This window comes from Gasterosteus aculeatus, chromosome 4, assembly GCF_964276395.1.
Source record: "Gasterosteus aculeatus chromosome 4, fGasAcu3.hap1.1, whole genome shotgun sequence".
Classification (NCBI taxonomy): domain Eukaryota; kingdom Metazoa; phylum Chordata; class Actinopteri; order Perciformes; family Gasterosteidae; genus Gasterosteus; species Gasterosteus aculeatus.
Window position 1 is genome coordinate 22,658,352 of NC_135691.1, and position 256,863 is coordinate 22,915,214.

Below are 256,863 nucleotides of genomic sequence, written 5' to 3' on the forward strand. Positions count from 1 at the left end.
ATAATTCAATGCAAAAAAAGGTATCAAACACACGTTATTGGTTTGCGGTTAAATATTTAACATTTATTCCAACGTTTAACATAATAAGGACCTTATTCAAACAACAGTCTATTAATGAATATGTATACAATATAAATATCATAAATTATATGATTGGACACAGGTGGAAACAATCAGACAATCACAGGGGATGACAGGACAAGGCAGGAAGTGACGTTAGGGAGACAAGAAGCAGAAAACTACAAAATAAGACAGGACGTGAACCCAAACCGTGACAGAACTCCCCCCTCAAGGGCCAAATTCCAGATGGCCCAAACCTGGCGAAGAACAAACAAGGGGCAGAAGGGAGGGAAACCAGAGACGAGGGACGGGCCACCCGGGGAACTCCGGCGGGCGGCCCAGCGGGGTCGGGGAATTGCTGCGGCCCAGTGCGGAAGTTTGTGCGCTGCGGCCCAGCATGGAGAGTGTAGGAGGACTGTAACTGGGCCGCGAGGTCCATCATCCAGACCAGGAGATAGCCTCCAGAGGTGGAGGCAACGTGATGACCGGAGGATGGCAGCTTTTTACTCTTACTCTTGTTAGGGTTTGCTTGAGTTGTGTTTGCAGCATATTCAAACAGCTTAGATGTCCTTGTAGCTCAGGCTCGGATGATTCCAGTGATATGAGGCATTATTATATATATGGGTTTTTTTTCAAGGTATGTGATACCTAATTATCGGGTCAATTCTGTGTTGAGAATGGGGATATATGGGACACTAGACACTTTGTAGACAAAGTAAGTAAGATTGAACATTGTACATGTGGACAATCTGAATCTGAGCTGACACAAGCCTTTATGTACGGTTCTTATACAGTATAATCCATGCTGTCTCTATCCAACAGCACGGGACGTACCCTGCTAGCTTGTCCCTGGCAGCTGTGTTTGTGGCTCAGCCTCCGTCCCCATCCATTTTTGAGGAGCATCAGTAACCCTACAAAGAACCTCCCCCCCGTATGAACGCCAACGCTGTGTTCTGCTGCGCTCAGTGGTTCCTTTCAAGTGGCCTGTTCCAAAAACGAGGCCCCAGCTCCAAAAAAGGGCCACATACACAACCAAAAAAGGATACAAGAAAAATGCAAAGTAAAATTGCTAACCTGTGAAGACCACAGAACTGCAGTGTATGGGACATTATAATAGGCGGCTGTGGGTCAGATGTGGGAAACAGAGGGTTACTGGTTCGTTCTGTCCACATTGCCCTTGAGCAAGCCGCTAAATGAATGCAATCCATAACAAAATATGACAACATCAGCACTGTTTTATGGGTAAACAAAACTCAATAAATAGGAAGGGTGTGGTGCTGCTGTTTTGATGGGTAACTGAGTGCAAACAGCTGCTTAACCCCCACACACTTCAACAACCACATAATCAGACACACACACACACACACACACTGTGGGCAGCGTTCCACCTCCTGGCTGACCTTGTGGTCCCATCTCTAAAATACACATTAACCTTCTTGTCCCCTCCAAGTGCACACCCTGTCATTAGAGGGAGGCCAACATTCACTACTGTGTGTGTGCGTGTATGTGTGTGTGAGTTTGTTTCAGAAGCGGTTGGAATAATGAATGGAGTTATGAATAATTATAATTATAACCATGGGTTTTCATATGAAAATAACATTAAACAGAACAGATAGGTGCAATAAATACCCACACACACAAGATATTCATGTTATTTATGTTAAATCAATATATATATATATATATATATATATATATATATATATATATATATATATATATATCACTAGGCAATAGTATTACACTATTCTTATTTTTTTATTGATTACATAGTTTCAGAATCATGGCTGTATCCTGGTGTACACTAAATGCATTTTATTAATTGGTCTAATTTATGAACCGGGTCGAGGGTTTGTTTATAATATTCCACAACTGTCAGAGGTTGAATTGCATTGTTGAGTTGAGTTGCAAAGGCAGCAGATTTTGACATTGAACAACTAAATTGTTGTGAATTCAATATATGAAATCAAGCAGCGATGAACGGGCCTTCGCCTCCCCTTGCATGTCGGGGGTTGGGGGGCAACGGTCAGCCGGACACGCGGTCAAAAAGACGTAAAAAAGACAAGAAAATCAGTGCCTGGTGTGGGATTTGAAGTCTGGCTTCGTAAACAGAATATCTCACCACTTGGCTACTTGTCTTGCTGTACAAAGACCTGTAAAAGTTAAATAAATATCACCTCCATTCAGTCACGGCAAAAAACGTGAGATAATCTCGCCACTTCTGCTCCACAAAGAAGTATTAACTTGTGAAGTTTGGCAGATATATTTTGCGAACTGAACACATTGAATGTGTCTCTGCAGAACACTTGTATGTAAACATGTCGACTCATGTCGGTCACAGACAACTTGATCAACTTGATTAATTATTCTCAAGCCTACTCTGCTGATATATATGTACAGCTGGATCAAAGCTGATGCCTTCAGGTGAGCGCATCTAGATCCCAGCAGTTGCTGGGGCTGCTTTATGAATACGTGTAGGGGGCGCTATCGAGCCAAAATGCCGTTTGGAAGCATTGAAATCATAGTAAAGATTGGAGCATATTTAGTCCCTCAAAAGCACCTTCATTTCGAATATGAATAACCAGTTGTCATGGCAACAGCGTAACACAAAAAGAAAAAGGTTTTAATAACTTAATCACTGTGGGACCGTTTTGACCAAATTTGAAAAGGCTGTGACAAAGTCCCAAAGAGGAGTTTGTCAAAGTACAGCGTCTAATAAGTGCTTAAAATAGAGGCAATATTGACCCCAAAAAATTATAACTCACTTCCTGTTGATTTTAGAGCATCCCAAGAGACTTTATTTTAAGTCTCCCTGTTTTACATATGTCCAAAAATCGTCATACATGTAGGTCAAACAGGGCGCTGTTATTATTAATGTTATTACCTAGGACACTAGGACATTTTCAAGAGTTTTTGAGTTTGCCAAGGCACCCAAATGTTTGCTTGAATTTTCATGCAAATAGTGTTCTGACAGCAACAAAGTTTATCAAGGTTTATCAAAAACTCCCAATATTCACCATGAACAATTACTACAACTACAATCTATCGCACCTGACCTTCTTCCGTTCCTCACCTGTCTCATCAACAACGCTCTGTTATCTGGCTGTTTTCCCAATTCTCTGAAGGAGGCAAGAGTCAACCCCCTCCTGAAGAAATCTACCCTCAACCCTTCTGAAGAAAACAACTACAGACCGGTCTTTCTTCTTCCCTTTTTGTCCAAAACCCTTGAACGAACCCTAAGAACCTCGGCGTCACACTCGACAGCCAACTCTCCCTGACTCCCAACATCACTGCGACAACGCGATCCTGTAGATACACGCTCTACAACATCAGGAGAATACGTCCCCTTCTCACTCAGAAGGCAGCGTAGGTACTGATTCAGGCTCTTGTCATCTCCCGCCTGGACTACTGCAACTCCCTTCTGGCTGGTCTCCCTGCCACCGCCATTCGACCTCTGCAGCTCATTCAGAATGCAGCAGCTCGACTGGTCTTCAACCTTCCGAAATTCTCCCACACTACTCCACTCCTCCGCTCTCTTCACTGGCTACCGGTGGCCGCCCGCATCCAGTTCAAAACATTGGTGCTCACGTACCATGCTCTGAATGGATCGGGTCCAGCTTACATCCAGGACATGGTCAAACCCTACATCGCAACCCGCACTCTCCGCTCTGCATCTGCTAAACTACTCGTCCCTCCCTCACTGAGAGCAAAACACTCGACTAGATCTCGACTCTTTGCTGTCCTTGCGCCGAAATGGTGGAACGAGTCTCGACTAAAGACTAACAAATTGTAACACTTAAATTGCACTTGTAACGTCACTCATCTATAGCAAATTGTAAATTGGCTTATTTGAGGAAATTGCACTTTCTTGTTCTCCTGAGTTTGTACCCTATGGTTGAATGCACTTATTGTACGTCGCTTTGGATAAAAGCGTCCGCTAAATGACATGTAATGTAATGTAATGTAATTAAAGGCTTATCTGCAGAAAGTTGAGGTTGATTAGATGAAAGGGCTAGGAGTAGCTCATCAAGTTCTATTACCTTTCATTTCCCTTTGCTAATAGGTGGCGGTATAATTTTTGGAAAATCATTGCGTGGCAATACTTTAAGGCCTACAATAGCATCATGAATAACAAATTTCGGCCAGAAATAAAAATGTTCCTTGGAGTTATGACGTCTTATGTTTTTCAAGAAAAACCAACGACCAAAATGGACGTCAGGCCACGCCCTGGTAGTTTCACGAAAACTCTTGATTTTAGTGAATGAAGTGGATCGGGTTTAATCTCTCGGAGGAGTTTGTTTGTTTGTAAATCTCAAATATGATTTCAAATCATTTTTTAGCAAATTGCTAAAAAAAAAGCAAAATGTCAGAGAACGACTGCAGCGCCCCCTAAAGTTCAAATATTCTGAAAAAATCAGGGTATGCTCTGGGACTCAACGTGAACATTTATCATATCATCCTTTGGTGAGGCAAATACTTTTGAAGTTATTGGTCTTTCACTTCTAGGCCACACCTCCTACAACCTTCATTGGCCCATAACTTCGAACCCCAATGAGAAATCAACAAGCTTTTAATAACTGACAGCAGTGACCCAATGATGATTTCCTGAAATTTCCTTAGCCAGCGTCTAGGCTCAGGCCCTAATTATATATGTATAGCTGTGACAGCTTGCATAATTGACGATCTGTCTGTTAAAAGTGCTTGGCTTACCCCCAATCATGACGGGTTGCCAGGGGAGTGAAGGACACATTCCTCTAGAGTCAGATGATGACAAGTGCGGATCAGCGGAACCCTCAATGTCCCGATTTAATGTCCCTCAGTGGTGATGGGCTGTTAGTGTGTCTACGTTGGTCACAGGGTGGCACACATCCAGCCGCCCTTTGTGGGTAACTCCCCACAGAGTTACAGCTGTTGTGGTTTTGGGTTATGTGCCAAACGAGATTGATAACAGCCTAAATAAAGACGGATCGACCGGTGTCCGTCCCTAATAGCACTGAGAACTCGGCATAGGATGAGTCATCCGTCCTCGGCCGCGGCGCTATCGATCTTCCCTTGCCGCAAATACATTAACTGTCAGTGTAAAAGTTAGAGGAGGGGTTAAGGGTGCGATGGTGGTGGCTGCACAGGTCATATTGTCACAGGATGGATACCAGCTGTCACTGGGATTTTGCCTGGGAAAAAAATCATTGAAAAATGTTGAAAAACGGCAGTCTAGTAAAAAGTCCTTCAAATCTCATCTCGTGTTTTGAACGAGTAGTTGTACAGTAGGTCGAAAAAAATGTGTGTAACCACTGGCGAGTACGGAGGGGCGGTTATCGTCCCGTAGGGATATTTATTAATCGACCACGGACCCACAGATGACCAGTGTAAACAGACCAAGGCAAAAATATTCATTGGAATTTCTTAAAATATCAAAAAGGTACGAAACAATTTAATGCAATAATTCCCATCAGCTCTGGGAATGTCGTTAAAGAACAAAAAATTGAATAAACAAATTTGATTCTATTGAGGGCCGTAGGCTGCAGCGGGCTATGAACGGGAAAAAAGGGGGGGGGGCAAGCTCTAGGACAAGGCCCTCACTGCCTCCAGTGCCGCATCCACACTCACGGCAAACAATGTAAATCAAAACCAAAAAAACATGCAACTAAGAAAAATAGGAGGAGAAAGTGAGGCCCAGCCCAACCAGCCCCACCACCATCCGGGTAGCCACGCTGCTGCCAGCCCGACGCACTCCTAAACAAAAACAAATACAAAGTGTATAAATTAACTTTCTGGGGGGAAAAAAAAATCACAATTTGTTCAAGACACAGAAAAACTACCACAAAGTAATCTAACTGAACAGAATGAAAAAAACGAGAGACACAAAACAGGAACAAAACAAAACTAAGCAAAACAGCAGTGCTTCTAATCAAGGCCTGGGCTGCATTCTTTCCACCTGGGCCGGCTCCCACCTGGTTTGGGCCTCCTTGAGGCACTGGGTCTGGGGCACAAACCAGAGCGTCACCAATGAAAAATTTATTCTTTCTAAACCACGGATAAAAACTACTTACCAGCTCAAAATCGGTTGTCAAAAAAAGACACGGGAAGACACAGCATGCTTGTGTCGTAAAATGGAGCCTTTATACCCATACTAATTGGTGAACCAGGAAAGTGGGATATTTCTTTAAGTTGTGGGAGGAAGCCGGAGAGAATCACTGGAGACACAGGGAGAACATGTAACTGCTGAGCCCACTTGTAAAGTCAGCTATCCAAACTATACTTGGCTGCACTGAAAGACGTTAATTGTTGGTTAATTGTTAATTGTACAGATGGCAAGTTGAGCACAGAGTGGTGATTATGTGATGTAAAAGCCCCCATGAATCAGTAAAGAGTATACGATACAATGTAATGGTGGGATTGATCTCAGCACTACCCACACAAACCTTTGACTTTATGGGGCGATTTATGGTTTTCATGACTGACACGCTGTTCAAAAATGCACTCCGGCTCTTCTGGCGAGACCCAATTGCGTCGTGTACAAAACCTTAATTGTTTTCCTGAGTGCCCTGGCAGACTCACAAGCTGGCTATGAGCTGGACGCATGAGAACTAAAGCACCATATTAACATACTGCTAATGGCCCCCAAAGGAGGCGGGATGAGTGACGGGAGGAGGTTACATTTCACATGTCCTCTGATGCTGCATGGATCACTGCTGCTGAGCCACACTGTACCCACCAAACCTCACTTTATCAAGCCAGCACCGCGGCCCACAGACCTTGTTAAAAATGAGCCGTTTAGACGCTTACAGAGGTGCGTTGTGAAACACAACACAAGCTCACACATCAACTGAAGTATAAGAATCATGGCAGCCTGATGCTTACCTGTATTGTGAGGTTGAGTGCTCTCATAATCACACCATCGCACTAGTGAAGCTCTTTTTAGTCGATAAAAACCTCCTGAATTATAGAAAGTCCTTCATCTGAAGAACTCTCAGCCAGTAAGACAATCTATGAGCATGAATAAGCAATATATAGTGTCTTTGATCACATAAGAAGTAACATGATCCAACTGGCGATGCTGAAAGGTTGTGAAGATTGTTGGAATGATTCTCACAGAGGTTAAGGAGACTTTGAATTGAGACCACGCTTGCCGTCTTAAGTGCACCCCTTCCTTTTGATTCCATAACTGACACACCTCGTGAACTCGAACTTTAAATGTTCTTATTGCCCCGCTGGCATGTTAGCGTGAAAAGCCACGCGGTTGCAGAGATGACTGTTCTTTTATCAGCTAATGGGGGAGCGCTCACCTGTCCAATCTGAGAGCACTTCTGAGAAGCTAGTCAAATAGCTGAGGTGACGGGTCCACGTCCCTTCCATTTGATTCATTTATGTATCGGTTTAATTCTATTTATGAAGCGCACATGCAAGGACGGTCAGGCCTTTCCATGCGACTGGCACCCTTTTAAAAAGTGAAGTTCCTCCTTCCAGAGCCCCCAATGCTTCTCACCAAATGGTTCCTTTGCAGGTTCCTTTAGCTCAGGTTCCTGTACGGCCCTCAGCAGAGACCTCAGTGGATAGACCCATCTCCGGCTTCACCGCCGCCTCGGACCTGCAGTCGAGGCTCCTGAGGGAGGAGAGCGCTGCCCCAGGCAGTAGCAGTCCCACCGGGCCACGAGCAGGGCTTTGCCCAACTGCTTGCATCCCATAGCAACAGGCAAACAAGTGCAGGTACACATTCCCGGGAGTTTATTTAATTTGAAAGTTACATTTCACCATCAAGTTTTTTACCTGACAAAGACAGCCACTGTGGTGACTTTCCAAGTCCCACCAGTAATATGTAATTAAATGATGCTTTGACCAGATTCTTCCTTATTTTCTTTGGTACATTTTCTTGTACCATTTTTAGTTTAAAAATAATTGTCAATAAAAAATGATTAATTAAAAACGGCTTCTTGTAAGAAGTGTACTTTACCCAAACAATCCCTTACTTTGTGAAAGCAGAGATAGCGGTGAGGTTCTTTCCTATGAACATGAGCTGCTTTGTGTGTCTGAAGTGGGTGTACTCGTGACATTTGTGCAAAAATTCCCGTTTCCCCCAAACATAGACGCCAACATAAGAGGATTGAGCACGGCCTGTGAGTGTTGTCATGGAGACTGTCGGAGCACGTAGATAATATCTATAGCTGACTTCAGGCAAAGCAGCGGGGAGTATTTACCTTTCATTTACATCCCGCCTCCTGCTTGTTCATCTCATGCATTGGGAGGTTTCAGGCCAGCAATGACTACCGCTGTGTGCCCAGGTGCACAAAAATAACCACAAATCAGATGATTTTCAATTAAAAGACATTTATTCAGCCGGTTTTGGCCAACAAACACAATCAAAGGGTTTTATAGCAAATGCAAGTCACCCTCTAAATTCTAACAACTTTGATCTGTCGAGGTTGTTTCATTACAGCAATTAAAATGATATCACTTAGTAATGAAACTCCTCAGAAAGACAATAGTTGTTGCTGTTGAAGAACAAAAAAAGAGTGCAAAGAGCATTCACTGCGCAGAACTATAAAGCTTCAGAAAGAAAGTTGCATTAATGGCGTGACGGAGAGAAATACCTTGTCAACCAGCGAATCTCAAGAGGCACATATTGGAGTTGATCAGAGCAAACGTTCACATGCACACAATATGCTGCTGAGATTAAGGGGGTACCTTTGAAACAGATGATTAAGAAAAAGGGAACCAAATATGCTGTTTAATAAGGTTAACACCAATTACACTAGTCTGAAATAAGAAGAGAATCAACCGAAACTGACATGAACTAGTTGTGTTGATGCATGGAGATACCGTGCTCACATGCACTGTACGCAGTGTGTGAACATCCACAGTGGAACGGTTATTTCCTGAGCCGCTCTGTGTGCACGACGGAGGCTGCTGGACAGGAGAAACTGAGCACAGCTGTGCTGTTAACATTTACATCACATCAGGAGGCTAAAAGACACACAAGTTTATCTGCGGTTTGGTTGAACTAAAGCAGGAATTGACCTTTCACTAAGCCCGGCTCCTCTTAGTTCCTGTTGCTGCCTTTGTTCTGACATTCAAAGGCTGCTGTGCTGTAATGCTTAATCACTTCCTGGAGCGACATGTAGCTCGCCACGACTGCTACCAAACATGCAACACTATAAGGATCCTATTATAGTGTAAAGCTAGCTTGTTAGTATGATGAAATAAGACCAAAGCATTTGGCAGCTACTTATATACTTCGACCCGTATGCTTTTTACTTTTAGGATGAGGACTAAACAACGTTGTAAACGTAACCGTACCAGTGGTAAAGTTGCTGGGCTTCCTGGACTGAACTTGATCCAATACAGTAAACTATATAATACAGGTCGTGAGCAGAGCTTTTTTCATGTTGCCTGTAACTCAACAGAATAACGTAGAGCTATGTATTATAAAAACCCAGGCTGTGAGCCCTGGATGCTAACCATAGTAGCCATCGTTAGAGCCTTGTGGGTTTACTTTTGGAAAGGATGACCTTCATCCAAGCTTTACGTTTGCTTAGTAAGCTACATTTCCAAGCACACCACTTCAACACGGGAAGAAATCCAAAGGCTTCACTACAAACCTGACATCCCAGTTACTGTGGCTAAGCAATGATTGCACAATCACTGTTCTAGGGCATTGAAGGGTCAAACCCCAACAACTCGGTCCCATGCAGTGTTTGTTTGTTGTGGGGCAATAAAGTAAATTAGCTTTCACATCATCTTTCCATTAGAGACTTTATGCAAATTAAGAAAATAGAGCTACACCGATCAGGGGGACTGGAGTTGAGTTACTTGCTGGTCTCCCAGAAGGGTTTGGAACCCCTGATCCAACATCCAGGGAATGATCCAGCCTTTGCCTTGAAGAGAACAAAATATATACTAAAATTAGGGGATATTAGATCTGTTCTAAATGGATTGAAGACATTTAGATAGTGGAAAAGGTGTTATTCCCCCAACCTGCTCACGTGGCAGCTCAAAGCGGTGGTTCAGTTGATCTCAGATAAACTTCCACAGTAATCGTCTCTGTGTCCCTCCACTGACTGCATGTCGCAACCTCGTAACACACACAATGCTGGTAGTGAAGTTTGTGAGACAATGGGTGGTAAATCCCCAAAATATACACTAACAAAAGCGATGTTTTTAAGTGGAAGACCTCCGACTGATGCTTGCAGAGTAAACCAGCCTCAGCACGGTGGGCGGTTCGCTGCTCCTCTTTGCAAGATCAGCAACACAACAGGAAAGTGCTTCGGTGCAGACTATGCTGATCAAAACCTGTGCTGGAAACAGTCTAAATTCATGGAATACAATGTCTTTTGTGTGTAATAAAAAATGTTTTAAAAGCGAAGAGCAGAAAATAGTTCCCAAAACCACGTTGTGGTTTCAGTGAAGTGAGCAGAGGAATGTGCTGGCCGGCGTTCCCACACAGCTTCAGGGAGCCTCAGGTCGGGTGGCAGAAAAAGACTTGGGGCTTTTTTTACCACCTGCTGCCAAAGCCTTGAAGTCAGGCGTCGCCTCAGTCGCCCACATCGCTGTCCTGGTCTCCTATGACCCACAGGAAGTGGAAGCTGAGCGCCAGCAGGGCGGTGCCCAACAGGTCGCCCAGGGCCGTCAGGTAAGGGATGGAAAAACTGTCGGGATCTTTGCCGCTCCGCCACATGGAGTGCACCATCCAGTCGGATATGCACAGCAGCAGCAGCACCTGGAGGACATTGGAAACATGAGTGTATGGTCTCAATCTCTAGTTTCAAGCCTTCTTCAATACAACATGATGTTCATTCAGTAGATTATTGTCTATCTAGAGCCAAGTAGACCATGAAGCAGGCACAGCGACCGGTCAATCAGCAGAGAGATCTAGCAACGTGTCTGCCTCCCTAGCTTCTTGGTCAATACTGGTCCCAAAAAGACAAGATGGAAACCAATGGTCGATGTCAGGGTGGTTTTGTCCGAGTGCTTTACTCTATGGTCAGAACAATGAGGGCGAAGCTGGTAAATGTTGAACCTAAACATACGAAAGCTAACATTGAAACTGCAAGCATGTTAGCATGCTGATACAAGCGTGTTTTCTTTTTGCCTATATTACTAATATACTTTAGAGATGGGCCTGAATTATCGGCACATTTTTCACAGATAAAGAAAATCGGGTAAACGGGGGCCGTGTAATCCTTGACTACAGAATAGCAAGACGTACAAAAAGAAAATGGCATAAACACTTAAACGGCAGTGGGGATAAAGATGAGAAAGAGTAATGGACGAAGCAGCAGACCGAGAGATGAGTTAACAGAGTTATACATAATTCAAGTTTCTACGCATGGAGGCAACTGTGCAGAGAGCAAAAGAGAAGTCTATTAAAAGATAAGGACGAGTCTATCATTTAAGGGGGAAGGAGCGGTTCGGGGTTGTAAGCAAACATTCCAAAAGTCATCGGAAGATATTAACAAGTCGGGGAATGCAGGCAGTAAGGATGTTATCAAGAGGTAGCGGGGATGATTGATGATGACAATACATTCCAAAAACAGACTAATGTATGAGCCAATGATGACAGCATGCTTCACATGGGCTCTTACAGTACCGATGGGCTTTTATCTCTGATGACACCCTCCCAGTGATAGCCATTGTTACTTTTGCAGCATAGTCTCTATAAACCACACTTATACACTTGCCCCGTTGCTTAATGATTCTGCTTGGCAACAAGACACGATTGCGGAATTGCAAGCGTTCTAGTTTCCATTTGCAGTCCAAGTGGCTCTGGCCCATCACATCGAAGAGGCTCAACAATTGGCCGATATGCTAATCTGCATAAGTAAATACATTATTTGATGAGAAAAAAAAAGAAATCCCTAATAAACCTCCAGAAGGAAGCGTTACCCGTCGACAAACACCCGGTTGTTTGCACCGTCCACTGTCTCCAACTGTCGGCTCCACTCCCCCTTCCTCAGACAAACAAAGAAAGGGCGGCAAAGACAGAGAAACTTCCGGGCACAGCTTTTCATGATTAAGATGCATTTAATTGTCACATTTTGGCAGAATAAAATGCAAAACAAGAGAGACAAATAGAAGCCATTGGCATTCCATCGGGCCGTCTCTGCATTCAGAGCCTCAATCACGCCTGAGTGTCTGCTAGATGGAGCTGTCCAATTACAAACCACTTACAAAAGGTGGCAGAAAAGCACACCTGAAAATGAGAGTGTGACTGTTGACAGTGTGTGTGGATGAAGGTTAAATGCAACTTCCCCGGCTCCAACTGTTGTTTGGACAAAACGGGTACCGACCGATTCTCACGCTCCAACAAGAACCATCATGCAGCGATCTAGAAAAGCGTGTCAGCTTCGAAAATACTCCAACTTGTGTCTACGCACACCTGTAGAGAAACATGGGATACAACTATCCACTATCCTATCCCATCACTAATTTAATTCACACATCCATTCACATGGCTCGGTAGGTCTGCAAGTATTCGTTTGGAAGACACGAGGAGTCTGATTGCCTGACAACTGGTCCAGGTTTAGAACCTGATAAGGTCTCTGATTGCACAGAGGAAACATTACAGGTCATTTAGCTGACGCTTTTATCCAAAGCGACTTACATTGAATTTTTAACCCATGGCTTTTTGCATTTTTGCCCGGGTAGGAATTAGGGATTATGTGTCTTGCTCAGGGACACTTCAACATGGGATATGGAGCAGCCGGGGCTCAAACCGCCAACCTTGCGGTTCCCAGCGCAGCCGCTCTACCCGTGTGCCACGTCGACCCGATAAAAGGACACAAGGCTACAAATCAGTCAATCAATAAATAAATAAGTAAACAAGCATTTCTGTAGCCTCTATGTACTGTTGCTATAATTTGTTCACCCGAGTGATGGCTGCTGGAACAAAGCTGCTCTTATACCGCTTTGTTCTGCACCGTGGGACTACAGGAGGTCTAGAAGGACGAAGCTGAAATTCATTGTGCAAAGGGTGTTGCCCTTTAAAATGCAGCCAGTTATCCGTTGCAACTGTCTGGTAAATTAAGACTGCAAGTTAAGCTGTGACTCGCCAATCAACCTGCTCGACCATTTCAAATATCATGGTACAATGAGGAAAGGTCCAAGCATATTTTGAGGCGGGGGTCCCCAACCGCTTCTGCCTCACGGACCGATATTTGGCGGACCAGTCTATGATTAACAACAATGTCTAAAATACACGCTGTATGAAGTGATTACTTGTTAATGTAGAAGATTTAGTCTTTAGAAGAAAAACTAACCTTCTATCACAATTAATGTCTATTAATGAATTTCAAAATATGAGATTAATTAGTTTGCTCTACTATTTACACATATTAAAAGGGTGACATTTAGCACAGAATTGGCCATCTCTATGCAAATGAGCAACACATATGGTAACAGGGAGATGTGGAGCATCCTTAGCGACTTGGTGGTAACTGAATCACTTTTAAGAAGGGATGTCCGGTCAAACTGGCTTCAATTTATCATGGGATGCAGTGACAGTTGTCATGAAAAAAGCTCTTTTTTTAAAACCAATGAAGTCCCTCTGCTGATTTAAAGCCCTCACACAACCGACACATCGGCCTTAACGGCATATTTTGCCACATGCAAAACCCCATGCTTAGTCCTCTCTGCGTATTGGAGCAGATGGCTGCTGTTTCCCATTAGTCCCCCAGTGAATCCAATCAACCATCTAGACCTGCATTCCCTTCCCAATGAGATGACCAGCGTTAAACCAGTTGTTGATGTTGTCGTGCTACACATCTGTGGTTAAGAAACTAACGTGCGGCATATGAATCGGGTAATATATTTATATTTTATACTGTGATCCGTTGAACATTTCTGCACTAAATAACTACTTCTAAAAACTTCACAGCTCCTCTAATACTAATCCACATATATTCTGCATATCTACAGTAGGCTTCCATTTTTATCATATTTGTCTTCTATTTTGTATAATAACGTTTCATATTTTTATTGTACTTTTTGCTATTGTGTCATTTAGGTAAATATCCCATCAGACTCGATCTGCAGGAGTGTGGAGGCTGAGCACAGCGCTTCATAGCAGCGTGAGACACGTTCATTACTGTACCAATGATGGATGGTAAACAGCAGGGGAGCTGTTGACTTTGAAAGGCATCGACGAGGAATGTCTGTGGGAGTGTTTAAGCAAGGCCTCGGTTTATGTTTACAGAATTGTACTTAATCTTCTTTACGATGTGTGCAGGGACCATTTTCAAGCTGCCGTCGTTTGCTCGGACCGACTTTCCTGAGCATCACTTCAGTATGCCTAAGTACAAATAACCCCGAAACCCCCAAAAAGCCTGCACATCAATCGCTTTGTGATACTCTATTGGCTGCTTTAGAGCAGCCCAGGTATTTATCATCCAGACGAATGCTCAATGAAATGCTTCAGTACCAGACCTTTACATGCTGGTTCATGTTTCTGATTGATATGGTTCAATAACCGATTCTACTTAATGACTGGAACACCATTAACCCCGGAAAAAAATTGAATATACCCAGGTTCTGGCATTTCATTATCCATGATACACATGTATACACATTATTGATCCATCCAAGAAAACAAATAACTTTGGTTGGACCTCGGTTAGACTTTTGCATTTCAGTGGAAGCACCTTCGTGCGAAATTTGTAGATCCTTAGTAGGACCCTTTGTCACCTCATACAGCAGCGTCACACATCAAACGTCCTCACACAGCCTGGCTCGTCTTCCTCTGCAGCTCTCACTGAGGGAGCATTCCGAGGCAGATGCTTCCTGTTAGGAATCGGATTGGTCGTCCACAGCTCCCTTCAGCTGTCCTACAAACCTCCGACTCTCAGTCTGTGCCTTGTTGAGTATTTCATGCTGTGCAGCATCATTCGTCACTCCTGGATCACCTAAATCTAAATATGTCTCTGTAAGCTACATTTACAGAGGAAAATACGGGGACTTGTTACTTCTCAGTGCAGGAGAGATGAACAACAAATCTCACACACACAACCCAGGTGGTCTACTCTGCTGCATGTACATCTGTAAGCCGCTATTCCAAATGAAACTACCTCCTGTGTGTCTTCTCATGCCTGGAACTTTCCCAATGCACAAATCCATACACTCACATTTCCATTTTATTTGTTGCACTAGTTGAAATTGAAACACTGCTGTGACAGTCAGAATCAGAACCAGCTGCACATGCACATGAGACAAAGGTGAAGCAGAATGCGTTGATTCGGCTCTGTTAATTTAATGTGGCGTCACATTTTCATTATTAAGTCAACGTTAAACTGCATATCTTAAATACTCAAAATATGCATACATCAGGTATTTCACAGCAGGTCTTTTAAATTCATGGCTGTGGAGCATAAGTCCTGCACTGCGTTTTTTATTCAGGATTCAACACTTTTCTCTCTGCTTTTAACATTTTCACAGTTTCAGTCCGTCAGAGAACAACAACAACACTGTTGTGTTGTGGATTCTACACTCTGATTGTGGCGCAGGACACAACTGTAGATGAGGGTTCTGCCAAGTGCCCTGTTCATCTCTTGGGAGCAGATGATTTTGTGTTTCGTGCCCTGCTGAGCAGCTGGAGGAGCGGAATGTTCAGCTGACCGTGCACATCGAGCGACGGACTTGATCGGTGAAGATATCGGCCTGTTCTGAAGGAATGATGTTCTGGCTTTGAGGCCAGAGGTGGTCGCCCTTTGCTGCAGAGCCTTCAAAAGCGCTATTACTGGTTCGTATTGCAGCGTGTAGCGAACCCAAGGCTTTTGACCTCAGTATTATTAAGTATTCCATAAACGCAACATTAGCATAGCACTGCATATTCATCAGGAGTAAACTCTGCGTAGCCTTTTCAGACTTTCAGACTGAGGAACTGCTTCGGTCTCCTTCTCTCTGATCTGTCTGAGGTTTATTGCACCACCCTGCCTTGGCCCATTTGGCATCACCTCGTTCTTTGTCTAAATACAAAACCATGTTATCCTGTGTATTGTTGGAGCCATGTTTTTCTACTCGTGCTTGGTCCTAAGTATGTTTTTTGACTTTCTGCAAAACAATCAGTGAAGTCAATTTGGGATCAATCTTCTCTTTCCCATGGGGACTGAATTGCAGTGAGGTTCCCCTCGCAATCTTCGCTTAACTCTTGCTATTAAAGTAACAGACAGCTACAGTGCTTGTGTGACATTATCATATTATGCCGCTGCTATATCTTTGCCAAATTGTGTCTGACTCCTTAGGGCAGAGAGTTACTGAAACTACTGAGAGTTACTGAAATCTGAAACAACGGTGATGTCAAGTATGTTGTAGCATGTATATTGTAGCATGTAAGTATATTGAATCCTGAAGGGATGAGAGTTTCAGGCAAGCAGATTTTGCTCATGCCGGTCATGTGTGCATTAAACATGTATGTGCTTGCTTGGGGTTAAGGGGGGACACAAGGTGAAACTCTCCGACGTGGGTACGTGATTTCACTTTGCAGGTATGCAGTAACACGGCAGACCAAGGCACTGGACCAACAGGAGCCATAACTAAGGCTGCTGTCCGCCTCATTCAGATAAACTGCGTTGCTTCAAATTTCTCTCACACCCCTTTTCCAAACGATCAACACGTGGAAATCATTAAAGCTAATGTTCCCTGTGCAGGTTGGGCATTATAGATTACCGCCGAGCTCATTTGAGGTTTATGTCGGAAAGACAAAGGCATCAGGTCCTTCCTTTGGTACGGAGAGCAGCAGTTCTCTGTGTTCCCCCTCCTGGTGAAGGACCGGTAGCTCATCCCTGAATCCTCGTCGTCAACGGTTACCTCAGTGTTTTTGTTTTTTTAGCTCCCACCACTTCACAAGTTTAAAACTGAACTGTGGACAAAGACATCGCAGTGGGAGGTGGTAATGTCCACTAGGAGGCAGCGGAAACAACCGCTGTGAACAGAACTGCATCTGGTGTTATGCGCCAATCCCGAAGGAAACAAACTCAATAATTCAGGCACACACAATGACTGCCGCTACAGTGCTTTGTGCGTTGTTCAAGGGTCAATTCGGTATTGTGATCCGTTCAAATGTAATCTGGTAAAATGTATGTTTAATGTATGTTTGTTTTGTAAAATTTGAAGAAACTCCACCAAAGCATCCCTGAGAATGGCTTCAAAACATCAGTCCACATACCAAAGGCTCTTATTCTTCGTCTATGGGACAACGTAGATAGTATTATACTTCCATATTTTGTGCACCCCTCAGACAGAGTACAAACCTTAATTATAAGGCAGAGTCTGAACCAAAACATAGAGGACAAATCAGACACGACGGAGTCATTTCGGAGGCATAAATAATCATAGCGGTAATAACCTTGTTGACGTGACACTGTGCAGATATCATTCAAAGCTAGATGAAGGCCTTAACCACACACAGATCAACAAAGACATGAAAGGAGCCTGTGAATTATTCTGACATGCTGCGTCTCGTCAGCCTCGCAGCCCGATGCAGCATGAAAGCATGTCAAATATTCAGAAAAACTAAAAGCAAATTGGTCTTTACGGTTCTGAACTCCAATCAATAGAGTATGCTCCCTTTAATGGTCGCAGGTATAAAGATGTGAAAGAAGTCCATTTGATGATCTGGCACTGAAGCGCCCTTAAAGCAGCTCTTCTTGTTCCACACTTAATTGACTTGGAAAGTTTCCAGCGCCTCAGCAGCCAGGGTTACATCCTAAGGTTCAACATCTCCATTAAAGATTGAAAGGAGCCTTCGGAAGCGTCCAAAATCACGCCAGATTCATTCTTAGAATTCCCGAAAGAATCCTGGAGCATCTGAAAAAGTGAGGCCGTTCATAACCCACAAGTCGTTCACTCATGATTATCTCAACTGCTGGCAAAACAAAACTGTACAGATGTGCAGAAGATTCCTCCGGGCGTCGCTCCAAACTACGAATCACAAGGGACACACACACACACGATTCTCTTCCTTCAGGACTAAATAAACGTACATCCTCATATTCATCTTTTCATAGAGGAGAGATAATGGGAAAGTGCAGCTCAACAGTTCAGGTGAGGAGCTTGTAAAGAGACAACAGTAACTTAATGAAGGTCATAACACAACTCGTGTTGCATAGTCGTTATGAGCGACCATAACCTTCATAAGTATGCTCTCTTCTCTGATGTTCCAATGCAGAGGTTTATAGTCATATGTTCCATATGCTCTTTAATGACTAATACGATGATTACGCCGCCCACTTGATGTTTTGGGACATATTTGTATTTTGTTTATTTATTGGTCTGCCTCAGAAGGAAGAGACGGTGCTGTGATGGGACATGTGCAGCAAGAATATTTCCATTTACTTTCTTGAGAAAAGGTCAAAGGTTAACAGTTGGTAAGGACCAGAGTTGATCTGCTGTATTTTGTTCTGGTTGAATCTCAAAGAGAGAAACTAATTCATAAAGTGCGCTTATATTTAAGAAGAACAGGAGTAAGAGCACTTCCCTCCTTTGACCTTTTGCATGTTTATTGTTCATTTGTGAGTGTAGCAAAGCTGTCCACCTCACATTGATACGTACAGTGGGGCAAACAAGTATTTAGTCAGCCACCAACTGTGCAAGTTCTCCCACTTAAACTGAGAGGCCTGTGATTTACAGGTCTGTGAGAGCCAGACATTTTTCTTGTTTGTAGGTGACCAAATCCTTTTTGTTTTGTTTTTCTTTTGTTAACATTTGCTATATTAAGACTGGATTGTGAAAAAGTTCTGGAATGATAAGAACCATCTTAGAGTGCATATTCCAGCACACGCCGTCACGCGCTCACCTGAAGCATGGCAGCAGACAGGTAGACGGACATAAAGATGGGGGTCAGGGTGGTGTGTCCGCTCTTCATCAGGTGGATGGTGTAGAGGAAGAGGATGTGACCGGGGATCACCAAGAGGAGGAGCACCTGAGCAGAGCGATGATTGGCTCCTGAGAAAGTACAAAACGGGGGTTAAAGGTGAAAACACTGGAGAATGTGGAGTAGCTCTGTTACTAAAAGTCCTCAATGCAGATCCTTTGCACCGCCCTTTACTGAGCCCAAGACCAGCTTCCACGTGGACTCCATGGGAGGTTAGTGGTCAGATGTAAGCTTGTCAAATTTAGCTTTTAGTAGCGAGAAACATGTATAAATACAGTTCTTTGAAGAAGCTTTGATAGCAACATGCACTACTAGTCAAAGGTCTGGACACACTTCCACAATAGATAAGAGAGGTGCAAGTAATGCCACGACTTTTTAAAATTAAAATGATTTAATTCTAAACAATGTGAAGATGATTGTCTAAAATCACTCTTTTAAAAAAGCCCAGACTGGATGCTTTGGTCACAGATTGAATCGGCTCGCTCCACAGCCTTTATTATCCTGCTGCCTTCATACTGGAATTCATTCCCACCTGGTACGCCGGATGTGCCAATCACCCTCCAGGGGGGGGAGACACCCAGCCGTACACTACATTACAGAGCGACTGGCATTGCATTTTTAACCCACAGTTTTTACATTTTGCCCGGGTGGCAATTAGGGGTCGGGTGTCCTGCTCAGGGACAAAAGTTGACTTTAAATTAGCTGATTAAGAACACAGTTATTCTAATAATGACACATTGCATTACCATCCCTTAAGCTATTGTATTTACAAAGCGTCTAAGGGGGGGGGGGGGGGGGGGGTCTGTTAAATGTGTCAGTATGGGGGTAAAATAATAATAAAAAACATAGTTTTAGGAAAGGGGTGCAGAGCTACTGTGTGATGTTGGTAACTGGTCAGTAGTACCAACCTGAACCCCAGAAGGTGCGGCAGGGGTAGTAGCAGCCCTTAGCCTCTTCAGGAACCTCCCCAGGAGCACAGTGGAAATGCAGGTGAGTGGATATCCTGCTGGCCTGAATAGCGACCAGGTTGCCCCCGATCCCTGGACCAGACAGGAGAGCATTCGTTATTATATTAGCACTCATAGGGTTAATAGAGAACCACCTCTACTAGACTTTTCTACAGATCTCATGCTCAGTGAGCTGTGATCAGATGTGCACTTACGAATCCTTTTCTCACTATGAATTATGTGGATGATTACTGCCAGAACACAAACGACTGAGTGTCACACACAGCAAACACCTGGGCCCACTGACGCATCTCCACCAAACTACTACACCTAAGAAAGGAACAATACCAGATATTCTTTTTTTTTAAAGGCTGAAGAATCCATTGTTAAAAAAGGTTAAGCTTTAAAGCGCTGTGTGGCATTATTATATGGGTTCATGATGAGTGCCAGTTATGTGGTAGACGAAATGGCTTAGTGGAAGTAAGCGCCCGTTTATATTCTGCTATCAGAAGAACTGTGTGGTCCAATCAGTCAGTAGCAACCTTGGGAAAATAGACATTTCAAAAAGGCGGATTAGCCATCGCTAAAAGTGAAAAAGGAATAAAACTCTGAACAAGACGAAGCGTACATGAGTGCCGTTTATCTAAATTAACTATCTTCTATATTCACAAAACACGGATGGAAACAAGCATTTGTATTTCATTTTCACTCATATTTTGTAATGTATATTTTCTTCTAGACATTTGTCCCTTATATGGCCTGTATTGTAGCCCTCCCTGTCTGCGTTTTTTTTTTTTTAATGATAAAATACTCAAAATATGCATACATCAGGTATTTCACAGCAGGTCTTTTAAATTCATGGCTGTGGAGCATAAGTCCTGCACTGCGTTTTTTTATTCAGGATTCAACACTTTTCTCTCTGCTTTTAACATTTTCACAGTTTCAGTCCGTCAGAGAACAACAACAACACTGTTGTGTTGTGGATTCTACACTCTGATTGTGGCGCAGGACACAACTGTAGATGAGGGTTCTGCCAAGTGCCCTGTTCATCTCTTGGGAGCAGTTTTTTTTTTTTTAATGATGTATTGGCAGCATTTACACGATAGCAGTAGGGGCGGGGCTTACCTGAGGCCGAATTAACTTTAAAAATGATTGATTTGATTTGACTGTAAACCGAGCAGACGTTTGGGAGCTAGTTTTATATTACTAGCACACAACAAGAAAGTGAGAGAGATCACAGCCATGTTCCTGGTCGAGCCATCTGTGCTGACCAAACACGGGGCCACTTTATATTCACATACTGCAGCTATCACGCCGCCTAGCTTCAGAAAGGAAACAACACACACACACACACACACACACACACACACACACACACACACACGCAGACAGATGCTCTGTTTCAGCCCTCGACCCAGTCTGGTGAGGAAGCCCTGGAGAACAGCTCACATACATCCATACAGATATATAGATAGAGAAGCAGACGAGTTAAGCCGTGTAGGCTCAGGAGAGAAGAAGGTGCCATAAGAGAGCGACGTCTCTACATCCAGGAGAAGTGGATCATAGGCACGCATGCAGTGCAGCAGGGAAACTCAGTACGTGGTGGCTTTCAGTCAGCTGGTACTACAAACTTAGTAGATATCCATCTTTACTTACTCTAAACATAGACTCCCATCCCCCCCAGAAGTAGAACCATTACTGTTGTGGCGAGTGTATTGAATCAGACCATGCCATCACCTCAGTGTGACGGCCACTTAATACAATATACTCACTTATCCTTATATACTGTGTGTCAGCCTGGTGACATCTGAGTGGAGCGTTACCAAGACCTCACGAGGATGAGCATTTCCGCCCTCTTTGAACATCCCATTGGGAGTAAAAACAAGCTGGCGTCAAGGAGTGGAGGCCCAGGTTAGCATAAAGACTGGAGGCAGGAGGAAACAACTCACTTCTTTCTAGGACACAGATTAAACACCTTTTCACTGGACCGTTTTTGATAAAAGTTCATATACTCAATTGAAGAGCAAAACAGCGTCTCCTGCATAACGGTGTAGCGGTATCAATAACACGTGTTTTATTCTGGGGTTAGTTCACAGGTCTGTCATGAGTCAGCCAGTAAGTCAGTCAGTCATCTTGAAAGCCGCTCATCCTGCGCAGTCAATCCCCGCCAACACTGGGCGAGACAACCTGGATTGGTCGCTAGTCATGGCGAGTGTGACAGAGACAAACTACCATTCACACACCTTCGGCAGTTTAGAGTCCTCAACCTGATCCCCAGAGCATGTCTTTGGACTGTGGGAGGAACCTGGAGGAAACCCATGCAGACACGGGGAGAACATGCAGACTCCACACAGGAACAGGTCTCTGGGTGGAGTCGAACCCAGGACCTTCTTGCTGTGAGGCGACGGCGCTAACCGACACGACTAGGACACGGGAGCCTGCGTACCTGCTCTAGTCAGTTGAGCAAGTGAAGCGAAGACGCGTATGTTGGTGGTTCGCTGGTTGCAACGTGGGCGACTGTGGGTGAGTGGGGAGCACGGTCGTCCTCCAATCAGAGGGTTGTCGGTTCGATCCCAGGCCCGGCTAACCCGCATGTCGTTGTGTCCTTGGGCAAGACACTTAAACCAACATTGCTCCGGTAGCTGCGACTACAGTGTGTGAATGTTAGTTACTGATGGCAGGTGTCACTGTGTATGGTTCTCCTGTCATCAGTGTATGAATGGATGTGAATGGGTGAATGATGTCATGTAGTGTTAAAGCGCTTTGAGTGGTCAGAAGACTAGAAAAGCGCTGTACAAGTACAGGCCATTTACCATTTAACAGGCGAGTTGTGTAGGTGCAGCGGTTCCCGTGGGTTGGAGCTTTTAGCTGCAGTGATGTAATCTGGTATGTTTGAAGTTCACTGCACTGGCATCCATTTAGAAAATAGTCGTGTTTGACGAGAGCTCTAATCGTAATTTAGGAAGTGATAGACCTGAGGAAGATATTTTGTGTTGTGGCTTTTAAATTAAAAAAAAAAAAATTATGATTCTGTCTGGAGGAATCATTTACTTATTATTATTATTTTGACGTGCTAAAGGCCTTTGTCACAGCAACATGTGGTCATATTAAGCCACATGTTTCACTCTTAGACATGCATGCTTACCCTGCAGGGACTAGCAGATACAGTAGCATCTATGCTCATACTACCACAGGTGATATGATAACTAAATAAATAATGAATACATTACTAAATATTGGCCACGCTTCCTGCGTGCCAAGAGCTTTGAAAACAGTGAGTCAACGCACATCAGTTTAAAGGTGGTTTGCATGTCACTTACTCCATCCATTCCAAGGGAAGGTGGCAAAATGTTCCTGAATGTAGTGGTGAAACTTATTCACAGCGCCTGAAATGAATGCTGACTGCATCCCGGTGAGCCACGACGGTGTTCGCCAGCCTGAACAGCACCCGGACTGACCGACGCAGCGGCACGACACTCTTCCCATTTATTTTTTGCCTACGCCGGTGCTTTTCCCACTGTGACCTGTGAGGGGGGGCCGACACAGAGCTGCCTGCCCCCCCTCACCTCCTGCCCGTTCCATTTGTTTATTTGAACGGCTCCATTACCAAGACAGACCGTGACAAAACACAAACAGAGGACGGGGAGAGAACAAACAATGTTTTGTAGGTGGAAGTTCAATGTAAAGAGGAGAAGACGAGTGAAGATTAAAGGCTGCAGCATCGGAGGCCTGGAACACGATGCATCACATCATATCACAAAGAGGAGTCAAAGCCTCCAAGAGAACACCAGAAAGAGAATTTTAAATCTAAATAAAAGGCAAGAACACTTGTTTTACTGCAGATACAATATGAAGTACAAGAGGAAATTAACTGGCACCTCAATACCTGGATAAAATCTACCAGAATTAAATTCAAAACAGTCACTTTTTATCTCAGGGGAAATTGCCTAAAATAAGGCATTAAGAGAATTGAGAGTTGTCTCTCCTTGTAGCAGAGTTTCCTTTGAACAGTCTTTTCTTATCACGCTCTACACATCTCCCCTCTCATCAAACATCCACACACTGTCCTTTCACGCCTTCTGTGCCGTCATTTTCCCTCATGCTATTTTAATATTACAACAGGAACTTCAACCGCCGGCCCCGCCTTGCCTCTTCCTCACCCCTTGAATAACATGCTGTAAATACGAGACGGATAAAACGTCCACTCAAGACGTCTCGTGACGCTAGCAAACACAAAACCGGAACGTCTCGGCCCTCACAGATTTCCCTGCTGTTGGATGGACGGCTCGAAAACCAATTAGCCTCACGATCCGAATGCTTCTTGTTAAATAAATATCTTTCATTAAGGGTGTTTAATGCAAAGCGTATCTCTTGTTGTGAAGGTGTCACGGCCTTGGCAACGGTGGCTGAGCCAGTCAGCGGCGGGAGAAACGGAACGGGACCAGGTTGATGGAGTCGAGTCAGAGTCGAGACAGACTGCAGCAGTCGCATTAGGTCACTCATTTATGCTGATGAGTATTTGGAGTCTTTATTTAGAAACTGTCATTAATCACGGGACTGTGGAGGCGCTGCTCCACGTCTCCAATTAATTCACACCTGGGAGCTGCACAGCACAAGACAAATAGACTCTCTGACGCGTCATCCATCTTGTGTTTAAACACTTTGCCTGGGTCTCCGCTCCAAAGGGTCAAACTCGGCGTTAATCGCAAAACTGTAAAGAGACAAATGGGACAAACAGCAGCAGTCTGTCTGCACCCAAACCCACAATAAACAGCTTGTTGCCGTTTGTTGTGTAAAATAATAGAGTGTTTGGCAGCTGCCTAATAGGAAAACCTAATCCTCTTTGCTGCTGGGCCTGCAGGAGGTGAAGGAGCACGGGGGGGAGTGGGGGGGGGCACCAGTACCAGACTCGCACCCTGCTGCAGTAAAATGAGGTTTTCTAAAGGGGGCTCGGAAAAACTCCAAATTTAACACCAAACAAAAGCTCCTCTCAGTAGTATCAATATAAATATTATGAATAATCAATACAGCCGTAATCCAAAAGGAAATGATTCACTGCATTCAAATTAGCAAGTGAATGTGTCACAATGAGCTGTACGGCCCTTCTATTATTTAATAAAGACACATGCCTGCAGAATGTTAACACATGAACAATGAGATCAGAGCGATGTCACTGTACTCTTCTCGACATCCCCCCCCAACTGGTGCCCCGGGCGCTCGGCACATTGCGATTGAGACGGTGACAACAGAGAGAAGCAGAGCAACACTGTGACTCACCGTTAATAACCGGCGTGTACACCACGATGCCCGCCAGATCGGGGTCAGACACCGTTTTGTCCAGGATGAGCCCTCCGATGCTGAATAGCAAAACATAATTAGAGGATTAAGTGGTGTTTTTCTGTGTGAGTGTGTGTGTGTAAGACACACAGAGGGAGAGAACGAGACAAAACATCATTCCTCGTCTAAATGAGGTCGTTTGTGTGCTTTTCTATGAATGTCACTAAAATTCTGCAGTCTTGTATCGTTTTGCTCCTCTGCAAAAACAAGACAGAGAAATGTGGCGTCGCAAACGCAGCAGCGGGACTTTGAGGGACACACCTGCTGATGACCATGGCAGTGATGACGGGCTCCCACCCGGAGTACAGCAGGGTGCGGCTGGCCGGGTGCTTGGAGGAGATGACGATCCACAGGGGAGTCAGACACATGAAGAAGGCGCAGACCAGTGATGACACGTACGGGTAAGTATCTGGGGAAGAGGGAGACACGCCTTTTATTTTCCCTCTCTGGCTGGCTTTTTGGTGGACTTCCCAGCTAAATTCTCTTTTTTCTTACAGAAAACGTATTTTAAGGAATACAGCATAGCATCATGTCTATTTTAACTTGACTGAATGAACTTGCCGAGAAGGAAGTGCACACCAACGTAAGAGTACGCTCACTTTCTCTTTACGACTTTGTTCAAACGGCGAAGTAGCACAGCTGGGCTTTTAGAAAATCAATTCGGCTAAAGCACCTGCTTAGAGGCACCACCAGATGTTTTCAGCAGGCTCCAGTTCCAAACACTAAATAACAGTAATTAGGAAACAGTCCTAGATTTCTCATCACTTTGGTGTTGAGGTGCTTATGGGCTCCATCAGGCCTGCGGGCTCTTAAATGCACAGCTCAGAAAGACGTAGCGACCCATTTCCCCTGATCGACCCACATGCACCGGGAATGTGACACTGACTTAACGTTCCCAGTCAGCAAGACGAGCTCCAATAAAGCTCTTCTACAGGTTACACCGTTTCCAGGAAGTGTCATGTCATCGGAATGAAAACTACCAGAAGCCACTCTCCCTTCACCAAATGGATCTCTTTATTTGTCAAAAATTGCTTCTTAACATTTGCTGATAGATAAATCTGCACATAAACTCCAGGAATCCAGAACTTTAGCCCTGGAGCTGTTCTGCTTTACTGCAGACTTTGTCAGTTTATGGCTGCACGCGACGATGTGATGAATACAAACAAATAGATTGTATTTATTGTGGCAATGTGTTATAACGGACTGGGCTCCGCTTGGCTTCCAGCATACACAATGTTTTATCATTTCTGCTCTGCTGGTTTGTCTCAGAATAAGAAGCACGGAGTTAATATCTGTGTGGACGGTCTTGTGCCGCAGAGCGAGGCCGGAGGGACCTCTGCTGACTGACAGAGGGAAGTGTCTCACAACGTTTATCTGGCCTTGCAGGAGCCTCTCACTGAGAGGACCGTGACCAAATTGAGTGGATTTCCATCTGATAGGTTTCACCACTTCAGTATCACATCATGTCATGAATGCACATGCAATGTATAGAAAACTACAGCTAGAAAACGTTTCCCTCGGGGTCCCAACAGTTACAGTACATCCAGGCGTACAGGCCGTAGCTGATCACCTACCCAGGCACTTGTAGAGGCCCTGGCTTATCCAGGCCAGGATCGCCAGGGTTATCAGGTCACCAAAACTGGCGGCGATGGGTGTGGCTACGTTGTCAGGGTTGATGCCTGTCTTCTTTGAACCCACAATGACACCCACCATGAGAAAACCTGACACCAAAAGAGAGTGGAGCACATTACTAGAGACTTTTAGACGTTATCAAACAACCGGTCTGGGAAAGAGAAGTACAGGTTTTTGACCATACAAGGCTTTTAGCGCTTCTACAGACGTCACGCCGCTTCTCCCCAGTCACCGTATCAATAGTTTATTGTCACTGCGTGTGTGTGTGTGTGTGTGTTTACCCTGCAGCAGGGAGGCAATGAAGGCCGTGGCCACGCTGCTGGAGCAGAGCAGCACAGCGTGGCTCATCTGGAACTTGCCTTCCGGGATCCAGCCAAGAACCACGGCTGCTACTGCGGCCAGGAAACCCACCACTGTGGCCTGGACCTTGAGGAGAGAGGGGAGAGGGGGGGGGGGGGGGGCGTTACTGATGTAGTCGTTCACTGAAGCGTTGCTACGTGTGTGAAAAACAGGATCAGCAGAAGGGTTATTAGGTCGACAGGGTAGGGTGACACATAAACATGAATGTAAAATACTGTAATTAACGTTTAACAACCAATCCATTCCATAACACCGCCTGCTGACGTGTGTGTTATTGCGTACAACAAGTTTGCCAGAACACAGAGAGGTTGCATGTGTGTATTTATATAGATGATTAACAGAGAACGTACTGTTATTACACAGAGACATCAATAAAACAGTGTGAGCCAACTCGACTCCAGCTGAATCCAACCAATCAAGACGTGTACAAATAGAATCGCCTCACGGGAATGTGGGGGGAATTAAATACAATTACTTTGCACAATCTTTCACGGCCAAATAGGGGAAACCAATCCGTAACGGCGTCTACAAGAAGGGCATTCAGTTTGAAAAGAAAAATGCTTCTGAGCTGATCCAAAGCTGTTTGTTTTGGGTTGATTCAAATAATCACTGATGCATTGTTCCATTCTGATGGTGTAACGCACTTGAGGTTGACTCTTTACAATGGGAAAGATTACCTGCTTCAGGGCCAGGTTGCCTATGATTAGATTCCACTTCTCTATGGGAGAATCCATCTTGCCCACATTCACCTGTGAACAGAATATAGCAAAAACAATTAGTATGATTCCTCACCCAAATGATCAGACTCAAACAGGATACTCCAGCAGTTTAGTATTGCACAAAAAAGAGTTATGAGACATATTAATAAGGGAAAGTTTGGATGTTTTAGCGTGCAGTGCAAAATAAGCCCCTTAAAAACAGTCAAAATCAGTCACACGATAACTGCTGGGTTCTCTTGAACTCGTTGGTCAAAGAGTCAGGAGGCTTCCCCCAACATTTTAATCTGCATTGATGTTAAGAGATTATTAGAACTAGAATACTATCTGACCTGAACGTTTCCAAGGATTCACTTCCTGCGTGAAGTAAAGTACGGCCGTATTGTGGTGAGTAGGTGTGTAAAGCAGTAGAGGTCTTCTTTCTTTTCATTCATTTGCTCGCGGTGCAAAAAAAAAATATGTATATTGTTGTGTGAAATAAATCACTCAATTGAAAGTGTAAAGGCCTTTGTAGTGAGGGTGTCTCAAGTCTTCTCTCCTCCTCGGCTTACGCACATAAACGGGGAGGGATGGTTTTTTTATAAGCACACACAGGCCCTTAAACTGTATAGGATTCGTCCTGTTTCATCGCCTGTCAGTGAATCCCAGCCCCTTTCATAGCTGAGCCTCAAGGAGAACAAAACACAAAGACAAAGTTCTTTGGGACGCCGCTGAGGAATGGCGATCTGGCGCTGAGCTGCGCTGTCCGTGTTGACTCAAGACTGAGTCAACGTGGAGCCTGTGTGCAGAGAGCCGGAGGCCGACGGGAGCACCAGGAAAAAGGAAACAAACACTGCGTTTCTGCGCTGCACAGCTACAGATGTCGTGGACACACAGAAGACGACTGAAGCGCCCCATGCACAGGAGTGTGACCCCACAGGTTCATGAAATCCTTTGGATGGGATATCAGGGACCTGAGTGCAGTGAGGGGACAGGTCAACCTGTCCCCTCACTGCTCCTCCTTCAGTCACACTGTTTGCTGTGGGAGCTGCTGAGGGGAGAAACAGTTTGACGGTTTGGTTATTGTGGTGGAAGCAGCCGGTCCGCCCCCCCCCCTCCCTCCTCGACAGGAAACCACCACTTCACTCTGCTAGATCAGCAGATTCCTCCCCAAACTCTTCTTACATAACTTGAAAACTACCACAGGCACAGAGAATATGCAACGCCGCACACGCAAACACGCGATGACATCACACACTTACCATCCACAGCGGCTACCAACCTGATGGACCGTAGAGAGAATATAGGTTTTAAGGCACTTTAGCTTCACTCATCAGATCTATTGTTATTGGAATAGATGTGTTTCTGTATTGAAATAGCTATATAAACTTTTTGTCGACTAAGCTGTGGTGTAAATAATAAAGGAGGCAGACAGAGTGGTGTGTCTGGACTCAGCCATGTAAATACTACAAGAACAAGTCAAAGCACGCATACTTAAATGAGTTTGTTTACACTTCATTCTGCACCTATCCATGCCTCTCTGGTCATGTGTCATCCTGACTGGGACCGTGTGTGTGCGTGTGTGTCTCACCGCTGTGGACAGCCTGGAGGCCAGAGTCATCTCCAGGTTTCCCTTGAGGCCGAGCAGAGCAGGAACCAGGATGAAGATCTCTGTGATGAACTGGAACGCCTCCCAGTGCTGCAGATGACACACAGAGGGGATTACTGCACAACATCTGACAATCAAATCCAAACGCTATGCTATGATTTAGATACGTGTGTACCTGTGACTCAAAAGATGGGGTAGAGAGTCGTGGAAGGAGCTCAATAATACGCTTCTGAATGTTAAAGGCATGGATTTACGCTCGCTACCATCTTATTGGCTGACTGGAGCAACAAAATGGGGATTGCCAAAATCTGAATCAGAACGTGATAGTCTACGCTTCAGATCCTGGACCACCTTAAATACTTTTTAACAGCATAGTACATCATCTTTAGTGTATTCTAGTTTTAGAATATTGTCTCCTCTCCCCCTTGCTGCGATGAACTGAAGTCGTTATCTCTGCCCTCTTCAAAGCCACAAGACTCCTTGGACATAACCCAGAAAAAGGTTGTTTCTGGTGTCTTGCTGCCTCCTTTGGCTCCTTACACTGACATATGCATATACTGATTGATGGATAGATACACATACTCATATATGTATATACATATGTATATATATAATACATTGACTGATTTTGAACTTTCCTGTAATGTCCAAAACAAAAATCCTATATATGGAAATGTATTTGTCTTTGTGTGTAAGATCCCGCTTTTTGTCCCTTCATACTTTGTTCGGGTGGGGACACCGTGCTTCCACATCTATGTCGCTGAGTGCAGTGTTATCACACCTGATGGGAGCAATGGCCCCAACTAGGAAAATAAGACCCAGTAAGTAATGCGCTGGACTTTGCCTTTAATGCTTTCCATTCTTGAGCTCTCGGCTGCGCTGGGAATAATAGTTGCATTGTAATTCAGCTTACCTGCACAATATCCAGCACCATTCCAGCTGACACCGTTCCAAATCCAGCCAGCAAGAATGGCAGCAAGATCTGCAGCGCCATGGCCAGCGCCGACTCCTTGGGCATGTTGGGCATCGCTGATCTCGGCCTTTCCTCCACCTCCTCTTCCTCCTCCTCTTCTTCATCCGCCTCCTCCGCCGAGAGCCTCCTCTCAGCCAGCATGGGCTCCGTTTCGGAGTAGCCTCCATCACCACAGTCGGATAAAGTCACAGACGAGCGGGAGGCCCGGTCCAGGAGCCGCCGTCCTTCCACATGAGACGCCTCCGGTCTGTAGCCGTTCTGCAGCGAGGCGGCCTCGGGTTTGGCTCCGACGTCCACCATGGCCAGCCGCTCCTCCTGCAGCTTGGTGTAACCGGTGGGAACCATGGTCTGGAATAGGGAGGCGATCCGTCCGGAGGAAACAGGTTTGAGAGAGAGAGCGCTCCACCCTCCGCTCATACGCACCGTCAGGCTAGAGCCCAGGGAATCCCCTATGGCTCCTCCCAGACTCTGGATACTCATGGTGTGGTACAAAACCACAGTGTCTCATCTCCTGACATCTGGCTTTGAGAGCTGGGTAAAAATGACAAGTGGTTCAGACCGGATCAGGTGCACCACCCATGTTGGACATCAGGCTCACCAGCCTAAGGGAGGAGCACACAGACAGATCACACGTTAAAGTTAGTTATCATTAAGAAAAACCTCCATTATTTGGTAACCAGAGAACCAAGGCTCCCAATATGGAGCAGCTGTTTTTATGTGGATCACACAACCCATTAAAAGGCAAACACGTAGTTATTTTTTGTACTTAAATGTCATTAAAACGTCAGGATGGCTTTTGGTCACCAGGTAAAATATAGTGCTGGACAATTGTTAGCCTATAAACACACATCACAGTGAGTTTAACCACAATGCATTTCCCCTCATGTATAAAGGTGGAGGCAGGTGCTGTAAAATCCTGGAAAAAGGAATGTAGTGGTGTTTGGGTTGTTGACAAAGTGAACCAAAGCAACACAAGATAATCACCACCAGTACCTAAGTGGTTTAAATGTGAGGCACGGCAGGATTTCTGTGAAGAAATCAAGAGAAAAATGCACATCGTAATACATGTTGTGTATCTATTGTTAGCCTTAGCGAAAACACTAAATATGCCAATTAGCCTTTGAGTTTGAGCTGATGAAACAGTCCGCAGTGGGTTGTAGTTTGTCCAGCTTCTCAATGGTCAGGCCTTTCGCATCACCTCTCGGTTTCATTTTCAGGATATCGTGCTTTACGATAACCTTCGTTAAACTCCAGATGACGACAACTACTTGACAATATCGTCAAACAGGGACACGGTGTAAACAGATGTGCTCGTGTGCATACGTTAGCAGTGTGCTGCGCTAGCTAGCTGTGCAGAAATCAAAACAGTAGTAGAGGCGGCTGCCCTACTTTCTTCCGCGTCGGCCGGGAGCGTATACACAATAGTAAACATAAGAATAGCAAACAACGGATTGTGGCCGTCACTGTGTATTATTCCTTTCTAAAGATTACCTTGCTGGAGGGGGACGTGGTTTCCAGGTGAACAGATGGGAGGCTTCTTCCTTGACAGTGAGCTAGAGCCGAGCAGAGCCGCGTCACAGCGAAAAAGTGCCACCAAAGCGCGTCTATGTGGATGAGATGAACTACTCCGTTTGAAAATCAGTGAGCGTAATCTGCACTGACGCGTCAACGTCGACTTGATTAACGCCAAGCACATAATGCTAAATGCAATACAATTTACAATAAATACAAGCACAAAAGGATCCCTTGTCTTTAGTAGTTAATTACATTGTTACTTTTTATTCTTGATGATGATGCATATATCAACGGAGATGGTGTTGGCTGACACATTACGCAGTATATATTAAACAAACTCATAAACAGACAGACACATTCATGTTGTACAAGGATTTTAATGTACCTGGTGGACTTTCTCCGACAGTTTTAGAGAAAACAAATTCCAGTAAAAACGGGATATCTTCACCGTCACAACAAAACGTGCCGTACAACAAAGTATGATACTTTGATTATAGTGCGCAGGCAGAGTACATCTGTTTTTTGAACAATTTATTTTGTCATAAAGCTCATAGGTTCATCAAATTCTCAAATATGCTCCATCTAAATGAAGCGCTATAACAACGTTTCCATAACTCGTTGTGTATTAGCTGTCATATTCATTGTCTATTGGCGGTCCAGTTCGGTGAAGTCCTCCGAAGCACCAGAGGCCGCTGTGCGGGTCATCGCTCGTATAGCTCCGCCTCGCTCCGCCGTGTGACCCGGATGTGAATCTCACAGGGAACACATGTTGCTGCAAACACTGGTCGCGTCGCCTCAGAAATGGACTTGAATATGAAGAAAACGAGCTCACAGGCTTTGCTGTCCTGCGGGAGCGGAGAAGGTTTGAATGGTTTTATTAGCCGACGTATTGCTGGAAGAAAAATGCAAAGGGTTAATTAAGAAAAGATACAATACTTTTAGTTCAGTACTTTTTAGCGCCATAACACCAAAATTGAATAAATATTCAATAATATATGTGAAACGATATCTTCAGGAACATGAGGACCGTTCCATCTGTCTGCGTATATTTCTCCATAGAGCTGGTAATGTTTTTGTCAAGCTAAACATTCCTCAATATCTGAGCACCTTATCATATAAGAATGTCAGACATTGTTAGGGCTTCCAAAATGTTTTATTATACACTTGACAGCAATGCTCTTTACAGTTTATTATTATCAAAGGAAAAAAACATTTCCGACAGTTATATATATTTATACATGCATATTTTGTTTCATATATGTGTGTGTATGTATATATGTATGTATGTATGTGTGTGTATATATATATATATATATATATATATATATATACATACTATGTCCACCCGACAGATTAATCTTCCAACATTATGTATACCATCAGACAAGTTGTTTTAAAGAATCCCCTGCCAATAACAAAAATGCTGTATAAACATACGTTTTGAATCATAGCCGTATAACCTTCAAACAATGAAATGAGTTTTATTTGAAACTCCATCAACAAAATGTGTTTACCTTTTGGCCTTGTTGTTAGGTCTCAGTGAGAAGCTCCTCCTCAAGCCGAAGGCTGGCAGGTCCCTGCAGACGGAGAGAGTCCCGCGGAGCAGCGGTGAGACCAGATGCCACTTCCCATTGCTCAGGGACTCTGCTCTGTTTTTTCTTTGGGGGGGGGGGGGGGGGTGCAGAGTGAAATTTACATTTGATATTGACAAACGGCAGTATTGTATGTGGAGGATGAATTAAAGAGTTTAGACGGTCTGGTGGTTTGGCAGGGGCTATTCTCATAGTGATGCTCTCTCTCCAGACGGCAGCAGGCTGAACATGTTGTGGCTGGTAATGTGCCGTGAAATCTCAGGATCCTCTTCTCGCCAGCATCACTAATGCTCTTTAGATGAACCAGTGATGTTCTGGCTGGTTTTAATCCCCCGCTGTAGAGCCTCAGGTCCTGGGCCTTCTTGTAATGTTGTCATCTTGTAGTCAGAAAGCTTTCTATGGCTGCTCTGGAAAAGTCAACTAACATTAAATCTACCCAAGTTTCCCCTCAGAAATCCAGACGTTTATAAGCTTTCGTCACCATGATCGTGATGTGTGGCGACCATGTCAGGTTGTCATGAACTTAAAGCTGCTGACTTTGCTCCATTGATGTAGACTGGTGTGACTTCACCTCCTTTTTTCTAAAAACCGACAATCTGCTCCTTACTCTTACTGAGTTCAGCGTTGGTTGTTCTCCTTTCCTCATTATATGAAGTCATTGTAATCTGTCCAACGACTATCTGCTAACTTCAGACTACTCATCTTTGTGGTAATTCAATATAAATAACATACTATGAAGTTGCTACGATTGTAGTAGATATTTGGAGTAAAGCGCCGTATCTTCTGTGCATTTGTCTTTTAAATGTAGTTTTTGTTATCCGTTTTGTCCTTAAATCCACATACAAACTTCACGTTGGGTTGCTCAACATCAACATTACAGATAAACGTCACAGCCTTTTTAAAAGACAAATCCCTGCATATTTGTGAACTGGGTCTCGTAACAAAGCCCCATTGAGCCAGAGGTGTGATGATGTGCCTCGTTGTTGTGTGTCAGTGTTTGAGCGGCTGCAGAGCTTCCTGCCCCAGATGGCCGCAGCCAACGAGAAGCTGAAGCAGCAGATGGACGACGCTCCAGCCGGACACTTTGACATAGAGGACGTGGGGGAGGCGGAGAGGGTCATAGAGATGGTGAGTCATAGATATGGTGGCAGGGGCACGGACCAGAAACGCCCTGATATAAACGTTGTATGTCGCTGCATCATGTGTGGTACCGATGTCACCCTCTTGTCCTTCAGGACGTGGCGCTAGTGGAGCTCAGCGACTCCAAAGACGGCGACGAAGAGGAGGAGACTTCAGAGGAGGAGGAGTCTGACTCTGATGAGGCGAGCGAGGTCATGGAGAAGAGCCTCATATTGCCCGGTGAAAAAGGCAAGAAGAAGAAAGTCAACATCCAGGTTCTCCATCAGCAGGGAGAGTAGAGAAACCGTGCGCTCAGACTGTCTTCATATTTAGCTTCTTTATCCTCTTGAGGTGACGTGGACCAAATTGACCCGAAAGCATCCGCAGGGTTTTTACTCCACAATTGTTCCTGTGTGGGGGCGCAAGGCCATAGGAACATCTGTAGATATTATGTTAAGGGCGCGGAGCCAGAAGAGACGCTGTGGTGACCTCAGCGGACCGCTCATTGAGCCCGATGTGATTGGACACCAGGCTGTCCACCCCCCACTTGTTGCATCTGTTCAGGTGACTGGCTTTGTGCTTCCATGAGACACAGCTCTGATCTGCTGGACGAACATGGGAAACTACCGCGCTGTATCCACGTGGACGGATTCCTCTGACGTGTTGGAGAACAATTCAATACCATGTTGTCTGGTTCACTTGGTGTGAGGAGTCGGACCGTTTCAGTTAAAGTTACCTCTTTTCTTTATTATGTTACATTGAAATCATTATGTCCGTATTTTGCTACTGGTGCCTTTTTCAAATTTATTAAAACTATTTTGTATTTATGTAATTCGTTCAGTTAGGGATCCAGATGCTTGGCCAGGAAGTTGCGTAGGGATGTACCCAATACAACAATTGGCTGTTTGATATTTCACGTCCATTCAATGTGCACAGTTGTATTTATGTGTTTACATTGTGTGAGGTTCTCTAATAAGTTCTCAAAATGAATACATACCTGTTGATATCTGATCTTTTTTGCACTTTGAAGTAACACCCAGAAATCCTTTTGATTGTATCTTATTTAGTGACATTCAGAAAGAGGCAGTGTTCTTCTCAGCAACTTTTAATCAATACCTCATTCTCCTGTAATTCGGTTACAAATAAAATATCTAATGCATTTGGTTGTGTCTATTACTTTTACTGATGACTATTTTAAAGAGACAAATTTGTTTCCAGGGGAGAAAACTTCAAACCATTTGGCCTCAATACAATCAGATTTTGAAACTATTTTACGGTTGTGTTGAAGAGAATAATAGTGGTTTCATTTAAGTCCAAAATATGTTACTTCTGGGTTAGAGGTGTTGATCATTCACTGTGGAACACCGATGTGTCCACTTCACAGAGAAATGTTGGCCAGTTGATTTTGTGATCTTTGAAGTACACGCAGGAATCAAAGTTCTATGCAATACGGTCCATTCTTCAAACAAAAACACCTGAGTCGAGATTCCTTCTGTTCTTTACATATTTGTATAGAGTGTGGCTGACGTCCCATCTGAGCTTTAAAGCCCAGCCACTTTTCACTTTTTTTAATTGAAGCCATTAAGTGATAGTTTTCTGTAATTGAAACCTGTGAACTAGGTTATAAAATTTCTCAGAGCACCATAAATATTCATCAACAAATGGAGAATATGGCACCACCGTAAACCTACCAACAGAAGGCCGTCCTACCAAACTGACAAGACGGACCAGAGATCATCCAGCAGCATCTGAAGCAGTTTTTTATACCTTGAAGCTCACTAATGTGTGATTACCAAACGTATTTACCTCCCAGTTTCCTCTACAATGTCTTCTGCAGGAAGCGTTTATTCATCAAATGTAGGGACACTACTAAATGTGTTTGATCTACTCAACATATTTCCTGAGTAATTAGCACCACTCTGTCCTGCCACCAGGCAGGATGTTTGCATGTTGTCTCATGAGTCACAGCCATCACACAGTCAAATTCCAAGCAAAGTGTATTTACCCTTGAATGACATTACTGGCTGAGGACATTCTGGTATTGAAAGGACACATCCCACCTCCTTCGCAGGTCGAGAAAACAAAACATCTGCTTCTTAGCCCTTGCTGCTTCTACTGATAATCTGGAACAGATAAAAAACACTAATCTTGCAACTTCCTCACAGCAGGCCTGCTTATTAGGCACCTTGGTCGAATACTCCATTCTGGTTGGTAGAATTTAAGGCTTCCACGGCAGTTATTTCTCTATAGCCGAACGCTGCCATGAATAACAGACCTTTGCTATGGACACAGTTCTGATCTAGTACACAGCTACAGGGCTATTATTTTTTCTACATATTTGAGTTGAACTATAGATTAGATTAGCCGTGTAATAAGATCGCCATACATGATCCCCTACATAAAAAAACATCTTGCTGGTATGTCCTTAACAAATGTAGTATTGTATCTGAACAGTCTTGTCTGACAAAAATATATAGAATCACTTTCCTTCAAATTGTTAAAAAACTGAATGTCTGAGGTGATGTGGTGGCATCACATCTTTAGTGTGTGAGAGAGGAGAAGAAAACAGATGGCTTACAATATCTGGTGTAAATGAAATATTGATGAAAAATGTTTAAACCAAAGTTCAGACTTCAAATAAAGGAAAGCCTCTTCTGAGGTTTTACACCCGTCTTTAAAAAAAACACTTTAATTGAACCAACTACTGAACTAGAAAAGCTCAAGTACTGGATGGCACAGCTTCAGCAAAAATAATCAATAACAATGTAATATAATAGTCAGTAGATGTTAACTAATAGACTAACTGATTCAACCATCTTTCAAGTCTCTAAATAATGTTTTATATACATAAGTGAAATGTATGTGTCAAGGATGAGATCATTCTAAAAGTATGGTTCTTCAACTTGCATTTAAAAAAGAAAATAATAAAAAATCTAAAAATATTAGACTGTAACTCCTCCTGAAAAACCTTGGAGGTAAGTGTGTTATCACTTACGGCACGGCAAAACCTTTCATACTGTGTATACTAGGTCTGTCAATAAAATTAAAAAAAAATAGCTAATTAATCGCCCATTTTCATCATCAATCACTTAAAAGTTTGTTTTTCTTCTAAAGACTAAATTGTAAAAGTAATGATTAATCACTTTAGAAAGCGTGTATTTTAAACACAAAACACATTGGGTGATCTCCAAGGCAGAATTCCACCTGGTGGAACAGCGACTCGTGCACTTTACTCTCAACTCTCCATTATTTGACGGCTGTGTTTGAAGTGCCAACAATCTCCCCACATTTAGCCAGGACCTTTTGCAAACCTTTGTCCTTTAGGGACACAGTGGTGGTCCTCTTCAGACTGTGTGCCGCACAAGGTAGATGTTGAGATGGAAGTAGCCTACTAGCTAGCTTAGCTTAGCAGCTAGCTAAGCCTAGCAGTGCCTAAAGTGATCCGTTTGCCACTTTCTGTTTGACACGTAGAGTAAATTCCTCTGCACAATTCTCTGTTGTATCTTGAACCTGTTTGTTTTACTTCCAATGCAAAAAGCTCTCTTCATCTCCAGCTAACGCCTCGCCCTCTCCTGCCTAACTGACTGCATATAGCGGCGGTTTTGTTTGGGGTCTGAAGGGGTCTGAAGAGCCTACTGGCTTTCCAACAAGCTTTTGACTGCAACTATCTGTTGGTAAAAACGATCAACACTGTCTCCTTGCAGAAATCCTCACGAAATGAAATCTTCAAATAGAATTAAAATAACTGTAAAGTTAGGTTTAGACAACAATGTCACAAGATTAAAACCACAATGTTCTGTTGAAAAACTTTAGTTAAAACTCTTGTAAATGGTCCTTGAGCTGAGATTATTCTTACAAACTGCTTTAATCTAGATTCAAATGTAACTCTTGCCTTTTGACCCAAATCCTGTTTTCCCATCATGTCAATGATCAATCTCAACCACCAATAGCTTTACCTACTTATGATTGGTTTGCTGACCACATGAACCTCTCCTCTCACCGAGCATGGGCTGATCCAAAAACTCACAGCTGAACACAAACTTCAACATTCAAGTTTGTGTGCAGATTAGTTATTTTCATAAACTAATAACCTGGAGAAACCAAGAGATATAAAAGGAATGAAAAGGGCAGTGTTGCATGGCCATCTTCTAATTTTTAACTGAACTGATTGAAATGATTAATAATAACAGGAAAACACTTTTCAGGATGACAACTATGTTTTGATGTAAAAAAAGCTCCTATGGAACCAAAACCTTGAAAAGAGTCAGAACCAGCTCGGCTCCGATTAGGGTTCCATGTATAAGCTACACAGATGGGTGTAAACCACACGTGTCCCATGTCCCATGTCAGCCACGTATCCCAAACTGTTGCTCTCATTCACACACACACACGCACACACACAGACACACACTGTCCAGAAGCAATGCTGAGTAAAGCTGGATGTCTGACTGAAGCAGACATACGAGTCCCTCCTGGTTTGGATGTGGGTCAAAGTTTGTTGGGAGCCTCAGTACTCCACAGTCACCGCTTTGGTCTTGAGGTATTCCAAGAGAGCATCCTCTCCTGTGGACCACACCAACAACAGAACAAGGATGACTGGATGCTGCTTCTGGATGAACTCTTTTAACAGGGGTTTTGATTTGTCATATTTGATTTGATTGATTTTTAGAGCCCACTAAGAGGTTGAAGTATCCTGTATGAAAATTTAAAGAATAAATAATTGATAGTAAATATAGTAATCCTCTTCATAAACCCTTCTGTCTTGTGTCTCCTTGAGGGGGGTCACTGGTCTCAGATGTGATTAAATCTATTCCTCCCTCTGATCAAGTTTAAACCAAATTACTGACAAATCCTGTAAGGGGGCGAACACTCTTTGACAAGTTGTTGGAAACGGGGATTCTCTGCTTCTCTCTTGGGACGAGTTTTAGACGCAAATAGAAGTTTAATTTTTTTACTTTGCAGCGCTTTTCAATGTCACAATTGACCAAAGCAGCCAATCTAATTAAGCAAGAGGTGGGCATTACTACTGTACCATTCACTTCCTTTTCAAATACCGCAAGATGTAGATGTGGTTGGAAAATCAACCCCCGCCCCACCTGATGGGACGCGTCTTTGTGTTATTTGCATTATAATGTCAAATGTTCCCTAAACATTGACTTACTATCTAAAAAAAAACTCTTCTTAAACCATCTTAAACCAATGACTCAAAATAATAAAGCCATTGATTTAAAATGCCGTCATTGTGAAGCAATACAAGGTCATTATTTTCTATTATTTGCTAAGTAATTAATTCAAAATAGCAGAATTGGCTACCATATTATCATTACTCACTTATAAATTACTCTATAGCTCTATAGGACTGGCCTGTCCACCTGCTGTTAATTACAACTAGGGGCCTGGCCTTGATGTGTAAACTTTACCCAGTCAATATAGCATAAATATAGAATAAAAATGATTAAAACATTAGGAAATGAACACAACCTTCTATTCTTCTGCCTGTGATGCTATAGGTGTCCCTACTCACCGAGGTCTTTGCCAAAGCCGGACTGTTTGAAGCCCCCAAAAGGTGAAGCCACATCAGTCTTGTTGTAGGTGTTGACGAATACCGTTCCGGCGTCGAGCCGCTCGCTCACGTACATGGCCTTGTTGATGTCTCGGGTGAACACACCGGAGGCCAGGCCGTACTCAGTGTCGTTGGCTCTCTGAAGAACGCCGTCCACGTCGCTGGGGTTTGTCGGAGGTAAGGAGAACACCGGTCAGCATCTTGAACGGACCTGTAGCATTGACAGCAAGTTTATGAAGACTCACCCATCTTTGAATCTGGACACTACCATGATTGGGCCGAAGGACTCCTCCTTGGCGATGAACATGTGGTCCTCCACGTTAGTGAACACTGTGGGCTCCATGAAAAAACCTGAAACAAAAAACATGTAAGTCTCTTCTCTAGTCTTCTGTCCACTCAAAGCGCTTCAACATTACGTGTCATCATGCACCCATTCATACACTGATGACAGGAGCTACCATACACAGTGGACCCTGCCCATCAGCAGCTTACATGCACACACTGTAGTCACAGCTACAAGAGCATTTAAGTGTTAAGTATAAAAGCTCATTTCAAAATGATGTCAAGGACCCATTCCTGGACGGTAGGCTAAGAGAGGATGACCAAAACAATCCACTGTGCTAGTTTACAACATCGTGTCCTGACTAGGCTGAAAAAGAGTCCCGTTAGCTAGAGACATTGCGCGTGTTTTCTACCTGGCCTCTCCACCTGCTTCCCTCCATACACCAGTGTCGCTCCCTCCTTCAGTCCAACCTCGCAGTACTCCAGCAGCTTGTCCAGGTGGGCTTTGTGGTTCTGTGGGCCGTGATCTGTGGAGCGATCCAGCGGGTCACCAATCTTCATCTTTTTGAGCTCCTCCACCTTAGTTTGGAAAGGGTGGAGAGGTTAATGTTTGTTTCTGCTCAAACTGACACTATCCAATCGCATTATGGGAAGTAAGGTAGTACGTTTGGTAACTATATGGAAGTAATTTGCTATGTAGAGGGCTGCACATATAATATCTTTGCGGAAGTTAGCAGTGCTCTGGTTCCCACAGCAAAAAGGTTGAGTGGAATATTTACTGACGTATTTTATCTTGTAGGGCAAAACTCAATGAAATAACCCTAATGATGGCATCAAAAATAAAATCCATTCAACAGGAAACCACTGATTGCAAGAGAAGTGCAATCAAGGCTGTGTCATTTGTGTTCTCCTGCACCAGTCTCATGCGTCACTCACCACTCGGCTGATGAACTCATCGTGAACGGACTCCTCCACAAACAGACGTCCAGCAGCGATGCAGTTCTCCCCTTTGTTGAAATACACAGAGCTCATGCCCTGTGAAGCAGACACACAACAAGATTTTCTTGAGCTTAATTTCTTGGGCACAGCTACAGCTTTCGTTGACCATTGAAATGCATTAAATAAAGATATATTTTAAATTATCATTATAGTATTTACTTTGATCATGACCAAGCTGTCAGTCATCACTATGGACAGACACTGTATACTGATATATATTATACTTCATTGTTATTCTATTCATTTTATGAATACATTTGCCTCTAAAAAATGAAATTTGATAAAAAGGTAATATCTTTTATTTTGTTTGAAAAAAAAAACGTGCATACAAAAACATATTCAATTCAAACCATAGAAAAAAGCAAATCTGGACATTTGACCACCTGGAATCACAAATGTTGATCAATAATACCAAATTTGAGGTGAACCTGTATCAATTGACTAATTGTTTCATCACTAACATGGTGATAATCCCCCAGCAAAACCATTAAGGGGCCCCCTGCTCGCTCTCTCTCACCATGCGAACCGCCTTGTCCATGTCGCAGTCACCGAAGATGATGAGTGGCGACTTCCCCCCCAGCTCCAGAGAAACCTTCTTCAGGTTGCTGAGCGCACAGCTGCAACAGGAAGTCACGTGACAAAAGAAGGAGCATGATGTTTCACCAGACATTTAAGTTGAGCGAGTAATGACTTCCGCTGATACCTCTTCATGATCTGTTTGCCGATGGGTGTGGAGCCAGTGAAGCCCAGCTTACGGATGTCCGGGTGGTCGGACAGACGCTGTCCCACCATACCACCTGGAGGACGGGACGGGTCATGTGTTACTGATGATTATTCCTTTTGTCAATGGATACCATAAAAGACTACAACCAATCACGTGAGGCTGATGTGCTTTAATCGATGGGGATGTCAAAGGAGATATATGGCTCAGAGGAAACATGTAGCACCATGAAACTTGTTATTATACATAGATTCTGTACATACATACATACATACATACTGTTAGTTTTTGGGGGGAATTCTTTAATTCTATTCTTTTTTGGAATTCTTGATTAAAATATTTAATTACGATTAATCGCATTTATGTCATAGTTAACTCAAAATGAATCACAATTAATCGCAAATTTGTATCTATTCTAAATGTCCCTTCATTTATTTTTTATTTTAATGCTCTTACCAACATGGAAAAGTGGATTGGCTTGCTTTATGCAAATATTTTATTGAAAAACAACACTGCCAAACAGGGCGGTACAAAATAAAATTATAAAGTGCACATTTCAGATTAAGGGTTAGTGTTTTCTATGTACTTGGACAAAAACGGTTTAAATGTTGATGTAAATTATTTTAAAATACAATCATATGTTGTTATGCTGTCGTGCTGAGTTTATACTACAAGATGGAGGGGTCCTGGATTTATTTTCTTTTCTAGATGTTTTGTGAGTGACATTTGTAGGACTGTCCCTCAAACAGGATCAAGTAGCTGGGTCACAACATGTAAAGCATTCAAAATTTCATCTCGCGAGAAAAAAATTTAAATGGGTTTGCGTTAACGCCGTTAATAACGCGTTTAACTGACAGCACTACGTATCCTTGTGCCGCACGTTTTGCTTCCGAATTGTAGTCTCATAATTTATCCCATTTCAAGAAATGGACCTTCCTAATTCCTACACACTTTTCCTTTAACAAGGGACCAATGTTTGGTACCACTATTATTAGTCAGATTGTATTTGGTCCTGAATTTGTGTTCATTACCTGAACCTGGCAAAATGTTTATGACTCCTTTTGGAATGCCTGCTTTCACCGACAGCTCAGCAAACTTCAGCGCCGTCAACGGCGTGACCTGTAAATATTTGGGGATAATGCATGAGACACTCAACAGACGCTGTTCATCTGGAACATTGGTAACAGTGCGTTATTGCTACAGCGTGTCTCACCTGCGCGGGTTTGAGGACGAGCGTGTTCCCCGCAGCGAGGCAGGCGGCGCTCTTCCACGCCAGCATCATGAGGGGATAGTTCCACGGGATGATGATGGCACACACACTGAAAAGACACAAGAGTAAAAAAACACACAATCGCCGTCAGCAAGGTGTGAGGCGTGGGTAAGACCCAGGTCTTTTACCCCAGAGGCTCTCTCCTGGTGAAGGTCAGATTACGGTTGGGTCTGGCCTGGTTGATGGGGATCGTCTTGCCCTGAAACAGAGAAACTATGTTGGGCCTCTTGTATCACCATCCGTTAAATCAGTTAAAACTGCAGTGTATGTGTGTGTTTGTGAGTTCCAACTTTAAACACACATGGATCTTGTCACACCAGCCGGCAAAGTATCGGAAGGTCTGGATGGACATGCCCACGTGGGTCTTGAGGGCCAGCGTGTACACAGCTCCTGAGTCGATGGACTCAATGGTGGCCAGCTCCTCCTGGTGTTCCTCCATCAGGTCTGCCAGCCTGGGGAGGGGGACATGAGAGACAAGGACCTAACTAAACTGTACCATTCCAAAAGTCATTCTAAAGTCCTCTCGCCACAGGTGCCTTTTTTTTGCCAAAATCATTCTTTCACCCAACTTAACAATTAGTCTGAATTTTAATATCTAAAATATCATATCACACCATTGACATAAAGAATGAGAGAACCTAAACAAACTTGCGCAGTAGCTTAAGACTCTTGGTATAAAACCACCAGAAATACGGGTTGTGTCATGTGCGCTGTGCAGTCCAACTGCAGTCCTCTAGGTGGAGCTACTCACTTGTAGAGCAGGCTGCCTCTGTCCCTTGGGTTCATCCTACCCCACGGCCCGCTGTAATACGCATCTTTGGCAGCCGCCACAGCTCGATCTACATCCCCTACCGAGGCGTAGGACACCTTGCAGATCACCTGAGGAAGGACGTAATGTCACGCGGTCCGATGATGACTAAGAGAATCAAACTTTCCGTGAGTGTGTGTAGCTGTCTCTGTGTGTGGATTGGTACAACAGTAACTCACTGATCCGTCAGTAGGGTTGATGGTTTCGTAGACTTTGCCGTTTTCTGCATCCTCAAACTTTCCGTTGATGAAACACTGGTTTGGCATCTTCACTGTCATGTTGTTTACTTCCTTTGTTGCCTGGATAAAATACAACAGTAGCAGTACAACAATCACTGCACAAACTGTTACCTGTTTGGAAGTCTGACCCCACTTTGAATGTAAATCAGCCCACCCAGTCCCACTGCCACATAATAATGTATGACACTCACGTAGTCGATGACTAGCTCCTCCTCCTGGTCCTCCCCTCGCAGCTTGCGGACAAACATCTGGATGAAGTCCCTGAAGGTTGAAGCCATGTACACATCCTCGTTCTGCAGCTGGACGCCGGCACACTTCTGCTTCACCTCCTCCACCAGCCTGCACACGACAGACAGTTACAGTTTGCACAGCAGTTTTGTTTGGATCAAAGTGAGTTTAGAATAATTCATGGGGTTACATACCTTATTTCTTAGGTATTATTCGAAAATAGAATTCCCTATATTATTCTTTTTATCTGTCAAAAGTAAGCCAGAGATTGTCTGTTTGCAGCTAATGTCACACACTACTTGACCCATCATCTTAATATTTCATATAGTAATTTAGGACTGGAGCTCTGGCCATTACAAGGGTTCACAGTGAACACATTTATAAATATATATATATATATACCCTTTTGATATATATATATATATATATATATATATATATATATATATATGCTGACCACTCACTCCTCTTAACCAACGGTAGAGGCAAGTGATGAAACTGACACGCCAGTGTTTCCCTCCCTCTTAATCATTCAATTAAGGGGGAGTACCCCCCTAAATGCTATGCTAAAAACAAGCCCTTCCTGGTTTGTTGAAGACCACATTTTGGCTTTTTTGTATCTGTAAAAATAAAATGTTTGGTTCAATGTTTAACTGGAACTATTGCAAACTTGATATATTATATATGTTTCGGCTATACAAAATAAAATGAATTGACTTAACACTGCGTCGGCCTCTTCCCTCACCTAACAACATCCATGGAGGCGGCTCCGCACTTGAAGAAGTCTGTGGTGTCCTCAATGGCAGGGACATTGCTGAGGATGCCCTTCCAGATGTTCTGTGATAAATGAAATCATTCTCAGTCAGTCTCACTTGCTTGGATTAGCCAGAAAACTACAGCGCATTATTGAAGAGAAGCAGAAGCTCCCGTGTGGAAGCCAGCTACTAAACAAAATCCTCGCCATGGAACTTGCCTTGATTTCCTCAGCCATCTTATTTTCGTCATCGGTCAGCTCCACCGTGGCGCTTTCCCCAGAGGAAAAGTATTTAGAGGCAGGGATCATCTTCCCATCTTCGAACTGCAGGTTCTTCACCAGGAGCTAGGGCCCAAACACAGGAATGGATCCTCAACACATACGTTGGATTTGAAGCAGCCTTTAGATGTCTCTGAACCCAGTGTTTGTATACAGAACTCACGGCTTTCCCATCGCTTCCGTACAGCACAAGGCCGTTCTGGGTGACCAGGCCGGACTGGGACGCCCCCTCAATCTCCAGGGGCTGACCGGCAGGTACAGACCCGCCCAGCATGGACGAGCCGTACAGGGTGACAGACTGAGGAAGAGCAGGCGGAGGATTTCCATCTGATATTTTATTTTTTTGAAAAAATAGGCTGCAGGTTCATGAAGCTAGAACAATAGAAACCCAAACAAACCCTGTTTCAGTAAGGCCCTCTTCATTGTATGTGGGAAATTAAAGGTTTTCTCCAGCTGACCCTTTTGAAACGGAACATTTTTCTTTCTTGCTAATAGTCCAGAGGAGATTCCACACTAAATATTAACCTAGCGCCAGTTAGCTTAGCTTAGCAAAATGACTGGAAACTAGGGAAGACGGCTAGCCTGGCTCCACCATAAAGGTCACGAGGAAAAATGTATTGAAGTTTGAGTTTGAAATTAATAAACCTGTAAATGTTGTTTTAACAAAATAGCCAGTATCAGTATCAGTAACGGCATGCACAGCATGTGATATATATTTGTAATAGTTTTTGTTTTTGCCTATTTGGTAATATTTATATGCATTTATTTCTACTTATATTTGTTATTATTTTATTAAAAAATACTTTTTTTTAATAACTTAATTCAGAGATTTATCAGCTTAGAGGTTCCTCCCCTTCCTTCATTTAACTTTTTAAATGTATTATTTTTTAAATTTTACTCTTACCTTTATAATGAAACAGTATTATGTAAACAAATGATAATGCTATGAAAAGTAGGACACATATCAGTCTGACCTCACAATACACTGAGAGACCATGTGTGCGTGCGCTTGTTTGTTTGTGTGTGTGCGAGCGCTGGTTTGTGTTCCAGGAAAACACACCTGACCATCTATGAGGGTCCAGGCACCAGGGACTTTGTCATGTCCGCGGATCCAGTTGTGGATGGCCTCGGCCGGTTGGGCCAGGTTAACCTGCGGGGAGGGAGAGAGAGAGACATGCTGACGAGTCAGATTGATTTCCAGACCGGGTCACCCAGGTTTCTGAGAATCAGAGGGAAGCGCAGCAGCTGGTCGCCTCTTGCTGGGCGGCATGCGGTGAAAACCGATGCTGCACCAAGAATAGCACATCTAGATTCACTGCCAGAAAACGTGGCTCCAACGGGCCAATCAAAGAGCGGCTAAGACCAGCCCCGCCTCTGTCTTTCTTCTTATGGAATAAACAGCCGCCAGCCACTCATTCTTACATACATGGCACTGCTGGGCCCCATTCATCTATTTATTTAGTAAGCATTTACATTTGTTGGGAACATAAATGCAGGATCCTGATAAAATGGTGGATATCAAGCTCAGGTCACACCTGCTCAGAAGGCTGCTGGAGGAACTGTGGCTCGCAGGAGGCCAACCACCTCCACGTGTTTGGGGCCTAACCCAAAGTAAATTAGATTCATGCACATACTATAACTACTTAACTTAAATTAATTAAGGGGGGGAAAATGTTGCCCATCTAGATTCAACACAGAGAAATATTACAACACAATTTAGTGAGTACTAAGAGTAGCTGCTTGAAATGCTAATACAAATAAATGACTTGATCTAGACACGCCGTCCAAAGCATTCATAAAGACATTATTATGGAAACATCCTGCTCCATGAGGCTTCAGGAAAGGAGATTTGAAAAAATTGGGAGAGGTGAAAGGTTCTTCATTTAAATTTTAATTCATTTTTCATTTAGAAATCCTTGATGATTTTATATATATTTTTCCTTTGAATGAAAAAATAAAACACTTATATCTATTTTTGTTTTCTTTTATTGCATTAAAGATGGACACTGCCACCTCCTCGCAGCTGTGACGGACCCCTGCTACTGAGACCCTCTTCTCTTTCTCCCTGACTGCCAGCACCAGATGCCCTTCAGCTGTGTTGATGCACCAATTAACCGCAGGGCCTAGAAAGACGAACCTACACTTTTCCAATATGCAAAAGAGACAAGAGAGATTGAAAGGGTTGGCAAGACATTTGTTTACGTCTTAAGTTTCCTTTTGCTCGACAAAGTCCACGGTGAACGAGTGAAAAGTCTACTGTCTATTTCACTATCTGACAAGTGGAAGTGAGGCCTCTCTCACCCTGGAGTTGGACTTCTTCTGAATGCCCTCGTAGCTCGCTCCTTCCTCTGTTTGGGGAATCCGAGGGGCTTTCCCGTCAGCAATGAGCTGAACCGACTCCACCTGCACCAGGGAACAGTGTCAGGGTGTATGTGTGTCAAAACACAGTTTATGTTTAATTTGTGTTGATGACTCTTGATTTCGCTCATTATTAGATTAGATTAAACTGTATTGTTATTGCATTTAAACAAAAGTGCAATGTGCTAGATAAATAACATAAATGAATGAATGAGGGATAAATAAATACAAATATTGGTATGCGTAGTATAACAAGCATGACAACATGGACAGTAAAAACAGTATGAACACTGGATATGTGATCAAATTAATTACTAAAAATATTTTAGTAATTCATCTAAAATATTAATGGCAGGTGGTTACCATGGCCTTGATGCCCTCTGAGAAGAGGAAGCGGTTGTAGAGGGTGTCCACGGTGTCGTTGGGCTCCACAGCACACTCCCTCTGCAGCAGGATGGGTCCGGTGTCCAGCCCTTCGTCAGCCCAGAACACTGTGAATCCAGCTTTCTTATCGCCGTGGATCAGGGTCCTGGTGACACACAATATCCCATTTTAATCAGACGTATAGGATGTCAAGTTGGCCATAAGCCCGATCAAATGGAGCAGAATTCAATGAAAGCCAATTGCACCCTAAGCGCATCAGACTGAAGGAATCGCACTGGAAAAAAAGAAGAAAAGAAAAAAAAAATATATATATATATATATATATATGTGTGTATTTGAAAAGGGAGTTAAGTGTGGTTACTAAATTGTTGGCACTAGCGAAGCCAATCCGTCACCCTCAGCGCCTCCTGGCTTCAGCTCCATTTATAACATCACATCTTACTCTGGTAAAGAACAGGTTTTTTCTGTTCTTTCGTTTCCCTTCTTTCTTCAGCAGCTGGTAGTTATGTCACCAGTGGTATGAATGGAAAATTTCTGTTTACATAATTGAACTTTTTTTACCCAGAGTGAGAGCGATAGTAAGGGCGGAGAACAAACAGACTTGCAGAGGGAGAGATAAGAAAAGCAGCTGGTTAGGAGTTTAGGGTCAAACAGAACTGGTTTAAACCTCTCACTACACTGACAGATAGCAGCCAACCCCCCCACCTCTTCTCTGACCTGGAACACATGGGGGTCTATGGCCTGTGAACTCTGCACTTATACCCGTTAAGCTGTTGTAAGGGGAACGAACAAAGTCAAAGGCAGACGAAGCTACCTCGTGAAAAACTAACAGATGAGCGGTCTGGGTTCCAGGCTCCGGTGTTCTCAGCAGAGAAGCATAGACACGTAAAGCCAACAGTCTTGACATATCCAGGTATAACCAGAGGCAGGCTAGCATGACCTTCTCTGTCTCCCTAAACATCATCAGAATATAATTTATATTTTGATACATATTCTTTACAGGAATATATCAATTTATTCCCCATATTCTATTCTCCTTGTTTCATAGCTCTCTCGCTTGTGCTGCTTCCAGCCTCGGGTCAAGATTTGGAGGGCTGACCTTTATGTTTGAGCTTTCATCCAATCATATTTCAGCCATCATGTGGTGAAAGGGGCCAAGTAATCTGCCCTCAGGCCTTCAGAATTAACAGTCAAAATTGTATTATTGCAGACTCATAACACTGATATTGTTTAATTAAATAAAACACATATGGGGCTCTCTAACCTTACACATTCTGATCTAAAAAAAGGCACAAATAACCAAACCCGCTTTTGGAGAAACGCGTTGTCCGATACATTCGGGTCGTTCTGAAACGGGACAAACGAGGCATTCAAGGGGTCACACAGCTGCACTGACCCTGATGTATTATGAGCTGTGGCCACTCCAGCCGTGAGACTTGCTTTTAAGTGTGTATGCCCCTCACGGCTTGACTTGTAAGCATTGATGTCATTCATTCTTTTTGTTAATGAGCTGCAGTTACCACACGCAAGGTAAATGAATCGTGTTCCCCTGGCGGACTGCCATAGTTGGACCGTCATGTGAGGTTGGGTTCCCTTGTTTCCCCCCCTCCTCCTCCTCACCAGTTGATGGCCGAAGCTCCTCTGTGCAGGGGCAGGAGGGAAGGGTGATAGATGATGGAGCCGTGCTTGGGGTCGTCGATGACGTTCATGGGGATGAACTGGGAGCAGAAGGGCATGACGTTGAGGTCGGCGCCCACCGCCTTGTAAGCTTCCACAACCTCCGGGATGGGCTTCCCCTTGACCCGCCACCGCGGGAACTTGAACACCGGCGTCCCGTCCTTCTCCGCCGCCACAGCTGAAAGAGAAGAGGGGAGTCCATGATGGTCTCAATCTCTAGTCACAAGTCTTCTTCAATACAGCATGATCTTTGTTTAGTACATGATGGTCCGTTTAGAGTCCAAGAGATCATAAAGCAGGCGATAGCCATATTCAAAGATGGTGATGACCTTCACGATGCTTACGTCCATTCAGTCTGTGGGGAGAGTACTGTAGTCTCCCTCAAGGAGAAGTCTCAATCAGAAATCTCACGAGAGCGTTTTCCCTCACAGATAAATATTCAGTCATGCTTCACAATGCTTCCACATAACCTCAAACATCTGTGGCATTGCAGCGCTGCAACCTCCTGAAGGGTTTATGACCATAGCGATACTTCTGTAATAAGCCCAGTAGATTCATTGGATACTTTAGCTCATCGTCGTCATTTAATCACTCTAACGTGTAGTGCATTTGTAGATGAAGAGGAAATGGGAGATATATTGGTGAGTTAAGGCGTTGAACGGTGTTCATCCACGTTCACTCTTCAACATTGGAGATTGCGAGTTAAATGATTTCTGGTTGGGTTTACATTGTCCTCTTTTAGTGTCCAACCAAGGAAAGCCGATTAAAAGAACAAGTCTGACTTGATGACACGTTGGTATATTTAAACTAGTTACACTATTTCATTGAAGTATATCAGGCTGATGTATGGTTGTTGGTGGTGCAATGGATCATAAACCCTTAATGGTTTGGATGGTATCAAAGATCTGTCACGGATCAGATCAGCAAAAAAACAGCAACGATTATAACTTTCCAGGTGATTCCTGTTTTTTTTGCCGCCGATATTAATTGATGATCAATGATGATCCACACTGGCAGATACAGGTACTTTTGTTGTTTTATTTTAGCAGCTAGTCTCTATGCTCACCAACGACACTCTTTTAATTTAACTTCTTGAACCCATCTTAATGTAACCGAATGTGATATTTGTTTGTTAACCATTAGCGGCGCTGCTAACGTAATTAGCTCTCCTCCTGTATATTTAAACACAGAATAATTCCTTTCTTGATGCAACATGATCAGAATAGCAACTAGGAAAATATAGACGATGTCCTGATGGCATGTTTTATTGACCGATCGTCAGTAAAAACTTTAGTCCACATTGTCATTAAGCTGTGTTATCAATCCACATGATCACTAATGAGTGTATTCAAATGTATTTTCTTTCCAACTGGCAATTATCTCCAAAGGAATGTTTACATTTATATAAAACATAACATGTTTTATTCAGATCTTTCTTCTTTCTTTGGTTTTTAAATTGTAGGTATGGAGACTCTCTGTAGACAGTTTGTGTGCTGAGGAATAAACTTCCCTGAGGTTACAGACCATACTAACTATGTGCATTGCAAGAATCATAAATAAACTCTTAATGCACATTTTGACTACAAGGTGTTGAGCCCTTCCACTTGTTGAAGAGATGGGAATATTTTCAGAAGACAGACAGTGCTGAAAGGGGCCCAGCTCCTGGGAGCTGCATCACGGGGGGCCACACGGGGCCTCTCCCCACACACAGACAATGGAGCCTCTATCCCGCAGCTAACGCGGGACAGAGGCGCGTCTTTGTCCAGGAGCACCACGAGGCCCTACTGATGCCCCACACAGGACCCGGATCTTCAGGGGCCGTCACTTCCAAGACTCCCTGCCTTGTAATGTTCACATTGGGGATTATTTCTTGTTGGGTAGTTAAGTATACATTTATATTTACAACTTACTCTAATAAAACAAATAACTGAGAACTTTCGTAAAAGACAGTGAGAGTGTTTTCCGCTCACGACTAGAGCCACCTGTCCAAATGTCTGTGTGTGCCCTCTGTGACACTCTGTCTTTGTCCCGTGAGTCAAGTGTTCTCGCACACCCTTCCTACTTATAACACCTGGTATTTTATGATGTCTGCGCAGTTGCTCTGGGTTTCTGATTGATTCAGTGCAACTGGAGGTGGACTGACACGGGCCGAGGTAACTCACCCAGGGGGTCGGCCTTGCCGTCCTTGTCGGGGACCGTGAACACGCCCACCACCTTGTGACCCTGCCTCCGCAGGTTGATGTACACCTCCTGTCCGAACAGGCTCTGTCCTATTATAGCAAGATTAAGCTTATTCTGGTAGCAATTCTGAAAAACAAACACACACATTAGATTCAGCTTTAGCCAGTGTAAGTCTGCAGCACTGGAAATACTGCTGGCAGATGTATAATAGTGCCCTGAGCACCAGGGGGCCCAAAGCGGCCCTCAGACACATCTCTTAAAGGGACACCAACGTACAGTTTGGCAATTCAAACCGGATTTTAACCAAATTGAAAACAATTTGTCCCCCCGCCGTAAAGCAGCGCTCACATTCATTTCGGAATAAGTTTTACTGGACTTCACCTCTCTCTAAGGGTTGCGTTTGTCACGACGGATATCATTATTATAACATTGGCGTATGAAACCAAGGAGCAGCTTTACGGTTAAGTTGAACAAGTTAAGTCTGTCAGAGCTCCGCTTCTTGAAACAAAAGGACACCTGCCTCAGTTACTGCAAACTACATCCCTGACTATGTATTCACTAAGTAACACTGCAACCAATATGTTTTTATTATTGATCTTCTTTTTTGAGTGATTGATCCACGGATTGTTTGGTCTATAAGACACATCAGAAGTCCTCTTGTATCTGAACCACAGTCCAAAAACCCAAAGTTATGAATTCCTGCTGACCGACCGGACAGCGGGATGGGGACCACACAGTCCGCCCCGATTCCCTCTCAGCTGCTGGCCGACGGACCGAGCGCACAGCCACCGATCTACAAGGCGAAGATTCAAGCGCACCCCTCCTGTCACCCGCAGCAGCGCGCGTGTTACGCACGCTCCGGGTCTCTCACGCTCATCTTGGACGCTGTCGTTTCGCGGCCTCTAAGCACGCGCGCGTGGTTGTGATGCATTCAAAGCCTTCAGGTAGCAGCTCTGCGGGGTCGCTGACGGTGTACAGTGCGGAGAGCCCGCAGGCTGATGCAACTCCTCCGCATCATGTACAGTGCATGCTCGCTACAGTACCGGGAGGGGGCGGTCGACGGTAACGTGGCAGAGCGGTTCACCGGTTCTCCGTCCTCTGCTTGGTAGCTGACAATATGCGAGCAGGACGACCAGGGACGAGCCCGACATGAACTGTGGCTCACTGCTCCGTAGCCAGGCTCGACCTCCTCACATTGTTTTAACCGTCTATCAGTACGCGTTTTGTGCTACAGCAAAAGGAACGTTACTCACGGACGTGCTGGAGAATTTCCTGACGAATTGACTCGCCGTCCACAACATAATGGTGGTGTTTTAAATATATATATTTAAAAAATCTATTAAGAAAAATAATCCAAAACGCTGCAGGATTTATCCGACCTGCTGCTGGGTAATGTGCGCTGTTGCACACAAACACACACGCACCTGCCTCTAAGTGTGTGTGTGTGTGTGTGTGTGTGTGTGTGTGTGAGAGAGGAGTGGCAGTGGTGAGCGGTGGAGCTCGCGACAGGCGGCTTATACTCGACAGCGGAGGGAGACACCGATTACGTGCTGCTCGGTACCGTGCGTGCGCAGTCACGAGCTGCTCGCTCGGTAGCGTGGCGGCCGCGCGGTCACGCGACGGGAAAATGTGTGAGTTATTCTCAATCCCGTGCTGACTGTAGGGGGGCTTTGATTGGTTTTTCAAATTGATATTATATGAAACTGCCAGAACGCAAACAAATTGACTCAAGTATTGGTTATGTGTTTTTAATATGCCTGATTCACTTCATGTGTGGATAATCATCGGTCAATAGGCCTGACATTTAAAAAAAAGATTTGAAAAAAAGAAGATGAAACATTTTTTTAACCGAATAGTCATATTATTGATATAATAAATTGATAAAAAAACTATATTTCATTACTGATCTATTCTAAATTTGTAATTGCTGTATTATTACAATCATTGCAAGCAGGGCCGGCGCTAGCCATTTGGGTGCCCTAAGCACAAATGCTTGGTGGTGCCCCCCCCCCCCCCAACCAACGAACCAACCAACCACCACCACCACCACCACCACCACCAAAGGAATAACAACCATTCAGAATTTCTTAGTTAGGTTCTCTTTATTCCCCAAATAACTTCTAAACATAAACAATTTACTTGACCAAACATGAAAATAAATAAATTATATAAAAGATAAAATGATAAATACCAAATACCACCACAATTACTAAAAACACAGATTTGGAACTGAACAATGTAAACGCAGTATTCAAGTATATAACCGTGTAAGTAATAATGTGCACATTTCTTCAGTAAATAATAGACATAAGTACAAATAATAATAATAATGTGCAAATTTTAAAGTGCAAATAACCATACATAAGTACAAACTGCACAGTAGGATTTACTTTACCATCTCTTTAAAAGAGACCATTCTGCTATCCGATAGAACTACATTACAAACATTTTCACTACCATCAGTTGTCAAAGGCCCTACAGAGGCACACGCCTGCATTTCCGAGCTGCAAAATATGACAGTTTCTGAGCTGATGACAGCCAGACCACTTAAACGTTCCTGCCCCATTGATGACGTTTTGATTAGTTTGAGCTTTGAAAAGCTTCGCTCAGCAGAGGCAACTGTGACAGAGCGTCAGTGCAATACGAAGAGCAATCCACAGATTGGGATATACCTCCTGAAGCCGATTGTTATGCAGAAATGTAAAATACGTAAATGATAACATAAAAAACAAATGATAACAAAAACGGTAACAGAAACTTCGGGAGGCCCGCGGACGAGTACCGAATACGGCCCACCGGCGATCCGTGCGGACAGCGCCCCCGACTCTTGATGCCTTTTCGAAGCCATTTCAAAGCTGTCATTTGCCACATTTGAGATTTGAGGCATAATCGAACAAACCACTGGGAGGTGGGGGCAGGGGGGCCCCTTTTTCTCCACTAATTTGGTCTAGGCCTATTACTTTTGTATTGCTTTTGCATATTAACATGCTTTAGACATATTGTATTTGTTATTTATACTAGTAGCCTACTGTGGTGATTTTTGACGTCCCAGATTTTTTGATGCCCCCCCCAGGCACTTGGTGCCCTACGCGCAGTGCGTGATGTGCGTGTGCGGAGCGCCGGCGCTGATTGCAAGCGTTTAAAACATATACCTCACCTAGGTAAATATGTCTGGGTAATGAATGCTGATATGTAATATGCAAAACAACAATTGTGCAAGCGGCCAAGCAAATGGGAGTTTAAGATAATGTTGAAGAATCTGAATCCTGACTTTGATAAATAACCCAAACATCTCTCTGCTGTCGGTATAAAAGCAGAGATCTCCAGATAGAAATAAAACTAAACAATAAGAAACACAAAACCGTGGCAGCCTAAAAAAAAAAAAGTATATGATCACCGATCAAAGAGAACTGTGGAGGTCACTCGTTAATTTTTCTCCATTGGCAGACAATCACATTTATTTTCCACTTGATGGAAACTTCATGACGTTTTTTTTACAACTTAACAAGACAGTACCAGCTTCAAAATGACATGTGTGGGACCTATCGGCCAAGTCTCCCCTCAGCAGTGGTGTACAATGCAGTCTATCTAATATTTTAAATTGGCTTTGTCCCTCAATACGGGACATTTAATACACCAGGGTTTCCAGGAGAGCCCACAATATCATCAAGGACAGAGTATGTATGGGTTGTGTGAGGGTTTCATCCAAAAATCACATGTTTGGAGCATGTAGGGTTTTGGGTATTTAATCTCTTATTTGTAGGTAATGGAAGAACCAGGAGACTGGTTCCCCCACATATTCAAGTCTTCCAAGATGAACATTATGATTTGTTTAAGATTGAGTTTCGCCAATTCTAATTAGGTACTTATCTCCTTGAGTGACCAGGACAAAGGGAAGGCACTAGGTGGCATAGAGCCCGCCAGTGATAGATACACTTTAAAACCTACAAAGTTGAACCAGAGAGTATGCTTGCATCTCTTTATTTTGCATTTCTAAAGAGCAATAGTGGACTTGAGCGCGGATAACACGCTAAAACAATGTTCTTCTAAACCACCAACACTTTTTCCAGCGTTTAGAACTAACCAGAGCTTATATTATTAAGGTTTCAGCAGGACGCCGTCCCAGCACTCCCACGCAGAACAAGCTCTAATCAAACAAAAATCTGGCACCATCCACACTCAACTGCCCTGCACAGGTTCGTGCAGAGCGAAGGTTCAATCGATCCTGGCAAAACCTGTGAGGGGGCCAAGCAGTTACTCCCACACAGACATGTTTCCTCGGGTTAGACCTGATAACTGCCTGGACACTTATTCCTTCGGACAGACTTTGCTTTATCCCACAAAAGTACCAAAACCTTTCATTTTTTTGTACAAGAGAAAGCTCAAAAGACAAACCAAGGGAGCAGCTGGGATTTATTTGTGAATAGATTAAACATTATCAAAAAAGAAAAAAAAGAGGACCAACGGTAAGAGCACTGGTGGTGGATGTTGCTCAGGGGGTGGGGGGGGCAGAGGTCAACCCATCATTTTCACATGGGATTTTCTGCTTCGACTGAAAAGTGCCATCGGTCCAATCCCTCCCCGACAGGAGAGTGCCTGGTGTACAGGTACGTGTCAAAATAAAATCACTAGCAAGTCCCGCTCATGGATGAGATGCTTTCCTGGAAGGCAAACAAGGAACATGCCTAAAGTATCTTAAACATTCTGGGAAAGAATTTACTGTTTCAACCCCAGGACACACAGTGTGGGAAGGGAGGAGGGGGGGGGTGTCAGGCACATCTCTCCAGGATAAGGGACCCATGCTAGCGTTACACACTCTACAACAAGTTACAAGTGACAAACAGCAAGACTTCTTTTCCCGTCGCAGCCTCTTGCTGGAGCCCGGAGGGCAGTGGAGTGATGAGGTCACAGGAAGCGAATCCCCGCTCCGAACTGGACACCGTCACATATTCTGCGAGAGGAAAGAGGACAACAGTGAGGAGCAGCTTCCTGTCATCATGATCTTTCATCACACACTGCTCTGTGCAGATTTCTACAATTGTTAAATTAAAAAGGAGCACTGAATATCAATACATGATATACATTTGTTAAACACTTGTTAAAAGATCATATGCTATTTCACACTTTGATGCGTAAAACTGGCCATGTTTCGCATGAGATTCCTGTTTCAAATACAATTCTGCTATAAGTAGCAGAATTGTATTTTATACACACTACTGTTTCCATGATACAAATGTGTCAAAAAAGTTTTAGTGTTTCCCCAACCATTATATGAGGGGGGCGCAGGGCAGTTCTTCCCACCACGTGCACAAAGAAATACAACCTAAATACAACATGGGGAGCCTCGGCCTACCTGTCTCCGCTCTGGACCCCCATGGGAACACAGTAGTTCAGCTCCAGTCTGGCGATGTTGCCGAGCCGCAGCACGATGCCCGCTCCGTATGACCATCGGATACATTCAGCCAGCTTCTGAAGATGAGCCCGGGGGCCCTCGCCTGCACACATAACCCCCAACAACTCAGAGCCCACCTGGGATCACTTACATATACACATAGTTTATTGCTCAGAGTAATAAAATGGGGAACTTTGTCACGTGGAGGCAGGCCCTGAATGCATCCTATGCTGTTTTAGTCCACCCACCGTAGTTGAGGTTGCAGAGGTTGCCTGCATTGAGGAAGAAATGCGTCCTGAAAAGGTCTCCGAAGCCGCCCTTGCCCGGCCTGAAGGGCAGTGGAGTGTAGAGGTGCAGGCCGCCTGCCCAGTACGCCTCCCCGCCCAGATAGTCACCTGGAGCACACAGAGAGAGCCTTGAACCAGGATACGCTGCTCTACCTAATTCATAGTTCGTATGGACTTCAGTTATTTACGTTGTCTGTGGAGGGACTGAGATGACGGGCAACAAGTGATTCCGGTTGGAAACACACCTGGGTTCACTCTTTGTAAATTTCCCCACTGTGGGACTAAGAAAGGAATATCTTGTCTTACACGGAGTTTTCAGGGGAAAGCAGCAGTGGGGCTGTCAGACGCATGTTTCTGACGGGGAAACGTTAAGACATAATTAATACTATCCCCGGTGGGGATAAGGTGTTCTCTTTTTGCAGCGAGGGCTTCTGGTCTCCACAAAATCCACATTTTAACTACAACAAATATTCTAAAGCACTTTCTCTGATTCATGTTTCCATGGTCGACAGTCCGAATGGCTTTGTACCTTCACTCTGCGGCCCGATGCTGTACATCCCAAACCCTCGCACACTGGTGGGTCCTCCGAGGTAGAACCTGGATCAAAAACACAACTCTGATGACGCATCCACTCTGAGGGCAGCGTGCAGTCAAAAGCACACACCTGCCATTCAAAGGCAGGTCATTAATACTATGTACAAGTTAATACTAAATGGCAACGTTTGGGGGATAAATGAAAGTACATTAAAAGGAATGGGTCAATTTACACGAGGAGCTTCTTAAAAATAAATTTGATGGAGGATTTCGATCAAAAAAGAAACTATTAAAAGCATTCTCAGGGGAATGGTCGGAGCAGAAGGACACTTCTGTACCTGTCTGCGATGCAGGACGGCTGTGCTCCGATGGGACAAAGCATCCCCCCCCACAGAGAGGCAGACAAGACCTGAGCAGACACAAAAAGTTGTTTTAATTTAAACAAAACCTCAACAAATAAATACCATTCAGTGTAACCGGACTGGGTAAGTGCAGCTTTAGCGCCCACTGGTGATTCTGTGATGCAGCTACAAACATAAGGACGGACTAAAAAGAGGTCTGGAGAGACTTGAGTCTGACTTACTGAGTCCCAGAAGAGCCGTCTGTTGAGCTGCAGCTCAAAGTCCTCTTTCAGAAAGCTGGCGTCTCCTCCTGTGTACCCAGCCAGCTCCTGCAGAGCAGCAGCAAATCACAAATACATCTTCTGCTAGTGCCTGAAGATGACCAAAACGTCCATGTGGCTCAACTTTAATGTTTCAAAGTTATACTTTGAACTGTATAGAGTTTCAACCGCCGCCGTTCTGTCATTAAACCGGTAGGTGAATAAATGGCCGCTCTGTAAAATGTTCTGTGTTCTCTTACTTGGGTCTAAACGAGCAAACACAGGCATTCCCACTGACCTGGTTGATCCGGAGTAAAGCGCCCCGGTTTGGGAATATGGCGGAATTCCTTGAATCGATTGACATAGTGTGCTGCAAACAAAAAGGAGCCCCGTTGAATTGGTTACTGGCACAGAGCACTCATAAACGTATAAACTTGATACATCACAAGGGTTGGATGTAGTCAGCGCTACGGGGGAACGTTGTGTTTTTCAGAATAGACTGAATTACATGAAAGAAAAGCTAGGAGGTGCAAAACGGGTACCGAGAGGGCAGATTTCAGCGAGTGTCCACTCTCCTCCCGCACGGCGAAGGACGCACTACGTGCCAGGCAGCCCAGCTCCCGCCACACCCCCTCCCACTTCAGCGTGTGGTTGGTCATTCCCAGAGGAAACTGCAGGAGGAAAGTAAGATGGAGGAGTCTTAATGAATAATGCATCCATTTAACAAAAAAAGAAAAGAAAAATATGTTGGGTTAGCAGAATAAATTGCCTGCATCAAAAACCTGCTATAAATAAAATGATCAAATATTCACTCATTTACGGAAGTGCTACCCTTTAGATGCCAGCTAGTTTATATAATGCCAGTGTATTTGTTCATAATGAAAACCATAAGTATATATATTATCCTCGGTGTACTAAATGCAAGAAGGATTAAGAAACGATAAGAGCACGACGTTAAAAGCTGGAGGACACGTAACTCTGTTTCTGACAGTAGTTGCACAGAAACAGAGTTACTAGTCCGTCCCACACACACACACACACACACACACACACACACACACACACACACACACACACACACACACACACACACACACACACACACACACACACACACACACACACACACACACACACACACTCTTACATTGAACTCTGCAGATGCGCCTCTGTCGGTCTCCTTTAAGGAGCTCCATGGGAACTGACCGGTGACTTTGTACATGTTGAGGGTGAGGCTGAAACAGAGGACACAGTTAAGCCAGCACTGGAGATCTGTTGAAGCGTTGTTTCCCAAAGCCGGTGGGGAACATTCCTTGACATACTTGCGCTCAAAGTGGCCCGGCTGGGGCTTGAAGAAGGACAGGCCGTAAGACGTCTCCTTGGTCCCGTAGGAGAACTGGAAGGTGAGTTTTTCAGCTCGACCGAACATGTTGGGCAACTTTAATCCCAGCACCTGGAAGACCGACCAATCCGGTTAAACTGGGGACCAACAACTCTCTGAACCCAATACTTACTAAATCAATTCATCATTCTTACGCTGCACAGCTGCACTTTATTACGTTCGAAGCTCTCCACATTTTCAGATAAAGATCCAAATTCATATTATCACTCATTTAATATTTAGAGATCAAGATTTCAATGGTGGCAGTGTAGTATTGTTAAGTATAAGTAAAACGTTTATACAAAATATGTTCCATGGCCATTGCATAAAACGCTCTGGTGCCTCCCCCATGGATACACATACACATCTCACCATGCTTCCTTCATTGTTGCCGACCATGGTGTTGTAGCTTCCTGTCAGCCTTTTCACCTCCGTCACCTCAAACGTCACATCAAGTCCGTTGGGCAAAGCATCCGAACCTGGGGAGGGACAACCAGTTGGGGGGGGGGGGGGGGGCGCTTTGTTATGTTCTTGCATGTTCACGTCACACGGCAGTCATCCAATAGAAAGACAGCGTGCCGTCACGTCTCGATGACATTCACAAAAAGACACATGACAGGTTTCTATGAACCGTACTACGGTCTTTTCCTTTTCAGTTTGAGGAAATAAAGACATTTATATATATTTCAGCATTATGTTGTTCAATATCAAGGTCATGATTATTTAACACGAATGCTCATTGCCTTTAGTAACACGGAGTAGAACAATATGTATGTTTGAGGTAAATGCATTAATCTGGTGCACTCTGAAACCAAAACTAAGAGGCTAAATCAATGAAGAACATTGTGCTCTTGTAAAGTATCAGACAAAATATAATACATATGAATAGACTTAACTCAGCAAAAAAAGGTTGCAGCTACAAAGCATGGTGAATAAGAAAGAGTCAGAGCTTCTTGACGGGGGGGAGAGGGGCCAAAGCACACCGCTGGGTTTACAACACCAAACGAGAGAATCACTGCCAAACCGAATAAAATATGACCAACCCTTTCGCTTAACATTCTAGTGTGGCGCTTGTTTCTTTGGAGAGAAGGCGTGAATGAGTTACCTTCAGATGTATCAATCAGAACCTCCACCTCCTTAAAGATTCCAAGGCGCAGCAGCCTCTGTCTGGCGATGTGAGACTTTTTCATCACCTGTAACCGAGAGAGTAACTGAGCTTTGCACTTCAAGAAAAGAAACATATCCTCGTTACTCTTCATAAAACATAGGAGTCAGAGTGCTATAACCACACCACCGTCAAAACTACGTACGTCGATGAGGTTTTTGGCGTGGAAAACGTCAGAGATCTCATAGCCCAGCAGGTCCTCTTTAGTTCTTCCAAGCCCCTGGACGTTGACATGCTGGACAACCACCTGCCATCACAGATGTCACGGATGCACACACATTCAAACACTTTTGGGATAGCAGCCGCTTTCTCACAAGTGATCAGTTTGGTGCTGTTCTCCTGCTTGTTTGCATGACACATAGAGATACTTTCTGACCGAGTGTCCAGGAAGAGAGCAAATCAGACATGAATTCAAAGTTGTCACTGCGTGACCTTTACACATAAGTCTTGCATCTAAAAACACACCTAATTACCGTTAGACAACACCAGAAATATTATACTGGTTTTCACTACTACGAGCACTAGTGCTGCTACTCACATCTTTGTTTTCGAGGATCTCCTGCTTGGACTCCTGCTCCGGCTCTGGAGGCTCCACTAGGTCATCGGGGTGGAGGCCCAAGTCCCGGCCATGCATTGGGAGAGGATCCAGACTCTACAACCACAAGCACAGGGCTTTAAAATGAAACCGCCTGTACAGTCCAGTGGCAAATAAATCTTGCTCTGTCCGCTGGGGAGGTGAGTCAACCTCGAAGTTTGCTTCTAAATTTGGATTTTGTTTTGGTGTATATTATTATTAAAACGTTTAGGAAGGTGGGACTTTACAGTTAATCCTAAACACACAGTCCCAAACAACACCCAACAAAACCAGCATGTATGACGCCTTTATAGGACAGGGAAGTCCATTGGTGAGAGGCTTCATGAGGGGACACAGCCTGCGAGTGTCTGATGTCCCACAGACAGTGAAAGTCACTGCGCATTGGGGAGCACGAGACTCGACTTGTTAGTTACCTCGGTGCAGAAATTAGAAGATGAATATCGATATATGGATAGGAGACGATACTCTACGGGGGGTATTGTATGTTACCGAGATAAATAGCTAAGACAAGCGGAACCCTTATTTGAATGCGTTGTACTCATTCGGGCACATTGCTTGTAAATTCCGTATTTAAAGGCCCACAGCACAATAAGCACAACTTCCATTAGCTAGAGGCCAAGTTACACCGCTTCATCGCGCACAGCTAACCGGTGTACACCTTAGTGCACCGGCTATTTATCCGCATTCTTTGCCTTACTCAACCGGCGTGTGACAGAACATCGAGTACACATGCTGTGCGTGTGCAGCCTTTCGCGCAAGCTGGGCAGGGAGGTCATCGTCAAAAGCCCACAGAGAACAGCAGGTAGGACGTAACAGAGTTTACCTTAGCATGGACGGTCCCCATGGTATCTACCCGCTCCTAACAGCCTCTTCTATCGGGGAGAAGTGCACTGCTCACGCGAGAAAATGGACAAATGACAGCGGTTACTTTCTCCAGCACCAAACCCCCTTCAAGGGAGACGCCATGACAGTGGGCGAGATCTCGCGCTGCATTCAAGTACTCATACGTTAACCTCACAAAATGATTTCAATGTGCACCTCTAGTTTATCTTATCTTTAGCCAAACACAGCTGAAGAAATGTGACAAATGTGAATTCCGTGACATGCAAGCACCAGCATGGTGACGTGAAGGTCGCTTCTGGCGTTTAGTGATAGAAAACTTCAGTGAAGTGGCTCTTCTCCCCAAATTACTGTCCAAGAACCAAGAACCAAACCAACCGGTCACAGTTACACGCAGTTACATTTGTTGTAGCATATGGTTGTCGTAATAAGTCGGATATAATAACAATGTCGAAAATGTGTCGCAACCAGACACAAGGAAAGAAAAACATATTAATACTGATAAAGCTGATAATGTGTTGCTCTCAAACGCATCAGTCTGTCTCCTCTCTGTGATTGGATAGAAATGAAAACGCATTGAAGTGGGCGGGACGAGTCAAGGAGCTCATCCAGCAGATGGCGGCGTTTGTCTTCTTTACACCCGCTTCACCTCGAACGGATAAAAACGCCGGTAAATTGTATTTAGGAAACACTTCATCCACGGGCTCTCTGTTAATGACGTTTTTACTAGACCTAGCTAACTAGGCGAGTATTGAATGCAATCTAAAATGGGAAATAACAATGAATCGCTCAGTTAATCCAGTCTTTATATCTATGCAAATTAAGTTGTGCACCAATGACTAGGTTGGGTTTGCAAAAGGTCTTATAAACACTTTATTCACTAATAGCCCGTGAAATTAAATTTGCTTAAACTGTGATCCTTGATGTCCCAGAGTCACTCAGGAAGGCAACAGCATGGACTATTATTTTGTTTAACTGACCTTTGCCATAGCTGGATTAACCTGCTAGTGACATATGGCCCCCAGTCATTGGGCCCCAAACATTTTCCTCCAACCTTTTCTGTCCTAAGCCGCATAAAGCAACTATCCAATATTGTACGCTGGAAATCGGCCCTGTCTCGACTTTGTGCATCAGTAAGTGTGCATGATGATTTCATTCATTGATCGTTGAACCTCGTTAAACGTCTTCAAATTCGCAGGTTGCGCCAATATATATGTATATATATACATATATATATATTGAACGAGAGCAGTGCAATTCAATCCGAAAGTCCTCAACGATGTCCAGGTCCGTGCCTCTAAAATGGCCCACATAAAATAAAATAAAATGATGCCCCAGTGGTTCCTCAACTATGACCTCTTTATCCTTAAGGTTCCTTAATGGGCAATTTGGGCAACATTGATGGGCTGGATTTATAAATTAAATTTATGTTAAATATGCAGTTTTGGCTGAAGCTCCACATTTTGTGTGCGTCACTTCAACATGTAGAGTTAACATGTTCTTGTTTTTATTTTCACCTTTTGTTGAGTAAAATTCTCATTGAATAAATAAATAACTGAAATACTAAATTTTCTCTTACTGTGATTTGACAGTGTAACATGTTTTGACCCTTATGTGTTGAGTTAGGCATAACATGCAAAAACACACACAATTTACTGAATGCGCTTCATGCTATTTTGAAGAAGACTTAAAACTATAGATTGAGACCATGAACTCATGTTTACAATGTTTACTGAGGGAAAAATCAAGAGAGAAGTGGAATACTTTTCTCATAGACTTCTATAGGACCAGAGGAGCGGCCCCCTGGTGGACATTAGAGAGAATGCATTTGTCGAAAGTGGAGGTTGCCGTCTGGTTGGTGAGGAATGCTGCCTCCCTGAACAGATCAGTCAATAGCTAAATTAAATTGTAATAGCTAGATTTCAACCAGTAGAGAGCAGATGATTGAAATAATTGGATCCAGATTAATCAAAAACACAATAGTTTTCATATGAAGTACTAAAAAATGAAAATAAAATGAAACAATAGTCCTCCAAATCAGCAATTCACAACTTGTTCTTGGGCCTGTGACTCACAGACAGGCGATGGACATGATTGGTGAGCAGCTTATGGTAGGTTTTAGTTTTTTTATTTTCTAAGATGGATCAGGTTTTAAAAATATTGAAGGGGGAAAACAAACAATAAAACTGTATTTATCTTTTTGCGGAGTGGATTGAACTGATTTGTGTATTCATGTAGCATACTATTTATATTTATCTATGGAACCGTGAGGCGATCTCCATCATGCGGCTGCAGCTCCTCGCTCATGAAAGCCTCTCCCCCTCTCTCTCTCTCCTTCTCCCCCCCCACTCTCCCCCTCCTCCCCCCTCTCTCTCCCTCTCTCTCTCCTTTACCGGCACAAACAAGCCAATCAGAGGCCTCGGATGGCCTCCGCTCTCCCTTTCACTCTCTCTCTCTGCAGGTCCTCCATAGAGTGGTCCTCCTCCTCCTCTCGTATCAGACACACACACACACACACACGCACGATCCAAACCCCTCAGAAACAGCCCCGCTGAATCCTCACACCGTCTGTCAGCATGGGGAGCGCTTGTTTTTCCCGGGACGTTTGTTTGTTTATCCTCCTCATAAATACTTGCAGGGTGATGGGGGATGTCGGACTCGCAGGTAAGAGCTGCCGTTTCCTCTCCGTCTTGCTTCATTGTCAGCCACGAAACGCACTTTTCTGTTCTCTTTTGCCGGCTTCTGGCTCACCGGCTTCGCTGGAACCACCATCATGTCGCAGGAGATTTAAAATAACAAGTAGGAAGCGCCGACAGGCGAACTGTAACGTGCTCATTTGATTGCGCGGGCGTTTTTTTAAAGTTCGTGAATAACATTTAAAAGTGCTTGAATTAAGGAGAATATAGTCGTACGATAAATGTTTGGAGAAACTCGCAATTACGCGGATTTTGTTTTTTTCGGGGAGCGGGGTAATTGCGACAATTCATGCGGGATTTGGTAAATCCAGTAAATCGTGCTTGATTTATTAAATGTAAAAGAAAGCCTGCTTTACATTTACATCACAGTTTGTCCTCAAAGGCATCCGGGATGCGTAACCGGATTACGGGTCGGCGATCATCGGCGTCCCGGACTCCACTGGAACTTTATGTGTCCAGCGCGCAAAGGTCAATTTCTATCGGAAACGGCAGCTTTCCCTCCGGATCGGGCTCGTGGTCTGTGATGCGCACTGAGAGGACTGCGCGCCTTATCTGTTTGTCCCCGCGCGAGGAAACGGTGCGATTTACAGCATGTGCGGCTTTTGGAAGCGGCGGCTGAAGCAGCTGTAGGGAGCATCTTAGGTCCGGGCTGGAGGAGGAGGGAGGCTGTGTGTGTGTGTGTGTGTGTGTGTGTGTGTGTGTGTGTGTGTGTGTGTGTGTGTAAATATGGGGTTGTGGGGGCAGAAGGAACCGGCCAAGTCCCAGGAGGAGCAGCCGTCAGGCATTTAGGGTCCCGGCATCGATTGCGCAGCGGTGCATCGTTCACCCTCCCATTGCTGTGAGCCAATATTGAGAGAGAGCCCCCACGAGGGAAAGGTTTGGTCAAAACCAGGGACAGTTGATTTATATTCAGGACACAGAAAAGAAGGGGATGATGTGGCTCCTGGCTTTTTTTTCACAGGAAAAATATTTATTATAAATTCAGTTTTATGGTTTATTTATTGCCTTTACACAGCTGAGCCGGGCGTAGGGCCAAGAAGAGACCGGAGGCCTTACCGCAGGCAGCTCCCAGCCGGGTCACCTATCTTACACACACACACACACACAAAGGTCTGCTGAACAGGGAAACCAAAAACGTGTCCGTATCTGTCTCCTGTTCCCCCTCCATCCGTGTGTGTGTGGTTGTTTGTGTGTGTGTGTCCAATGACTCAGGCCCAGATGTGACTTGCTCCTCTAACCCGATCAATCAGAAAGCTGTTAAACCCTCTGTTCTCCACATGATGCCGCGGTGGTCTCTCTCTCTCTCTCTCTCTGTCACTCAGTTTGGCACAGGCAGCATTTTACTGAATCTTATTTTAACAGAAAAGCAAAAATATACAAAGACGCATAGCCACATAGAATAACATGAAAAGCAATAGCCTGCAGCTATACACATACACAGATTTAGTTAGTAAGTTAGTAACTTTCACAATGAGTCTCCTCCACAGCATCCTCTGCTTCGTGGTCTATTGATTCTAAGGAGAATATACTTGAAATCTAAACGTCACGCAATATTGAAGAAGACTTTAAACCAGAGAGTGAGACCATTAACTCACATTTACAATGTTTATGTCTATGCCCCATACTGGTCAGCAGAGAGATGCTTCATGTGCTTCGCTCCACAGAACCAGAGTAGCACCCCGCTAACACTTCATCATAACACCAGATGGGTAGCCCTCTTTTGCTACGGGCTGTTTTGCTGACTATTCAGTTTTTTTTAGCACCTCAGTCTCAAGTTATCATCACCTCTGAATTTTATCCAACAACCGTGCTAAATTGTCTTGATTAGCCTATGAGTAATTGCCATAATCATGTTCTGTAAAGTCATAGTAACCGAATTCTAATCAGTTCATTGTTTAGTCCGAGAGGACGTTTATCTCTTAGCATCCCTGAACTATTGCATTCAAGTGGATTGGACTGACATGAGTTCACAGTGAACTTGACGTTTGACCTCGAAAGTCAAATTGAGTGGGATGGGTATTTGCTCCATATTTGAATAATATTTGGATGAGATGAGACACATGTAGCACTTGTAACTAAGAGTACTACTTGTGGTGGTCGTTGGATGTACTAATCCAACTCTGAACCTCAACCTATAAATGTATAGGTCGAGGTCGGGAATTTTATGAGGCACTTAAATGTGGGTCAGAGAGGTGCGTCCCCAACATCGGCTCGCTGAATCCATTGGGAGTCACGTCTATTGATCTTTCATTCTTTACGTTCGTGCAGATCCAGACGAGTGTGCAGAAGGTTCGGACGACTGCCACATCGACGCCCTGTGCCAGAACACGCCCAAGTCCTACAACTGTATCTGCAAGCCGGGCTACAAGGGAGATGGCAAGCAGTGCGAAGGTGAGCGGCCTCACTGTGCATTGTTGTATTTCTGGTGACTCATTTCTCTTTGTTTCTACTCTCCGGATTTTAAATCACGACCATCGGTATTTGGATTGAGATATAAGAAGTGTAAAATGTATTAGCATGAAGATGTGAAGATGTCGGATACACATATAGGTGCCGGATTAGAAAATAAACGTGATTGACACATCAGCTGTGGCAACGCTCACAGTTTCTCCTTCAGACAAAAATCTAATGGGAGTCAAGTGTGAACTTCAAAGGTATCGACTAAATCCGCGTACAAGAAGTAGGTCTCTGATTTAACGGCTGGTTGGACAGCGAGCTGTTTTACAACCGCCCCCACCACCACCGGTTCTCCTAATTAACGGGGAGGAAGTGGACTGAGCGAAGGGTGTCCGGGTGAGACGGGGGCAGCACCTGGCTGTGCGTTCACACCTCCACTCACTTCTGCCTCGGAGAACACCACAGCTGGAGCTCCATCGCATGCGCTCTCCCTCCTTGTTATGTAGAGTCCTAGCTCTCACACACACACACACACACACACGCGCTGTAATCCTCTAATCTTTTCCTGTGTACCATGCGCTCCACTGCTCATAAGAAGACATATTTTTCTGTAAAGTTTCCAACCTGTCCTGCCGTTGCTTCTGCATTGCTCTGCATGAAGCCTGAAGGTAGTGTTAGGCGTATGAGACCATAGCTAACGACAGAGGCAGCCAAACTCTTTCTACATGCTCCGACCTTTATCCCACATTACATTGTGTTTTAAAATCTGGTGACAAAGCAAGCAGAACAACTCTGTAATCTATTGAGTTCATTTACAAACTAGAAGCAGCTGATCATCACTATTACTTGAATGTTGATTGATATGCACTGCCCCTGGTAAAAAAATACATCTAACTAAATGTTTGAACTTCTAATAGCAAGTGCTATCAGTGTCTTGGAATAAGTCGTCTAACAAAAGAAGCCATTGGAACAGAGTCAGAAAGTTTATAGTATACAAAAAACAACTTAACATGTAGATCTCCCCATACGCTTCTATGTTTTCCTTTAAAAGAAGTATGCGTGTTAGTGTCTTACGCCACATTTTTGGTTGAACTGACCGCTGACATCAATGATTATTGATTGTCGCTAAGCAGCTTTGCTCTCTATTCCATTTGCTGTAACGCATGTGATTTATGGACAGAAGGACACACTTTCAACGAGGCTGTCTGGAATAACAAATACTCCTCTGTCTGAGAGGAGACTGCGGCAGGTTTCAGGCCTTTCAGGAATATGATCTTCCTCCCATAAAGCAGTCTGAGCTGGCCCTTCCTGCCAGCCGCTGTTTATTACATCACTTCACCTCCAGCTTCTCAATCAGCTGTTCTCTGCTTTGATGGTGCTTTAATACCCACCACGTTGTATTACATCACCATGCTACATCCAGCATTTGAATGCCTCTGCGTGATGTGTGTGTGTGTGTGTGTGAAACACGCTTTACATCACCTCCAGAATATCCATCTCCTCCCAGTGATGTTGCAAAAGCTCACAACAAAACACATGAAATGAATACAGATGGTGGGATGGGAGTTGACCCCCTGACCCCGGTGATTAGATATGGCCGCTGTAATTGGCCCCCTGTGTTTTCCATCAACAGGCATTATGGGCCACTGCCGGCCAGCGCGCCATTAACTTCCCTGCTATTCCTGGGAGCACCTGTAAGCGACGGCGCGCCTGTGCTTGCTCTCCCTCTCCCCCAGGTTCCCTCACCCTCATTAGCGTCATTCCGTATCGACAAACACTCACTTGGCAGTCTAGTAAAACACGCAGTGGATGTGGTGAGAAAAACAAGAAAGTGGATCAAACTTAGGGCACGTCATGGACTTGTTGTTCCACAATCCTCATGAGTGCGTCAATGTATGAGCCCTCCATACTGTTATCTCTCACTTGTCATTTTATCAGGTGTTTCTGTCCAAAACACCTGCATTTATTTGGAGACCCCCTGATGCACCATCATCCTCCTGACCTTAGATGTGATTTTTATTGTGAGGCTATGTGTTGGTGGACAACACACTTTGGAAACTAAACCCTCGGGCATGTACCCAAAAGTGAGTTGTATCAGGATAATATTATAGAGGTGGTCTGTTCACAGGCTCCTCAGAGGGGAGGCTGAATATTCACATCTGTTCATCCATCCATCCCTGACACTTATGTGGGAGGAAGGTTGCGGTGAAAGTCCCTCATGATGTCCCAGGTCCATATACCCTATCTCTAAGGATGAGTCCAGAGGAAAGTTATTTTTGCGTCCAGTTTCCATGATGTAGTCATTTTCTAATCAGAGCTTATAAACATATCTGAGTTTGAATGTAGATGACATGGTAAGTTGGAAGCTTTCCTGGTCTGGTCTGGTACAACGGTCACTGTCGGTTGAAGCTAAATGGCAAATGGACTGTACCTGCATTTATCTTTTCTAGTCTTCAGACCACTCAAAGCTCTTTAATCATGTAATCACTTACCCATTCACACACTGATCACAGGTGGAGCCATGCAAGGGTGCATCTTCACCTTAAGACATTTGCGGAAGCTATTTTGGGATTAAATGCGTTGTCCATGTCACACCGACATGGCCTGACGAGCCGGGGATCGAACCACCGACTCCTCTGAAGGACGACCCTGCTCCACCACTCAGCCCAAACAGAACGTTATTATATGCAAAGATAAGAGAGACAATTCTGAGGCTACCCAAACCAGCAAAGGAATGCAGAAATAAAAATGTTGGTGTCACGGACGCCCCCCCCATGTCAGCCGCCCCGGGGACAGAGGTGCGTACGCGACACCTTCATTTTTTTGATGTGCGCTCTCTGTCTGCTGGTGGTAGCGTGCTGACGTGTGCATGCATGTGTCCGTTTCTGCCCATTAGGACGGAATTCCCCCGTACGCAAATATTGGATAATTGTGGATTGAGTGGATAATTGTAACGTTATTGTATGGTAGGAGAAACACTGGAGATTGACATTATGTTTAGTTACTTTGGTATTTCTGAAATTAAAACACTCCTTAATTAGAAAGCAGATATTTCTCTGGACAATCCTATTGGCTCGGTGCAGAAGCAGCACAGCAAGTTAAGCAGATGAGCAGTTAAGAAGTCGCCAAAGAAAGGTTTCAACGTTTCACAGAGCGAAAGGTTGAGGATCTTGTTACTTAGTAAACTTAGTAATCAGACATTTTTACTTTACTTTTTCAAAAGAAAGCCAAGAGTTCATGAATTGTATGGATGAGTACATGATTTGTTAATGTGCACTTTAGACGTTCCAGAGGTGCCTGTGTGACAAAACTCCGGCCTGCTCTTGCTCTGGTGCTTTTGTGACGGCCGGCCATTCGAGCCGGTGTCCAAGGGAGACGACCTGTGCTCTCGGCCTCTGCTACACTTTGTCACTACAAATTAGCAGCTCACAGGCGGCATTGTCTTGCCGGGAGCCGAGGTGGCCATTTGTTCAGCAGGACTTCAGGGGGGATCCCTGCAAGTTTCACCCGGAGCGGTCCGAGAGTGTGTGTTCTCTCCCCGGGCCGTGGGGCTTCTATTAGGACCTTGTCGCCAGAAGTAATTTTCTTAAAACAAATGTGATTCTGCTTGCCACTGAAATTGAATCTGGCGTTTATGAACGCTGCCCCCTCGGTAGACATTTTCCGTAAGCTGATACTGCCGACTCGTTATGGAAAAATGTGAACTTTTATCCCTGTGCTGTCAAACAAAGGGTATGTGGGCGGAGCTGTGTATCAGTCAGGCTTGCTTTACTGCCAGACAGTGTGTGTGTTTGTGTGTGTGTGTTTATATGCAGAACAGGGTCACAGTTGTCTCCCATGTTTATAGAGATCCAACAAAACTGTAACCGGCTGTTGTGAACATTTGTTTACCGGGCTGAGAGTTAACCACTGCAAGGATTATGATAAGATCCATCTCTGAATCAGAGAGGCGTTTCCTGAATGCGCTTCGTGAGATGAACTACGCCATTCCTGCTGCGAACACTCATTTGACAACAACATGAAACGTCAAGTCTTTAAATCTAATAAACGTCTTTATTCTTCCTTATCTCATCGTGGATATGAGCAAGAGATACTGAATGTGGACGTCGGGTGAGGATTTTTTTTGTTTGTTGGTAAATTTGATTACTAAACGTGGGATTGATTGGACAATCAAAGGATCCAGAGGGACGGGAGATCCGGCTGGTTGCCACAGAGATGTCAGAAGCCTGCAGAAGTAGCCCTGTGTTTACTCAGTATTTGTCACTTACCGCCTAATTGATTGGTTTCGTCTGCGCTGCCCTCAATAGAAGCCTCTGCTCCCGCTCATTATGTCTGTTAGCATTCACACACAAACACACTTAAGGTATATTTGGTTCTCTATCAAAGTGCACGGCTTTTATCTCGGTGCTAGAGCAGGCAATTAAACAGGAGGAAGGTAGAAATAAATGTCAGTTTGAACACTTTAATCTCTTCTAAAAGAAAAGCTTCGGCTGTGCAGTTTGACTTCCTGAGCCAATTAGTTTAGTAATTCGTTCATTTGTTGTGTTTCTTGAATTTAAATTGTAAACAAGCTAAATCATGTCACAACTCAAATAGACTTGATTGTGCGTAACTATGCGTTGGAAACATAGACTGAGTAGACTTTGGTTTATGGACTGCAGTTTTGAAATCTCAAGTTTGTTTGAAATACTGTCGCCGGCATGTTATTATTTCGCAACCAATCTGCAGAAGTTTCCATATTTGGAATGTGAAGGAGTAACGTAGAGATGCTATATAGGGCTCGAGTAGCAGCAGTGACCTGTCAATCACATTAACCCCGCCTTAAAACTTAACCCCCACGGTTTCATGTTAGCACTCCAAAAAACAATTGAAGCTCCTAACATGTGATGAGAGATCTGGCCTGCTTTACCGAGGCAGGGAGAGAGGGCATCTCATGGGGGGGGGACGGGGGCCGAGGGAGGCGGCGCAGGTGGAAAGGGCGAAAGGGAATAGTGGCAGACGATTACTAGGCCATTGTCTGCCTGGTGTCTGCACCCACGTCACCACTCGGCCGCTCTCCTCATTGGCTGGCCGACGGACACACAAATGCGACCCACCCGGCACAGATTCCCCCACGCACCTCCCTCCTCTCGCTCATCTCCTTCTTCCCTTGCTCAGTCTCAGCGGAGCAGGTCATATTTATTGAGACTCAGGCGTTAAATATAGACACAGTGACCTTATATCAGCATCTCCATGCCACTTCCTAGTCAGTTTTTGACAGATGATGGAGAAGGGGGTGTCACTCAGTGAAAAGCACACAAGGAGAAGAAAGGAAATTCCCGTTCACCTTGGTTCTGACAAGGCCAGGATTTAAGTGCTTATTGGATAGGCAGACACGTGTTTATGTATCTTTTTACGTTCTGACACATGGACACTCTTTTGGGACGTTGGCCAGTGGGAATGGTTGCTAAAGTCTTCTGTTAAGATCATTTTTGGAGTCCGAGTCGCTTTGGTTTTGTTCTCTAATAAGTTGCAACGTCGGGGTCATCCACCATATGTCCTAATTACTAGTGACACAGATGTTAAGAACAGTCACTTTTGCCCAGCTGTGGCTGCACTCTAGATACATTTCTATGAGAGAAATGCTGTATTCATTGGTGGGAAGACAAACTTTTTTATCATTTACTTAGGTAAATGGCCAAAGTAAATGATAAATATAGGTCCTTTTTATGAAACTCCAATGACACCCACTTGTTTTATTGCAGCCTTTTGTAATTGCTACAAAATATAATGACGTATCATGTCCAACAGACATGGAGGGACATTGTGTTTTTGGTTTGTTGAAAGCTTATAAGTGGTGACTCGGTGACAGGCAGATGGACCTGCTATGTTGTTGTGTTTGACACTGTCCTACACTATTTAGCATTACGCGACGAGCAAACACAGGTAACATTAATATCCATGCTGAATGGTGTTTATTAGTCCACCCATTCTCTTTGTAGGTCTTTATTGTCTTCCACTAAACGCTGACAGAAAGCTGCTCAGCGTTTTAACGTTTGGCCAACGTTTGGAAGTGTAGACCTTGCAGAATAAGTTCCCAGCCACGGAGCCAAACATCATATGTAAAGTTAGCATTTGATTATTGCATAAATGAAAAACTAGTAGTATGAATGATCCCACTATGCTGTGTTAGTGAACCAGCAGGCTCATTACCGGAGCCCTGGAATAACAAGTCATTCTTAATGTCATGAATCACATCTGTGCTAGTGCAACAAAATCTCTGTTGTGAAGAAAACATTATAACCTAATAACATATAAGTATTTAGCATTACACTTTTCAGTAGAAATAGAGGAGCATGGAATATAGGTTTACTCTTCTTTTTGCTCTTCTTTAGACAAGATTATGTGAGCTTTGTAGACCGTTGACAGTCTTCACTATAGGACGGAAAAGAAAGGCTGTGAAACTGTACTCTGACGGAAGGCTTCTCTCCACTCATTTCCCAAGCGAGCTGTGCCAGGAAACCAGCGGGTGCAATACCAGAGCCCAGTGAAATGAAAACCTTAATGGAACGCTGCTGTTGTTAATGTCATTAATTACACCTGTGTTATTCCTGCAATATGTCAACGTATCTGCTGTGAAAAGAGACCCATTACCACCCCGTAAAATAGCTAATGGGTCTCACATTTGAAATTATAATTCTTGGTAGACACAAAGCAGGATGGTGGTTAAATAGTTCCTGCTCTTTTGATCACTCCTCTGGATTCCACCAAGTGTATGTAAGCTTGGTAGATATTCCTTCTTTTTTCACTTGCTCTAGTTGCTTTTTGCTAGAACAACATTAAATAGAATAAATGCATTTACTCACCTTTTAACACTGGTTTGGTTTCTATTAAGTTAGGGTATAACTTGTATTTTCATTAGCTGATAAATTATCCACTGTATAAATGATCCACCTAGCTGGCTAAAGCTGGTTTACAATTTTTTGGTGTTGCAATTGGATTCATATGAAAATACAATTTAGGGGAGCTTTAACAGACCAACACATTGAGTGTGCATGTTTTATGGCACCAAGTTTACAAGAAGAATGTGGAGACTAACATATAAAAGCTGTAGAAAACAGAGAAAAAAACACCTTGGAAAAACAAATGTGTGGAATTTAGTGTGGAATGTAATGTCAATATACACAAGATATTCTCCCAGTTATTGGAATCTAAGTATGTGTGTAATGCTCACTTTGTTACAGATTTATTCATTTTTGCCTTAAATGTATTATTATCATCTGCATGGCATTGAAAATATTGATGTGACAGTATTGAGTGTAGACAGCATTCCTCTACCGTTCCTCCTTTAGTCCCTCTGTCCCTAAGTCAGGGGTGGGATAGGATCGGGATACGTCTAATTCATTTGATGAGACATGGAGCATAAACACTTTGCCCTGCAATTAGAAAACGTACACGGTTGCGAGCGGAAGCAGCAGCCGGTCTAAAGCTGTCAGATGTCCACAACAGGAAGTGGCACCGTCAGGGGCTGAATCAACGCAACGAGCCACCGTCCTCACTCCTCCCTCTAACCCTCCATCACAAACGGACTTATGCATTCTGCAAATCTTCTGTCTTGTTTTTTCCAACACCTCAATACACACCACCCTTTAATTAGTGTCCAATGGAATATATTGTACAAGCTTGTGCTTTAAATAGGGGTAAAGGGAGGGATATTGACTGACGGGCTACATAAAGATCACATAATATAGGACCACGGAGAACAATTGTAATCTGTAATTCAACCTCCATTTGAAGCACCTGGTTTTATAGTGCCATAGCCAAACATGAATACTTTCAAACTTTGTGTCTTTTTTATTTCCTTTTTAGATGATACTCTATATCAGTGGTCCCCAACCTGTTTTACCTCACGGACCGTTTCCATGTCAGACAATTCCGGCGGAATAACGGGAGTGGTAGTAGTCGTTGCGGGCGGAACGACCGACGGGGGGGGATGTAGTAGTCGCACGCTCTGTGTTCGCTGGTGGCCGAAACTGTAAGAGGACAATTGTAAACGTGAAGAAAAACGCCTGGTGACGCGTGGGGAATCTGTCAGAGGGACGAGCGCACATAATTAGTAGAAAAGCCGGTCAATTTTCAAAATAAAACATTTTTCAGAAAAAAAAAAATATATATATATTCTTTCTGTGGTGCGGCCCGGTGGTTGGGGACCACTGCTCTATATCACTACTCCCTGCTTTTAGCTGCCATTTTAAGTGCTACTAAGCCTATAAGGACAATTGTTGTAATGGTGTCTTTTTTGACTCTGCAGAAGATTCAGTTATCTTTGGCTTTACAAACTCCACATGTTGAACAAGAGGTCTAACTGGCTGTGAATTGAAAGAAGTGGGCTGCAATGGATAGATTTACTGGGTTGCAGTACGAAAATGTAGTATGGTTTTAGAGCGTGACTCACGAGGGCATTCGTACCCTTATTGGAGCTACTGAACCCTGCAAGCTTCATCAGGGCATTCACCGAACCCTTCGTTATTCACAAAATCAAATACGATTTTGTAGAACATAGGTATATATTTTATTAGTGCACGAAATGAAATGCATCAGTTGCACACAAAGTCACAAATCATGAATTTCACACAAAAACATAACTCAGTGAAAATTTACTGCAAGACAATATTACTTTTGCTGTTGCCTTTCAGCTTTATCGTGGCATGGGCCACTCTCATATCATTTTCGCAGCAAAGTCTGTTCCTTTTCTTAGTTCTTATGTCTAGCATCCTCAAAAAGGATTGCTCGCAAAGATATGTTGTAACCAACGGTGTGAGAATCTCAAGGGCTTTCTTAGCAATAAGAGGATATGGTACTATTTGGTGACACCAAAACATTGAGAACTTTGCTCTGCTCGAGTTCATTGGTTTCGTCAAGGTACTCACTGTTGACGTCGGCTTTCACTAAACGTGAACAACTGCCTCACCCGTGCCGGATATGACTCTCTGGTGGGAGAGCATGACGTCAGGAATAATACGAGTGGGTGGAATTTATTTTTACTAAGCAATTAAATATTTCTAATCTAACACAGCAAAAAAAAAAGATTTGTTGCCAAATTGTTGGCAGACATACTTGGTGTGCTCCAGACGATGTCCCCATCAGTGTTTTAAGGTGTTGTTTTGTGAAGTCCCCCTGTTATTTACACTAAGCAACATTTTGCTTTCCACTCAACTTTAAAAACGCTACAATTTCTATAGAAAAACACCCAACAAAATGCTAATTCATTTGGAAAGAAAGATCAAAATGTATCCTAGTATGAATGTAGTCTCAATTAATCACCTGCAGCCTTTCATTCAGCCTGAGCCTGAGTTCCCGCCGCTCCCCCACCACCTCAGTAGTCCCCTTTCCCTTCTGCCTTCATCTACGACAGATGAAAAGCAGAGCACAGAGGAAGTGCCACATCGTGCTGCACCGCGCCATCCGAGCTGGCAGCACAGCAAAGGGTCCAAACAACTTCTTTCCCCAAACAGTCGCCCATTCCAGCTCACACTAATTGGTTGCAAATGCCTTTTGGGACGAGCCACGGCTGGCTGTGAGCGGTTTGTATACACAAGGCTCAGGCTCTTTAATTCCCCCATGATCAATTTTTTAGGATTTCCATCCCGTTAACAGGAATTCTGTTTGTGAAGGCGTTGGACAAATGAAGCAGTTTTAAATTCTGTTATATGAACCTTTTGTTGGCGTTTGTGACTTTAATGCAAAGATCTATTGACAATTATCTGACACTTGTGAGCATTTGTGGATTGGGGTGTTCCCTTGAACCTTAATCATGCCGAGGGGTCCTTCAAGTGCAGAGACAGCGTTCCTTTCTCAGGGATCCGACAAACAGAATTAAAGTACATTGATGTGTGATGGCCTGTGCAATTGACTTCTGGTAAACATGTCTGTGGTGCTCCATGTCACAGAATGCTTTTGTCATGATGGTTTCTAACCTCAGAAGAGCATCTTTTCATGTTTGTTTCCGTCCGCTTTTGGGCTTTTCAAAGCGCACTTGCTTCTGAGCCCAAATGGCGACATTTGTAGATAGAAGGCCTCCGTTGTTTTCTGGGTGCTTACATTTTGTAAAACATAAGCTAGGTTTGTGGTCGTTGGCAGGACTATTAAGTCCTGCGACTTTGCGTGTGGTCATGTCTCTGCAATGCAAGTTGTAACAGAAGTGTTTCTGTTAAGGGAAGGGCTGGAGGCCACTACCGCGGACTTCAAATATCTTTGAGGATATCAGACAGACGTGGAACGTTGAACCTTGATAGAGCAATGGTGTGAAATGAAATGAGAGAGAGTGTGGGAGACAGGAAGAGAGTGAAGAATGGGCTGATGAACAGGGGGATGGAATGTAGGGTTTAAGGCCAAACGGAGCGCTGTGTTCAACAAGTTGTCAAGTCATACTGGCATTAGGAAGAGACAGTGTGAGAGGGACACGGTCTGTGGACACATCCAGCCGGACGGCCGGGCGGATACCTGCATGTCATTGTTACAGAGGGTGAGGGGTGGAGGGTAAGGGGGTTCGGGGGGGCTTGCCGGATCTCATGCTGTTCACACGGAGGGGGGAACTGTTTGCTGAAGTGGCTGCGCATGGCAACCACTTGTGAGCTGCTTCTGTGAAAGCCCTGCGCTGGCTCAGCGCGGAGGTGGGGAGGGTGCATCCACAGACAAATAAACACCGGCTGACACCCTCCTCTCCTCTCTCCCTGCCCCCTCCCTTAACTAGCATCCCCCATTTCTGCAATGCAATGCCGCCTGGTTGATCAATTCGCAGGCATCCAAACTAAAAAGTAAAGCACTAGAACAGAATTAGCATCATCTGATGTCCAGATATGAGGAACCTCTGCTATCTTTTGACAGGCCGCTACCTGCCTGCAAAATGAACAGCTGTACTAAGTAGCCATGTTAGTTGTTTGCATTCGATACAATCATTTTGTAGGGAGACGCTTTGGAGGTAAACCTGATGGGATCAGTGTTGCTGAATGCTACTTTCTTGCTAGACTTAGCGACTACTTAGCGAGTGCTGCAAGCTTCTTTAATTGGAAAAGAAAAGCGTACACTTGGAGTTTCTAAACGACACCAACTTTCTGCTTCAGACATGGACGAGTGTGAGAACGACTACAATGGGGGCTGCGTGCATGAGTGCATCAACATACCTGGCAACTACAGATGCACCTGCTACGACGGATTCATGCTGGCCCACGATGGACACAACTGTCAGGGTAAGGACATCCCTCTTCTTTGTGTGTGTCTCCTTTAACAGGGCTAGACTAAATGACCAAAGGGACAAAGTACAAAACATAATATTAAAAGTCTGTTATCTGCTTAGATGTGGCCTCATTCATTTTTCCTCTGGTATTCAGTATTAAAAAAAATGTGCTTCCCATTTGTTTTAAAAACACTATAGACCGGTGTGACTCCAGTAGGTTTTGGTTTATATAAAATTAGGATCAGACAGTTCAAAGCTTCATTCCTAATGCAAATTATTATTATTATTATTTTAATCATTACATATCACAGTGTCTTCCCCCACATGTTGTTTAAAAAAATATTCTTCTACCGTAAGAGAAATGAACATAAAACCCCACCTTTGAGGCTAAACCAATTGAATATATTTCTTATTGTAAATGTACCTATTAGTAAACCTAATTCACCAATTCAGGGAATATACATCTGAGGTTTTTATTATTAAAATAAAAAAAACCCTCTCCCAGCTCGCAATTTGTTTTACTGACAACAGACCTAAAATGCGTATATGTATAACTCTGCTGTGTGTCTTGTTTATCGAGTATTTGAGGGCGTGTGCATTCATCTGAATCATTACATGATTGAATATGTCCAAGCTTAAGAGAGTATGCTTGAGGGTGCGTGTGTGTTCCTGTGTGTGTGTGTGTGTGTGTGTGTGTGTGTGTGGCTTAGCTCATCCATTCACTGGAGAGTCCCTCCATCATCGTTTGGAGACTTTCCATGATCTCTGCTGTTTTGGTGCTTGTTTCTCTGGGCTGTTGGGAGGGCGTTAGGGGTTGAAGAGTTCTCCTACAGAATTCTGGCTGTGTTTACCACTGAAAGATCCATCCCCGTTTCGCCCTGCTGCTGCACTATTGACTTAGCGTCAGTCAAAGTAATGTTTTTTTTTTCTGCCCCGTGCAACATGCAGTCCTGCACAAGATGTGCTTGAACACATCTCATCCTGTAAGTCTCCCACTGCTGACTGACGAGAACATAACACAAAAAAAGAAGCGTGTGGTGTGTCTGTTTTGGCATTTGTAAGTGTGCCTCATCGCTTGAGCCCTTTGGAGAGATTGAGTGAGAGATGGAGCGCTAAAAGCAGCAGCTGGCAGCTCAGAGGAAAGCTGCCCAGTTGTGGGTTCATCTCACAAGGGATGAATTTAAGACAGCTGATATAAAGAATAATAATAAGCCAAATAAAATTGTTCCTGCACACACAAACAAGGGCCAGGCATGTTCAATGAAAGCACTATTATAAATCCATCCCCTGTCTGAGTTTCCAACCTGCCCCCGTGGTTTCTATTGGAATAGTCCAGGGTTTCAAACATTGCTGTACAGATGTTATAAGAGATAAACGATGAAAACAAAACAATGCCAAATTGAATTGTGAAACAAAAAGAGGTATTAGTCACTGAGCATGTAAACAATCCATTACATAACATGACTCTCTACTGAAGAAACAGTTGTTATTTATTCATGCACCATTTAACCTTTTAAATGCATCAACAAATTGGTTAAAACTAGATCAAGAATTAAAATCCCAGTATAAAGTCTTTCAAATAAATGCAGCCCGATCCAGCTCTACGAGTCATTATCGCTCAACCCGCAGTAACATATTAAATAAAACGTGAAAGCAAAGGGTAAAATGACATTATGCGGTTTAATCCTACTGATTAACAGCGAATTTCTGTTTAAACGTACAGCAATGACTTTCCTTGTTTTGGTTCTTCGTAAGAGGAAGTAGAGTGGCATGGAAATTACACCAGAACAGACAATACAACTGTGCATCTTTCGACCTATTAAACTATTTTTTGAAATCACATTTAATCAAGCGGGCTAAAATGCCACATGGGGCCAGAAAACCTAGCAAGTCAGCTAGGATGGAAGTATAGCCAAGAAGTGAGCACACTTGTTTCCTTGTTGTCTCTGCTGAGAGCTGCACATGTGCGGTACCATTCGCATAATAGCACAATATGAATAAGCGAGCTATATCATATACGTACCATATGTTTTTGTAGTTGTTTAACGATATTAGCGCTGTGTGCTAAGAAGAAACTTTTCTAGTGTAAATATGGTCACTGCAAAACTGTTAACATTAAATGTTATGGAGTCAGCACCTAGAGGCCATTAGTGGAACAGTAGTCATAGATATTCCTCCAGAGCTTTAGCGGTTGCTTATTTCCCGTTAGCTCATCTGGTAACTTTGACTGTCTACGTTAGCTTGCTGGCTAGCGGCCGGGTTGCTCTTTGTGTTTTGGTTAGCTAGAGAAGCAGGGGTGTGAGGTTAGCGGGATTCCGCAACACGTGTTCATGGTTCCAATTCAAACGATTCCAATCTGCCATTTACTGCCTGTCGAGAGGAAGCCAGCCCACGTCTGACTTCAACCCGGAGACGTGCTTTATTGGATACTCGCTGGATGCGGCCCTAATGAACCGCGGCTGATTGGAAGCAGGTTACTGAGTTCAAACGAGGCGATAAAGCGTGAAATCAGACACAAGGTTGTGTGATCCCAATTTTTGTTTTTCTCATTTCCTTTCCTCTTGTATTCTTCTCTCAGAGGGGATAAGGTTACGCTCTATTTGCCATGTTTATTTTATAACATCTGTGTTAAAACAGAGGGCCAAATTCCTCCTTTCCCTTCTCCTTCTTTATATTTTTCTGTCACTCTCCCTTTTTCTCCCTGACTGTCGCTTTTGGTTTCTCTTACTTTGTCATGCTCATAATTTCATCAATAAACTTCTTTTTGTCTCTTTTTTTGTCTTTCTCTTCTTCCTTGGTTCTGTTAGATGGATTCTGTCTGTCTGCTGACCTTCTACTAAGCTTTCATCCAATTACCCTAATAGCTGTCTAGTGTTCGTTCCTCTCCTCTCTTCTCTCCCAGCACATTTTAAATCTATTTGTGTGATGGATCACTGAGTGTTTTCACTACACTTGAACCATCATCAAGTAGCAGCTACAGGCTGGCCGAACACTGGGTTTATGTTAGAAATACAAAATTCAATGTTTCCATTCACATACTTATATAAATTTGAATGTATTGCATGAGAAACGCTACTTTGATATGGCAAAATATGAAAAGAAAATCATTCTGCTTTTTACTTTCGATCAGTTCATAGTGAACGCGGCAAATTAACTTTGGAAACATTAACTGACACATACGTAACATTAAACTAACATGAGTGATCAGCTGTTTCTAAGATCTAAGAAGACGTCGTCTTTGGTTGCGGGCCTTGGGGACTTTGGGGACGAAACATGGCCAATACTAGCTGACATGAAAGGACAAAAAAAACTTCCCCATCTTTTCATTTCTCTCTTATTCAGCGAAAACCTCTGATCAAAATGATACGCTGAGGGTCAGTTTGTTTGCTCCAAACCAGTGAAGGGAAATCCAAAAAAAGCATTTACCTTTATTCATTGTGGGTGAGTGGGGAGCACGGTCGTCCTCCAATCAGAGGGTTGTGGGTTCGATCCCAGGCCCGGCTAACCCGCATGTCGTTGTGTCCTTGGGCAAGACACTTAACCCAACATTGCTCCTGTAGCTGCGACTACAGTGTATGAATGGTAGTTACTGATGGCAGGTGTCACTGTGTATGGTTCTCCTGTCATCAGTGTGTGAATGGGTGAATGATGTCATGTAGTGTTAAAGCGCTTTGAGTGGTCGAAAGACTAGAAAAGCGCTATACAAGTACAGTCCATCATTTAAAAAGTTTGCTCAAAATTGGCTCAAGCATTGAATGGAAAGACAACTATTGGAAAACAGTTAAAATCTACCCTAAGCCTTTTCTGTCAAGCCCTCTTTGATGATAAAGCGACATTGCAGCTCCACCCCTCCCTCGCCCCACCGCCCGCCAGGATCCTGCCCGCCAGCATCGTGCCCTTCCTCCTGCAGCACCATGCCGTTTGTCCGCCGGCATCTCGGTGATGAATGTTGCATCGATGCAAGGCCCAGAGGAGAATTCTTGGTGGATAGTTTCTGGTTGATTCAATGTGGACAGAGTGTCTGGGCTGTGTCTGAATACTGTAACAGGAACGTCTTTTCCCCTAAATCTACTCTTGCTTTGGCATTGCCAACACTTTCAAAAGTAATGCAAGATACTGATGCACCAAGGCACCATTGAGTTTCTGTATGACACACCCCGGGCTTTCAACTCCTCAAAGCAAACGGCGTGAAGTATAAGTATGAGATGCATAGTTAAAACGGATGTCATAGAAAGTGCAGCATAATCCGTTTATGGTGCGGGGGGAGGGGGGACAAACAAACTGGACTGCACATTCACTCAGGAAGCAGCTGAATCGATACGCCCTGAAAATGAAATGTCAAAACTGTGTAAACTAGAGACTCGGGGCCAATGACTGAGTGGATTTTTTTTAGTCGTCATTCCAAATCAACTGTTCTTTAAGGTGAACTTGCACCTGCAGTTTGCAGTTTTACAAGCTTGGTTGTTTTTGGACCAGGGGAATGCTTACTTCTTGTACACTCTGCTGTGTGTTCATCTCAGATGAAACAACCTAAAATGCGCGGTTGATATTTAAGAAAACAGACTGCACCAGTCTTGTTTTAATCAAAGCCTGCCTTATGTGGCTCACTCTTTTTTGTGAGCTCTTTTTTTCTTTTTTTTATCAGTATGTCCGTGTTAGTGCTATAGCTAATGTTGAAACAAAATACTTGAATTTGACATTTCAAAGCTCATAACATACTAAATATTAGAACTTCTGGGAGAGGACGTAGCTATCCAGGTGATTAAGTTGTATTTCAGGTGTGAGGTTTGTATGATCGATATTTAGCGCACTTTGAGGAGACATAAACAACGGAGCAGAATGTAATGCGTTCCTGGGTATCCACTCACGGACATCGTCACCAGCATCCGATGCTTTATTATCACTGTCATCACTGACTGCAGAGTGCCTGTGATGCATGGTAACCCTACACACAAGCCTCTGAGAGACTGACACGTTGGCCTATTGTCAAACCGCAGTTCAAGCACGGCTCCAACCGTCACGCCGCCCGTCAACAAGGACCTCAGTGTGTGAAATGACTGTAAGGCTCTCAAGTGTCTCATTGAGCAGGAGAATGACCAAATGAATGATGGCAAACGATCACACACGTTCCTCCTCCTAATTTATACTGGCAGTCTTTTTAACACCCAGAGACTTGTCTCTCGCACTCGGAGCTGTCATAACAACGCACGTAAATCAGTCGTGATGAGTTCAAAGATGCAGCAAAATGAAAAATCATGTGTCTTCCACGGTCGGTAGAAACTCTTCTGCTTTCAGCCTCATTAATCATAATGTCAGGTCCATCAACAGAAGACCTTTGTTGCAGTGAGCTTTTGGGTTCAAATTGAACACCGAAGGTGAGTGATGTTGTGTAGTGTGTAACCATTCAGATCTTAAATCCAAAGTGTAACAGCTCCGTCTGAAAACAACATGTTGTATCCGACTTGTTTGTTTCTTTGTCAGAGTTCACACTCAATTTATTTCTTTACTTTTCTCGCACGCTCTGGGCTTCCTTGTGAAAAGCAACAAAGACTCTGTGGCTTTCAATAGACCCAAAGCAAGATATTGAGAAACCTCAGAACCTTGTGGTGTCCTGAAACAGACTCCGATGACAAAATTGGGTTGGAAAAAAAAAAGATGAAATGAATTAATTTGCGTGAGCTGGCAGGAAGTCACTCTATCGTGTCCCACATGCACTGTCAACAAGTTTGGCACTAATTGATTTAAGATTGCGTAATTGTGCTCTGATCAAAGAGCGGCTCTGTTTCAGGTCCTTTCTTCCTTTTTATTCTGACTTTATTTATTTGGTTTTGACATGGACACAGCTGGGCCCAATGTGTCGATCTTTTGGTGCCCTCTGTGCACCCCCGGTGCGCCTTGCGATAGTTTATTTTCCTTCTAATGCGTCCTTTTGCGTCCACGGCGAGATCTGAGAGGTGGTCGTGGCGCGTCGTGGAGAGATCCAGCACGTAACGGACGGGAGGTGGAAACAATGAGCCGGATAAACTGAGGCAAAGTTTGAAAAGCTATCCAATGCAGATTGATGAAAGACTTTCAGCTTTTACAAAGACGTGTTTATGAACACTGAAGAACCTTCTCTTGCTGTGAGGCCTCCTGTTCATACTAACCCACTGTAAGTTATAGTCGGCAACATGTAATTACACAATAAATAAAAATATTTATAAATGTGCAAAGCCGTGAAGTGTGTCTGCGGGGGCAATGGCACTTTGGATCCCTACTTCTGTTGCCCATCGTGGAATACGCGCTTGCCTGAAATAAAATGTCTCTCACTAAAGTGGAATAGCACTGTGTTGGCTGCAGCGTAACTAAATAATCGGCTCTCATCCGAGCCCTAGAACAGCAGTCTATCTTCTATTTGTATCCTTCTGTCCTGTGTTTCAACAAAACAACTGCATAAGTGCACTAATTTTGGTACCATATGGAATGAATATCACAGACTTCTACTTTTTGTACTTTTTCCTTGACATCACACTAGAAATCAATTGCCTGGAAGACATTTTGAAATGACTTTCTTCTTCTCTTAGTATCTTTACTCAGTCGTTTGTTTTCTCACCCTCACTTATTGCTCTCGCTTCCCTTAAGCCTGTTCGTCTCCTTCCCCTGATGTGTCAAGCACATCCTCGTTGTGTCTAAACAAGATTGTACGCAAGTTTACACGAGCACAATCAAACAAAATAGAGGGGCTCCAGTTGAAACTTGCAAAATGGCCCCTTGTGTTTATGCAGTGATATTGGCAGAGATCAGTTGGACTTGGAGATGGCTGTATTTCTTCTCTCTCTCTCTCTCTCTCTTTATCAAGCCTGGAAATGAAATGCATTAGTGATATTTATGACATGAGATTCGCTTAAAACGCCGTTTGGAAGTGAAATGAAAACAAAGCCTGCAGTTCAGCGAGGACACTAATACGCCGGTATGTTTACACAGGAACTGGACATTTCTGGCCGAATAAGTGTGTGACAGACTGAAGACAACCTTAAGTTTGACTTTAGTCTCGTTATGCACCATCCTTGCTACATTCAGTGAAAAGCCAAAGTGATGCACCTCTGCATTAGTGTATTGAGTAATTGAATTGTTGTTTCTTCTAATTTGCAAGTCTTTTGATAAGATTGGAATCTTCAAATATGGGATAACAAGGTGTGGGAATTGAAGGGTGGTAAAAGGGGATAAATGGTGTGATGTCACGAGAGGCGCCGCCGCTCTCTCCGGGGTAGTTCAAAATAGTGCGAGGACACCGGGTTCAAAATATAACAAAAGGTTTTAATTTCCGTCCTTCAGGTTCAACAGAAAACAGTCAAAACAGGGGGTAACTCAGGCTTCGGTCAATCTTTGCCGGTAGAACTTAACTTAACGGAAATCCACTTCTGTAAGGAAAACAACACCGTCCTCCCGGTCTCTCCTGCCTCCTCGAATCCTTATGGCTTGGTCTGCTCTTCTCAGCTCGTCTCCCTCCAACGGTGTGTCTTCCACCTTTATGAAGGCCTCCGGGTCGTCACACCCTGATGGGTCTCAGGTGTGAGGGGAATGCTCTGAGTTTCGGGGCACCAGCAGATGGAGCCATAGTTAGAGCCATCGCCGGTGAACGTATCTCCCTTCCAAGACCAAGCCTCTCGTGACATCACACATCCCCCCCCTCGAGACCGACGTCCTCGTCGATGTGTAGGAGGTGTAGAAGGCGTCCCGTCTGGAGAGTGCATCCGCGTTGCTGTGGCTCTTGCCCGCCCTGTGGACAACAGAAAAATTAAAGGCTTGTAAGCTCAAGAACCACCTAGTGATCCTACGGTTTGTTTCCTTGTTCTTGGCCATCCACTGCAGAGGGGCATGATCCGACACCACCGTAAACTGTCGGCCCAGGAGGTAGAACCGTAGGGATTCCAGGGCCCAGGTAACTGCGAGGCATTCCTTTTCCACTGTGGAATAGTTCTTCTCCCTTGGAAGTAACTTCCTGCTTATGTAGAGGATTGGGTGTTCCTCCCCCTCACGTGTCTGGGCGAGTACCGCACCCAGACCCACCTCTGAAGCGTCCGCCTGTACGATGAATTCCTTCCGGAAGTCTGGTGCCACCAGGACTGGACCGGAGCACAGAGCCCGCTTCAGGTGGCTGAAGGCCGCCTCCGCCGCAGGGTTCCACCTCACCATTCGGGAGTGCCGTTTGGTGGTCAGTTCTGTTAGAGGGGCTGCTATGGTGGCAAAACCCATAATAAAACGTCGGTAGTAGCCGGCTAGGCCTAAAAATGTCCTCACCTGTTTCTTGGTGATGGGCTGTGGCCAGTCCTGTATGGCCCGCAACTTGGCTTCCTGGGGCTTGACCAAACCCCTCCCAATGGTGTACCCCAGGTAGTTTGTCTCGCTGAAAGCCAGCCTGCACTTCTTGGGGTTTGCTGTGAGCCCTGCATCTCGGATTGAATCAATCACAGCTTGTACTCTGGGTAGGTGACTGTCCCAATCGGGACTGTGTATGACCACATCATCCAAATATGCTGCCGCGTACCTCTTATGGGGAGCAAGGACCCGATCCATCAATCGCTGGAACGTGGCCGGTGCTCCGTGGAGACCAAAGGGGAGCCGGGTATACTGGTAGAGCCCCTCCTGTGTCGCAAAGGCAGTCTTCTCCTTAGACGCCGGCGTCAGGGGAACCTGCCAGTAGCCTTTTGTGAGGTCAAGCGTGGTTATGAAGCGAGCACATCCCAAGGAGTCTACCAGATCATCGACACGAGGCATTGGGTATGCGTCAAATTCAGATACTTCATTCAACTTCCGAAAATCGTTGCAAAACCGTATTGACCCGTCCGGTTTGGGAACCAGTACAATGGGACTTGCCCAGGCACTTTGAGATTCCTCGATCACTCCCAACTCCAACATCTTCCTTACCTCCTCCTGAATGGCCCCCTTATGAGCCTCCGGCACCCGGTACGGGCGCTGGTTCACCGTTTTGCCTGGCACGGTGCGTATCTCGTGCTGGGTCACTTCCGTGTGCCCGGGAAGAGAGGAGAAAACATCCCGGTTACGGTCCACTAGTTCCCGAGCCATCTGCCGTTGATGGGGGGACAGGCTGGGACCCACCTGCACCTCTTCTCGCCCTGGTTCCTTGGACTCCGTGGGTGTTGGGCAACTGAATAGCGCCTCCCTGGCGTGCCACTTCTTTAAGAGGTTAACATGATAAATTTGCTCACGTTTTCTTTTTCCCGGTTGCCTTACCTTGTAATTGACCTCTCCCACCCGTTCAATGACCTCATATGGTCCTTGCCAAGTTGCCAGGAATTTACACTCCACGGTTGGCACCAGGACCAGCACTTTGTCACCCGGCTTGAACTCTCTGGGTTGAGCAGACCGGTTGTAGGAGGCTTGCTGTTGCCGTTGCGTGGTCTCCATGTGTTCCCGCATCATGGGATAGATGGCCTTCATTCTCTCCCTCATGGCCCCGACATGCTCAATCAGGGTCCGCTGTTGGCATGGCTGCTCCTCCCAGGCCTCCTTCGCAATGTCCAGCAGTCCTCTGGGTCTGTAAGAAAGCAAGAGCTCAAAGGGTGAAAAACCAGTAGAAGACTGCGGCACCTCTCTCACCGCAAACAGCAGGTACGGCAGCAGGTGATCCCAGTTGCGCCCATCTTCCCCAACGGCCTTACGTAGCATGGACTTTAGAGTTTTGTTAAACCGTTCTACTAATCCATCCGTCTGGGGGTGGTAGACTGAGGTTCTTAGTTGTTTGATCTTCAGTAGCGCACAGAGTTCCTTCATCACCCTGGACATAAACGGAGTCCCTTGGTCGGTCAATATCTCCTTTGGGATTCCAAGACTGGTTGAGAGGAGAAACAGCTCGTTGGCGATGTGTCGGGCCGTAGCCTTCCTCAGCGGGATGGCCTCAGGATATCGGGTTGCATAGTCCAGGATGACCAAAATATACTGATGCCCTCTGGCACTTTTTGGTAAGGGCCCTACTATGTCCAGTCCAATCCTCTCAAAAGGAGTGTCGATAATTGGTAATGGGATGAGCGGATTTCTGTATGTGGGCTTTGGTGCCACTTGCTGACATTCTGGGCAACTACGACAGAAATTCTCAATCTCTTTGTGTACTCCGGGCCAAAAGAAGCGTTGCAGGATTCTCTCCTTAGTTTTCTCGACCCCTAGGTGGGCCCCTAGTGGGTGCGTGTGTGCTAAGTGAAGTACGGTGGCTCGATAGGACTGTGGTACGAGGAGCTGTTCATGCACTTCATCATTTTTCTTTACCACCTGGTAGACTAACCCCCGACTTACTGCAAAATGTGGATAGGTAGGGTTTGTCCGATCCCCTAGCACTACTCCCTCTAACACCTGCACATTTCTCAGGGCATTTGTCAAGGTGGGATCCTGTAACTGGGCTGTACCGTACTGGCCTGTGAGCGGGGGAAGTGTGTCGATGCCCGGGATGTCTTCCTCGCTCGAGATCGGCGCACTTTCCTGAGCCATGTTGTCTTCTCCCGTGTCCGGACCCGCCTCGGTGTCAGCCTGGGCACCTGTCATTCCTCTCCGCTTCCGAGGTACTCTGCTTAGCCGCTCCTGAGTCTCCCTCCACAGCAGGTGGAAGGCTGGGAAGTCTCGTCCAATTAGGATGGGGACGGGCAAGGAATCAACCACCCCCACCTCCGTGAGTATGGTCCCCCGGGTAGTGGTCATCGTGAGTTCAACGATGGGGTAGTCTCTGGTGTCTCCATGGACACAGGAAACGGGAAGGACTTTCCCTGGGGTCAAACCAAGTGGTCCTATCAGGTCCTTCCGTACCAGGGTAGCTCGGCTACCCGAATCTAGCAAGGCCTCCACGTCCTGGTGATTCACAGTCACCGGGCAGGTGGGAGGTCGATCTGAGGGGGCATCTACAAGTCCTATGAGCGAGGCAAACCGGGGGGCGGGTGATGAGCTGGATGACTTAGCCGTGGGCATAGGGTCGTCCGCCTGCGTCCCACAATGCCAGGAGAGGTGTCCCACTCCCCCACACCGGTAACACTGTCTGGTTTCCCTTTCCTGGTGTATTTCCTTGGGACCCAGCGGGTTTCTGGCTCCCCCTGGGGCTCTTGAAGAGGCTGGGTTGGTAACCTTGGGACGGGTTGTTTCAGTCTGTGGTAGGGCCATGCTCCTGGGTTCTCTTCTGGAGGCCCGAAGCATATCTGCTGTGGCTTGATACTTTTCCACTGCTTCCACGGTTAGATCGGCCGTGGTCAGGGCCTGTTGACTGAGGAACCGCTTTGCCTCATAAGGCAGGGCACGTAAGTATCGATCCACCACCACGGCCTCTACTACTGCAGGCGCCGTATTCCTCTGTGGTTCCAGCCACTTCCGCGTGATCCGTACAAGTTCGTGCATCTGTGCTCGAGGAGGTTGGTCGGGTTGGAAGGTCCAGTTGTGGAAGCGCTGGGCCATACCAAACTTGGTAATTCCATTTCTGCTCAAGATCTCCGTTTTCAGGGCATCATAGTCCGTCGCTTGGTCAAGTCCCGAACAGCATTCAGTGCCTCCCCAGTTAGAAAAGGGGCTAACAGACCAACCCACTGGTCCCTGGGCCAGGCTTCCCTAGTGGCCGTGGCTTCAAAGGCATGCAGGAATGCCTCAACGTCATCCGTGGCACCCATCTTGGATAAATAGTTACTTGCATTTATTGGGCGTACATTCCGGTCGGCCATCTGTTTCTGCAGTTGTAATTCCTCCGCCCTCAGAAGGTTGGCTTTCTTTTGTTCTTCCAAGAGAGCCAAGTTTGTTTGCATCTGGGCTTGCTGGCCAGCAATAAGGGTCTTCAAGATTTCTTCCATTTTGTCCAGTGAGGGGCCTACAGTCAATCTAGAAAAGTGTTGAATCAATCTTTCGGTGTCCTCCTCTGACATGCACTAAATCCGCTTGAACAGTGCCCGCATCCTCCACCATATGTGATGTCACGAGAGGCGCCGCCGCTCTCTCCGGGGTAGTTCAAAATAGTGCGAGGACACCGGGTTCAAAATATAACAAAAGGTTTTAATTTCCGTCCTTCAGGTTCAACAGAAAACAGTCAAAACAGGGGGTAACTCAGGCTTCGGTCAATCTTTGCCGGTAGAACTTAACTTAACGGAAATCCACTTCTGTAAGGAAAACAACACCGTCCTCCCGGTCTCTCCTGCCTCCTCGAATCCTTATGGCTTGGTCTGCTCTTCTCAGCTCGTCTCCCTCCAACGGTGTGTCTTCCACCTTTATGAAGGCCTCCGGGTCGTCACACCCTGATGGGTCTCAGGTGTGAGGGGAATGCTCTGAGTTTCGGGGCACCAGCAGATGGAGCCATAGTTAGAGCCATCGCCGGTGAACGTATCTCCCTTCCAAGACCAAGCCTCTCGTGACATCACAATGGGTACAGGAGAGTTTTCAAGTTTGGGCTATAACAGCAGTAACTACAACAGTATGTGTTGTGTCCCTGCACACGTGCAACCATTCTCTTTCCATCCTCTGTTTTGTAACCCTCTTGAAGGAGCTCAGTCTAGGGCTCTATAACTGGAGGAGCCTCAGTTCCCAAGGTCTCATTAGAGCTGATCTCCTCCCTCCGAAATCCATGTGAATGACGCTTTCAGTAAACTGTTAAGAGAAGAAAGGAGACAGATGAGTATAGGAAATACTGAGAGAAGGGATGATGTGCAGCAACAACAGTATTCTTTGTAGCTAAGTTACTATTGAGCAAACACGGACATGGACATGGTTTCATCTTGTTAAGCCCTCGTTTTTACTTTCATAACGAAACAACGGCTTTTGTCAAGTTTAGTAGACCAACGAGCAAAACATGTCTTGTCTCAACAACGATTCCTCCTCTCTACCAGGCAGGAACCTGCATATCTTAAAAGTTAAGCCAATGCCAAAGTGTCAGCAGGGAAACACTCCACTTTGTTGCAAAGAAGTCCTATTGTATAGAAGTCCATTAGAGACTACTACCTGTACTACTACTACTACTTCTGTCTTGATTTATTCCATCAGTAAACATTGCAGACATGACTTCATGGTATCAATCTTTAGTTTCCATACAGCACAATGTTCATTTAGTAAATGATGGGCTATTGAGAGTCAAATAGACGATAACGCAGCGAAATCATAAGGACGGGGCTACTGGCCGTTGTCCAATCTAGAAACATTAGTTCTTTAATAAGAAAAGTGAAGAACCAAGATGGCGATGGCAAAAATGCTCAACTCAAAGCTTCAAACGGCAGTCCACAAACCATTAGGTGACACTACTGTGACAAGGTCAACTATTACAGTCTATGTGCAAGACCATATGTTGGGCCAATCGGATCTTAGACCGTACTCACTTGATAGTTGATGCATCCCGCAGGAACATTGGGAAAAATCCTATTGGATAAACAAGAGTAACAATGGTCTTAAATAAGCCAATCAGAACTTGTACACTTTGGAGGAACTCTTCAAGCTGTACTTTAAAACATCGCCCTGTACTTTGTCCCTCTAATGACATATGTGGCTTTTGTCCTGGCTTGATGGTAACCATTAGATAAAAGTATAGTTTAGGCGCGGGTAAAACTAGACTGGACATTGTGTCCAGTGCGATGAATGCATAGTTGTTCTATTTTCTCTTTCTTTCATCTTTTCCAGCATGTCTGTGTTTGTGTAACCTGCCTGCACTGTCAGAACATCAGACTAAACACCGTGGAAAGTCATCTAAGTGAGGCACTGGGCACTCCCTCTCCCACACACACACACAGACAACAAAACACACACAAACGCACACACACGGGCAGTGGTGTTTGATCTTTGTTAAAGTCAGTTGAGGGGGTTACAAGTTTGCAGTTCACTACAGCCGCTCATCAAAATGTACTGGTTCTTCACCGGCACAGCGGGGGTCCTATAACCCCCCCACCCCCATCAGACGCACACCCACACACTTGCACAGCCTGATGCTACTAGTTTGCACAGCCACCTTCGGATGCCTTGATCAGGCGCCTGTTAGCACTCCCTGTCTGCCTTGTTTGTGTGTGCACGTAAGCACGTGTGAGCCTCACATTCCCAACTCTGACGTCATACCTCTCATCAGACATTTTCTGGATCATGGACTTGTTTTTGAAGCCTATTGGAATCTGCTTTACCGTGGTGCCGGGATTGACTTTATCTCTCTCTCTCTCTGTTGTTCTGCAATCCTCACAGATGTTGACGAGTGCGCGGACAACAACGGCGGGTGCCAACAAGTGTGCGTCAACACCATGGGGAGCTACGAGTGTCAGTGCACAGACGGCTTCTTCCTCAGCGACAACCAGCACACCTGCATCCACCGCTCTGATGGTAGGACTGGAACAGAGACGCTGAGTACATTCAGAATGGTTTTCGGACGCTTTTTGGAACGCAATCATTTGAGAGAACCGCAGAAAACCCGTTGCGGTTTGTTTCAGGGTTATGTAAAGTTTCAAACTTCCATCTTAAACTAAACAAAGTGTTTACATTCTCTAAAATAGTTTGGGTTAACTAGATGAAGTTACTAGAATGGGTTGAGAATGCTATATAAAATGTGTTTATCATTGGTGTAATGAATCTGTACAAGGTTCCTGGAAGGAAATCGAAAGAAGTGCTGCTTTGCTTTCACTGGTGTAGCATTGAGGAAGGAGTTAGGCCCACTGTTTCTGACAGAATGTTTTAAAGACAACTCAAAGCAATGACATTCTCATTGTATTACAAGGCATGGCTTGCAGAAACGTTTCTGTAAACCTGATTCTTTCAGACTGGATAGATGAGTTGATGGGCCCTCATATAGAAGTAGTAGTATCAAATGTCATCAGTTGTGGTACTGGTAGTTCTAGCAGTAGTTTTGGTAATAATAGCAGTAGAAATATTAGTAGTACAGTAGTAGTTTTTGTAATAGTAGTAGTAATCAGTTCTAGTAGTACTACTACTATTAGTTATTTTAGTATTATTTGCAGTAGAAATACTTGGTAACAGTAGTAGTGGTAGTATCAGTTGTAGTATTACTGCTAGCAGTAGAAATAGTACTATTTGTAGTTACATTACATTACATTACAGGTCATTTAGCAGACGCTTTTATCCAAAGCGACTTACATTACACTTTAAACCCATGGCTTTGTCACATTTTTGCCCGGGGAGCAATTAGGGGTTAGATGTCTTTCTCAGGGACACTTCGACACGGAACATGGGGCAGCCTGGACTCGAACCACCAACCTTGTGCTTCCCAGCACACCTTCTCTAACCCCTGCCACAACAACCCGTGTAGTTGTAGTTTTGGTGTTAATAGCAGTATAAATATTAGTGGTAGTAGTAGTTTTTGTAATAGTAGTAGTAGTAATCAGCTTTAGTAGTACTATTACTATTAGTTATTTTAGTAGTATCAATAGTAGTATTTGTAATAATAGTAGTAGCATTAGTAGTGATTGTAATTGTAGTAGTATTAGAGAGAGCAACAAACAAAACAGCTGTATACCGAGTTAAAATGTTAAAATATAGATCAATCATTGGGGCTTTTATTTTGAAATGATGGGATTGCCTGATGAAGAGAGAGGTTTGGGAGGCATAAATGGAATGTTTAACATTCAAAGTGAAAGATTTTTAAACGATAGGCCTCATCACAAGTATTAACGTTTGAATTCCCTTCAAAGGGCTTTTATTTTGAAATGATGGGATTGGGGAGAGGAGACAAAATCAGACTGTTTGGTACACTAAAAAATAGTTTATTAAATGATAGTTCTCCTCACAAGCATTACAGGTACAATTCCATACATGGGGTTTTGTTTTGAAATGATGTAAGTGTGTGTTAGGCATGTGGGGAAGGAGAGAGAGGGGGGGCCGGAGGATGGGACGGGCATGACGTCAGTATCAGAGGTATGCAGAAGCAGAACGCTTTGAAAGTTAAAGTTAAGGAAGATTTGAGAAATTTCTCGATAAAGAATCATTTTAAACAAAAATATGAATATTGCTTAATATTTCAAAAAACATAATTGGCATTCCAACTATGACATTCCTCAATTGTACTTTGTGTTTTATACTTTTTCAACTACCGTATTTTCCGACTTAAATCTGCCGCCTGCCAAGGGATCCTTTTAGAATAACTTATTGTCCCCGTTAAGATGGTTCAGCTACTGTAAAGAAAAGGGCACCGTCTCTCGCTCTTTAATCTCATGAAGTGCTCGGCAAGAACGACAGCTTTGTTTCTCCGACGCGCCCTGAAACGAGCTCCATATCTCACGCGCTTGAGCACCGCTCAGCATCTCGCCGCCATAGACCGAGCTTTGGCATGTTTGGCGCCTTGAGCGCCGTGTACAACCAGTATGGATCAACCGATTAACCAATTGATCCATATATATAAAGCGCCGGATTATTATTATTATTATATAAATCACTGTCGTTTTTTGATAAAATGAAAGGCTTTTAAGTACGCCTTGGAGTGCGGAAAATATGGTAATATGCTAAACTAAGATGGTAAACATTGCCCCTGCTGAACATCAGTGTATTAGAACTGTTATCATGAGCACGTTAGCGTGTTCATCACAGCATAACGGTCAACAATCTCCTGAAAAACCGGACGTGTCTCAGACTCTGACCCTTTCCTAATACTCTTTAAATGTATCTTCTCTAACCTGTGGTTCTGGGACAGGGAGTGACATTCTGAGAGAAACATGGATGTTCTCTGAGAATAAAGTTGTAAATTTACAGGAAAAATCTCAGATATTCTCAGATTATTAAGTACAAAATTTGCAAGAGAAAAAAACATACAAATTCCCTGATTAAGGTCACAAATGTATGAGACCATACTTTAACATGACCATACTCATCCCAACACAGAACTCAGTTAATCACAACGGGGTTGCACACCTAAAATATATTATTCTAAATGTTTGTTTATTAAAAAACACTGAAGGAAAATGAAAATATGTATTCTTCAGGACCATGGCCTTGTTCACATCTGAAACAGCAATCTTTAGGTATTGCTAGGATAGGGATTTTTTTGGGCAGAGATGATTTTACAATCTCTCCGAAGAAGCTAGTTTCCTTCTCATAAATAATTACGTTTTTTCTTGTTTTTACAACTTTTTTTTCCCCTGTCTTCCGACTCAATAATAATAATAATAATAAGTAATTAGTGCAGTAATTGTAAATGTAGTACAGGTTCATACACAAACACTAAATTGTCTTCAATGAAATAAATGTCATCCATTTAAACGATAAAGCACCCAGGGGACTATAAAATGGTTTAATCACCTATATGTGGGGGCTTTTCGAACATGAAACTGCCTCAGTCTTGAAATGAATCTCCCCTAATTTACGCCCCTGCTCTTTGCTGTCGACTCAGTGCCTCCTAAAAAGTAATCTCCCTTGTGTGACCCTGTGACAGGCTCTCTGGATCACAAGAAGACATGGGATTTAAGGGCACTGACATCATGCCTCTGGCTCGACCTTCCACACCCACACTGGCATTGGATTTCTATAAATCGTTTGACCCCACTACTCTGGTATCAACGACCCGTTACGCCTGTCACATTTAATTTATGGGCTCACTTTGAGGAAGTGGTGATCCCGAGGTGAGGAGGCCTCCTTTGTCCCTCTGCACTCGCACACACAGACATTCTCTCAGTACGTATCTGTGAATGGGGACAGTGTGGCGGTGAAGTTCAAACAGTACGAGAGGACAGTCATCTGTCATCTTTGCAATGGCTCAAAAGAGAGAAGGCGCAGGGAAGGGGGGGGGGGGGGGGGTCAAATACAGGAATAAGCTTCAGCAGAGTGACCTCTCCTGTTTCCTCTCCCTCTTCTCCCGCCTCACCGTGTCCGTGGGGTCCGCGTCGGGGCGGGTTGAGAGCCGGCGTCAGCGATTCTCTGTGGAGACTTTCAGAGAAAGAGGTGAAAGAGATGCAGAAATAGAAGTGTGTTTGCTCACTGGAAACCCCCACGTACAAGCATGCAAATACATCTTGCTCAAACTTCCAGTGTCGGGATAGAATTTAGGGGGTGGCCATAGAGGGTTCTCGTTTTTTTTAAGTGGATTTGTTCCACCAGAGAATGAGACCACAGATTAAAAATAGGATCAATTTGACCAAAATCCAATAACTATCTCACATCTCATTTAAACGTATTTTCAACCAAATCCAATTAAATTACAAAATATACTTATCCATTAGCTCAAAGTAATTTCTGTGTGCCATTCTCCCGTCGGAGGGATGATCGTGGTAAACAAGCAGCCCTGCAGCCCTGCCTTGCTCTGGTAGGCTGTTCTGAGCCATTGGCCAGCACTTCGCAGCCCCCACCCCGTCCACAGATCCTCAATCGGACACTTGTCTCCTCTTCGTCTCCTGCACAGGAATAGCAGCAGCATCCCGCCGTCCCACAGGAATCTCCTTGCACATGGTTCTTTCCATCTTCCATGCCGTGGCCCGTTTTTTCATCTCCTTTTATTCACTTTCTCCTTTAACTGCTGACCCCGTGAAGGGATATGAATATGTGCTGGGTTTGTGTCATTGATATTATTAAATAAACACACCATTTGCTCCTATTCATAAACTCCTGTGTGTGATTTGCAGGAACAGTACAGAAGTTGATTGGTTGCTGTATTATATTTAAAATGATTCCCTCTGTGTCCACTGGGTCTGTCTGATTTATTCATTTTGCCTTTTGGACAAACAGCCAAAACAGAGAAAACAATACGCTTGTAAATTCTTCTCTGAGCTCAGCACCAATTTCCTGGCAAGTTAGAGTTGGCAACAAGCAAGGAATTTTAAACGGCATCTCATGCGGACGCTGTGCATGGCGCTCCAAGAGAATATTTGGATCAAGCTAACAATTTATCTAGAATCAAACGGGGAATTTTGCTTTTTTTTTTTTTAAGTGGCAATATTTCTTAAATGCCTTGATTTGTCTTTTTGTCCACAATTAGAAAAGTTGAGCATGTCTCCTGGTGGCAAAACTGCGTCTCCCTGTGATTTACGGGAGTTGGATGGCAGCTCCTGGAACAATTTGTTACAATCCACAGGAGGAAATGGCACACGATGCATGGTGCTCCATCATGTGACATCTCTTCACACCTGAGTTAATGGAATTCAAAGAAAAGACTATTTATTTAATGTTTAAGATGCACACTTTGTAATTAAAAGCTTTCTGTTGATCCTTTTCCAGTCTAAAGTCCCCTATATAAAAAGGGACAAAAAACTGGTCAGAACCGAACCAGAACCGACAATTCAGGTACTCATGAAAAAATATCTGAATGCTTCACCTGATTGGAAGCATTACAGTCTTGGCTACAGTATGCAATGATCAATTTTAAAATAATCCAAGCAACTTTAGCCAGTGTAGTATTAGTAAAATAAATAGACTCTGCAAATTAGCCCAAAACTTGTGCGATCGGCGGTGTACAACTTGAACAGTCCTTCGATGCAAAATGCTGTCGTGAAAAGAAGAAACACAGCAAATGGCATTAGCAGATCATCCTGAATCTAGTGTTACTGTTATCTCAATGTTTTATAGGATTTATAGGGCTGTTAGTGACATTTTTTTAGGCAAATCTTTAAATGTTCTATATCTAAAAACATTTTTTACACATCATAGCACAGAGGGGTTCCCCTTTATCCCCACAAAAAAAGGTCCAAATAGACAGAAGGTCATTACACTTTCTATCACGGGACTGCCATTTTCAGAGCAGAAGCCAAAATACAGTGGAAAAGGATCCGTTATCTTACTTGAAATGAGATGAGCATTTTTTTTTATTAGATATATTTTAGAGATATTATACAATGGAATGTCATGTGTTGGATGCATGCAGATGTTGATGCAACTTCAATAATTATGGAAGAAACCATTAGGTTGTGATTTTCTGGAATTCTCTCTAACTTGACCTGGTTGGACAATAGTTGAATAACTGGTTTACTGTATTGCATACTATAATGTAAGAAGATAGAGTTTATTATCACACTGGATTTTTATATTTTCTCTCTTTTAATGTCTCATATAAAATACAATATACGTATTTTTTATTAGTGCAAAATGGCAGGATGTGTTGTCATTTTTGAGCTGATCACATGAACACATGATATCTGAATATAGTTTGCTATGTGTTGAGAGAAAGGGAAGGCAAAGAGAGCAATGCATTGTGGGAGCCCGGGATGGGGGCAGTTGTGAACGTTGAATGGAGAGAAAGAGAAAAATAAACACAGAGGGACAAACAGACCGGAGCGACCAATGGAAGCCGCACGCGTTTATTTGGAGTTGTGTGAGGAGAGGAAGCAGACTGAGGCCGCTGCCACACACCCACACACACACACACACACTCACACACATCGACCCTGCTGAACATGTATACGCGTACAAAACTCGTGGACGGAGGTATTCTCACTTTAAACAAACCAAAGGCGGAAATTGGTGGTACGTGGAGCTTTTTAAAAGATGGCCCAGGGGCATGTGGGCACTCCTAAGTACAGGGTGCTTCGTCTACCTGGCTGTTATCATCATCAATTATGAACAGCATCAAAAGCCAGAAACACTTCACCTGTTACACACCCTAAGCTCATATAGCACTCTATGTTTGTCAAATACTGTAAACGCTTAGAAGTCATTATTTAGGAATCCTTAATGAGACCGTATGCCAGCTAACCAGCAGGATTACAAAGGATGTTTTCTTTAAACAATCGGCAGTAGCTGTAAAAACTGTCATCATATTTTTTTTATTTAGGACAATCCTGAGACACATTATTTGTGACGTCAGAGGAAGTAACCCAAACTAAAGCCTAAAATTGTGATCTTTCGTATAAAGAAATGTATTCTACATTGCCCATTTCCGATACTGCCTCCAAAAAACTGTTTGTATTAACCAGATCCTGTAAAAAAACAAATCTGAGCAGGAAATCCCTCAATCGCCAACTGTAGGCTTCTGAACATGGAGCAGAGAGGAGAGGACAGGAGACGCGGTTAGGAGACGTCATATGTACATAATAATAATATTTAAACATATATAGCACTTAGAGCCTCCGCCTGTGGAAAAATGTTGGATATATACACATTCCATAGTTTTCCAATTTGTACAACCAGAGAAATTCAACTGGTGTTTGTCTTTATGATGTATGGCATTCTTACTGCAGTATTCTGCAAAAAATACAATGTAGAGCTGTCCTTCCTTCTACCCATGAATGTGTTGCTAGTGTAGGACTTTTATATTGCAGTGCAAATCAAAGCTGGTGGGAGAGGAGGTGACGGGAGTGAAACATGCATTGCACTGCTGAGTTTGGAGGGTTGAATTGGGAAGTCCCACAGGCCACACAGGCCCAACAATCTGATTAGATGAAAAAATCATTTCAGGGTATTTAGTTCACCAAAATGGGATAAATGCAGTTCATCTTCTGGAAGACTTTTGGGGTAACATGCATGCAGTGACCCTGAGTGAAACCAGTGTTAGTCCTGTTCCTGAGTGTGAACCCTTGATTTGAAGTGATCTGTGTTTGTGTTTTGTATTAACCTTAAATATTATTCCAATGAGTGATTATAACTTTGAAGAGTATCTCTAACAACTCAGCAATCTCTCTCTCTCTCTGTCTCTCTCTCTCTCTCTCTTTGAGGTAAACATGAATTATTTACCTGCAAGTGGAATCCACTATTTTTGTTTTCCCCTCGGTGCTCTTTTCCTCCCCTCCATGCCCAGGTTTATTTTTAGGCCAGAGTTTGTCTGTGGTCAGTGGAAATGTTTCATGCGACAGCGTGGTAGCTGAAAAGTTGACAACACAGGGAGCAGACAAAAGCCCACACACAAACACACAAAATACGCACAAAGTAAACGTCCAGCCTTTCAAAAGATGCTAACATCTGCCTTCACCCGGAACATGTCTGATACACACACACACACACACACACACACACACTTTGTAGTTAAACTATTTAGTTAACAAGGGATGTGTGAATCAAACAGTTCCCCCCCAAAATCTTTTCCTCTCTTTAACGTTAGCAGCTGGTCTCTGTTAACATAACACACTGAACTCTGGATTGCCTGCTCTCATGCCTCCATGTAAACGCTGCTACTTTGACGTAATTACACACAAGTACACTGCTAAAGCACTTAAAGAACCATACCTGGGGTTTGCAGGTTGTAGCTCATTGACTACAAATGAAAAATACCGTAGGCCCAACGATAGGCCCAAGTGGACTCTGCAGTAGTTTCCCACCAAGCACTATTAATTTGGACTTTCTTCCTACGTCCGCATGAAACGCATGACACAGGAAAGTGTGTAATCAATGCAATGCAATGCAATGACTTGAATCAAATACAAAGCTCTGCATCCATGTGCCCATTAAAAGCCCAATATCATTACGTGATGAAAGCCACAAATTGTAACTCTCAGAACAGAATTCTCAGTTTTTTAATTTTACAGTATATGCTTGTGTACAAAAAGAGCTGATGTTAGTGTCAGGTTGCAGTGCTGTGAGTTTTGAATTTTGCGCATTTAAAGAAATACCAAAAAGTCTGTTTTTCTAGATTCATGGAAAGAAATCCAGGGTGAAAGTATATTCATTTTCTTTTTTAGATTCAATGAAGCTAAAAGCAAACGTTGTATTTTTGCTCTTAAACACCTGTTCACTATCAAGCTTTAGTCATCTTCGCTCTGAAAGAACAGGACCTAAGCTCTCAGTCCACTGTTCAGTGCTTTTCATTCAACAACCCTCCAAATCTCCCAATGCAACAGTACTCCAGCTTGGTGTTATAACAACCATGTCTTTAAGTGATATAGAGTAGCTAAAATCTCCAGTCCTGGCACTGTGATGTTTGCGAAGTTAGTGACATGCAGAAAGAGAAAATGAAAGGAGGAAGGAGGAGGATGTGTGTGTGTGTGTGTGTGATTGTTGTTTGAAGAATAGATTGGAGAGGGTTATGTGGAAGGCGGCGTCCTTATCTAAAGGAGTTCAATGCAGCCAAGAAAAGCTCTCATTGAAATTCATGGCGTAGCACCTATAGTGCAGTGGTTTGGGCAGACCAGGCAGAGCAAGAGTGACACACAACCAGCGTCAGACAGATTTAAATGAAACGGGACTCACAAGGGCAGGGACTGAGGAGTGAAGGGGGGGGGGGCTGACGGCTGAGGACGGGTTTGGTGTGGTGGGCCTTTCATTTACTTAATAATCGTAAAAAATATTTTTTCACACATCATCATTTGTTCATTCTTCATTTCCAAACCCCTTTTTTTAACTTAATTTCCTTGGTGTTGTTTGGCTAACCAGGTCCAAACGGGTTGCTTAAAATGCGGTCAAATTTTACAATAATGCTGAATGTGTAATTTAAATATCAGTTTTTCAGAAAGGAAACGAAAGCGAAATGTTTAGACAGAGACTGTAGTCTTAAGTGACAGCAACAGGTGAATGAAATGTGCTCAGCCTGTGACACGATCACATGTTAATCATACGCGAGGCGACGCACATTACAAAGTATTGATGTCACATTGTTTTCTTTCCAGAGCAACAGCAATATAATTAGTTCTGGTTTGATTGAGCGTTTGAGGCTTATTTAAAAGGTTCTTTTAAAAGAGGCTTTTTAAGTGGTTCTTTATGTGTGGCTTGTAATCTACGTGTGTGCGTTATTATCTGGAGGGCACACATATCACACACAATCTGTACGCACACACAGATGCTCTTATAATGGGCAGCTGTAATGCCTTTCCAGTGTAATTCTTTAATTCTTTCTGTCGCTGATTTTTTTTTTGTTCAACTCTCAAGGAGACGGAGTCTTGGGGGCGCTCATGTTGTGCATGTACCCACGGGTCAGTAGCTGTAGGAACTCAATGGACCGTTCCGTAAACCACTTTGCTTGTGGCTATTTTATCAAGCTGATAACACGGAGCGCAACTAACTGCACTACCTGACAAAATATTAGCTCTTTGTTTGAAAAACAATATGCAAATTTAGATAGAAGCAGATAGAGGAGTTGACAATATGTTTTTGAAGGATATATCCAGGACACCAAACTGATTCAGCGGCAATAAAGATAGAAGCAAAAGCCTAAAGCATCACCTTCCAATCCTGGCAAAAGAAGCTAACAACAGCTAATGTACCACGGCTCACATGAAGTTTCTCTTTACAAAGTTTACAAACGTCCGCTCCCCCACTGCGTACTCTTGTGTGTGATGCACCATTATTTTTCTTCTTTGCCTTTCAGTATGTGTTTGAGGTAAAGAAAAAGAACATGAGTATATCCCATAATTTGGTATTTAGCCCAAATTTGGAAATCCTATTTTGCCTAAATCGGCTTTGCTGCAATTTTCTGCATTACATTACATTACATTACATGTCATTTAGCTGACGCTTTTATCCAAAGCGACGTACAATAAGTGCATTCAACCATAGGGTACAAACTCAGGAGAACAAGAAACAAGAAAGTGCAATTTCCTCAAATAAGCCAATTTACAATTTGCTATAGATGAGTGACGTTACAAGTACAATTTAAGTGCTACAATTTGTTAGTCTTTAGTCGAGGTAGAGTCTGAATTCATGTGTTGAATTGTCGAGTAAGCTGACATGATCAGGTACAATGTTCCCATGCACACATTATACACAATAGTTAATGTATTGATGAATGTATTCATCAGGGCAAACATCTACAACTGCTGCTGGAATTATCCCAGCAGGTGTGTAAATGAAATGTGTCGTCATGGCACTGAAATACTGCAGCGTTCACAAGGAAAGTAGTATTTACAACTTCCCGTACAAAGCCGAATATGTTCATTTGTGTATATCTTGTATTTTTCTAAATGAACTATTCCGCTTTCCAACGTAGCGACATGTTTAAATGTTTCTTCAAAGTGTGACACGTCTCTTTCTGTCTCTCCCTGGTGAGGAGATCAGACTCAGCATCACCTCTTACATTTCCCCCTCTTCCTTCAATATTTCCATCTCTATCTGTCTCTGTCTTTCACCTCATTCATTCCTTTTATTTTTTTCTCCAAATTATACTTGGCCAGCCAGACATTAGGGGCTTTGGGGTGTAACGCGGCAAGAGTCAGGTTGTAATAACACGGCTGTGATATGCTTGGATCTCCTCTGGAGTCAGAGTTCCTGAGAGAGGGAGATGTGTGGAGAGGTGGATGAAGGGAAGCAGAGAACGTGACAGAGAAACACAGACAGGAGGATAATAAAAGAGACATAGGATAGACTGTGCAAGAGACAGACTGTGTCCTGGGGGCTCTCGCTGGGCCGTGAAGACGTGTTTCTGTGTTTTATCTGGACCTGCTGGGCTCCCAGTGAGGAGTCTCAGTAGCTGTAAACTGGCTGACCTCCCCAATCCAAACAAAGCTCCACATCGAGCTGGAAGGAAGGTACATCAACCTTCTCTCGACCTTTTCCTTGCTATCTGAAGAATTCCCTTTAAAAGTGGCATAAACACCACTTCATTGCAGAGGGAGAGCGGCAACGACTCAAATTAAAAGTGCACGGTAAGGTATTGACCAAAAAATGATTATTATGGACAACTGACTACATCACATGTCATTTAGCTGACGCTTTTATCCAAAGCAACTTACATTCCTTTTTTAAGCCATGGTTTTACGTTTCTGTCTCAGGGAGCAGTTAGGGGTGAGGTGTCTTGCTCAGGGACTCTTCAACATGGGACACGGAGCAGCCAGGGTTCAAACCACCAACCTTGCGGTTCCCGGTGCACCCTCTCTACTCCATGCACCACATTGATCAACCTTCTGGTTCTACTTGAGAAAATATCAGTCTTGACTGTTTTTAGTTTGAAGTATGTTTTGTTACAACACACGCTTGGACAACCATTCTTACTGTCTCCCACATGGGTTCCGCTTATTTGTCAAATACAAAAACAACTTAGCACGCAACGTGGAGAGTTCATGCGTTCAATGCAATGCTCAATACGAGATAAAGACATATCCATTTCTTTTTCTGCTTATATATTGAACTTATTGAACACTGCGTCATAGTACTAGCGGACAAAATGTGTCTTGCCTCAGAGGACGCTACATATTGTACAGTTGCAACATCCTCTATCCCAAAACCCTCATATCTGCATGGGATACACACACACATATACACATATATATATATATATATATATATATATATATATATATATATATATATATATATATATATATAGAGAGAGAGAGAGAGAGAGAGAGAGAGAGAGAGAGAGAGAGAGAGAGAGAACGGTAGAGGAGGATCCCTCTATCAGGATGGACAGAATAGGACGGAAATGTTAGAGTAGTAATCCAGGTGTACGGTTTGACCAATGGAGCAACACTAATAGTAATGTGACTAATAATAGTGTTAGAAGCGGTAGGTGTCAGCAGGGCCAAGTCTTCTGGGACAATGGTCCAGATATACTATGAGGCAAAAAAGTACACATAACAATGACATGTAAGTTGCGATTGAGTCTTGCAGTAATGATGCAGGTATTGGGCTGTGCATCAACAGTCAGTGACTTCTATATCTGCTTCTTTTGTGTCTGCGCGTCCCTGCCTGTGTAATGTCAGGACAACGCTGCCGTTGAGCTGAACGCGGCTCAAAATCAGATCTGGATGCAGATGTATCCAGGGACACATGTGGCCTATGCTGTTCTGATGAGTAAACGTGTTGGTGAGCTGCCGGCTCTGCGCCCTCGCCCTCACTGCCTGGTCACATCAGGCCCCTCAAGAGGCCACAGTTTGGGTTTGTTGCTTTAGGCTTGATTGTGCCGGCCTGCATCCACCGCCTCCATTTATTTGACTTCACCCAGGTTTAAATTGATTGTAGATACTCAGCTTTCTTAGGGGTTTGGTTTTCAAGCGGGGTCATCGCACTCTATTGCAAACTGTTTAAAGTTGTTTTACCCGCTGCTTGTCTTCTGGGTTTTACATGATCCAACTTTGACTGTGCACAAATTTTGAACGTTAACTGAAATATATTGCCTGCATTATATAATGTTGAACATTGGGGCAGATTGTTATTCATGTAAATGCGCAATTTCCTTTGGATACATTGATTTGGGTCTTTCAAGGAATGGTCGCGTTGGAGTAGACAGCTAGAATGGTAGCGTTTAAGAAAAGACTTATTGTTTGTGAAGGGTCTTCCTTGAGGAATGGCACTCTAATGAGGTACTTGAAGCGCTATTGGGCCCCATGAAGAAAGACTATTTAGTATGGTGACCAGGGAAGGGGTGTTTCTTTGGACCAGTTTTTTAAGTCCTATCACACTGCTGGACATACTGAGGAGTAAATATATAATAAGGATCCCACTGATTTCTTATCTACAACGTCTCATTCGGGTAATTGTTGGTAAAAATAAAAAAATACATTGCAGAGTCAAGGGAGGGGTGTAATATTCAGAGAATATGTCAGGGCTTTAAATTTACCACAAATTTCTCTTAAAAGTCTTGGCACCGAATAGAATATGGTAGGAATAAGTCATCTAGGGTTAATCCAACCTTGAAATATTAAGCATTTTGGTTGTTTGGTTTGGTTTGGAGTTTTTCTCCTGTATCACCTTTAATCTCAAAGTTTTTCTTCTTATGAATGTATACTTTAATATCGTGTCTTTTCTCTAGATTATCACCCCGAACCACAGTGGCCCAAATACAACGTTGTGCTTATCAGACATCCATTTTTTAAATTAAAATTTTAGATTATTAATTTTGTTACACGTTATTCTTTGAAGTTGAAATCCTTGCTAATTACTGCAGGTTTAATCTTCACCATGGTACTTATTTGAATAATATCCATTTCCATTTTTACATTACATTGCAGGTCATATAGCTGACGCTTTTATCCAAAGCGACTTACATTGCATTTTTAACCCATGGCCTGGGGTGCAATAAGGGGTGAGGTGTTTAGCTCAGGGACACTTTGACATGGGCCATGGACGCGCCAGGGCTCGAACCTTCGGTTCCTGGCGCACCCTCTCTACCCCTGCGCCACGTCGACCCCATCATTTGGATTCTCATCTGAAACAACATATACAAAGTGATTTTTTGATATCTAAATGTTTGGATTAATACAGGTTTGTTAAGGATGTTCGGCAAATTTACAATTTAGACACATCAAATAATGATGGGGATTCGTGCAAAAATGTTCACAACGGCTGTTTGGCATATGGTGTTCCTGCTTTGTCAACAGCTGCTCTTACAATAAACTATCCAGCATTGCCCCTTGGCTTATCGAGCGAGCGAGGAAGAGATGTCAACTATAGTCGAGCGAGCTAGAGTGAATGAAGAGAACAGCCAGCATTTGAGAGAACAAAGCTGCCAATCTGAGAAATTATGTGGTATTTTCCAATTAAATCAATTTAATTTCCAAAGCACAAATAAAGAGATGCACACCTCTGCAGACCTTGCACCATCAAGAGCGAAGCAGAGGGAATAATATGTTAAATTGGGCCTAGAGAGGGTGATGTAGTAGCTTGTACAGATTCCGTCACAAATCTCTATGTCATAGGTGCTTTTGGGGGGGTATAGTTTTCGTCTATGTATTGCTTTTAGAAAGTCCTTCAAATTATACCTTTTAAGCATTTAAAGTAATTTGTATTCGTTGGATTGTATTATCATGTTCCTTTGGTCACAGTATCAGGCTGTAATATTGAACCAAAACACATAAGTGTACCTGACATTCCTAACCACTAAATACCTCAGCTACGATCGACGTACAGCTCCAGTACTGTAGCTGTTGCAGTAACTTAATCCCTCAATGATAGTGCTACAAACCTGAAGGGATGTCAAAATCTTGGATGTACCAATGAACATTAGCTCCAGCCAGCACAAAATGAATAAAGTCCTGGAATACTCAGGATACTCTATTTTTTATTTGGCAACGAACAGAAGATGAGGACAGAGAAACTAAATGATGATTGTCTTGGCAACAGTAATGTCCTCTGAGGGGAGTTCATCTTGTTTTGCCGTTGCTTAATTTGTTTGTCCCTGAGGAGACAGATTCCTGACATTGTGTCTTGCCAAAGAAGTGCATTGATGCGTCACCTAATTTGATGGATTGGCATGAGATCTGAAGTGTTCCCTCAAGGTTCACATGATGGAGGAGCGATTCAAATTGTCACTCCCATCTTGTCAAACACATTGCCTCGGTCAGTTGCCCAATTCTTCCACCATGACCCTCATAAGTACCTGATCTAGTTTTAGTTTTGGACGTTTCTGGGATGGTGTTTCAGTACATGCGTATGTTTTTTCAACATAAACTTTATTGTTCTCAAGACACGTACAGTTTTAACACATGGCATACTGTAGTGTGTCAGTATCAGATGCTGAACGGAACGTTGAACAGCTTGGAGTGTAACACAACTCATACGCAAACACATTCAACATACACACTTTTCTGAAAGAAGAAGTGAAGTGATATGATTGTACGATGGTTGGTAGACATGCGCACACCAGCAAACACACTTTTCAAGTTCTTCCCACAGTTCAGTTATATCATTGGGTGGCTTCTTCTTCCGTTTGCTTTTTTTTACATTAATTGCTCCAGTGTGCTCAATAAATCACCAGCATAGGAGACCACATCAAACAGGCTCAGGTGAATGAATGAAGAGAAAGCGGGATCAGCCGAGTTGGAGGAGGGACGGCAGATTGTGTCAGTCCTGATAAGAAGCGTTGATCTGTGACAGCTAAAAAGTGAAAAAGTGTAATTGCTTAAAGTGTTTGCACATTAGGAAGAAACCTAAAGTCCTCGGTTCCTCAGGTTCATTCCAATTCAATTCATTTTATTTTGCACAGCCCAAATTCACAAAGTACAAATTGGCCTCAAAGGGCTTTACAGTTTCTACACGTGTCATCCTCTGTCCCAAAACCCTGACATTGGCACAACAACCGGGAGAAAAAAAGGAAGAACCTAATGGACAACGGCAGAGGAGGGATCCTTCTCCCGGGATGGACAGAAAGCAAAGGTACACGGAATCAACGTAAATTATGTACATAATTTAAGTTGATTCTGTGTACCCTTTACCCCGTCATTCATATGACAGAAATTAAGTCATATATTGGAAGTAGTAAGGCAGGACCACTGGAGAAACAACCACCATAAAATAAAACCACTATCCGATATGCAGTAATAACCATTGCATATAACCACCATCAGATAAAATCACCATCCACAGAAATCTGTAATGACGCTTTGAAAGACAAAGGAGCAGTCCTGAACCCATCCACAGCCTTCACACCACCAAGTCCCGCCCTCCCAGCACTATAGGGGCCTATGCCTCCCAACAACCACCCAAATCCTGCATCACATCGACACCTCTCTCTATTCTGGAGAGCGACGTCAATGGGATATTTGAATCACAGAACCCCCGGAAAGCAGCTGGCCCAGACTCTGTCTCTTCCTCCATCCTGAAGCATTCTACTGATCAGCTGTCTCCATCTTTACCGTGTGTGCCAGCCTGCTTCAAGACGTCCACCATCATCCCTGTCCCCCCCAAAAACAAGGATCACAGGACTTAATGAGCTGCACGTGCCCAACTTCTCCTGCAAGTGGATCACAGACTTCCACTCTGACAGGAAGCAGCATGGGAAGCTGTGGAAACAAGTCTCAGCCTATTGGTTCATCATGACCGGTTCCTCCCAGGAAATGCGTTCTTTCCTCTGTACTCTTCTTCCTGTACTCCAGGATGGTAGTGGATTTACAAAAGAATGCTTCCCCATCACCTTGTGTGATTCCCCTGTCACTGCTGTAGACTCCTTCCGTTTCCTGGGCTGCATCATACCCAAGAACCTCAAGTTGGAGCTAAAGATCATCTCCATCACCAGGAAGGCTCAGCAGAGGATGTTCTTCCTGACGCAGCTGAAGAACCGTAACCTGCCAAAGACGATGATGGTGCACCTCTACACGGCCATCATTGAGTCCATTCTCTGCTCCTCCATCACTGTCTGCTACGCTGCAGCCACAGCCAAGGACAAGGGCAGGCTGCAGCGTGTGAGAGGGGGTGATCGGCTGCAATCTTCCATCCCTCCAAGACTTGTTGGCTTCCAGCACTTTGAGGAGGGCAAGAAAGATTGTTGCCAACCCCTCTCACCTCAGACACAAACTTTTTGAGCACCTTCCCTCTAGCAGAAGTCCTCTCGCCACAGAAACAGTTTCTTCCTGTTAGCAGTTGGTCTCGTGAACCAAGTCCGAGTCCCCAAATACTCCATCACAAGTGGTTCTTTCACCATGGAAACATATACATAGGTGTTTAGGTACTTATCTCATCTATTAATATTGTTCTAATTTCTGCTTGTACATTTTTTTCTTATTTTACATTATTGTGGCAATAAATGGCTTCATATTTTGATTTTTGATATTTGATTTCTCAAGAGTGCTAGTAGAGATGATGATGTGTCAGCTGAAATCACCTCTGTACCATCAGACAAACGTTCCACAGCTCTCTGTTTCTGTCTCCCTGTCCCCTCCGCAGACGGGATGAACTGCATGAACAAGGCCCACGGCTGCGCCCACATCTGCAGGGAGGCACCAGGCAAAGGCGGGGTCTCATGCGAGTGCCGTCCTGGCTTTGAGCTGGCCAAAAACCAAAAAGATTGTACATGTACGTATCACACACTTGACTTTACCTCCGTACTGTCCTACACTCCCACATTGACATACACACACAGACATACCCACACACCCACAAGTGTGGGCTTTGAGGGCAACCTTTGGTCTCTGGTTTTTATGTAGTTTTCAAGGATATTTGTTCCATTAACCAAAGTTTTCAATTCTCAACGTTGGAAAGGATCAGATCACTATGCTAATAGGTCTACACTGAACAGCGATATGGGCTTGACATTTTGTCAACAAAACATGTGGCAAGACAGTGCTGTAAGATATCAAAAATCCCTCCTAAAGTAACCGTGATTCATTACTGTATGATGTGTCTGCAATGCGTTCGTAATTTTCCTGCAATTCATCTACAATGTGTTTGCAAGTCTTCTGTAATAAGTCTGATGTGTCCGCTATGCATTTAAAATGTGTCCACAATATGTCTACAATCCGCCGATGATGTGTCTGCGATGTGTGTGCAATGCATCTTCAATGTCTCTGAAATGCATCTGCAATGAAACTACGGTGTGTTTTGATAAGTCTACAACGTGTCCAGAATTAACTTTTATTTTAAAACTCACACGGCAGCGAGATTCATGGCTGCTTTATAGACTTAGATTTATTGAGGTTGCTTGCTGTTGCAATGAGGGATCTAAACTGTTTCTGTAATCAACATCTGTAATATCAATGATGGACAAATTCCAGGAAGCGTTCAACTGTAAAATATGAGGGTGGACATTTAATACGAACATTTAGCAAAGCCTTTCAGGCCAAGCTTCAGGTGCTGAAGGATTCAGTGGAGAACATTCACTTCTCAAACTCCTCCCTTGAGCTCCATCCCTGTTTCTCACTCTTCATGCCGATAGCCTGCAGCCATGGAATTTAGGGTTGCTGTTTTTATGGGGGGGGATTCGCTTTTAGTTACACTGTGTTTGGCAACACATCATGTTCTCATCCCATCAGTGTCAAGATTGTGAAAGCATTTAAAAAGTCTCCAATGAATCACCCGCAGTGGTAAAATGAATTAATGGTGAGGGATCCAGTACTGTGCCGGCCTGTTAGGCATAGCGGCACTGGACGGTAGTAAACAAGCGATGAAAGAAATACTAGTTTTGGGTACACACACACACACATAGCTGCTGACATCTTTCCTACCTTCTCCTCTCTGTCCATTTCCACTAGTCTATTTTTGGACTCCCAAATCCTCTTTCGCCTCCTTCCTTCCTGAATATTAGGAAGAGCGCTTTCATTCCCTTTTTACCTTCAAGGAGAAGTAATAGGATAGAAATAGTAGCGATACAATCAAAGTAATCCTTTCACTTTTACTAATTGGGTTGGTTTTGTTCCCAAGCAAGAAGCTAACAATACAGATGAAAATGTAGAAAACATGTTTTATTTACCAGATTTCATTCTGGAAGGCACTGACTAATCATCATACACCAAGTTTTAGCTGATTTCTTTTTTTGCACAGAAGAGAACAACGAATGTGTGTGTGTTGTCTCTAGTGACATGTAACTATGGAAACGGCGGCTGCCAGCACACTTGTGACGACACGGACACAGGTCCAGTATGCGGCTGCCACCAGAAGTATGCCCTGCATTCAGACAGCAAGACCTGCATCGGTGAGTGACAGCCCAGACGGCTTCCCAGTTCACACATATACTAACACATGTTTACCCCCCACAGCTGTTCGACAGTAACAAGTGTTGATAGAAAGCCCTTAAAACCTTTTACACACAGTTCAGCTGATAAAAGAAAGTGAGATGTCTAATGTTGAAGGTGGTCAGTGGCAGATTATTATTAATCAGAATTCTAACTATCATATTGGTTTCATTTGTCTTTGCTTCTGGTCGGGACACAATCTCAGTTAGTTCCATTGCGCACTTGGACACTGCTTCAGAAATGATTTATTATTTTTGGTCAGCTTTGATTTCATGGGGTAAAGCAGAACTAAATGTCTAGCGGTTTTGTGTTGATTTTAGTAGTGTGTAGGTTTATCAATTATTCTGGCTGTTAAACCAGCACATTCTCGCCGCCAATTTGTCACAAACAAATGTTTCATCAATGGTGCTAGATATCAAACAAGGAGGCCACTTTGGGACATTAAGGAGGACCTCTAGTGGCCTCTAATATTTTTGAAACAGGTAAAGGAACAAATCATCCATCCATTAGCTTCCACTGTACCGGCCCCGGACAAGAGGAAGCTAGGTAGGTAGGTGTTCCCGATGGCCTCTTCTCAGCAACGCTTTCCAGCTACACCTGGGGAACCCTGAGGCGCTCTCAGGCCTGACCAGATCGGTAACCTCTCTAGCGTGTTCTGGGTAAATCCAGGGTTTCTTTTCAGTTGGAAATGCCTAGAAAACCTCTAGAGGGGAGACGTCCAGGAGGCATTCTTATCAGAGGTCTCAACCACCTTTTGTGTCCCGAGTGCAACTAAAACTCAACAATGACTTATTTTAAATTGTCTACCGTACTTATATAACCTACTTATGCGGGAAAATTAGCTGGGTCACATAGCTTAGTTATCTTACTTACCTACAATCAAAGTTATTTAATGTCATACCTTCATCTTTTCAGAAACCTAATCTAAACAAGGAGTAACATGATATACTTAGCTATAGTCAAGTGGCTAAAGTAAGTGAGTCTGAAGTGGGAGTCAGAACATTCCTGTTTGTTTCCGTTGGAATTATCAATTCGACGGTATTAATAAATCTCTTAATGGGCTCGGGTAAGAGCATTAATAAGCACTGTTAATGACACCACATTTAACGCATGACAGACGTTACACTAGTGCAATAATATAACTATTTGTTACGAGGTGAGCCTACACTGTAACACTCTTACGTGGAAGCAAAGGGGTTCAGTTTATTTCATTTGGGAAAATAACAAAACAGTCGCTTGGTGCCACCAACACGCCTAAAAAAGAAGTCTTTCCTTTTCTAAACAACATGTTGTGTGGTTTGTCAGGAGTACGGAGACAATCCAAACGAATCACTCAAAAATCAAGGAATTGGTGAAACCTGTGACAGCCAGTATTCATATAACCAGGAAAGTTTAGCGTGCCAAAGACAACCGAGACCAAACCATAGTCCGGGCTCATGTCTGATTTGGCCGTTTCTTCAAGAATTCACACCTAATACACCAAAGGTGTTCATAGAAAGATCACCGAAGCAGTTCATAGCACATTGTCAACTGTGAAAGACCTCAGTGCGATGTTAAAGCTATTGGTAACACACATTTATCTGCTGTTATTTTGATGTGCTGTACCTCCTGCTGTGTTTGTACACTGGAAACACACCTCTCTCTCTCTCTCTCCCTCTCTCTCCCTCTCTATCACTCTCTCTCTATCTTTGTTTTGTTCTTTCTTTCACCCTCACCACTTGAGCTGATTATGGTCCTGATTGCCAATAACCCCCTCTTGTTTCCAGCATGATTTGAAGAAAAACACCGCCAAGGAAAGGCTGTGAAGAGGAAGCAGAACGAGAGGGAACCCTCCACCCTCTCCTTTCCCAAAGTCCTGTGTGTGTCTCTGTCTCTCTCTCTCTCTCTCTCTCTCTCTCTCTCTCTCTCTCTCATTCTCTTCATACTAAGTGAAACGACCTCAGTATCTCTGGTCTGGGCGTCCCTACTGCTTTATGGACCTACCTTGAATCCCCCCTTCCCACCACCCTTCCTTTTACCCTTTCTGTTTAGCGCTGTCCCTCTGCTCTTCCTTTCTCCTCCCTCCCCCTTCTCTCTCCCCTGCTGCTTTCTGGTGATAGTACCTGATTGCCTGTCTTGTCTGAGCATCCGTGTTAAAACCAAACCAGGTGAATTTAAAGGATAAATCCTCAGTGCACAAGAGGACAGTGACTCTGGGAGGGATTGAGGTTCGGGGCGGTGGGGGGAGGGGCACTTGTGGTCAAAAACGGACATCTCAATTGCAGCCTGATCTTAGTCAAGCTCACAAAGAAACCAAAAACCTAACCTCCTCCTGCTCCTCCTCAACCTCCTGTCTCTCTAACTCCTCATCCTCTACCAAGTCCCGAACAAAAGAAAAAGAGAGCGACTTGTCGGATAACCCTGAAATGACAAAGCAATCTCCATACCTCATCCTCATCCCATCAGCCCGCTTTCTTGTGCCGCACACCTTTTATAGAGAGGCAGGGACTTGCACCCTGCTTTCTACTGCATGTCTATTTATGTGTTCCACATCGTCTGCCACAGCGTCTTCCACTAATCTGCATCTGTCTGCCTGCCTGTCTGCGTGTCCAGCTGCATGGGAGAGCCTGCGCTGCATTTGTATGGTTTCCCTCTTTCATTTTTCCTTGGAATTTGCAGTACATTTTTTGATGTTGTTGTTTTTTAGCAACCCCTGGACCTCGTGCATTGTTTTTTAATTTTTTTTAACATTCTCCTCATGATTTAACCCCCTTCCTCGTCCTGTGTAGGTCCAGCTCTTTAAAGCCCCCCGCCCCTACCCACACCCCACCCTCCCTGAACCCATGCTTAGCCGAGTAGACTCCCCTCTTCACAACCTGTCTTACACACCCAACCCTCTCTCTCTCTCTCTCACACTCAAGAAAGCAGACGCTCAAAAGCATGCAGACTGGTATGCACACACACACACACACACACACACACCTACATTCACATAGCCACATTTCAGCCGTTAGCTGAGCACCAGAAAGCCTCCATTCATTCCCCGAGTGTACTTCAGAGAGTCCTCCACTTTGTCCATGAAGAGCCTCAGAGGAGAGAGAGAAAACGGTATTGGGCCAGGCCCGGGAATGGGACAATAATTACTCCTTGAACCCTCCTCCCTCGCTCCCCCCTTCACAGCCCATAGTGTGTATACATCAAAGCCCAGTACTATAGTGACAAGTGCCGTCCTTTTACAAAGAGATGCTCATTCAGGCCTTAATGACTCAGGCCCCAATGAAAGGCTGCCTCCCTCCCCGCCATTGCCGAAAACCCACCATCCCTATGCCACACCACACGCATCGTTATTTCAACAGTGATCCTTCCTCTTTCACCATGGCCCACCGCTCAATCCCCTCACCCTCCAGCCCCCCCACCACCACCACCTCTGCTGTCCAGCTTTGGGAACGTGGTTTTTCCATCGTTGACTGTCAAAGCCAGTTGGGATGTGTTCCATAGACAAACAGGCAACCAGCGCTGCCCCCAGACAACCTCCTCCTGCTTTTTGTTTTGTGTCTCTGCATGCCCTCCCTACACTCCCCCTTTAATCCCCATTTCTCAGTGTGTGCACCCCTATTTTCCTCACATACCCCATTGACGGCCATGATGGGAGTGATTCTGTCTTACTTCATTTTTCTCTCCCTTGCTCTATCTCTCCCTTTCTCTTTCTTACTCTCTACTCTTTTCATAATTCCCTCTCGATTATCTTGCTCAGCCCTTCAAGCATCTCCCTCTGTCGTTTGACCTCTCGTCCTCCTCCCCTGGCCCACCCTTTCATCACCGAACCTTCCTTTTCCTTCCCCTCCTTCTCTGTTCCCACATTCAAGGAAGCTTGTCTCGGAAATGTTAGACAAGTACCTTCACCTCCCTTTCTATCTCCCTCTCTTTATCGTATTCCTCCTCAATCGTAACGCAAGGGAATCATTGCTGACAAAATATGGTTTGATTTGGAAGACAGACACTCCATCAGCAACAACAGTAACATCAGATGTTAACGTTCATCTCAACCCCATTTCATCCTCCAAACCCAAATACCTCTAACCATCTTTGTTTTTGTTGACTTCTACATATGTAAGCCCCGAACCTCCTCCCCTCCTTACCTACCAACTTCCCTACCTACCGCTTCATTTTGTAAGCTACACACTGATACTGATAATCTCATTTATTTTGTTTTGTTCTTCTGTTTGCTCTGGGGGATTTATCATTTGTTTGGGGATTAACACTCTAACCGGGATTTTGGCGCTTCTTCATCGCTTCTTTGCTTTTTGGCTTTGTTAATTTTTATTTTGCTCAAACGCCAAGAGGGGCTGAAGGACTGGTCATTTGGGCTTCTCATTAACCTGCTGCTCACTGTTTGTCCCCTTGTCACTTGTGTTTTAGAGAAAGATGAGGCTGCAATTGAGAGCTCTGAGTTCAATGCCACGTCAGTAGCTGATGTGGACAAGCGGGTGAAACGGCGGCTACTTATGGGTAACTCTTTTCTTCCTCTTTCTATATGTTGCCATGGCGCTTGTGCTTGTATCCCCGACTCCACTTCTCTTCGTTCTTCCTCCTCCTCTTCTCTCTGTCGTTATTTTGTAAATCTTTATTTTTTATTTTTTTAAACTCTGATGCCCACTGTGTTTGCCACAGTCCGTTTTATTGCAACACTGTCTAAAGGGATGAAAACGGAGCAGAAGAAGTCCCTGTTTCCAAAACTGGTCCTTCCTTATGTTATCTACTAAATCTCTGGATGGAGGTTTTCTCAATGACTGACAATTATACACACAGTTGCACCATAATCCAAATGTTTTGTGCTCCATTCCCCTCCCTTTTCATTACCCATTTAGCAAAAACAAGATGCCTGCAACAAAACAAAACCCATCTAGGGGTTCCGTCTCCAACTTGCCCCATAGATTACAGAACTACACCATGAACTATTACATTGCGCTTGGTTGAATATTCTCAAAACCACAATCCGCAGAAGGGCAGGTTAGGGCGATTACCCTTTACTAGTGAGTTTTTTGTCAGGCATTGTGTGTAAACCGGACAACCCAAACAGACCAAACAGCTCTCTTCTCCCAACACTTTTATCTTCAGGTCTTTTAAAATATCAATGTCTAGTCTTTTAGTGGGAAGATTGCTGGTGAAACTAAAGATAAAAAGAGTAAATTTGTCAAAAAATTAAACGTGCCTTTTATAATGTAACTTCTGATTTACCATATTTTAACTTGTGTTAAGGGGATGCTGCTTTTAAAAAGCACCTTATTTGTACCTTGCAAGTGCGTAATACTTGAATTAATAATAAAATGTTGTAATTAATCGCGAAAAAAATCATGCAATTAATTGCGATTAAAATTGATTTATTCATTGTAATTATGTTTTTACAACTACAATCACAGTGGGCTGACTGTTAGAAACATAATAAATATTGATTTTTGATGCTTCAAAAATCCTGTGACTAGAGATTGCATAACGATTGGAATAACTAGAAATATCTTAAGAGGGGACATATGAAAATTCTGCCATGTCTACCGACCCAAAAACAACTCCCGCGATTTGTTATGGTTCTTGTATGTCAGAAACGGCATGCTTGAATGACTGCGAATGAGCTTCCTTATTCTTTCGTCACAATGAAATGGGAGTCCCCCCCTCGTCAATCCTATCCCGCCACCCCTACACTCACTATAGATTTGATATTTGCCAAAGCACTTCACTTTGCAAATCTCGGATACACTTGGAATAGCTACTTAGCAGCATGAAGCAAATGAAGCCCTAAAGATGCACTGTGGTTGGCGGCACAGATCTGCACTAGGGTGACCACGCATTTCAGGGTTTTTTTTGGAGGGTACGGCCGGCGGGGGGCGGGGGCTGCTCTTTAGTCCAAGCACAACTCCAAAGAGGAGGACAAATATGCTACGCGAGCAACAGCTAGGCGAGCGCATCCTGTGAAGAGGGGGGAGCTGGCTCATTAGCATTTAAAGGAACAAGCACTCAAAACAGGTCACTCTGTAGAGGGCTGTTTTAGACAGGGTAAAAAGGGGGCTGTTTTAAATTATCCTTGTGGTATTTTTTTTACCAAAGTATGTTACGAACATTTCATAAAGACCTCAAGGAAACATATCAACTTGTGGTAAAATGGGCACACGATGGGTCCTTTAATATTGACATCATTAGAGATTGACTAGAAATTTAGAACAGGAAAGTTGGTGTCCTTGTCAATAGTCCCGTGTCTGTCTCACCCATCCAACCTCCCTTACTATTTCAGTCCTTAAACTATACACTTGCTCCAAGGGTCAAATAATGCTGATGGTAGTGAGTTTAGATTTGTGTCAGTTGAAAGTGTAGGGAATTGGTGTCAGATGTGGAGGGACACTGACTGACTCTCGTAAGAGATTCTAGGTGAGACCAAGTTGTAATTTAATGGTGGGACAGCTCATCAGTGACCTCTGACATATATCTGTATGTAACAGTCAGGTACTCTGTAACTGGCCAAGGTTGCTATCTAGCTAATGCTAAGCTAGCGTAATTGTCAGTCCTCTATATGTTCAATGCAACCGCTGTTAAATCTATGCTCAGCAAGCCGTGCCTTAATGCTGCCAGTAGTCTGTCCCGGTCAAAAGGTACTTGCCATTGGTTCTAACAGCTTTTCTACGGAAACCCTGTTGCTACAAAGGATGAAAAAACTGCGCAGGCCATGATTGGATCCTTAGGAAAGGAAACTTGCCACTTATTGCTTTTAGATGTTCAACCAATCTTTCCATAAATTAATCTTTTTCCTACAATCAGATTAATTAGACATAATCAAATGAGTCTTTTATATAAAGTTGTGCTTTTTCTGAAACCCTACCTCCCTGTTTCAAATGTAACCTTTCTTTTATTTTCTGAGAGAGCGGTACTTTGGAATTCCTCCCAGTGCCCTAGTACCTGAAACCGATGTGCTAAAGTTTGTTGTCTATCAAACCAGTTCCATTCTTATATATACATTTGACTTCAGCAGGTTCTGGCCCGTGTGGAGGAAGACTGAATACTTGATTTTGTCTGTCCTTCTCTCTCCTCCCTTCATGAGCTTTTTAAGTACTATATATTTAATTTTCTACCATTGTAGAAGCCTTTTCTTTATATCGTCTAGTGTTCTAGGGCTACCCCACTCTAGGTCATGAACAGCTCACTGTGACCAAAGTACAGAAAACTCACAACCAAGATTCAAGTTTATAAATCCACCCCTCCACAACAACAACCACTGTTTTAAAGGTTTCTTTGATCCCCACATCACAATACAGTGTGCTTGGGCAAGAACCTGAACTCTGGATTGCTTGCATGGTAGCGTGCTGCGTGATTTGTAAATATAAAAGTCCATACAGTCTATACAGTGTCCCAAAAACCTGTTCACTTGTATCAGTAGTAATATTCAACTTGAATATTAAAAGCTTATTGGTGTCCTATTGTATTTGGATACTTGCCCTAACCCTAACAATGTAATGACCAGTGCTGTTTGTTTGGATGCTGAGAGTGGAAGGTGTCACAGTGCTGCTCCGGCGCAGCCTGAACAGCAGCAGTGTGTTAGATTTGACATGGCCATCAGTTTGTGGGCTTCGCCTGACATGCGGCTCTCATGTCTTTGCCCCCGCTGCCATCTACATGGTGTAAAAAAACGGAAAAAACTGACCTGCAAGCGAGACTTTGACAAAAAGACGCTGCTGAGATGAGGACTGTAGGTGAAGGACTCGGGGAATGGGAGGGGAAAGGGCGGGGAGGGGAGGGATTGTGAGAGACTTGATGAAAAGCAATCTGATTTCATGTTGTAGAATTCTAGAAAACCAAGAGCCAGGTGCTGGACACATGTAAGCAAAGTGTCAAAATAGAGACTCAGTGGTGGTACAGTTTTGTGGCCCCGAAACCCAAATAAACCTCTGGACAGATTGAGCTTAGCTGTGGTGTGTCTGTGCACAATAGAGGTGTATCCATGCAGTGCGATTTTAGGCCAGGGCTATGCTAACCGACATTTAGTTGCCCATCACAGGGAAAAAATGGGGATATTGTTGAGCGCTGACATGTGACCGTGCCCCTCTCTCCTTCTCCCAACAATGCAGCAGTTGCAGCTGCTTGGCACGACACTTTAGTATACATTCTCACACGCTCTCCAGCTTTAATCAATAGAACGTCTGTCCACCTCTCACAGAAAGAGCGGTCAGCGTTTTCAATTCGAGGACTCTGACTGACATGTATATACTTGATGTCTTCCCTCCCCTTCATGACACATTGTAATCCCCACAGATGGAGTCGCCGTCCTTGTTCCGTCTGCAGAGAGTTGTGTTCAGTTGCTTTCATATTTCCCAACTCCTCTAATCGAAATTGGTCCCTTCCATTTTATCTAGTCAAAGAGCCTGATGGTTGTTCTTTATCATATCAAGTATCCAAAATTAAATTTCAGATACAATCTGAAAACTGTGTGATCCTGACAAAATACAAAAGGGAATATGGAAATTCCTTGTTGTTACTTCATTGTCTGTTTCATAGTTTATCAAATATGTTCAACACAATCAGTGGAATTGAAATTCCATTGAATCAAAAGTTCATTCCACAGAATAAGCAGTATTAGATGCCGTCATAAGCAATACAAGAAGATGGCACACCATTTATTTTTTAATTTCTATAATTTCCCCCAAAAAAAGTCACTAAGAGGGTATCCAGCCCTATAAAACATGGAGATACCATGCTAAAAACTCATCTGAGTCATAGCCTGGTATGTGGACAGTAATCATGGAAAGTTTTACTTTGATAGAGTGAAGTTGAACCACTATGGAGGCTCTAGAGTACACAATCCTCATGGCAAAGAAATTGGAGGAGTGAAAATCTAGTTTGTCTATCAAGTCCGGCTGTGGTTGGCCGATTTGCACGTTTCAATCACTCCTTTTTATCGTCAGAGCCTATTGGATATGACTAGCCCTACGTGGTAAATAGTGACAACTCCCTTAGCCACTCAGAAGCCAAACAGTGATGTTTGGCTTTGAAAAAAAAGAAAGTGCCCAGAAAAGAAAAGCGCTGAAATATTTTGTATGACGCATAACATGGCTGCTGGACGTATTACACTCAAAAAACAGCAGATTAAATTAAGATTTCAGTTAAAAAAGGAAACGGTAATGGCCATTTATGATTGATATGGTTCTGATTACCAATTATCAGAACCATATCAATGGTTTATTTAGGGAAATGCTGTAGTCAGCGTCGAATGCGCTAGCGATTTGCTGCCTTGTTTCATGTTAGCTTCTATCTTCGATGGCTGTACATGTGCACTGCCTTTTGCAGAAATTTCCATAAGATATTTTCTAACTCTGTTAAGGCTTGTTAGAGTTGATATTGAAGCATTTTCAAATGGATAAGTTGTGATTGTAGACTCTAATAGTTCAAACAGTTGTGAAGCATTATTATATTTGTTTGTGATAAGTAAAGAATTGTCGAGTTGGAACTTTGTTCTGTGGCCTTTAGGGCGGCCCTTGAGCAGAACAGGTTTTAACTGTGTTAGACATCCCAGGAAGGAGAAATATATATATTTTTTAATCTTCATATTTTGAATGTTAAAATTAGGGCAGTCAAAATTAACTCGTTAATCTATGCGATTAATATGGCCAATATTAATGTGATAAAATATTTTAACAGTTAGTTAGAAAGGAGGGAGCGAGGTGGTAGCTGAAGATGGAGAGAACTTTTTGCATTGGAAGTAAAACAAACAGAGGCGTGACATATGGCGGAGAACTGTTCAGAGAAATCTGTCTACGTGTCAAACAGAAGGGGGGTGAGTGGTAAACGGACCACTGTATGCATTGCTAGGCTAAGCTAGCTGCTAGGCTACTTCCATCTCAACATCTACTCTGCACAGTCTGCAGAGGACCACCTCTGTTGCCCTAACAGAGAGCGGTTTGGAAAACGTCCGGGTTAAATGTCGGGAGATTGTTGACAAACACAGCCGTCAAATGATGGAGAGTTGAGAGCACAACAAACATGTTCATGTTCCACCCGGTGGAATTCTGCCTGCAAGATGATCACATGTGTGTAGCTTTATGTTTAAAATACAATTAAACAGTGTCTAAAATACATGGTTTCTAAAGTGATTACTCATTACTTGTAAGATTTAGTCTTTAGAAGAAAAAACAAATTAAAGTCGCAATTAATCACGATTAAATATTTTCAAAATGTACGATTAATTAAAAAAAAAATCTATTGGCAGCCGTAGATCAAATCCAATAATCTTTTCCCCCTCTTCAAAGAAATGTGCTCATTTAAAGGGCAAGTAGGTTAAATAGCCCTCATTGCTCTCCCTACCTTTCTAATCTTGTTGAACAACTTTGGTAGGTTTTAGTGCACTACTCGCTATTACTCCGCTCTTCTACATGACTAAATAATAAAAACAAATAAATTAAGAACAGGTTTAGAAATTAAATTGCAAATATATTGTTTATCAAGCAGCAACACTTATTGACAAAAATGTCACTAAAATGAATAACACTTGGGATATTTTATTTACAAAAAAGCTGTCCCCATGTACATATAGCAGTGGTAGCCGATTTAAGTGGGTTTCACTTTTATTTATACGTTAGGTATATTGATATGTTTTGGGCTTGTTGCTCTCAAATATTCTATTCCACCTGGTTACCACAGCGACCTCTCGCTTGCGCTGTGTGTGTGTTTGTTTGTGTCCATTTGTGTGTGTGTTGTTTGACATTCTCATTCCGACAGAGACAACTGAGCCGATGTGTGCTGCAGCGTGAGAATGAATAACATCAAAATATTAAAAAGTACACATAAACCATTAATGTCGGGGTTAACTCCGGTAATTTAGCACAAGGGCCGGCTTACTACTAGATAAACACATCTCTACCATTGGATGATATGAAATATGAAAGTCAGTGTCCATCCTGGACTGCTAGTACATGGTAGTGGAAGATATAGCTTATGAAAACACCATACGAAAACCACCACAATGCTTATTTTCAGGTGATATTAATCGATGATAAAAACATGATTTAAACACAAATATTATATTCGATTTTGGCCAATGAATCCCATACTAAATTTTTCTTTAAGCTAATATCAAGTAATTTCAGCAGAAAACATGACATCCCTCCACCAATCAATATGCTTCTTTAAGCAACAAGGGAGGTCTGTGTGGAGCCACAGTCCCCTTTTTAGCAGTAGAATCAAATGCAAAGGCTTTGGAAACCGCCATAAATAAATTTGTTTCATCAGGGTATACTCACAGTACAGAAGACAACTTCTGTTTCAATGTGACTTAAAATGAATTGATTTTACATTCTGGAAACTCTAGTTTGCGCTCGGCATGTACAGTGGCTGTTCGTGGTCTTGGTGTGAAGCGAGCTTACCTAGTGCGGCATGGCTTTGTGGGTAGGACAGGTCGTCCTTTAATCATGACGTCGGTGGTTTGATCCAAATAATCCTCCTCTAAGCATGTTAATGTGTCAGCAAGACACTAACAAATAAGGAGGCCGCTGCTCCTAAAAACAAATTTCGAATTCCATGCATGCATTACAAGCCAATATAGTTTCAAAAATATTATTCATTTGTAAACATTCTGGTTTTTACCTTTTCAACCTTTTCATTTAATCTTTCTGACATTTGTCTAAAGGCATCTCTGCTGCTGCATTACTATACGCTACCTTTTGTTTTTCGATTACGGTTAAAACGGTTATTTGTTACAAAGAAACACAATTAATTATAAGACAATAAACTAAAAGGTCAAAACGATGTTGTTTGACTCCATCCTAGTCCATTCCTAATGAAATATTCCCCTGCAGAAATATGTGTTGTTGCACACACAGACCAGGCTAGGAAAGAAATATGCAGGGTGAGATGGAAGGTGTAGAGGCTTGGAGAGGGGGCTTAGGGGGTTACAAGGGGCTCTTCCAGCACATCAATCACAGCCGTCTGTGCTCTCGTGCTCAGTCTGGGCCCGAGGCTGGACTGGGGCAGGGCCTGTAGAGAAAGAGGGGGCGGAGGGGTCTTACCCAACTCACCTAATGATAGGGCCAACTGTACTCGGTATAAATCACTCTGACCCATAAACACTACCTCCGCATACATCGAGTCCACCCACATGCACATGTAGATTGACACACACACAAAAAGAGTTGTTGACTGTTTACACCTGTGCAGCCAGGCGGAACTTAGCCTCACGTTAATAAAAAAGCAATACTCTCTTCCACACAATACCCGGGCTCAGGAGTGGAGAGGAGACAGGGGTCTACTGTCTTACTTCTGTTCTGCCTTCATTCTAAAACACTTCTCCGTCCAAACAGAGTTTGGAACTTCTTCTGTGGAGAGAGAGAGAGAGAGAGAAAGAGAGAGAGAGAGAGAGAGAGAGAGAGAGGTTGAACACAGATCTTTGACAGCGAGGAACAAATGCCGTCCAGCAAGCCGAGATTAAGGAAAGAAACCGTGGGATTGATGTTGTTTGGATCTGCGCAAAGAAACAAACAAATCCACAAACACCTTCCTGTTTCTCCATAGAATGTCACCACCATCTTGGCTCCGATGCAGTTTGTGGGCTCTGCGTTCTGAAAGGACAATATGCTAATACATTGACCTCTGGACATGGATGTGTTTGCCAGCCTGAAAGGGCTTTTCCTATTTTCCTCTTCACTTCTCTTAGGCACACAATCTCCTGCTGTTTTAATTAAATGGGGAAAAGCTGCCAAAAAGCAGGGGGCTTTAGTTGCTTCTGTTGTCCAGGAAAAGCCTTTGAATCCCAAATGTCAACTTTGTAGAAAATAAAGAACTTATTTTTGTTGATTTGTTGTTGTTGTTTAGAATTTGAATTGTTAAATTGACCATTTGGGTAAAAATCTAGGATGTCCTCTGGAATTACTGGTCAGATTTACCAAAAGCTACCAAAAACAGCTACCAACGGAAACATCCTTATTAGGTGTAGTCTTATTTAATCCCTTTAAACAAACATAAGTCAATGTCATATTTCAGCCTCCTCAGCAATTCTCGGGCCCCATTGGGAGAGTGTGTGCTGAGCTTTAGTAAAGCAACAAGGTGAGCTAGAGTTACCATGAGCTGGTGTTTGTCTTGGGATCAGCTCAGGCGATACTCACAAGTCCCAGCAAACATTTTATCTGCACTACGCAAAAGGCATTTCTTTCTGGAGTAAAAGATACATCAGAGTTCTGCTTAGTGTCTTCTAGACTTACTGTACAGCCCTCTACCTTGCACTAACTTTTTATTATTCTATCTAATTACATTAACCCTTCCTTTTTATTTGGATACAGGACCAACCTTTGGGCCAAAGACTTCTTCACCCTCCTTTTCCAGTATTATGTCATGTGTTTTGTGTTCTTGTAATGATGATAAACACATCTTGATTGACACTTTCTGTGTGTATGAACACTGTATCTGTCGCCATATAAAACAAAAGAAAAAATGCTTCTACTCATGAAAAGTGTTGTGATGTAATTTCCTCATCTCTGTGTCAAAAAAGCTTCATGAGAAAACACGAGAATACATTTCATCTAACTGTTTAGTTGTTTGTGTATTTTTCAACCGCATGAAGCTTTATCTCTATCTACATCACCCTCCTGTTTCTTTCTCATACTGCTTCCGAAGCGGGGGTGTCACATGTTAACACCCCCTTTTCCTCTCTCCCTCTTTCCAACTCTGTTCCGCCATCCTACAGAAACCTGCGCCGTGAACAATGGCGGCTGCGACAGGACGTGTAAAGACACGGCCACAGGGGTGCGCTGCAGCTGCCCCGTGGGATTCACTCTGCAGCCCGATGGCAAAACATGCAAAGGTCAGTAGATACACGAACGTGTGGGAACATACAAGTAGCACGGCTTTACCAACACAGTCTCACGCAGATTGTGAAATAATCTCTTTGTGTCACTACCATGCAAGCAGTGTCGCAAAAAGCTAAGCAAAATTATACAGTTGAAAGTACCATCATTGTTAGAGAATCCACCTCCCATCACACTCACACACGCACGTGAATGTGTATTATTTGTACTTTGGCAAGACTCAACCTGCATAGTATTCAAGCGCCAGGCATCTTTGCTCTTGTGAGGTAACGTTATTGGTACAAATCATGACCAATGGGCTTTCCTGATCCTAACCATACAAGATCAATATCTAACCTCAACCAAATGTCTCAACCAGCTATGCGGTGAAGGTCATGCCAAGAAATGTGAGTTTCGTAGCAACGCATCACTAAGGACGTTGTGCATGCACACAAGGCCAGGTACAGGTACAGGGCAGGCTATGACTGGTACCTAAGTGATCCAGAGCCAAACCCAACCCCTGCAATCCGCTTCACTTCCAACCGCACTAAGCTCCGGCCACGGTCACTGCCGCCACTTGTTGTTGACTTTTCCTTTGAGCGTTTTTCCTCTTCTACCAGCCTTCCACTGACATCAATGACAGTGGTTGAAGGAGAAGGCTACCGCAAGAGTGGCAATTTTAGACTAAAAAACATCAGCATTAATAAGACCCACTTGATCTTCTTAACTGTTTAAACGTTAAATTAGCTTCATATAAACCTTTGACTGCATTAACTTCAACACACGGCTATTGTTTTCATCCATTAACCAAAGTAACATTCATCTTTATGTCTTCATATAACTTCAATGAACTGATTTTGTACAGTACTGATTTGTACTGTAGGTGTAAGCAAAGATCACACAATACTTTTGACTGAATACCAATATTGCATCAATGACTACTGGTGTTTCCAAAAAATATTATTAATTAGCAGTATTATGGATATAATGACTGATATAATTAAATGGTAACGCAAGGAGTTATGAGTTATGAGAGTCTTCACAGCAACAAGGTGCAGGTCACGACACAACGGAATGACTTGTTAAATGTGAGCGGGATCTTTTAAATTGTATAATAGTGTAGATGCGCGTGTGTCTCCTGGATCGTGTGTGTGTGTTTGCGGACTCAGCTTCAGAGAATGTGACATGTAGGTGTGTAAATTCCTGGAGAAGGAGCTGTCTCAGGTCTGGCAGGCAGACGACACGTCTGCAAACTTTGATATGTTTGAACAGTGAGGCCCATGCTGCTCGATATCTCGTCCACCCATGCAATACTCACAGACAGCACCACCCAGCTGCAGACTGGCAGATGTACTCAACTAGAGGACTAGAGGACACGGAGATGACTGACTGACATCATCTTTTGAATCACTGTTGCAAGCAGTTGCTGGTGCTATGGATCTTTTAATTGATATAATAACAATATGCATGAGTTTTGTGAGCTGTTCAAAGTGCTTGATGGGATTTGTTGTTGTCCCTCGGTCTCCTTAACAAGAGTCATTTTTCAACGCTCTTGAGGTTTATACCACAGGTCTCCTCTCAACACGTAAAAACACTGAATAAAAAAGTTTCACAAATAATTGTTTTGATCAAAATGAGCCGTTTAGTGGGGGCAAGAGCCGTGATAACGTCCGATTTATCAAATTCTTCATCCTGTTCTAATGCAAAGTAAAAAACACTAAGATCTATCAAACTGATCATAAAAAAAGGATTTCAAACTGGCTAAAAGGTCAACTCATGGCAGCTTCTGGCAAGCAAACACACCAGAAAGGGATATGGCAGCACCCACAGGCCACCAAAAGTAATGTGAGTAAAATGTATGTATTTCTGACTTTATTGAGGCCAATAGAGTCACGTTAATAGATGTCATTTCGGGGTTGATAGTTGGTTCCGTTCAGCTTTAGAAGTCCCTCCAGCAGTAGTGTCTGCTGACTGACATGTAACTATACAGTTGCATGCTGGGAGAACATCCCGTCCGCCACTCTGATGTCAAGTTCAAGCCCAGCAGCTTGTGCGAACACTTCAACTCTGTCGGTGTGCGGTGATTTGTGGTCCTGACGGAACCCGGCATTTACGCTGGTGGAAAAATGAAAAGTTTCCCCTCTTGTGTTTGACCGTGAGTTGAGTGGAGAAGATGGATAGGAGTGCAGTCCAGCTGCGCCCCGCCCACATAATTTGGCTGTGGATCAGCCCCCTGGGCCTCATAAATCCCTGAGCGGGGATCAGTGCTAAGGGGAGCTGAGAGACACAGAGCAGGCGGCGCACATCAATCAGTACCTATCAACCTGGCATCAGGCAGGGAGACACACACTTTTGCATACACACACATCGGGTCTGCTTACTGCTGCTGCTTGTACCTCAGCTAGACCACAACCATGGTGTGCAGGACTTATAGGAGGTGGGAGAACCTGCATTTTGCGTGAAATCTCTGGGAACTTTCAAAATCTATTCATTTTTATTTTATTAAAGTAAACTAAACATTCTGGAGCTGAGGCAGAATTTACAAAAAGCAACCACTGTGAAGTTGTGCTTTTGTCTGGAAAAATGGCTTCCATTCTCTCTCAAAGTTTACCCACATTACCAAAGATACTGCACATGTTCTATCCGACCTCTAATGTTCAGGCCTGGGTCTCACTATCTGTCTGTCTGGAGAATGGAATGATGTTTTCTGTCCTCAGCATTGAAACATTCCATTAATCTTCAACGTGTCCTTCTCCAACCAATATGCCCATTACTCAGAGTAATTACCACAATATTCCTGAAGTTTTTCCTGGAATATTTTTACATTTAAAAAATAGTCCGCAAGAATAGCCTGTTCTCCTAAAAATGTTTCAATTAAAAAAAACTGAATAGGTTGAGGTGGATGGATGGGTCAAACGAACACTGGACTTTCACCCAGTAGACACCCGTTCAAGTCGAGTGTGAGACGTTAAGAAAGCCGTTGACAGCCTGTGCTGGGGTTTAGCCAGTGGAACAGTGACATAGATTCATTTTAACTTAATTTTAATGTTACAGTTCACTCCCATCATGTTGGAACAGAGGCAAACCCTTAAACAGACCAGATTTAAGGATTTTTTTGAAGATCTGATAGTCAGCCTTAAATGGGATGACAGAAAATTAGTGAACGATGTTGGAAGACATGCTAGAAAATTAAACCTGTTTAACAAGGGATGTAGTAAAGTTAAAAAAAACTTCTTTAGCAGAGGTTGCAGTGTCTCTGAGACTTAGTTAATCAATATCTACTGCTGAAGCGGATATATATGTGTGTATGTGTTGTCGGGAGGGGGATGTATGTCAACAGTAGCACATGTTATCTCATCAGTGTTAGCAGTATATGCGCAGACTGGTGTATAATGGCTGGCATTTAGTAGTTTACCGAACATGCAGTAGTAGCCAGCGACAAGATAAGTGTCCCACTGTGAGGTGGTCTCGTCTGACACGTTACTGAGTTGCTCAATAGACACAGACAGTTTCCGCTCTCTCTGTCTATGTCAAGCCCCGTCGCGTCTGTCTATCGTAATCATTTATATATAAACTATGTGGGGCATGTTTAAAACCTAGCAGTCCAATAAACACCCTTTCATCTCCGCTGACAGACGAGCCGGTTCAGCCTCTCACGATGACAGACAGGCCAACCCGAGGAGGCGGTTCATCGCGGGGCTCCTGTGCCGACAACTGTGTGGGAAAGGAGAGAGAGAGAAATAGAGATTGAGCGGAGGAAGATTTATTTTTTTGAACCCTTGAACCCTGCTTGATTAGAAGGTGCACGCTGAAGGAAGGATGAGTTACTTTGTGTGTTTATGTATGTGGGAGTCTGTTTCTGTGTGTTACTTGACACACATTGAGGTTGCATGTTAGTATATGTTTTGTGCACATTCAAGCTCCTTGGAGGCTGGCTGTTTGTGCTTGTGGTTGCATGTGGATAGCGTGTGGTCGGTGCACTGTGATGTACAGAACGCAGTGTGTATTTGCACCAGAGACTCGTCCCCACTGGCCTGCATTCCTCCTCTACCTGAAAAAGACACACACACACACACACACACACACACAATCAGATCAAACAGGGACATGAACACATCCGGATAGAATAGCCTTCTATCAAAGGACAATCATTACCACTTTATGCATATAAATCTAATATTTATCACAGTTTTCAGATTTCCAGTTTGTTCATTAAGAACAAGTTGTCCTTGGCTCCCCTCCTACATTTTAAGACTCTAGGAATCAAAAGTAACGCAGAGTTGAGTTGGGTAATAGGGTACTACAAGCTCCTGAGGATACAATGGTGCCTCACCAGTTACTGCCTTGTAGAGGAAAAGGATTTTAAATGATATTCTTGATTTGACAGGAAGCCAGTGCAGAGGAGCTAATACAGGAGTAAAGGAGGTAATACCGTATTGAGTATTGTGAAATATTATTAAATTACCGTAAAATGCAGGTTATAAGCCAACTTTTTTCTTTTTTTCCACCTCAACTCTGACCCCGGCAGGCGAAAATAAGGGTGAGGTTAATAAACATGTTTAAGACACGACGTAACAGTACGATGCAGCTTTTGAACTAAAGGCTAGTGACGTGGCCATGGGAAAGGGGAATTGCGCTGCGGCACTTGAAGTTGGGAGCAACGAGTCGGTGGTTAGATGTTGGAGACTGCTGCAGGGAGAACTTGCGAAGTCCGTATCAGACGACGCAGCAGCAGGAACCTTGACCAGCTGCGGTCATCGAGCCGCAAAACATCATTTGTATTGTATTACATTTGGTTTAGTCATAGACCGTAAGAAGTACACTGCAGTCTGCAGTATTATGGCCGCTGCCTTCTTGGCTTTTTGCAACCAGTGAATGGAAGTGACTTCATTTATACAGCGTAAAGGCCGTTGACAGCTCCCTGTCAAACACAAGGTAGCCCCGCCCTGAAGCATGCCCCGCTTTATGTTTTGTTTGAGTGATTGAGACCATAAAGTCTGGTTTACAATGTTTACTGAGGGATTAAATCAAGATAAATCTAAATAAGACCCACCTCGTAAATGTAAAACACTTCTGCATGTTGCTGCCTGGTTTTGATATTTGTGGCACTTTTGCTGCTCTAACAATCAATACCTTTGATGTGATAATTATATGTGTTAGTATAACTTCTGTTGATTGTTGTCCACACTGGTCCTGGGCACTAATCCAGCCATAAAGCTGCGGTCTCCATCACCTTACATGACTGCGGCCCCGTGGGCAGACCTCGCGCTGCCCCGGCCAGGCTTAGCCGGTCCCAGATTACTGGCTGTTTTATTGTTGTGTAAAAGAGAGAGTTTCCCTTGGCCCAAATACCCTCTCGGAGTGTTTGTTATTTAACAGAATCTAGTGCTGAGGTCATTTAATACCTGAATAAATACACGCTACCTCCCGGCCTGATGTCCGTCCTTTCCATCGGCATGACCCAGTGAAGAAAAACGCCGCTCTCCAAGAAAACTCGATCCCCTGTACTCAGCCCGTAATTATTTGTAGAAGTTCAGGTTTCGGGAAAATGTATTCCATTTAATTGCTTTTTACTGCAAATATTTGGTGAAACTATATTTGGTAAAAGCTCTGGAAGTATGATTAGCACATTCCTGCAAGCAAAAAGAAGCGACAACGCAAGGGTTTTATCCCTGGTCAGTTTATTCCACCTCTTTCTCTCAGGAACGGGATAACCAGTCATGCCTCTTACGTAACAGCCTGAGCCTGGGCCGAGCTGTAGATGCAGGGGTCGGAGGTGAGGAGTAAGGGTTCAGTCACTCCACCCTCATTGGTTGCGGCTTCAGTGTTAATCAATGAGGTCAGGCCCCCTCTGTCTGTATCAGGCAGCTGAGCCCCCGCAGCAGCATCGGGGTCCCTTCTGGAGTCAGGTTTCTCATTCCAAACATTGGACTTCTCAAACACAGCCTCAGGCTTACAGAATAGCAGGCAAGACGGGGGGGGGGTTGGAGAACTTGTTTCCTTTGGCCCAGGTGGATGTTAGCAAGACTTCTTCATTTGGCCCTCAGCCTCCTTCCTAGCAAGAGCAGTTTATGTAAAGAGTCCACATCCAAAAAGAAAAATGAATCCCCTCAAGGTCACTGTTCAACTACTTTTCACTACAATTCACTTCAAATTGTCGTAGGAGGTCTGGCTTTTGGACTACTGAAATATTGAATAAAAGAGGCTTGACTATGTTTTCTAAACAATACATGCTTAACTTATTTCCAATGAATAACTCAAATGTCAAATCAAGCAATCTTTTCACTCCATAACTGGGGGCCCATCTAAGGCCCATCTAAGGGCCCCAGTTAGCGTATTGAATAAAAAGTGCATAGAGGCGCGTAAACTTAAATGTCACCCAAGCTTCCAATGAAGAGTTCAAAACATCAGATCTATGTGGAGCGATGAGGAGACTGTGACATGACTACATTAAACAATTGAGTGATGTTTTTGTTTAAAGCCACCCAGCAATATTGAGTATTAGTCCCACCAACTGTTTACTTCAATGCTCCCAGCTCCTGAATGCACAGCAGGGTCATCTGACAGGAAGACCCCTTCCCAGAGGGGGTTTTAAGACATTCATTTAACAATTTTATTGCCAGTCATCGTCAAAGCCGCTCATGCTTCATACAGGGTCGCTGAGGGGCTGGAGTCAATCTCAGGTGAGCGACAGGGTAACGCCCGGATTGGTCGCCAGTCAATCGCAGGGCTGACACAGAGACATAATACCATTCACACTCACATCCACACACCTACGGGCAATTTAGAGCCACCAATCAACCTGATCCCCAGAGCTTGTCTTTGGGCCGTGGGAGGAAGCCGGACAGAATCCACGAGAAATAGAGAAATAGATCACTAGGTGGAGATTTTTATTATATTATGTGTTAAATAAAATAATGGCAATAAAGGTGTAGTTATACAACAGGGTTAATGCTACATTATGTTATGTTTTCATGGAATAGCCCAACATTTTCTTAAACTTTTTCATTTACGTCTCGTCTTGCAACGTTTTATTAGCTATGTTCAATTTGAAATAGATGGCCTTTGTCATTTGTTTTATATTTTTACTTTGGTCATTAAATTAATTAAAAATTAAGAAGGCTGTAAAAGGTACCACGTTTGGCTACCTGAAACCCGCACATGCAAGCGGCAGCAAATAGCTTGTCTGTCAGCGATATTCAAGGCAGAGAGACAAACGGCTCCTGGCAAAGGTTGGAAGTATTCATTGAAGGCGAAGCAAGATATTGAAGTATAAAGTAAATGTAAGAGATGGATCCTCTTACACAACCTGTGTGTGTGTGTGTGTGTGTGTGCGTTTCCTTTACTCAGTCTATGTACTAGTTCATCGGGGGCGTCCTCCTTAACAAATGCTTCAGGCCAGAATGCCAGATGTTTGTACATGATGTCATCAAGCTGCCCATGCATTTCAACTCACAGATTTTACATTTTTTTATCTTATTCAGAGAATGCTGTTCTAACCTTACAACTTGTTTGCAATTGTATTTGTTATAATTTAATTTTATATTGTTCCACTGCACTCCCTCCTAGGGGGTGTGCCCCCCAGTTTAGAAACCACTGACTTTGACCAGTGGTTTGCGGGGGCGGACCCACATGGACATGAAAACACGACAAACTGCAATGGTCACAGCGGAAAACATTGAGGAAAGCTCCATTGATGGAGGTTAAACACAACTGACGTTCTCGGATCTGTCAGGCTTTATCATTTCAAGATGTGCAAAGGCATAATATATTTATTTAAGCTCACAGCTTATTTAAGCTTCATTAAAGGTAATTATAGACCCTGTTATGTGTCTCAGCCATCCCCGGAGTGGTCATTAAGTGTGGGTAGCTGTGGTCGCTCTGCCAGTGTTTATGGCTGCCGGAATAATTCTGTGTCTGTCTGCATTGGGAAGACCGGGGGTGGTAACAACTTCTTTTACAAAGTCATTAGAGCAGAGACGTCGTGGGCAAAGGCAGGAATGTTCTGGACTTGCTTACACAAAAAAATGTCACCGTAAATTAACGGTAACTTACTGGCAGCAGGGACGCCAGCAACTTACCGTTATTTTATGGCTCGCTACCATAATTGAACCATAAGCCATATTTCGGATTACAATATTGTTATCGTACATTCATACACCAATTTAACCCTAAAAGTTCCTGGCATCGGAGACGTCGGTAGTTTAAAAAAATGATTTGTATAGTACTGTACAATATACTGTTACTGTATATTCAAAGATTCAAAGATTTTTATTGTCATTTACTTGTCATTTATTGCATTACAGTATGTTATATTTTATTTACAAAATAACAACAAATACTTTTGCGTTTAATTCCCCACAAATAAAAGAAAGACATAAAAACTAATTTAATACATAATTTAAAAGGCAAATATTTCAGGGACATTTGTATACAACAACAACAACAATGTTGTAACTAAAACAGTTAACTTCATAAGGGCAAGAGTATTGAACCACAGACAGTTTGTTGTACTTTTGGAGGAGTATGAGAGAGAGTAGCGTGACGTAGCACAGAACTGTGAGGTGCCTCAGCCTGGGTAAAGAATATGGGACATGAAAGCATTCAACAAGAGATGCAACAATTCTGTGAGAAGAAAGGGAAAAACATCGCAGAGATCTCAGATACAGACGGCAGATTTTGGATTTGCTACTTATGTGGTCAAATGAACGCACATTTGTGCAGTCACATCAACAGTCACTGTGCAGTCACTTCCCTCTGGGAGGCTCTACCTCCACCCTCAATACCCTGTTCATATATATATACATATGCACTGTATATTATATCTGCATTGCACTTTCTTCAGCTTTCTTTGCACTTCTGGTCAGATGCTAAACTGCATCTTGTTGTCTCAGTACCTGTACTTTCTTATGTGCAATGACAATACAGTTGAGTCTGAATCATTAGCAGCTCAGCACCATATAATGTACTGTTCTTTTATTAGATAATAGAATTAAGCAGTATTAAGTTAAGCCTATTGGTTCGGCCCTCCACTACGGTCCCAATTTCTCATGCGGCCCCTTTGGAAAATGAATTGCCCACCTAAGCTAGAGTGAACTTATACGGCCCCTTCAGGTACTTCATTTTAAAATCATCAAAAGTGTATTGAATGTAAACAGTAAAGCATTAAATACGCACCAGTGCATTCCACAAACTGACTATGTCAACGTACACATTCAAATCAGATTTTCTCAACTCCTGAAGTTGTTCCAGTGCCATTTCTCCCATGATACCTTCAAGAATCACAAATATAGAAGAAAAGATCCATTTAGTATAACCTACGTCTCCTAAAAAGAAATGTCAATGTTGCCAATCGCAGTGTGTGTAACTTGAGGAGGTAACCAGGAGCGGAGAAAATACTTCCCTTCTCAGCCCTACCAGCTACTGTCATCATGTCAAAGGAAAAGAACAGGGAGATGACCATCAGTTAATAGACAATAGGAAGGGCAAAACTGGGAATAAATTAAAAACAAGAGAGAGACAGAAAGGAAAAAAAGTACAATGTCAAGATGCGTTTAAACTTGAAAACCCCCACCTGTCATTCTCCTTAAGCCTTATTTCTTTCCCAACAGTCACAGGGATATACATCTCACCCAAATGAAGGGACAATCCCTCTAAAAGGCTGCTGACAGGGCACAGAGGTACACACAGTTTACTACATTTCTACCGGCAGCTCGTTGTGGATTCCTGTATCTGCTCCATATTTAGATGAAGGGCTCATTCAGGGGAAGCTCCCTGAGGATAGGGAGCAAGAGCATCAGGCGAGGGAGGCCAGAGTTTACCCTGATGGAAAAAAACAGTGGCTTAGTTATTTGCTGTTTTACAAGGGCCGTTTGAGAGTGTGTGCTGACTGGACCTCTCTGTCCTCTCAGCACCTTCTCTTGACCTTGTGTGTGTGCAACGTCTGAATTGATGAAGCTACCAATGCGTACTCGTCAAATACTGACCGCTTAGTGTCTCTGTGGCATTCTTGTAACCCCTCTATTGTTAGTTTGAAATGTGTCTGGGACAGTTTGCGGTGATTATGTATATAATGTCTTCTGTAAACAAACTTGAAACTACTTACTTTTCTTTTAGGTTTATTTACGCAACAAAACAAAACGGTGCCAAATTATCAAGCCCAATCTAGAATTTGCCCACCAAGGGAGCAAGTTACTTTTGCTAAATATTTAGTTTTATGCTATTTATATATTGTTGATCAAATTAATAAATATTACAACATTATCTAAATGGAATATTTTCTAATTCTTATCAATTAATTGAATGTCGCAATTGAGATATGGCCAGTGTTATTAGTGCTAACCTCACCAGAACAATTCACAGCCGGCGCTCGGTGAAGGACAATCGATTCAAAGTGCAATATCTCGTAAATGAGAGATTTTTTTTATTTTACCTCGGATCCATCTGATTCTAATGAACGGCATACCACAGGATTACCCTGATTGCATTTCATTACATCTGGCACAAACATCTGCTGGCACTCATGAAAGGTTTATCTCCAAAAGGTGAAAGGTCAATTGAACGTCACAAAGCACTATTTACTGCCATTGCTCAAGAAAATACGGGAGATTGTGACTATATTTTACAAATTGATATTTCACTCATCTTGGGTGCTCACCGTGGAACTGTGGTGACTGAATTAATCTCCTGTGACGTTGGGTTAAAGATGTGTATTTACGATTGTGTTGTATCAGAACTCGCTTTTCCGAACAAGCCTGTGAACGTGAATTTTACTCTTTTTTACATTTGTACACCAGAATGATTTGACTGCACTTCAGAGGCAATTTTCCTCTCTCTTCTTCTGTATCTAATCTCCTCCACCTTCCTCCTCCAACTTCTCCCCCTTTCCCCTCCTCTCCCAATGCTCGGTGGTGTCTTGCTGGACTTATTCCCCAGCTCAAGAGGTTAGCTGTTAATCCCTCACAGTTTTCAGCACTTTGGGCGCCAATCAAAAAGGGCTTAGCCTGTGTAATTTGCCAGACTATTGTCCCCTCTCACTTTCAGTCTTTGCTCCTGCTCCTCTCCTTGTCCTCCTCCACCTTCAACCTCTACACAGTGGGAGTCTTTCCAGCCTGATCCCTCCCCCTCTAGAAAAAGTGTTTTTCCCAGTGACAAATGGAATAAACACGTATCTGGACTTTATACATAAGAGAAATAAGGCGCAAAACCAAATTGTTTTTTTAGAGTAGTTTTCACAAGTTAAGGGTACAAAGCATTTTATGGTAACTACAAATGAGAAATGAATCAATCTGAAGGGAGGAAAATGAACTGGTATCACCTCTTCATTCTTGGCAGGATTAAAAAATAACTTTGCCCTAACAGGCCTGCATGTAGAACAAGGGATTTTATTGACGCGCTGTGCTTCCCCACTACTTTCTTTACTTTCTTTTCATATTTTATTGACATAAAGTCGATTAAACTTACAATTATTGCAACAATCAATCAAAAGGCAAAGACAGTATGCGATTGTAAAAGATAAACAATGAAAACCGCAAACTTATAGCTACCAGAGTCATGTGCTATTAATGAATGCTTGCTAAATATGTTTGAAATTGCTATTTTGTTGACAAGGAACATGCTTCTTTTTATAAGATCAAGACCAAGGTTAACATCACCAACGTCTAACCATAATCACAAAGAGTTGAAAGATGCTTAAGTTGATATTCAAGTCTTGTACCAACTTTCTTGATGAAAGATATAAAGGCGATCAGCCCTCTTCTTGGCCATTGGCCACCCTTAATTAATATACAGCATACGTCTCCTCTTTCTCTCTACAAGCAGCCTGGTTCCTATAGTTCCAGGTAACCAGCATGTCATGGGCTGAGACAATGAACATGCTGCCTGTTGGAGCCCTGTTAGATCATAAAGACACTAAATGTTCAATTCCAGTACTCACACCGTTATGAGAAACTGCACCTAATGTGGAAAAGCCGGCAAAAAGTTTAAAGGAGAGTGTATGTCAACAGAAAATTTGCAAAAGCAATACTTTTTATGAAAAATTATGAAACAGGACTTGGCGGGTCTTGCCTATAACCCATTTGAGCTTTGACACAAGCTTAGACCCTTTCTGTTTCTCCTTCCAGACATTGACGAATGCCAGGAGAACAACGGAGGCTGCGATCACTTCTGCAGGAACACGGTGGGCTCCTTCGAATGCAGCTGCCAGAAAGGCCATAAACTACTTACCGATGAGCGGACATGCCAAGGTCAGTGATGGGCAGCTGTCATTTACACAGATTCTCAATGTGTCACCCAGCAGTCAGTACTGGTTTTATCAAGCACAGTCGTGGTGGCTGGTGATTACCTGGCTCGGGGGGGCTACAGGCGTCGGCAACTTCTGACACAATCGAATATATTTGTATTTGAACCCAACATAAATGCTGAAATTCCTTTTGTTCCCATTTTTATATTGTCCTGACTTTATTGTCATATTCCACTTAATGCTTAAAGGACTACTGTTTCTCTGATATGTACTGCAATACAAATAATCAATCACAAATAAGCAACAATACCATCTTGTGTCAGACCGCTCCTCTTTTGCTGTCATCTGCTGAAGTTATAGACCCAATAGGAGTTTTGAATATACAAATAGTTCTACCCCGTTAACCTGTTTGCTTAATGCTTAAAGGAGAAAAATCCATGCTGAATCTGCAGTAAATGTAGTAGCCTTGTGTTATCAGTGGGGATGTTTGTTCATCTAAAGGCAGATTCCTGTTGCAACAGACGAGAGCAGACATAGACACGCATATTTTCTTGATGTGTCTCATCAACTGTGCATCTCAAGAGCTGCTTTTGAAGTCTTAAATAAAGAGGTGTTGAGTGTTGTTTGCTGACTACAGTGTCAGTGCCAATCCATTGACTCCTGGACTGTTTGTCTTCAACGTGACCTTAGAAGGAAATATAAACTCCTAGTAATACATTCCAGTGTACTTTGCCATAACGGCCACAGAAACCAAAGCAGAAAGATGAATCTTTTCCCATATTTGCATAAGCATTTTCCACAAGTTGGTCCTTCTTTTTCTTAAAGTGTGTCAGCAGGTAGTTAAATGTCGAGATCTCCTTGTCCCTTCATCAATACCTCACAGAGGATCACATCATACAAGATATTATTTCAAATGTGCTCCTTCCAAATTCAACACCTGCAGAGTTTAGCTTAGGTGAACACGCGGAAAAGATGCCTGGAATATTTACCGAGCCAACCTCGAGAACCTTAACAACTTCCTCGACCTGACAAACTCCATTATGACATGTCGTATTTTTAGCCCCTGTAAAGCCCAGAGGAACAGCCTGAAATAAACTAGGTGAGCTGAAAAGCGCTGACCTTCATTCCTGATGAGTTAATAATATTCAGTGGCGCACACACACAGACACGTGGACACAGATTATTGTGAATGTGAGCTGGCTCCACCTCACGCAAGTAAAGTTTCTTCTGACTGTTTTTCTAGAATGACGTTTTCCCTAGTTTAGTGTGCCACTCATGTATTTATTTCCTATTTATTTCCTGTCCAGCGGGACAAAACCTCAGAGCTCTCAGTGGGCTGATTTGAACCTGGACTACAGCTAAATTCATGATTCCATTAACGTGTTTTAAATCCAACACCCGTAACCGCTGATGGAGCATCGGCAGCTTGTGAGGCTAAAATATTCAGCTGATATCTAATATTCAACTGATGCAGATACCATCAAAAGTATTTGATCGTTATGCAAAGCAGGACCACATTAGACACTGTCTGCCTTATTATCAAAATATTTGTTATCATACTTAGGGTTGTCATATATTTGTCCTCTTAGGACAATGTCTCCAGAGATCACTGTCTCATGTATATCTCACCTGTTGTATCTCCCCTTTCACCTTAGACATCGATGAATGCTCCTTTGAGAGAACATGTGACCACATCTGCGTCAACTACCCTGGCAGCTTTGAGTGTCTTTGCCACAAGGGCCACATCCTGTACGGCCTCACTCACTGTGGAGGTGAGAGGCCGCTCAAACGCGTCACCGCCGCTGCACACCGACTCACCCGTTTGACTCAGCCGTGTGTGTGTGTGTGAGTCTGTGTGTGTAATGTGTTCCTGGTCTGTCTGCTGGTCACACACCTGTTGCTCAGTACAGTTGTGTGTGTTCTGGTCTTACTACTGAGGTCACCGATGGAAAGGTGGCGCAAGCGTCACAGCAGCTGACACATAAACTCAACACACTCAACAATCCTATGGGTACACCCGGGACTGGAAGGCAGTCAATCACAGGGCTGACACAGAGACACACATTCACTCCCACATTTATGGGCAATTTAGAGTCACCAAGTGACCTGATCCCCAGAGCATGCAGTGTGGGAGGAAGCCAGAGAACCCGGGAAGAACCCTCACAGACACACAGCGAACATGCAGACTCAGACATGCAGACCCACACAGAAAGGCCTCCGTGGGCTGTGCTGCCCCTAAAGACAGTAAAGTAACCTCTTTCTAATTGTTTTTTGCTCCTGTTTTTATTACTGAAAAGGTTTTTGCATGATGTAATTATTATCTTCTACCAGGATGATTTGTGTTTGACTTTTTTTAAACATGAATGTTTTTAGTTTAAACCATTACAGTAAATCATTTTTTTTCTTGTTTTGACATGAAGTTGAAGCAACCCCCCATTTTTTTCTAAAATCAAATAAAACACTATATATATATATATATATATATATATATATATATATATATATATATATATATATATATATATAGTATGTTAGTTTATGCTATTTATTACTTTACCAATGTTCCTCACATGTCTGTCATTCACTTTTTTTCCTCCCCGTCATGTCTTATGATTGTTAGTACAACCTCTTAGGATTTATACACACATTGACCATAACGCTTCCTGCTGTTGTGCTTCAGACATTGATGAGTGCAGCATCAGCAACGGAAGCTGCGAGTACGGCTGCATAAACACTCAGGGGGGCTATGAGTGTGTTTGTCCGCCTGGACAGAAGCTCCACTGGAACAAGAAAGATTGCATTGGTAGGCACCAGCTCTGTGTGTGTGTGTTTGTGTCTGCCTTTTTGCAGGCATAGTGGATTCCTCGAGTAAGGCCGAGTGGCCAAGTGCACATGTGTGTGTTCAGGTGGTTGTCGTGGTGATGTGACTCTTTGTATTCCTCAGAGGCGGTGAAGTGTCTGCCTAATGGGAAGCCAGCACTGCGAGCCCAGCTGACTTGCACCAAGAGCGTAGGGGCAGAGGTCTGCTCGCTCTCCTGCCCTTCCAACGCCCTCTTCCTCGCAGGTACAAGGGCACACGCACACATACACGCATAGTTTATGCCCAAACAGTTCATGTTATTACTCAATAAGATCAAATGCAATGTGTTAACACAGCTTTCATATTTTCCCAAGCTGACTATCTGTAGATTTACAGTATAAACCATTATTAGTGCTGACACAACTAAACATTGAATTGTAAGTGATTGATGGGAATAATTTATGGAAAAATGTACCAGCGACAGCTTTAGAATTCAGCTGCATCATTCAATGCTTACCAAGTACGAGATTTAATATCTTCAGCTCTTATCTAGATAATACAGCCTCAGCACATCTCTTGAATCTTCTTTCTTCCATCCATATCTCAATTTAATTGATGTATTAAAAATGAATATATTAATAAAGGAAAGCAATCTTTTTTTTTCATAGTATTTTTCACATTTGGGACCTTGATGTCAGGATCCGGATAGGTATTCTATAACAGTAGGTGGAAGCGGTCAGGGTGTAAAGGAGATTACATTAGATATAAAAACAAAGATGAGTATCTGAATATTTTGGAGTTCTCTTTATCTATGTAACTTCATCAAAGAAATACTGTGGTTTCCATTCTATGAATCAGGAAAGTCACATAGTGGCGTTTAAATTGGAGAGCCAGCAGATGAAATATATTCTGCTGCTGAAATTCCTTCTAAAACGGCCGTTGTTTCCTTCACATGCTGCTTCCCTCTGGTGGTGATGGCTCACACTTGCAGCTTCACCATCCTTCCGTCTAGATGTCACAATGCTCGATGGGGGCGCTCGCCCTCTTTGTCCCTGTATGTGTTGCATCCTCGGGGGGCTCTCAATTCAGACTGATGTGTTTTTCTCACCGCAAGGTCCTCTTGGTCTCTCTTGTTGGCGGGCAGCCCCGGTCTATCCTCCTGCCATTGTACTTAACAGACATCTGCTAATTGATTACATTCTTTAATGCAGCCTGCTTTTTTCCGCGGCGAGGCCTTTGCTCCGTTTAACTTGGCCGGCGCGGTGTGAGAATGAAGGATAGCTATCAGGCACCCAGTGAAATATTTGTTTTTCTCTCTTTTTGGAGAGCGTCTTAAGTTCAGAGGGAGAGAGCCATGTAAATTCCTGTGGCTTTATTCAGCTGTGGCTCTTATTTAGTCATCTCGCTTTTATGATTTCATCCCTCATTCCTTACTGGAAAAGTGTCTTTTTGTGTTTGTGCGCATGAAGATAGAAAAAAGGATTCATAGATCTTTCATCTAGTTTAGTCAATAAAGTTCTTATTAATCCTCAGAACCGTGCGTGTTCAGCCCATCGCCAAGGGCAAAACTCATACAACTCCAACGTGGGATGGAATGTGAGGTCCAGGTCACATATTCCTCTCTGCCTCCCTAAGCTCTCATCGCCATGTCTGATGTGTCTTCTCACGCTGCAGTCTGTGTGTGTGTGTTTCCCAACAGACTCGGAGAACAGCTACACGCTGAGCTGCGGAGTGCCCGTCCAGCTTGGGAAAGCTCCCCAGAAGAGAAACGCCACCACGGCCTTACCCACCTGTGCCGGTATGGAAGGCCTGAGGAATTCCTCATAGAGTGACGATAATATGATCTTAAGTATACATGTAATGAGCAAAACATTCAAAGGTGATAAACCTGTTCCTGGTAAACAACAAGTATATAATAAATGATAAAATAACAATAATAATATGTACATAACAGTAATAGGTACAAACAGGTGAGTTGGGTTAGTCATGTAGCAATATACACCCTTATACACCCTTTTTCACAACAATCTCTGAACAAACACAAGAATTGTTCCATTGCAGCCGGAATGGGTTTTACGGTTCACTGATGGCGAAAGATGGCTAAACATGAACCTCAGTATAGAAATCCTTCCACTGTCAGTCTGACAACGAGATCCCCATCAAAGTTCAGAGCAGGGTTTGTAGTCTAATTTCTGGGGTACAACACAGATATCGGATGATGAATGAATTAACAATTTTGCTAAAAAAGCTAATATATTGTCGGACACCAGCTTAGGATCTTTAGGTCACCACATGTACTAATTAAAACACACTGCGCATTATTTGGGACTCAGAGGTCCCACTGGGCCTTATTAGGGAGAGGGCCTTAAAGAAACAGAAGCTAAAACGGAGCGTTTTAGTGCAGAGGATGATCACAGGTATGAGAAAAAGTAGGTGTTTTTGTAACGCATGTAAACATTTTGTTGTAGAAAACACAAAATACAATTTAGAACCTGAAAATGATATCATATGTTCACTTCAATGGGGAATAAAATGTCATATTGCATAAGCAATTGAGAAAGGGTAAAGGATAATACAAATGTAGACTTGACACACCTGTAGTCATGAAGATTAACAGCCTTTTGCTTCTGATGTGTATGAATCCAGACACGCTGGCCCCGCCCATCAAACAGAAGGCCCGGTTTAAGATCAAAGATGCCAAGTGTCACCTGAGACCCCGCAACAAGGAGAAACACAGAGAATCATCCAGGCAGAGCCTACAAGGTACACCGATTTTACTTTGCTACCAAGTGTTTTACACACACTGTCATTCATTTTCTAAAAAACAGATTCTTCCTCTCAGGAGGCCAGTTCCCCTGCACCGACGACTGCCATGTAACTTTTGTTAACCTCAAGTGCGACTCGTCTAAGAAGCGACGACGAGGACGCAAATCTCCCTCGAAAGAGGTTTCCCACATAACGGCCGAGTTTGAGATGGAGATGAAGGAGGAGGAAGCCTCAGGTGGGATGTTTGACCTGTTTACCTGAATAATCTCTTACCTGTTTGGTTTTTCTTTACTTGGAATAAAACAATATACATTCATTTGGCACAAAGAGAATCACGCATAACATGTTATGTGATTCATCAATCAATTGGTCAGTTTGTTTTTTGGTGAACACCAATGTTTGCCTCAGACTTATGCAATGTGGACTGCGTACGGGAAAGGATGAAGCAGAAGCTGCAGAGCGCCATGCGAACGCTCAGGAAGTCCATCAACAAGCAGCAGTTCTACATCCAGTTCTCTGGGACGGAGTACGAGGTGGCCCAGAAACCGTCCCGGGTACTGGAAGGAGCCGAGGCTTGCAGCACGGGACAAGTCCTCCGAGACGGCAAGTGTGGTGAGTCTGCAGTTTGGCTAGTTGAGTGAGTGGCCTGTCCGATGAGGAAGATCACCGAAGGTATTTCTACAAACCTTCTCCTCAGTGAGCTGCAGCTTGGGGACGTTCTACAGCGGGGAGCAGCAGCAGTGTGTCCAGTGCCCCACCGGGACCTACCAGGACACGGGGGGTCAGCTGTCCTGTGAGCCGTGTCCCAGTACTGAAGGACAGGGAATTGCCGGAGCCAGGAACGTGTCTCAGTGTGGAGGTAACTCATCATGCCATCATCACAATCATTTTAAAAACTCAGATCTTTTATTCTTCCTTCAACCGTACTGAAATTATTTCTCTATTAATAATCATATAAAGCAGCAGGGGATTCTTCAAATTGGGTCTACAGCCCATTGTAGGTTATTAGATGTTTATACTGACTTTTGTTTCCCTCTTTAATCTCTTTTATTGCTGGATTTTTTACTAATTTGAATTCATTTAAAACTACAGAACTGCTGTGCATGTGCAATAAAAGGAGTATTCTCTCCATGGACAACACATGCTCATTGGATGTAAAAAGATGTTGCGTTGGCCCCACCCAGTGGCTGTTCATGCACTGTGAACATGGGCTGTAGCCACAAGAGAGCGCCACAGACCATGTTGGTGTGTTCAGTGACAGAGCTGAAATGAAGAAATTAACTCATAAGAAACTCTCGGAAATTGTTCAGTTCCCATATTCATGCTGTGTCTTAAAGGGACGTAAAGCTCTCAGGTACATTAGCAGAGGAAAAGAGAGAATAAGAACTTTCTTGTTTCTGTCACTCAGGCCAGTGTCCAGCGGGCCACTTCTCCGCCGACGGGTTCCATCCATGCCAGCCCTGTCAGCTGGGCTCCTACCAGACAGAACCAGGCCGTGTCCTTTGCTTCCTCTGCGGAGGAGGTCTCATGACCAAGTATGAGGGATCAGTGTCCTTCAGGGACTGTGAGGCCAAAGGTGAGGCTTTGTGTCCGATGTTATGACACAATGTGTATTGTGTGCATCTTAATATGCACATCTGTACACAGTTTGGCTGCTTCATCTTTCTTCTACAGTATCCAATACTGGGCCAAGTTTATTTAAATTCATATTTACTCAGTTTATTCAGAGTGCCTTGTCAAAACCTGGAAATACCAAAGAAATGGAATCTGCCTTTGTTTTCCCAATGTTTAAAAGTGATCACCCAGCTATTTTAAATAATTAAATTTATTTGTACTCACTAAAATTCTTGAAGCTCTAGGGAGGTCTTATACACCAATGCTAATTCATCAACCTATCAACAGACCTAAAGACAGTAAAAACACAAAGCTATTTTACACCTGCACTAAAAGTGGTAAATGACATTTCTGTTGCTCTTGACAAGAGGCAACATTATGCGTCACTATTTATTTATCTGTCTGGAGCATTTGACACAGTTGAGGTTTTAACGCTCAACTCAGGGCTCTCAGAGCAAGCAGTCGCTTGGTTCACGAGATACCTTAAGGATCTCAGTGCATCCGATATGACGGTCTATCCTCTGATATTGCAACCCTCTGCAAAGGTGTGCCACAAGGCTCTGTATTAGATCAACTGTTTCTTATAAATCATTTGGGCCAAAATATGTTGGACGCTAACTTTTACTTCTATACTATTGACACTGTGATATAATCCTGGGCGTCAACATTTGTGCAGGCAATAGATCAAAATGCTTTTGTTGTTCAAAATAGCCTTTTTTAATTGAGACTCATTCTAAATATGGATAAGACAAAACTTATGTTGTTTTCAAACTATCAGAGTAGGCCACAGAATATCCCCTCGTTGGTCAATTTTATGTAGGGCGCCACATACAGTCTAATGATGGTCCACTGATACCACTTACTGCTTTTCAATCTAAAATGAAAGAAATAAAGGCAGGTTCCCAAAAATGTCAATGTTTATTAAATTAACCCCTCTTTAACTTTTTGTTCTTATTCAGTTTTCTATCTGTAACTATGTGTGTCTGTGTTGCTGCCTGTCTTGACCAGGTCTCTCCTGTACACAACTTTTTATCTGTAACTGGCAAGGATTAAAAAACTGAGCATACCAGTGTATGATATGTGACAGGACAGTAATCCATTTTAAGTCTTGTTAGCAAGGACCGAAGCGCCACTCCGTTCTGGTTTGGACAGAAACATCTTAGCAAGTGCAAAGTAGATGTCATTTTTAACCACGATTAATTGAACCCATGAAGACACATTCACGTTCCCCTCAGATCTGAGACCAAGTTATCCCCTTACTTTTCAGTGTTTCCCCTACCATTTCATAATGGGGCCGGGGCTACCGTTCTCTCCAAGGAAATCTCTTTTTCCTTTCCTTACGTTTACGTTTATGGGGACAAACGCATACATGAGCATGTAAAGATAGTGGTGGGGGTTCATATGCAACGTATGTACCCCCACCCTTATCTCCACTGTGATTTTGGGCGACTGTGGGGGAGTGGAGAGGGCGGTTGTCTTCCAATCAGAGGGGTCTCGGTTCGATCCCAGGGCTGGCTAACCCGCATGTGTCCTTGGGCAAGACACTTAACCAAACATTGCTCCTATAGCTGCAACTGCAGTGTGTGAATGTTAGTTACTGATGGGCAGGTGGCTCTGTAGCTCCTGTCATCAGTGTGTAAATGGGTGAATGATGTCATGTAGTGTTAAAGTGCTTTGAGTGGTCGGCTAGTGGAAAGGTGCTATACAAGTACAGTCCATTTACCATTTTTCGTTTGCATTGATACAAACCATTTGTCAACAGTTTTATTGCACAGCTGAGTGATGTGTCTGGGATGGAACCTTTGCGTTTAACCTGTATGCCTCCTGTTACTCCTCAGTGCACTGCGCTCCTGGACATTACTACAACTCCACTACCCACCGCTGTATCCGCTGCCCAGGGGGAACCTACCAGTCGGAGTTTGGGCAGAACTACTGCATCACTTGCCCGGGAAACACAACCACTGACTTTGATGGAGCCACCAACGTCTCCCACTGCAAAAGTAACACTGCTCAACATATACATTCAGCCATCATTTTTCGGAAAATGGCGCTGTTGTATGGAAAGAAGGTATATTGCTAAGCGTCTCAGTTGTTTTGCCCTCAGACCAGCTGTGTGGAGGTGAGCTGGGAGAATATACAGGCTACATAGAGTCTCCCAACTACCCTGGAGATTACCCATCCAACGTGGACTGTGTCTGGACCATCAACCCACCCCACAAGCGGCGGATTCTTATCGTGGTACCAGAGATTTTCCTCCCCATCGAGGATGAGTGCGGGGACGTGCTAGTCATGAGAAAGAGCGGTAAAGAAACAAGTCATGATTATTTTAAGGCAAACATAACTGATCAGATGAATGAGTTGCATTTTCCTAGTCTGCATGTCACTCAGTTAGTTCAAAACATGTTCGTTGCCAGGTGGCAGGGTTGGCCATAGAGAGTCAGTCAGGTAGTGAAGTGGGTTGGTCAGTTAGTAAGGTGGTTCAATCATGTGGTATAGTGGGTTGTTCAGTTCAGGTCAGGTTCTCAAAGGTCAAAACAATTAACAAAAAACCCAACTAACTGGAAAATAGTTTAGTTTACCTATCGAGATAAAGATAAACAATACTGAAACCCCTACCTATATACCATACAGGAGAAAACAAGGATTTTCAAACAAATTGCAGAGAACCCTTACAAAACCTCTCCAGTATCTGCCTGAGCTGCATGAGGGCACGCCTCACACAGCAGCAGCAAACACAAAGGAGCCTCTTTGTGAACTGTGTTCCTCATCTTAAAGGTGAGAGATGCCTTCTCAAAGGGTAGAAGTACACAGGCCCCTACCCTTGGGTTTACTACACGTCTAACCAACAAGCAGACTGAACTTTCTCATGGGGCTTTCAGTGATATATTTTGGTTCTGCATTGTTTTCCTGTGAAAATAAACTGAACTCAGCTCCTGAATGTGTAACAACATCCTTTGTCCTGTTGAATCACAAGTGTAGAAGTACTATTCTAACATGTTTCCATTCTTCCAGCCCTTCCCACATCCATCACTACCTATGAGACGTGTCAGACCTATGAGCGGCCAATCGCCTTCACCTCTAGATCTCGAAAGCTCTGGATTCAGTTTAAGTCCAACGAGGGAAACAGCGGCAAAGGCTTCCAAGTTCCGTACGTTACCTACGATGGTGAGTCAACTTTAAAAGCACAAACACTCGCGTTGGATTAAATCTCATGGACAATCATAAGTTTTGTACTGCCTTCTACTTCCACGGTATATACTTACATATAAAAGCTGTTGTGTTCCAGAGGACTACCAGCAGCTGATAGAGGACATTGTGCGAGATGGCAGGCTCTATGCCTCCGAGAACCACCAGGAGATACTGAAGGTACACACATCAGCGGGCCTTTTAACTCACCTCACATGATTGGTCTAGTGGGGTGACTCTCTGTCTGTCTGTCCTCCCTACAGGACAAGAAGCTAATAAAGGCCCTGTTTGACGTGCTGGCCCACCCCCAGAACTACTTCAGGTATACGGCACAGGAGTCCAAAGAGATGTTTCCCCGCTCCTTCATCAAGCTGCTGCGCTCCAAAGTCACAAGGTTCCTGAGGCCGTACAAATAGACTGAGACCCTTCCCTTTTCTGTTAAAGCTCCTCGTCATTCCAAACCCATTAACCTAAATGGTCCCTCCCCCTTTCCCTGTTTATTTTTCTCAGCCTGGATCAATGCGTTAATGTACCCGTTCTATTACTAATCTTCATTTTGTCGTTTTTTTCCTCGATGTAGTCACATGATGCCTTTCCTCATCTTTAGCCCATTTAATCAGCTTAACACACTATTCACTGACACCTTTCACTCCACTCTTTAAATCAGTATGCTGGCGTGGCGACGCACCAGCGTCAACTAATGCAGTTCACGCCAAAATGTTGGTCTCCAGTGAATGCTTCGGGGTAAAACAATCCCTCAGAAAATTGGTTTCAGTGAAAATGTCTGGCTGACGATGGAAACGACGTGTGACATCTCAAATATTCTCTGATATCAGGCAAACCTTTCATGTATGGTTTGACCTGTATGGGTTTTTGCAGGCCGGTATTAATATTTTTATAACGTAGCATAAGAAGATATATATTAGTGTGTATATATTGTTTCTTTAATTTGACCTTTTTCTTAGTTTTGGTATTATGGCATTTCAGTTAAGGTTTTAATTGTTGTTGCAAGTTGTAATTGAATATTGAATACAAAATGAGTATCTTTCAACAAAATCCAAAGAATATATATAAAGCACATTGTCAGACAAACATTCGCAAACATTCACTTCATTTGTCTGAGTCCAGTTAAAGCAACACATTGTCACTGAGGATAAACAATCTTTAAGCATTTGAAAGGAAACCTGTATTTTCAGATGATATAATGGCTATTATAGTTCCCCAACACATTTGTTAGCGACCAGCTGAAAAGCTGAATCAGGCAGATTGATACCACTCTCATGTCTGTATGTTAAATATGAAGCAACAGACATCTTAGCGTAGCATAAAGACTGTACACAGAGGGAAACTAAATCTGCTCACCAGCTGAAGGTCAGTAATTAACATGTAGCATATTGTGTAATTAATCGGGACCACTTGGTCCTTACTGGTCCTTACTGGCACACAAAAGAAATTGTTACTTTCTACCTTCTACAGAGTCAGGCTAACCACTTCCTCTCGTTTTAATGTCAAGCTAAGCTGAGCTTGTGCTGGATATTGTCATGAAGTGGTATTTGGTGAAAGTGATGTCAAACCCTCGTTCAGCACCTCTTTTTGTTCAGCAACTTTCTGCTCAAGTTCCCAACATTCCTCAGACTTCCTTTATCAACAATAACTCCTCTCACGTTATTCCGCTCTGCTCGGTTTTCTGTGTTGTTGCTGTTGTTTTTGTTTTTCTATTTATACTGAACATGTCAGAACTTGCAGAGGCCCAAATCACAGCTTTACACCGCACAGGTGTGCAGATGTGTGCGTTTGTTTGGACACGGGTGTACGTGCGCATTGTGTTGAGACATATCGGCCCATATAGTGTACATGGATGTATTCTGAATTTGGATGTCGTCATTGGTCGCGATGTGCAAGAGACAGGGATGAGAAAAACAATCGGTGCACTTAAAACCTATTTTTAAAACGTAGATGATTTGAAAGAAATGTGAAAAGTGGAGAAATCATTCCACCTTCAGAGGGCGGAGATCAAATGGGGTGAATCGGAAAGTCTATATTGTAATTTTTTTTAAATAAAAAAAAGAAGATATATAACAAGATGAGATAAACTACCTGCAAGAGACAGCTTATTACTTTAGAAAGAAATGTATGTGATGTAACTAATATTTGGAATTTTAATTGCACTTGAATTTTATATTGTAAACTATAGAAAAAAAATAAGATCTAAGTTACGTATTTGTTACTTTTTTTTTGTGTGTTGTTTTCAAATGTAAAGAGAGAAAGACAGCTGTGTCTCGCGCACTCTGTAGCTTGCTGTGATCCCACTTTCTCTCAGTAACAGTAGAGCTTCAAGTCTCGTTCACACACACAGTGAGAAACAACCTTTCTGTTGAAGCTTCAGCATCTCGTACATTAAACTAATGAAAAACTGTGTCGGCAATGGATCACTCAAATCGTCCTGCTAGTCCTGCTTCTCCCATCCATGTCGTACAGCTGCCAGAGAGAAGAAGCGTCTTTATTAAAGCTTCTTATATGATGGCACTACTTAAATACAGACACTATATGTCTGTTTCTAAAAACAAATACAATATACGCATCTACCCAGATAGAAAGTTAATAGAAAGTCGCTTTCTATTAAACGGGAATTACAGTTTGTATGCTGTGTTCTACCGTTATAACCCAACTAAATGTTTCTGTGTCATTTCCGATACTACTAATATGTCTATGAAATTGTTAACCATGTATTGACGAGGGGCTCTGAATCTGCACATTGCGACTGGAGTTGGGAATCATATATGTGTTATGACTGGGGCGTCGGTGTGGAGGTGAATGTAGAGATAAGAGGCAAATCCTCTCAATGTCCGTAGCACTCTCAGCAAGTCAACCAGTGGTAGACCAGTGAACGTTATCTGTGTGCTGTGTCGCTCATTAAGAAGCAGGCTTTGGCTGAAAGATGAAACTTAACCGACCAGCAGGAACATCACAGTGTGTCAAGTCAAAGCTTAGTTATTAAACATTAAGCCCATTTACTACAAGTCTTTGATATTTTATTTAGTCTTTTTTTAAACTTGCTACTCTGCCCCTGGTTTCAGTTTCACTTAATTAATTAATTTGGTTAATAAATAAGCATTAACTCCAGATTTTGCACAAGACAATAGCAGTCTCCTGGGTGAAAGCCCATTGTTTGTTTGACCCATCCAACACTCCCTTTGTTTCCAATTGATATTTTTATTTTTCACTCTTAAGACTAGTTAATATACCATCCAACTCTCAACAACAGTTGCAAGGATTCAACATCACTTGCGCTTAACAGATGCAAAAAAATTTCAAAAGGCTTTGGCATTCAACTTTTTTGGAGAAATGATGCCAACATTTCCTTGGGGACTATTTGGGATCAACAACATCTGCTTAGATTTAAACAAAAAGTTGGTTAGGGCCAGCCTTTTCTTTTTATTTCCATGGTGCACCAAATTGAAACCACTGAGACAGGAAGCTAAATTAAAAAATGTTGTGTCAAATATCTCCAATAGATGGTCTTAAGGTCGCAAAACCACAAGTATGGTCCTGCATGGCAATTAGCCAATCAAAATCCCCCCTTGAATCAATGAATCTCTCTAGCAATAACCTCAAATGTCAGTGGGGTCACACGATCATCACATAGGTTCCCCAGATAAAAGCATACGGTTGTTCCAGGCGCAAAGTTCCAGGCCTTGCCAAATAACTGCCACACAAACAAGTCATGGTACGGCCGACTTCCCGTCTGAGGTGGGCACTGTTCAAACTGAGTGTTATTGAAAAAATGAAATGAAATGCTCTAAAGTGTATAATTGACTGTTGTTGTTTTCTTCTTCCTCAGAATGTATTCTATTGTGAATGGGTGGCTGCATGTTGTGTGTGTGTTTGTACGGGTGTTTGAGAGAGACGTTTGGTGAATCAATGTGTGCAGTAAGTGTGTTTTCTGTGTGTATGATAGTTTTTGTGCTGGGCGCCTGTGACAGAGTAAGAAACTTTGTGTGTCTGTGTGTACTTTAGTCCAATTTTTAGAGGAATAATTTTAACGTCTGTGTTAGTCGGTTGTACCCAAAGAGAGAAACTGTAACGCAGTGTTGTGCCATTATTTGGACCATGAAACTCCAATACTGAACAAATTTAAATAAAAGAGTAGGAGAAAACCGGCTTGGCTTGCGTCTTCTGTGTGTCCCTGTAGATTGTAGAGCAGTGCGGAGCCTAAGAGAGGCTCGTATCTATTCATATCTCCTATCTTTCCTCAGATGTGGCTCTGTGTGGCGTCTCACACATACAACTAGTTCCGTAAGTACGCTTACGGAAAATTTTGCTGATGCTGCTGATGCTGCTAATGTTGCGCTTATCTCAGAGCGACACAATCAGCAGCAGATCTTGTTGCTGCATCGGAAACACTCATCATCCAAACTGGAAGGATTTGATTTTCTACCCATTGACGATGTCTTTCTTTGTCCTGGTGAGCAGAGAAGTGAGAAAACCTGTTTAAAACAACCCCCCTCCCTCCCAGCGGCGGCTGGTGGAATTTTTCTGGAGGCAAGCCAATCAGTTTCAGTAAACATCCCAGTATGATTCACCGCAAAAGAGCTGTCAAATACGCATTATTACTTTGCAGTTAAATATCTAACAAATAAATATATATTGATGCACCTATAAACCTAATTTGTTGGGGAAACACCCAATCAGTGTGTTGAGGAAAGACCAACTCAAAAGCCCCATAAAACTTCACTCAATCAATTATTTTGGATAAAATGTCCCTGTTTTCATCCACGTCCTCGTTGTGTTTCCTCACCGCAGTCCTAATTCCGTCGCAGCTGGGTAGCGATGTTAACTCTATTAGTTTATCACTGTGATCAAGCCAGCCTCCACTTGCCTGCATATTATTTTGCAGTACGTGTGTATACTAGAGATTACGGTAGTGGCGTTATCCTTGTGTTTCCTGGTGTTCTCTATCGTTTTCTTTTTTTCCCGATAAGTCGTTCCTTACTCACGTATCTGTCCATACTGGATTCTGTCCCCGTTGATTTAAAAAGTGACCATGGGAAGTTAAACACGGCGTTAGCACGTAACTAACTAGCTAGTTAAACCTCCCGTGTGTATCAGTCTCTACAGAAGCTGAGTATGTGCGGCCTCCCTGTCACGCCAGTCCGTTGTCTGATTGTGAGGTCAGGCTGATCTGGGTCCAATTGTTTTACCTTTAGTTTTCCCGGTAAAGTTGTTCTCTCAAACGGATCTCAGATGAGAGAATGTACCGGGCTGGAGAAGGGCTAGCCCAAATCTGAATGTATTTTAGGATGCTGAAATTATATGTCATTCATATGACATATCATAAACTCCTTCGTAGACCCGCCCAGCTGAGACATGCATACCTTCAGTGAGGACGTGCAGGAAAAGCACAGATATCTTATTATCTTATTTAGATGTTAGATATCCTAATATTATTACTGGGTATATTCCATGTTTCAATAACCCAAATACACAAATATTGACTATTTGTAAAATCATAATCCATACATACATTCATACACTGATATCAAATATCAACCTACCTCACATTCATACTGTCCACACACTTTAGTCCCAGCTGTGGGAGAGATGATGGGGTTACGTGTCTTGACTTGGGGACATCAACATGGGTAAGTGGAGCTGGGAATCCATCAGCAATGCTCCGATTGAAGGACAACCCTGTTGTCCACCGAACCACAGGTGGCCATATGTTATGACATACTAAGCAATTACTTATTCAAAACGTAGTATAAGATGCAACAGTTATGATGCTTTTATGACAAACAAAATCATCATTTTTTATGACATTTTTTTATGAAACTGTTGTATTTCATGGAATGGAATTTCAATGGAATTGTTTTTTGTTCCAGGAGTGGGTCGGTGAGGGTATTTGGGTGGGAAAGGACAAATCGTTCAAAAGAATTTATGACCACATAGGTCAAGGCCTACAAACCTTGGCTTTTTGGGGAGGGGGATGATGGTGGAGGCCTTGAAGCAGGCTTCATTTAACATCTAATGAATTGCATTAACATGAATTGCAGAATAATCTGTTTATTTACCTTAATGTAATTGCTTAACTGACAGAGCCAACCTGTAATGATGGAGTTCCCGGCCTGTTTTATTGTTCAGTCCTCACCAGCCTTGCTGTTGGTCATTAATCATATTCAGGCAGATCTGATCTTTCCTACATGTTCTTTCCAGGACTTCCAATCAGCAGCAGGCATCGGCAGGCAAATGCAACCGTGACAGATGCTCAGATTACTCTCCCTTTGCTATCTTGTTGAATTTCTTCCATCAGGCGTTCTACTTAAAGTTCATTGGATATGAAGCGATAAATACCGATTGAGTGACAAGAGAGTGACGAAACGGCTGTTTGGTCTGATTACCGGTTGAATTTGGAGCATAGGGCAGCAAATTATATGATACATTTTACAAACTTGGCAAAATGCGACGTGTTTTGTTTACTAATGGTTTTGTATCAGAGAGCAAGGATAGTAACTCACTGATTGATCTGCAGCCTTTATGAATGCAAACATGACATAATTAGCAAATAAAAAAGGTGGTCAGCCGAAACAAGGCATACATGTAACTTAAGATGATTGACGGAAAAAAAGGCTGTTAAATCTTTGGATGATGGTTTGCAAGAGCTCAGCTGCCAGGGCTAATACCTCATTACCACACTTCTATCAACACCATTATAAGACCACAGACATGTCTTAAAATTAAGTACAAAATGAAAGTACAATGTGAGATATGACGACCAACTAAAAACTCAGTACAATCAAATTAGTTAAAGGACAGTGTATAAGTTTTTCAAGCCCACTTAACAGAATACACAGTGGACATTCAATTTTGTCCAGGTCATATCTCTGAGAGAAATCCCTTTCCAATAGCCTGAGGAACAGCAAGCGAAAACATTCCTGACCAAATATTGTAAATACATATTTTGCCTTGAGAAATGTCTATGCATCATATCTTAACATGAAAGTTGGTAGGACAACTTGGGATCAAAACTGCTGCTGCGTGGAACCTGTTTTACACAACAAAACTACTTTGTTAGGTTTCGAAAATGTTTGTGCTATGTTGGATGTGTAACTGAGAAACCAGACAGGGAAGTTAGTTCAGTGGTAAGCTACATAGTTAATAACAAGTACGGTAAATTAGGAAAAGTTGACTTTTGGTGTGACATAGGACATGGGGAAAGTCGGGTGCTCTAGCTTTGTCGCTCTTCATCTGCGTCACCTGGCTCCCTCAGCGGCGGCCCGCTGACGATTAACCTGAGAAAAGTAAGAAAGACTGAAAAGTCAGAATGATGTATCTTAGATGCTTAGAACTGGTGTCGTGGGGAATTCAGCTGAAATCAGCCAGTGGATCATAATTCATGGACATTCAAACATACATGGCCAGCAGATGGCAATCTCACTCCAGCCTGAGAGTGGAGGCTTCCACCTGAACGTGGCTGTTTATGGATGCATGGGTTGGAACTGCAGATCTTTGTGTATTTGTTTATCTCATTACCAACCTAAATCCCAGTCCAATTACCTGTAGATAAACACTAGCAGAGGTGGAGGGACAGAGTAATGCTGTAATTTGACTGATCAAGCCTTACCATGCCCAATTGTTTTCCTAATCAAAAACAATATATATTACTGAAAAAAGCATCAGGTACAATTTGGACATACTGCTTTTTTTAAATTGTTGTTTTTGTTTAGTCAGGGAACCTTATTCCCCTTGAGTTGTTACCGGTTCGATCAGTGATACAAATTTCAGATTGAAATTGACCTTTACGCGCAGGACAGATAAAGTTACAGTGGAGTCCGGAACGCCGATGATGACTTGCACTGATTTGAGTCAGCCAGGGTCGCTTTTGAATGAAATGATTCAAATCGACCTATTGGGCTGTGTTAGAGGGTCTTTTGTTAATGTACCTCCTCATGACATTAGGCCTTTCTTCTTCTTATTGGCGAGCCGGATGATCGCAGGAAGGTTGCTCTGCACCCTGTAGGGCAGGGGTGTCACTTTTTGGCTCGCGAGCTACTTTTGAATCGACAAGTCATGGAGATCCTTCCCAGTCGGTTAGCCTGAATACTAAATAAATAATAATATCGAGTAGCGGTAACCAAACGGAACAACAGCGATGTGTGAGCGCAAAACGAATCGATATAAATATAACAACGAGCCTTTCGTCTGTCAGAAGCGAGGGAACATCACAACCATTACACACATTCTTTACCAGATGACTTGTACCGACTGGTGTCATCCTCGGTTGCTTTTGAATTAAATTAAATGTGTCCATTAGTAAGCAAGGATTGCGCATGGGCATCACTTTCCATTAGCTCCGTGCATGCATGACGTGACCCAACACATTTTTTTTAATGGTGTTCCATTGTGGCAGTTGTCCTTTTCACATCTTTTTTTTTGCTACCAAGAGATTGAGAAATGAGAGAGAAGAAGCCGATTTCTGCGCCATCTGACTTGTGTTTTAATTAGTAGCGCATCCCTGCACTGATATTATTGGGACAATATAAAAAATGAGCCGATGCTGCTTTGATGATAATCATTTCTCTGTGTTGTGAGATTTCAGAAAAAATAAACGAGTGCGGTACTCAATTACAGTTTTGAAGTACTTGTACTTTACATGAGTATCCTGCGAGTGACTTATTTAATAACACTTAACACTTTTTAAACCACTATACATTCATTCCAGAGTAATTACTCAAAATCAAGAACATTATTGAATATGATACAATGTTATAGACTAAACAATTCAAATATATAATACACTATGAAGGGAGGCTATGTATGAAGTACCTACAACACAATTTTTGCATGTGTTTATAGTAATACTTATAATATTTACAGCCATTTTGCTTTGGATATTTTTTATGGAGTAGCTACCTTCACAAAGGGATTTTACTACTAGTGTATGTTTTAGAATGGAATATAATTGAATAGTCAGTGAAGGCATATCTGCATCACAGCAAAATATTTCTCATGTATTCCCTTAAATCCTGGACACTGGTGGCCCCATCAGAGTAAATGTGACTGGGGATAAGCTCGGTGCAGCGCAGCATCCATCCCTCCTCCCTCCTCTGCTCCTCCTCAACGCAACGCTCACAGAGAAATACGGTGGTGGGAGAGAGAGAGAGAGAGAGAGAGAGAGAGAGAGAGAGAGAGAGAGAGAGAGAGAGAGAGAGAGAGAGAGAGAGAGAGAGAAACGCACCGGTGCACCACGGGGTCCACATTCAAACTGACCAGCGCGTGTACCTCAATGAGCGCACGCACCGTCCTCTCTCCACACGCGTCCCTCAGCAGCCTCGTTTCTGCCGATCAGCGGAGCCGGTAGGTTGATTCCTTTTCATCATCTTTTTGGTGCAATTGTGCAGAGGCTTTTTTTTTCATGGATGCGAGACCGCACCAGAGAGCCCGCTAAGCGCTGCGTATTTCCCCACTGGGTCAATGCCCGGGTACCTCCTCACATGCCAGTGACATGTCTGCAGGATTCTGCGGGCGCCTGTATTGGGGCTTTTAATAGACGGCAACGCATTCACGTTAGCAGATATAATGCATTCCGACATGGGAACGCGCTCTCATGTTGGATCCGGTTTCAGCAGCACGGCATCAAAAGTCTCCAAACACGGTACCGGCTGGAGAGGCTCACGGATAGGCAGATGAAGCACACCATGGGACCAAAGTTTTATTATAGTTCACTTAACCAGAGCGCCGGCCAGAGGTTCTAAGAGAGGAGGGAAACTTCTTCACACAGCACGAATGAATTATTTTCAACTGTTTGAGTATATTTCACCAGGCCGTGATTCTTGCGTTTGGAATGGGATAATACAGCAACACATTCAGAAGTACTTTCGTTTTCACTTTGTGTGCATATCTATAAAAGAGCAAATAAATTGCCACACGCTCTACTGTGACGGCTGCCTGATGAATAGGAGAATTTTCCCGAGAGAGAGAGAGAGAGAGAGAGAGAGAGAGAGAGAGCATCAACCAGACAGCCTCCCCTCTCATTCTCCTTTTATTAACCGCTCTGAGCCTTGACAGCATCCAGCATCCAGCAGGACTCTCTCTGGTCTGAGTGGGACACTATGGATGCTGCTGCTGTCATCGTCTGTGTTCCTCCTCTCATCTCTTTACACTGAGAACACAGTGCACAGTTAATACTTTCTAATTCCACTTATAGCATATTGCATGATTCCATGTTTTTGCCAGAGTGAAAAACAAATTCCTGATTTAGAACACAAATGTTTTCATTTCCACTGAGTTCCGACTTAAACTTCAGAGCGCGAACACAGGTGAAAATCTTTGTATCAATATGGTTCATTTAATCAGGAAAAATATGAAATGGATAATGTATTTTTACTTCTTCTTTGTACTGTAAATCCTTGTCTAAACGTTCCATGATAGGATTTTTTAATTCTGTTGTTTCTGGATGGAGGCATAAATTAATCATGTTCTTAAAAGCCTTGACTTGTGACTTTTTACCTCAACTGAGAATGTGGAGAGTCATGTTTTTCTATAGTCTGCAGAACGCTAATGACCGAGCATATATTTAATAATCTCTAGATAAATACAGATGGTACTGTAAACTGTTCATTTGTATTATAGGTACAAGAAGCGTGAATCATTAAGATCATCTGCTTTGTAATGCCACAACTGGGTACAACAGCATACTTAAAAACAACATGTGAAACATGTGATTGTGACAAAGTAAAGTAATACATATAATGTACTTATCAGTCAGATTCAAACGTCTCTTTAAATCCTTAGAGGATTCTAAATTGCGTAAAACTGCAATTACAAAAGGGTTCATTATGGTTCACATATACATGTGTTGCGACAGAAAGGCTCCTCTCATATTATATATATATATATATATATATATATAAATATAAGTCAAACAACAATAACGACGACACAGATTCAAAGAGACACAAAATGACCAAAAAGAGGAGTAGACGGCTAAAGGGAGGCATTAAACAACCACACAAATATTCAAAATTACCATAAAGAGGCAGAATAAACATTTAGGAATGCACAAAACAAAAAGATGCAAAATAACAAGAAATAGATGTAAAACGAACCACCGAGAGGTCCGAAAAAGAACATTCAGTCATCCTGCGTGGTGCGCCTGATCCATGTGTTACAATCCTGCAGCATCTGCTAATGCATCTTTCTGTCTCACACTGGCACATGTCATATTCACGACAACAGCAACACGTCTCAATATGCATGCACAGGCCTGCTTACACACCGACCGGCGTGCAAGCGCAGGACACATAGAACGCACGTAATGTGGGCACTCCTGTAACACATCCGGCGAGCACGCCGGGAGAGGCGCGCTGTGATATGTGTGAAGTGTGTTTCGGGCATGGCGGTGTGCTGTCAGCGTGTGAGGTTGCAGTGAATGAGGAATCCGAGAAGACGCCCCGACATGGAATTGGCGGCACAGGCCGAATTTGCCGCAAGACGCATGTCCCCAAATTATCACCTCTGTCTCCAGCGAAACATGAAGAAGCAGCGCTCAGGTTTCTGCTCCACATATCTGGAACAATGTCACAGAAAGCTGCAGGTCTGCTGAGACTCAGTGGCTTCAAATTATGACTGAAGACTTTTCTGTTTGCTGCTGCATATTATTGAACCAGATTAAATTTCCTGCATTTCTGCATTTCTCTACTGCATTCTAATATTCCAATTGCAAACTGCACTGCTGAACCTTTTTTTCTTCTATTTTTAGCTTAGTTTATTTTTAATGTCTGTTTTTTAATGTTTCAATCAATGTTCCCAATTGTTTTTAAACTTCCTTTTCTTTTGTTTGTGTTTGATGCTTTTAATGGTTTTACGTGAAGCACTTTGAATTGCCTTGCTGTTGAAATGTACTAACAAGCGTGCCCTAAATCAAGTCGAGTTAGGATATGCCTTTGTCCTTTATAGCCGGTTTCCATCTGCATTTTCTGTCACGCTATTCATGAATAATTGTTTTATCAATTGCAATACAAATACACAAAAAAGGAGCAGATAAAAGAAATATGTCTCACATCTGTCAGTAAGATGTTGTCACGTTTAAGGACTTTGTTGAAGTTGTTTTTGAGCTAAGATGGTTTACTGCTGTCAATGAATAGATCAGTTAAATTGAATTTGATCATTGATTAGTTCGTATAGTGATTCAATCAAGCAAGCACTCTCTGCACCGCGCCTCTCAAACCTGAGCATTCACTGCTTTTCTCGGTTTTATTTCCTCTTTTGTCTCGGCTTCTCGTTAGGCAAACACGTTCGAGACATCCCCTTGGGCCAAAACAACTTTTTCCAGTCCTCCCACTTTTTCTATGAAAACTTTAAAAAGTTTTCGAAAAAAGATTGACAATTAAATTGAGAATGAACTTGTTCTCCAATATTTAATAAGTTAGTATAGATTTTTTGTGTAGGAATTGTACTATAAAGGGCACCGTATGACAGATGTGACACAAAACAACTAAATAGCATCTAAAGTTATAATCAAAGAAAGCAATATGTGGCTTAAAAGAAAGCTTCTCCTATAACATGCTTTCTTTTTGTTCCCCCACTTCCTGTCTTTACATCAGCTGTGCTCTCTTGCCTCCCCTCTCAGGTGCCTAGGGAGCCGCAGAGAAGAAGAGAAAGAGGAAAAGAGGTAGGATGAGGTGATGTCCTCTCCCCAGCTCACTGTGACTTATTGCTCAGTGAGAGTTTGACCCCTGCAGGACGTCTCACAGCACCCTCTCCCCGGGCCTCGACTATCTGCTCACCATCCAAAAGCAAAAACAGCAAGCAGCTAAAGTTCTTCACCCAATCCGTGGCCCTCCTCCAAACCGTTCTGCTCCGGTACCTTGTGCCATGGCCTTCACCTTGTCTGAGATTATGGCAGCGAGACGGCAGCAGTCGCAGGCTCAGTCCCAAGCCCAGCGAGGCAACAAGACGGCGGTGGAAGTGGATGAATACAGCACAAACCCCACCCAGGCCTTCACCTTCTACAACATCAACCAGGGACGCTTCCAGCCCCCACACGTTCACATGTGAGTAGATAACCAAACCATGTAGGCATCACTTAGACTGCCAACACTTAGACTGTCCCTTAGTGGGCTATGGTCTGCCTCTCTTCTGATCCTTTTCCTGTGCATCCTGGAGATGACTTTTCTTTTGCTCCTTATTCATCTTTTACTTTTGATGATTAAATTCTTATTAACCATCTATTGTTCCATTACTTTAATTAATGTTTTAGGTTTTTCTAAGCGATCATTTCAGTGTCGAGGTCAAATCAAATCAAATGTTGCCACCATACTACATTATCACTTTAACTATAAAGCTAACTGATTTTGTCTGTTTTTTGGATTTCATGCACTAAGAAAAAAAATAATAATGACAATGTTGTATGGATAACTACATACAACATTTATGTAGATATAATTTATACATATAAACAGCAGCATTTCTAAAATGTATTTTTGGGCTTTACACTTTGTTGATATCTTATTGATTGGTTGTCATGACAACCAAGTTGGGGTTGACAAAATAGACGTAAAAAGAAAAACAATGATCCTCAGACACCATGTTAAGCTAACTTAGCTAATTAGCAAGCTAATGTGCTAAGCTAACGACCATGCTAGCGAGCAAACAATCCTCTTCAGATAATCAAACCCCATTAGTCTACAATATGTTAAAGCACAAGCTCATATTTTGCATTTGCAAAAAAGAGCACTGCTCTGCATCTATCTTTAATACCACTTATACTACAAACAGGGTCGGGCGGGGGGTTGGAGTCAATCCCAGCTAACGCCGGTCGAGAGACGGAGTACACCCTGGATTGGGCGCCAGTCAATCGCAACCGTTGACACCAACATTCCTACTGCCAATTTTACAATCACCAATCAATCACCAATCAACCTAATCAACTTAATCCCCAGAGCATTATTTGGGAGAAGGCCGAGTATGGAGAGAACCCACGCAGACACAAGGAGAACATGTAGACTCCACACAGAAACTACTACTGCTACTGGGTGGAGTTAAACCCAGGACCTTTTTTGCTGTGAGGCAACAGTGCTAACCACCATACCGACCTAGGTTGCTCTATTATTATAAACATATTATTATTATTATGGTAATCAATCACAAGGTTTAGGCCTACTGGCGACTTTTTCTTTCGTGAAGGTTTCTTAACGACTAAGGAGCCTATGAGAGCAAAACTTCTTACAACAGGGGTGGCCACTCAAAAACACTCCTGCATCAAATGTAAATCACGGGGAAATAAATCCTGTTTTGGCAGTTGAAAGAGGAGGAGGTGCACAATCACCATATCTACATCTTACAAGTCAGTGGTAGAGTAGTAAAGGTACCTTTTGCTTGATGTGATTGACAGCCGGGGTTAAGTGTGGCATTTATGAGTGACCTCCAGGGCTGTAGTGGAGGGTAAACGCACGTAAACGCCGTTTACGCACCTCTAGAATTTTGTAAATAGCGTTTACGCACCTCTAAGTGGCGTTTACGCACCTCAAAGTTCCCTGCGCCTTGTATTCTTCCGTTGGAATAATCCGAAATAAACTTGGTGTAATTTTAAAACAGCTAAGACTACGTTTCCTATTGTTGAACATATAAACGCCGTAGTCTGAATCATTTTCATCTGCGCTGTATTACGGTCTGTGAGCATCCAATCAGTGCCTTGCGGCTGCAGCAGCGACACCAATCAGGATCCAGGAGGTGTGTAAACACATACACGTTGGATCCGCCCAGTGGTCCCCAACCTTTTTTACCTCACGGACCGGTTTCATGTCAGACAATATTTCGCGGACCGGTCGAGAAGGTCCGACGGGGGGGTGTAGGTGTAGTCGTTGCGGCCGGAACGACCGACGGGGGGGGGGGGGGGGGGGGGTGTAGTAGTCGTTGCGGACCCCAGAGCCATGAACCCCAGAACGCGTGTTCTGGGGTTCATGGCTCCTCTGTGCAAGGCAGGACCTGACGTGGAGGACAAGGAGGCCCTCTGGGCACTACTGTAAAAAGGAGACTCCGTATGTAGATAGTTCTTAATCTGCAATTGTGTTGTTGTGTTGTGTTGACATACTTTTCTTTACTGTTTTCTTAAATTTAATAAACTACAAACTACTAACACATTTATTCATTGTCATTGATTGTATATGACTTTTACTGATAACATAATGCAATATAGCCAGGACAGCCTTACAGAGTCGCGACGCTTTGTGTTGCGTTCCTTCGCATCGCGACGAGGTCTGTATGATCACAAAATCCAGAGTTTACCCACCTCTAATATTACCACTACAGCACTGGTGACATCTATGTGTCTTCGGCTGATAAGTGGCCAAAATGTTTATTTCTATAAGTCGTCTTAAAACTGCTCAAAAAACGCCATGCGCAGTGCAAGAGAGTATCCCAATCCCAAGTTGTGGTATACCAGAGCAAAACAATGTTTTTTGCTGGTGACGTCTGTTGCTGTGATTGGGTCTTATATAAAATAAGACAGGAAGAGAGTCCATAATACCAAGGACATGTCAATGGTCCTCTCTCGGTATTTGCGGTATTTGTGGTAACACAGCTTCCCAGACCACATGTTCAACGTTAGTTTCAGTTGTAACTTATTACATATTACAAAAAACCCCTGCTATGTTGATGTTCAGAAAGGCCTCTCCACAACGCATAGTTTTGCATTTCTTTACATCCACAAGTATACATTAAACATTCTCCATAAACCCATAGATGTGTTTTATTACTTTGTGAGGGCCTTACGTGGATGCAAACCTCTTTCCCATGTCCATGTCTCTCTCTCTCTCTCTCTCTGAGCGGAAGGAGTGCTGAGTGTGCGGAGCGTGAGGTGAATTGTTTGGATTGTGCTTTCTATCTGGTATTTCGTTTATTTTTCGGTGTGGTTTTCTGGTGTGTGTTGTGGGGTGAATGCGTGTTGGTGTGTATGTGTGACTTTTCTTTCTTTTTATGTTTTTTTGTCTATGTTTGTAGCCGGTCGGCATGTCGGACCTCACGGGGCTGACGCGGAAGCACGGCACGCCGGGCTTCGCGTGCTCCGTGGAGGACTGCGGTCTGGCCGTGGGGGGGTTGGTTGGGCACGGGAGTGTGAAGTCCGCCGCGTGGATGAACCGCGCGGTGGTCATTTTTGTAGATAGTGTGGAGAAGGCGCGCGAGGTGGTGGCGAGCGGCGTGGTGGTCCGCGGGGCGCACGTGCCCGTTTTTCCGCTCGCGGTGCCGGCCGTCAGGGTGACGGTGGCGAACGTTCTGCCGTTCGTCCCTGACGGAGTGCTGCTGGAGGAGCTGGTCAAACATGGGAAGGTGGTGTCCCCGCTTAAAAAGCTGTCCTCGGGTTGCAAGTCGCCTTTAATGAGGCATGTGGTGTCGCATAGGAGGCAACTCCACATGGTCCTCACCAAACCCCAGGCCCTCGACCTGGTGATTAAGGTGAGGATCGAGGGGTTTGATTACGCCATGTTCGCCACATCGGACGATGGGAGGTGTTTCCGTTGCGGTGGAGAGGGACACCTGGCGAGGGGTTGCCCGGAGAGGAACCCCTCGTCCGCTCCGCTGGATGTGGGGGCGAGTGTGGGAGGGGGTGAGGCCCAGCCGGTCGGTCAGGTGGATGAGGGGGTGACTGTAGGGACGGGTGAGGGGTTGAGTGTGGCGATGGGTGAGTCCCAACCGGTCGCTGAGGGGGTGAGTGTGGCGACGGGTGAGGGTCAGCCTGTCGGTCAGGTGGGTGAGGGGGCGACTGTGGCGACGGGTGAGGGGGTGAGTGTGGCGACGAGTGAGGGCCAGCCGGTCAGTCAGGTGGATGAGGAGGAGAGTGTCGGATTGGGTGAGAGCCAGCTGGTCGGTCAGGTGGGTGAGGGGGCGTCTGTGGGGATGGGTGAGGGGATGAGTGTGGGATTGGGTGAGGGCCAGACGGGCGACCAGGTGGATGAGGGGGAGAGTGTGGGATTGGGTGAGAGCCAGCCGGTCGGTCAGGTGGATGAGGGGTCAGAGGGGATGAATGTCGGAGTGGATGGGGGGTTGAATGTAGCCCAGCGGGCAGGTGTGTATGACAGAGTGAAAGAGGGGATGGGGGCACTTGGTAGCGGGGGAGCTGTTCGAGGTGGAACCTCGGACAGCGAGGAATATATGGAAGAGGGGGGGGGTGGATTTTAAGGCTCCCTGCCTGAAGAGGAAGACGAGGGCCAACAGGGGAGGCTCTCGGGCAAAAAGAGGGGGGCGCAGAGGAAAGGTGGGAGGTGGGGAGTCAGAGTCCTCTTCAGGGTGGGCCTCTGAAAACAGCGTCTCCTCAGGGGGGACAGTCACCAGCAGGCACGGGGTGGGGCAGATTAAATCGTTCCTGGTGGCCACCAAGAACCAGAGAGGAGTGGAGCTGGAGGACTACTTCTCCAACTTGGAGAAGTTTGCGCGCTCCGTTCGACACTGCTGCACGAAAAAGGGTGTAGCAGACTACACCCAGCGGGAGGTCTTCCGACTACGGAAGATCCTCAAGATCACCAGGGATGGAGGAAATGGGGCTGAGTGAGGCGTCTGACCGGCGGATCCTGAGCGGGAAGACGGGCCACTGCCAAAGTGACTGATGACTGTGAATTGTTTTTTTTATGTAAAATAAAGATTTTCTAAAAGTCAAAAAAAAAATCTCTCTCATTCTCTCTCTCTCGTGGTGGTGTGCAGAGGAGGAAGAGGATGCAGTGGAGGCTGGGCTGGGTGTTATCGTACCTGGAGGAACGCTCGTAAAAGTGGGCCACAGTTATTCACCAGCTCCCCTCCTTGCCCCCTGGAGACCCTGTGGATCTGCACGCTCTCTGCAGATCCCACAGGACTCTGCTCTTTTCTATGTCTGTGCTTTATTCTTTTTCTAGCTCTGCATATTCCTCTTTCTGTCTCCGTCAGTGCCGCGCTTTTGTTGTGGCCTCTCTTTTCTTGCTGCGTCTCTTGTTTCCTCCTCTGTCTCGGTCTGTGGGGAGGATTTTCTACTGGATACCAATTGAAACTTCTTTCATTGTTTGCCTCTTTCCTCAGAGAGTGTGCATGCAGCGCCTCATCTCTCTCGCTCTCTCTCTCTCTCTGCAGCTGCGGTGAATTTTTTTGTTTCCCTTAACTTTTATCTTTTGTTGCCCCTTCTTGCTTCAGGGTGGACCCGATGCCCCATGACACGCCCAAGCCGCCGGGCTACACCCGCTTTGTGTGCATCTCAGACACCCACTCCCGCACCGACAGCATCCAGATGCCGTACGGAGATGTGTTCATCCACGCCGGAGACTTCACCGAGCTGGGACTGCCCTCGGAGGTCAAGAAGTTCAACGACTGGCTAGGTTAGCATCCGTGGGAGGTGTGGTTCACGATCCAGCATGGGTCAAGTCCCGGGTTTTCTCTTAATAGTTACCATTGGGATGCTCAGTGCAAGGCTTCTCTCACTGGGCTGCGAATTTTTACGATTGCTGTCAGTGGGAGAAAATTATTTTTAAGTTTTCTCTGGGCTTTTGTTTCTGTTATCACTATATATTAGTGCCAGATCAGAGTTATATAAATTGACTGCACAAACTTGATTGACTTGAAAATGGATGGTTTTCCCAAGCAGGCCTTCGATCAATTTCCTTCCTTATTGAATGGATTTGAGTTTAAGGACGCTTTAAGAGCATCAATCATTTTTATGTCAACCTTTGAAGAGCACATATCCTAAATATATCAGATAACCAAATTTCCCAGTCTGCTTCTGGTTTGTCCTCTGTCTTCAATTTTCTTACAACAGAGCTTATGAAAACATCGCTTTGAGGAGGAGTTGAGGAGTTCCTTGAACACACTACAAAGGAGAGTTTCTCTGCTCAGAAAGGCACTTCAACCCAATGAGAACTTTGACAAAAGAATGAAGTAGACTGATAGTTCAATGTGATGTACAGGAAGTCTATGAGAGTTGATTTCTTTTGCGCGGCCTACTGACCTGAATAGAAACCAACCGCTTCCTGGATATAATAAGAAAACTCAAACTAAAAAGTGGTGCAGTGCGTTGGAAAACAGGCCCCATATGATTTGTGTGAAACATGCAGAAACCTAATAAACTTAGTCTGGCCATCCCGTGTGATGTGGTGCAGCACAAGTCTGGTTTGTGTTATGTGCTCTTAGTTCGGACAGAGCTCATATCACTGTGGCTTAACACTGACACCATGAGACAGAGCAGGCACGCAAAGTATCTAATATTTACATTACCTGTTTAATATTCAACATATTTTATTAACAGACATTTCATTTATGTTTTCATTCTCTGACTGCGTGTGTATATGTATAGAGTTTTCTTTTATAGTATAGTAGCATCAGTCTGCCAGTTGTTAACTTTATCCTGTTATACTTGCGTTATCCTTGTAGCGCTCAAATTTATTTATTCTTTTAACTTGTTGTTTTGCCAAAACATCAAACAAATGCTTTTCTTCTTGCTTAAATGAATATATATATATATAGATTAAGACAAAATCAACCAGTTTCTGGTCTTCAGCAGCGAAAGGGGTTTGCTCAGTTAAATGATGGCTCAACAGTTATCACTGATGCTGCGTTTACATTCTTTGTAATTTTTAAATCAGGGTCATTAAATGACAAATTGTCGTGGCGCTACGTGATGGAGGTCACATGCCACAAAACCTTCCTCAGCGCACCGTTGAGACGGTTAAATGTTAACCAATCACATGTTTTGTTTTTGCCCTGTTCTTATGTCGTAGGCCAGTTCTCGGTGCTATTTAACGATTGACCTACTTGAGCAACACTTCAGTAGTTGATAATCCAGCTGACCATGTTTGGTCCATATGCTTTTGTTGCTCGTTTTGGAACACAGGCTTAAACTCAAATGTCACAGGGACAAGTGTGCCAGAGCCATTCAAAATAAGCATGAGGATGAAGTGTAGTTAAAGGCCTAACTAACTAATAAGTGGACTGTGAAGATATTTGTCTCAAAGCTGTGCAGTTGCATAGCAATGTCTGAAAATATACTTTTGACCACCAAGAGTGTTTTGAATCTTTACAATGTGACATAATTAGCATTGACTATATGTGACATACGTCTCATACTATATGAGACATTTAGTCATAATTAGGATTGGGTCCCGAGAACCCGGACCAATATGGCACCGGTTCCTGTACGACCGGTATCTACTGAACTGAAACGCAATGGAGATTTCAGTGCTTGCTTTTGGTGCCTGAGCCGATTGCAAAACTTTATTTACACACTTGAATGACTTGTCCTCGCAGCAGCTGACTATAGCCTACCCCTGTGTAGCTGAAGCAGCTAGCTAGCCATCTCCCTTCTATTCATATTAGGGCTGTCAACATAAACGCATTAATCTATGCAATTAATGTGGTCAAATTAATGAAACAAAATATTTTAACGTAGTTAACGTATGTCTGTTTACTTCCCGTTTACTTCCTGTTCCGGAAGTAAATCGGAAGTTGACCGCGGAAACGAAACGGCCGCTAGCTGCAGTCAGTTACATCAAGATGGAAAGAGCTTTTTGCATTAGAAGTAAAACAAACAGAGGCGCAACATACAGTGAAGAACCGTGCTGAGGAATTATTCCACGTGTCAAACAGAAGGGAGGTGAGTGTCAAACGGACCACTTAAAGCACTGCTATGCTAAGCTAGCTGCTATGCTACTTTCATCTCGACATCTAACGTTACTCTGCGCAGCAAACAGTCTACAGAGGACTCCCTAAAAGACCGTGGTTTGAAAACGTCCTGGATTAATGTGGGGAGATCGTTAGCACTTCTTACACAGCCGTTAAATTATGGCGAGTTGAAAACAAAGTGAATGAGGACAGCATGAAGAGTCGCTAGTTGTTCATGTTCAACATGATCCACCAGGTGTAATTCTACCACCAAGATCATCATATGTGCATAGTTTTGTGTTTAAAATAACATTAACAATTAAACAACAGTGTCTATAATATATACGTCTAAAGTGATTACTCATTACTTTCATTAAAATTAATGAGTAATCACTTTCATTAAAAACAAACATTTTGAACAACAACAAGAACATTCATTAATTGCGATTAATGAATTTCAAAATGTGCGATTAATTCGTTTTTTAATTTATATTCATTTAAGTCAGTGTTTCTTTCCGTTATAAAATTCTGAATGTTTTTTTGCAGCGTGCGGCACTATCGCCCCGACGGACGCATTTCAGAGAACTGCGCGCACACACACAGACGTGTGGGCGTACACAGGTGAGCACATACTCACTAGCGGACACAGAGCGTGCGTCCGCAACGCCCTCCCGTCGAACGGCCCGCCGCCGTATTAAAGTATTAAACCGAGGGTGTAGTTTGTCATTAAGCCGCATTGACCTGCAGACACGTTACCAATTTTCTTTACGCGAATGACGGCAGATCGTTTGATTCTTTTCGTCTTTATTTTACGCAGCAAAGCGTTAACTAAATATTCAATTAATCAATTATATCACGCGGTAGATAAACAATATGCTCTCGTGCCTAAAGCAGCTCTTCTGTGTTGCACCTGCTGCAATCGTGACGTCAATAAATCGAGACAAACAAGAAGCGTACAATCCAACATAAATGCTTTTTAATATATGTTACATATCTTTAGTTCCTGCTCAATGAACATACATCTGAAATTAAATGATTAATATTCCCCAAATTCCAATGAACTTATAGATACACTTCCGGCTCTTACAGATGCTAAACACCAAGTATACTGTAAACTGTAAACAGTTAATATATTGTTCATAGTTAAAAAGTTCAACGCTGCAGTTTGAAGTGTTTTTTATTTATTTATATTTACAGTATTGTTTAAACAGTTAATATATTGTTCAATTTGAAGAAAAAAAAAATTGCTTTGGCATCACATTTTTGTTTCAATCATTCAATCATTGTTTTGTGGTTCTTTTTCTTTAGTATTGGTATTGGTTCAGGCATCGTTTATGCACCGGTATCGGACAAAAACAAACGATACCCATCCCTAGTCATAATAGCAATACTTATACTATATATACTTGGTTAATCCCTGTAATTATAGTAAGAGCTATTGAGAATTCTGCAGTATGTTTACGAACCGTCTCCTTTCATAGGAGCTTTGCTGGACTTACACTTTTCCGGAAGCATCTTATCTCTGTGCTGTTTTGGAGCAAGTGTAAGTTTAATCACTGCTGTGTGACATCTTTCGGCAACCGGAATGAAACTACCTTGTATGCACAAGCCAGGGCAACAGGGAAAACTGTTGTATCAGCGAGACACAACGTAGGATGTATAGCAGAGGGGTCCCTGCTATCCTCTCCGTCATTGTCGACAGCGTCATCAACACCTTCTAAACCCCACCCATGAACAGCAGAAGCCTGTTACCGGGCGCCATTGTATATTCGCCTCTTTCTCTGGGGGAGTGTGGAGGGGAGATAAGGGGAGAAATTGTTGTCCTTCCCCTCCTCTTCATACATACACACACACACGTGCAAGCTGCAAGGAACACAAGCTGTAGATCCGCTAGTCCCACACTCCAGCGACGACAGGAGAGACGGGGAAGGAAAAGATAAACCGAGCCAAAAGCGCCTGCTGCTACCTCTGAAATCACTCTCCCTTCTCTTCATCCCATCCTGCTCTGCTCCTCTCCTCCTTTCAGAATCAGAATTGGCTTTATTGGCCACGTATGCTTACTCATAAATGGTATTTGACTCTGTTTGCGGAGGACAAAGTGAAAACCAACAAATAAAGAAGAAAAATAAAAAACAAAGACAACATTAAAAGTAAAACAGATGTAAGTATAGACATTTAACAACCCCAATAATCTTAAATCTATATTTCAAAGGTATATATGTGGACATAAACTGAGGGTAAACTATCTGCTGGTGATAGTACAGAGTAAAGGACAATTAGCGAGGGGGCAGGTGGCGTCTGACTGGTTAAGGCTACATCCACACTACTCCGTCCGCACAAAGACACAAACCCTGCGTTTTCAAACTGATCTGTTTTTGGTGCTTGTGAACGCCGGCATAGTGTGGACGCTCAGTGTAAACGTAGCAAAACATATCCATTTTAAAACAAAAAGATAGTGTAGACAGAGCCTAGGTGTTTCATCAAAGAGACCCGAGGGAAGAAGCTGTTCCTGTGTTTGCTGAACTACCAGAGAGAAGGAGTCTGAACAGGTGGTTTCAGGGTGTGAAGCGTATGCAGTGATCTTACTCTGGAGGTTTACAGGTCCAGGATGGAGAGCAGGCTGGACCCAGTGATTTTCTCTGCAGACCTGACGATCCATTGTAATCTGTTCCTGTCCTGTTTAGTGGCTGATCAGAGAACAGACTGGATGATGTCAGAGTAAACAGAACCAGCAGCTCCTGAGGGAGGTTGAACTTGCTGAGCTGGCGCAGGGATGAATATAACTCCTGCTGTTCAGTGTGTGCCGAGCAGATTGACAGGGAGATCAGGTTGAGCGTATTAATTATCATGGTTCAAACTGAGCCGTGGTCAGGTTACTCTGTTTGGCTTTCTACTCTTTTATATTTGCTCTGATGGAATCCTCTTAATCTTTTCTTCCTTGATTCTTCTGTTGTTATTTTGTGTGGTGGATCTCCTCCAGTTTGTCATTCACTTTTTGTAGCTTTCTTTCTCCCCCCCAATCTTCCTCCAATTTTTTCTGTACTGAATTCACCTTTTCCTCTCCCCTTTCCACTCTTTCTCTTTCCCCATCCTCCAAACCTCTCCCCAATTTCAGCCCTCAGTGGGAGCTCTCTGCAGTTCTCCTCTCAGCTTTTATTTTTAGCAGGAAGTCATTCGGCTCTGGCAGCCTCTCAAGGCTTTGTCAGGTACGGTGAAGGCTGCAGAAGTGGTGAGGAGAAGAAAGGAATGGAGGGGAGGACTGAGGCAGATGAAATTCCTGCAGAGTAGAAAAATAGGAAGTCGGGGAATGAGGGGATGGCAGGGAAGATTTAGAAGGAGTAGAGAAGGGGAGGAGAAGGAAGAGGATTGGAGGGGGAGGAAGACTTATCCCCAGAGGAGTGCTGCCTTACCTGGGTAAACTCACAGCTCACAGCCCTGGTGACAGATGCCAAACTTTTACACTGTGTTGTCATGGTGATGCATGCAGGTCCAGCTTTTAGTCGCAGTAATGGGACTGAGTGTGTGTGTGTGTATGTTTCTATGTTCTTTGCAAGTCACTTTACTTATTTAACACCAAGTTCAAACCATTGGATTTAAGTAGCAGTAGTGAGTAATATATTTAAGTCATTTATCTTCTTATCCTTTCATCTCTTAATTTGTGATGACTTACCTCTCTTATTAACAATTACTAATAACAACTAACAATTATTTTGATGATCAATTAATCGGTCGATTATTTCTTTGATTAATCGATGATTTGGATAAAAAAACAGCATTAAAAAAGCTTTAATTTCCAACCCTTAATTCTAAAACAGAACTGCAAAAATACTCCAGAAAGTACAGGTTGCTCCTTGAACATACTAATTTATAAACATAAAGGAAAAATTTAAATCAGAAAATTGAACAGGATTTGTTTTAACGTCAGAACTTGTTCTCTATACTACACTCACTCACAAACACACCTCCATGTTCACTTGAAGCTTATTCATTAAATTTTCACCATCGTTGTAGTGCAAGTTAAGTAAATGTATACACCCCATCTATGTACAGCTAAAAAACAACCAAGATCTATGAGATTAATTTAAAATGGCATTTGTAAATATATGCATTAAAGGCTTCTTTGTTAGCCGCCTTGAATTAATGGATCACCGTGTCTCCTTTCACAGGGATAACATCAACTACCGTATAACACACAGTATGTGCGCAAGCTCACTAGACTACCGTGTATGACTACTACTATGACTGTACTTTAGTGCAATTTAAATATTTCAATGAACTTTGTTATGTGTATCCATTGCTTTCCCTCAATTATGGAACAGTATGTAAATCAAGTAGCATACACTTCATCTAAAATAGGACGAACTTCTTTCCGTATACATGCCCTTCATAGTTCACCCAATCAACGTTCTACTTAATCTTCAACATTTAAAAAAAATTTACGTCAAATATTACACCATGTGACCCTTTAAATTGTGTAAATAGAACGTTATACATGCAGTTGGCTCTAGTTTCTTTGGTCAAAGTTACATTTTCATTGTCTTGTACACAAGTAGCAGGAATCATTGGACCAAGATAGTTCAAAATAGTTCCTTGAGATTTCTTTACAGCACAAAAACGTTAAATATACATAGTTTTCATATCCAGCCCCCAACATTTATGTTTTTCTTGGTAGTTATTAGGAGTGGGGGAAAACAATAGATTCCTAGATTCTCTCTAGAACGATCATCTCGCGGGAGATATTTGCTTGCTCGCGGAGCGTGAACGTAGCGAGGTTAGTCTCTGCTCGCGCTCGAAGGTGTTTTCTATGCGCTCGCTGTTTTTCTTTTTGACAGTAAGGGGGCAGAGCCAGTCACCATGGTCTCTACACCTGATTGGTTACAAACCGCGTCTTTGGATTGGCTGGAGTGATGCATTCACACAACTATAGAAGCCCATTTCCGCATTAATGTAAGGGGATCGAAATTATGAGATAAACGTTGTCAAAAAACAAACGCCCCCCTTCGGTAATCGTAGTGGACCGTAGATGACAACCAGCTACAACCATCATTTACCATCATTACCGGCACATTAAGAGCAATGCGTCCAGCTCTCAGACCGGTCTGTCAGTCTGAATCTAATATCTTGCCAACTTTACCGAACTATGGAGGAGCCTGCGCATATCTTACCTCATTATTTCGATTTTCCAAAAAGTCGATCCGTATTGAAAGTTGGCAAGATATTCACAGATTTGGACTTTTTTCCGGTATTTTACAAATATGGACCGGTCTGAGACTAAGAGCAGCTTTTTCTTCATTTAAAAGAAAAATTAATCTGTTTAATATTTTTTTTACATAGGCCACTTCCATATTGTGTTGAAATGCAAGCTGCATTTGTGACAAAGATTTTTTTTTCTCTAATAAAAAATTAGAGAAGGTCATTCATCTGTTGATTTTCTTTAATTATCAAATAAAGTAGGAAGTGATTCGCAACCTCTGAGTAGCAAACTCAGATTTGAGAAAATTTAGAAAATCGAGATGCATCGATAATCGTTTTATCAGTTTAGAATTGATAATCGGTTTAGAATCGATAATCGGTTTAGAATCGAATCGTTGACCTCTGAATCGGAATCGAATCGTGAGGTGCCAAGAGATTCCCACCCCTGGTAGTTATGTTCTTCACAGTTGTTGTTTCTGTTGTTATAAGGATTTGTTTATATGTATATGTATATATATATATATATATATATATATATATATATATATATATTGAAAAGGAGGTTTGCAGTAAAATAATGGGAAAAGTCTTTAAAAGTACAATCCCTCCTTTATGTCTTTTTTCTGAGCTGAAGCAGAGTGGCAGTCCACCGCAGGTAATGCAGGACCCTTATGTATGTGTGTTCAATGGGCACACAAATCCCAAGAGCATATTGTACAGCCCGGAGCTGTCATGGTAGAAGACGCAAGCGCTGTTGAAGCCAGTGTTGGACTGGCGGCTGATTACTTAGGAAAGGTGAGAGGAGACACCCAGGATAGACATTGAGAAAAAGGAAGGGAGGAGAAAGAAAATGGTTATTGAGAGCGAGGGGCAGACCTCGGGCTGGCGAGCAGCACCACTTAAGTCCAATTGTCTCCAATAATGGCCTCTTTGATCACAGCTCCGGGCTGTGAGCACACACACACCAACAGGATCCACGTGGATTTCGTAAGCCGAGCCAAAGCTTTGTTTTTTTTGCGTGTTTGTTGGCTTGCATTGCCTACACTCGCCGTAGATGTGAGCAACGTCTTTATTTATGCCCAGTGATGGTGTGAGCTGGTGGGGCACAGCGGGAATACTCTGCAGTGAATTTTGTTTAAATATGGATCTCATTGTACTCGGTAGTTGACTAAGGTCACTATAGTCTTAAAGGCCTTGTTGTCTCTTCTTGTCTGTCAGACTTTACTGGCATCACACACATAGAGCCAAATACTTACACAGAAGGAAAACAAGTCAATGTTCGGCAAACGGGCTGTTTACATTGCCCATCAACAGAATAAATGGAGTATAAAGTGCATATCCATCTTCGATTTCCTCTTTTATGAACTTCGTGAATGGGGTCAATCCAGGTTAAAAACACACACAATTCCTTTTTGTTTCAAGTAGCAGTGGCTTTTTAAAGGAATTATGCAATACTCGATTAAATATCCACCACCTGGGGTCTTAAATGTGTTGTTTGATCCTCTGCAGAGCATTAGGTGCTGTCATGGTTGGAACGATTTAAAGCTACAGTGTTTCCAATGGTACCAAAGTCGTAGCACAAAAGTTGTCAAAATGTACACTCAGAGCATTCGTTCAGTGCAATACAAGCATGTTCATATGCAACATATGGTTCCCAAAGGAATAGAAGTAGAATATGGTGCTCGAGAAGTTTCCGTGTATGTTTTGATACATGTTTCATGAATCTCATTTTCCGTCGTAGCTTACTTTGTATCAGTGTAGATTGGCAGTGAAGTCAAAGAATGTGTTTGATGTATGAATGAGATAATGTCTGTTTAGATTTTAGTACTTCATTGATATTTTTTTAAGATCTCACAACCAACCTTGTCTAAGGACCAACTAATCTTGAACATTTAAGCTAAAAAAGTTAACAAACAACTTTAAAATAGACTCGACCAGCAGACACCGAACTTAAGCTTCTTAGTTGTATTTCTGGCCAACTGAGGAACGTAAAGTCCACTTTTCCCTTTCATTTCAGCTCTGTTTTGGTCCCCTCCAACTCCTAAAAACATCGGGCTCATACCTCGTCTGTCTGTCTGTCTCTCTCTCTATCTGGGATACTTACATGAAGTCTATAAACCTATACCTTTTCTTCCACAACTCTTTATTTAGCACCTGCTTTACTATTTTACCCTCAACTTCTGAATAATAGATAAATGACGACCATGATGCGATGTGTGCACTTTGAATTTGAGGGTGTTTTTTCTTCATTGCCCCGGAGAGGGAGCGTGTCTCCCCTACTCTGCAACTGCCTTCATAACCGTGTGTGTGTGTTTTTATTTTTTTGTTGGCCCTCCATCTACATCTTCTGTCCGTTAGAGGCCCCCCTTCGTACCTCATCTTCACCTCAGCTTCCCTTGCTCTCCTTCCAGCTTGCTCACTTTAGCTCGGTAACAGCAAGGCCATTAAACTTTTATCAGGGCTGTCTTTTTCTAGCACGCTCTTCTTTTCCCCTCCCTCTTTCATTTCCTTCCCTATTCCCTATCCTTTATTTCTTCTATCGCAACCTTTCTCTTTCCCTCATTTCTTCTTTCTCCTCTCATCCTCATTTTTCCTCATTGTGTTGCTCTCTCCACTTCCTTTCTATGACAGAATTTCAAGTGACTGTAAATTCAAGTAAATTGCTTCCCATCTGTATCTCTCTGCTTCTGTGTTGTCTATTTGTACACTTGAAAGACTACAATCCTGCGTCAGAAAAGCAACGAGATGTGAAAATGTTCTCAGAAACATCCCCATTCTTTTAAAGCAAGCTTTTTTTTTATTTTCCTACGAGTTTGTAAAACACTTGAAAGCAAGTAGCCTCTGTGGCTATAACTTATGGAATGACGGGAACCATTCTCATAATTTTCCTTTTATCTCATTTTTCTCTCTGTCTTCCTTTCTAATTTGCATTAGCAATTTCAAGCAGAAGTATAAAGCAAACAAAGGCCAATCTAACAGGCAGTCGAACGCAGAGCGGAGGGGAGTCAGTACAGAAACAGTTCATTCAGCACATGCTATTGAATTAAAATCCAACCAAAGCAGTCCTGATTAGTCAAGTAAATGTGTCACAAAGTTTGCCTGGAAAATAGCCCGGTCTTGTTTCAGTCAGATTTGATTAAGATGTGAACACTTCAACTCCTGTCATATTTTGTACAGAATAAAACATTTTCCAAAGACACTCTGAGAGTACTTACTACTTCTCCAAGAGGAGAACTGTACGGACCTACAGTTAGCGGTTAGCTGTAGCAACTAGCATTGAGCCAATAAACAGCATGCTTGAACTGGGTCTAACAGAAAGTGTGCTGATGCAGTAAGGGAGCCGTTCGTACGTACATTATAGGCCACGCGCCTTCTACATTCCATCTGTGTTCTGTGCACCCCCAATCCCCTAAATTAAAAAAAAGGGAACAAAAAAAACCGAGCCTATTTATAGCTGCATTAAAATTGGATTACTGACAGAACAGTTTGCTCACGCTTGATATTAGTTTACAATATTTAGTGTTAAATGTTGCAGTGTGAATACAAACCAAATAAAGGGGAAACTGCAACATTGTGTCAATCCTGATTCAAAACAAAGCAAACAAACTACAGGTGTAAAAATGCCCTGAAACACTGCAACAAAGTTTCAAGTTCCAGTTCCAGTTCCAGTTATGTCACAGCAATAAACAGTAAAATAAATGGCGATGACACGTGCACAGGCTCTGAGGCAGTTTGCATCACATTTACAATTAACCATACATGGCGGTTACATTATTTGAAATTAAAAATGTAAAGTTACACATCATAACTGATCATCAGAGGAAGGAACACATAAAGAACCACGTAAAGAACAAATTAGGTAAATGCATATGGAGCCAAATCCAGGTCAAATGTTTTGTTTATTTGAAAAACAAATGTGAACCTCAAAGTTTAAGTTTTTTTTTCATATTACTGTATACATTTTAAACGTATTAAAAACAAAAATAAGTACGAAAAGTATTTTCGGGTTTTAGACTTTATTGCCCCGTGCATCGCCACTGCTGCTTTTCATCGCGGACACATTTGTCATGTATTTTCCTCCACAACTTTGTTCACCTCTCGACCGGCAAACCGACATTTGTCCGCGCGTCCTTATAATCTGCCAATGACGGGTTGTAGAAGTGGTCACATTGACGGATTTATTCCGACAAAAGTTCTTCAATCTGATCCGTTCTCTTGTAAACATTCTTTGTTTTAATAATGGCGGTATCGTGCTATGAAACCGGAAATGTGAGACTCCAGAAAGGATGTAGTTAGCAGACCAATCGTAGCCTTGCGGGCTGCGGGAGGCTTGCGTCGCTTTTGGCCCTAATCTAGAAAAATGTGTTGACGCACGCAAGGAGGGATGAAAAGTCACGCAAGGATCTCTGCGTGTTCCAATGATTGGAAATGCAAATGGAAAGATAAATAAAAACGCTGGAATATTAAGCTGTGCACTGGTCTCAGAGCAGTCACAAAAGCATTGCCTTGTAACACAACTTAGCCAGCTTTGACCAAAAATAAAAGGCACATTGTGTAGAAAAATGTTCGAAGGTTGGACTGGCTAAATGTTTAGTGAGTACAGACCAGTTTCAAAACCGACACAGGACAGATGGCGAGTGGCAAGCTATTTGATTCATTAGCATTCAGGGGCACGTGTCGCTCGTTCCCGAAAAAGTTGCAGCTTAATCTTCAAACCGCATTATGGGAGAGATGACGCTGAACGTGCAAGTGGAGCCGACAGTGTGTAAGAGACAGAGATGGAGTGTAGAAGAGAGAGCGAGAGAGAGAGAAAGATAGAGAGCAGGGAGACCACCTACGAGGGCGCTTAATGATACGCCGTATCCGTCTTTGTCACCGACTGTCTGCGCGTGTGTGCGTGCACGTGTGGTTCGCATTATGTTTGTGTGGGGCGCATTATGTTTGGACGAGGACATTGTGAAGTGTTCGGAAGTGCTGCTGTACTGTGATAAAACGTGTTTTCGGATGCGCGGCTCTGTAGGTGGTGTTTGTGTGCGGCGTCTTATAATTGCTGGCTGTCTTTGTTTTGCGTCTGTTTGTGTGATTATGGTTGTGTGTTTGTGTGCAGGTACGATGGTATGTGTGTGGGCGGTTAAACATACAGGCGTGTATTAAGTTTAATCCGAGGTGAGAAGGCGGACGCCTGGCTGCTTCTCTCCCATCCATCTGTACCTTGTTGCATGTCTATCCCTTACTTACCTCCCTCTTCATCTCTCCTTTTGACACATTACGTTCTTCCCTCACATCCAGTTCACACATGTGCTGCGGAAGGAATTTACGACTGATCCGAGCAGTCTTTAGCTTGTCTGTCTTTGAACATCGGTGCCGTCGCTTTTGAAGCCTCTCCTTTGAATTATAGCGTTTTTATTCATGCACGCACAGATAAAGGCCGGCTAACGCGGAGCTGTTTGGCTGTAATCTCACTATGTTCTATACATTAAGTAAATGTACAGAAGGTGGGAGGGTGTCGCTCCACAAAGGCACACAGGAATATGTGATAAAAAACAATGTAAATAGTGTCTGAGAGTTTGGTACTGTATTTGAGAGTTCTGGCAATCCTGCCATCACCACAAGGTTCTACCACATACGGGAAGCGTCAAACAATCAGTTTACCTCTAATTATTTAAACCCAAAGCTCATCTTCAAGACCTGCTTCAAGTGTGATCATGGCCCTCATCAGTTGTGTTTGGGAGGATAGATTTAAGGTAGCATTAAGCTATTCTAACTCCTTATTAGTAGAGAGGGTGTGCCGGTAACCGCAGGGTTGGCAGTTGTAACCCCGGTTGCTCCCGTGTCCCGTGCCAAAGTGTCCCTGAGTAAGACACACACCTAACTGCTCCCCGGGTGCGACTTTACAGCAGACCACTGCCTCCACCATGTGGGATGGGTTGAATGCAGAGAAAAAATTAATAAAGGACACGTTATATTATCACTAGTTCAGTTATCGATAAGTCGAAATTGAACCGAGTCTGTCTACTTTGATGGATTACAAAAGCAGTCAAGGCGTAATTATTACCTATGGGTGCAATGTAACAAAATAAATCCCTGTAATAAGTAAATGTTAATTGTATTATAATTGTCACCCAAAAATGGTTTATTCAGCGTTGAGTTGCTCCACCCTTTCGTGTAACTTGCAGCTAAAAACCAAGCTGCCGATAGTCAAAAACTAAAGTGGTGACCACAAGATGCCCCATCTAAATGCCTAAATTGAGGCTTACAACCAGTCCACTTACCAATAGGTCAGGGGTGTCAAACTCATTTCAGGTTCGGGCCAGATACTGCCCACTTTGGGGTGCCGGGAAAAACGAATCCATATGAAAAAAACACATCAAGCTCTCGTCTGTCATAAGCGGATGTCCATGCGTGGGGACATTTCTCCCAATGACAAAGCTATCCGGCGGGCCGCACTGGACGGCCCAGCGGGCCAGATTTGGCCCGCAGGCCACGAGTTTGACATCTCGCAATAGGTGATGTGAATTACCAGTCCACTTCTTTTCGTCATGTAACATGAGCTCTTGATGTTGTCTGCCACGGCCATTTAAAAACAACAAAATAAACCTTTGTAATCACTTTAACTGCACACACATTAAACGCTTCAGGGCCTTGAGAAACCAATACCCACGCTGTAATAAGATGGACTTTTAATTTAATTTTAGCAGAAGGTTTTGGCTGCTGCTTGTAGTACACATGCATTCACTCATACTGACAAAAATACACCCACTGGTATTAATCTAATCATTTTGGGTTGGCAGGATATATTTCCCCTCCTGTTTTCCGCAACTGCACACACACATTCCTTAATGTTCTGCACACACACACACACACACACACACACACACACACACGCACTGGTATTAAGTTATTTGGCAGGGAGTTTTGGCTATAGTCTTTGGTATCTATGCAGACACACACTTATGAATTAACTTTGTCTTGGCAGGCAAGACGTCTGTGGCTTTTTATCTGCAAATACACAAACATGTACACAAACACACATTGAAGAGAACGAACGTACCCACAGACAAACATGCACACACAATGGGTGTAATCCCCCTATACATGCCAGAGCTTTGGGCAGAGCAGGGATTTTCCTCTTCAAAGAGAAGACCACCCCATCGCAGCCTCGGAACAATGGTGGCCGAACTCCGGAAGATTTCCTGTGGCGGGACACACACACACACACATACATACAATGATACTGTAGCCTGTATTATAGACACACACACAAAATGACGTGTCAAAATACAAGAAAATGATACTCAGGCTCATCTTGTGCCTATGGGCATGGGGGGGACAGTGGCTTTTGGACCGGAGGCAGACAGCAGGTCCAGGACCTATATGACACTTGACTAAAGAGCAAAGACGCCGAGCGAGAGTGAACTGAAACAGAACCAGCGAGGAATAAAAAGGAGGAAAGGGTAGCCTCACTTCCAGCCTGCGCTGTAGTCTTCCATGTATCCCTTCAATCTTTGCACCCCCTTAGCTCACTTTGTGTGGGTTCTTTTTTATTCTTTTCTCTTTTGTTATCTTTTTTTCGCGGGGGAACACGAGGCGGCCGTCTTTCCTGCACCGCCGCATATTCATGCCCAGATAAATTAAGAATGTTTGTTGCTTAAAACGCAGCCTTTTGAATTTAAAGACAAAAGATGGCGGGTAACAAAGAGCGGCCCGCTTGTTGTGAGGGAATGTCGGGGGCTCAAATGGTAAGACGCCCCCCCCAAACACACTTCCCCTCGCATCCTCTTCCCTTTCTTCTCGTCTTTTGTAACTGAAGCAACACATTCTTATTTGATGCAGAAATTGTCTTTCTGGGGTTGATTTTTTATGTCTTTGTGGACACACACAGAGACTGTATTGTTGAATTTCTTTCTTTCTTTTTGTATTGTTATCGTTGTCATATTTACGGCAGTCAAATTCCTACAATAAACAGATGACACACACTGGCTGCTTTTAATCAGAATAACCGTGATACAAAGTTCACCAAGTTGGTATTCACATCGTGTCATTTTGCAGCTTTTCTTTCTTTACAGGAAGGAGCATAAAAAAAAACTAAAAAGAAATCAAAATTTAATTCTTCTAAGTAAGAGTGTGTGTGTGTGTGTGTGTGTGTGTGTGTGTGGAAGGTTTGGGTGTTAGTGTCCACCCGGTGGAGTTTTACATTTCTCCCGGTGATTTATTTCTCTCGGTTTACCGTTGGCCGTCAAACTTCATGAGGGAGAAATCGCTCATGTTGCAACATTTCAGGGGAGACACAGATTGGCTTTATTTTTAGAAACATTTTATGAGCACCATACCTCGCCGTCTTTGCCTTGTCGCCTTGCTGTCTGTCTTCGTCAGACACACATGCACGTGTGCAGTACGTCCGTTCGTTTTACTTTCTCGATGTTTGCATTTTTTTTTCCTTTAGCTGGGGATCTCATCCAGAGCAGCTTTCGTTCTTCCTCAGCCTGACAATCTCTGGTTGTCACCATAGTGGCTCTATAATGATGATTCCGATGAACTGTTTGTACGTTTGTAGAAGTAACAACTTTTTTTTAAGGTGAGACTAAAGGCTTCTTCTCATTTAATTATCTTATTCATGTACATTGAATTGTGGCTGTCTATGCAGTCCAGTCCAGTCCAGTTTTTGACTTCACACTAAAGCTGCTGCATTAGATGCAAATAAACTAAGTGACGTAAATTTAAGGTAAAATTATTCCACTTCAGCACCATTTCAAGAGTTTAAGCATACTTTCATGATTATCAGGATAATATTGCAAATGATTATTATTTCGGCCATGTTAATCGTGGCATGAGGATTTGTTGGACTTTTACAAATTCCACTTCTTATATGCATCTTATTGTTGCCTTTTCTACATAAACTCCTCATTTCACAAGAAAATACTTCAGGAAAGGACGTAAACCCATTTCACGTTAAGTATATATCTATATTTATCTATACAGTTCGTATATATAATGAGTAAATACTGTCTATCATGACCTCACTTCTGCCTTCACTCACTTAAGTCTTTTACTCTGAAGTGTTAAATGAATATTTTTACTCAGTTGGAAACATTTTTTCTACATGTAATAATACTGTGTGTGAGTTTAATACCTATAAACATGAGGTAGGACCCTAAAAACAACCAGCCCAGTGCCTTAGCGGCTGCACCAAAGCTGAATTTGTTACAATATTCGCTATGTCTGTACTTTCCACAATATGTATGAGGAAAATAGAGGGAGGTTAGTATTGAACTTCAGGATCAACAGTGCAGAAACACAGCGGTATACATTTAGAGAACGTGCCAGGATTGTTGGTAAGCAGTGAACTGCGTTACCTTCTATACTTTGTTTGAAATTCAGTTGCTCAGTTGTCTGGGTAATGAAGTGAAGGTAATGCTAACATTTTTTATTTGGGAGTGAAGTAGTCATCCAACCTTGGTTTATCCGTGAAAGATTGTGAGAAACGCTACTTCGAAATGTCTTCAAGGCTTGAGGAGCAGCGGTAGAAAACGTGGTTTGATTGTGCGGTGGCGTGTGTCCCTGTGCCTTTGTGGAGGTGCAGCCCCTCATTTACGGCGTCTGCTTGACAACTAAACACGAGCCCTTCTGCCAAACAAATGGGAGCTGTGTTGGGGGGAGGAGGCGGCCCCGGCCCAGGCTGCAGGAGACGGGCACTCTTTGACAGCTGCTTTCATCGTGTTATTATTCCTTTTTCCGCACTCAAGCATTTTTTGGCTTCCTAAAGTATTTCTGTCGCTCTTCTACCTTTACCCCTTCACATCCCCCCCCACGCTGTGTCTCCCCATCCTTCTGTCACCGGGCTGTGATTGGCTGTTATGACATAGCCATGGCAGATCTGTCAGCCTCTTCCAAAGCCCAGTTTAATTACTCCTTTCCACCAACGTGACACATTCATGCACAGATGCATGCAAACTCGCACAGGCGACAGAAAGCCACTCACAAACACACAACCCCAATGTGCTCAGCTGCACAAAAGAAATGGGCAATTGAACTCGCCGCGTCCGCTCTACCTGACAAAGCAGCCGCCCAGGTGTTTTTCAGTTTTGGTCCTCTGTTTCTTTAGCAGAGATTTGAAAACATCATGTAGGTTTTTGAAGGGCCAGCCGTCGCTGGCTTTAATGAGCACAGATCGATCGCACGCCCCACTGTGCCAAGCTTTGAATGGCCAATTAAAGCCATTGAGGGGGGAGAGAATGGGGACGGGGGGGTTATTGTGTGTTTGATTATAAGAGGGCGATGAGAGAAAAACATGCAGCGGGTTGCCGTATAGCCGGTTAACGTTTAATATTCTGCACTGTAAACTTCAAGACGATCCCTCTTTCCTCCAGATAAAGACTCCCTGACAGATGCACTCAGCTCTGCTTCCATAAACAGAAGACAGCAGAGCGGTGGGTTGAGACCTTGACTGATGGAGGGAAGCTAAGACAGATGTACAGATTTGCTAGATATCAAGGGGAAGACAATGAGAAAGCCACCTGAGATTGTTTTCATATCACCCTTAGTTTTCCCTCTTCTCCCTGTAGATTTCCAGTTCGTCTTCTAGCCTTTGTTTCCATTTCTGTCCCTTAAATCTGCATCTCTGTCTCGCCCTTCTAATTTATTTTTGGAATCTCTCCCAGTCAATAAACACCAGTTTATGGTCTCAACCCCTATTCTCATGTTCATTTATTAAATGATGGTCTATTTAGAGTCAAATAATGCATAAAGAAGAAAATGCTTTAGGGTGGGGCTACCTTATGATTGACAGGTTGCTAGCACAGCGTTGAGTTCTCCGTAGTTTGTAGAACAGTGAGTGATGTCACCTCAACTATGTTACTTGTCTCTGTCCTTTGTATCTCTTCCTCGCCTCTTGTCTTTTCCTCAACTTTACATTTTTCTTACTTTTACTCAACCTTTTTATCGCTTCTGTTCTTACTCCCATTTATTGCATGACCTTTTCCTTTTTTCACCTCTCATCTTCCTCCTCTCCACCCCCGCCAGGTACCCTGCCCTACGACATCAAGATTGTAATCGCCGGCAACCACGAGTTGACCTTTGACCAGGAGTTCATGGCCGACCTGATCAAGCAGGACTTCTACTACTTCCCTTCTGCCTCCAAGTTAAAGCCGGAGAATTACGAGAACGTCCAGTCGCTGCTCACCAACTGCATCTACCTGCAGGACTCTGATGTCACCGTACGAGGATTCAAGATTTACGGCTCCCCCTGGTAAGTAGCCCCCGCCATCCAAATGCAAACTTTCAGCCTTCATTCCTCTCCTTTAGTGTCTAGTGTGGGAGGGATAATCCATCCAAAATGGTTTGGTGTCCTTTGCTTAAATACGGGAAAAAGGATTCTGTTTCTGTTCTGTTTTTAGATAATGATATATCCTAATGCATCATCACATGGAAAACCATAACCTCATGTGTTGTACGTTTGAGGTTGGTTTTATCTTCAGTCCCGCTTACTGCTCACTGAGTTCAGTGATTTCATTTTGGAGCAACCCTATCCCCTAAAGATTACTTTCCCATATGAAACTGCATCCTCGATTTCATTTTGAGGGAAAGATATTTTCTCCCACGTTTGCAGTTTTAAAGACAAAACTACTTGGTTATGCTTGGTAAAGGATCATGCTTTGAGAGTAAAATAAGTATGTTGCTGCTTAACTTGAGTTGTATGTAAAAGTTAGGATTGGTGAAGAGGAAACTCTTCTAGCAACCAACTAGCAATGAGTGCCCTTAATTTAAAAAAAGAACAAGAAAAACAAGAACCGTCAAACAAGAAAACCGTTCCATTGCCACCAACTGATTTACAATAAAATGAGTTAGAAGCAGAGCACAAAATCCTCTAATGTTTGTAGGAGACCAGGGTGTCTGGGGAGTCCAGATGATCGGTATACTAGTGGCGGGCCGTGCATCTTTACTAGGCCCTTCTGTGCCGTCTTACTACAGTTGAATAACAAAAAAACCTCATTTTGACTCCACAGTTACAGGTAATTATTTGTTTTATGTAAACACCTCATATTAACATGACACTGCAACATTCAAAGTGAAATAAGAGGTTACATGAAGCTCAACACAGGCAAATACACAAACTGCAGATATATGAACACAGGCACGACGGGATGCTGCTTAATCAACAGACAAGGCATATAAATCAAATTAATGTAATAAACTCAATGACAAGACCAAACTCACAAGAACGAATCACATTTATTTACAACAAAGCATCACAAAACAATCCATCAAAACACACAAGAGCACGGGCCATTCAAATATCATTTACATCAGAACGGTATTAGATGTATAATAAAAACCACACAATGGACAAATGAACACGCTACTGCAGACGTAAAAAACACAAAAGCTGTTCACCAAATGCTGTTCACTATCTAGAGACAAAGTTCATCCTAAACTCTAAATACTAAGATCTGCTAGCTGGCTTTCTGTTTGACCGAAGTCACGCTGGCCCACTGACCAATTCATGCTGCGCGGTACGTTAATGCAGACGTACTGATGAGGCTACCTCGGTACTAGTGGCACATGCAAGAATACGCCCAACATAACGTCAAACTAAAGAGCTGATTAGTTGAAGACTATGATTATCAACAATATTGTCCCCATACACTTACTGTAAATGTGCAAAGCCTATTAAATGATAAAATAGCTATAACTTTGATTCTTTTTAGACAAGCAGAGAAGGCTTAGCCGGCACCGTGTGCATGTTCTCTTTCTTTATTTCGCATATATTGACATTGATTTTGTGTTTAATCAATTAAACACATGTCATATGTGAGGTTAGGTGATGTTCCACCATAGAAAAACTACACATCAAATATTGAGTGGCGGGGCTGAGGTGGCCCAGCAGCTCACTCTTTGCCTTGGGCCACTTAGCAGGTCAATCCCGCCATGAATTGTTGCAAAAGTTAAAAGGTAGCTATTGTGACAGTGCTTTCCAACTGTTCTCCTTTTAACTCCACCGTTGAAGCATTAAAATTAATAATTGATGATGCCTTTTTATTCAGCTTTGACTTGCTTTCCGGTATTCTACCATAACTCCCTGCTTCTTTTCCGTATGTGTGAGTACGAGGGTGAGTGTGTAAGTAGTCCGTGATCCTGTGTATTATGGTGACAGGTTTCCAAGGGGAATGAGTGTGTGTGTGTGTGTGTGTGTGTGTGTGTGTGTGTGTGTGTGTGTGTGTGTGTGTGTGTGTGCCCCCAGTTCTGGGTAATTGCTTTGCTGTGATAGCAAGATCCCTTGAGTTTATTGCTCATGTCACTAAAGAGAGTTGCCTCAGGTGGACTGAGAGGAAGATAGAAGTGGCAAAGAAGAAGGGAGACAGGGAGCGGACAAAGGAGAGATGTAGGGAGGTGCAAGACGTAGAGGTAGATAAAGAAACAGAAGTCAGACAGACAGACAGCCAGAGGCAGGGGGGGATGGAGATTTAGGGCGAGATGACTTTATTCAGATTCACCGGCTGGCCCTGGCTGCTGCAATAGGCACGTGAGGTGATGTGTGTGTGTTCCTGTAAGTTCTCTGTTTGAATGTGTCAGTGTGGGTTTGTGAGTGTGTGTACCAGTGTGTGCTCTCACTTTCCTTGGACTGCATGCCGTTGTGCGTGTGTGCGCGAGAGCCTCGGGGTGTATTCCTGCAACACTGAGGGGTTCCAGCTGGAGGCTCCGGGTGTTTCCCCCCTCTGCACTGTCAAACCACCCTTTTTTGTCCACCATCTTTCCTTTCTTTCATCACTCTCCCCCTCTATCCTTATTGCGCCCTTCAGTTATCCTCTCTTCTCTCCCTCCTTTTCCTCTTTCCACTATAAACCTCCTCCCGCTCTCTCTTCATCTGTTCATTCATTTCCTTTCTCTTTCCTCTACAGTCATTTGATGGGCTCTGCATGTAGATGGATTAAGTACACACACACACACACACACACACACACACACACACACACAGACATAGTAGCGAGAAGGTGCTTGTTCCGGCCCCTACGTTGCCATGGCGATGCCAGGCTGGCGCAGTTTTATGGCTTTTGGATTACCACCCTTCCCCTCAACATATCCATTATATCCCCATCACCTCCACCACCTTGAGGTGCTACCCGCCTGCCAGACTCTCTGACCGGCCTGATTATCTCAGTGCTTCTCAATCCATCTGTGAGTCTGGGGAAAGATGTGGGGTCCTCTTTTCATTCTCCGGGATTCTTCTGTCCTTTTCATGGAAGGGGATTTCACCATAACCCAGTATCTTCCTCTCTGTGGAAGTCTGAAATCATCACTTGCATATTTAGAAACAAAGACAAATTAATTCAAGTCCAGTTTGCAAGGATTTTTTGTTGTTACACAGACTAATCACACAGCAGACTGCTCCCGTCCAGCGTTGTTAGCCATACATACGGGAAAAAAAATGCATGTATGTTAATCCAACGTGATCTCCAAAACCTGTTTGTAAAAATGTATACGAAATATTTGACATAGAAATTTGTAACAATACATACTAACTGGCGGTGGTTAACCCAGCCTCTTGAGTGAACGTCTCTCCGCCATGTTGGATTTTTTGAGGGGGTTAGGGTTAGTATTGTATTCTTACAATTTAACATCGATTCCTCATTAAAAATGCAATCATAACACGTTTATTTTACATCGTTAGACTTCACGAAGTGTGTTTACGGGGTGCAGGTCCCCATTCACTTGAATAGGGTGACGTCATCAGTTGCCAGTCTGTATTTATTTAGTATTTATCACTACGAATTTGTATCTTCAAGATTTTCGTATACAATTTTTACGAACAGGCTGGTTAATCATACATTGGAAGAGCCAGAGGATGGTTAAACAAACTACAATCTTTCTGCCAGGAGACCACAGCTCCTACCCATATGAAATAACAAATCTGTTACTTGTACTTGCACACTGCATTAACAGACTTCCATAGTTGTCTAAATCTAAATGTCACTGTAACGCCAATGTTAATGTCAATGTTACCGGGGGGTAACACACGTTTATTACACATGTATAACATTTAAAGAGTGCAAAATCTTTGGCGATTGGATTCTACCTAAACCGGGATAATCAAGGGGCCGTGATGCTCGGCAGAATCCCTCTGGAGTCCAGAATCTGGTGGTGGTGGTGAAGAAGGTTAATGAAAACCAAGGACAAGTGAAGAATGCCTAATAGCAGCTGGAGGTGCCTGGGGTGGAGGAGAGTCGCATCCGGTTTCGCACTGAAATGACACCAGACAGCAACACAGAAGGTTTGACAGCAACTATCGGATTGTTTTAGAGCCACAGCGCCGCCTCTGTTGGTCGTATACACCTGGGTGCAGCCAATCTCCGCTGATTGGATAATTCTGGGAGACCAGCTGAAGCATATCGAAATTACGAGTGGCATAAAGGGAGTCTTCCTTCCAGAACTACCACTTAAGCTCCAGAGACAAAAAATGTATTAAATCGAATGCAGCTGAGGCCAATTACACCACCACCTGGCACAGTTCCCTGAGACACTCTCCCACTCTGTCCCCTCTGCAGCCGAGCCAAACCACGCCCGCCGTCTAACTTATGGTACATTCACTCCAAAAGCTAAGCGAATTTTCGCCCCGCTTTACTCCAGTTTACCAGTATATCGCTTCATTCGCGCCTGGAAGGGGGTGTGGCTTATCTCTGTTACGTGTCTCCGTAAAAACAGTTATTGTTTCCGCTATTCACCATGCCAATAAATAACTACAATTTCGGCTCTTTATTTGTTGTGTGAATTACACAAACGTCGGAATCGCAAACGGTCTTGTGTTCGTCGCGTCATTCACGACCCGACGTGTCTGTTCATTGATTTGACATGGTCTGGTGTGAATGTACCATTAGGTCATGCCGGATGGCTCCGCAGCCTATCCCCCTCCCTGAGAGCGGGAGAGAAAATCAGCCACAACCGTCTGCGCCGCAGCCTAAATTAAAAGGCTGATACCACCGTGTGGTCTGGGCGTTTGTATCCTGCATGCGGTGGAGCCATTGGAGCGGTGCGTGAATGAGGGTCCCAGGACAGCACAGGGAGTCAACGACCCACCGGATGGACAGGCACTCCTTCTCTACCGTGCTGTACCTAGGCTCCCTCTCGGACAGCTTCTGGCTGATACAACACGGGGGCTGTCCACCCCCCCGTCCCCAATGGCACTGCCTCGGGATATCATGTTGCCTAATCTACTAGAACTAACACAAACCGATATCCACGTGCACTCCGGTGAAAGGGCCCTATCAGATCCTTGCCGATTCGCTCAAACGGAACCTCCATTGAAGGCAGAGGATGAAACATGTTGGTTTACGATTGACATTCCAGGCCGAATGCACACCAACGGCACACAATCCCTCGGATTCCCAGCCAATGAATCGGGCCATTATCCGGTCAATTGTTTTCCTGTATCCCATATGACCAGCCATCGGGATAAAGTAAGCCGCCAGGAAAATTGGCTTTTTGGGTGTTTTCCCGCCCAGTGTATATTTTTGTAGTAGGGATACTGTGATTTTCCCCTCCCAGCCTCATACTTGCCTAACCCAGTCCGAAACACCACACACTAAGCACTGTGACGTCACACAGGCACACAAACACACACAATATCATATAAGCTGCTCTCACTTACCAGGTAACAGTAACGTTGCGGTAGACATTTCAGGCTGGTTTTCAGTAACGTTAACCATCATGATCCCTGGCAGCTGCAGTGTCATCCGATGCGGCACTAGCTTCAGGGACGGACTTTTGAAAACTGACAAATGTCAGTGCTTCACCACACAGACGGGGTGAATTTATGAATGGAAGTTAGAACGTTCTGTCACAAATATGTTGTTACATATCATTGCGCTTTTGTCGCACTTTACCTAGTGGGTATACGGCGTATACCTGCGTATCACGTAGACTACACCACCACTCCCAAGACTGCGCCAGTGGCAAATCTTCCTTGGAGTGTAATATGGCGGAGCCTACCGTGCTGCCCCAAAAATAATAGCCTGGATACTGTTGAGGTGCTAACTTCCTTTAACCTCTTTCTCATAGGATTGGTTGTGGCAGAAATGGCAGAAACCGATAAGCGCGTTCCTACGGAATGATGCTGATGGCAAAATTGCTTCATCTCACTCTCTTTCTCCTCCAAAGTTTGGTGGGCTGTAATTGTGTCGCATGCCCAAAGTGTGGTGATGGCACGGCCGCCAAAGGCAAAGTGGAGCTTGGTCACCCAAACTGCCCGCCGGTAAAATATATTACTCCCGTAATTCGCACTGACATTGCTAATTAGGGCCATGTAAGTTAAGAGTCTAGCTCCCATTTCCTCTCTGGGTATACAGCACAAATAATGTCTGAATACCAAAAGCTACGTGCTCAACCGTAAATCTGCTGCACCCAAGGATCCCTGTCGAAGGTACAAAACCAAGCAGAACCAACTTTGAGCAGTAATATTGTGTACTCATCCCAAACAAACATATTAAGGCTTCACATCATTAAAAACATTAGAGTCTTGGCTTCAATATGCACTAATCAGTTTGAAGATACACAACTCCAACAAGTTAAAAATATAATATGCAAATTAGTCCAGAAAATGTGCACACGGCATGGCATTTCCCAGCGAAGCAAGGAGCTTACCAAGGAAACGGCACTGGTATGACGCAGTATCATTTCCCTCAGACAAACCATGGAAAAACCAAAGCAACACATGTTTCATAAATGCCCCTTAGTTTTGGCATTTTGAACAAAATCATGAAATGTATCCGTTTTATTTAGCCATATACTATACTAATCACAAGCACTTCAGCACTTTCTGCGCAGGTTTTTGGGTTAGGAGGAGTGAGGTTTCAGCCAATCCCCACTCTCGAGGGTCATTTTACCCTCTACCCTTTTTGGCTTCTGAATGGTTAGCTGTCAATCATTTCTGTATTGGTTTATTCATATCCAATAGGATCAGACAATCTGAAAAAGTGGTTGAAACAGGCATATCGGAGAGATGAAAAAATTGTCCAGATCAGAGACAGTTACAGAGTTACTACACTCTTTACCGTCCTTCTGCTAGGACAGGGGGGTCTGTAGTGGGGTTGTCGTGGCCCAGGGGTAGAGAGGGTGTGCTGGGAGCTTTAAGGTAGGTGGTTTGAGTCCCGGCTTCCCCATGTCCCAAGTTGAAATGTCTCTGAGTAAGACACCCAACCCCTAATTGCTCCAAGGGCAAAAATGTTAAAAGCCATGGGTTAAACATGTTTTTGGCTTTGTAAATATATATTTTTTTAAAGTAAAAACGTGAACAAAAACAAATTATAAAAATCTGTTTGCCAAAAAATAAATGCACTTAATTTCCTGCCGCCAGACCGGCTGTATGTGAATTGTCAGATTTGCTTAGGATGGTTCCTAACTGAGTTTAATACAAGTAGTGTAAGTGGCTGCCATGGTAAGAGCCTGTTTGAATTCTCTAAATGTTAAAACCTCTTCCCCCCTAAAAAGGTCTGCTGGGGAAAGGAGCTTCAATGCTTCCTTACTTATCCCCTTCAGCATAGGAACCACTGGACCAGCCTTTGCGAAAAGAAAGGAGATAATTCCAACCCACAATTACTTGCGGGGGCAATATTCAAATCGTGAAATCCTCAGATGGACTCCTCCCTTTTTTATTCAGATCTGTTTCTGAGACTGTACATGTGCAACTATTTGTTCTCTACGTAGTTTATTGTATTTAATTAATTTAAAATTCCCCTACCTCTGGTGCAAGTTATATAGTTGTAGATGAAGCCTGTGTGTGTCCTCGCCATCCTTATTGCTGTTTTAAAGTGATGTAACTGGGATTTATTGAAACTTTGTTGCAGTGTTTCATGGTATTTTCACACCTGTAGTTTGTTTGCTTTGTTTCGATACAGGATTAATATGTTCCTTTCGGTTTGTGTTTACACTGGAATGGGTTGTAAACAAACACCACGAGAAATTGTTCATTTATTGCAAGTATTGCAGCTATAAAGAGGCACTGTTTCTTTTTTGGGGGCGGGGGGGGGGGGGATAAAATGTTTGGGAACGCTAAACCTAATTTAGAAACAAAATGCAAAGGCTTTGATTTATTTGGTGAACAAATTGAGTCCAGATAAACTGTTGTTTATAGAACAACAAACATTCTGAGCTTCTGAACACAAGACAAATGGTCTGTAGCTATATTTAGGCTACCATTTATATGGGATGTCAACCTCTAATAAAGAAGAGCTCTCCATTTGCTCTTTCAGTGAGCCTTTCGCACAAATGACAAATCCAGCGGGGTGAGAGTCCGTCCCAGTTTATTATTCATTATTTCCATCTTTTTAAAAGAGTGTGCACATGAAAATATCTGCCTCTTTTCAATTATAAATGTGTTCATGAGGAGACTTTTGCAATACAAATGAGAGAATTCGATTTGTACCATCTTAAGAATTAAAGTATTTTCTGTCTTTTGTTTATTAATCAAATTAAGCTCTACCCTTTGCAGTGAAGTGAGTGTCAATGGAGTGAATTGCACTTTAAAAAATAACTTTTGAAATGAAATATTCACACAGAGTACATAATGCATTCACCAGCTGGTAGCACCCATCTTGGATGCTCAGGACTGCTCTCTATACCCATAATTTAGAAACTAAGATTCTCGGCAGCAGAGACCAATCTGGCAACCTCGGCAGATTACATCTGAGTCATTATTAATAATGAGCTGCATGGATCGGGACACGCAGCGTTCCACGTCCATGGATCTGCGCCGCTATGAACACAAACACGCACAAAAGTACGAGCATCTTGCTCCGTGCAATTTTTTCATCAGCGGCCAATTAAAAACGCTCGGCTGATAGGAAGAGGGGTGAAAACTTCTCTTTCTCTTTATTAAAGTGATACATTCTGCTTTGAATGTACTGTATTCATCACGTTTAAATTGAAGGAATAGTCACATTTACTTGTATGATGAAAAACACATATCTCCTTAGCATAAGTCCCCACAGCGTTTACATGGCAGATTCATTTAGTTCTCTAGATACTCCTCAATTCAATGTTCGAAATAGAAAATTAAGCACCAGCAACAAAAAATGATTATGTTGGTAAAAATAAAAATAATATTTTAATTAGATTAAGCATTGTGTCTTTTATGCCTAAACCAATTCAAACACAGGCAGGGAATTTGTGTTACCATGTCACGCTGCTGTTGTCTCCTTGGCTACGGTGATTATATATGTGGTCCTGTAAATAAATCCCATGGGCGAAGAGTCTATTATAGCCCAACAGAGACAGTAGAGGACCATCATTTTAAGTAATGTTTACACTGTAGGAGCATGGAAACGAACAAAGAGGCAAGTATTGTCTACAACGTGTGACCGTCTATTTCTATGCAACAACATCATCCTCACATTCACTTCCTGCTACCCTTTAATCCCCCATGTTACCACGGTTACGCCCCTTCTCTTAAAGGCGCCCTTTAAGAGTCCTTTAAGAGAAAGTCCTTTTAGTCTCCTATAACACTTTTTACAAAAACAACTTGAAACGCCATAACCCAAACAGCATTTGTTAATATTTGCCTGGATTATCAGTTAACAGAACTCTAGATCCTGGAAGTCCAGTTTGTGTAATAGATCCAGCAGTTGGAAGTCTCATCAGAGGCCAGAACACAACATTTTTCACCTTTTGGCAGGACGGTCAGAATTTCAGTCCTTATGATGTACTGAAAAATAAATAGCTTCAAAAGAATCATTCATTTCATGAAAACGACTGGTCATTGCAGTTTTTAGCAAACGTTACTAGGAAATGGTACAATGTTTCTGGACTACTTTCAGTGGTGGATTAATCCATATTTAGTGCTCTAGTGATTATTTGTCAGGACTGTGAATGTGGGATTGAGTACAAATAAATTAGCGTGTTTTCATGATGATGAAGGAATGTGTCACCCAATGCAACAGTGTTTCTTATTGATGTGTTTTTAACCACAATGAAGCACTATGGCTCAGAGGAAGCATGTCTATCAAGCTTTGATTCTCACACCATACCTCCTAGTAGATACTTTCACTATTAGCTTGGCTTGAAAAAATGTGCAGATTACAACCAACGTTGTCCTTTAAAAATTTAGCCTATTTTCCAGCCGACGGAGGACTGTAAAACCTTGACAGGAGACAGTTTGGCTTGAGGCTCTTTGACGGATGGTACGAATAATTGAATTTGAGGGGGCAGCCTTAATAGCTTTGAAACTAATAGGTCTAGAGACTTGAATCAACGTTTTTGAGGGTCACGATACAAGTCTTGCTCTTCGAGTGCTGTCTTGTCTTTGATTACTTTTCACTGTTGAGTTTGACATAAAGTTTGAGTAAGTGGGTCGAGAAAGAGATGGATAGAAACAGCATGTGAGGACAAGCGAGAAAAAACCCATCTATATAGGTTGGTACGAATGGGTTAAATATCTTTAAATGTTTCTAAAGTTGGTCTCTAAGGAATATAAGACAGTCAGGAGAGACGGACAGCCTGTTCACAGACGCACACACAAACAGACACAGACATGAGAGAGACAAAGTCGTCTGTTTGTTGATGGGGGATTTGCATGGAGCGGCGGGAGGGACCTTTTTTTCGTCTTTAAATGAAAACGGCAGAAATGTATCGCTCCCCACTGCTCCGCGTGGAATAATTGAGGACGGAGATGCAAAAGACTCCTTAATTAGATTTTTTAATTATTGAGGATTCACTTTTCCTTCTATAGTGGCCCAATTAGGAAACCTCATCAAAATCTAAAGAGATCAAGAGAGGCCTCTTCTTCCCTGTCTTTCTCCCCAACCCAATCTTGTCTTGTCTTCCTCCTTCCTCCACTCTCTCATTTGACAGAAATGGATCATACCTGCGCTTCATTTGATTGTGTGTCCTGGTTGATGAGAGTAGCAAAGTAAAGGACTCTCGCTGACTTTAATTAACTTGCCGTTAAAGTAAAAGAGTGAAGAGGTGGGAAAGGAGAGGTACAATGCAACGACAGCGTGCCAAGCTTTTCCTTTAATGATAATGAGTCTAATGATGGTGGAGATGGCATGAAGGTAATTTGACCATCTTTCTCGGTTCTGAGCCAATCGGATTTTGCTTTGTTCTCCTTCTGACAAGAAGAAATTTCAGAGAAACAGAAGTTGGAGAACAATGGAGAAAAAGAACAAGCGAGTGACGGTGGTGCTGCGCGTTTTAGCCCATTAACTACTAATTGTATTTAGTTTACATTTCCGCCAACCATTGTTTAAGACCATTTTTAGACCTTTTTCCTTTCTTCCAAGTTGGTTTCACTTAATTTCCAAAATTAATTTCCAAAATTATTTTACAGAAAAGCTAATCCATTGGAGTGATCATTAGTGGCCTTGGTTTTACTCTGACGTCTTGTGGTAATGCGGTTGTAAAGCGTGGGGTGCAGTCTGAGTAATGTGTTGTTTTCCAAATTCCAAAGTCTTGGCATCTCATACAATTTATATTGTGTAGACCTCAAATGCAGCTGTTCTTTGAATGAAATATATACAGGGTCAAAATTTTGGCAACGGAGCTTTGAACAAGCAAGTGGTCCTCTTCAGAGCTTGCAAAGCTCACAAAGCTGAAGCCTATGGTGTACTTGCTTGTTGCCAAAGTTTATCAAGACTTGACTAGTAGAGCACCCTAGCTTTAGCTTACAAAAAGGCATAAGACACACAACGCTCCTCCTGCTCTTGGTGTCATTTAACACCATTTAGTCTGAACTTACTGCAGGGAGTATCAGCATGAATATGCTACGCTGAGCGCTTGTCACCTAAAACCGCCAGCGACTCTCAGAGCAAGCAAAATGTGTTTAAAAAAGGAACTCGCTATGGTGGGAGGTAAAGTAGTGGATGCTTTGGGTTGAACTCAATCCAACACAAGCCTTTCAATCAGGAGCTTTTTCCTGTGCTGAGGTGAGGGCTAAAGGATGTGTACAGATTGTGAACCCCCTGCAGCAAATTTGTGATTTTGTGCCATACAAAATTAATTTAATTAATTAGGTAATTTTATGAGAATACATCCAACTATGCTGTTTCTTTGTAAACCTAACCCAAACAATGCCCCCTTAACCCCCAGCCTTTAAATTAAAGCTTATTAAATGCTTATTATGCTTGAGCAGGCTGCATCCTCCTGTGGCCTGCAGCCATGTGAGGTCAATGCACTTGCATTCTCTGTAGTGGTCAGCAGAGGGCGACACTTCAGGTTGCAAAAAGACATTTGATTGTATAGATGTCTATGAGAAAAGGTTTCACTTAATTTATTTCCTCATTGAACATTGTAAGCCGGAGTTTACAGAATGATGTTCCTTCAGTAACGTACGGTCCATTTAGAGTCAAGGGACAGTAACCTTTTTATCAAGCCACAAAATAATCAGTCACTAAAAAACAAAAAGTGAATTTTTTTTACAGAAATGAACTGAAACCAATAGCTGCAGGGAAGGAAACTAATGCAAACAGATGTTGTATTCTGTCGGGGTAAGGTAATGCATGCACAGCTTGTAGTCAATGGGCCAGATCATGCACATGCTCCTTTAAAGATGTAAATGGAGATGGGGGGACATACAGTTGGGACTCCTCACCAGAGCGCCCACAAATGAACACGTGATTTACTTTGAGACTTACAAATCCCTGTCCTTTCCCATTCTCACCCAAATTCCTCTGCCCCCCCATTCCCCCATCACCCACCACCATCCCTATAGCACTTGTACTGCCACAGTAACCAAATAAAGTAGCCTGTGAACACTGAACATTAATAAACGGGTACTTAAGGGGGTTGGTGGAGGAAAGATGAAGAAAGAAAAAAAATTGGCCTACTTTAACACTTTTTCCCACCCTCGCACTCGCCCTCAATCTTCTTCTTCTTTTCCTCCCCCCACTCTTCTCTCATTTCCTCTCTTAAGTGTCTGCCGGTCTACAGCCCTATAGTTGAATAAACAGTTATGGAGGGAAGAAGAACAGACGAGAGGACATTTACTGTGTCGTTTCCCTGGAGGGATTTCTCTTTAAATTACCTGTTAAATGGCCTCCAGGGGCACGATTTCAACATGCGTGGGTGTGCGTCGGTGTTTGTGTGTGCGCTTGTGTATTATGGCACGCTACGGGGCATTTCCCTCCATTTCACACATGCCTTCCCTCCCTGAGGCACGTGGCATTGTCGAGGAGAAAAACTGAATTAAAGTGATTCTGTCCTTATGCTCCTCCTCGCCTCAGTCTCTCCAGTCTTGCATCACTCACACACACACACTCACACTCACCACTCCACACCCTTTCTACTTTGTGTCTCGCCAGTTCAGCGAGCGGTTATGTCAGCTGTTTGACCACACAGCCAGGGGACAAGGGAATGCAGTGGACACTGCAAAAAGTGTCCCTGCTGGAGAGTCGTATTGTCCCTCCCGCTTCCCGTGCTTGCATAAAACCGGCAAATAAAATGTTTTTGCTTCCTCCAAACACAGCTTCATTTATCGCAGAAATTTTGCATAAACAAATGTGTTTGCTGAGAAACGAGGCAGATTAACTCAGATTTATCCACTGCATTGAAATGAGCTTTTCAAGCAAGATAAACATGTTGATGTACTGAAATTAAGTCTCATTGTCTCACTGCTTTTCCTTTAAAGAAAATTGACTGACAAACACACATTTGCATTCCCTGTAAACTTTAGAATGATTTCATCAGAATTCTTCTTGTTGAGTGCTGTGATTCAGGATTTCTTACTGTCTGTATATGTGTTGACTTAAGTCGTACATTTACCAAAATGCTTGTTGACCTGAAGTCACTGTATTCAACTGTTGGTTTGCCATAAAGACGACAAAGCCTAATTAGTAACCAAACTAAATGTTAAAGCAAAACTACTTGCTTTAAAATAAGATACAATACCATTTTTAATTAACATTACAATTGTTAAAAAGTTAAGTTTAAAAAAATGTGTTTTGTACGCTCTGTTTAGATAAGTCAACATTGCTTTTAAAAGGGACATGAAGAGCGCACTCTTGGGTTGCAGACTTGTTTCTTTGATCCCTCCATCCATCCTGATCCAACCTGACCCAGCTTTCATTGTAAACTGTTTCAAACGTGAATTGCATGATCCATCTGTTTGTGGTGGCATTTGTCTTTAAGTAGTCCCCTCCTCTCTTGATAAATGCAGCTCAGCTTTTATTCTGGGGTTAAAGGTTTGGTGACAACAATCCAAACCAATTTGGGCCTCTTAGGATCATGTTGGGGAGGCAAAACTCAACATCTCCACTGTTGCTCTTCCGGAATGTTGAGTCTGTCCTGTCTGCTTGTTGAGTGACCTGAGAGCTTTTATCAAATCAAAGCTCACAGGTTATGCACTCTGAGATACAGGTGTGAGACATTTAGTTGAGCGCGAAAGTAACCTCCGCCTTCTAGACACAATCAATTGAACCCAATTTTTTATTTTTTTTATGTTAAAGAACGCAGATCTGTCTTTTGTTTGACAGTCATATACCATCTTGTCTTTGCTGCCTAAAGTAAGATCTCGGCCTGGAGATCGATCCAGCATGTCTCAAGTCAACATATTCAGGTCTAGTGAGACTGCTGCCTGTTCTGTGTTTGTTCTTTCTGTGCGAGTGTGCCATGATGGATTTCTCCCCGCTGATTGCTGAATGTCAGTGTTCTAGTAGTGTGGCGCAGAAGAACGTTGAGTTGTTCCCATTTTGCCAGTGAATCACTCAGCCAGTTTTTTTTTAAGTGCTTGAATTTTTGGGGGGGATGGCTTATTCCTTTAAATCTTCAATCAAACGGTCTGTTGAAATGGTTACTTTTCCAAGAACTCATTTGTAACAAGAGCAGGATGAGACAAAGGGGAGTGAGTTGTTTTAATAAACAGTTTAATATAACATCAGGTGCATATTTTATTTCACAATATTACTTTTTTACTATTAAAACAAGGAAAATAAACTCTTAACCGATGAGAGCTTCAACTCTTCATTTAAATAGAGTTGCGAAGTGAGCAGAATATTTTTTGCAGCGTGCAGAGACTACAAGACAAGTTTCATCCTTCCCTCGGGGGCGGCCTGGTCTTGGTCATAGTGTGTCCCTTCAGCCACATTTGGACGGAGGCTAATAGCGGTGGGTGAGGTGGGGGTCAAGTACCCCGGATGCCCGGATTCAACCTCCCACCCAGTAACCCGCAACACCTCCTCCGCTTCCCTGTAAACCAGCCACCAGTGCTCTGACTAATCTCTCCAACAAGCAGACGCGTGGAAGACCGCAGGAGCGGAAAAGAAGACTCCCTCCCTATTTTTTCTCCATTGTCTTTCTGTTCCTCCCCCCCTTGTTTCCTCATCTCCACCGAAGAACTTTGAAATGATTTGCGTCTCGTGGGCTTTTTTACACATTCTAATTTCCAACTAAATGGGACATCTGTTTGAGAAAAGGAAGATTTGCCACGGTTGCCAAGGCAACTATCACTCTGAAAGGAATGGGGTGGGTGGAGCGGATCCGGGGAAAGAAGAAGAAAAAAAAAAGAAAGTCTGACAGCTTTTATGGACAGAATTAGACTTTGGTGGAATATTATCCCTGGAAGACAAACAGCAGCAGGGCCCGTTCTCTCTTTCACCGTCTCTCTTCATATCGTCCCTCTTTTTTATATACTCTCTTTCCACTTTCCCTCTCTCCCAATGTTTGTCTGTCTGCATTGGCTCTTCTCTCCCTCATGCCGCAATCACCTCCCTCCAATTTTTTTGTTCCCCTTCCTTCCGTCTCTTTTCTTTGCTCTCCTTCTGTGTCCCTTATGCTGCTGCACCTTTAGAAATAACATTGTGAAATCTGCCTCCAATTAGAAGTCCAAACCCCTCTATCCAACCCCCCGCCGCCCACCCGTGACAGCTTTTCCGCCTTCTGAAACGTCTCATGCGTGAGGCCGGCTCACACTCCCCAATAATTGGTCATTATTAAGAACAGGAGGGGACAAAAAGTGCTTCCCCATTGCTTCTAAATGCAAGTTAAGCGGCTGTTCATTACATCAGCACTAACAGTAAGGAATGGTGAAAAATAGTGTAAAAATGTCATGTTCGGGGTTAGGGTGGAGGAATGGCTTCTCGCTCTTCCATACCATAACATTTTATGGAGCTGTTTAAAGGCACAGAATTGGAAAACAGATAAAGCGACGCTGATTCTTGTGTTTGTATGTTTGTATTATGACAAAATCGACTAAACTCTGTTGACAAAAAAAGAGCAGAAATTGTCATCAACCCTTTAAAAAAAACAGCAGCAGCAGCGGTGCATAACACTTGGTCTTTTTTTTGCAGTAAAAAAGGAGAGACAAACCCTAAACGCTTGATTGGAACAAGAAAACGTGTTGCTACTCGAAGCTAGAAAAAGAAATGAAGAGTGTACTTTATATTATTCTAGAGGCATTTTTCCCCTTCATTAGAATGCACATTATGTGTCAGCGGCTTTTGGTTCAGTTGCAGCAACAGTACTACAGGCCCGACTCGAGGTCTGCCCTGATCCACACACCTCAATGTGTCCCCCGTACCCCCACCCCCGGGTGTCCCTCAGGGTTGAATGAGATCTCTTTTGTCTCCTTTGCAATAACAGTCATATCCAAATGAGACATCAACTCACCCACCTGTTCTGTACGAGTGCACCCAACCCTCATACACACACATGCAGCCTACACCCACGTCATGGAGGGAGGCTCATAGGCAGTGCCGGAACCATGTGCAACCATCCAGAGCGTGCACATCAAGCACTGATCCCGATTCTCCGCGGAGACCCCCTACGCTCATCCCCATCCTGGTCGTCTTCCTCCAACCAGCCTCCCATCCTTCCATCCTCACGTTTTCACACCTTTCTATCTTGAATTCTTTTCTTCACTTAAATAACTCTGCTTTGCCCGATTAGCGAAATGTTTTTTTCCAAGTTGCCGTTTCTCCCAGTGAGAGTCGTCTCCGGCGGGAGCTCATTATCGCCGGGCATGAAGTTGACTGCCAGGTCCCGGCTGATTTGTCACATCCCATTTCCCTACCGCCATCGAGCCTGGCAGATTGGGGGGGGGGTTTGGGTGATGTACATGTTTATCTGTGTGTGGTGGTTGTGGTGGGGAAGGGGAGGTTGTCAAGAACTGCCTGCTCTTAGTGTTTTTCTATGGCCGCAGTGCTCGTTACTATCTCATTCCCTGACTAACTCTTGGCGGAGACGGGCGATGTGGAGTCACGTGTTGCACATCAACAACATTTCCATGGGCCGTTTGTCATGTTGGTATTGTTTACAGCGATTCATGCAGTTTTTGTTCATGGCTTTGTATTGTGCTGTAAAATGGAAATGGTGCACATGTCTACCATGGCACCTTCATCCACTTACAAGATGTATGCGAGGAGAAGGAGGAAATCAGCAAAACAGGCTCAGGTTTATGACTCAAATAGACATTTTTCAGTATGTCGCTTTTATCAAAGCGGACAGTCAATTTATTCGTACGCCTGTTAATGGCTTCAATGAAGTATTTTTTGCAGCACGCTATTTGCTATGTTTCACATAGATATCGGGACCATCCACAAATGACATTTGCCCCCATCAGCCTTTAAAGTTACTTGTTTTGACTAATAAGACAAAATGACAAAAGGAATCGATGAACAAAAGGGAGGCCTTAGAAGTGTTTCATTAAAAATCATTCAGGGGTAATTCAACATTGCACCTCTCCAATCCAAACATCAAGGCCTCGCTTCTTCTGCGCCTCAACCACAGCGGTCCAATTTGAGTCCTTTTATTTGACAAAAAAATAAAAAACTGTGAGTTACAACATGGAGACAAAACTGAACCTAATCAAATATTAGTGGAACGCAAAATAGGTTCCAGTATGGTTCATTGACCCAATGAAATAGGCCTAATTAATTTAAATGACTAGTTGATCCCAATTAGGAGGTTATGATAATCACTCAAGTACTATTTCCTTTTGCTGACTGGTAGAATATAAATGAGAGACTACTACTGTCAGCGATAGATATACTGTGCCGATAAGAGATATAAGGAGGTTGGAAACAGCTGGATTACCAACTACTTTGGGGGCTCAGAATTCCAGGGCCCATAAGATCTCCAGCCTTCTGTACTTTAGAGAGTCACGGGGGGCTGGAGTGAATCCCAGCTAACATCAGGCAAGAGACGAGGGTAAACCCAGTCAATTGCAGGGCAGACACAAAGACACACAAGCATTCACTCACATTCACACGCCTATGGGTCACACCAATTAACTTAACCCCCAGGGCAACTGTGGACTGTGGGATGAAGCCGGAGTACATGAACATGCAAACTCCGCACAGAAAGGTGTTGGCGGGTTTTGATCCTATGAGTGCTAACAGCGCTAACCACCATGCTGCCCAATGAACACCTTGATCACCTTGGGGAGCCACTGGCTAAAGGTTTAACAACTTTCAGCAGACTTTTTAAAATTACTTTTGGCACATTATCTTCATAACATTACGTTTGATTCATGGATTGCTTTCAGATTGTTATGATAATTGAAACAAAACGATTACCAAACCTTGGACTACCTTTTTACCCCAATCTTTTTTCTTTTTCACATGAAATGTGATTTTTGTTTTGTTTATGTGTGATCTACCTTTCCTGAAGGATGGCTCTGTCTCCGTCTACAGTTCAAAGCTAAATAAATGAGTAGTTTGATCACCCTCCTCCCGGCTAGTGAACTGAGGATGTGACATGAAACATTCTTTCCCTGGACAGTTGGAATGGGTTTTTCTCTCATGTAATATCCGACTCGACTGGAAAGCAAAAAGCGGCGTATACTAGATGGAGAGTTAGTCATGACAGCAGAGGAGAGTATGAACATGGGACTTGGCTATTCATCTGTCACTAATCCTGTGTGTTGCTGCTTTCCTCTGCATCCTACCTAACCTCTCTCCTCTGTGTCTCCTCGCATTTTTGATTTTTGTTTCAACCTTTCCTCCTTTTCCACTAGTGCGCCACGGTCATTCTTTTTGTCTACCTATCCATTGCTCCTCATCCCTTCTCTTCATCCCTTCTCCCATTTCTCTTTTTTCTGCACTACATCCTTCCCGGCAGACTTACTTTGGAAGCCTCGAGGAGACTGGGACCTGCCAGGTGTTTGTGTGTAATTGACGCAGGCCTTGAGGTGTGATATTTCAGAGTTTCAGCAAACAAGCAGATTTTACAAGAGAATGGATGGATGGGCGGATGTACGGTGTAGATGGAAGGATTTAAATGAGGGGAAGTTGGTGTGATGGTGTTGCAGTTTTTGGAGGCAGCTGCCAGTGACAGCAATCACTCGGGGGACGGATTGGGAATTGAATCCGTCTGAGAAGAGGAAGGCAGATTATTCACAGATGTCTTTAGCTGGAGAGTTTTTTGTAGTGCCCAGCTCTGGTTGGAAAAACTTTTCCTGCTGGCAGATTATTAAATGCAGTTTTTCCCCTAACACCTAACACACCCCAAGCTCCAGCCCCGCCCCCCCAAGAAAGTCTGTAATAGAAAAAATATATGTTTTTTCTTTAAAAATTCGACCATTTGATGTGTGCGCATTCAAGGTTGCACTCGCAGAAAGAGAGCACGTGTGTCTCCCACAACAACGACTACGCCTCCCCTCCCCCACCGCCTGGTCCGGTCGCCTCGGCAAGGTTGAAAGCCTTGGGAAACACTGCAATGGAAACAAAGTGATAACGTCGGGCCAATGGATCACTATTTATCAATAATAAATAGTTCTAAACAGATGTTATTTGTATCTAATTGACATTCAAACAACCATGATTCTAATTGACATTCAAACAACCATGATATTATCAGAAAGTCTTGAAACAGACAACTTGGCTATATAGTATTTAAAGTAGAAATGTATGAAATTGGTGTCGATGTATCTACTTGACGGGTTCAGCAGGTAGCTTCAATTACTAGAAACAGTGAGTGTTTCTTGTTTTTGAAATTAAAAAGTTGATGCAAGGGAAACCCAGGCAGCAACCTGTGGTTCTACCAAGACATGTGTTATGAACCTGCATTCTCTCTACAGGCCGGTATGTGGCGACTCCTCTGGTTACAATATTAAGTCAGATTGTATAGAGTTGTGGTTGATTTTCAGATGGTGGGTGGACATCCACTAAGAGATGTCAGTTAGACAGGCAGAGATCCGAGCCGCCACCTGGGTGTCCGAGTGAGGGAAGAAGAGAATTAGTTGGGTTTCATCGGCATAGCTGTGGTAAGAGAAGCCATGCGAGCGAATGACAGCGGCAAGAGAGTTGGTGTAAAGCGAGAACAGGAGGGGACCCAGCACGGAACCCTGAGGAACTCCAGTAGTAAGAGGACAAGGTTCCGACACAGATCCTCGCCAGGTTACCCGGTAGGTGCGGCCGTCGAGGTAGGACGAGAGAAGGGAGCGAGCAGAGCCTGTGACACCATGTTCCTGAAGGGAGGAAATAAGGATCTGGTGGTTGACCGTGTCAAATGCAGCAGAGAGGTCCAGAAGGATGAGGACAGAGGAGAGAGAGGCGGCTCTAGCAGTGTGGAGTTGCTCTGAGACAGCAAGGAGAGCAGTCTCTGTGGAGTGGCCTGCCTTGAAACCTGACTGGTGGGGGTCAAGGAGGTTGTTACAGTGGAGATAAGAGGAGAGTTGATTAAAGATAGCACGTTCAAGGGTTTTGTTCCTATATAGTGCAAGTATACAGCACACAGCATACAGCACACACACACATATGCAAGGAAGCGGGTTAGAGACCTCCCTCTCACGCATACTTACGTGTGTGTGTGTGTGTGTGTGTGTGTGTGTGTGTGTTAGTGCAGGAGAGAGAGAGTGTCAAATAGACAGATGTCCCCACTTAGTGAACTTGACCAGTATTGACAGGATGCTTGGACAACCTTAGACAAACTAAACCCAACTGGGCCTTTTGAGTTAATTTACGTTGATTGTGCATCAGCAGACAAATGACTGCGTTTATTGTAACATCATTTGTAAATCTTGTCTAATCCTTCTGCTGCCTTCTGCTGACACCTCCACTGCACTCACTGCTTACCTGCAACAGGCATTAATATTTAAACTGCAAAGTTGTTGAGGCTTGGACTCCATCCTGCCATAGGATATACCAGATGCCGGAATGCAGAGATGAGATGAGGCATATCCCTCCATTGGGAGTCCAGATACTGGTGGTGATAGGGAATAAGTTGCTCCGATCGTCTGATATGCCTGGTTGTCCTGCTGATTGGAGGTGTCAGGGGTGGTGGTGCCTGTGGTGCTTGCTGAAATGACAAATGACAGCCACACAGAGTTAGACAGCAGCAACCGATTGGTTTACGGAAACGGTGCCCATGTCTGGTTGGCTAGTGCTCAACAAGCCCTTCCCCAATCAGCTGATTGTGTATCCACAGGGAGAGACAGGGAGATATATTTAAGAAAAGAACACTAGCAGTCAGACGTCTGGGTTAACCAAACTTATTTGGAAAAGACAACCAAGGTGAAGGTTAAACTCATGACAGTCTTTTGTGTACGTCCAACACCGTTTGAAAATCCTCTTCTTACTTCACATACAGAACGTCCTCACTCTAAACTGTGGCCCTTTTCGCTAAATTAGACGGTCTGGTCTCTTACATTGTGTAGCATTAACTACGGCAAATAATGCACCGTGATTTGTAGCTATCCCATAAACTGTTTTCATGTGCTATCCACACAATCAAGGAAGGATAACGAAAGTGTTGCTGTAAACGAGACGATAAGTCAATATTTTTAGTCATGTAGCTTTGAACTCCATTGAAAGATAAATTATGGAAATTTAAACCAAAACACTGGTCTTTTCCTAAGGTTTGTTGACAATACTTACCTGAGGTCCTTATGAAGACATACGCTTATTTCGATAACAACTGGACGCACGTATGAGGATACCACCATCGCTACTACCTCTAGCAAAGAAAGCAGTGCTCACTAACTCCACCAAAGTTGATGGTACGTCTTGCTTTGTGCCGAATAGCATCTGGGCCAGTGTTAATTTCGTCGACGAAAACTATGACAAAATATTTTCGTTAACGAACCTTTTTTCCATGACTAAGACAAGACTAAGACGTGAAATAGATTTCTAACAGAACATACGGCGGATATTATCGTGTCATGATGACGTCATCCACGAACCCAGAACGCTCGCTCGCATCTGTGCAGCGGTGGTTCTTGTGCACCGACTACGGACCGCGACGACTATTTTACGCTTCGGGGAGTTTGAATGTGGCTTACTTTGCAAATGAATGCTTTGCTATTTGTTAAAATCCAAATCCTTTCATGTAATGATTTTTCACATATCATTTATATTAGCTCACACAAACCCTTCAACCATTTGTTCTTGGCCCGGCTCCTCCGTCACATTTCACAACCCATTGTGGCCCGCGAGGCAAAAAGTTTGCCGACCTGCTATAGACCTGTCCTAGGAGGGCCATCTCTTGGACAACCAAGTACTGCAAGCTAGACTATTGTGCAGTTGTAACACAGGGGGTCCCTGGGCCTGAGAAGGGAAGAAAAGGAGTTTAATCTGGCTATTAAATGGGACAAAAACTAGACTAAAACTAAAAAGGATTAAAATGACTAAATGTGACTAAAACTAATATGCATTTTTCGTCTAAAGACTAAGACTAACACTAAATCAAAAATAGCTGCCAAAATTAACACTCATCTGGGCGCAAGAATTTGAAAATGTTTCTCCGAATGGGCGACGGTCGCACATCGAGTAGAGAGGGTGCGCCGGGAACTGCGTCCAGAATTGCACATCCGTATGTGATTGGCTACACATTCAAATGTAGCTCCTCCCAGGTTGTCTCCATGACATTCCTCCCTTCCCACATGACTCCATCTCATGGCCAAATCTGAAATCCCTCACTGACCCGACCAATCCCTATTCACTTAATGTTACATTCATTGTATAAACCTTTGGCATAAAGCTTTTTCATGAAAACATAACATAACCATTATTATCTAATAACTAACACACACTAATCATAACATATCTTAAATCATTATGTTTAACCTATAATTTATACAGTCCAAAATCAGACAGTTGCCTTGTAGGGCTTTCCTAACATCCTCTGCTCTTGGACGCCCTCACAGGAGAACAAACTTTGAAAAAAAAAAAACATCATCAGGGAGAAAATCTATCAACAAGACCCCTTCCCCAGGCTGCAGATTACTGTCATTATGTAATGTAAAATGTGATACATTTATATTGCAGATATCAATCTAATAGGGGTGTAACGATTCATTCACTGAATCGATTAATCGATCGAAACACAGCGTGGAGCAGACGACTGCGAGCGAGACATTTACTAACCAACTTATCGATCCAGCGTGTGGAAACATTTGGGCTTTTGCAAACACGGAGGTGTTCTAAATAAGTCTGTCGCTGTTTGTAGAATATGTAGAAGCCAAATAAAAAACTACGGAAACACAACAAATCTTTCCGGCCATCTACTAAGGCGCCGTGGGACTAAACAACACCGACAGTCAGGCACCTCTAGCAGCGTTACCGCTTCAGCAGCAGCAGGTAACTCCAGCTCTGCAGACACCTCAGGCCTCGCCAGCACCAAACTCAACATCACAGTAACAATTGCCAAGTTTATCTGTCCGGGGTTCTGTGAATTGATCCAAACATTGTGTAATTATTGTGTAATGTTTACATTGAAAATGGCACTTGATTCAAATAAAACATTAATACATTTGCCATCAATTGTTGTTTGCTTGTTTATAATATACATAATTAATTTAAACCTGATTTCCTTACAAAAAACAACAGGGATCTCAGAAACTTTGCCTGCACTGTCCAGTAAAGTTACTGAATCGATTTCAAGTCACTGAATCGAATTGTTTTAAATGAACCCAGATCGTCCATGAATCGAATCGGCAACCATGAATCGCGATTCGAATCGAATCGTTGTTAAAATGAATCGTTACATTCCTACAATCTAACATTATAATATAATAACTAATAACTAGTAAGACACAACTAACACTCTAGCACTATTCATGATCACACATATTATAATTTCTACTACTTGGATTGCTCTGCTGCTTAAACAGTATTCTTTAGCAGATTAGTTGTCATGGAATTGCAGATAAATTTTTTTAATTTCACTTATTTTGTGACAGAAATTTTGTAAAATGAGGGTTTTCCATTTAAATAATACAAAGAACATTTTGTGCAACCTTAGCAAAGTAAAGTGAGTGGTGAGCTGGGGAGGGACAGGCTGGATGGTGTTGGGGCCACAGGCGCTCAGACACACAGCGACAGTGATAGGGGCGCTGCAGGCAAGTCTCCAACACATCTCTAATCCTCCTTATTGTCAGAGTCAGATATGCTATGGCTCCCAGCACTGCTACAGTCCCTCCCTTCTTTACTACCTCTTTCTTCATCTCCCTCATCGTGCCTTCACCCACATCTGATTTTCTGTATAATTATGGAATGTGTTGCATCTTCCCGCTTACTGTCTCTCTCTGTATTCCTGCTGCGAGCATGAGCCTGCTATGGCAGGCCGACTCACGCATGTGTGTATGCTGGCCCTGCGATTAAACATCAAAGTGTGTGCGTAAGCGGGAGAATCCAAGGGGGTTTGTCTGCAGTGGTTTTCTGTGGCAAAAGAAATAATTAAATTGAAGATCTGTCTCCCTGCAACATGCCAAATAAGTTGTTCAAACTCGGCCCCCCCGCTGTGCTGAGTGGGCCGACGGAGTGAGACTCTCACATGCTGGCTACGTACCACCATGTGCACATTTTGCCTCCTTGTGTCCACCAACAGCTGCAGACGTGTCTATTTGTCAAAACGGACACACATGTCCCCTCTGTGAGGGACAGATCCTTTGTGAGGGACGGATCCTTTGACGTATGCCTGGTGTTGCTCTTGTTTTGATTCATTGACTTTGCAGCGAATTGACTTGTCGTCAGATAGTACTGGCAAATTGTAAATGGACTGTACTTGTATAGCCCTTCAGTAGTCTTTAACACTGCATGTTATAATTCACCCATCCAAACAGTGATGACAGGAACTGCCATACACAGAGCCACCTGCCTATCAGGAACTAAGGTGTACACACTATATCACAGCTACGGGAGCTATGTTGGGGTTACGTGTCTTGTCCAAGGACACATGGACATGCCGCCTAATGGAGCCGGGATCAAACTGGTAATCCTCTAATGAAAGGAAGATCCTGCTCTCCACTGAAGCACAGTCAAACAGCAGCTTCTATTCTTCACTGTTGTGGCAGGTCTCGTAAGGTAGACTTTAGATTTTCATATTTTTCAATTTAATGTCAAGTAGCAGTTCATAATTAACTCCTGTTGGAGGAACCTTGTAGAACTCTAAATAGCATGTTTATATTGTAGAAGTTGAGGACCTGTGTTTGGATCAATACAGCGGTCTTGATGTAATTACTCAGTTGGGGTTGTTAAGTTGTCATATATGGCATTCAAGGAAGATAATGAATTGTTTGTGGAGACCATCAAAGCACCTAATTTGTTAAATGGAATTGCATGGCTATTGCACCCTTCAAGTCCTCCAACCAATTAGAACTCTGTTGTTTCTATACAGTATATCCATTCAGACACACTGCTGATTAGGATTTAAACTGATGCTTATACACCATGACTCAGCCAAGAGGAGCAATTGGGGCTTCATGTTCTTGAGGACACCTCATAATTTGGGCTGGAGGAGCCGGGGATTGAACATCACAACTTTGCCCATTGTACCCTAGGGAGCTCAAAGCTTTGCAGTAATACCTGTAACAGCATTGGTGTAGAAAGGAGTTAGTAGTTAGAAGGGAGTCACTTTGAAAGTAACCTGCTTAAGGTACAAGTGGGCTGTGTAACTTGACGACTTCCGTGTCCTGCACGAACCAGCACAATGCTTCAGACCAAGCACTTTTTTTTACCTAAAAAAAACAACAATTTCCAAAATAGAACACATGACGTTAATTTCTGCAGGTTTTATAGAAGACTCTTATTTATGATTCAGTAGCATCAACATGGAAGTTTTTATACAGGCTCTGGGAAAACAGTATGATAAATAGGCATGACTGCATTTACAAGAAATAGTCTTTACTGCTGCACGTCAAACACAGAAGAAAAAACACTCCATGAATGTGTGTGTAAGTGAACCGCTACGCTCCACTCCCTCAACCTGCCTCACGGTGTCAGGGTGCGGTTCTCGGTGGACCCCAAAATGCAGAGACAGGAGACAAGATGGTCTTCAAAAGGTTTAATCCTCACAGCAGGATACACAAAAACACAAGGCGCTGGAAAAGGAGGAGACGACGGAGGTTGAGCTGGCTGGGCTGGCGTAGAGCACGGGAGAAGAGAGCCGGGAGCCACGAGTTGCAGCGGGTACACTCTGGCACCGGAGTGACGAGCAGAGCCTGTCTTTATGGCACAAGTGATTAGGTGGGATGGGAACCAGGTGTGTCTCGTTCAGCACCAACCTCGCCCTCCGCCGTCTCCTACTGCCAGGGAAATGGAAGAACACAAAACAACAAGTATCAAAAATCACACCACGACAGTACCCCCCCCTCAACGGACGCCTCCTGGCGGCCTACCAGGCTTGTCGGGGAACTCCCGATAAAAGTCCCTCAACAAGTCCGGCCCCAAAATGAGCGAGCGGGACACCCACGACCGCGCCTCAGGACCGTAACCCTCCCAGTCCACGAGGTACTGATACCCCCGGCCGCGCCTGCGGACATCCAGCAGCCGCCGGACTGAGTAAGCAGGATGGTTGTCAACAAGCCGGGGGGGTGGCGGGGGTTCGGCCAGAGGGCACAGATCGCTGGTGGAGACAGGTTTCAATAGGGACACATGAAAAGCAGGGTGGATATGTAATTCCGGAGGCAATTTGAGTCTCATCACACTAGGATTGATCACTCTTTCAATCTCAAAAGAACCGATGTATCTGGGATCCAGTTTCTTACTCACGGTCTGGAGCGGGATGTCCCGAGAGGAGAGCCACACCTTCTGACCAGGCTGATATGGGGGCGCTGGGGAGCGATGTCGGTCCGCCAATCGCTGATTGCGAGCAGCAGTACGTCTGAGGGCCGCACCAGCCTCGCGCCATACCCGGCGGGCTCGCCGGAGATGTTCCTGGACAGAGGGGACTGCCACTTCGGTCTCCTGAATGGGGAAAAGGGGAGGTTGGAAACCCAGGGAAGCCATGAAAGGAGACATGCCTGTGGCGGAGCTGACCAGGGAGTTGTGAGAGTATTCCACCCAGCTTAAATGGGTGGACCAAGAGGCAGGGTGTTTAGCAGAGACACAACGGAGAGCTGACCCGAGGTCCTGATTGACCCGCTCCGTCTGGCCGTTGGTCTGAGGGTGGTACCCAGACGAAAGGCTGACCGACGCCCCTAACGCTTGGCAAAAGGCTTTCCAGACCCGAGAGGCGAACTGAGGACCCCGGTCCGACACAATATCCAGAGGAATGCCATGGAGTCTGAACACATGTAGGACGAGGAGGTTGGCAGTCTCTAGAGCCGAGGGGAGTTTGGGCAGAGGGACGAAGTGCACAGCCTTGGAGAAACGATCAACTATAGTAAGGATAACAGTGTTACCCTCCGAAGGTGGGAGTCCAGTAACAAAGTCTACTGCAATATGGGACCAGGGGCGGTGGGGAATCGGCAGTGGGCGAAGGAGGCCTGCGGGCGCTTGGTGGGAGGATTTGCTGCGAGCACAAACGGAGCAGGCTGAGACGAATTCCCTGGTGTCGGCTGCGATGGTAGGCCACCAGAAACGCTGCCGGAGGAGTGTGAGGGTCCGGTGAGAACCGGGATGACAGGCGATCTTTGAAGCATGTCCCCACTGGAGCACGGAGGACCTGGCCGTGGGCGGAACAAACAGCCGATCTTGGGGGCAGCCCTCCGGGGCGGGTTGGTCACGTAGTGCCTCCTGGACCAACTGTTCGACCTCCCACCTAGCTGCTCCTACCACACAGGAGGCAGGGAGGATGGTCTCCACGGGAAGGTCTTCCACAGGGGAGGAGAACTGGCGGGATAAGGCGTCTGGTTTTATGTTCCGCGACCCAGGACGGTAGGAGAGGGTGAACTGGAAGCGGCCTAGGAACAGGGCCCACCGAGCCTGGCGCGAGTTCAGACGACGGGCCGAGCGTAGGTAGGAGAGGTTCCTGTGATCGGTCCATACTAGGAACGGGTGTGTGGAACCCTCCAGCCAATGCCTCCACTCCTGGAGAGCGAGGACCACAGCCAGAAGCTCCCGGTTACCCACGTCATAGTTCTTCTCGGCTGGGGTCAGACGACGGGAGAAAAAGGCACAGGGGTGAGTTCGTTGATCGACAGGGGATCGCTGGGAGAGCACCGCTCCAACACCGGTGTCCGACGCGTCCACCTCCACGATGAACTGAAGAGAGGGATCTGGGTGAGAGAGCACAGGGGCTGAGGTAAACAAGTTCTTAAGACGTCTAAATGCAGTCTCGGCTGCCTGTGACCACAAAAAGGGGGTTTTGGAGGACGTCAGCTGGGTAAGTGGTCCTGATACCTGACTGTAGTTACGGATGAATCTCCTATAGAAATTAGCAAATCCCAGGAATCTCTGGAGTTGCTTCCTGGTGGAAGGGGATGGCCACTCTGCCACCGCTTGGACCTTGGCAGGGTCCGCCTTCAGCTGTCCCTTTTCCACCACAAAACCGAGGAAGCTGACAGAGGTGACATGAAACTCACACTTTTCGGCCTTTACAAATAATCTGTTTTCCAGCAGTCTTCTCAACACCAGCCTTACGTGCTGCACGTGTTCCTCCAGGTCTCTGGAAAAAATCAAAATGTCATCCAAGTATACAAACACGAGACGATTGAGCATATCCCTAAGCACATCGTTGATGAGGGCTTGAAAAACTGCGGGGGCATTGGTCAGTCCAAAAGGCATGACCAGATATTCAAAATGGCCGAGTGGTGTGTTAAAGGCAGTTTTCCATTCGTCCCCCTCCTTGATTCTGACGAGGTGGTATGCGTTACGAAGATCCAGCTTTGAGAACACTGTAGCATGATGCAGGGGGCCAAAAGCGGAATCGATCAGGGGGAGCGGGTACTTGTTTTTAACAGTAATGTCATTAAGGCCCCTGAAGTCAATACACGGCCGCAAGGTCTTATCTTTCTTTTCCACAAAAAAGAAACCCGCCCCCACCGGCGAGGCGGAGGGGCGAATGAGGCCCGACGCTAATGAGTCTGTAATGTACTGCTCCATGGATTCTCTTTCGGGTTTAGATAAATTGTACAGTTTCCTGGAGGGAAGGGGGGAGCCGGGGAGTAACTCAATGGAGCAGTCATAAGGACGGTGAGGAGGGAGAGACAGTGCACGGTCCTTGCTGAAAACCTCCTGGAGGTCGTGATAGGCGGAAGGGACGTTGGACAAATCAATGGTCTCAGACGGGCTTGGCAGTGAGGGGGTACTGAAAGGGATAGCCGAATGTAGACAATGGGAATGACAGAAAATGCTCCAATTGGTGATGGTCGAGTTAGACCAGTCAATATGGGGGTTGTGCAATCTTAACCAGGGGAGACCTAGGACCAGAGGGAAGGTGGGCGAGGGAATGACAAAAAAAGATATGATCTCCTGATGGTTACCAGAGAGCTGGAGGGAAATAGGAGCAGTACGGTGAGTAACATGAGCGAGTAACTGACCATTCAATGCAAAAACGTCTTTGGGCACAGAGAGAGTCTCCGTTGGCAGGTTAGCTTGATTACATAGTTCGGAGTCAATAAAATTATCATCTGCCCCACAATCAACAAAAACCTGTAATGGCAAGGAGTTCTGGGCGTACCGGAGAATGCCGGGGAGAAGAATGCGGTTGGAGGGTGTGGAGGGGGATGTGGTTCGGCTCACCAGCGTCCCTCCGGTGGCTGATGGGCCTGCCCTTTTGGCAGCTGAGGGCAGGTGGCGAGGAAGTGTCCGGGCTGCCCACAGTAGATGCACAGCCTGTTCCGGACTCTGCGCTCCCGCTCGGCCAGGGACAGTTTCATCCTTCCCAACTGCATGGGTTCTTCACGACTGGGGGTGGAAGAAAAACGGGGTCCTGGAGCTGCTGCAGGAACGGTGGCCGGAGATGGCTGTAGGAATTCGGCCGGAGACAGTGAGTTCAGCAAGGAGGGGAGGGGGTTTCCCTGTCTGCCTAGCCTCTCCCTACGTCTCTCTCGTAGCCGGTTATCCAGCCGTATAGCTAAGGAGATCAAATCGTCCAGAGACTGGGTCTCATCACGTGCGGCCAATTCGTCCTTAACACTGTCAGCTAACCCCTTTAGAAAAACACTTTGTAGTGCAGCCTCGTCCCAATTACTCTCCGCTGCTAAGATGCGGAAATCAATAGCGTAGTGAGAGACTGACGCCGAACCCTGGCGGAGGGAAAGGAGCCGGTTACCGGCTTCTTTACCCTGCACCGGGTGATCGAATACTTTGCGCATCTCAGACACGAAAGCTAGGTAGGAGTTTGTAACCGCAGAATCCCTGGTTGAGATGGCTAGCGCCCAAGAAGAGGCCCGGCCAGACAATAAACTCATAATAAAAGCTATCTTAGATTTATCAGCAGCATAGGTCACAGATTGTTGATCGAAGACTAGAGAACACTGGTGTAAAAACTGACTGCATGCCCCTAACTCACCCGAATACCTGTCTGGGGTGGGGATGTGAGGTTCACGGACAGGGCTGGGAAGCGGGGCTGAGGGCGCTGCTGCTGCCGCGGCCGAAACCAGTGGATCTCCGGTGGGGGCCAACGAGGAGATCCGGGTGACTACTTGATCCAGACGACTACCGAGCTGGGTGACCCCGGAGGAGAGTTTCTGGAGCGTTTCCATGATTTCGTGGATTACCTGCTCGTGTTGTCCAACTCGGGTGCCTTGCATGGATAATGCCTGCCGTAGTTTGTCGGTCTCTGCGGGGTCCATGACTGGCCAGAGTATTCTGTCAGGGTGCGGTTCTCGGTGGACCCCAAAATGCAGAGACAGGAGACAAGATGGTCTTCAAAAGGTTTAATCCTCACAGCAGGATACACAAAAACACAAGGCGCTGGAAAAGGAGGAGACGACGGAGGTTGAGCTGGCTGGGCTGGCGTAGAGCACGGGAGAAGAGAGCCGGGAGCCACGAGTTGCAGCGGGTACGAGCGGGAATACTCTGGCACCGGAGTGACGAGCAGAGCCTGTCTTTATGGCACAAGTGATTAGGTGGGATGGGAACCAGGTGTGTCTCGTTCAGCACCAACCTCGCCCTCCGCCGTCTCCTACTGCCAGGGAAATGGAAGAACACAAAACAACAAGTATCAAAAATCACACCACGACACACGGTCTATTATTCAGGTCGTTAAGTCACGAGTAGTTAATTGAATCTAGCGGAGGTGATCGCACCGGGAGTTTTCCCTGCGTTAGTGCAGGTGGTGATTAGCAGTAGGGGATGTTACACATTAGCATGGACCTTGATACAGTAATCCAACGCCCTTTTTTCCTCACCTCCTTGTGATCCCTGTTTTTGGTTTTGTGCGTTGGAATGCGTGTTTGTGTATGTCTGAATCTGAAAGTTTGTGTTATTAGTGCCACTTTATCAGACCTGAGTTTCAGTACTGATATCATAGTTTTTTTTCATATAAAATATATCAGTGACGATCAGTGAGGCGAGAGCATCAGCCACTGAGTTCAGAGAGGGGCTGGGGTGTAATAGTCCTTCAAGCTTAGGAAGGTTCCTCACAGCGAGAAATGACCCAAAGTATCATAGGGACCGCCATAATTAGAGCTCTTAAATAACCGCTGAGGAAAGATGTGATAGTGCTTCCTTTAGCATACAAAATCCTGGACCTTACTTTTAAAAAGGAAGGTAGCCGATTGTGTCACGGGGGTGTGGCGGCGGACCGAAATGCAAAACACAGACCAGGGATTGAAGGAGCGCAGGGGTTTTAATGATCAGTAATAAACAAAGGGGGAGGGGTGCAAAAGGGTGGGGAAGCAAAGGGGGAAAGGACGGGAGGCCAGTAGACAGCAGGTAGACAGTGAGCATGATGCACATGCACTTTGGGCACAGGGAGTCGAGAAAGGTTGATACATCTGAGGAGTTTAGAAAATACTCTGCTGAGCAGCCCGCGTTCCCTTCAAGGTTTTGCAATGATCTGGCAAAGAGTGGATGAAAGACCGGCGTAGATATGCTATGGTCATGATCTGATGGAAGGCATCTGGGTAGACTCTGCAGGTGTCGTGGATAAAGTGCAAATCAGGATGACGTCCCGCCCTTTCCTGGAACCCCCCCCCCCACACACACACACACACACACACAAAAAAAACAAAAAAAAACACAGGAGGCCCGGCCGGACCATCACACAAGGAGCTCTTTATGAAGCCTGCATGCCGGAGCATATTTATAGCTACACGTTTTAGTTGTGCTTGTTGTCGTCCTTCTGTGTTGTATGTTCTCCACAGCAGACACCAGTAACACCAGCTGTCACATTATAATCAGCTTTCAATAGCTTGTTGAAAGTGTACTTGGCTTCTCCAAATGTCAGCGGCCGAGGTTTTTTCAAACTAAAAGTGTGTTGCCAACAACGCCACCTAGGTAAAAGCTAAGAGCCCTAGGAACTTGAAATAATTAAAAACAAGGTTCGTTTGGGGGAGAGCAGTGAAACAATGACCCAAGGGGAGACCGGGGCGGAAATACTAATAAAAAAATATTTATTTTAATACAATAATTCAAATATATAAAAGGGAAGCTAAAATAGTCCGTCCAAACTCATTACCACAGTAAAGCGAAGTCCTGCGCGTCCTTAGTCCACCGGTTCAGACGTCTGACTGCCAGCTGCCCTCTGCTACTGCTGCTTCTGGTGGTGCGTGTGCTGCTGCTGCTCGCTGCTGCTCTCTCTTGCCAGTGTCCTGTCTTCCTGTTTAAAAAGCAGAAGTTCCGCCCCATTGGTCCATTGGGCATATGCCACTGATTGGTAACTTGTCACTGGGGACGATTGTTAATTGAGGATACAGTGCAAACCAACACTCAAAGCACACAATAAATTGTTAAATCGAACATGCAAACAATCATAAATCAATAAGTCATAAAACATGCAATCATAAACCATAAAATATGCAATTCATAAATCAATAAAACATGCATTGTCCCCAATCGTCCGCCCTGTGACACAAACACCATAGGTGTCCTCTTTCAACTCACATGAATTCTCCTACTGACCTTTCCTTGACTCCCTTTGATGTTTTACATAGAGGTCAAGGAAAAGTGGTTAGGGATAGATGTCGGTAGGTCATTGTTGTGGCACACAGGCCCCAGGTCTTTCCACTGTACCGCCAATACCTGCAAGAAAAGCAGCCACACAAACAGGTAAGTAACAGGCAGACAGGACGGAGAGAGTGGTCACTAATGTGAGAGATGTCAATCCCCCCCCCCTCCGCTCTGCAGATCTGTTTTAGCTTCAGTTAGCTCATTGTTTCAGAGGAGGGGGCATTTAGCTAGTGAGCATTTAGTGGATGAAAGGCATTTGTTTTCTATCAAAATAAAGCCATTTCATGTGTGATCTCAAATTTTGTGAAACCCTCAAAACATGAGACCGACAGGCAGAACATCACTCTGCACTGATGATACGTTTTCTACGGTTTCAGGAGAATATAAGTGATGATATATTAGGAAGAACAGAAGATGGATGAAAGATAATCAATTAGCTGATGGTTTAGGATCTCGTATGGATTAAATCGTAATGCCCATTGTAGCTAGGAGGCTAATTAACCATTGAGGAGGAATGCGAGGCTTTACAAGCCTTGGCTGACAAAATTATTGGATCCTCACTGTTTTAGGTTTACTGAAGACTTTGTTATATACATTAGATGAAAAGCCTGAAAAAAGATTTTAAAATGTTTAAATCTTTTCATTTTAAAATATATTTCTCAGAGGTTTTTACAGGAATTCTAAAGCAACAACACTTGCATTCACTTGAATTAGCAGGACTGATTTATGCCATTACCTAAAAAACAGTGTACCGTTAACGTTGTTGCCAAATCAGCTATTTGTGCTGTCCTAGTCAAATTCATCTCAAATGAAGTCGAGTCTGAAACCTGTTGCAGGCAGCTCATTCTCTGTTTTCGGCTGTTATCATTACCTCGTAAGAAGAGTCCGACACTTTGAGTCTCTTCTTGTTGACAGCTTCAGTGTGTTTTTCTGGCCGCAAAACTTTAGCTTCACAAAAACGGGATGCAGCACATCATTTGATGCTCCACCTGTCCGGGTTCAGGGCTGGGTCAGGACTCAAACGCAGAGACTGACGTTGGAGACAAGATTTAAATTGAAAAAAGCTTGTTTTTTTACTGATCACAGAAAACAATAAACAAAAGGAACTGAAAGCGACTCCAACTGGGACTGAGCAAAAATCCACAAAAGTCATTAAAGAGACACAGGGCATTGACATGAGAGACACGCACAAGGGGAAGAACAATGACAATCTGACCACTGGAGCAGGGAACACGGCGGAGTGTATATGAGTGGGGTGAGGAGGCATTTGGAGGCAGCTGGGTGGACGGGGCAGGTGAGTGGGAGGAGTGCAATCAGGGGAAACACACAGAAAGGAAGAGATCAATGCAGGTTTGCCCCCATCACACCGAGCCATCACACCGCGCCTGCGGTGCGCTCCCGTCTTACACCATGCGTCATTTTGTAGTTATTTTTTTCAATGCACCTCAAATCAAAATATTCTCAACTTTGATGCAGCAGAGAGAGGCGGCCCTCAGGCTGTACCACTGACTTTCTGCTTCGATAGCGGCAGTGGTGTCTGGCCTAAACAGAATCACAAAGTTACAACTAATCTTTTTATATACATATATATATACAATACATAGTTATTGTCCCATGAGCCTTTTATCTGATTTCACAGCTCCTGTCTTCCTCTGTTGCTCTGCTTCTAGCCTGCAGCGTTGCTTCTAGTGTTGTAGCTTATTAATTTGTATGTTGTGTTTTTATTAAATAGTTAATGTTGTTCCCTCTGATGTAAATAATATAATGGTGTTTTTGTGTTTTAGTGCTTCAGTTCTGAGGGATTGTTTTGTCATGCTTTGTTGAAAATGCATTGACTGTTTCTTTTTAGTTTGTTTGAGTTAAATACAGTACGTTGATTATATGCATTGTCTGTTAATTACGCAGCATCCCGTCGTGCCTGAGTTTATGCATCTGCAGTTTGTAGTTTTTGAGCCTCGTATAACATTTTATTTCACTTTAAATGGCACAGTGTTATGTGAATATGAGGTGTTTACACTAAACAAATAACAAACCTGTAACTGTGGGTTACCAGGAACAGAAGGCTCAGGTAGAAAATGAATGTCCCGCCACTGTATGCCGGTGAATGTAGGGGGAACGTACTGAGGCGTATGCCAAAGGTTGATATAAGCATCATGTTATTTGAATGAACAACCACATTTTCAACAACAAGAGCTCCATGTCCCATTAACTAATGTCCCCCTCTTATCTATGGCTCATCAGCTGCTTCGCCTGATACTCTTTGCCAACATTTGTTTCTAAAGTTTGATCGGGGACATCAGGCTACTGATGTGTCATGGTGACTGCCTCACACCTCAGACAGATAAATGATCAATAAGTGAGACGAACAAGACTAACACACTCGCCCTATGGAGATGGACACGGGGTGGCGACAGGTGAACAAGAAGGTTGCACTCCGGTCATTGTTCTTGACAAGGGGAATGGCTTCTTCCCTCACAGAGCTGATGGCTGATGAGGCTGTTAGAATGATGAAGCTGATGCATCTGATGAAGATGGGGCGTTTGGTAAGGAGGTGTTGGGCTGCTTAACGCCAGCATTAACGTACTGAAGGTATATAGAGACATTCATAATTAAAGAAACAGCAGGAAGATGATCTGATAAAGATGCAATAGTTTTACTGTGCTTATTGAATAGAAGAGACCAGCTGATCTAAAAGCTAATGTCCTCATTGGCAGCTTCGAGGAATAATAATAATAATACTGAGTGAGCATGATGGGAAGTGGTTGGCTGATGTTTGCGAAAAGTGATCAAAACCTCCACAGGAAGCAAACATGAATGTGGCTGAGCTCAGGATGAGGCGAGGTGCGGGGAGGTTCATGCTGCAGATCAGATCGTAAATCTAAACATCCTCCTCTAACAAGGGAAAGGATTGTTGGGATGACGCAGGTCCTTCGGTGAACAACGTAATGCTGGGAATCTCTTCAAGTTGGGCAGAAAGAAATGGCTATCTGGGGGAAAAAAGGTGTACCTGTTCCCTCCATCCTCATGTACATTTCTCTGTGATGAATATGATTATATGTTACACAGTCATGGTGAGGTGTCTAGTGGGAAGGAATCCTCATTGTCTCCTCCGTGGTTCTCTCTGGGAGTAAGTTGGCATCGACCACAAAGCTCATTTCATTTTAATCGAGACGTCCATGTGAAGACGGACATGAATATTACATTCCACAAGCCTATTAATATGCTCAGACCAGTCTAAATGTTTTAATATCAGCTGGATAAATTATTTAAACTGTATCCATGGGCGGCATCAGATCATTCGTCAGAGATCGTTAGTCTCTGATGTTCAGGAAGTGATGGGATTGCAATCGCGTGGCACCTCAGCCGGAATGTGGCACGTGATCTCCACACACATGACGCGCTGCCACATGTGCTTGACCGCCCATCAATTCTCCCACGCGCATGTGACCTGCAGTTCTGTTGTAGCTTTCTTAATTAGAGAGAAGCACAGGGGGAGACGGAGGACACTGTGTTGTTAACAGATGTAAGCTGTTCATGTCTCTAGCGTGAAAATATTTGTAGAGAAATAAAACACAGTGGGACATCGGTTCTGCTCAGTAAAGCAAAACTTTATTGATACATGACAATTCCACCAGTTCCCATTGGCTGTCAATCCCTGTCAATCAGACAATATTGACTTAATCAAGCTTGTGCACATGACAATACAACCATTTAGAACACATTTCCCCATGTATGTTGACATCAGTGTCAGTATCTGTCTGTCTCCCCGCCTGTCTTTGAGTTCTCCGAGTATGTTGGACACACTCCGGATATCATCGGAAAGAAATGCTCGGATCTGATGTGCTACTGAGCAGCGACGCGTCGGGCAGCAGCCACGGCGGGAAAGTTGCTGTTTCGAGTGACTGCACCTGGCAATTTAAAAAAAGCCTCTTTCGCAGAGGCGACACAAACGTTCACACATATGCACGCACACACATACGGTGCATTGGAGAGTAAGATGGATCGGGGTACAGATTGTAAGTGACATGTTAATTTCTTCTCCGTCACTCAGGGCCGTTATCAAAGTAAAGGGACACGTTCTCTTCTTCTTCTTCTTCTTCTTCTTCTTCTTCTTCTTCTTCTTCTTCTTCTTCTTCTTCCACTGTTTGTCCCCCCGACACTGAGCGTTTGGGGGCCCGACTGTGATCAAGGACCCCCCCCCCCACACCGGGGATCCTGTTGGATTCTTACACTAGATGCCTGCTCTTCATCTTGAAGGTCAAACCTCGTGTTGGGATAGTCGGAGGAGGACGTGTCAGTTGTTTACTTGCGTGGGGTGCAAAAAGAGGAAGGAGACGTCAAGCTGCAGTTATGATCTTTGCTCTCGATAATTTACCTAATGTTTTTTTGCACACGCCATTCGGGGCCACAACTCCAAGAGGTTTCAGTTAGAGAAGTTCTAGAGAGGTTCTGTCCACAAAAAAAGGAAAAAAACGTCTGCGTAGCTACAAACATTTTCTCCCTGGTGCCGAAAGGCCTGAAAACTACAATAATAAAGTGATAACATTAGACTGTTGTCCAAAGGGATCCCGTCTGCACGGGCCAATCGACAATGTCTGCAAAGTAATTCTTTCTATCTCAGTGATTCATTTACGGTTAGTTTTTGTTTAGTTTTGTAACATACGTTTTTTTTCAGAAATCTATTGTCCAATCTCCTAAAACCTTATGCTCCATGAATGCATTTTGACAAAGAGGGCATACATTATAACTGACTTAAATGCTAATTATATGCCAAATACGTCTCCACTGTTCAATTGATGATCATGTTTTATCACATAATTATAATGAATGAATTTTATTAAGGACGTATTATAATAATAAACATCATAGCAACATAAGTAGAGGGTGTGACGTGCAATATCTGATAAAAAAAATATTTAAAGCATCCCAGATGACATTTGTCTGTACTTGTCTCAGTACACCGACCAACATGTCTGTTCTTTTTACTTCCTGTGTGTGTGTGTGTGTGTGTGTGTGTGTGTGTGTGTGTGTGTGTGTGTGTGTGTGTGTGTGTCTACAGGCAGCCCTGGTACTACGGATGGGGCTTCAACCTGCCCCGGGGCCAAGCTCTGCTGGACAAGTGGAACCAAATCCCTGAGAACACAGACATCCTGGTCACACACTGCCCCCCACTGGGTGAGTAACACATTACAGCACGCACACGCCTACATGTGGAGGCGCCGGTGTGGCGCTTACTTCATTTCGATTCCACCTGAGGAAAAAGGGTTTTATTCAAAATGTTAATGATACTCTTGTTATGTTATCTAAATATTTTTACAAATCAAAAGATGCAATAATGTGCACAATCCACTAGTGGAGCACGATAGAGCCGCAGGTGGAGATTGGAGACATTCTGTTCAATTTAAGTAAAGTGCGTAAATATCAAACCATCGCTGACTTTATTATAGTAAAACCTGTTCTCCTAAATTGATCCAAATATGTCGGAATATATTATAAGGTAGCTTTGTATAGTCATCAGATCATTTCTGGCATTCTGGCAAAAATGCCAGACAAATGTGGATGCTTCAAAAATCAAATGGGAAAATCCTACACTGCAAGTAGTGGCGAATGCAGCATAAGTTAATTGAACACTCAATTTACCTCGGTTAAAATGTATTTGCCCCATTAGAGCATTTGCATTATGTATCTTTAAATGCATGAAGCAGAAAGAAAAGAGGAACCTTGCAGGCGGAAATACGAACTCCATCTGTTTGATCAATACACAGCATGTGTTTGGGGCAGAATGAGTGACAGCTGTGTCTTAAAGAAAGGTCCGGATGTTGATCTTGTTCAGTTAATGTGGGTATCAAATCCAATATTTCTTCAATCCTTTGTGGACCTAAAAGTAGTCACAATTAAATTGATTGAAATACCGGCAACAGCCTAAAAAATGCTCATCGACTTTTATATTTATTTATTTATATTCATGTAACATGCAAACAAAACCTCCCTTGGATAGAATTGAACAGGGGACATTGCAAATTGACCCTTGGCTAAACCTTTCTTTCACCTTTTACGATTATCCGTATAACGCCAATAGCCAGCGTGGCAGAGAAGTGCTATTACTGAGGTGCTGTGGTAGTCTGCTAATGTTAGCGCCACAGGTTTTTATCTCTCTGGGAAATGAGCATCTTTATTAGATAAGCATTTAACCAGGACGAGCTTCGAATCCTCTACACCAGCCTCAACATTAAGAAAAGCTGGAACTAAAGAATGAGAGTCTATGGAGCAGAGCTGGAGAGTTGGCGGATTGTAGTTGCGAAAGCCAACGGTCACTGAGGTTTGTGTGAATGATCCTTTAGGACGCGGCAAAACATATTCCTGCAAAACGTGTTCATACCAACCACGTAAACAACGTGTTTTACAGACACCATCAGCACGCTCTGTTTGGATGCTTTATTTGAAAGTGGCGCTGATAGAATTATTGTCTTGTTGAATACAAGCAGTGACTCACGCACTGCGCTCAGCTGTTCCTGCTCTGCGTGGAAACACACTTTACTTTCGCAGATAAGTGGCCTTCTTTGTGATCGCCTTTCCGCTTTTACGTTCTTTATGGTCCGCGCACACAAACATGGGACAGTTTGGTTTGAAACCAACACCGACATCCTGTACTTCCTGTCTCTGTCTCACACACACACAGACACACTCGCCTCCCTCTCTCTGACTCTCACTCGCCCTCGCACACTTTCACACCTCATCTCCCGCTGCAGCTGCGGCGCTCAGACGAGTGTGTGTGATTGATTTCTACGTCCACGTCTCAACATTATTTTCAATTCAGCTTAGCGAAGTGTTTCCAGCTATCTGCTCACAAGCCGGAGGCATATGGAGCATCTGTACTGGGCTACTGATGCATTACACACACTCACACACACACACACACACACACACACACACACACACACACACACACACACATATATATAAATATATATATAGACCCAGAGTGACACAGGAGGGAATGGCATGGGAACGCAAAATGGCGAAAAGGGGACGGAGGACAAAAGTTGTGCTGATGAGGTGGAATGTTTAAAGCGCCATAGGTCATTAAAAGACATCCTTTTAAAAAATATTTTTTAAGAAGGGTGCGAAGCGAATAATGACCGAGAAGGTGAAAGAAAAAAAAGTGTGTGAGCAAAACGTCTTTTCGCACTGCACCAAAAGCTCTCGTCTTTTATGAGGCGCGATAAAACGGCAAATCGGCAGCTCGAAAGGAAATATGGCCCCCTTCTCTGGCTGTGAGGAAGAAGTGAACAGAGAGAAAGTGAGACAAAAAGAGGAAAATAGGCACAGTGCCCAAAGCAGCAGCTGCTTTTGGAAACAAGCGGTACATTAGAGCAAAATACCCCGAGACCCAAAAAAGCCCCTCGTAACGTCGCACTTCACCATCGCCCAAGGCTTGTAAAGAACACACTTACTGTTATAATGCTGCTTCCTTTCTCATTCAAGCTGATATCAAAAGTATATTTTATACAGGTCGAGACATTTCAGGAGGAAGAAGTCAGACTACTGTTAGTTTACCACGATGACGGATTCACTACCGGCACAGAACATGGACGATTTTATGTCCATGTTGAGTGTGAGATGGTCCATTAGCGTTGCTTCCTACGGTGATAAAATGTGTAAAGAATCACCCCTACAAAGTCTTTCCTCTATGCCTCTCTCATTTCAGTTGCCGCTATGAAGGAGACTTATTGTTGCTGTGTCAAGTCTCACAAACAAATGGCCCAAAAACTTTTATATTGTTTTTCTAGGTGAGGGACTAAACTTTGAGTTTGAGACTTGGGACACGTGACTTAACTAGTCATCTTGGACTCTTAAAACCCCCAAAGACTTGACCTGAGATCTCAATAGATGATCCAATTGACTTGCAATACTTGTATTTAATGTACTGTTTCCGTAAAAAAAAAGAATTTATCAAGGTTTTAGACATTTTGTTTAGTGTAGGCAAGTCAAACTTTAAAGACTTGAAAACAGGCTTTGATTTGGAGGATTTTATTTTCCCCCAACATTTGATTTGGACCTTAAATATTTAAGAATTGGCTCAGACTCCACCTTCAAGACTCGAGACTTGAGCTTAACATTGACATGACCTTAAAAATATAAAAAGCTCCACTTGCCCCCCTTAAATAGCTGAGGCTCGACCTGGCCTTGTCCCCGAGACGTGGCTTGGACTTAATAGGGCAATTGATGAATGGGTTGTTCTTGATCTATGTCTGTAATCATAGACAAGGTTCAACCACAAGTGGAATTTCTCCATTGACGTTTATACAAAGGTAATACAAACATTACTTGATCGTGCATCGAGTAGAAAAGGACTTCTCATCACACCACAGTCTATGGTTTCAAATTTAGGATTTCAATGTCATCGTCTTTAAATGTGTTTCTTCTGTTCGTCAATTCAATTTGGTCCAAAAGTCAGGATATTTTTAGAACTACTGGTCAGAGTTCTGTGATCCTTTTGGAGAAGATGCTGTTATTTTCTCCAGTCCATTTGAGGCTCCAGAAATAACCAATGCATATTTTCCATAGAATCAATTACACTTTACAATTACTTTTTTTTGTTTGTACAATCTTGCATTTCATAGACAATATGTTGAAAAATACAATGCCAGTCTTTTTTTAGTTTCTCATTTGATCATTTGTTCTTTTGTTGTTTTGTTGTTTTTTCTCTTTTGCCTTTGTGTTTACACTCTTATTCCTGTCTGGAAAGAGCAACAGAAGGCAGAGAAGATGGAGGCATAAGCTCCTCGGCCATTTTATATCTCCGACTTGATGCTTTTATTGACTCAGCATCAGCAGCAACCGTCCTCCCGGAGCATCCACTAAATCATATACACTCCATGTTTCATCCTTGTCACACACACTGGGAAGTCTGCAGCTGTGTGTGGCTGTGATTGATCTTTATTTTATGTGGCTGATTTCTAGGAGACTCTTTTTTTCTGGTGCAGTTTGCCATTAGACAAGGTGTCGGAATTGGATGGCTTTGTTTTAAAATGTGATGTATAGCTTTTTGACGGGGGACTGAATGTATAACCGTACGAGAGGCACATTCTGATCAGAAAATCAACCCAACAGTTTCATCACAACGCTGCCCGCATTACTGAAATCTCCAAACATAATTAGCGCATAACCAACACTATTTATGAAGTGAAAACAGATCATTGTTTTGTTACCGTTTTAAAATAGTCAAATGTATTTCCTATTTATACGATAAATACGGAACACACATTGAGGTAATTTCTTTACTGTTTTTGGCACACTCCACTTTTTCAAGAAAAGTCCTAATAAGTATTTGGTAACACTTTGCACTTAACATGTAGTCATCGTATTTTTGTCCTAATCTATACGCATTTTAGGGAAATTAAGTCAAAAGTTTCACCAACTCTGATTGATATTGAATTGAATGTTAGTGGATTATCAGGATTACAGATATTGGTTAGATGGGGCTTACTGGTAGATTTGGAAGGCCTTTACCATCAATTAATATGGTTGTTCACTGATATGATAACAAGGAGTTGGCTTTTAATGGTCGAAGTAGAAAGAAAGACAGAATGTATCCTACCTTAATCACAGTGGGGAAATCATTCTGTGCATTTAACCATCCTGCTCAGTGGGAGTCGTCGACACGGGGCGTACAACAGCCAGGGTCTGGACCGCCCACCTTGCAATCACTGGCGCGCCCTCTCACCTCCATGTGCCACAGTCACCTGGAACAAAGTGTGGCATGTCTAAAGTATTCTTGTTGCAGTTATCCATTTGCCCATTCAATTAGCCGTTAACATTTGAAATGGGTGGCAGTTTTCTTATTGGTTTGAATAGTTGGATAGTAATTTACACACCATTTCCTACAATGCATTTAGAGGAGCTACACTACCCGCTCAATGAAATGTGGCATTGTTCTGCTCTTAACTACCACGCACGGCACTCTATCTGCCTCAACCAAGCCAACCACCATTATAAGAGATTTATGACGGAGAAAGAGATTCATTTGCCCACCAACCTCATTATCTACTTTTGGGCCACAGCAAAGAAAGCCATGTGACACGGCCCTAACTACAAGAGTTATCAAAGAGGAAAGTCTTAGTCTTGGTTTTAAATCAGGTGACTATATCCGCCCCCCCCGGACTGAAAGTGGAAGCTGATTCCAAAAAAATCAATATTTGATTTGTGCGTTACTGTGTACAGGTTTCCTGGACTGGGTCCCAAAGAAGATGCAGCGTGTGGGGTGCATGGAGCTGCTGAACACAGTCCAGAGGAGGGTCCAGCCCAAGTTGCATGTGTTCGGACATATTCATGAAGGTATGTAAACAAGCCTGTAACGCTCAACTCACAACAACCTCCACAAAGCAGCTACACCAGCTTGTTTGTGGATCCAGGGTCACTCACTCTACTGCTTGTAAGGCGGAAGTGCTGTGAAGCTTAACAACTGACCTGATTTGGTTGAGCATTTTAACATATTTATCATCTCAGATCTTTCTTGGATCGTGGCATTTTGGCTGCAGTTTGGAGTCTTAGTGTTCCTCAGGTGACTGAATCAAACGGAAACAGTTCACTGAAACCTAGTGTACATCTATTGCGCTGTTCATTCTGTACACATGACATCCTTTGCCGTCGGTCCATCCTGGGAGAGCGATCCTCCCTGAGGTTTCCTCCCTCTTTCTCCCCATCGAAGGGTTTCTTTATTTTTTGGGGAGTTTTTCCATGTGTCAATGTGAGGGTTTTGGGACGGAGGATGTCGCCTGTGTACAAACTGTAAAGCTTTACAAAATAAAATGAACCTGAAACTGAGCATTACATCCGAGCCAGAGAGGTTAGAGAGTTAGAGAGTCTCCATGGGCTGAAAGATTGCTTTTTTGGCATTAACCAGGTCAGCGATGAGCCCGTGAAGCGGTGCCACGTCACAGAGAGCCAGATTAGAAACTAGATCACACTTCATATCAGGAGAAAGAAGCAGAAAACATCTCTCGTCATTAATGCAAGGAATCAGAAAGACAGACATCCCCCTCAGTTTGCTTAGTATTCATGTACTGTATTCCAAATCTGAAAGCACCAACATGGACATCTGCTCGCTTCTAAGAGATGGTGAACGTGACACCTACACATAAAAGAAAATCACTGATAGTGCAAAGCCAAACTGTACAGTGGTAATTTGTGAGGGATGGTGGTTAACTTATACTCGACAAATGGTAACACGACATCTGCCATTTGGGATCTACGTTGATCCGAAGTGCCTTTGAGACAGATATTTTCTAGCTGTAGTGGTGTTAGTGTCACACTCATGCATACATTTACTCAAACTGGATTCTGGCCATTTTGGAATTGATGAGGATGCTCAGCGTTGATAACTCCAGGGTTTGCCGTTGGGCCGTCCAACGGATTCGCTCCATGTATTTATCACAATCTCCATCAGATGCGTCACATGCTTTTCATCCCGGGTTCCACTGTGATAGTCAGTATTTCCCCTGATTATTCAATCAAATATTGGTGCCGATGTACTGAATGTTTGCGTTCCCTTTGAGGAGGCACGAGTTAGTTGTTACCAGGAAAAACATTCCGTAATGAGTTATATTGAACTCTTCACTGTTATAAAAGAATCAAGAACAAACATTCAACGTTCAGAATTAGTGCCAGGAACAGGCATCTTGACAATAAAGATAATTGTTGACAATACATTTGAAATTCCATTTGGAGAATGAACACACAATCTCACAATCATACTGGTGATCAAAGTATAAAAATCAAAATACTATAAAAAAACTTTTTTTCCTAATACCCAGGTTACGGTATGATGACTGACGGCACCACAACGTTTGTCAACGCCTCCGCCTGCACCGTCAACTTCCTGCCCATGAACGCGCCCATCGTCTTTGACCTCCCGAACCCCGGGAGGACCACATGACTAGAGGAGGCCGGCCCCAAAACGCCTGCCGGCGATCAGGAGAAAGGGTCCAGAAGAGACAGGTGAAGGTCGGCGGAGCAGATTCTGTAAATACGAAGCCGGTGTGTGTGTGCGAAAGACACGCCGGACATGGCGGGGGACAAAAGGGGACTGAAGGGAGGGGACGCTCCCTTCTTGCTGTTATTATTATTTCACGTCCCATCATGTGTTCATCTGAGTCTAAAAGCAGACTAATAGACGAGCCGAAAGACGCTTTTCAATGTCCTCTTTTACTGCACTGACAATCGGATGTGGCTCTCAGGGAGGCGAGAGACATCACCGACATCCCCGTTCTTTACTCCGCTTCAATGAACTGAAGCCATTAGGACTTAACGTGAAACAACGCGGCACCTCGTCTATGTGACAACTTAGACAACATTTGCCCCACCGGCGGGATTTTAACAGAACTTTTGTCCCCTCTCATTTTCCTCCTGTTTCTCGCCCATCCTCGGGCCCAGAGAACGATCTTTGTTTAAAGTGGAGAGTCGGGTTATCAGCCATGTTGACACGGATCCAACTGGGCCTCCCCTTCCATATTTTGTATATTTTTTTCTGCCCTTAATTGTCCACGCAGTGAAGGACCAGCACGGCTTCTGGGCAGTCAAACTGGTGGTTGTTTCTGGGAGACTTTTCCCTTTTTTCAAGAGGAGTAAAGCTGTAATTACATGTAGTGTAACTGGTTAAATGTAAATGTTCTACGTCAATATAAAGATAAAAACGTTTTTCTCAGACATTTCCAAGCTGTTTCAAGCTTAAAAAATCCTGATATTTGTGGTTGTTACATTTCCTTTGGTCTATTACTTAGTCATGTAAATGCGTATTTGGGTATTTTCTTCTCTCTTCTCTGTGAAGCTGCTAGGCCTCATTTTGGTGATTATTAACTCTTGAACGTCTCTTTGCAGTTTGTCTGTGTTTTAAAGAAGAAAAATTTGATTTTTTTCCTCCTCTGCTCCATTTGCTGGATGAGTGTGAGTGAGTGTGAGTGAGTGAGTGAGTGAGTGTGTTTGTGCGTATGCTACGTGGAGCACGTTGAGCTTTAGGTCCTGAAATGACATGGGGCGGGTTTAGGGTTGGGTTCAATATTGCAATGAAGTTATCGTACGTAAGAGTACAGGAACTGCAATTCATGTTGGAAGTTCTAGTGCACTGTTGAGGTCATCTATGATAAAACCTCAAGATCCCCAATAATATGGGGCTCATGCCATCTGAGTGGTAACAATAAAATAAGTTTACTTGTTAGCTAACTTTCCAACACCACTGATTAGACATTAGAAGTCAATTTGTTACCTCGGCCAAGGAGTCCATGGCTTGAGTTTCAATTCATTTTATTTTGTATAGCCCAACAGTCTAACATCACTTTTTGGAGCAGCACAGATTCAGTCAGTCATCTACCACATCGCTTATCCTTAAAGGGTTGGGGGGGGGGGGGGGTGGGCGGAGGCAATTCAAGCTAACATCTGCCGAGTCACAGAGCTGACATAGAGATACACAATTGATCTGCTCAGATTTATGGTTCTGCTATTTTTCATTACAGGGGCATTTGGACTCTGAGTTCTATTATATGATGTATTTATAGTTCCTTTTTTAAATGAAACGTCTTTCAATTTAGTGAATGGCAATAAGGAATTATAAATTCCTAATTGTAAACATAATAAAGCATAGAAATAGTCCACAGAGAGGTCGTACCTAGAGCCAAGTTTTATTCATAAAAATAATACAGGTACATTTTGTACGTCATGTAACTCCACTTTGCTGCTTTAATCTTAAAGTTAACTTATGAATCAAATCTTAATTAACAATTCTGATTGCAGGCTGCCGCTAAATTGACAAAATCTAGACCTGGATTTTTTTTTAAATCAGCGTATCTTGTTACACAACTCTTTTAAACAAGCATCCACTGTCATCTTCTTCTTTGTAAACCGCTTAAATACGCATTCACCACCAACTGGACAGGGGGCGCGGGGGGGAACGTGTGCGCAGTCAATGCGCTGATCACAAATCCATCTGATCACGCATTGTGGTCTGTGTCCATATGGGTTAGCAGTAATAGTCTGAATGTAGCCACGGGCACAACACAGGGTGTGGATGTGTGTCTGTGTGAGTGTATTTAAAACAAATGAAAGGATGACCTCATCCTTTAAAAAAACAGCTTAATTAACGTCTCTAACGGAAAAAAGAGAGGAATAAAACGGATTAAAACTATTAAAACCAAAATATGGGAGGCAATTTCATCCCTCAGTTTCATGAAGGGCCGTCTGCCTGCTGCGTCCCTGCTTCTCTAGTCGTGTTGCTGTACTATTACTTGGTTACTTTCTTGAGGAATGCTTAAAGGAGTTAATTACCTCTGCTACTCAGACAATCTGCGTATAAAGTGTTTTGTTCCAAAATGAGATATATTCCGTTTGAGGTGAGGTCGCCCACACAAAACTTTTTTAATAAAGCATTGTTTGTGTCCTAAATCGCATACTTTCTTGAGCTGATATGTCAATGTAACCTGATGGTTATGAACTGCAGGTCTTTGTTATCTTTAAAGGGATGTATGGCATTTTGGAATAAAAGTGTTCGTATTGTATTTTTCCATTGTTGTTTGGGGCTTTTTTTGAGGGGGGGGGGGGTAACTGAAAAGCCAACAACTGTAAAAATGTAACTGTTTTGCTCCTGGAGCCAACTCTGAAATGTAAAGTACCTCTCTTTCTTAAAAACCACATGGATTCTGGTTCTGAGAGGTTAGTCACCGTTTGAATAAAAATCCCATCTGTTACCGCTGGTCATGCTTCCCTTACTTTTATTCTCGCACTTCCCCTTTTGTCTTCCACATACTTTATTTCTCGTAGAGAACAGAAATTAGAGTTGGCGAGGAAAGTTTCCCTTGTCCATTTCTTTTCGCATTTGTTCCAAATCAAAAGGTATCTTTGTCTCGTATCAATTATAGAGCCCGGAGTTAATTTCCAGGATAAACCCTCATCGTTCCGTCTCTGTCTCCCATGCTGCTCCGCAGGTCTTCCACACCTCTGCACATCTAATGAGAACCCTCGTTCAAATAATTACATTAGTAATCCCAAGGGGAGACCGGGAAATTTATTCCTGAGCTTTTTTTACTTTATCTTTTAATATAACTAGCTTTCATATATTCTTCCCTCCCTCCCTATTTTTCTTTTCTAACTCTCTCTAACGTCGATGCTAAGCTATTTCTCCATTTGCTCTTCCCTCATAGATAATGACTCCCAGCTCTCTACATGTTTCCTCTCCTCCTCTAAGAGCTACTATCTTGCTGCATGCGGCATTGCTTTCCTTTAAATGAATGACAGACATCGCCTCCGTCTCCTTGTCATCCAGCTCACTTCACATTCATGTGAGAACAAAAGATGCACCTGGTTCTCACCGCCGTGTGCATCATAAAAAAGGCACTTTATTTGATTATCTCAGGAACACAAATCAGTGTCAAATAGTCAGGTGGGCAACAGAGTGGAGAACACGCTAAAACCGTTCAATCAGTGTCGTTATTTTTTTTATTTTTTTCATATTTTTCACTTAAATCCCTCGATAGATCTATTTGTTGAATCGGTGGAAGATAAAATGTAAAAGTATAGTTTTAAACAAGGTCTTGCTTTGAGGGCCGAGGAAAATCACCAAGAGGCCCCCAACCCTTTCCATATTAGTTTCAGAACTTAATAATTTTGTACACACATGTATTTATTAAGGAATATGCACCATGTATGCATAATATTGAGCAATATAATAACAGTGGTCCCACACAGGCCTTCGCTTAAAACTGCAGGTGGTAACTTAGTAATGCAAATTGTAAACATATTACATTGACATTAACGTTACATTAAATGTCATTTAGCTGATGCTTTTATCCAAAGCGACTTACAATAAGTGCATTCCACCACAGGGATACAAACTCAGAAGAGCAAGAAACAAGAAAGTGTGATATTAGCCCATTTACCATTTGCTATAATAAGTGCCATTATAAGTACAATTTAAGTGCTACAATTTGTTAGTCTTTTAGTCGAGTTAGAGTCTGAAGAGGTGTTTCTTTAGTTTGCGGCGGAAGATGTGAAGGCTCTCTTATTTTTCAAACCCGCCGTACATCCTGCCATTAATACATCAGACAGATAAAAAATATGTTTTTCTGCCTACTCACACAAGTCTTAATGGCATTTGAAAGATTCCACCATCCACAAAGAAAAACATTCAGAAGTCTTTAACCAGTCAATCACTGGGGAATAATAGGGAACGTCTACGAATTAATATTCTGTTACTGCACCAATTTTACATTCTTCAAAATGGCGGCCGGAGCAGCACTCGCCATGTTTAGATCCAGCTGTGGTACCCTGGTTGTTTACTAAAGAGCAAGAATTAATCAATCAATACGGATTTGTTTACCCCGTCTCTCGCCTGATGTTAGCTGGGATTGACTGCAATCTGCAATGAATGTTTTAGAGCAATTCTCTTCCAGGGGATGCCGATTTGATTTTCCCGCCATCTTATACCCACTGCCATATTACATATCACCATATACCTAATTTGCTATTCAACAAAATGACCTCAAAAAGATAGGCAAACACCAAAAGACTTGCGTAAGCAGCTTTAAACAGCTGTGTGAAGGTCGGTGAAGGAAGGCCCTCAGGAAGTTGTTCTAGCAGATCCTCCCGCTGGTCTTGGCATCGAGTTAGGAGGTGAGCTGGAAGAACTCCTCTTCTGAGAGTTTGACGCTGAAGGGCCAAAGAACCTGCAGGTAGACAAAGGCAGAGCTGGAGTGTGTATGGGCGCACTTGTTAGCTAGGTTTAGGAGATGACATCGCTTGCTAATTGTTTCTATCGATTAGCTCCTTGTCGTCAGTGGATTAAACAGCAGGTGACTGGCAGGAACAATAAAACAGGAGTGTCAGCTGCTGTTCTCCCGTGCCCAAACGTCAGCGTGGTCTTGTTGCAACCTTCAGCTTAATTGAACAATTAAAATTACTGATTGACTGTCAAGTGAACACGCATGTGTGTGTGTGTGTGTGTGTGTGTGTGTGTGTGTGTGTGTGTGTGCGTGTGTGTGTGTGTGTGTGTGTGTGTGTGTGTGTGTGTGTGTGTGTGCGTGTGTGTGTGTCTTTGCAAGCCTGCAAGTTTGAGCTGCATGGATTTTCAGTCACTCTCCTTTAGACACTTTTATTGAAGGAACACAAGCAGAGTTGGATCAATAATTCATGAAGAAGCAGTTTAGCTGGGTGGACGCCGACCTTCCTGAAGTCCTGCAATGGGACACTTCCTCCACCGGCAGGGTCACACGATAGTAAGCAGCGGCGGATGGAGGCCCAAGACGCGCAGACGGTGTGGCGGAACCTCTTCATGACCTCCACGCAGTCTTTGCTCAGAACACCCAGGCCCGTCTGGAAGCACGCCGGATTCCCGTTAGACTCCCGGACAGAAGGAAAAGAACAAAGGAGAAAGAAAACAACACATAAAGGTGAGAGCACCCACATGATCGGTACCATTCCGCTTCTTCCCAAGCTGAGAACAAAGTGTTTTTTATGTCTGTGAACTCGCACGCAGACACACCATGGAATCAGATGAGATGCAGGGGGTCTCGATAATTTTACCCAGATGGTCGGTTTCTGTTTGAGACAATGCAGGTTTGTGATTCCAAAGTTGATTTGGAAAGGTTGTAGCTCATGGGTTGCCAGATTAGGCCCTCACCCACGCGCTCCACTGAAGCTTCGGGGCTCGGCTTAGACACTCAGCGGGAGTCCTTTTAGATCGTGCCCACCCGTGTGTCATTGTTCAAAGCTTCATACACACCTTCTCATGCCAAAAAAAAGGCCCCGCGACGCTCCAAAACTTGCCCAGTTTGCTTGTCATGGGAGGCAATAGTCGAGAGCCTGGGGGTGGGAGGTCCCCGCTGAGTTTACACAATCTGGCATCCCCGCTGTTGCCCATCACCCCCGCCCCCCGCATTCCAGAGACAACAACCCACTTCACTGTAACACAGCATAGACTTTCAGCCAATACAATTACAACAGATCAGACGTTAAACTCAGGAACGGAAAGGGACTACAGAGTTAATTTGAAATGTTGCTCAGTCTGCATACGTGTAGCCGAAAGCACAGACCCTGTGGCCCAATTTGCCATTAACTCCAACCGCACTGCTGAATGCGGGGAAAGTAGACTATTCAAGGGTGTACATACATAAGTAATTTTGCTTTCTCGTTTTTGTAACAGTGGAAAAGAAGCAAATGTATGGCAACCCATTTGTATCATTATTTAGTTCGGAACCACTTTCTAAGGACTGCAAAATAGTAGTTTTCTGCATACTTGTTTCGAGTCTGTTCACTCAGTTTTGCGATTATCTCATATAGCCGTCAGCTATATATACATATATATATGTGAATATACATTCACGGGCATGTGAGTCCACACACACTCCAACTAAGAAGCAAAAGGGAAAAGTGACAGAAGTAGATAAGTGAACTCAGTAAAGGGGAAGTAAAGCCCTCTTTCCTCTCCCAAAGCAAGAAAAGTTTGGTGAATTGTCCCTGCGACAAGATGAAGGATTATGTGACTCAAAATGAGCAGTTGTATAGCAGAATAACAGTATAGAAAGGGCAATGAAACTTTTTAAAGTCTGCTAAATAAATATTACGCTGACCTATCAGGTATTATATGAGATTAGCTCTGGGTAGACAGACACACTTCCCAACGCATGATCTTCCCACACGGCCTGGAAAATGATCATCTACACTAAGGAGAATGAAGCCCCAAAGAGAATTACACAGTAAATTGGCTTTACAGATGACTAACTTTCTCGCTGAGTCCATAATTATTAGCAAAGATCAATTAGAATTTGATTACAATAATTAAAGGAAACATATCCGAGTAAAAGAATGGAACTAGCAAATGAACTCAAATTCAGAATCCTCTTCTCATTTGTAACCATGAATAGATGCCAGCTCGTGTTGTTTCAGCTTGAAAGCACCTGGAGAGTTGTTGGAAATGTGCTTGTTCTTTTAAATCTCTACTCTCTGAATTTTTTTTTTAATTTACTGTGATTTAAGAGAATATCTTTAATCTGGCTTTACCTGATCGAGTCAGACAATGGCAATCACAAAACTGTACATGGGCACGAAATTGCTACCGTTGAATACAAACAGGCTAAGCAGCATATTTGTTTTCATGTTCACTGTGTTTCCATTTTCAGAAACAGCGTCTCTTACCAGTGGGCTCCATAATTCAAAGTCCTTGCACTTGACAGTTGTGTTTTTACGGTCTGGTTGCAGTTTGGTCAGCAAGCGCTTGACAGAATTGCAGAGCTTTACCTTCCCGGTCCCTCTTTGGTCAACGGCCAGGAATGCCTGCAGGACAGACAACCGCAGAAGAAAAATGAAGCCTTTTAGTACTTCACCTTATACAGATGAGGTGATGAGACAGAGAGTAGTTCTCACAGCCAAATCTGGACCCAGTTACATTTATAAACCTGTATTCTATATCCAGGGAACTAGATTTTTATGCTCTGGAAAAATGATTAACTTTACGTCCTGGCTTTGTTTGATGATTCTTTGCTTTTTTGTAATTGTTTCTATTGTCTTTTTTAATTATTTTTTTTGTGGCTACAAATTAGAGCGATGTCCTGCTGCTCTGATTTTTGATCCAAACCATATAATTAGCCGAAACAAGCAAAAAGGAGTGTGATTCTCTGCGCCGCTAATGAGAGACGAGGAGGCTCAGTCTTGCTCTATTTATAATCCAGGATGATTTCTAGACGGCTCATGTACTAAGAAAGACATTATTTTACAGAGAGCAGGGGGCTTATGTCTGATCACCATGGGTGGGGTAGGAGTTGTTATGCAAGGGAAGATGGAGTAGAAGGGGTACAAGAGTCTAGTGGGGAGTAGGAAGGGATTTTGAAAATCCCTATTTAAGCATTGAACACCCCGCCATGTAGAACTGATTGGATTTCTGACGCCGTTGGTCAAGATGTTCTGGCTGCTGTTCTTCTGTCTCACCCAAGCTCGATCCTTCCATCCCTGAAGCCCAGCTGCTCAGTGAACTTTTGGAAATTCTTGCTGTCCAACATGACCTGACTGTCCGCTAGTATCTCAGGGGGAAATGAGAAACAAAAGCAGGATTAGCTGCCCGGTGCACTGTGATTCAGAACCCAACTAATTTCAAAAATGTAAATCTATGCATGTGCATATATAAAACATATACATACTCGTCTGAAATACTTATACGCACATATGAGAAATACATGCGCATACATATATACTGCTGTTTCATATACACATACATATGAAATGCTTACATGCATACAAGTGAAACATTTATACGTATCTATCTGAAACACTCATGAATGCACATATGAAAAGGTTGTATATATATTGTTGAACACGTATACATGCACAACTGAATCTTGCATATGATTACATATGATTACAAAGATATAAAATGTTTAGATGTTTTTGCCAGTGTTTCACATATATTTGTATAAATGTTTAAAATATTTATGTTTTCATTTTTCATTTGTTGTAAATCCATTTTTGTCTATCTGGACAATAGTTTCTGCCAGGAGAAAGGGGAACACACGTGAGTATTCTGATGTAAAATATTAGTTTATATGTTAATGGTTAAGAAATAAATGAAGATGGCACACAGTACAAATTTTCCAACGGCTGAGAAGGTTTCACAACATAGAGATACCAAAAAAACACATCTCAGGGTGACTGTGGGTGAGTGGGGAGCACGGCGGTATGGTACGATCAAAAAATCTCAATATGTTGTTAACACACTCACTTTTCTCTGTGCAGTCAGCACACTGTGTGGTCTGCCTGTGTGGTCTGCCTCTCGTCTAATGTTTCGTGCTTCTCCTGCCGAAAAAGAAATTGTGAGCCTAGTCCATTTCAATGGCTTTAAATGGAATTAAAGAGCACACACACTAGGCCATTGTTAAACAAGCATACAGCAATGTCTTCAGTTTCCTCTGGGATTTCTGGGTCTCAATGTGCCTGCTGCGGTAGGGTCTCTCCAGGCAGGATGACCCGAGTGCGTTCCGGATCAACAGATCCAACCCCCATCCCTTTCCCGTCACGTTCAAATTGAATGTGTTGCGTGGCCAAATTACAGAAAACTGCCATGTGTGAGGTAGATGTGATGAATGGTTCTCAAAATAAGCAAAACACACCTAGACACACAGACAGAGATCCCTTGCTTTCAGATGTCATCCATTGGTTGAACATATAAAAAGTGACTGAAGATTTTTGAAAGCATGAAAAGTTGAAAAAAGTAGTAGTAGTAGTTGGTACCCAACAATCGTCTTGCAATAAGGACATTCACCGTACGATATTTGGTTCATTACAAAGTTTCAAACTAGATACATTTTTAAATGAAAAAACAACGACTTGATTCAAAAATGATACAGTCTTAACTAGAAAAACGTTAATATGCACGGAGATCAGGGCTACGTCCATACCAATCATCTGCCAGAAATATCTGACGTAGAATGCGATCATCAGAAAGAAAGCTGTGTAACAATATGGTACTAACGATGGTATAGCACAACAGAACTTCCTCTGACGTCCGTTACATTGGGACTCACACACAATGTGAATCACAGCAATTCTTCCAAGCTCTTGAATGCTTCCCCAGAGGTAGTCTGAAAAAAACACAGTTGGCTTCCAACCTGCCTGAGTGAAAAAGCTCATTATTGGCGTCGGTGTAAGGACACTTATTTGATCCCCCACACGCCAAATAGATTATTAAAACAGTTGATGGATGGATTCCTTTTTTCCTCCCATGCCATTAAAAGGAGGAGATTTTGGCAGACAGATTCATATTTTGGAGAGGCTTCACACATGCACACGCACACAAACACAATTCCTTAAACTTGGGAGCCGACTGTTGTTTTCGTGAGTGGCAGCAGCAACATCAAACATAGCGGGGAATTAATGGGGAAATTCAACCCCCCCTCCACAAAGTTTTATTCAGACTCCAAACTTTCATCCAGCTGAAGTAGACTGATTTGGAATTAAAGAGGCAGAACTGGATGCGGAGGCGTGTTGAAGGGGACAGCTGTCAGAAGAACATATGGCTAGTGACTGAGTGGCTAACCGGTGGCCATATGCAATCATCTAATCATGTTTATGGCCATCAAAAAGCTGCGCATGATGATTGGCTCATCTGCAAAGCTGTCTGGCATTTATAGTTAAAGCACACACCTGAGCATGTGCCTTTGTCTTTAGCAATCTGCTGAGATTACTCCCTTGTGTCCTGTCTGATCACATTCAAGATCACTTCCAGCCTGTCTGTCACTGGAGTTTTTTAGAAGGCGGTGAAAATATGCTTTTAATGGCTCCATTGTTTGTCTTTTTACTTCTCTAGTCCCGACTCCTACCGCGTCCAGCAGCCGGAAAATGTCTTTTAGTCGAGGGTAAAGGTCCTGGAGATCCAACTTGTTTTCTTCTTCTGGGGCGGTATGCTCCAAGGCCCCAAGGGAGAAGACAGGCGGAAAGGACAGGATGGAAGATTGTGAGCTATTAATTTGAAGTTAGTATTTAGTTTTCATTCTTAAATAGTATTTAGTTATTTTGCATTTTAGTATACATAGTTCAATTTGATGACTAATTCATTGGCTAATACTTTGGGGACGTGAAGGTGATTTAAGGGCACAGTTAGGTATAGGACCAGCATGTACCTGCGTAATATATCGTTTTTACCAGCATAGGAGAGCAGCGTATATATTTGGTCGCTTGTCTTGTGAGCAAAATAAATATGAAACAGAAGGAAGACCTGCTTGGACAATCCGTTTGTTCCTACTACTACTACAAAGAAGCTCTATCATAAAAGATATAATAGTTGTTCATTCCTTATAATTCTAAAGACCTCTCCCAGACCAACATACATTGCTTCTCCTCGAGTTAATATCCTGTAAAACATGATCTAATAATCTGCCACGGCTTTAGTGGGAGAAGGAACTACCGGAGATAAATTGGGCCTCTGGCTGAAGAAATGCAATTGGTTGAATTGTTTGTTTTATTCATTTAAAAAATGCAGGTTTTCTTCTGAACAGCTCCAAATTAGGTTGCTTTGACATTGGAAATGAATGTCTTTATGTTTTATCCTGCACCGTGGCTTCCCCTTGTGACGACCGACTTAATCCCACCTAGTGTCACTTTTATTTTCCCTACCACAGACGCATCCCTCAAAAATACTTCCTATCGTTTTTTAGTTTCCAGCCCTTTCTCTCCCCAAGAGTTCAGTGAATCATCAGCCACACATATACGTTCACCTGATCCCTGTTAGGTTATCAACCGTCAGCCAGCAAGTCTGTTGGAGTTTACGATTAGTGCTCTGTCAGGTTTTCTTTGGCTATTTTTTGTTTCCAGGCCTTTTTTCCTCTTTTCTCTTTGTTGTTTCAAAACCGCTCATGCCTATATGCTGTTTTGGTTTGGTACACAAGTCTAAAGATCTTGTCATTATGAGTCTGTCAATATTATAAAAATAACTCAAAATAAATGAAACCTTTTTCCTTCTATGTCTTGTATTTTCTGCATCTCAGGGTGTGAATTATCATTCTGAAAACAAAATCAAAAACCAGCAATTGATTCAGCCAATAGCTGATAAAATTGTCCAACCCTAGTCTCCATGGCGATAGTACAATGGGTATAATACCCACCAAGTTTGTACGAAAAACTATACTAAAGGTAGATCTACAGTGGTACTTTCATTAACCCTGTTAATGGCAAATCCAGCCAGAAGCTGTAAAAAAATGGCAGCTTAGTATATTCACATACACGTTTGAATCGGCCTTTGTGCACGATCAGAACCTGCGACTATGATAAACATGTAGAGCTCACACTGAACGTAAACAGAGCCCCCTCTCCAATGGTGAGTGGAATAAAGTTCATCCGAACAGGAGGATTGAAAACTTGAGGGCCTCAACAAATGTGTGAAAAGAGCCATCGACTTGAGTTAAAAACCAACCTGACGGTAGGGCGATTGGTACCGTCCTTCTCCGGTCTCACTGAGTTGCCATGGAAGTGTTTCCACCTCACCGGAAGATTGCTACATTGCTAGAAGAGTATGGGGCAGTGTTGTTGAGGCAGAGTGGGTTTGTTGAAAGAATGAAAAAGAAAAATATAGATATATATATATGTCTTTCCCCACCACCCTGTCAGCGTGTGGAAAGAGTGAGGGTTGATGGGAAATGTGAAGCTGCTGAGAATGGCCCTGAGGACATCCTTCTTTTTTTCAGGCCAGAGCGGGTTGCGTCAAAGGCCTGCAGCGCTTGCCACACTGGGGTAGAGTTCATGCACATCTGGTGTAGAAGGACACAATAATATAAAAACATTCACACTTTCCTCTTCTCATCAAGGATGCAGGAGAAGAGCCCTTCCCCGACTCTGTCGCCTTTCCTGCAATTAGCCGTGATTAACACACTAACTCAGAAAATTATTTTTCTAGGCAAATATTTTAATTAGAAGTGTTCCCTGTGCTGTTTGCATCCTGACGCGCCACTTAGATCCAATTTAGCCCTCCGTCTTTAAAGAGGACAATGCATGGGAGAAGGGCCAGATGGTGACACGCAAACAGGGGGATATAAAACCAGACCAGACTTCCAGAATGTACCTTGCCAAAGAAGAGACTGTGTCGTAGTAGTGATGGGGCACAAACCAGAAAGAGATTCTAGTTTTGGTTTCCTCTGTGTAACTGGGCATGTCCCTCTGCGGGACGCTACTGTAAAACACAATCAGTAGAAAACTCTTGACCGTCAACTCAATATTTTTATTCGTCCTAAATTCAGTTAAATTTTCCACCAGCCTAAAAATGACTAATTTGAAGCAAATGTGGTAAGGATGCATAATTATTATCACAGTTGACGCGTTACCAGCAGTGTAAAAAGAGATGTAATTTGTGGGTTACGTGAATTTGTAGATGTGTATTTGGATGACATGCATTTTCAGTGGATCGAATGAATCTGTGGTGAGGGTGTTCCGCGTCCTTAACAGAATGACCTAACCAACCCTACAGCCACACTCAGCAAACGTAACATTGTGTAACAATTGAAAGTCAACTTAACGTTTACTTCAGGTTTTACATTGTTGAGTGAGGGCTGGAAATGACGGACGGTGACAGAGCTGACATGGTCACAATTGGGTTTTTTTATGGTAACCAGACAGCAAACTAAGTGCAGCCTCACCAAGTGATTAACATGGCTCTGGGCCCATTCAAGTTGTGTTAACAACCTGGCTTGCTTGCTGCTCCCTCTCAATCATATTCACAAAATCTGTATTCCAATCCGTTGTATCCACACCCAGGTAGTGTAGACTGGAGCGATCTACAAGCCATGGCTGTCACCACTGCATAGCTCTTCCCGGAAAAGTTCTTAGGAAATGGTGGACGTGTTATTAAACTGTAGTGACTCAGGTGTATAGAAAAAAAGGCAGACAGGTAACCTATAATGTCACAATCCTACAAGTCAATGATGATAAGAGAGGTCACGTTTTATGCTTGGCTCCATTTGTTTTAATTAGTTTTAACACACAGACGGAGCAAGTGTGTGTGTGTGTGTGTGTGTGTGTGTGTGTGTGTGTGTGTGTGTGTGTGTGTGTGTGTGTGTGTGTGTGTGTGTGTGTGTGTGTGTGTGTGTGTGTGTGTGTGTGAGAGAGAGAGATAGAGAGAGAGAGTCCTGAATGTTAAAACCAATTAATACCATTGAAAATGAACCTGTCACACACAATCCTCTGGAGCCGAGTCAAAAAAAGTTGAGTAGCGTTTCTGGAGTGGATTTGACTGCAGGGCCCGTAGTTTTAAAGTCAATTAGCTCCCTCTGATCCAAAGACAAAGGCTGACCACAAACTTGGTGCTAGGACATCGTCCTAGCCGACAAGCGACTCCTTCCAACAGGGGCATACTAGTTGAGCCCATGCAGCTTTTATGTTAAGGTGCGTGTGCAATATTCTAGAGTATACAGAGAGTCTGGGCACATGAAAACCATTTTGTGAAAGTGAAGTGAACGAACAATTATTTTAGAGCAAAGCAAATCCAAAAACCTAAACAGTCCACTTTACTTTTTACCAGTCTTGGACTGTTGGTCTACTCCTTTACTTTAGTTCTTGTCCTGGGATTGAATTTAGAATAACTAAATGTAAATCAATGTCAATATAAAAAGTTCATTTTTTTAAGTACACGTTCCCTTTTTCTTGCTAAGTGCTGCCCTACAAACAATATTGTGTTTGTACAGCAAATACAAAAGACAGCTTCCTAATTAGCTGGTTAGCTTAGCTTAGTATAAAGGCTGGAGGCAGGGAGATAGAGAGTCTGGATATTGCTTCAGTGCAAAATGAGAATACAACACTCAATTTCAGTTTAGTAGCATGTTTTGTCCCAAGTAGGCTTGACTAGTTTGTCTTTCAATACAATTTTAGTTGGCGATGATTATGGCTCTCAAATATGCAGATTTTTATTTTGTATTAGTAACAAAGTGCAATTCAATTAAAATGCAATTAATGGGGCTATTCATTTGCTGAGACCACTTTGTTAATACAGATGCATGTGGAATAGGTAATATAAATTTATCCGAGTGAAAACATTGCTGTGAAAGTCTAAATGGCTTTAGCTTGAAAGTGGTGACGAGAAGCCATGTGATCGTGTTGTAGTTTGTTTATACCGCAAACTCAAATTGTTACTCCTGGAGATTTTGTTCATGCTTCAGAAACCATAAAAGTGGTGGTCATTTGTGCTGATTGTCAAGCCAAACAAATCATGTCAATTTCGTTACTGCCAATCGTTATATCTGCATTAATCAAAATTACAGCGGAAGCCAGTGTGACGCTAAACCTTGGCCCTGGCCCACACCTCTGAAACTCCTTATCAGCCGGATGCAGTTGCTATTCAGGATGCAGCAGAACTCCAGCTGCTAAATGTGTCCTTCTTGGGTGCAGTCAAACAGGCTAAATACTGATCCCAGTCCTCATATTGCCCCGATCTGCGGGGGGTGCGCACACATGGGATTGACAGCAATGGCAACTATACAACTCAGTAGGCGCCTTTGAACTGGTGAACCTGAAAGAACTTTAAGGTTTAGAAGAGCAGCTTGAAATGGATGTTCTCTGGTTTCTCATGGCCGAAAACAGGTAGATGTGTAAAATGCAGGTTAAGCCAATCATTTTTTCTTTTTTTGTCTCACCTTTGCCCGCAGCAGCTAATATAAGGGTGCAGTTAATTTTGAAATTTATTCCCAATACCCTTCCAACGTAACGCCTATGGCGCAGCTTTTCAACTATAGGCTATCGACGTGGCCATTGAAAAAGGCTCGGAGAGAGCAGACGGCCGTGGTGTTTTGACAGTTCGACAGGTTTGTCCGAAGGCAAAGGACGATCGCGGCAGAATCCAATGAGGATTTCAGAGCTGGACCATCGTGGTGGTTACGGTTTTTAGAACAAAAGGCTTGAGCATCATGGCACCGATGACTCTCAGCCAACACCTTCCTGCGGACTTTGAAGAAAAACTGTCCAACTTCAGAAACTTCACAAAAGAGAAAATGGCCGAGCATTGTATTGGCCCACAGGATGCCATTAATATGGACGAGGTCACTGACCTTTAATCTTTTCACTCGCACTATGAATAAGGAAGACGAGTCGTCAGTAACTGTTAAAACTACACTACCGGTGGTCGCTTCAGGAGTTTGTCAGGTATCGCGAAATCACCATACAACCCGCAGCGGTTTCTTTAAGATTTAATACTAATTTTTCATTTTATTTAGTAAATGGGTGCCCTTTTTAGCCAGCATTTTACACTTACGCCTGATCTGAAGGTGGATATCTATTCATTACAAGACTAAAGTTGCCAATCACAATTTGTATTAATTGAAGTTTATTTTATGAAGACATCATGTTTGGTCTGTTGTTGATTTCAAAGGTATGTCATGATCAAATTCACATAACAGCTTGACAGCTCATTAATTGCTGTACTAGTGAGGAGAGTAAATTAGTCTTAACAAAACAAGGTCATGGGCCAAAAAGTGCTGGAAAATCATACAATCATGCTATAATCAAGTGACAAGACCATTTCCAGCAGTCTAGCATTGGAGCAGAGGTGCACAGAGAAGCAAAGGGGCTTGGACATATGGACCATCCTCTATCTCTGAGAAGCTGCTGGATGAGGGTTTGGATCAGGTCAACATTGCTGGAGCTCATTTTGCAATTGCCCTCCGAACTTGCGTCTCCAGGAAAGTTGAGCACCGTCCCTGCCTTTTCCGGCACGCACCAGCTCGCTCCACATAGCTTCGGGGGGCGCTGCCTCAACTGCGAAGGAACGAGAGCAGCGATACTAAAGATACCCCCGGTGACTCTTGGGTAATTAGAGTCTTCCGTCGCCCAGAGAAGTCCGTCTAATTGCACTCTGATTAGACGAGCTGCCAAGTCTCTCAGTTTAAAAAACAAAAAAAGGAGTGGAGCCTCCCTAAAGTGCACATTATACTGACATTGTATCAAGACCCAAAAGAGCTGATGGAGTAAAGCTACAAAGAAAGACACAAGATGCTGAACTCTGAAAAGGTTTGTTTCATCCTGCTATTAACATGGCTGTTTTTTATACATAAATGTATCTTTGGGAAGAGGGCTTTTTTTGGAACGACAACATTTTGGAAATGTTCTCTTTGTGTAATCTTAACAACTTCAGATACCGTTCAAGCTTCCAAGCGTTACAATTTGCCCTCACATTTACATCACCTTTCATTCTGCTGGAATTAGGGAGAAGACGGGGGTAATAAAAAAAGCGCCCCACAGCAGCCTTTGCTTTTAAAAAAAAAGATCAAATGAAAGTGAATTTATTAAAGACAGATATAGATATGACTCACACCCCCCACCCCCTCTCCTCCAACTTAGAGGATTCTGCGCTAATTAGAAATGTGTTAAAATCACAAAGGAGGGAGCGAGGAGATCACACGGTATTAATGAACAGAGACGGAGAGATATCATCCAATCTCCATCTCCATCTCATCTCTCCCTCTGCACACAAGCCCTCCCCCATCTTTTTATCTGCCTTTGTTTCCTCCTCTTCTGAATTCCCTTGCAAACTTTGTTTCCCTTTCTTTCTTCCCAGCTTTTGTCTCACCGCCCATGCCATCCTTTGCCTTTTTTCCCCTACAAACTCCATGATGATCTTTTCTTTTTCTGTTTCCCCATCTGCTCTCCCCCCACCAAATTTGTCCATCAGCATTGCCAGCACTCCATTAAGCAGCTGTGTTCTGGTTGGCGTGGTTGTAGGCCTGGCGCTGTGCAGCTCTCGGAGTGTCTCAACAGCGCTCGCCCTTCCGTCTGCCCACCCAGCCCCTTGGTCCTTAATTAACCAAAGCCCTCTTGTTTTTGTTTACCGGCCTGTTGTATGCTAATCCAGCCACCCCCACCCTGTCTTCTCGTTACCCTCTCAGCTGATTAGAATTGAGCAGCAGCGACCAAAAGTCAGGTCTTATAGCCAATTGCTTTCACTGTGCATTTGGTTCCATATATCTCACATTTTCTCACCTGTTCCAGCCAATTTCTTTTCGTTTTTATTTTTATTGAGATATTGGGATAGCCAACCACAAAAGTAAACGTTAGTACTCAGGTTGTAACTTTCAAGCATTTTACGTTTAATCAATGAGACAGAGTGATTTGAGAGTGGATGTTTTGATCTGGGTTACTACAAAAATTGAAATAATACAGTATTTTTTCTGTACATTAATGGCATAATACCTAAATCAATAGGTAGGTTAATTTACAGATATTACATTCTTAGTTTTATATATATATTTTTTTTAAACTACTGTAAAGAAAATTGAGTTACTTTCTGTCAAATTAGGATTTTGTTCTTACAGTGTAAACAGGCTCTACACTAAATGAGGCTTGCTTTGACACACTGATAGCCTGTGTTGCTGGACTTTCGTAAAAGGGCGCCTGAACTATTTGGATATTAACAGACAGGATTATACAAGGGTACATTGCAAAATGATATTTAAAAAGTTGTTTGACTGAGGCCCTTCAGCACAAATATTAGCCTACTCTATTACATTAACATAAACTAGCACAGATATGGGTTTGGACAATGAGGAATTCTTGGAGAAAGAGAATTAAATGAAACTATTTTTTCAGATGTCTAATTTGGTTTGCTTGATATAGTCGACCTGTTCATACAGGAAATTGTCTTTGTTAATTTGCCAAGCATGAAACCTTCTCACTACGGCATAATCAGAGTGATGATTAATGACTACTTCACACCTCACTGGCATGTTTGTATTAGCAGATGCTGCTCGGCTTGGTGGTGTGCAAGAAAGGTAAAAGGGATACACTTTTTCATTTAGACAACAGTTTTCTTTTTCCTGTAAGGACACAAAAAAAGGAAAGCTCCTGGATGCCAAATTAAACTCCAAAGAAAGAAGAAACCTGCATCAGAGAACATAGCTGGATATTTGGGTTACAATAAGTATTTTACACTAACCCTCACACATTTCAGCACTTTGGAATGCTTGTCGTACAACTCTGACATTGTTTAGTGTCGCACACGCGTTTTTCTATTTCCAGTCAAATTGTAAACAGTGTACAACAACGCAGCTTTAAAAAGACAGTAGACACTCTCCTCGCTCTGTCAGCGGAGCTTCTGCCACGAACGCTCTAACCTTTCCTGTCGCTATGAATTATAGGAGGGAGACCAGCGGCGAGTTGGGACAGCCCCTCTGAGAGGAGGGATGAGAGAGGGAGATAGAAGGACAGTTGGAGGCGAATGAAGGGAGACAGTTGGATCACAAACAGGACGAGGAGGAGGAGAGTGAGAGAGGGGAGAAGAGAGGGATGAGACGGCGATCATAAGAGATGAACTCTCGTCTTTAATGTGGGGTCCTGGGGACCGTTCTGCTGCTGTCGCCCACTATCCAAACATAATTCTTACAAAGGCTCCACATAACCTAAACAACACAATGTGTCTACAAGAAGGCTTTCGGGGAACTATAATAGTAATTATTTGTTGATAATTTTGATTCATTTATTTATAAAACCCAAACTGATCCATCCAGGTCTGATCCATTCCGCTCAAAAGGTTCTTGTCTTTGTCATTTCTGTCCTTGTGTAAGAAAAGATGTGTGACTGGCGTAAAGTTAAGACAAGAAAAGGATTTTGGGGGGGACTTATTATGCTGCATGTGTACAGACCGTCATGCCCTCTGAGGCAAATTTGAAATTTGTGGATTTAATGGACTAAGTAGAGGATTAGAAAATTAACCATCTCTGTATGTAGACATTTTCATTCCTCAGCACTTTCATACAGTTTAGCTTTTAACAACATGTAAAACTGTAAAGGATTGACAAGGAGAGAGATTATATTTCACAGTGTCAGATTCAAACAAACGGGCAGACAAAGATTAGTTGCAACTTCTCAGAATGGAATTAAAATGACACACTCATCCATCCAAGAAAAGACAGAAATGTGATCTAATTTTGATCCTGCTTTTTTGTATTTTAAATATATTCAATTTCAGCCGCTGCTTGAAAGAATTAGTAAAAGAAAATATTGAAATGTCTGAAAAGTATTGCTGTGTCCAAAGTGTTCAACTTTCAGAGTTTTTATTCAGAATAGGGTTCAATGGAGATTTTTTGTGATGAGGGCCCCTCTATTGAATTTGGGTGATTATGTCCTCATTTTGGGGCACTTTATAAACAACTGAAAAGAATTGACGGGTAATGTGGGAGAGAGATACAGCAATGGTTTCTCGCTGAACTCAAACAGAAAATATTGCAGTTTATGGTCCGCATCTTAAAGGAGCCCCGTGTAGGATGCAGTGCCATCTAGTGGTGAGGTTGCAGACTGAAACCGACTAAACACCCCCTCTACTAACTACTTCCATTACAGTAAAAGCATTTCAGAAGAACTACACTGGCCTACAGGTAACAAAAGCAATTGTGAAAGTCTCTCTGTAGAGGCAGTGGTTACATCACCAACATGTCCATGTAAGGAGGAAGACATGGGAGGATGGATGGGACTTTCCCGGGGGACCAGTGTTTGTCTCATTTTAAACTAAAGGTGATGTACACATTTTACTTTTTTGCATTACTTTTGTTGCCTAAACCTCAACATAATTGAGAATATTTCAAATTGGCGAAATACAACAAAATATTGAATTTTTAAATATATGTAGTTTCAGAACCATGAGCAAAACTATGGTGCAAAATTGTGGTTTTCAGTAACGTACAATGCCACCATTTTTATTCTGCCAACACTAGGAAAGAATTCGTAGATTGTAGCAAAAAGGATCATGTTGCCTTTGGTTCAATTCAGGAATCCCATTCAGGTTGATCTTGTAATGATCAGTAGGGTACTGTATGTTGACTCAGTTGACTGAATGATAGATGAACAGAGGCCCAGAGGAGAAGATCAAGATACGGCTGGAGTGAATAAACAGTTGACAAACATCCTTCATTCCACCCTTGGATGATTACTTTAGTGAAAGTGTGTGTGTGTGTGTGTGCTTGTGTGTGTGTGTGTGTGTGTGTTTGTGGAGGTATGTGTGTAGGTGCGTGTGTATGTGTGTGTGATGCGCTGATCTTAATTGAATATTGCACACGGGGTAAACAGCTGTGACTGGTACTTCATCATACGTGTCTGTGTGTGCATCACTCATTATCAGGCCCAGCTGGTCCTCTGAGACGAGTCATCAGACAGTGACCAAACACACACACACAAGCACATATTACTATACTCACACGTATTACAGTAATTGACAAACTATTTTGACAGAGATCAAAGTCACCAAAGCTGGGTAGACTGCCGAGAGGGATTCCCCGGTGGCTTTGTTCAGTAAACAGGCCTCCGAATATCTGATATTCATCACAGCTTTCTAAAACAGTACCCGTTTCGGTCCCTAGCAGGGGACGCTACCTGGGTTGGCCGACATCTTCATCCTGTTGCCATGACAACAGAAACCATCGTCATTATAATGGAAGTCAGATGCTGAAGGTTTGTGAAGATGGATTGAAAAAACATTGGCGTTTGTTTAAATGTGGTGAGGGGAAAGGCTTTACGGTTTTATGCTCCTAGCAACCACAAATGGTTCCAAAATGGAGAATTGGCTGTGCATTAAAATAGATAAATAAATAAAAATAAATAAATTCATGAAAGAATGACCAGTCATCATTGAAAGGAATTTCAAACCTCAGGATGAGAACATTGCCATTGGAAAAAAAATTCAACACAGGTCACCACGCATGTGCGGTCGACCGCCGGAGCTAACAGAAAACTTGGTAGTGCTCATTAGCAAAAATTGCTTACTAATGGACACATTTTATTTAATTCAAAAGCATCCCTGGCTGACTCTAATCAGTGCAAGTCATCCGAGTAAAGTAATGAGCAAGAATGTGTGAAGTAACTTAGTTGTGACGCTTCCCTCACTTCTGACAGATGAGAGGCTGGTTGTTTTTTGCATATTGATTTGTTTTGCGGTCATATGCAGCGTTATTCCGTTTGGTTACCGCTACTACTAATTATTATTCGGGTGACACGCCTGTGGGGCCGTGGGTAAATTGCCATGACTAGGTTGATTGAAAAGTAGCTTGTGTAAGGAGCTGAGGGGCAGAGTGGTGGAGGGGATATACATCCGGAAGGCGGGCCACCTAAACGAGCGTCAGAAACTCATCAAGATCAGGTGTGCCAGGAGACACACCTGTACCTCATGTCATCAAGGGGCTACTTAAAGAAGATGAAAGGAGTAGCGAGGGGGAAGACAGTGTGTTGTGTTTAGGTTTTTGCTGACTGCTGGAACGGCCGGAGTGAATTATTTTGTTTCTCTGAGGGACTGATTAAAATGTCTTCAAAGACACCCTCTGCCTTTTGACTGCTGCGCTGCCATTTATTCACCATCCTCCGTGCCATCCTGTTACACTTGCGAACAAGTGTGGGCACCCCTGCATTAGACTACTTTAGATGGTCACTGAAAATGAAGGTGTATATAAATAAAAATAGTCAATTGTCGCCTCTTGACAAGTAGCAAAGAAGAATATGCACAGAAAATGTCATGTTGGAAAAATGCGGAGGATACGGATGGTCTACAATTAAGCGTGCATTGTGTGGACTGAAGGATGGTGGCTGTCAGACATGCTTTTACTGAATACAGCCAACATAGAAGCATTCAGTTCAGCACGTCACATATGTATGTCTGCCGTAAGGATTAGGACAGATCTGATAGCCCTCGGCCCTTCATTTATCCTTAGATGTTTGTACATTTTCTGCGTTTTAAAACCGCATCCGCAAGGCTGGTTTAATATGTGGAGCAGCACAAATTCTAAGTCCATTCTGTCAAGCTTCCTACGTAGAGCCTGAGTTGTGCCAGAGCTGGACAATAACCCCCTCAAACACATACACTCTGAGGATGACGTGTGAGTCTATTTCACTCTAAATGGAAAATCATTTACGAGATGAAAATCCTGCTGAAGACTTAAAGGAGCCATATTTTGCACCTTTTACCACAAGTTGATATGGTTTTTTGTGGTCTGAATGAAATATCTAAAACATACTTTCGTGAAAATATCACAAGGATCATTATTAACGCCACCCTTTTCCGCCTGCCTAAAACAGCTCTGCTCAAAACGACCCATTCAAGGCGCTACCCCCCTGTCCATTGGCGCCTCCCTCCTGTCCCCTCCACCATCCACACTCCATGATTTCAGCCTTGCATGGCATGACTCCAGTGTCATCATGAAATGTAAAAAACAAATTATTAAAAATAAATATTTATTACACTGATTTGTGACAAATGTAATTATTGTATGACTCCATCATTGCATTGTTTTTTTTAATCAATATCGCTGAATATGTGGATTTTCCTGTTCAGATACGGAGGAAAGACGCAAAAGGAATTAAAGCTGGAATGAGGGCTTGAACGGGTCCTCGCTACTCCTGCAAGGTGTGACTCTGTGATAACCAGGACATTCTGATGTACCATTTTAGAAATTAAAGCCTCTCAAAATGCCACCTTTGTTGTTTACTGAATACTAGACAATTTGACTTCCGGTTACCAGTAGGTGGCTTCGATTCAACTTTACATCTCTTCAGGCCCAGAGTCTCATCAAACATGTGTAAATTGGAAAGAATCCGATGATGTGGAGTAGAGTTACAACAGTTTAGTTGTTCTTAGCGAAGGATCAACTTTGCCGCTGCACCCTCTCGCCACAGATTATCGGATTCTTATAATATTCACAGTGAAGCATTATCAAGGTCTTAACTCACTAAGAACTTTTGAGAGGTATCAGATTAACCTTGAGGAGCAGGGTCTAAAATAAAAAAACGTTCTTCTTAGGCGCTATGACTAAGGTTAGAAATGATCATATGGATGTCTACAGGGTGAGAAGTTCATGCTACATGAGAAATATGGAGCAGATTAGATAAAGTATGGTTGAGTTAAAACAACTTCAATTTTCATGGCAAATAGTGTTTTTTGAAAATGCTCCCTACACACATAGTTTCGATTTTCTTCCGTCAAAATGCAATTTTTAGAGCGTAAGGTCTCAAGATCACGCTGCGCGAATTTGAAAAGAATCGGGTTTAATCCCTGGAACCGCGCGCCCTTCCGCACCCGTGCCCCCCCTTCACCGTTGCGGTCAAATCCTCGGCGATAGTCCGGTCAAGGGGTGGTTGCACGACGTTGCGCGCCCGTGAAAAATATTGTAATGTTCAGTCGTCAAGTCCGATTAGGAGAGTGAACATTTAACATTTATATTTACATTTAACATTTATATTTAACATTTACATTTAGATTTACATTTAACATTTATATTTAGTTTAAACATTTAGATTTTACATTTAGATTTACATTTACATTAGATTTTACATTTAGATTTTACATTTACATTTAGATTAAACATTTAGATTTAACATGTACCTTTATATTTAACATCTTTGTGTTACTGCTAAACATTACCCTTGGAAAAGTTATTCCATGAATGTACATGAATTTCTCTCTAAATGTTTGAAAAGGTGACATATGAATATTGTCGTGCTTTTTAGTTCATATTATAATGCTAAATGTAGCAAAACTGCGCAGGATTCTAGAATGTGCGACATTTTACAAACGGCGCCCCATAAGTTCCTTCCCGCTGTGCGCACAGAGCGGGCAGAGGGAGTGCCGGTATGCACCACCACCGCAAGTAGTCCAGCACTTCTCCGCTCTGGTTGCACCCTGCAGGGGCCATGAACACATGTGTAAACTAGTGGTGCCATAACAGTAAATAGAATGGATTTGATAGTGCTTAAACGCAAGAGAATGAAGACGATGGTGTCTGTTTATTTAGGCCGTGGGGGGGGCATCACTTCCGCACTCAAGCCCACTCCGAACTTTTCCAAACACTCCAGCGCCAACGTCTGTGTCGACGGAACATAAAACGCCGTCTCCATGGAGACAGGAAGAGAGGTGCGGTGATGTGGCTGGCTGGCGTCAGGTGAGTTGAGCAGTAATTTTCAGGAGAAGGTTGTTTGGGGAATTTGCTAGGTGCCGTTCTTTGGAACGGGGCACAGCTGGGGAATACAGCATTTTGTTCTGACCTTGTGCTGCTTTACTGTACACCCACTCATTTGCTTTTACACACACACACACACACACACACACACACACACATATACTACTACAGAACGTTGATAAGGAGTTGGCTCACACCCAAAATCAGCAAACTAGTTTCCATAAACACACACACAGTCAATCGTCCAGACAACACTTGCACACTCGCATTATATACCTATTTTGGTGGCTCATAATCAAAGAACAGTCCCTGTTGCCCTGCTCTACATCCTTCCGTGGTGTAATCCAGTGCATCTGTCCCCAGTGGACCTCCTGGCTTTGAGTCTTATTATAGACGCATTGCAGTCCAATTATCAACGCATGCCGCCCCCCCCCCCCCCCCCCCCCCCCTTGCTCTATATACCTGTGACGGTGTTGTCGCACCTGCAGTTGAGCATGAGGCTGAAGGTCAGATGGAGGTCAGAGACACCAGGGAGGACCGGGGGCCCAAACACATGGTCTGGTTTAAATAATCTGTAAATATAAGCCATTATAAAATATTGATCTTGGCTGCAAGAAATAGATAGTAGCTTGTGTTCTGCAACAAAGATTCTGTGTCATACCACCGGCAAAAACAAATCTATAATAAATATTTATAGATCTAGTGTAATTGGAGCAGTGTGCTAAATATTCAGGGCCTTTGAGATCTATTGATTGAGTAAGTGATTTGTTATGTTCAAATCTAACCAAAATGTCTGTAAAAACTAATATCCAGCAGTTTTCCTTCTCCAAAATGTTTTTAAAAAGATGCTTTTTTGCATGCTTTATCCATTGCCATTGTTTTTCACCATCTTAAAAACTGTGGACAGCACCAAATGTGGGCTCAAGCCATAGACTTTAAATTATAACGTGTGTTGAGTGAGGGGGGATGCTGCAACGTTTAAGAGGATTCAACGTCAGTTCTAATCACTCTGAACAAACAGAGGGAGAGAACGATTTAGCGAGGGAGTAGATGGGAGCTTGATGCTCCCATGATGCTGTGGATTTTCTGTCTTGTTCTTGATATGAGCCTGGCTTTCTGTCGCATCTTCTTTTTCAACATCGCATTTGTCAGCTGTGATGACCCATTATACTCCAATTACTCAAGCAAGTTTTTTTCTTTTACAGTCCCAGCTATCGCACATTTAATAAGTGATCAATATTCAGCGCAAAAGGATCATGATGGATGATAATGGATAAATGAATGTAAAAGAGAGTGTGTTTATGTGGAGGAGGGGCGGCAGCTCTCCTCCCCCCGAAC

The 256,863-nt window shown here is 43.3% G+C and overlaps 7 protein-coding genes across 15 annotated transcripts; 3 read left to right on the forward strand and 4 right to left on the reverse strand.

The window, feature by feature from the left end:
- Window positions 1–8,368: 8,368 nt before the first annotated feature.
- slc41a2b (solute carrier family 41 member 2b) lies at window positions 8,369–32,173 on the reverse strand. 2 transcript variants are annotated; one of them, XR_005712014.2, is made up of 12 exons: window positions 31,964–32,171; window positions 30,413–31,074; window positions 29,482–29,589; window positions 27,873–27,944; window positions 27,117–27,261; window positions 26,778–26,924; window positions 25,465–25,612; window positions 25,144–25,223; window positions 19,828–19,959; window positions 18,842–18,990; window positions 10,033–10,774; window positions 8,369–9,954 (listed from the first exon to the last, which is right to left on the reverse strand). XR_005712014.2 is itself a non-coding variant. In XM_040174360.2 (11 exons), the coding sequence occupies exons 2-11, from the start codon at window positions 30,950–30,952 to the stop codon at window positions 10,589–10,591; spliced, it is 1,707 nt and encodes a 568-aa protein (XP_040030294.2). In that variant the 5' UTR covers window positions 30,953–31,074; window positions 31,964–32,173; the 3' UTR covers window positions 8,369–10,588. The 2 variants fall into 2 exon arrangements, 1 of the variants encoding a protein (XP_040030294.2); XM_040174360.2 differs by having other exon boundaries at window positions 8,369–10,774; window positions 31,964–32,173.
- A 522-nt stretch (window positions 32,174–32,695) lies between these two features.
- Window positions 32,696–35,857, forward strand: nopchap1 (NOP protein chaperone 1). Its single transcript, XM_040175014.2, has 4 exons — window positions 32,696–32,849; window positions 33,521–33,595; window positions 34,574–34,707; window positions 34,815–35,857. Exons 1-4 carry the CDS (start codon window positions 32,789–32,791, stop codon window positions 34,995–34,997), a joined length of 453 nt encoding a protein of 150 aa, XP_040030948.2. The 5' UTR covers window positions 32,696–32,788; the 3' UTR covers window positions 34,998–35,857.
- An 820-nt stretch (window positions 35,858–36,677) lies between these two features.
- On the reverse strand, window positions 36,678–54,011 carry aldh1l2 (aldehyde dehydrogenase 1 family, member L2). 2 transcript variants are annotated; one of them, XM_040175003.2, is made up of 23 exons: window positions 53,695–54,011; window positions 52,423–52,567; window positions 50,204–50,438; window positions 48,563–48,728; window positions 48,143–48,244; window positions 46,902–46,991; window positions 46,005–46,139; window positions 45,782–45,907; window positions 45,554–45,645; window positions 44,772–44,919; window positions 44,521–44,640; window positions 44,285–44,412; window positions 43,835–43,985; window positions 43,662–43,732; window positions 43,477–43,582; window positions 43,295–43,382; window positions 42,246–42,339; window positions 42,060–42,159; window positions 41,480–41,578; window positions 40,957–41,122; window positions 40,507–40,612; window positions 40,223–40,422; window positions 36,678–39,261 (listed from the first exon to the last, which is right to left on the reverse strand). In XM_040175003.2, the coding sequence occupies exons 1-23, from the start codon at window positions 53,740–53,742 to the stop codon at window positions 39,206–39,208; spliced, it is 2,772 nt and encodes a 923-aa protein (XP_040030937.2). In that variant the 5' UTR covers window positions 53,743–54,011; the 3' UTR covers window positions 36,678–39,205. The 2 variants fall into 2 exon arrangements, with proteins under 2 accessions (XP_040030937.2, XP_077957244.1); XM_078101118.1 differs by lacking the exon at window positions 53,695–54,011 and adding an exon at window positions 53,153–53,673.
- Window positions 54,012–56,836: 2,825 nt separating this feature from the next.
- Window positions 56,837–63,428, reverse strand: samm50l (sorting and assembly machinery component 50 homolog, like). Its single transcript, XM_040174773.2, has 15 exons — window positions 63,220–63,428; window positions 62,340–62,453; window positions 61,947–62,048; window positions 61,742–61,829; window positions 61,009–61,115; window positions 60,578–60,708; window positions 60,403–60,490; window positions 59,798–59,926; window positions 59,554–59,625; window positions 59,238–59,324; window positions 58,993–59,063; window positions 58,650–58,717; window positions 58,082–58,228; window positions 57,795–57,936; window positions 56,837–57,392 (listed from the first exon to the last, which is right to left on the reverse strand). The coding sequence occupies exons 1-15, from the start codon at window positions 63,238–63,240 to the stop codon at window positions 57,347–57,349; spliced, it is 1,413 nt and encodes a 470-aa protein (XP_040030707.1). The 5' UTR covers window positions 63,241–63,428; the 3' UTR covers window positions 56,837–57,346.
- A 2,264-nt stretch (window positions 63,429–65,692) lies between these two features.
- On the forward strand, window positions 65,693–153,260 carry scube1 (signal peptide, CUB domain, EGF-like 1). 3 transcript variants are annotated; one of them, XM_040173981.2, is made up of 23 exons: window positions 65,693–65,900; window positions 68,201–68,323; window positions 79,432–79,557; window positions 93,717–93,851; window positions 110,919–111,047; window positions 112,546–112,662; window positions 117,101–117,190; window positions 126,393–126,509; window positions 138,615–138,737; window positions 140,389–140,505; window positions 141,414–141,536; window positions 141,678–141,797; window positions 143,233–143,331; window positions 144,180–144,296; window positions 144,376–144,534; window positions 144,708–144,911; window positions 144,997–145,158; window positions 145,708–145,875; window positions 147,752–147,913; window positions 148,018–148,215; window positions 148,926–149,078; window positions 149,200–149,279; window positions 149,363–153,260. In XM_040173981.2, the coding sequence occupies exons 1-23, from the start codon at window positions 65,813–65,815 to the stop codon at window positions 149,513–149,515; spliced, it is 3,063 nt and encodes a 1,020-aa protein (XP_040029915.1). In that variant the 5' UTR covers window positions 65,693–65,812; the 3' UTR covers window positions 149,516–153,260. The 3 variants fall into 3 exon arrangements, with proteins under 3 accessions (XP_040029915.1, XP_077957245.1, XP_077957246.1); XM_078101119.1 differs by lacking the exon at window positions 117,101–117,190 and having other exon boundaries at window positions 65,701–65,900; XM_078101120.1 differs by lacking the exons at window positions 65,693–65,900; window positions 68,201–68,323 and adding an exon at window positions 72,318–72,439.
- Window positions 86,820–91,029, reverse strand: LOC120828949 (uncharacterized). 5 transcript variants are annotated; one of them, XM_078102149.1, is made up of 4 exons: window positions 88,452–91,029; window positions 88,072–88,217; window positions 87,825–87,970; window positions 86,820–87,303 (listed from the first exon to the last, which is right to left on the reverse strand). In XM_078102149.1, the coding sequence occupies exons 1-4, from the start codon at window positions 90,972–90,974 to the stop codon at window positions 87,053–87,055; spliced, it is 3,066 nt and encodes a 1,021-aa protein (XP_077958275.1). In that variant the 5' UTR covers window positions 90,975–91,029; the 3' UTR covers window positions 86,820–87,052. The 5 variants fall into 5 exon arrangements, with proteins under 5 accessions (XP_077958275.1, XP_077958273.1, XP_077958271.1 ...); XM_078102147.1 differs by having other exon boundaries at window positions 88,072–91,029; XM_078102145.1 differs by having other exon boundaries at window positions 86,820–88,217.
- Window positions 153,261–158,296: 5,036 nt separating the features above from the next.
- On the forward strand, window positions 158,297–233,829 carry mpped1 (metallophosphoesterase domain containing 1). Its single transcript, XM_040174146.2, has 8 exons — window positions 158,297–158,453; window positions 161,728–161,769; window positions 161,840–162,151; window positions 167,253–167,434; window positions 185,922–186,147; window positions 224,151–224,266; window positions 229,316–229,429; window positions 230,908–233,829. Exons 1-8 carry the CDS (start codon window positions 158,383–158,385, stop codon window positions 231,027–231,029), a joined length of 1,185 nt encoding a protein of 394 aa, XP_040030080.1. The 5' UTR covers window positions 158,297–158,382; the 3' UTR covers window positions 231,030–233,829.
- Window positions 233,830–256,863: the final 23,034 nt, after the last annotated feature.

Coding starts and splice junctions, on each gene's coding strand:
- slc41a2b (XM_040174360.2), bottom strand. CDS start 30,952: ATGAGTATCCAGAGTCTGGGAGGAGCCATAGGGGATTCCCTGGGCTCT. Junction 27,945..29,481: donor CCTCCAGGCTGTCCACAGCG/GTGAGACACACA, acceptor TTCTGTTCACAG/GTGAATGTGGGCAAGATGGA. Junction 19,960..25,143: donor GTACACGCCGGTTATTAACG/GTGAGTCACAGT, acceptor TGTCTGGTCCAG/GGATCGGGGGCAACCTGGTC.
- nopchap1 (XM_040175014.2), top strand. CDS start 32,789: ATGGACTTGAATATGAAGAAAACGAGCTCACAGGCTTTGCTGTCCTGC. Junction 32,850..33,520: donor GTCCTGCGGGAGCGGAGAAG/GTTTGAATGGTT, acceptor CCTTGTTGTTAG/GTCTCAGTGAGAAGCTCCTC. Junction 33,596..34,573: donor GAGAGTCCCGCGGAGCAGCG/GTGAGACCAGAT, acceptor GTTGTGTGTCAG/TGTTTGAGCGGCTGCAGAGC.
- aldh1l2 (XM_040175003.2), bottom strand. CDS start 53,742: ATGTTGTGGACGGCGAGTCAATTCGTCAGGAAATTCTCCAGCACGTCC. Junction 46,992..48,142: donor AGAAGAAGTCCAACTCCAGG/GTGAGAGAGGCC, acceptor CCCTCCCCGCAG/GTTAACCTGGCCCAACCGGC. Junction 44,413..44,520: donor TCAACCCTACTGACGGATCA/GTGAGTTACTGT, acceptor GTCCTTCCTCAG/GTGATCTGCAAGGTGTCCTA.
- samm50l (XM_040174773.2), bottom strand. CDS start 63,240: ATGGGGACCGTCCATGCTAAG. Junction 61,116..61,741: donor TCTGATTGATACATCTGAAG/GTAACTCATTCA, acceptor GTCCCTCCCCAG/GTTCGGATGCTTTGCCCAAC. Junction 59,325..59,553: donor CTTTACTCCGGATCAACCAG/GTCAGTGGGAAT, acceptor GCTGCTCTGCAG/GAGCTGGCTGGGTACACAGG.
- scube1 (XM_040173981.2), top strand. CDS start 65,813: ATGGGGAGCGCTTGTTTTTCCCGGGACGTTTGTTTGTTTATCCTCCTC. Junction 138,738..140,388: donor CGATGAGCGGACATGCCAAG/GTCAGTGATGGG, acceptor CTTTCACCTTAG/ACATCGATGAATGCTCCTTT. Junction 141,798..143,232: donor CAACGCCCTCTTCCTCGCAG/GTACAAGGGCAC, acceptor GTTTCCCAACAG/ACTCGGAGAACAGCTACACG.
- LOC120828949 (XM_078102145.1), bottom strand. CDS start 90,974: ATGGCCCAGCGCTTCCACAACTGGACCTTCCAACCCGACCAACCTCCT. Junction 88,218..88,451: donor AGGGGGCCATTCAGGAGGAG/GTAAGGAAGATG, acceptor GGCTACTGGCAG/GTTCCCCTGACGCCGGCGTC.
- mpped1 (XM_040174146.2), top strand. CDS start 158,383: ATGAGCGCACGCACCGTCCTCTCTCCACACGCGTCCCTCAGCAGCCTC. Junction 158,454..161,727: donor TCTGCCGATCAGCGGAGCCG/GTAGGTTGATTC, acceptor CTCCCCTCTCAG/GTGCCTAGGGAGCCGCAGAG. Junction 161,770..161,839: donor GAAGAGAAAGAGGAAAAGAG/GTAGGATGAGGT, acceptor TGACCCCTGCAG/GACGTCTCACAGCACCCTCT.